Source organism: Haliotis asinina, chromosome 12, assembly GCF_037392515.1.
Source record: "Haliotis asinina isolate JCU_RB_2024 chromosome 12, JCU_Hal_asi_v2, whole genome shotgun sequence".
Classification (NCBI taxonomy): Eukaryota; Metazoa; Mollusca; class Gastropoda; order Lepetellida; family Haliotidae; genus Haliotis; species Haliotis asinina.
The window spans coordinates 35,035,678-35,312,077 of record NC_090291.1 but is presented as its reverse complement, the minus strand read 5'-3'; the positions used below and the strand labels follow the sequence as shown (position 1 = coordinate 35,312,077).

Genomic DNA, 276,400 nt, shown 5'->3' with positions numbered 1-276,400 from the left:
GACGTCAGAAATCGACAGCATTACGACGTCAATCTACTTTCTGTCCAAAGTCCTTACATTTCATTTTTTTTAACTTGCAGTCTTATGACACCAAGTAGCAGAAAACAGTCTCGAAATTCGTGAATGACTTAAGGGCCTTCTCAAAGTCTTGGGGCTAACGCCATCCCTCAACTCAGACTGTATATAATCAGTGGTTTCCGGGTTGTATCAGAAAACAGCACGACAGTTTTCAGTACCCGAGACCCACTTGAAAGTATCCATGTCGTCTGCTCGTCGTCACGGAGCCGGGATACACACAATATGGAGACCAGTCGTGCCCCCGCCGACCATACACCAGGAGTGATTGAATTTCTTCTCCTATATATCGATACGTATCGATACCCTGTCGAACAAGGGGACCGGATAATGTGGCTGTTAAAGCATGGTTGACACTGTTTGTGCTACTGCTAAGATCAATGGTGTTCTATTGCTACCGTCTTGTCATGGTGAATGGTAACACAGGTAAATACACAGACACGCTATTAAAAAATACATAATAAACGGTAACAAAACATTGTATGGTTTGAATTGAAATATTAAAAACAATCACCAAATGACCGAAAATATATCATTCCAGCTAGGTTATACTGGCTGCAGTAACGATTACAAGATTAGGCCCGTCAGTTTCTGTTGAGCGTTCGAGATTATTATGGATGAGTTGAATGAATCCTTTTGTCATCAAATACTTAGACACACTGCTCGTGCGAGGATTGATATCCCTGACGCTGTAGAGACAACACACTAAATCCATACGCTAGGGGGTGGGATAGCCTAATGGCTGAAGCGTTCCTCTCGTCATTTTTGGTGTCCCCCGCCGGGATATTTCTGGAATATTGTTTAATTGTGTCCTATAGTAACCTGGCCCTTGCCCACCGTATCAAGCACTGGATTGTCTGGTCTCGATTATTAACACGTCGAAACCATGACGACATACCCACGTTACTGCCTATATTCATATATTTCTTCTTTTTACTGGTGAAACTAGATTACATGTGGATGTTAAAATTTACTGAGAACAGTTTGAGAACTGATTATGACCATTTCTAATTTGACACATTTCGGTCGCGGGTTACACGGTGAACTGCAAGCGAGAAAAAGAGAAATATGTCGGGGTGACCCGACACTGTAATTGTAAATATAATAAGTTAACGTCAGAGAATAATTAGAAAGTAACGGTGGCAACTGTATATATCCATCAATGAAAATCAAAATCAACCGGCTCGCGACTCCAGGTGTCCATGAAAAGGATATACATGGAACTCGTGGACAAGTAGAGCTAAAGAGATCTTCCCAGTCTCAGCCCTGTATCCATATTTCATCCGCTGAATTAAGAAAATACATTTACATTCCATGTATAGCTCAATAAATTACAATTTTTCCCTAAACTACAATTGTATTTAAAGTAGGAAATCGTTTGCTTCCAGAACGGGATTAGCGGGTTGTAATCGCACCTACTTCATTAATAAGTAGGGAAAGGTGTATCAACCCTGTCTCAACCCTTTTTCCGTGTTACAGTCACGTAATGCGGAACATTGAAGGGGTTTGTATTTGCAGGTAAAGGCAGTGACTATCCAAACAATTTTTTATCACTGCATCGTTCCATTGTAATTTTCTTCATACCGCCTGTCTGTTTGCCCTTATATTACTGTGAAGCCATGCACTTCGGGACAAGAGAACACACCTCTGAAATAACGCTATTGCGTCCAGCATCACTGTCGTCAACAGTTGACGCCTGGAAAACCTCGGAGCGCCTTCCTTCTTTTCCTTCGTTGTCTGGTATGCTGAGCATGTTTTCTTCGCAAGCACCTGATATTTATTTATTTTTGTGCTCCTTTAAACTGATCCCGTTTTGTCTAATAGCCGTTTGAGTTTGCATGTATTTACGGGATCCGGACATGGTACTACAACTACAAGGAAGAAACCAGGCTAAAATGGAATAAGAACTACTTTTCACTTAATTATATGTTCTAGTAGCCTGTACTGAGGGGTAGGCACGTTTGTATAATGAAATGAGCAAATGAAAAAGAGAGCTCCTTGCTACATATGAAGTTTAAATACATGTTGTACACAGTTAATAGTAACTTTGATGAACGCAATATCGGGGAAGAGATAAATCGAAACTGTCAGTTCGTAAATGTGGTTAGTTGAAGTTAGAATGGATAGGATGTAATCAGTGTAAGTGACCTTAATTTTCGATCGCGTTTTATTGTGCCCCTTTGTGCGTTGTTCTTGTGTGGCCAGATCGATGCATTTAAATAACCTAACATAACTCAGAGAACTTTAGTTAGAATTGGTTTTCAACAGCCCAAGCTTATCGCGAGAGGCAACTAACGGGATCGGGTGGTCAGGCTCGCTGACTTGGTTTACTGATATTATCGTATCCAAATTGCTTAGATCAATGCCCACTGATCATGTTGATCACTGGATTGTCTGGACATGATTATTTAGAAAGCGCTACCATATAGCTGGAATAATGCTGAGTGCAAACCAACAGACCTCAAACTTGTTTTTCGGTTGTTTTGGTTTTGTTTGGTTTTTTTGTTTTTTGTTTTGTTTTTTTTGTTGTTGTTGTTGTTTTTGTGTTTTTTTGTTTGTTTCTTTGGGGTGTTTTTGGGGTGTGTGTGTGTTTTGTTTTCTTTTGTTTTTGGGGGTTTTGTTTGTTTGTTTGTTTGTTTGTTTTAGGTTTTTTATATCTCTTTTATAACTTTGACGTTATGACATCTTCCGGTAACTGTCAATCAGGTCTTAACATGACAAATCTCCTATATGGCGCGTACATTCCCACGGTTTGGTTGTCATGAAGTCATTGACTGTGACGGAATCAAAGCCTCTCTTCCCATCCCTGGTCTGCCCTTGACTCCCCGCCGCCCGCTACAATGGCTTCCTGGGGGTGATCGCCGACGATAACATGGTCACGTACTTTCTTAAACTACAAGCAGATTCGGTGTAGCTAAAACACTTAATGACTAGTATATTGGGGCGAAAACGACTTTACAGTAGAGGTCAAATTCAGGTTTCTTGGCCCTCCCAGTTCATAAATCACTCGACCTGGGATAATAATGTTTCACTTACTGAAGACCTACTTCATTTGTTATAGGATGGTTGTAAGTCTGTAGTCACTTGATGGTAGTCCATGTTCACAGACTTGTTCCTCTAACAATGACACAAACAATACTGAACGGAAAGCTGCCATTAACTTCGGATGAATTCCAGTCGTAAAACTGACGGTCAAAGCGGCGTAAAACCATGCTCACTCACTCACTCGCGATATTTAGTCCACCCGCGTGAATTAAAGGCAACAAAACCGTACATGACTCAGACAGACAAGTATTCACAAAGTTGCATGTCATGAGAGGTGTCTTTTGAAAATGGAAAGGTTTTTAACTTCCAATAGCTGTAACACTGGAACATTGCTGGAATATTGCTGGAATATTGCTGGGATATTGCTCAGTGTGGCGTCAAAATAACCTCACTCACTCGCTCTTAAAAAGAAGCGACTAAATGGATCGCTGGTCAGGTTTGATGGCTATGGTGACTGAGTGTCACTGTCCATGACGTGTGCTGTTACTCAAAATAATGATCACTGGTTTGTCTGGTCCAGACACGATAAATTATGGACGCTTTCATTTAGCTGGAATAATTCTGAGCGCAGGGTTAAACAACAAACGAGCAAACGGAGTCTTATCAGCTTAAAGTGAGTGAGTGAGTGAGTTTAGTTTTACGCCGCACTCTCCAATATTACAGCTATGAGGCGGCGGTCTGTAAATAATCGAGTCTGGACCAGACAATCCAGTGATCAACAACATGAGCATCGATCTTCGCAAATGGGAACCGATGCCATGTGTCAGCCAAGTCAGCGAGCCTGACCATCCGATCCCGTTAGTCGCCTCTTACGACAAGCATAGTCGCCATTTATAGCAAGCATGGGTTGCTGAAGGCCCATTCTACCCCGGGACCTTCACGGGTCTATCAGCTTAAAGATGTAAGTCGAATGTAACATAGCTACCACGACGTCACATAACAATCAATGACCCGCCTTCAACATATGCGAACTGCCAGAACAGCCCGAGCCAGTCCCTTCATTTCAGGCAGCAGTAACTGTTGTATGTTACGGTGTCAACAGCTATTCACAAACACAACCACTAACCATGAATAGGCCATTGTTGCTGGCTCCTAATTCTACATCTATTGTATTGACGTGGGTCTAACGATATACTGTTGGCATATAGTGTCTACACACATACACCATAGGCGGATCCAGAGGGGGTGTTTCAATGGTGCGTGACCATTTAAACTCGGGTGAAAATGAACTATGAAGTGTGCGAAATTTCTTTCTCTCTCACTCTCTCCCACCCACCTCCACCAACCCCTCGTACATGCCCAGATTAACATTCTGAATATAGGGAAAGGTATTGTCCTCCGCATTGACAAAGGTCGATAAAGAGGAATGTACCTTCACCGGGATTGACAAAGGCCTGGATATAATGGAATGTACCTTCATCCGCGTTAACACAGGTCTAGAGATAGAGGAATATACCTTCATCCGGATCAACAAAGGTCTTGATATAAAGAATGTACCTTCATCCGGAACAACAAAGGTCTGGATATCGAGGAATGTACCTTCATCGGGATTGACAAAGGTCTGGCTATAGAGGAATGTACCTTCATCGGGATTGACAAAGGCCTGGATATAGAGGAATGTACCTTCATCGGGATTGACAAAGGCCTGGATATAGAAGAATGTACCTTCATCGGGATTGACAAAGGCCTGGGTATAGAGGAATGTACCTTCATCGGGATTGACAAAAATCTGGATATCGAGGAATATACACATTCATCGGGATTGACAAAGGTCTGGATATAAAGGAATGTACCTTCATCGGGATTGACAAAGGCCTGGATATCGAGGAATGTACTTTCGTAGACCGTGAGGAGTCTATACATATCAAAGACCCTCCAGAATGTGGACATCTTACAGTCCTGCCATTAATGTGTATCTGTTATTTTAACTAGGAAGTCACATGTGAAACAGCGAGAGATATGTCGAGAGGCGACATCCAGCATGGACGACAACTGTCCGTCTAAATATTCTTATGTCTGATAACAAGCACACCCCATTCTTCCACTGTCAGTAGAATTCAATTTACGTGTTCGGCTCGCTCCCGTAAGTGAGGACAACAAACGAATTCCAGCCGAGACAATCAGTGCACACGTCCATATGAATAGTATCCTCGGCGATCAGGACCAGCGACGTGAGCACAATGTCCCGAGGCGTCAGGTTGTGAGTGACGGATTGACAACCGATTACGTCTGACTATTATACTTGAATGACGGAAACGCGCGATGACAGGTGGTTCAATTTGGGCGACTTGGCTATGTGTTATGATGAAAAGCTACAGTCGGTGTGATGTCATGTCGTGTAGCAGTGTATAAGACGTGCTGGAATGGGGACAATTGACAGACACGGCTTACTCTATATAGCTAGATTCCTGCCACTGACACTATGGAACTAAGTTTGTATGTATGATAAGTCAAATCGTATGTGTTGTATGATTTATTATGTCATTCCAGAATTCTACTCAATGTAGTGGTGGGGGGTGGGGGTGGCGGATGGGGTGGGGAGGTGAATTGGTCTTACATTTGTATGTGTATATATGTATGTGTGTGTATGCGTGTGTGTATGCCTGTATGTTCACGTGTGTGTGTATGTTAGTGAGCATATGTACTAATTACATACTATGGCCGACTATAAATTTAGCAGAATGAGATACCTACCCACGGTTTAATACGGGTATCCCACTCAGAATTGGCTGACTCCGAGTCGAGAGCTCTTTGGTTTACTCCCTAGATTGATGTCAAACACCAGGTAGGGAAACAACAAAGTGTCATAGTTACGTAGCTGGTAACCGCCGACTTTATCTAATAACTAGGAGTTATTATTGCAGCATACTACTGCGAAAGCGATAGTCCATTGCGACCAGCTATTGCAATATTTTGTAATAGTTTATTTTTCCGTGAACCTTTTCATTTGAGAGAGTGAGCTGAGTTTTACGCCGCATTCATGAATATTCCAACTATCTGGTTGCGTTCTGTAAATAATCGAGTCTGGACCAGACAAACCAGTGATCAACAACATGAGCATCGATCTTCGCAATTGGGAACCGATGACATGTGTCAACCAAGTCAACGAGTCTGACCACCCGATCGCCTTTTATAGCAAGCATGGGTTGCTGAAGGCATATTCTACCCGGACCTTCACGGATCTTTTTTTCTTCTGAAGTCATTTCCCAAATGAATGTATAGTTGATGTGTACAAACTGAAGTAGTTTCAGTCTCTTTTAATAACTGACAAGAAACTTGAAACCAATGCCATGTAAACAGTTTAAACATGAACGCAATGAAGGTGCAAGTCCTGTATTTTGCGCTGCACATTTATCAACGGAAGTCAAGTACTAAACTATCCACGCATAACCACGCATGCATATTGTGGATGTATCGGTCGTTTTCGTTTTTACTATCGATTAATTGTTATCGGAGACTCAACAATTGCAGTCCATCGATATGTAGATGGATGATGTATCGTTACAGGCCGACAAACAACACAAATAAGCTGGTTAACATGTCCGCTGAGGTCCTGGGTTCGATTCCCCACATGGGTACAATGTGTGAAACCCATTTCTGGTGTCCCTCGCCGTGCTATTGCTGGAATGCTGTCCGAAGCTAAAACTATCCCCCATTCACCAAATACCCTCCGTTGCATACGACTGTGCGATATTGAATAAACAGAGCAGAAATAAGGTATTTTACATGCGCTTCATAGACATCACGCTATATCATTCAGGATAACATAATATCAGTAATTCGCAGTATCTATGCTCAGTGCGTGGACTTTGTGTCTTAGCTTGGGAGCGTTTGTATTAATAACCAGACATACAGCCATCAACGTTGAAAGGAAAATATACTTCTCAGGTGGTCTCATCATGTCTGATTTTCAAATCTCCAGTGTTTACCTTTATTTTCATTAATTCATCAATATTCTGCATATTTCTGCATAGTTTTGTTTCAAGAAATATAACTTGATTTAAAAGTTGAAAAATAGTAATGATCGTAAGATACGCAACTACTTTTGGTGTTATGTTGTAAAACTTCTGTACGCAGACTTACCTAGCCACAAGTTACATTTTACAAATTGTCACAGGATCGAGAGTTGGTCAAATAGACATTATCAAATTTAATAATTGTTCTTTCAATTTTCAGTTATAAAGGTATGCTTCCTTTGCTTCGTCGAGGGAGTGTTTTCTTAGAGACACCTCACCACTTCCTTACTCATTCACACTCCGTCGAAGTTTCTGTCCTACAACAGAGTCATGTCATTGTATCCCAAATCCGTAGATAGATGCTCATGATGTTGATCACTGGGTTGTCGTTTTGTTTTGTCTTTATGATCTGTCACCTGTCCTAGCAGGCATCAAACGCTGTAGGCATCAAACTTTGCCTAGTTTGTCATACGAACCCATAAACAAATATATCGAGGAAATCCCACGCAAGTCTAACTGTGTAGCAAGTTTCAATTTTCAGCTTCTAATGAAGAAAGTCTCAGGGCGCCTTTACAGGATATTTTTGTCATTATCATGAACTGTTTTTTTTTTCGGTAAAATATGTTCATTTCAGAGACTACGTATAGTCTACAACTGTACTACCCCAACACATGAGCGATGGCACGTCCTGTTGTGCAAGCGGATGCAAACAGGAAGGGGTGTCCTGCAATCAGTCCGACTTGAGGTTAACAACAGACTGCACTGCTCTCAGCATTAGTCTAACCTCGTTACAGTGATATGGAGTGTTACCAGAGAATCCCCATTTGCTGATTCCCTAACCTACCGTCACTACAACCCGGTAGTGAAGTGTAGTGGGTAAAACGTGCTGTCACACACAACCAGGAACTAGATCACTTAAACGTATCAACAGCACCGGAGGTAACCAACATCCTTGTCTCCGCCACATTACTCAACTATCCAATCAGATGATCGCGTCGTTTCTAGTCGTGTGTCACTGGGTACATTCACAACCACAACTCCAAACGGCGTTCAGAGGAAGTATATTAACCTAAAGGCAGTACACATACAGGTGCATGGGAAGGAGAACGCTAGATCTGTGTCAAGATGGCGAGCGATCGCTACCCAATGTTTAAGCTGGTGTTACTCGGAGAACCGGGTGTTGGGAAATCTTCTCTGTTCTTCCGAGCCAAGGATAATACCTTCCATGAAGGGCATAGGTCTACAATAGGAATTGACAGCTGCACACGAATAGTTCAGACTAAAAGAGAGAAAGTCAAGGTGGGTACTACACAGTGATGTGGATGTGTCAATGGAGATAATATGATGTGATTCAGTTTGTTTATATCAATATTTCAGTCATGAATAGGCGGAGGAGATGCTTTTATATCTGTTCTGAAATGACAGTTGTTTTAATGACAGTAACGTGGTGGTGGGTAGCCCAGTGGGCATCGTGTTCGCTCGTCACGCAGAGGATCCGGGCTCGATTCCCCACGTTGGTACTATGTTTAAAGCCTGTTTTGGGTGTCCCCTGTGTGATATTCTTTTCAGTGTAAAAACTAAACTCACTCACTCGCTCTCTGATTACAGTAAGCAAATAAAAATTTATTTATTTATTTATTTATTTATTTATTTATTTATTTATTTATTTATTTATTTATTTATTTATTTATTTATTTATTTATTTATTTATTTATTATTTATTGTGAACATGTTTATGATGAACATTATGTTTATGGTGACCCTCTCTTGATTTCATCAGAACCACTCCCCCATAACAAATGACGGGTCGCTGGCTATCTATTACCCCAAGGTCCCAGACAAATTAAAACTAGAATGAATGTTCCAGATGTCCACGAACTGTGACAGTGACATGGAAATCTGAATTGTAACTGTCCTCCGTTCTGTGCTCAAAAAGCCTTACGCAAAGACGATCAGCTGACAACAAGCGTGGCATGATCGTACTTCTAGTGTCAGATAACACGGCTGAAGATAACGTGAGTTCGATGACACGTGATACACTTCACTTTGTGATCCGGCGGTTAAGCTGGGGTGTACGGCGTATGAATTCGAAACTCTGGAGTCACAGATAATGTGAGATACGTACAAGCTGGGATGTACGGCGTATAAATCTCAGCTGTCACAGATAATATGAGATGTACAACAGTACACCATAGAGAACGTACCTTCAGCTGATAAGAAATTTCATCTATTTACACATGAAATATCTGTCTAAGTAGGAGAGCTTTATGGATGCCACCTTCTTTATTATGAGGAAGATGACGTTAGAAGATGATGAAGGAGTAATCTCCGAAACGTCGTCCATCTTAGTAAAGAGGTTGACGTCCATAAAAGAAATCCCTCTTCCTCATGTGCATCACATCTAAATGAGATTCAAATGCCTAATAGTTGTCTGTTTTAACTGTTTGCGATCCAAGGTATGTTTGTGACCTATTTTTCCTTATTCTTAGTCTCTGCAGCCGAATCGTCACATTCTACACGAATGATGACACTCGGATTGAATCAAGATGATCACATCCGACAGTCAATATCGCCGACACGGGTCATTTTCCTTCAACAGATAGGACACCAGTGAAGATCCAGGTTAGAATAATGGTCTTGACCGAGCAATGCTTGTCGTAAAGGGTGCCCAGATCGACACACTCATGTGTCGCATTTCAAGCGTGTAGATCGATACTCATGATGCTAATTGCTGGCTTGCTGGGTTCAGATTCGGTACAGACCACCGCCATGTAGTTGGGATATTACTGAGGCAACAAACAACCGACCATCAAAATATAATGAATGTACAAAGTCATATAATGTTATGGTAAGTAGTGTAATCAGTTTATAGTGCTCCGTGTTTGTTTCCTTTTAGGTTTTCTTGTTTTATGTGTTATTTTTAGTTTGTTTGGGGTTTTTATTTAAGTATTTTTTTTGCTTGTTTGCTTTTATTTGTTTGTTTATGATTGTTTTTTTGTTCGGTTGGTTTTGGTTTGTTTGATTGTTTGTCTGTCTGTCTGCACATATTGTTCACGATACTTTAACGTTTTACCTTTGTGTTGCTTCACATTATTACCATGTTTCAAAAAAGAGTGTTTTCATGTATTTTCCTTTTTTCTGAGACTGTCAAACTTTAGCACCTACGCTTATAAAATAGTATTTAATCTGAAACAGTTTCGTTCATTCGTATGAAAGTTCCTTATCAAAGTTCGCGATCTCAGATTCATGTACATATACTTAACACTGGTTTGTAGCTCCTGTTGTATAGACCCGTGAAGGTCCCGGGGTAGAATAGGCCTTCAGCAACCCATGCTTGCCATAAAAGGCGAATATGCTTGTCGTAAAAGACAACAAAAGGGATCGGGAGCTCAGACTCGCTGACTTGACACATGACACATGTCATCGGTGCCCATTTGCGCAGATCGATGCTCATGTTGTTGATCAGTTGATCACTGGATTGTCTGGTTCAGACTCGATTATTTGCAGACCGTCGCCATATAGCTGGAATATTGCTGAGTGCGGCGTAAAACAAAACTCCCTCACTGAGAGGTGTAGAGTATTCTATCTGTGCACAGGTACTTAATGATGCTGTTGCGTGGCAACTGGAGGGACGAATATTGCTGAATGCGGCGTAAAACTAAGCTCACTCACTCACTCACTCCTGTTGTACAATATCCTTTACCGTTATTTAATAGAAGAAAGGGGCGGTGGTGTAGCTTAGCGGTTAAATCGTTCGTCGTCAGGCCAAGGGCCGGTTTCGATTCCCCACATATTATACAGTGTGTGAAGCCTATTAGTGGTGTCCCCCGCCGTGATGTTGATGGAATATTGCTAATAGCGGCGTAAAACTATACCCACTCATTGAAGACACCCTCACGATGGAAGACACGGCCTTCCTCGTATCTGCTGGTATCTTCAGACTTTGCGGATGCGGTTGGGTAGCATGTAGGTAAAGCGTTTGCTTGTCATGCGAACACCCGGATTCGATTCCCCACATGGGTACAATGTGCGATGCTCATTACTGGTGTCCCCTTCGTGATATTACTGGAATGTTGCTAAGGGCGTCGTAAAACTAAACTCACTCATTCACTTTGGATATAAATTGCTTTGGGATAAATTGCGTACAAGGTTTTACCTGAAATGTGTTGACTGACCTGTAAACTGAGTCAGAAAATTGAAGGTCAGTTCGTGAAGGCTATTACATATGCATATACACGGGTGTAGTCCATAAGGTCTTATGTCGGTAGACGTTCTAGTAAAGTCACGCTTAACGTGTGTCATGACTGTGTGAACGTGTGTCTTGAACTCGCTGGGTGAGCGAGAATTTACCATAACACTTTTCGTAATGACATTGTGTCAGCTCATCACAGAGATGCAGCTTCAGGTTAACATATACTGAAGAGAACAAATAAGGATCGCATATATTTTCTGACCTTTATAAATACAATGAAGACACTGAATAGAAGTATGCCCAGATATCACGAAAGCGCAGTGCCCTTCTCTCCATGTGACCTCATTCGTAACAACTCGTCTCTTTCCGTGACTTGCCGGGAATGACACGAGTAGCTACGAATGGAGAAGAGTACACCATCCAGCTTATCGGAATGACGAGTACAGTGTTACGAATGAAGGGACCTGAGTTACAATCACCTGGTGCTCAGCAAGCGGAGTTATGCCCCCTTATCGTTATACGTCTATGACGCCATGTAGCGGAAAATTCATTTTTGACATTTGTTGCAGGTCATTTTTGTATTGAGTATATAACATTATACACAAAGCAGTTACATATAGACTTATCTCGTTCAGATACCTGGCAATAGTGTGTACGCTCACTCTTTCCGTTAAGATGGCAAATAAAAAAAATCGTCACATCCATGGGTTTTAACGCACAACACAATTTCGGAAAACACCTACCGGTGTCTATTTTTGAAAGCGTCGAAGGCCTTACACTGAAATTTAACATTCTACATGTGTTATGTGTAATTTTATAGACAGATCCAGTGCCGAATGAACGAAATTCTCGCTCAACGTGTACTTTCAGATCTTATGAAAATGTGCGTCAGAAAGTCCGTGGTGTGTGTGTGTGTGTGTGTGTGTGTGTGTGTGTGTGTGTGTGTGTGTGTGTGTGTGTGTGTGTGTGTAGAGGGGGAGGGGGTGACATATATGTATATATGCAAAAGAACAGTTTTCTTCAGTTTAAGTATCAAAATACAACAGTTGTGTTAATAACTTCATTTGACAGTCCAGATATCTCACGTGCAAGTTGCATCATATACATGATATCTTCAGGTTTGTCCAATATTTTGGTGTCATGTAGATTGAATGCAATCACTTTTCTAATTACTACTCGGTACTACACAATCTGGCTTCGGTTATAGGGTTCCTTATGTCATTGCCCTGGATTCCCTTTTCTATGTTTTATGTATTACTGGTTGTTGTAATCTCATGTATCATTCTTGTACCGATACACTGACGCGCCTGATGTGATATTTGAACTAGTGACACATATCATTTCTTTCATGAATTTACCTGTGAAGATCTTGGGTAGAATAGGCCGTCAGCAACCCATGCTTGCCACAAAAGGGGACTATGCTTGCCGTAAGAAGTGACTTTCAGGAAATGGTTGAATGTATGTATAAATGCTAGTTGCCGTGTTTGAACGGACACGGACACTGGGGTAGCATCATCAATCACTGCCAACGCTTGATCTGCAAAACCGCTGCCAGACTGCTCGCTGTGTTACACTCTGCATAACTGCTTCTCACTATCGCACTAAGACTTTGGTGAGTTTGCGAAATATTTTGTGACCCACTGTCTTAGATTTTGTCTCATTTGCATTGTATTTGAAATCGGTATTGTGACATTGACCTGTGACTTTGTATAACTTGCTCTCTTTGCTTAATAATACAATATTTGAATGTTTTAGACTTGTTTGTTCTGTGTTGCTGGTTCACATGGGATTTCGTACACCTTTTGTCACGTCACATTTTAACCGTTACAATGGAAATCCTTATGAACTACTACTTGTCGATGGCATAGGCCAACATTACGTGTCATATTGTCAAGCTTTTTTCAACGTATTTTCCAGCTTTCGTTGTGGGACACGGCTGGAGTCGAGCGGTTTAGGACGTTGACCCGCAACTACTACCGCAACACGCACGCCGTCGTGCTCATGTACGATGTCAACAGTCCACACACACTCTCCTACCTCAGCAAATGGTCCCATGACAGCACAGACTTCGCCCCCACAGGTGAGTGATGTGCTAACGACGCATAGGTGAGTGACGTACATATGTACTTTTCTTCCTCCGGTTAGTGATATGCTCACGTCACCTTCCCTACAATGGTTAGGTGAGGTAGAAATGCCCGCTTTCTTCCAAATTGGTGAGATATGTGACTTGCCCCAACTTTGATCGGGATCTAATTCATTATGAAATATGATATTCCGTGAATAGGAAGGGAAAAGTTTGGTGTAAAGTTTACGTAAATATCAGAACAGATCAGAGCAGACACGAAGCAGGATAGTATGATATGTGCCATCATATAATATCTTCTGTATATTTTCGTACGACATGTTTGAATTAAATTTGAAGGTGGGGGTAGAAAATAAATTGACAGCAACGTAACGTATCCTGGGGACGTGGGTCGTTTCCCGCATTTTCATTGGTTTCCTTGGCCCAGACTCTAGACTGGATTATTCCACGTACGAGGGGATGTCAATAAGTTTTGAGCCTTGAGCATTTTTCATACCCAGGTGTCACAGCCTATGGTACGACATTGAACCTTGGGGTGTAGCTGATGTGATATATAAGCTTTGGTATCCTAGCTACTCTCAGAAGTTATTGAACAGCTCACATTGACAGAAAGAGACCCCCTCACGGCAGTGAAGATGAATATAATTGAGCACAGAGCAGTAATTAAGTTTTTAGTTCTTGAAGGAAAGTCGGCGAAGAACATTGAAGAAAGGCTTTCAGCAGTTTAAAGTTCAAAGCCTCCAGATCAGTGCAGAAGGTAATGGCGACAGTCTTCTGGGATAGCAAAGGCGTCATCCACATAGATTACTTACCAAAAGGAAGAACAATGAATGGGGAATATCACGCTAACTTGTTGAGGTAAGTGCGACAGTCAATCAAGGAGAAGCGCCGGGGCAAGAACAGACGTGGTATTCTTCTACATCAAGACAGTGCTCCAGTACATACCTCTCGCGTTGCAGCCGCAGCTGTCCAGGAATGTGGGTACGAAATCTTGCCGCATCCCTCCTACTCTCCAGACCTGGCACCAAGTGATTACCATCTGTTCCCAGATCTCAAGAAACACTTGCGTGGTCGTAAATTTCAGGATGATAATGAGCTTATTGCTGCTACTGAGGCTTGGTTTGAGGACCAAAATGGCGCCTTCTACAGAGATGGCACCAACGCCTGGCAGAAAAGACGGAACAAATGTCTTGACTTACAAAGGGACTATGTTGAAAAATAAATGTGGTTCATACCAATATTTTGTGTTTTTCTATGCAAGGCTCAAAACTTATTGACATCCCCTCGTATGTCATTATGACAGGGCTGTGAAGGTTTTTTATGAGATTGGTCTTCAGTAGTCCATTCGCTAGGAAGCGACTGACAGGGTTCGTTGGCCAAGGTCACTGACACATTGTTAAGTTATCGTATCCCACATGTCGATGCTCATACTCTTGATCATTGAGTTGTCAGGTCCAGAACAGCTTATTCACATACCCCCGCGATATAGCTAGAATATTGCTGAGTCCGTTAAAAAACAGGCAGACAAACATAATGTTCTTTATATCAGCCACCGATTTGCCATGTTAAGATTAGATATTTAGGCCCATCGTAAAATAACTAGAATGTATTCTTACTAGATCCTAACCCAAACCACCAACATACATGCTGCCAGTTCTGTCTTCTGCAGCTCTGAAGTTCTTAGTTGGCAACAAGACCGATCTGGAAAGTTACGTGGACAAGAAGAGTGTCCACAACTTTGGTATGGGGCACAGCTGCGACAGCGCTTATCTCATCTCAGCCAAGACAGGTAGGGCGTTAGAGAGACGGCGAGAAGGTTGGTAGGACTTTAGGTAGGAAATACAGAGATCAGTGCTGACCCTCTACCATCTACCTTTAATGTCCTAATACCCTCTCACACTGGAGTGAGTGAGTGAGTGAGTGAGTTTTTAGTTTTACGCCGCTTTTAGCAGTACTCCCGCAATATCAAGGCGGCGGATACCAGAAATGTGCTTTACACAGTGTACACATAAGGGGAGTCGAACCCGGGTTGTCGCCGTGACGTGAGGACGCTTTTACCATTAGGCTACCCCACACCCCAATAGGACATAAGAAGCAGGGGGAGCGGGATTGTGTAATTAGACATAATGATCGGGAAATAAATTATGATACTCAAGTTCAAGTTTTCAATCATCTTCAAAGAAAACTAAAGTATCAACAAAACTGAAACTATATGTTTCCTTCATTGACTAGGTGTCCAGGTTTGTCTAGCACCATATCTGTGTAGTGTCACCCAAGTGATGATGTGTAGGACGGGACTCTCTTCAGTCCTTGTTCTCATGTTAAGCTTATTGTGTGGGACGGGACTCTCTTCAGTCCTTGTTCTCGTGTTAAGCTTATTGTGTGGGACGGGACTCTCCTCAGTCCTTGTTCTCGCGTTAAGTTTATTGTATGGGGCCGGACTCTTTACAGTCCTTGTTCTCGCGTTAAGTTTATTGTGTAGGACCGGACTCTCTGCAGTCCTTGTTCTCGTGTTAAGCTTATTGTGTAGGGCCGGACTCTTTACAGTCCTTGTTCTCATGTTAAGCTTATTGTGTAGGACCGGACTCTGCAATCGTACATCTCACGTTAAGCTTATTGTGTGGGACGGGACTCTCCTCAGTCCTTGTTCTCGCGTTAAGTTTATTGTGTGGGGCCGGACTTTTTACAGTCCTTGTTCTCGAGTTAAGTTTATTGTGTAGGACCGGACTCTCTGCAGTCCTTGTTCTCGCGTTAAGCTTATTGTGTAGGGCCGGACTCTTTACAGTCCTTGTTCTCATGTTAAGCTTATTGTGTAGGACCGGACTCTGCAATCGTACATCTCACGTTAAGCTAATTGTGTAGGACGGGGCTCTCTGCAGTCCTTGCTATCACGTTAAACTTATATATTACTTGAATACCGTTCAAAGCTGTGTTGGACATAGAGCACACACACATGGACAAAAATCAAGATTAATTTTAACACATCGAGACTTATCTATCTACATACCCGTGCGTGCGTGCTTCCGTGTGCTCGTGTGTTTATATATAAATAGGTAGAGAGTAATTTTACAATGTGTGCCTGAAGACACATATACCTGTTTAAAACAAGTTTCATTCCACCACACACTGAACAAGCTGTCTGTTATAGGCGATGGCGTAGAAGAGGCAATCTCGTCGATAGGAGTCAAGTTGTTGAAGGGATACCGAGAGAGTGAAATGACGCAGTCTTGGCTTCAGGACGACAATCTCCCGAAACCTGATAGTAAAAGCAGTTGTTGTTCATAAGACCTGGTAGTGGTGTGGTGGAGAGGACTTGCGACCGACAAGAACATTGTACCATGTGGATCATGATCCTTGTTCCCAAACATTGGCAGCGTGTAACGCCATCAAAACAAAGGGAGACTCATTATGACTCCCGCGGGCGACAATCATGATGGCAAATTCGTAGGAACCATTTGATTTTCAAGTTCAGGGAGCAGATGTCTGAGTTGAAACCAACGTGTCTACTGTTTATTAGCTCAGTTATTTTATGCCAGTGAGTGACATTGGTTTAACGCCGCATTTAGCTATATTCCATCAACATCACGGCGGTGGACACAGGAAATAGGCTTCACACACTGTACCTATGTGGAGAAACGAACCCTCGTCTTCGGCATGATGAACAAGCGCTTTAACCACTAGGCTATCTCGCATCCCTAAGTTTATGTCAGCACAAGCAGGTGCTCCATGATTATTCAGTCCACAACCAACAATCATGGATTCGACTGAAGTCTATATTTTTATGAAGTCTATATTGTTATTTAGTGAGTAGGACTCTAAACCGCATTTTGCAATTTTACAATCAACATCACGGCAGCGGACACGAGGATTGGACTTCTTACATTTTACCCATGAATGAAATCGAACCTGGGTCTTCGGCGTGAAGTGCGAATGCCTTAACCTGTAGGCTATATCCAAAGACCTCATTTATATTTTTCTGAAGAACATTCTGAGGACCATGGTGTAGTAACATTCAGAAAGACTGCTGTTTAACCTAGCAGCTACAAAGACCGAGGTTGGGTGTACGCCAGTTTGGGCAATAATAATCCATCAATGACACTGCCTTGGATACCTTTCATGGACACCTCTCTGCATATCAAAGTGAAGGGAATATCGTACATTCGGCTGCACTGCCTCCTTCTTCCGTTCGAACTCAAATCCCTAAGAGTAGAGGAAGATGATGTATAATATTGTTTGTGTTTAAAGGTGGAGATGCTGCCTTTGGAACTGAAGGTTCTGGCCACGTTATCCTCACATGAAATAATCGACCAGTGAAAGTCCATGTTAGAACCCATGCTTGTCGGAAAAGGCGACTAACGGGATCGGGTGGTCAGACTCGCCAACTTCGTTGGCACATGTCATCGTATCCCAATTTTCGTAGATTGATGCTCGTATCAAGCATTTGATTGTGTTCCATTATGCAGACGTTGCCATATAGTTGTAAAATGGCTGATTGTGGCGTTAATCATCAAACAAACAAAGCATGAAACAACCATAGCACAAAGTCATAATTAGAAAGGTTACTTCTTATCATTGTCACTATAGAGACAGTTGAAGCTGTCGTGTTCCATCCGTCACATCTTATTTCCTGTGATATGTACATGTTCTGTGATATCCTGTTCCAATGAAAATAAACAATTGTTAACATGCAAGTATCTATAATATTTGTTTCATTTTTTTCTAATTCAGATCCAAGTAGACCACACCAAGGCACTGCACAGTGAGTGAGTGAGTGAGTATGGTTTTACGCCGCCTGTAGCAATTTCCAGCAACATCACGGCGGGGAACACCAGAAATGGGCTTCAAACATTGTACCCAAGTGGAGAATCGACAACCTCCAACAACCCCTCAACACTAACATCTCAACCGGCTCCATCATCAACCTCACCTAATCGACTTTGTGGAAGTCGCGGTGGCTGAGCGGGTTAGGTGGCTGATTTTGTGTGCTGGCGATTAGGTGCCTGACTCTGAGGGTGCGGGTTCGAATCCCGGATGGGACTCAAACAAAAAAGTACTAGAATTTGTACTTTACTGAGGAAGTGAAATCCCAAATATGACATATGTTGCATTTGACCATTTCCTAAATGGCATCGTGTAATCATTACATCAGCTTATGATGCACTCCTCCAAGCCCAGTCGACTCTCTTCCTTGTTAAACCATCTCTTACATTTGTACATCGTTGGCTTCTACTCCCTCTACAATTGTCTACCCACTGGCTTCATCACCTCAGTCCCCACCCTATTGTGTTAATCACCTTGTTATCTTGTTGTCTTTGTTACCCTCACTATATATACTTTGCCACCACTGTATGTTTCATTCCTGCTTGACAACGGTGCGGGAATCTGTACTGAAACGTCGCACTATCGTAATAAAGAAGTTGTAACGATGACCAGATTGATGTGGCCTTATTCAGTCATATTTTGCACAATGTATTTATCTAAGATAAAAATGTAAAGGTAGCAAGACTTGTCATGTGAGTGGTTTTGTATTCGTATAAACATGCTTTAATTAACTGAGCCATTGAGAATACATGAGAATTGGTGCAACATTAAAATAATACCATCAAAATAAGTCAAAAATCTGAATCAATAATAAAACAAATATATCATGTATGTATGATATGGTATGGTGCAATCTTACTAGTAATGTGACATTGTACATATTATCTGACGAGAGTAGTTTGCGGTTACAAGAAAAAGTGACTTCATCCGTAGACGTATTTCAGCAACACAAACATTATTTTACATGTACACATTTATTATCATCACCATGTGCATACTCATCCTCCATCAACATAGCAAGCTGGTATTTACAAGCTATATCCAGTTGTAGGGATTCTACAACTTACACAAGAACTGTGCTGTACAGTGTCTTTTCAAAAAATAAAACTCATGGCAGACATGATGTAGTATGTGTTCCTTGAACCAAAGGGCTTCATTGGCTAGTGCAAATGCTTCAATCTGATTGGCTTCCTCCAACAAAGCTTAAAGCTGATTGGCTGTTCCTCCAGCAAACTTAAAGCTGATTGGCTGTTCCTACTCCTGTCTCCATGGACAGGCTGGGTGAATCCCATGTTTTCTGTTCATCAAAAACCAGTCCACGCCATATCCCCAGGGCCATCACCTGTTTTTGGGTGGAGTTAAGCAGTTACCATCAGGATATTTCTCCTTGAAATTTTTGACAACATCCGGATCCTTCAATCTCACACCTTCCACCTGGTTGCCAAGGGTAATCCTACAAACAAGCGTTGTGACAAGTGGATTACAACATGGTCGAGGATTAATATTTCAGAATAGGGAGTTAAATCTTCATGTTCAGTCAGCTTTGAACATTATTTTGTCACATCAGTTTTAGTTTTTTTTGATTGCTTGTTGTTTAACTCTGAACTCGGAAATATTTCAGTTATATGTTTCAACCTGTAAACAATCAAGCCTGGATCAGGCAATCCAGTGATAAACAGCATAAACATTATTCTACACAATTGGGATATGATTACGTGTCAGACAACTCAGTGAACCTGACCACCCGATCCCCTTAATTGCCTCTTAACCAAAGCATTGATTATTCAAGATCAATTCTAACCTCTATCTTCATATATCTCATCAAATCTTGACCTCAGTATGCGTGTTAAACACTCTTACACTAAACATACAGATTTTTTCTTTGAAGAATTCAGCTTTGATAAACAATTCTGACTTGAGATTTGACAACGCAGGAGTACCACCTACCAGTTTGGTTGAACATTGTGGGGTCTGCCAAACAGCTCACACTTCCTGGTACCCGGTGACAGCCTCTCTATGATACCATAAATCTCATCAGGCTTGTGACTTGTGGCTCTAACCTGCACAAACAGACAACTCTCTCCTAGAAAACAGTTCCTAGAACAAAGGACAACCTCTCTGTGATATCATAAATCTCATCAGCCTTGTGACTTGTTGCTCGAACCTACAGACAGACAGCTTGCTTTCACACACCACTTCCTGGTATTGAGCACCAGCCTCTCTATGACACCATGAATCTCATCAGCCATGCAGCTCGCCCTAATCTCACAGACACGTCGCTCTATCATAATCCTTGTAACTGGAACCTGAAGCAACACTTGACAAACTGTTTCCTCAACAATCAACAATGATGTTAACCAGTATCACACAAAGCTTGTCATGGTCAGAAGAACCTATAAGTTAAGGCAGCTGGTGAGAGATCTCCGTGGATTTTGCCGAAATCTGTCATCATATTGTAAATTTTACAACCATTCAGAGAAAAATCTTGTCCTCATCTCATGTTTCTGTCATAACAAACTGCGAGCTTGCTGAACATCATTCATGACCAGTGCTACTTACCTCAGCCACTATGACATCACAGTCTAGGCCTTTGTTGACACCTTTAGGATTTCCTTTCACTCCAACCTGAACAAACATGGCACAAGTCAGTATTGTTTATTGCTATGGCCAATGGTATGTTCAGCTATGCATGTTGACTAACATGAGTCGATGAGTTTAATTTACACTAATTTGGACACCAGAAATGAGCTTCACACATTGTATACATGTGGGGAACGAACCCAGGTCTTCAGCGTGAGAAGCTAACATTTGAACAACTTACTGTCCCCATGTTTACCTGTTAAAGTTGATGCAAATATCCCAGTTAGATATAATGAGCTGAATCTTCACAGTATCCCTAAACTTATATGTTTCTTCCTAACAATATGCCATCTTTAATGTCTGAGGGCTTCAAACTATTCATTGCTGCGAAACCTGAGAAAAGGGGAGAATAAGAGGAAATGAAATAACATGACTGTACTGGATATGAAATTATCACACCCTTATTATTAAGATATGTACTATATCGAGTCACATCCCATGTAAGTATGGGTGTTAATACTGCTCCACTGAAAGGCTCTGTTAACATGAATCTGAGGCGGTGGAGCAACCTGACAGTAAAAGAGTTCTCACATCACGCCAAAGACCCAGGTTCTATTCCAGAGATGAGTACAATGTGTGAAGCCAATAATTGATGTCCCCATCATGATATTACTGGAATATTGCTAAAATCAGCATAAATCATAGTCCCTCACAACCATAAAAATGAAAATACTATGTTGTGAAATTGCCCAAACTACTCTATCAGTATTGTCTGTACCCACCAGACAGTGTTCCTTGCCGTGGTTGAGCCAGTGACCTGTACGGCCGGTACGGATGATACGCTGCAGTTGATTGGTCTTCACCCAGATCACCTCGTCACATCGCTTATACCTGCAACATCACAACACAAGTTATATATTGAGGGAAAAAATAAGGGATCACATGAAAACACAAGTGTGTTTTTTTAGTTTTCTCACAAGCTATGCGATGCAAAGGTTGTGAAGAAACATGGAAAAAAAAAAAAGGGTCTTTCATGTCATCCCTTATTTTTTTCCCTCAGTATATTTAGTCCATGAATTATCTAGCATTTCTTCTTTCTTTTTTTATCTAATTCTGATCATATATAGTTAATTAGACTATTTGCATCATTTAAACTAATTTATATTCAGCTCCGGTGATAAACCACTGCGTCAAACTTAGATGTGCTAAACTTACAATCCCTCTGCATATTCCAAACTTAATGATACTATTTTTGTTGAGCTGAATCTCAAATAACTCAGGGCATAATATGTAGGTCCCTTCAACACTGACAAAACAGTGTCCTGCTGTAATCTGCCTTCATGGCGCAGGGTTTCATCACCTGATGCCAGTTAATATTATACCAGGATACCAACTGCCCCCCCATCCATCACAACGTATTCCAACTCATTTAAACACATGCTTGCAAACTAACAGAAGGTTAACATCCCTCATCCTGTCCCAAAAATAACCAGGGCCCACTTGAATGAAGCGATCTAAGCACTACAATGATTGTAACCTCCATTCAACATAGGCTTCAGATAGTCGTAGCACTAACATTGCTTTGTGCAAGAGGCCCCATGGCCTCAGTCTATCCTGTATTGACTCACCCTCCTACCCTACCCTGACCCCAAATCCTACCCTGCCCTGTCACCCCACCCACCCTGCAATGACCCTCACAATCTTGCCCTAAACCTACCCTGCCCTGACCACCAGTCCACCATGCAATGACACTCACTACCCTACCCTGACCACTACTTACTCTGCCTTGACCACCAGCCCTCCCTGCAATGATTTCACTACCCTACCCTGACCACTACCTACCCTGTCCTGACCACCAGTCCACCATGCAATGACACTCATTACCCAACCCTGACCACTACCTACTCTGCTCTGACCAGCAGCCCTCCCTGCAATGACCCTTACTACCCAGCCAGCAACCCAAAGCCTACCCTTCCCTGACCACCAGTCCACCATGCCTGACCAATCCCATGTGTCTCCATTACACTGTGTCCTGTGTACAACTCACCCCCACAAGTCCAGACATTCTCGCCCAAGCTCCATGGCCCTGTAACAAAAGACACAGAGGAAATTAATGTGTTTCATCCAAAATGATATATCAACAATTACTAAACGCTATGTAAATTTAAAAAAACACCATAGTTACACCATTTAGCATGGTTCATTATCAGAAACGTGTATGTACACTGTTGTCAGTATTGTAAGTTCTGTCATGACTAAGACAGCATCGCTGACATCCGCTACAACACTGTTGACGGTAACATACCTTCCTGTCACCCACAGGAAGATGAAGCCCTCATCCTGCAGGCCAGGGATATCAAGTCGTCTCATCTCATCGTCACTCATTGTACCATAAGGCAGCTCCATGTGAATATCCCATGGAGGGTCGGCCATCACAACAGCACACTTGCCCAACGTTGTCATGTCAAAGATTCTCAGGTCACACTGAATCCACTGCAATGCAAGGGCAGAGAGTGGTTAGATTTGAAGAACATTACTCTTATACTACAGTCAACATGTAATAACTCTCTCTCTGTCTCTCTTATCTCTAATTCTTAAGGCAAGGAAACGACTCACACTAAAAAAACAAATACGTGTCCAATATTTGACTAGCTCTACTTTTGGCAAAGAACAAATCTTGAACAAGTCAGTATTGAGAAAAATTACTCAGGTCGGCAGTCAGCTTCAGAAATATATAAATTATTATTAATGAGAGTCTCCCTGCAGAAAACAGAATTTCATAAGTAGTTGATGATGGTCGTCCAGGCCAAGTTTCTTGCTCTACAGACCTGTGGTGGGTACATATACACGTCACTCCCGGGGCCGGATTTAGACATGGCTGCCTCCTTCTTCATCAGCGCCATCTCGTTCTGGTTGTCTGGGTAGTCAATTTCATAGTGGACATACTGCAAACAGAATCATGTGTATAGCATGGTGCACAGCTGCAGTAGAGGGAGGTCTTCTGTACAACATTCCAATATCCCCTATACCTTAGAGGTGTCCATGACAGCCCAACTTACAAGTATTCATAACAATAATATACCTTGCACACATTACATGATATTTTACAGGATATCCTAAACAACATGCCATGCACTTGTTCATGATGACAACACACCCTACAGGTTTGCATAACCATACCATACTTTGCAGATATTAATAGCAATAACACATCTTGCAGGTATCCATCATCTAAAACATATCCTGCAGGTGTAATGACAACATACCTTGCATGTGTAATGACAACATAGCCTGCACGTGTAATGACAACATACCGTGTAGGTTGTGATGACAACATACCTTACAAGTGTAAAAGCCAACATACCTTGCACGTATCCATATGGAAGCAGGTGTTGAGGAAGGAACAGTCTCCCAGAGATTCTACAACAAACATCAATCATTAGGATATCCTCCACACTAATTCTTTGGTGAACACTTTCAGATATCACTCACTGTAGACTGATATCATATGTGGCATCAGTTCACAAAAATGTCCTGTTATAGATCGACTGTATGTCACAGAAGGAAAGCACAGAGAGATTTTCCTATTCTATTTATTCAATGTAATGTACACAGTATGTACTCAGTTTAATTTTTATGAAGTAAAGTGAGTTAAGTGGGGATCAGTGTTACATTCCAGATTATTATGTTAGGTAGGACTGCACACATGGGTGCACGTCACTGCTTGGACTTGACAAGATTTCATACCAAGATTCATGTTAGGATACCATGATACCATGCCACAGTATTGATAACGATATCCCTCTAAGACACAGCGACTCTGAGTGAGTGGGAGAGAGTGAGTGAGTGAGTGGGTGAGTGGGTGGGTGAGTGGGTGAGTGAGGGAGGGAGTGGGGGAGGGAGTGAGTGAGGGAGTGAGTGAGTGAGGGAGCAAGCGAATCCGGTTTTACAAAGCTTTCATCAATATTCCCTGCAATTTCACATGACAAATGGGCATCATACAGTCTGCCCATGAGGGGAATCGAACATGGGTCAATGGTGTGACAAGGGAACATCCTAGCCACTAAGCTACCCCACCACTACAGACTCAGGTCTGACCAGTCATTCTTTATCCACCACAGACTCACTCCCAAAGTATGAATAGTCTCAATTTCTATGTATTCAAATCTACAGGATAAAACCCACCTTTCGGAATGTTTTTGCAACACACAAAAGTTGCATTTACTGTGCATGTGAAATACTTTGATATCAGAAGAAACCATAACAACTGGTTCTTAAAAACAGTAAAATCCAGTAAGTTCAAGGGGTCAAGCTGTATTGCAGTACACTACCAACCAACCATTTCCTTCATTGATTATAACATAAAGTAAATACATCCAGTGTTGCATCTAAGAATTAACAAATGTGGGTATCTAGGGAGTTGTAAGAAACTTAAAGAAAACAGACTTGGAGCATTTACTACCTTGCAATCTTTTACATATGCCAGCATTCATATTGGCATTTCAACTTACATAATCTTTTGTTAAAGAGTCGGTAATGCATCGTTTCTAAGGCTCACACATCACTGCTATTGAGAAAACATCCAAAGTCCCATTTATTGAAACTTTCTGTAATATTTTTAACTATGATGACCTGTGACCGCCATGTTTGAGAATGCCATTAGTTCTGCTCATTGTCATTGGTCAGGTCACGTAGCGTGATATCTGACAGCCAATCAGAACAACTTTTACTTCTCGATATGTATCAAGACTGTATTTATTTCAAGCAATGGTTTTTTCCTAAATTTGTTTGTCTTTCATTTCAAATATTCAATACTAAATTTAACCATATTTACTGATGACGATAAATATAAAGTTTACACTTCATTAGTACAAAACTGCATACAGTGAACCATCAAAAATTAAAATAGCGTTTTGTTTAACTGAAACTGGGTAAATTACACAACTACGCAGTCCAGCTGCAACACAGTACATCCCTATCACAGCCATTACTTTACTGGTTGAATCATATCGGGCATGATCGAAATGTGAAAGTCTTACAAATCTATCAGGAAACAAGGAAATGACCCATACAGACAAGTCATACAAGGACATATGATTGTATGGACAACAGGAGTGACAAGACATTATTGACAATATCAGGAAATAAGCTTATTTAAACAGTGAGTTAGGCTTGCAGTCTTAAATTCTCAGTCTAAGTAAACTTAGGCTCAGAATTAGTCATTATACTGCTATACTGCAGGTTGAGTTAGTGATTGAGTTTTCGTTTTACGCCGCTTTTAGCAATATTCCAGCAATATCACCTCGGGGACACCAGAAAATGGGCTTCACACATTGTACCCATGTGGGGAATGGAACCCGGGTCGTTCTATACTGCAGGGATAGGGAAAGGGACATTAGAGGTAATGGAAGCAACAAAAGCTCCCTCATTCAAGGGAAAATTACTGAATCATGCAGGTCCTATATGTTAACTCTAATTGTGAAGAAACAAGCATGGACAAGGTGCTCACAAAGAAGATCAGACTCTAGGATCTAAAGCCAGTTGATTTTGCCATGCCACGAGGGAGGTAATTCTATACATGAAGTGACTCAATCTGTGGAAATTGCCCCGTATCACTAAGCTACTCACCATCAGTGTGTTTGTGTATGATTTTGCGAAAGTGCAGCTTCTTGCAAGGTGTTGGGTTCTGGCCAACCTTGACACACTCCTCTCGCGTTCCGTACTGGCAGAACTCTTGTAACTGGACACCTGCAATGTTTCAGATCACTATTGACTGAATGAATTTAGTTATACACTGCTTTTAGCTACATAATAGTCCAGCAATATTATGATGGAGGACACAAGAAATGGGCTTTAAACATTGTACCCATGTAGGGAATAAAACCCAGATCTTTTTTATGATGAGAAAAGACTTTTACCACTAGGCTACCCTACCATCCCTTCATATGAGCAGACAACATGTTTGTGCTCAGCATCTCACATTTGCCAATCTCATCATGATCATTCAACCTCAATGTCAGCAAGCTACTGATAATTCCTGTACAGGTGAAGGACACTTGACTTATGGGTTTTAACTTCTTCACTCTCTCACAGTGGTGTTGGAGTTCAGGTGTTTGCAACCTTTGTGTATTGGCATTTTACTTGTTTGATGAAGGTACTTGCACCTGTACTGAAATGTCACATTGAACAAATACAGAACCTGTCTCCATTGATAGTTGATACTACAGATTCTGAACTGCCAATTTCCACTAAATTGCTCCATAACACTTAAAGATGGCTTAAAGATACTCTGGAATAGGATGTGGGTTTTCATTTCTTGTGAAATGCCACAAAACATACCGAAAGTCTCATTAACCTATTCAGACACTGACGTAAGTTTCAGCCAATCCGAAATTTCCTGTGTGAAAGTGAAAACAGACACAACACTGATCCAGTTCCTTGTTTCTTAAGAAAATGGTATTTACAAATGAATTTTAATTTTAAACTTTAATAACACCATATTTCTGTATTTTACGTCAAGGTTCAGGCAGTATATCTTAACCAAGAAATCATAGACTGCCCCTGCTCAAAGGGTTGTAAACTGATTTACAATATGGCTCACTGGTTAAATCTGTTATGTATTTTTTGCGCTTATTAAATGTAGTTCTGTAACGCACAATGAGACTGATGTAATATCCATTCTGCACCAGACCATCAAAGTTTTCTTGCAGCACAGCCTTGTTTTGAGATATTCACGATTTCCAGGTTTCCGTTCGTCAGAGCTCACTGTGCGACAGAGCACGCTGTATGGCGTGTTTGTAAGGAATAGAAGGAGGATAGTGTTGCAAGATACAAGTACTTTGACGTATCAAATAATACTGATTAATTTTTATGTATCCAGTTAAATGAATTAGTCTCAAAATTCTGTACTGGTTATCACACTAACATGCACAGTAGGACACAACCCAGTATACAGAAAATGAGACTGTTTTCTTATCAATGTTTTGACTTGGCTGGTTTAATTACCTTACAGTCTCATTTGTAAAACATAACACCAACAGTATTACCCTAATCCTACAATACTGAAACATAAATCATCAAATACCTTGAAAATGCTCGAACTGACAAATTGCTGTAACGTCCACATTAGAAATGTGACAAGTACAATTTCAAGAAATATTCCTATCGCCAGTACCACGATCCACTCTTCAACAGACATTCCCATTTATCAGTCATGACCCACTACACAACCCAGACCTAGCCATATCCATGACAACCGTTACCTCCACGAGACCGGAACTTGTCCACCATGTATTGTTCCTGTGATGATAAAGAAGATTGTCAATACATGGTTCATACATAACTTCTACACAAAGACTGAGTGAGCTTTGTAAAATGTCGTATTTCAGTAATATGATTGTGTGGGAGCATAATGTGAAAAGAACATTCTCACTTCAGCAATGAGAGATGGTGATAACAAAGAAACATAAACACAGCAGACGGACATCGTTCAGTCCAATTTCTAGAAGCTAACTCATTTCTGTTTCAAACTATCACTGTGATAATAAAGCTGTCCAAATAGTCCAGCATTATTATAGGCTTCAAACATTGTACCCATGTAGGGAATCAAACCCATCATGATTATGAAAATGTCCATTTCTTCATGTTTACGAACAAATTTGTACTCCTCAAGGAATTCATTTTAAGGTTGCTCTCTATCCAACAAACCACATGAATCCTGATGAAGGAGCTGTATTATCCACTATGAACATATGAGAGCATATGTGCTCAAACAAGTTTGAAACTAAGGAACATAAAATATAATCATCATAGTATTATAACGACCATGGCAAGAGTAACTATTCCTGTACCTTGGCTGTGGGTTTGCTCAACAGCTGTAGAATCTCCTCATTCACCTTCTTCTCCTCCCTCTCCTTGGCTGACTGCATGGACAACAGACTCTACAATATAAACAGCAACACTCAAAACTCAGACATTTTAACATGTTTTTCTCACTTGTTATCAATTTTGTTGCATTTTCACAAAAGGCCAGACCAATTTTATTTCTTGTTCTAACGGATCTGTCCTCAGAAAACCTAAAGGCAGGAGGCAAGAAAATAAAACATAAAACTCATCAGTCAGAGTAATATTCCTGTTAAATACTAAAGTATATTACTTTGGGCAAATTTATGAAGTGCATACAAGGGAAAAAACAATCTAAACATATTTTCTTGCACACATACATTTCAGGCCAATAAAATTTTATTGTTTGAGCGTGTAAATTGTTTTTTTCTTTTCTTATTCTTGAAAAATATAACTGGTGGATCAGTTAAACAAGAAATAGAACAGGCCGGGCCTAATTATGATGATAAATTCAACAAAGAAACACAGAAAGATGAATCAAACAAATGACAGTGTTACAAATTAAAAACGTTATGACATAATAACCAAAATACATAATATATAAACTATTGATTTTGCAGCTTAAAATGGCTGACTATTTAGTAAAAATACTAATTACACTGGGACATGTTTACACAGCAAGTCAGGAAGTGAATGTGTTATGGTAGTCTAATAATGTGAGTGACATGATAACAGAGGAGACAGACACATTGACATCCCGTTTCCATGGTTTTTTTACAATAGAGTGGAGGTGGGGTAGCCTAGTGGTTCAGGTGGTCATACGTCATATCTAAGACCCAGGTTTGATTCCACACATGGGTACAATGGTGTCCCCCACTGGACCATTACTAAAGTGATATAAGATTTAACTCACTCACTCGCTTACTCAATGAAGTATCTGGTACTTATTTCCCAAGGAACCAAGTTGTTTAATGCTGCACACTATTCAGGCAATATGACAGCAGTCAATAGCACAGTTGTGCAGTAGGAAGGCATCTGCCTATCATGCTAAGACCTAGGTTCGATCCCAGGTGGAGGCACCTAGGTTCAGGTTCAGAGGTGGGCAAGTTTGTGTAATATCCTTGGACAAGATGCTTAGATCAAAACTGTCTCAGTTCACCCAGCTGTAAATTGGCAGAGCTCCAGATAAGCCACAAATTTGCATAAAATACGCTATAGAAAAGATAAAATACGCAAGGAAAATAAATGCCAGAATATGAAAAAACACTACATATTTACATTTATGCTATGTCAAAATAACAATGTGTATTTACTCAATACAACAAAATCATGTTACATATCGTATCAATTCAAGCCTGCAGAACGCAAAGTTTTTCCACCTCTAAATATTTGTGATTAAAAAGCTTCTAAAAGCAAATAAAATGTCCCACAGATCTAGAATACCAGTTGTAGTTTGTTAACCCTTCACATATTAGTCCATCTATAAATAGCAACCAATCAAACAGTTTTTTTCCCTTTTGTAAACAAATCGATAAAAGTGTTGTTGAAAGTTTCCACACGCTCAATGTAAAATATCTATTTTTTATGCTTTAAAGACAGAAAACTGCTTCATTAAAGGAATACCAGATGGATTAATAGGCAAGTACTGTGTTTCACAATCAGAATCAATAGCTGGTGATCAGTGTATGAAACCCCTAAAACTACCAGGAAGCCCACCAGACTGATAACGGAAAAATGTCACTGGCCCTGTGAACATGCAACCAGCCCTGTATTGAAAATAGGGAATTGAGGTAAGGTGTTAAAATACTCTTATCAAGGAATTACTTATTGTGGGGTAAACTTAAACATATGCAAAAGCAAATTTTACAAAGCATAGCTTGATGGTCCCTCCTGATTCATTTATTGTCACTGCCAAGTGAATTAGACAAACAGGCAAAGTCAGGATGGTCAGTATCTTTGGCAAGAATGGTCTCTGCATGTTCTTCATGCAATGAGCACAGGGGATTTGTAACTCTACTTGTGAAAAATAAACATGCACAACAGCAAATTTAACAAAAACGACATGGTCGCTGACAGCATTCTTTAGACCAATCACGTTTAGTATTAAATAAAAGGCTAGGCTGATCTGTGGAAGTCATGGTTTGATTGATCATGAACTATATATACAGATGTTGTCTAGCTACCACTCTTGTAAACTATTTTCAAAACATCACCTGTTGTCTGAGACATGGTGAAATATATACCCATGCAAAATGGATTGGCCCACAGGACCGGCTATAAAATAAAGTTGTAAGCCCGTCACGTAACTAGCACGCACCGGGCCGCTAGGCAGACACTATTTCATACACTGCTGGCGATATTTCAAATGATATTTACACAGTAACTATTTGCAGCATGGAAGTGAAACAACACAATGGGAACAAAAAAAAAAGAAAAAACTCTTAGAATGAAGACATGGCTGTTATATCATCTAATATCCATCCTGGTATCTTGTTTTACACCGAAACAGATGTAGACTAAGGCACATATTTCTTAAGTTACAGCACAAATGGATAAAGGTACTATAAGGCATGTTTACACAGCTGTATAGTTCCCAAGGAGTTGAAAAAGCCCTAAGATGTGACACAAATATGTACCAAATATGCAAGTGAGCATTTTGCTGTGTCATTCAATACCCCAAACAAGCCTACAGTACAGGGGTTGGATTTTTTAAGTTCTCTTAGTGCTAAGATAGTCGTAAGTACTATACATTAACATTAACTTACGACTGTCTTAGTGCTAAGAGAGCTTTGAAAATATAGGTCCTGGTTGGAATGTGTAACTTTGCTAAAATGATTCAGGTTGCCATATCACTCTGTGTCACCCCAAATATATGGGTATTGTTTCCTTTGAAACAAGCCACAATTTTCTAACATAACATTGTTTTCATTACTTGTACAGGTTTCAATATAGAATTAATAACTGACACATACACATAAAAAGATAAAAATAATAATTGATACAGTTACATGAAAAGATTGACTTGGGCATTTTATTGAAATGAGCACAGTTTAAATCAAGCAATGGTTGTATGGAAGTGTTACCTCAATACTGTCTTCTGGAGCTTCCGATGGACATAGCTGCTTCGACTGAGGAACAACTGCATCATCTTCACTAAAATAATATAGACCAAATATATACAAGTCTCACGAATATATACATGGCAAGTTTGATGTTCTTCACGACATCTACAAGAGTGAGTATGGTGCTTTTAGAAATATTCTAGCAATATCAGGGCACAGAGCACCAGAAATGGGCTTCAAACATTGTATCGATGTGGAAATTCAACCCGGGTCTTCGGAGATCAGTGTAGTAAGCCAACGCTTTAACCATTTGACCACCCCATTGCCCCTCAACAAGAGTGACATGCACTATACAATTTATACTTGTCATAAATATATTGAAAAATTGTTCCATTTTATAACATATCAAAATGACTGGCATATGTATAAAAAAATTAAGATTTGCTTAACATTGAAGCAATGTGGGAGACATTACTAACTTCACTTATTCTGTCAAATCCTTTCGTGAAAATACCAACATTATTTTGTTAGCAATATTCCTGAATCTCACCTGTCCCTCTTCCTTTTCTTCGTCTTTCCATCCTGACCCTCTGAAAATGCAGACAACTGAAGAGGAAGTAGCAGAGCATCAGTGTCTTCTCACAATGTTCAACAGTTTTTTCCATTTCCTTTTATGTGAATGTAGTTATGCAACCATAATCTGAAATCTTGCTGAAGTCCAAGGCTAGCACAGCTAGAATGTGAAACCTACTACACCTTCATGTGCAATACTCATGATACCAGAAAGGTGGATAGACATAATCTGCCCTGACATGACATTTGACAAGAAATTCTGGGATGGATGTCTTTAATTATGGGGAAAAGTTAATCATCATTCAACACAACAGCAGCTACCCTTCCTGGATTACCTTCTATAAAGCAGTCAGAGAGATACAACAAGCTCATTACAGTCAGTGAAGGAATTCAGTTCTACACCACTTTTACCAATATTCCAACAATATCAGAGCATTTTGACAATGAGGCTATTTGGCTAAAGAACTTTGTGTGTCGTTGTTTTACATTGCATTGTAATACTCAAAGGAAAGACAGAGGATGAACACACAGAGATCATACTTAGACTCACCTTTGCCAGATCCAGAGAGTTTACAACTAGATTTTGATCTTTAGTGGAAATTCTAAAACAAAAACACAGTTGGTATGATAATTCCATGTAATTGTTTGTACATGATGTAACAAAGTTGCTTAAATGAACTGTTTCATATTTTTCAGTTAAACCTCATTATGTGAAAATTTTGATCATGATGATGTTACTTTGTTAGTTATAATGCTAATCAATGGCCATGCAGAATGTTTGGCCAACACATCCCTATTGGAACCAGCAATGATGGATGTAACCATGGTAAACATACAAAATGATCACACACTACAAATACCAGCACCACTGTGATTGTTAGAATTAAACAATCAGTAACGTAACATATAACACTGAGTGACAAAGAACAATGATCAAATCAGTTTATAACCTATGATCACCTGACAAAATTGATCACCGGAGAAATTGCGCTCCGCTGTACTAACCGAAGCGCTTCCCCCTAAACCACATACAGTCAAACCCCGTTGTGTCGAACTCGTCGGGTCCAAGGGGAAAGTTCGACTTATCCGAGTGTTCGACACATCCGTCAGCATTGAAAAGACCAAGAACCAACACGACCGGTGCTTAACACATCGTTTTTCTGCAGTAGGATACACATACGAACAATATATCTTTGCAATAAACGTTTACGACAGTATCGATCTTTAAATTACAACATGTACAAATGTAAATCAATTCAATCACTTTATTCGTCATGGCAAATAAATATGCATACAAAAAGATAAGAACAAGAATAATTTAACAAACTCACAAGCGATCCCATTTAGTTGACAGCACTAATTCATTTTCAGTCAGTTTAAAAAGTTGTATAGTTCATACAAACGGAATCGGAATGTACATACGTGTACATGTGGGTAATCTTTACAAAAATCCGAAATTACAGTCTGTTTGGCGTTCGGGCATGGCATCACAGCAGAATTGCTCAAAACGTTTCTTAATGTATTAAGCTGGTTGGCTGAACAAATGCCTCTTTCATTTTATCAGCATTTTTAATCCATGTAGAAAGTGTATTTCTGGGTATGCCAAATTCAGTTGCAATTTCTGCTTTGGATTTTCCACCCGACTCCACAGCTATGACAGCCTCGTATTTTGTCTCTATTGTCTTCACAGATAATTTTCGCTTTTTAGGTGTAACATGCGATCCAGTTATCCCCCCGGTCTGATCGGGTCCTTCGCTGAATTGCTCTGCCATGTTACTAACCGTACTGGTTAAAAAATTGATCCTACACCTTAAATACTAAACCAAAAACAAAACATCAATTTAGATAATCCAACTCCGTTTTCCTCACTTCTCATTTTGTATTTTCAAGGAAATCACATGACCGCCATTGTTTGTTTAGAGATATCCTGTCGGTCCGTGATCAACGTGTCACTGGTAACAACTTAATTATGGTTAATTGTTTGAGTAAAGTTCAGTTGGTAAGTGTGCTGACAATCAATGTGTGTATAGATGCGTAGTTAAACATGTCACTTGATTGTTGAGTCTGTTAATCGTTACTTTTGATCTTTAGGTAGCACGTTTATGAGGATGACTTCCGATTGCGCGACTGAAGTTTTCAGTTGCAACAACCAGCTTTGACAGTTCGAGACAAAAGGGTAAATTTTTACTTGTTAGAGCCTTTGGGGACCCTAAAATGAGTTCGACACAACCGGGAATTCGACACATCTAGTTCGACACATCAGGGTAAAAATAATGATAAATATAAGGAAATTGGCAGGGACCGAGATGTCAGTTCGACACATCCGAGAATTCGCCTCAACCGAGTTTGAGACAATGGGGTTCGACTGTATATTAATTCAGTCACTGTGGAACCAACTCGATTGATCACATTCTGAGTTACTGGCATAAGTTGCTGACAGAAGCTATTGTCTCCCACTCACTTGATCATCTGCTGAGCAGCAAATTTCTGTAACAGTTCTTCAATGGAGGATAGCTGTGTCTCCTTGCCTAGCATCTTGGTTGTGAGATCAGTTATCATTCGTGAATCTGAGGGGATCTCGAGATTGAAGTCACACAAGACCAACAGCAGGTTCCGTTCCACATCAGGGTCCACAGAGTCTGGCTTCTTGGTGGATGCTTCAGCTGCTGTCTGGGAGGGTGGAGATGGACTGACACTCCTGGTTGTTGTCGGAGTCTGAGAGGTACTGGCAGTTGCACTCGCTTGGGATGAGCTTGATAAAGACTCTGAAACCGTTCAATACGACAAGTTGTCAAGGATCCTGCTACATTTAGTTTGTAGTAGGGCTGGGTAAAAAGACTGATAATAAAAAATTATTAATGATTGTCGACATGAAAATTGACACATCCACAATGTCACACACAAACAATTTCATCAAATGTAGTGTTTCATTTACACAGAATACAGAAAGCCATTTCTTTATTAATAAAGCTTCTAGATTATATTAATGAAAATGGTTTGTTCATAATCCATGCATAAATTCAATAAATGTCACGACTTGCCAGTGATGATTTCTTTCAGAAATGTTTCTTTTTTTCCCCTCAATGCTGCATCTCCGAAATTTCTTGATAATTAATCAAAAGTGCCAAATGGCTATGGACCTCTGTTATCAACATCAATACATAAAACATTCCTAGTTTGTAGGGTAAAATTTGATTAGTTTGTCCCATGATCATTTGTAGCTTTCATGCAGTCATTCAATGATGAGCACTAAAAATGAAAAAATACTAGATGTTCCCTCTAAATAAACATATTTAAGTAAACTGTGGTAGTAGTAGAATGAGTATACTTTGCTACATGTAACTTGACAGTTGTGGAATCCACAAAACATGTGCATACATCTATAATCATACCAAGGTACTGAATTATTGATGATTTCCATCTAATCCATCAACTTACCATACTGATTTCAGTAATCATCACAATATTTTCTTGTTCCATCAGCATATTTCAGTCATACAAAAGACTGCCAAGATTAGTAAATTAATACTTTTACTACTCGATAAAGTTACTCAGGTCTTGGATCTGCTTCCTTGGATCATGAAGAACCACCGTGATGTTATTTACAAAGTGGGGCCTTACCTGTGGGTGATGTTACGGTGCTAGCTGATGAGGCACTTGTTGATGCAGGTGACTTCAGTTCTGCAACCAAACCTTCTCTTTCTCTCTTTCTCTGCTGAAGTTTCGCACGGAGAGTGTTGTGTCGGCTTTTCACAGCCTGAATATCATCCCAAGTATCTGACATGATGATATATTCTAATGTCTGCTGATATTAACAAAGAATTCCCACTGTAATATTGTGATGTATGGATGTTCGTGTATTGTCTCCACCAATATCCGCCATTTCCAAATGAGTAGTTATTTTGTTACCAAATATTTCAGTAAGAAGTACCCACAACATATATAAACTGCAATTATTCTGCTAAAATATAAACAAAATATACTAAATATAATTCTCAGATCTTTAGATAGATGAGATAGTGGATGAATGAACTATGCATTAGAAATAAGTATTTTGTGAAATGATTACTCCATAACAGACTAGGCTCTTGTCTACTGATGTCTTCAACGCACAATTTTATGAGCGCACAATTACTAGAACCAGTTAAGCCATGGTCAACGGGAGATAACTGTTGTTGACGAAAAGTAACCACCCGCTATTAATGGAGCGTCGTACAACTTTTTCGGTATTCGTTGCTGAATGACCAAGATATCAAACCTAATGAAATTTAACATCCGACTTTCGATAGTTCAAAGTTTGTGCAGACTCACTGCCCTGAGACAGGCTAAGGCGCGTTTAAAAAGTTATTCTAGTTTACAAGGCTAAATTTTCTTTGAAAACTTATCAAAGACAAATATAGCGCCCAAATAGCAACCATTATTGATTTTATCTAAATCTTTAGATGGAAAAGCAGTGCCAAATATGCTTAGAGTTTTATAGTGAGGGAAAGAAGTAAAATATGTCCTTTTTTCGCCCATCTGAAGTTGAAACAGTAACCCCCATTTCTTGAGAATGTAAACAAGTTCAATGTTTCTGGCAATCACTTACAGCCCTACTTTATGAAAGGTGCCTACATATCCATAATTTAAAATTTGACCTACAACTTATTCTGTTTGATTACACAATGGCATTTAGAAAATAGTCAAATGTTGGTTGTATTTGGTGATTACACTTTCTAAGCACAGATTCTAATACTTTTGGTGGGTTGGGTCCCATCCGGGATTCGAGCCAAGACCTTCAGACAGTCACTTAATCGTCAGGCACATAAAGAGCCGCCTAACCCGCGACGTCCATAAAATGGAAAACGTCCACTCTTTTAGCATAACCTCTAAACGAAATACGCAGATTGGTTTGTCAGTGTCTGACACCTGGATCGGTTGGTCCACTGACTGACTGACACGTGGACTGGTTCGTCAGTGATTGACACGTTGGTTGTTTCTTCAGTGAAAAACATGGGGATTGGTTGATCAGTTGCTGACACTTGGATTGGTTGGCCGGGAATACGCTGAACATTGACTAGTCAATGACATACATTGGGATAGGATGATCACTGACACGAGAACTGGTTATTTATGTGTCTGTTATACCTAGATTCCCTGGTGCATCAGTTCAAACAGCAACCAAAAGGCGGATTTTAGTTGTTCTGGTTTCTATTATATATTTCAAGAAAATGTCATGATGTTAGTCCTGATATTAGCTCGACTTTAGCTCCAAGTGGAAGGGAAACGAACGTCTGAAAATATCTGAGTATTGAGGAAAGGTTATATTTGGAAAATGCCCCAATGAAGTTTAGCAGATGAGCGTGACGGCCATTAGGAAGTTCCGTGGCTCACCGGCAACCTGATCAGCCATTGCGACTACAAGAACCAACATGATTAACGGACGAGAACGTATATGTTGAACGCCCTGCTTTGATTGGATTTTGTTTAACGCTGCACCAACCAGTTTGAGTGATTTACGTGGCGGACGACGCCCCACCTGTAGAAAACGCTGCGTTTGTGAACGGGATTCTTAATAACCCAATGTTCAACAAAACAAGATATAATTGCACAATGTCTGGTAGACATCTATTCTTGTCGTGCAGGAATGTAAACTATCTGTTCCCACAATCATGTTTCGTAACACGTCTGGGGTAATAACCTCGCGGCATATACAGGGGAATATTTGCTTTCCCAAATCACAGTTAGGTAAGTGGATTGTCTTTAAAAGTCATTGAGTTGAAACAGCGTTTTGGGAGAAATTCCCAAATGATGCATGTGTAAGCACACTGTTGAAACCCAAGAGTGGGGTGGTGGGGTAGTGTAGTGGTTAAAGCGTTCGTTCGTCACGCCGAAGACCTGGGTTCGTTTTCTCACATGGGTACTATTTGTGAAGTCCATTTCTAGTGTCCCCGTCTTGAAATTATTACTGGAATATTGCTAAACTAAATAATAATTTAAACTTAAACTGAACTCAATCCCTCACTCAAAAAAAATACAAATGGGTCTGACAAACATTGACACGTCACAGCGCTAGACAGGAGTCGAACCCACGATAGACTACCTGACCCGACTTAATCATATATGATCTGTCGGCACAATGCGAGAAGTGTATTTTCTGACCACATATCAGACATAAAATATCTGAACTGTATATGAAAGTATTGTTTGCGAATAAAATCTTTCTTATTTGACAAGGCGGTGGGGTAGCCTAGTGGTTAGCGCGCGTCACGTGGAAGATCTGGGTTCATTTCCCCACATGGGTGCAATGTTGGAGACTATGTCTAGTGTCCCTTTCCCTGTAAACCAAGGAGACAAATATAAGTGGAACGTTTCCCTCAACACAACGTGGTGTTGACTGTATCCAGTTCATGCATTTAACACGTATGGGTAATACCAATGATAACCTGGAAATGCAACAATCTGATAATCCAAAGGCCAAACCCATCGCCCACGATGACATTTGTCAACCATGCAAGTCAGCGAACCTGACCACCCGACCCGTAAGTCTCCTCTTATACGAAACACATCGGTTTCTGAAGACCAATTCTAACCTGGATCTTCAAGGGTCAGATAATGTGTTATATATTGGATGGGGGATGGTTAATATAGTTGACATCAAATGCAGAGCCAGTGGGGTAGCCCAGTGGTTAAAGCGTTCACTCGTCACGCCGAAGGCACGGGTTGTATTCCCAACATGGGTACTATGTGAGAAGCCCATTTCTGGTGTCCCCGTTGTGATATTAATGCTGTAATATTACTAAAGGCGATGTTAAACCATACTCAGACATTCACAACATATACTAACGTTTTCATAACTTTGTAAGTATTGCTTGGTGCAAATCAGTTTTCAAGTTCTGGATGGCGTTACATATTTTCACATTACAGTTCAGATTTTAATAATAATGGATAGCATTTATATAGCGCTATTCTCCGAAAGGACTCTTTGCGCATAAGCCCAGTCCTCTCTCACATCTGAATATGTTTTTTAAAGACAATGTCTTTGAAATGGTATGTTCTTTGGTATGTTCTTTTTTATATTATTCATACGATGCCAAGTGTTGAGATGTCATAAACCTACTCGAACTTGTTTTTTACTTTATTTTAATGGTAAAACGTATGGTTTTCACTCCCTAAACCTTTGCGGGGGAAATATACCTTCACAACGCCCTCAACTAGTTAGTAAACTTTGTTTTTCTTGACATGAGAGTTGAGGTTAAGACAAGAGAGAAGATCATTTTGAGAAGACAAAATGACATGTTTCCGTCAGCACATCCAATGATATTCCGAAATGTGAGAGATTGTGGACAAGGTTCTATAACCAAAACATGAACCATGGCAGCTTGAGAAAACACAGAAAGTCAAATAAATTCCACAACAGAGAAATATATACGTGTTTCTTTCTTTATATCCACTAGCACTAGCCTCCGTTGTTGTAATCGGATAGGCATCTATATTATACATGTACAAATATAGGCGACCTCGGTACAGGCAATGGCGAGAACTGACAGGAGTTTGACACGCGTTTGTGGATATTTTGGCAGGAGACTGGCGGTGGTTGCAATTAGTCCTAAAAACGGAACAGATTGGTGATTAACTAGATACACGAGTATCTGGGTTTAACAAGGCTCCTTCAACACCTCTCGTGTTGGATTTCAAGCACAGAATGGGTTTGCCCTTACTTACTCACTCACTCACTCACTCACATGGGTGAAAGTGCTGGCTTATGACTCGATCGAAAACCAATATGAAGGCATAACCAATAGTTATCAGGAATCATAACACATGTATCTAAACTGTGTGCCCTCGTGAAACATGATGACAAGCTGTTAACGTTTTGTGACACACAGCATGGATTGTTCAGTGAGTAAGTGAGTTTAGTTTTACGCCGCAATCAGCAATATCCCAGGTATATGGTGGTGGTCTATAAATAACCGGGTCTGGACTAGACAATCCAGTGATCAGCAGCATGAACATCGATCTACGCAACTTCATAACTTCTTTAAACCTTACCAGCTGTACGTGCTTTTTCACCAAAGAGTCATGATCTTTTTAAATGACTGGGCCATCCATACCCTTCACAATGACCTTAAAATCCGTAGTATATATACACGTATACATACAGATGAAGAGCCCTGACTTAAACGCATCAGGTTAAAATGACGTGTTGGAATGCATGCAAAGACGCGATGTGATATGAATAGAAGAAGTGTGATAAGAATTATTTCTCTATTACCACATTTAATATAAGAAATATTCATCCCCATTGTCGTAGCCCTCACAGCACCTTATGGGAAGGTACCCAAAACGATTGTCTTAGACTCCTAAACGATTTGTTGATCACTGAACATTTCGTGACAACGGTTTTACAATGTTAACGGAACCACTGTTCTCATTCCGCACCCCTGGATTCTCAGGTCCTAAGGTCACCGGTGAGATGTCATTTTACCGAACTTATCGTCATGTTACCCATACAAAGCTATGTAAAGTAAATGAAAAATTGAAAGAATTTAATAAATGAGTTTAAGTATTTCTACAGCTGATTGATCACTAAATTGATGACGTCATATAGTTCCATTGTTGAAAACAGCGTGGAACATTTTATCTATGATTGTTAACGACAGTTTCAAATCAATATGCGTTTTGTAGTCAAAACAATATTTGGCGCTCGTAAAACCGCCGTTTCATACAGTTTTTACATTATCGCTTTGATAATCTTAAAATAAGCAATGATTAGGGAAAAAATGTCATACAGGCGTTATGAGGCGTAATCTGCACCTCGGCAATGAATACAATAAATTACACTGTCGGAGTTTCCAGCGTAAGAACATTCGTTCTACAGAATGACATCTGTTTTGTGATTTGCCTGGTTGATATCAAGTAAACGGCTTCCCACAGATACTCTTGTAAGCAATGACATCATGATATTTCAGCGCAGACGGTTTTAGTATATGACGCTATATCGCGCCCCTATCGTTAAAAGCAACGACTTAAGGTCATGATCCAGTGATGAGAGAGTTTAGTTTTACGCCGCACTCAGAAATATTCCAGATATATGACGGTGGTCTGTAAATAATCGGATCTGGACTAGACAATCCAGGGATCACCAGCATGAGCATCAATTTACGCTTTTGCTATACAATGCCATGTGCTAAACTATTCACCAAGTCTGACCACCCGATCCCGCAGTGAAGTAAGGAAATACAACATGCTGTGAAGAGATCCGTTCCATGCTCCCGCATGTATGTACTGGAAGTGGGTTAGAATCCCCAATGTACTTTCCTAATGGCCATTGGTCTGACAACACCAATACAGTGTCTGTGGCATTTTCCAAACGAAAATCTACGAAATGTTACACGTTCTGAATATCCTTACATTCTAAGTATCCTTATCCTAATACCATTCGTGACATTAATTATCAAAAGTTTTAGGCAATCTGAAGCCATGATATTTTTCTCCTAATTATCCCCCGCAACTTCGTTGTTATGGAAACGAGTCCCGTCCATCCGTCCGTCATATTTTGTCGGAAGCATAGCTCCTAAACTATTCGTGATAGCTTAACCAAACCTGGTATACACATCAAACACGTGCCTTTTGGGGGTCAGACCCAGATATGAATTGAATTGAATTGAATTTTATATTTTATTTTAGTTTATTTCATTCATTTTTTGTGGTTTCCATGGAGACATGACTTAGGCAGCGGCTATGAGGATGTTATCTTGTCCGGAGCAAGTCTTGTGAACTATATATGCCAGCTTCATCAAACATAGTACACACATCAAGCATGATCTCATATATGCGCCTTTTGGGAAATTAGGCCCAGATATGAGTTTTTTTCGGTTTCTATGGAAACATGACATAGGCCGCTGCCTTGAGGATGTCATCTTTAGTTCTCCCAAACTTAATCAAACTTGGTACACATGTTCCCCATGTTCACCATAATCCCTCAACGTGCCATTAGGAGGTTACACCAGTGTGTGAATTTTATTTTTCAGTTTCCATGGCAACCAGTTCGACCTCGACTGTATTTGGTGGTAGTGTTCTTTTCAGGACCAGAACTGTAAAACTTTCCAATATTCTCCTTCCACTCTGCCACCACTCTCTTTGAACAGAGGTAGGAAGATATGACAAGAGTAACCTCTGTGGGAGGAGAATGCTCTGCGATATGCACACACAAACTTTGACATACTGTAATCATAATTAGCAGACATATCAATGAAGAGTATTTTGCCTTTGCGGGGGATGCTGATGACTTACATTCGCAAAGATGTCGCAATTAGTTACAAGCGTTTAAGGGTGTTGCAATATGCCAGCAATATCAGGAGACCAGAAATGGGCGTCATATATTGTTGCCCATGAGAGGAATCGAACCCGGGTCTTCGGCGTGACAAGCCAACGCTTTAACAGCTAGGTTACCCCACCGCCCCATTAAATGTTAGGACAGATTTGGTTTGGTTGTAACTGAACGTCACCTGCAGCAAAATTTCAGCTAAAAGACAACGGCGAGTAACTTAAAATACTGGAGTCAGGACAAGGCTTTGTACATTACATACGTCATTTAACGACTGTTTTTTTTTCACATTGGATCAAGACAGAAGTACCACTAACATACATGGAGCAGAGTGCCATAATCAGAGAGAATAGAGTCAATGGTCAGCGGATCCTAATGCGCCAATGGGAAGCAAACAAACAGAAACAATTTGGATAACTCTTTAAAACCGAGAACCTCCATAACCTACACGGGTAGTTTTCACATGGCTTCACACAACAACGTAAACAAGTCACTGGGCCTCACAGTGAAACAAATACTAGGAGAAGACTTTAAATGAAAGACTGTGACGTCTACTTCTTATCAGAGACCCGTGAAGTTCCGAGGTAGAACAGGCCTTCAGCAACCTATACTTGCCATTAAAGGCGACTATGCTTGTTGTAAAAGGCGACTAACGGGGTCGGGTGACCAGGCTCGCTGATTGTGTTGACACATGTCATCGGTTCCCAATTGCGCAGATCGATGCTCATGTTGTTGATGACTGGATTGTCTGGTCCAGACTCGATTATTTGCATATAGCTGGAATATTGCTGAGTGCGGCGTAAAACAAAACTCACTCACTTTTATCAGAAAGTCATTTCACACACACTTGCCACGCTACAATATGACAGTTAATATCCTGTATGTATATATATTTCCTTATTGTGCGTTATTTCCTTGTGTCATCTTGATTCAACATCTGCTGTAATCATTACAGAAGAACGGACCCATGAAGCAGGATGCGGAAGGCGATTAGTATCGCCACATACGTCAAATGTCAGTAAATAGTGATAGCTGATGGCTTTTATGTCATAGTTTATTGACTGAATTCACTATATTCTTAATCAATATGTTTAATAGACAGAGCAGTTCCCTATCGGCTTAGTGTCGGCAGGGGTTTTGTATTATCCAAAAGCAATTCAGAGTAGATGTTGTATTGAATATCACTGGGGTTCCCCTAATGGCAAGTTATCATTCTTTCTTACTAAAGTTGAACCTTGTCAACCGTGATTGGCAGAAATGTAGTGGCCTCATAACTCCGGTTCTCACTTTTAAGTCCACATCACCTGACTCAACAGAACTTCGTGGAGGAAGGAGTATACTACACAGAAATACTAAGCATGACACAGAAGTTTAGTTTTACGCCACACTCGGAAATATTGCAGCTATATTTCTAGATATGTTGAGATATCGATAGAGATCATAAGTAATGCTTAAACCTAAACACTGGGACTTGGGCCTGGGTTCAACAAATGGATTGCCTGGTCCTGACTGTATTGTCAACGTTACTTTTTAGTTGAAACAATGCCGGATGTAGCGTTATACTACAAACAAACCACGTCCGTTTGAAACCCAGCTTCATATTGATAATTAAATTAGATACAGGTACTAACAACATGACAGTATAAATCTGACAACGAAGATGAGAAAATTAAAAGCAACAAACCCACGTTGACAATGGATAATGTACATGTGTTCCACATTGTTCTCAACAATGGAAGTATATGACGTCACCAGTTTAGTGACCAGTCAGCAGTAGGAATAGTCAAATTCGTTTATTGAATTGAGTGAGTGAGTGAGTGAGTGAGTGAGTTTGGTTTTACGCCGCTTTTAGCAATATTCCAGCGATATCACGGCGGGGGACACCAGAAAATGGGCCTCACACCAGGCTACCCCACCGCCCCTCGTTTATTGAAAGTGAATGTACAATGATTATGGAAACTACACAACGTTTTATGGAAAAGTGGTCATGATATCAGGATTGCAGACACCTAACATGTGGCCTTCATAATGATTCCACCCGATCCCGTTAGTCACCTCTTACGACAAGCATAGTCGCCTTTTATGGCAAGCATGGGTTCCTGAAAGTCTGTTCTACTCCAGGTCTTCATGGGACCCCAATTTACTGAGTGTACATATACAAATTTACATAATAATTGCACATTAACTGACAATCATAATGATCAACAGCTGACGACCACTGGCGTTTGTGTAACATGTTGAAATGGCTTTTTTGGAGTGCATGCAGATAAATACGCATTGTGATATGAAGAGAGCAACAAAAATGTTAATATTACATTTAAATATAAGGAATATTTATATCCTTATTGTGCTAGAGGTATTCAGGGCCAGTATGTTTTCCCGTGAAAGTCGTATTGAGGTCGAAGCGGTTAATTTCATCATGTGACAGTTCTCCATCACAATAGTTATTGGTGGCATTTTAACTGGACAAATACCGTCATTGCACATAGGAGAGTAAAGTCTCATTTAATCATTTCAAACAGAACTGTGAGACAGATGCAGCATACGGCTTATTACTGAAACTAAGACCCGCAACTGAGGATTGTATTGAGTTATAGCCTCAAAAATATGGATGTTAAATTTGCTTACCATTACTATCCAACACATTTCGGCGTTGTTTTGATGGTGTTTGAGAAGATGAAGTGTCACGTGACTTTGATGAGCACACCCTCGACCAGTCACTTCACTATGCCCCGTCATGTGATAGTCTTGATAACCAGTTCCCCTTCAGAAGACCCCACAAGTTCGGTTACACGAATTTCCAGGTCTGTTTTTTCACTCACCGTGAAATGCTGACCGATAAACAACATAGTCTTGCCGAAAAAATCTAAAAAAATAAAAGAAAAATAGATAAACAGCACAGTATTGCAGAAAAAATCTAAAAAACATGTATTAAGTTTTAACGGAATGAATTCGCATTATTTTTGTACCTATCAACATTCAATCACAAGTAGTGAGTGAGTATGGTTTTATTCTACCATCTTTCCGTCGATTAGTTCCGTCGAATGACACCTGATTGTGCACCATAAGTATATTTTAATATATCCCTAATACACATATATGTTGTTTAAATAGTTCCAGTTTTCTTAATAATCATCAGAAAATTGAATGGAAATCATATGTGTATAGCTGTGATGATTTCCCTGCTGGTAGATAAGTATTAAATCTTAAAGCAATTCGATTTTGAACGGTTTTATCAATCAGGATTGTCATGATGTGCGTGGATGTCATGCAGCACGAATATCAGGCACAATGATTGTTGCAATGCATGAGTTGCAATGCATATCAGGCGCAATGCATGAGTACAGCATGTTACTATAAAGACCCAAATGAATCTCACAATTTTATCCATGATCTTTGCAAGCACTGTACACGGAAATGAGACGTCTCAACGCTGCCGATCGAAATCAGGCCATTGGACGATTGCAAGCGGGCGAATCAAAGAGTGAGGTGGCAAGGATCTTCAACGTTCATCCTAACACAATAACTCGATTGTGGGATCGATTTCGTCAAACAAATTCGACAAATGACCGTCCAAGATCAGGAAGACCTAGTCACCACACCTGCCCAAGATCGGTACATCCTTCGTGGCAGCTATCGTGCCGCCCGGGACACAGCACAAGCACAGTTCGGAGCCCGAAGAGTGTCCGATCAGACAATCAGGAACCGTCTCCGAGAAGTGCCAAAAGTCCAAAAGTTGCCTCCTCCTTGACACGACTACATCGACGTCGACGTCGACGAGTGAGATGGTGTAACACAGTGCTGCCATGAAACCTGGCAAACTGGAGGCGACCTGATGGCAGAGACCTACAGACGTCGTGATGAAAATTTTGCTCCTAACTAACTGCATCAGACATGTGGAAAGATTCGGTGGAAGGAAGTGTTATGTTGTGAATAGCGATCTCATACACCCGCAGATCGGAACTTGTGCTTGTCCAAGGCAATCTGATGGCCAATCGAAACAACGACCACATTCTCCATCCGCACGTCCTTCACCTTGTTGACCGTCAACGACAGCTCTCCCAACAGGACAACGCCAGGCCCCACACAGCACTTGCCACCGTGGACTACCTGGCCAATAACATCATCAATCCCCTCCACTGGCCCTCCAGATCCCTGGATGTAAACCCAGTCTAACACCTTTGGGATCAGAGAGATAGACGGGTACATAGACGTCGTAATGCACCACAGAATCTTCCAACCGTTGTTCCACATGCTGCAGGAGGAATGGACAAGGATTCCACAACAAAACATCCAACGACTGAATCGATCTGTACCCAGGAGGTGGGCAGTGGTAGCAGGTGGAGGTGGTCATGCTGACTTCAACACCACATGGTGGACATCAGTAATTACTATGGGTTTTGCGTTTCTGTTTTTTCCCCTTTTTTTGAAAAGTGTATTATTATTATTGTTATGTTTTACAGATCGAGACTGAAATGCCGCAGAGCGAGTTCGGGTAATCCTGGCACAGTCAGGCTGCTAAATCTCATCATCAGCTCTGGGCCCCCGCCCCCTCAACACGCAGCCCAGACAGCGAATGGGACTTTTCCCAGGAAACACTGCCTAGTCGAACCCACCAAGAATTTTCAGGAGAATATACAGGCTCTCCAACACTGCAGCCCTCTGCATTACCCAACTGTCAGAACGGTTGTGCTCCCGGTACTCGTCCACAAGATGATTAATAACTGCTCCCCCTTGTAAATGGACCGATCCATCATTACTTACCTTGCCACATTTCAGATGAAGAGTATTACATTTGTTATTATTACAAGGAGAACACATTCTTTCAAAATGGTGTCTCGATGTCATCAATGTACAGGAGATGAGTAAGAGGTGTTAGGGACCTGTGTTGTGAAGGTCCGGGATGGTAACCCGCCTTCCTAATCAGCAGAAAGCTCAAGGGATTTAGAGACAAACAAAAAAGCAAAGGGCTGAAGGAATCCCCCTAGAAAATTCCCCTTCTGATTGGAATAGAGTTCGAAGTCTGCACCTGCCCATGCGAGTGCATCTCTGTAAATGATGTTATTGGAAGAGAAGTACGATGACACGAGGTTTGTCAACCGCCCTGTAAATAATTTGTATTGTGTATTCAAACGTGTGATAGGGCGAAAGTTTTGGGGATCAGTCAAGTCCCCTTTTCTGGGAATAAGTAATGTGCGACCTTTCAGAACATCACCAGGAACCTTTGCAGGAACACCACATGTGTCCACAAGAGAATTAAAACAGTGGTTGTCCCGAAGTTAACCCCCTGGATGCCGAGTTTTTTTTCAGGCGCACATTTTCATAAAGTTTGAAAAGTGAACGTTGTGCGAGATTTGCGCTCGCGTGGTCCTGGATCTGCGTACGGCTATGAAATTGCACAGACATGTAGGATATTTGATTTCCTATCCGTTGGTATAAATATAATTGCGGCTACCTCAGGGGTTTGAGAAAGAGACACTGCTAAAAGTTGTCCAAAACTTTTGTGTGTGTTCAAAAACAGTAAATTTCTCAGTTTTTTATCATGCACCAATAAAAGCACTCTGCTACGATTTTTTTAATTTGGCATCTTTACGGGAAGTGTCAGCGAAGAAAATACAGCTTGATATCTGAACGACATAAGTGTATATGAAATGGATGTATGTGCTAATGCATAACGTCATACTCACAAAATCAAAAATGACCCGCAATAAATGTCAAAAATCGATTTTCTACTATGACGTCAAACGTCGACAGAGAGGTCATGTACGTATAAAGATAAGGGGGCATAACTCAGCTACGGTTTACATTAGGTCAATGTAACTCCGATCACATGGAGAGAATTTGCTGTGGATATGGACAGAATATTTTCGTGATGTTTTGTTCACAGTGAACCAAACTATTCCAACACAAATTTCCCCAATGTGAGAGGATACCTTTTGGTAGTTTCACAATCTGTAAGACAAGATGCAAGTGTACTACATCAAAAATCAGGCAATAGCGATTTGGATGTCCCTATCCGATACATATTTTAGTTCTTAGATTCCCATATTCTCCTGTTTGTGTATATGTATTTTTATTAATTTTCCATCATTATTAACGGAGTAACAGCCACATTTTCAAACGTAATGAAATAACTGAAAATAATGCGACATTTTAGTTGACGTCACAGCATGTTTTGTGCATTTTGTGACGTCGGAAAAAGACTACTCTGGTTGCTGATTAGTATATATCTAACCCTAATTTCCACTCAATGTGTAAAAGATTTCGGCTTCTGTGTCAGAATTCAACACTTTTTAGCCAAAATATAAAATGAATGGTATTATCACTGAAATAGTGTCCTGAATATATCAACAATTACACGGTTTTACTACATATCTTATTGTGAGCAACACGCGAACCTGCCTAGCATCAATTTAGCATAAATGAAAATTTCACAACACCTGAATGTTCATTGAGTATTCATTTAGGAAAAAGACTTTTCTTCTCATGATTATGAAATCAATTCCCTTCATAAGTATGCAATGAAAGGTACAAAGAGATCGATGTTTCAGTAAAGAAGTATTAGAAAATGGACGTAATGCTTGTCCAAATTAAGACTTGACCTGATGTATATATTTTTAACAATTTCCGTATAAAAATTGTTTGAGTTAGACATTCTGCCATCAGATATATTTTAATCGCATTTGAATTGACTTTATTATCGAAAAACAATGATAATGAATCATGAAACGTTTTGACAAACTCGCACCTGGTCAATTAATATTGATAATAGTTTTGTCTATAAAAACGACACGAACCAATACAATGAACAAGACAATTCCTCTAAATAGTAGTATGTGTGTCCCTACATTTGATAAAATGTACAAATCATTTTCATTAATATTATCCGTTTTACTTATAAGTTGGAATTAAATCGTTGTTTATTAACCTGTTCATATGAAACTGCAATATTTGTCCCAACGTATTGAATATTGCACGTCACGGGAACTAAAGCACATGTTGCAGTAATGGCTACGTGTGGTCTTCCAACACTTGTGTAGAGGCTTAAAATGTGGTATAATACACTTACTTAGACAGTTTCCCATGTAAATATTATTCAAACAATCAAAAGCTTTCAAAGAATAAAAACGGATACCTTATATCCACACATGATATGGTGTTGAACATGGATATACGTAGATTCTGAAATCAGTTTCATGAAAAAATATCTGAACGATGCGCAAAATATACATCACAATACTAAAAGTGCAATCGGAATGGTATGGGCATTGTGTTTACTCTTGTTCAACCGACCTTCACCTCAAAGAAATTGCCTAATATGTGCAACAATGTTGACGTATGACATCACTACCGATGACCGATTTCTTTCAAAATGGCGGCTTCGCTGAGAAGGGTACACAGGATTTTGCGACGACATTTTGCTTGATTCAGGGATCTTTTGTATATAAATGTGAGATGTAAGTAATCAGAATTATTCTGACTATCTGTGTATTGTGATATGTTCTTATCGTTTACATTGTAAATGACGGAAGAAGCCAGAAATGCCGATAAGTACCGTTGTCGTTCTGCGTGATTTTGCGTCAGTCATGGCGTCACGCTGCACTAAAATTTTGACAGTTTCTTATGAATTACCAAATTATTTCATTGTATCTATTTTCAATTTGCTATTTTTTGCCACGATACTCTTCCCCTGAATATACTAAGCGTATTGAGCTATTGTAAGCAATGATTAGAGGGCTGGATGTTAGGAAATTTCCGAAAATGCTACGCATTGTAAAATTGGATTTTTTCTTTGTTTACATTTCAGTCAAGCGCTGTCTTTCGAGCACAGCGTTCGTTTTCATACAAAGTATATTTCGTTTCGTTTTGTCTAGACAGTTGGTATTGGTGACAAAGACCATTTGTAATTTGATTCTAAGATATATGGGGAATTCAATGATGCATTTGTCGCAGCTAACTATGAAGTATAGATGATGTAATGGGCTTCTCAATACCGGCCTTCTCGAAACGTGATTTAGTAAACACTATCCAATATGGCGGAAAGCGCACTTCGGCGTTCGTGTAAGTGTATTTTCGAAAACATCCCAACCGATTCTGGGTACATCGGTGACGTTTCAGAATTATCATTCCGGGTTACATGAAAACTTGATATCAGTGATCATTAATATGCTATTTTTGAAATTCATTACTCCCAGTAATTATCCGATTTTCACATTTCAAAACATACTGCAAATAACGCTGTGAATCTCGATTTTGTACAGTTTGAAAAATGGCGACATTTACGAAGAAGCCTATTTTGAAAGGCGATTTTAAGCACTTTCGCTTGGTCTGAGATAATAGTGGATGGTATCAAGAAACTGGGAATTTTCCGCAGAATTCAAAACTGTGAAGTATTTATATATGCGTGGTATATTTAGAATTTTATTCGACTTCAAAGTGAGGTGTGAAGAGGAGGGACATATATGTCCCTGTGGCATCCAGGGGGTTAAAGCCTAGCCCCTCTGCACGCATATAAAGTAATAATTTAGCATTTGTGTCGGATGAATTGAAACACTTAGAACGTCCATTTGACGTCTAGAAACCGGTGTTTGATTGTATGAAACATACTGAGAAAATGAAAATATAACATACGAAATAACAACCCTACAGACACGTCGTTGAAGGCGGTCGGGTGACGTCATATAAGAGTTCGGATGACATCATATAATCATTCATGATGTCATAAATTAATGACGTCACAATATGTTGTTCTTAGCAATTAAACATTGGAATATTATGTAGCTTATTATAGCTCGTTTACTCATGTCAAACAGCAAATGAAAAACCTTTGGTTCAATGAGGTCAACGTACAAAACAGTTTCGGTGTTTGAAATCCAACACGAAACGTGTTGAAGGAGCCTTGTTAAAGCCAGATACTCGCATATCGAGTTAATCACCAATATGTTCCGTTTTTTTGGGGATCTAATTGCCACCACCGCCAGTCTCCTGTCAAAATATCCACAAACGCGTGTCAAACTCCCGTCAGTTCTCGTCATTGCCTGTACCGAGGTCGCCTATGTTTGTACATGTATAATATAGATGCCTATCCGATTACAACAACGTAGACTGGTGCTAGTGGATATAAAGAAAGAAACACGTATATATGTCAGTGTTGTAGAATTTCTTGGACGTTTATCTGTTTACCCATGCTGCCATGGTCCATGTTTTGGTTATAGGAATTTGTCCACAATCTCTCACATTTCGGAATATCATCGGATGTGTTGATGGAAACATGTCATTTTCCCTCCCCAAATAAGACCTTTTCTTGTCTTTACCTCAACTCTTATGTCAAGAAAAACAAAGTTTACTAACTCGTTGAGGGCATTCTGTTGTGAAGGTATATTTCCCCCGCAAAGGTTAAGGAAGTATAGTCCACACACTTTAACATGTAAATAAAGTCTTTAAAATCTTTAAGTAGGTTCATGGCATCTGAATACTTGGAATCGTATCAATAATGTAAAAAAGAATACACTAAACGACACTCCAAAAACCACATTCATATTCAGTAATGCTGTTTCCAGTGACATTTACTTGTAACTAGACATGAAAAAGAGTATAAAATATCCAACAGTTATATTAGAAATGGTACGTTTTTTGCTGTGGCGTCATATATTTAGGACGCTTAAAATTTTAAAAGAGAAGCTCCGTGGTTAATTGATTTATATTCGCTGAAATATTGACTCTTGCTTTAAACATCATTAATTTTTTGTTATGTAATTCATCACGTGAATACAGCTGTAGCAAACAGATACAAGTCCATCTCTGTTTACTGACTTTTCAAGAATGAAATTAACAAGAAATGTTAATGGAAGTGTTGCGGCCACAAAATGCTGGGATTCGAACGATAGACCTTCCGCCTTGTCCACATGACCAAAGAGGTTAACCCATGTCAGTAAGTTGACAAGTAAAGGATGTCAGCTCTGGGATGACTCCACGCCCTGCTATTGAAGGGTGCGGTCTTAGTAAACTTAGTCTCAGTGTTATTCGTTACACTCCACCACTGAGTCTAACAAAACCTAGTAGAAGGTCGTGTCAGGTAACCTTTGAGCGACCTATGACCGTACAATCAAACACATAGATTCAACCAATCAGACAACAGATACTATACTAATGGATCGGAGGGACTTACGAAATATTCAGGTCACTGACACAGATCTCTCCACAAACAGAAAATCCGCATATAAGACAGTTAATTGACCTGCAGTATGTACGCTTTGAGGTTTCTGTTGACATGGTTACGATTAGCTAATATTTCCGCAAAATGACATCCTTGAATATTGCCAAAAACATTATTTTCAGCGACAGTTTACTCACCGTTGTCATGGTTGTAACGTGTGCCGTGTGCATCACCCGGAAGCGAACGTACGCTAAACAGCATTCGGAATCGTTCGGGTACGAACCTTTCCGAGATAAAACAAAATTCAAAAAGTATGTGCGAATGTCCACTTTCGCGACATTCGTAACTACTCGACTCGACTCGACTCGACGAATGTATCACCCTTCTGTATGAAGTAAAACATAACTGGACACCGTTCTTCAAAGTGATCGTCGCGCTTCGAATATTGTAAGTCAATGTTTAAGTATCCGAATTACGACCGCTTTAAGGAACGGAACACTGCGACACAAAGCCTTCGAAGAATTACGACCTATCGTGACGCTGTTATGTTTCATTACACAATGTCATTCAGAAAGGGGCAAAATTTAATATATATTATATCTGGGATTACACCTTCTTAGTAAAGTACTAATTCTAGTACCTTTTTGAGTCCCATCCGGGATTCGAACCCGCACTCTCAGAGTCAGGCAGTTAATCGCATCTATATCTTATGGTTTTCTTTGTCACTTGATTACACTTCTCTGAACAATTTCTATATTGTTCCCAGTGACCTCGCCAAAAAAGGTATTGCCGTATCTCATTTCGTCTTGCATCTTCAAGTATCGGTACTATAATAAGATGATGTGTAGGTAGAGACTTATCTTTCAGAATAATCGAGCGTCTCCATTATATGTCAAACAGAGTCCAATTTCAATCTTCCTCCTCAAAGTACCTAACCAAGATTTTTTTAATAATAATTTTTTACAAGTTTTATTTTGGGGAGATTCTTTCTTTTACTGCTACTCACAAACTTCTAAACCGCCAATGTAACATTTGTTTCCCTCATTTACAATAATAGAAAAAGGTGTTTCACTGGAAATAATAATATCCGTATGTATCCATTTGGATGAGTGTTATTTGATTGCACTCACGTATAATCAGTGCAACCTGCAAATAATGAGGTGTTTGTTCATGCAAAGAACGAGTGTGTCGAAGAACGAGTGAGAACGCGTTAGAACTGGTATTCAGCTATCAGAATATAGCCAGTTGAGTGAATGTTATTTTACACCGTTCACGGAGTCTGGACCGTTCACTGATTCACCTACTCACTCACCCATCCATTCACAAAGTCATTCACTCACCCTCCCACTCACTCACTCACTCAACCACTCGTTCACCCACTCATTCACCTACTCACTCACTCACCCTCCCACTCACTCACTCACCTAATGGTGAGCAAGTATCCCATGCGCTACACTGTATATCCGGCGAGGTTATTATCCCCAGACTTCTTACAATACATGACGGTGGGAACAGACCAAGATGGTTTACATTCCTGCACGACACGGTTCTACCAGACATGGTGCAATTACATCTAGTTGAGTTGAACATTTCGTTGTCAAGAATCCCGTTCACAAACTACCGATATCCCGTCGCGAGGGGCGTCGTTCACGAGGCAAGATAACTGGCTGCTGCAGCGTTAAGCAAAATCCAATCAAAGCACGGCGTTCAACATATGCGTTCTCGTCCGTTAATCATGTTGGTTCTTGTACTCGCAATGGCTGATCAGGTTGCCGGTGAGCCACGGAACTTCCTAATGACCGTCACGCTCATCTGCTATACTCCATTCGGGCATTTTCCACACATAACCGTTCCTGGATACTCACGTCATATTTTCAGATCCTATTGTTTGTTCCCCTTCCATTTGGAGCTAAACTCGAGCTAATATCAGGACTTGAATTTTCTTTAACTAGATGTTACAATAAGATTGTGAAAACAGTCATTTCGTGAAATGACTAAACATTTCAGCCATTTCGCGTCACTTTGTGTAACAACAATCAGTATATTGCAGTTATTTCATGAAATTTCAATTCATCTATATCTGGTGTACAGGAGTTTGTGAGGGCTGGCTGTTCTGGATGCACCAAGTACATATGACCCGAGAGGTCAAATGGCACAAACGGCAAGTCGAGCTAACGTCATTAAATAGGGGTGCAGTGAATGTTATTAATGTTGCGTTCGCGCGAAGCATGCATACATCGGAAACATTAAACTGTCTGTAAAGAAAGTTAGGACAATGCTGACCCCTGTACTCCACACATCGATGAATTGAAATTTCAGAAATGACATAAGTATATTTTTTTTTTATTGTTGTTCCACAAAATGACGTCAAATGAGTGACCCTCTTAGTTATTTCACGAAATGACTGGTTTCACAATCTGGCTTACCAATCTGACTATATATGTGAATATCTTAGGACATCTAGACTTGCTTCTTTCAGCGCTTCAGCATTACTGAAATGGCTAGGCGGAAAGAGGCTAGGGAGTTCCGGATCCTCACGAGAATGGAAATTTAAATCTTGCAAACACATTTTAATGCCCCTTACATATTTTTCAAGACTGCCTGAGGTTTGTTTTGCGAGCCAAAACCTTCGCTGTGCCCGAAATATCATCTTCCACTTCATACGAAATCTGTTTCAAGGGGAGGGAAGTTGTAATTCTCACCTGGCTTTGCTGAATAAATATTTATGTTATAACTGAATGAAACCAGGTGGGAATGACAACTTGTATATACAAACAAGCAGTTCATGATTACCCCTACCAACCAGAGACAGTGTCCCAGTTTCACGTAGAGCTCCAATTACCCCGTCTAGACCTGCACGGAAATGAGGCTTCAGACAATTGGACACACCCAACGTTATCGCGTTAACGATTACTTCGTTGAGCGTTCCATAACAACAGATATATAACTGCAATTAGGAGCTATTCAAAGATCGTAGTAAATACCCATATCATCTTTAACCCGTCAACAATGCGAAGCCTTTGGTAGTTAATCTTCAGACGTAACGTTGCAATGGACCCAGTACGGCTCCAGCGGCCAAGTCGATCTACTTCGCCCAGACATTACACAAATATCAGCAAACATAGAGTACCTGAGTTCGGCAGCTCAAAGACAGACGGTTAGAGTTTTTCTTTCTTGGTGTAAAGACTCCATCTTGACTGTATAATGAACTCACAACAAATGGTATCCATTAAGAGAAAGGCGCGCGGCATTCTACAACCATGTTGTGTTTCAATACACGCCGATGTTTTTCCGTCGTAACCGGCTCGGGCTGACATACATTATACCCCTTCGCGATCCCCACTTTTACGCATTTATGAGAGGATTGCTGGGATAAATAAACAGGTTAAGAAAGGGATATGTTGCTTTGCTTTCCCCCCGTGTTGACCTTTCATAGGGGCAAGGGGTGTTGTTATCTATCATCTAATTTGCCGCCCCGGGACCCGGGATGACGTCTGCGCTTTAGAGTGTGCCGACGGTTGTACGTAAAGAATACAAATAAACCAAATTCGTATGCGTTTTGTCAAGTTACAATACGTACAAGCGTCTTTGTTCGTATGTAGGGAAAACATGAATATTATTGAGATGTGGGTGACAGGGTCGACTGGTTGTTTGGGTTTGAACCCCAAAGCTACCACACCAAAGTGCAGACGCGGGGTTGGCATTTAACGCGGGCAAATCTCTTCCTTTATTTGTAACCGTGGCATGTTCCCTCAGTGTGCGATACAGTTTCCAAAGTTTCCTAGCCAATAACTATGTCTGAAAGTTACTAGACCACAAAAAGAAAAAAAATCACTAGTCCGAAATTTGAATGTTGACACGGGTATCACCATTCAGTTTCTAACTTAATATGACCAGTGAAGGTCCCGTGGAAGAATAGGCCTTCACCAACCCATGCTTGGCACAAAGGGCGACTATGCTTTTCGTAAGAGGCAACTAACGGGATCGGGTGGTCGGGTGGCTCGCTGACTCGGTTGGCACATGTCATCGGTTCCCAATTGCGCAGATCGATTCTCATGTTGTTGATCACTGGATTGTTTGGTCCAGACTCGCTTATTTACAGACCGACGCCATATAGCTGGAATATTGCTAAGGCGGAGAGAGTGATATATTTGCAAAGTGACCCCATGACTATTCACTAGCCAATCGACATATATATACTAACCATGAGCTGGCTCGCCAGTGGCTGTTTCGTACACGGTGCTCTCTCCCGAGTGAGGCTCATTCCATGGCCTAGTGGAGTAAACGGTTGTTCGAGGGTCGGTGTTTGGATCCAAGAGTGGATTATTCTGGAAGGCGTCAACACTCTTGAAGATTCGTTTTAGAACTGGTCTTCAGAAACCCATGCTTAAAATTGTCCTACCAAACATACTTTATTTGTACTTTAACTTTCATGCGTGGTACGGCAATCTTCCTCTTACAATGAAAAAAACACGCCTGACAAAATTGAAAAAACATCCATCAAAACTGGCGGATTCTCTTTCAAACCTTTTCCTTTTCAGTATGATCCAAGGCTCAAATAGAAATCTCGGGCCATTCAATCGGATTCATCACACTTTTTTCATAATTGTAATAATTTCTGTCCGCCGTTTTCAAAAGACTTTTGTCCCATAGAACCTAAAACGTCTTAACCTTCCTCCGAATTTGTAATAGCGAATTCAGTGACGTGTCACGAGCTAATGATGATTATATCATGCAGTTTGAGGTCTGATTCATCAATACATGTATATTGTGATCAGCTTGACATAGCGTGTATACTTGCGTGAGTGTGTGTGTGCGTCAGCGCACACACACTATATTCGATCTTTGAATGCAAGACAGTTTTCCATTGAGGGACATTTAAGTTTATCTTATTTTAAGAGCAGATCGATGTCATAATGTCATTTAGAGGTTTGTCTGCACTAGGTCCAATTATTTACTCACCGTCGTCATATAGCTAGGATATTGCTCAGACCGTCGTAGTATAGCTGGGAAGTTGCTCAGTGCGACGTTTAAAAACAAACAAAAAATTTAAAGAAATTAGAAGATTGTACTTGTTGTTGCCCTGGCTTTTGACATTAATCGAAAAACAAGGACCTGCTTGTGTCGCCGTCAGCATACTTGTTGTGGTACTGTATCCATGATAACCCCGGTATGGTAATTCAGTGGGCGATATAGAACCGACGAAAGTCCGGTATAATACAGGAAGGAAACATGATCACGATGCTGAATCCTGTTTCGATCTGATTATGTTTCCCAGCTTGTCAACACCATGTCCGTGTATGCACATTTTAACAAAGACCTGTGTCACTTCCATTCAAGCTGACGCGCCTTGCTATATCTGAAAAACTGCTCAGAGAGTCGTAACGAGATACATTTGGGATTAAACCTTCTCGGTAAATATGTCACGTTTGACTACTTTCTGAATGGCAGAAGGAGATTTCACAATCCAAGAACACGAAATCTTCTCTCAAGGGATGTATGGGCAGTGGGTAGCCTAGTGGTTAAAGCGTTCGCTCGTCACGTGGAAGACCCTTGTTCTATTCCCCAGATAGGTACAGTGTTCGAAGCCAATCTGTTGTGTTCGCCGCCGTGATATATTGCTGGAATATTGTTAAAAGCGGCATGAAACTATAGTCACTCACTCAAGTGATGTAAATTCTATTCACAGGTACAGATTAGTACAGAGTAACTCCTTCCTCACTAAAAAGTGTCTAACCAATATGACAGTTGCTAACACCAAACGTGAGGATGGTTTTACGTCGCTTTCAGCAACATCACAACAATATCAGCAATTACAATAACGGGCGACATAGAAATAGACAATGTACCCCGTTGGGAAATCGAACCCGGGTCTTTCACTTGACGAGCGAACACTTAATCCACTAAGCTAACTTCACCACCAAGTTGCCGTTTCGACTGCACGGGGATGTAAACTCACTCGGCCTGATTCACCACCATCTATGAAACACCACAATATCTCTTCGGGTTTCCCTCCCCTATTAAACAGACAGTTCTGGATTTATGTAACAGTTACAGAAATATTAAGGGGCCTTAAAGAACCCTCCATAAAATATCGATCAGTATCTTCCCAGCCTCAATGTACAGGTAGATCTGTACCTTCGGCGACGTTGTCAGCGACGTGAACAGCACTACACCGGTCGTTAGGTTCTATACACTCACCCAGGGTGTGAATCGAACAATATAGGGTTGGAGAGCTCATGCTGGCACCCCTTCAGCCCACCCCCATCTGGATACACATATGTAAATGGACTATGTCAGTATAACTGTAAACCGGCCCGAGGATTTTTGTATCAGCGCAGGTGCATTTGACAGTCGCGGTACAACACTACTGTGTCACTCAAATGAATTGGGCTGTAGAATGGATTACGATGTAAGTAAATCTTCATCAAACACTTCATTCTTACTTCGTCTGTTGATTGGAAAATCTGACAACATTGGAAATAAACTCAATTCTTCACAACATACACCTTCAAAAAAGCCTCATCCAGGTAATTGGGATATAACACTGGCTGCCAAATAGACCTCTCTCGACCGTGTAGCAGGGTAGTGTTAAGAGCTTGCGCTCGCGCGGTGTTCAGAGCATGCCGTGAACTGTCCACACACAGCAGACGACAGGTGTGCCTGACTCACGTCTACCGTAGCAGACGATACAGGTGGACTGACTTCATTCGAGGTAAGCGGATGAGTACAATTCACCGAAATACTACAACTGTCTGCTTCCGTATACAATACAACAGCTCGAGTCGAGAGCACCCGTATCCAAACGCTAGAAGCAGACGGCATGTCAAGCGGTCAAGCGAGGATGAACTTTTTGGTGCATGATTGTGTGTGTTGTAGTAATAATGGAGATGAGAGTTGGGAATTCCCCCAGGGCAAGTAACACGGACGGGATTGTTTGAGTGGAGGTGTGAGTGGGATCAGAAATAGTGCTGGATTCGTCAGAGCCTCACTGGCGTTCGTGCACAGAGGTTAAGTTGAACACTTACTGGTGTTACAGCGCCTCTTTTGTGCTTATATCGACTCTGTCCACATGACATTTAAATTTCGTTTGTAATTTCGAACTTTCTTCTCTGAAGACCAGGACTTGTTGATTCGTGAGAAGAATATTTTATACAGTTTTGTGAGGAAAAACGGACTTCTCCGAACAGGGACAAGATTTAACGCGAGCTTCCTTGAAAGTGAATGTAGTTTCCGTACACCTAATGGGTATCGTGGGAACACGGAAAGAAGAACATGGGAAAAGGATAATTCATACGTCGAAATAGTGCTTTGATATTATCTGCTGTTATGGTGTCAGAATTTCCTAAATCAAATTTTGCCTGTGTGTAGGGGTGGATTCCAGCAACAGCGCCCCGCAATCAAAATGACGTTGTAACATTGTGAGCGTTTGTGAAAGTCTAATCAGAATATATCTCTGGAGAAATTATACTCAGGTGATGTAATGTGATTACATCTGTGGTTACAAAGGAAATGTGTATCCACGTAGTGATCACGAAGTGTTCTGTGAATATATATTAAGGAAGGCCCAGGATTTCCTGCTGCTCAGCCCGTGTTAATGCTGTATCACTGGAGACGAGAACGTCACTACCAGAAGAACAGAGCAAGCGACCAATCAGTACCCTTGGAATACCAGGACATGTGCGCTTTTAAAATTATGAGATATGTCTGAAACTTTTGAAACTTTGGGAACCGAGTTACAAATAACAGGCAGTTGTCTTGGCCAATCGGTGTTGATCTCTGGCAGTATCATATGACGCCATATGCGGGAGACAGTTTCAAAGGGAACCTAAAGGATCGCCAAAAACTGTTACCGTAGTAGAGGACACTTGTGACGATGTCGAACAGATTCGGATGGCACGACTACTTAGTTCTGACGTTGATGTTGGTAGTGTCGGCGGTCATAGGGATATATCATGGCTGCCGACGAGGAGGACAAAAGACAACGGACGAGTACCTGTTGGGGAGTCGGGACATGAAGTTCCTTCCGGTTGCCTTCTCTGTCCTGGCTAGCTTCCTGTCCGCCATTACGGTGCTGGCGGTACCCGTGGAGATCTATTTGTTTGGTGCTGCGTTCTGGGTGAATGCTTTGTCGTACTTCATATCTGTCCCAGTCACTGCGCATGTGTTCATCCCACTCTTCCACAGATTGAAGCTCAGGAGCGTCTACGAGGTAAATGTCCAAATTCATAGTCCATCTATTCTTAAGTGTATTTTTTTAATCAAATAGCTGCGATGAAAACTTTACACAATGCAATGTTATGAAATATATTATATTTATTAATTATTAGATCTAAGTTTATCATTAAGAGACTACAGTGTATCACACATTCTGTATTTGTAAGAGAGGCACAGTGGTCTTTCGTCTCATACATCACACATCACTTAGCAGGGTTGCATCCCTTGGTGCTACCATGATCCGCTGATCATGGTTCGAATCTGCGATTCACTTACTGTATGATCTAACGCCTGCCAGCATCTAGATCCATGGTCGTGTTTGTCACCTCTGTAGTATATATCATGGTCTTTCACAACTTACTTATTACAGCTTGTTCAGCGTGACCTGAGCTAGCCTACATACCCACGACCACAAATAACACAAACGACAGGTCGAGTTCATTAAATAGGGGAGCAATTGCATGTTATTAATGTTACGTTCGTGCGAACCATAGATACATGGATTCGTTACAGAATTTATCCCGGAAAACAACACTTCTAAAACAATGACCATTTCATTTTTAATTGAATTGCTTATTCAGCAGATACACAGACAGCAGTTACTTTAAAAATCCGAATCGCTGTCGCTATTACTCTCTACATCCAGTTCAGGTATCACTGGAAACACCAGCTGCTGCTGATCGCAGCCCGAATCCGAAACAATAAACCATCTGTAGCTTCTTGTTTAAAGAAAGTTTGGACATTGCTGACGGTTTTTCGATACTGAGATGTCAAACGGCGATCTTGCCTCGGCTGTTCGGACATGTTGACAAGCAACTGACAAAGATGCACAATAACATTCTCTTCCCACAGGGGTTACTTGTGTTGATGTGACATTTAATGTCTAGCTTGTCCGTTGTCAACGAGGGTGATAGGGACGCCAATGAACCGTCATTAGCGCATAGAAGGGTCTAGTTTTCCCGAAACCTACGGAAATTGCCGAGATCTTACGAATTATCACTTTTGAAACAACGTCGCTGATTGCACGACTAAATCTGATTGCAACCAATCACGGATCCAGAACACTCGCAAAATGAAAGGGCCGTATTAGAACCGAAGTTCGTGGGGATGATATGACAAGTAACCTCTGTGGGAAGAGAACGTCACAATAATAGACCCAATCCATTATGACACGGTTTTAAAATGCATCAGTATTCACCTGATCAGATCACAGAATGTAAATGTAGGTGAAGCTGTAGGTGAGCTTTACTGATGCACCACGTTTCATAATTCATCATTCATGACAACAGGATTTATATATCAATGGTATTACTTGACGGTAATATTGAACATAAGCAAAGATGTATTGACCATTTATGAAAAAGAAACGTTAATTAATGATATCAAAAGCTTGGCATCTCCCTCCACAGCATCGTCAAACGTTATGTCGCTGTAAGGACTCACAAAAAGCACGTGGGAAACGAGCGGAGGTCACAGAAAGGCCCCTCTTGTGAGTTAGTAAAAAGCGCTGTCACATTAAGCGCGGGACTTTGTCAATACCGGCTCTTCACAGACTATCTAGTCCTCTCAAGTCGTGGAGTTCTATACGCTTTTAATAATGTAAATATACATTAAACGACTTCAATAAAACCAATTGTATTTGAATGTATACCGTTGGCAAATACTGCGTTCCCTCCGCACTGACGGGAACATGCATAGATAATGGATTCAATGTAATTCCCGAGAGAGGGCAAGGTTCAAGGCCAACGTGCACCCACAATGTGAAACGACATTAAGGGTAGCATCGTATTCTATAGCTCACGGTAGTACGTAATGTTTTGAGAGCTACCTCACGATCACATTCAGAGTACGGCAGAACCACGTCAGGTCTATTTAAGGAAACTATTGACTTTTGAAATATATTTCATGCGGGGATTTGTTACAACGTTAAATTGTTGATCCGGCACTAACTGAATGCTACGTAATGAACGCCAAGGTGGGTGTACATGTACTGATATGACACGGTTTATGGTGGGATCTAGGTCGGTCACGTGGGTTTCCGTATAATATCCGACTGTAGGGCTCTTACCGACGATCGGTTAATGGTGAACGTTTTTTTTTAGCAGCACTGCTATCCTGTTTTGACTGTTTTCTAATCACGAGTGAGTGAGTAACTTTACTTTTGCACCGCCTGTAGCAATAGTCCACCAATATCGCGGTGGGCGACTCCAGAAGTGGCCTTCACTCATTGTACCCATGCGGTGAAACGAACCCGGGTCTTCCGCATGACGAACGAATGTTTTAACCACTGGGCTACCCCACCGTCCCGATCTGATCACGAGGATGAAAGTCAGATCACGAAAATGTCAAAAAAAACATCAGTGTCGCATTTTTACGGTAGTTAAAAATATTTTGTTTTTCTTGAGCAAATGTTCAATGTTTTATCTCAAAAAATGTTCTGGTAAACTTGTTGACCAGATGGTATTCGGGAAAAACTCGGCGACCCCATTTAGAAGCCTACGATTTATTCCAATCTCTGCTTACACCAAGGTCAGAGAAGGAGTAGTGATAGTGCACAATTTCACTGTCAACAACGTGCGCTCCTAACATGGCATCATGGGGCGGTGGGGTAGCCTAGTGGTTAAAGCGTTCGCTCGTCACGCCGAAGACACGGGATCTATTCCCCACATGGGTACAATGTGTGAAGCCCATTTTCTGGTGTCCGTGATATTGCTGGAATATTGCTAAAAGCGGCTTAAAGCTAAAACTCACTCACTCACTAGCCTCGCATCGCTCCGCATATATTCTGTACGCTTAAACGAAGAAGATATCTGTTATAAAATGCTGATGTCAATGAAGACAAGTCAATGATTACGGCTGCTATGAGATCGAGCTGTGAAATGTCATAGTAACAAGTAAAATCAGTTTAAATAAATTCTTTTTTTTTTCTCGCTGATAACATAATTTTGGTTTGAGGTGATGTCGTGTCCGGACGTAATTCTGAGGACCACTTCAAACACAACTCGGCGTGGACATTATATTTCGTTTGGCTGGGTTTCCTTTCGGATAAAACAGTCACACTGTTTTATCAAAGAAAATATAGAATTCTGGAGTCTCATTAAAATCTTCACTCCGGTTCATCGTGCCTTGCATGAGGCGGAAGCAGTACGCAAAATAGCTGCTGGCCCGCTAGCATGGCTAGTAAATATCCGGTCGGACCAGTAAATCTTAAGTCACTGATTCGACTGGCTGGAGAATTTTCATAGGGTCATTTTGTAAATACTAGTATATCACTCTCTCCGACTCATTAAGTTATATATAATTATACACTTTTAAATCATGTAAGATTATGGCTTGATAAAAATGCTCATCATATTAGCAGCTTAATGATGAAAGCCATTTCCACATTCAAAATTTCGGTAGTAACTTTCAGGCATTGCTGGTCCGACTGACTAGTAAAATTTGGAAACTGTTTCGCACACTGGTGAGGAGAGATCTAATCCCGCTGGGATCTTACCCGGACTAAAGTATTCACAGTTATGTAGTACCCTTGAAGACCCCGGTTACAGTTTGTCTTCAGCAACCCATGCTTGACGTAAAAACCAACTAACGGGATCAGTTGGCCAGACTCGCTGACATGGTTGACACAAGTCATCGTATCCCATTTGCATGGATTAATTCTTATGTTATAAATCTCTGGATTGCCAAGTACACTTGGACTCTTCTATTCGCAAACCGCCGCAGTTTAATTGGAATATTGCTTAGTGCGGCGGTTAAACAAGCAAATATCTCTTAGTTTTACCTGTAAAATAAAAAAAAAATCACAGAGCTCACAGGTTGGATATTGTAATACTGACTGTTCTCGTCATACGCTTCTGAAATAACTAAGCTGGAATTAGAGCGTTGTTAGAGCAATGATATTCCCCAGGGAAAATATTATCATCGATCTGTTCCTTTGGTATCATGATTTATCATTCTATGTGCATTCGATTATTAAAATTTGGGAGACCCAAGTCAACATCAGGTTACATTTCTGACAAACGGCGATGTCTGGATTCAGTCTTATTAACCCATGTTAATCACGAATTATTTAAGATAGTATGCAAAACAAAATCCATACGTGAGTTAACAGGCATAATACAACATGGCTGCCGGATGAAGAAGCACAGTGTGTACCACAGTATCACGTAACTATGTGACATTAACAGGTGTTCAGAAAGTTTGATTGGTAGGTTAACTCTGGACTCAGCAGCATTCCAGCTATATGACGGCGTTCTGTAAATAACTGAGTATGGACTAGCCAATCCAGTGATCAACAGCATGAGCATCGATCTACGCAGCTGGGATACGATGACATGACATGTGTCAGCCGGGTGAACGAACCTGACCCACTGATCCCTTTAGTCGCCTCTTACGACAAGCATGGGTTACTGAAGATCAATTCTTATCAATACTTTGGTCAACCGACGTTCGTCGGAAATGAGTTACTATGAATATTAGTTGTCCGGTGCGCAGTAGGGGTTCGCCTGGGGTGCTTTGAAATTGAATGCAAACACTGATTGAATAAACGTTACAACGAGAACATAACGTGGACTTGATCTGTACATGAGGAGAGAGTGAATCCGTCGTCCCCTTCCCCTTGCCCAACCGGCCCATTTTTAATTTCCGGTGTAATTTCAAGGTTATTGGTTTGTGTGAAACTGAGACATTGTCTCCGTGTAAATATGATAAGTATTTGTGAAGTGAGGACTTGAATGAAACTTTCTTGCAAGGACGTTTTGCCTTAGCACATACAGTCCATGTCTTCTAAACGTGTCGACATTCTGAACACGTCTACGTTTAGGGGCGCAGTGTAGGTGGTCCTTAGACTGTGTGAAACGTGTTCACATAGAATACATTAACTTGTGTTCCGTTTAGGATTTGTTCAGTCCTGAACTTGTTTAGTTTTGAATGTATCTTGTTGGCGTTTATGCTCTAAATCCATTTTGGAATGTACCTAATTGATTTAAATGAGCTTTTGACCGTTGTTTGAAGTGTTGTAAATTTGGGACAAATATATATAGCAAATGTATTAATTTTCAAAAGTAAGATGTCGGTGATACCACGAGAAGTTGTATATTAATCGGAAAAGATATCAGTTTAAATTAATTTGTTTTGTTTTTTATCTATTTATTCTCTATTTCCTTTTCTTTTGAGCATTTGAGTGCGAATAAACGAAGGTACGGTTCATATTTTGGATATAACGTCTTCTGATATTTTCAGTTGGCATATGAAAAAAAGGACAGTATAGTTTAATGAGCTCTTCGGTATACTTGAATACCACGTTTAGTATAATGTGTTCTTCATTATACGTCAATAGTTAGAGTTTAATTTACTCTTCCGTATACCTGAACTGGTGTTCAGGGTCAGGTTTTAGGGACATACCTGTTCCATTAATCAGGTACAGTTTATCGCATCGCTGATTTTACTCTTGGGGAGTGTCGCTTCAACAAAATCGCAGTTGCGGTAAGTTGCAAGTACGTCGTTACTATGAGGTCACCCTGCATTTAACGGTATTCAACTGTGGTGATGCTCTTTCATTTCGGTTTAAGGGAACACACCTATCACTTGTAAGGTGTGCATTGTTTGATCTTATATAAGAACGAACAACAATTGGCTGTTCAGCTGAGAGATCAGCTGAACAACTGAGACTGCACCCCGCGTTGTTTACCATATTGATTCAGACTGGACGTGCGATAAATATAGTCTTAGGGAAAAGAAAGAATAAACTAGACCCCAAAATTCCAAACATTATCCATACGTTACTAGGTTGAAAACGGACGCCAAAGCAATGCAACTTAAGATGCAGGGCCTAGATGTTCGAAGCTCTCTTACCATTAAGACAGTTGTAAATGACATTAACTTACGACTATCTTAGCGCTAAGAGAGCTTCGAAAATCTAGACCCAGTGCGCTCTTGCATAAGGCGATCGTAGCGTTACCGTCGTAAGTTTCCGCGTCCAGCAAAGCGCGCTTGGCCTTAAGGTGGCCGTAACACACTTAGGCGTGTAGCTACAGTAGAGTTATGATTTGCTCTGTGCAATTGTGGGTACGATACGTGAAGCCTTCCTCTGTGATATTGATAGAATACGTTGTATTGCGAAAATCGGCGTATAATGAAGCTCACTTAGTGTGGAACTGGGGCCCGAGCTAAACCATGACACCCATATGATCACCATACCGAACACCCCTTTATTCTTTTCTTCATTTTTGCCATTTCCAAACAGCTGTAAATATCTTTCCTACCTGAACTGTCTATCCTATTTATTGTATGCAAGTGATAGAGCGACTGAGCGAGATGAGGATTGCGCCGCTTTTAGATATGTTCCACCAATATCACCGATTGAGGACACCAGAAACGAACTGTATCCATGTGGGGACTCGAACCTCGGTCTTCGGCGTGACGAGCGAACTCTTTAACCACTAGGCTACCCCACCGCCCCTTCTATCCTGAGGATAGTGAAACAATGAAAAGGACGTAAATGGTCTTCAGTCAATAGCTCAGTTGATTCTTATCGGTACTGATTTATTGAACTTGGAATATCATCAGATCGTGGTGTCTGAGCATCTCACCATCAAAGCGATTTCAGTGAAATGTCCTTAATATACGATGCCAACTTTGGGACATTCCAAAGATTCCCCCGCAATACAACACTTAATCCACTAAGCTAACTTCAACACCAAGTTGCCGTTTCGACTGCACGGGGATGTAAACTCACTCGGCCTGATTCACCACCATCTATGAAACACCCAAATATCTCTCCCCTATTAAACAGACAGTTCTGGATTTATGTAACAGTTACAGAAATATTAAGTGGCGTAAAGCACCCTCCATAAAATATCGATCAGTATCTTCCCAGCCTCAGCGATTTCAGTGAAATGTCCTTAATATAGGATGCCAACTTTGGGACATTCCAAAGATTCCCCCCGCAATACAACTTGGTAAATATCCTGTACGTATATACTTCTGGATTGTGCGTTCAGGATGTCCTTGCCCCATATCTACTGTACACCTTCTTCATGCATAAATTCCACGGACAACTTGGGACTTGGAATGTTTTCAATAAATGGTTGTGGCAAAATGTCAAACCATGCATCACGTACTCTCTGCAAATTGCAATGTCATTTAACAAGGAACCCCCTGTTCGTTTATTACTGAAATAGCCATGAAAAAGTGCCACTTTTTATTATTCACCAAAAAGACCACATTTCACCCATCCTCGGGATATGAGGCATAAATACTACCCATCAAAAGTTGAACTCACTTAAAGCACTCACTCTGTGCTATGTTAGTTTCTCCAGTCATTCTTTTCAGCAATTTGATTCGACGTATGGTTATGTCGAAGGTGAACTAACTTTGGGGAACCAACATTAGGATCATGCATTAAATCGCTGAAAAGCATGACTGGAGAAATCTTGTACAGTCAGCTCTCGTTTATCCGACACTTGTGCGTGCAGAGAAATATGCGTAAAGTTTTCTCAAGAATTATCATCATTTTTTCGTGTTTCGTAATTTATTGAACCTATGACATTACCATTTCCAGCGTTAGGAATTGGTATAGGATATTTTACAAAATTTAATTCGTAACGGTTGACTGAAGTAAGTGACTACATAGACACTAGTGAGTCTAAACTTTTGATGGGTAGTATATTTACCGCTCAGACTGATCTATAATTTTGAGGAATACGGTGATGTGCCCTAATGGTGACAGTGTTCTCTCGTCACGCCCAAGACCTGGGTTCGATTCCCCACATGGGTACTGCTAAAAGGAGCGTAACTCTAAACTCGCTACAATTTGTAAGAGATGCTGCCAATGTTTCTAACTTATTTCCTGATCTTCAGTCTAGATATTATGCCCTTGGTAAAGACGACGTTACTATGAGGGAACCCTAGCAACAGGATATATAGATTCTCGGTATCCTTTCTTTGACGTAAGAACCGAACTGAGCGTGGCAATGAGTGGTCACAATTTGTACTCATGTAGACTGCTGATGCGGCAATTAGAAGTTGTTCACTGGTCACGAGGGGTTGATGTACCCTCTATGTTTGTTTATGTTCCCTGAGTCCGAAGCGTACATCAGTGCATGGGCCCCGAGGGACCAGTGAACAATGTATTTATTTTACGAACACCTCAGTGTTAATTTTGAACTGTTTCAAGCACGGAAATCGGATGGTACACTTCATCCAACCGGTGTGAATCAAACGATTCGAATCTTGCGTCTTGCTGTAAGTCACCGAGGTGTAATTCCCCTTCATAGCATTCAAATAAGATATTGCAGACGACACAAGAAAAGCAGATTTAGAGCTCCCTTTCATCGATTTGCATTCGCAAAACATCGGTAATTTCCGCACAACATGCGTGATTCAGTGTTATTCGAGATAGATAAGTACTACCACGAAGTTCCGAATGAGTTGCCATTGACAGCGGGGTACATTGAAATGTACCTCGTTTGTAAGTAGGGTACATTGAAAATAATAGAAGATCGCTGAGCGAGTCAGAAAACGACATTTATGTGTGAGGTAAGATATTAAGCAATATTCACTTACTCACTTTTGCCTTGCAACAGTGTTTCTGTATGTCGTCGTCTGTGACGTCATCAAACTATGGAACGCGATGTCAGTTAACAGGGCCGTCACGCTTGCTTGTAAAATACCGTGTTTTACGGCACAAATGTCATGAATATAATGGGTAATAAAGATACCATTACACTCCAGCAAGTGTGTCATACGGCTTATACGAAACACTACAAGGTTTCACGCTCGTTTGGTATTAGTCGTTTGACACACTTGCTAGAGTAATAATCTCTGTATATAGCTGGGTGAGCCGTTAAACAGCTTCTGCGTTCGGTGTTGACGTTCTCTCTCACATATCTCGCAGCAGCGAATAACCTGCTGACGTCAGACACCCGTGGTCGCCGACGTTAGTTTCAAACAGTTATTTCATAATCATTTTGTCAGCGGACAGGTAGCATAATCCCATCTTAGATCTTTATATATTTGAACCGTCAGTGTAAAACTTTAACAGATTTATGCCAAGATACATTATTTTTTCATTTTTTGGTGTTTCGGTCTTGCGCAATTCCTTCTTCTGTTGACATTAGAGACTTAAACATGACCTTTTATGCCAGTGCAGCTCTTTAAGTGAAGTTTTAGACATTGTTATTGTTTTCAGAATTACGTTCACTTATTTTCAGCATTCATTTTAGGTTAATAATACCGAATCATTCAGCTTTTATACTTAATTGAGTGAGTTTGATTTTTCGCCGCTTTAAGCAATATTCCAGCAAATATCAGGGCGGGGGACACCAGACATGGGCTTCACACATTATACCAATGTGGGGAATCGAACCCGTTTTATTCATATGTGCATGGATGTGACATGATAGTGAGTGAGTTCATTTTTACGCCGCACTCAGTAATATTGTAACAATTATTAATCGAATTTACACAATCCACTGATCACCAGCATGAGCATAGATCTATGCAACAGGGATTACATTTGTCAACGAACTGGTGAGTCGCCTCTTCTGACCAACATGGGCTGATTAAGATCAGTTCTAACCAGGATCCCCACGGGTTTTGACATCATACCTTTTCACAATCATTGTTGCACAGAACTGCTTCAAAATGACAACTTAGGTATATACAATAGGCAGACAACACACAGGCTGTTTTGACAGCTGACTAGTTAGCCCTTGAACTCGAAATAATGCAGATGGGGTTACATAGGCGCATTCAGAAGGGGAGGGGTGAGGTGCAGGGGTGTGCATCCCCTCTTTGGTTCTGGGAGTATATAAAATGTCCACAACTATGTGTTTAGACTGCCAGAGTCAAGGAATTTAACAACGACGTGGTGTTGTGGTAGCATACACAAAGGCAGAAAAATGTTATATATACGTTTGAACAAAAATATCGACATTACTCATGTTCGACCTACCGTCAATATTCAAGCGCATCCAATTTTCCAATCTGTTACAGCTTGATCTGTTAACCATTTTGGTATTTCCTCTGATAAAGACGAATTTATCAGGGGTAATAAATATAGTGCCTCGCTTGCCTTAGGTCAAATAACAGAATATCCGTTTATTTCCTAAAAGTCCACTTTGTACTTAAAAATGGTGTCATACAAGTCCCTCAAGCCAGTGCATGATATACAAATAATATCGGGGTCGCCATCACGATATACGGTATATCACAATTGCCATCAGGTTTAGCAAGTGTATACCTTTATCTCACCTTCATATAAAATGTTTTATTTTCATTGGTCAGTGACACTTTGCCAAGTTTCCGTGTCCCCCATCCCAAGAGAGTGACTTCTGGAGAAAATATTACCCGCTGCCACGGTAACCGCCAAACTCTCCTCCGTAGGTGCATCGCTGACAATCGTAAAAATATAATAAAAAGGTCTTTTGTACATTTAACATGGCGGTAAGGTAATTTCGTTGCAAACTCCTCCCGCGGGTAATAAGGTCTGATGTACCAATCTTTGTATTACAGTGTTATCACTCGCTTACCGGCTCGGTTGACACTGCTACAAACAGGTGTACATCACACCGTATTACCCTCGAGAGAAGCATATAACTTATAATATCATGACTGAGGATGTTAATCAACAGTTAAAGAATTGAATCGTCGACGAGACGAGCGACAGCGACAACTACGCGTACCAGCAAGGTCATGTGCCCCGAGTATACCAGAGTATATGTCAACATGTCTTTGTTCAGCTGTAATTGTTACATACCCCCTGACCTGCCCCAGCGTCTGGGGGGCGTACAGGTGTCGAGCACACAAACACATACAATCCCGGTTGAACTGGGTTTTCAAAAGGCAAACCTTTGTTAAAAAACATCACCAGCTTAAAACGAGGGAAAGAAAAACTATCGACTGTAGTGGAGAGTCCGATTGATGCCCACAGCACGTAGGTTAGAATAGAGGATGATCCTGATAAATACCCGACAACTGGCAGTACCTAACCGCACGGATGAGCTTTGTCAACTATGCGGGTATTCTGAGTGACGGAACTGAGCTATAATTGTACACTGACTATCAATCAGAGGTTTCAAATTACAATAACATGGTCTTGATAAAACAGCCGATTTGCCGCCGTCTAATTGCATGCAGGTAGCTATTAAATCTCTTCCGTCACATTTCATCCTTGATTGAGTGCATAGCATAGCAACTGAACCAGACAGCATCGCTAAGACATATGTATAATAGTGTATCAGTGTTGCGAAACATGCTGGCAGGTGTGACTACGTTGTAAATATATGTACGTGACAGTGTTACAAACAATCACCCTAAACCATGCGTGTGTAACAGCGTTGCTGGATCCAGACATTCGACGTTCGTAAGTCTATGATAAACTATAGAGTTACGACAGGTCGTAACGTTACGAACACTTTGTGGATCGGGATCCAGGGTGCTGATCCACAAAACTTCCGCAGCTCAACTACATCCGTAAACCTAAGATAAACTATAGAGTTACGACAGGTCGTAACGTTACGAACGCTTTGTGGCTCTGGGCACTGGGTGACCTTGATCTTCAAAATTCCTTGACCGCCTGTGCAACATACGGACATTCTCAGTAAAGTACATATTCGAACCCGATCTTTCAGCCTACTAACCAACAGAAACCCCACCTAGTAAAAGTACTAGAATCTGTATTTTTCTGAAAAAAATTAATTCAAGATTTTACATTTGACAGTGACTACTTTTTAATTGGTGACTACTTTGTATTGTATATTCATTCGGTAACAACGCCTGATATATACTCTAAATAGTGTCGGTTGACGTTTGCAAAACACCCATACGTGTTAGAGACATATATATCAACGAAACAAAAGTCATTAGAAATGCGTCCATACTATTCCGACTATATATCAGAATTAGTCTGTGAATCAGTACTAGCTACCCCTATCAGATGTTCACAAGAAGCCATCGAAACTCACTAACATGAAATTAAAACGATTTACGGTTAGTTGCGAATTCAGTTAACCACTGCTATATCGAAGTCATACACGTTTACATGTGGTCGGGTTAAAAAACCCGTACAGTTTCTACGAAAACAAAGCATTATCTTCCAAAACTTCTACATGCCAAAACTTCCACAAAAGTCAGCTATTACCTCTTGTACTTTTATTCAACCTGGTCTGACCCGTGAAGGCCCGGGGTAGAATAGGTCTTCAACAACCCATGCTTGCTGTGAAAGGCGACTCAGCTTGTCGTAAGAGGCGACTAACGGGATCAGGTGGTCAGGCTCGCTGACTTGGTTGGCACATGTCATCCGTTCCCAATTGCGCAGATCGATGTCCATGTTATTGATCACTGGATTGTCTGGTCCCGACTCGATTATTTACAGACCGCCGCCATATAGCTGGGATATTGCTGAGAGCGGCGTAAAACTAAACTCACTCACTCAACTTGGTATAGAGCGTAATTACGCCTGACTAGTCGGATGTTTTGTCATGTAGACGTTTTGGCAGCACACCCTACAGATAACATTTTGCTTAATGTACTCGCTTGTGTTCATCTCAATTGGGTGTCCGAGTTTTCCTTTGAATAACCAAAGACCTTTTAACCACATCACTCAAATTGAATTTGATATTTTAGCATTTTCCATTAATTGCAAACATAAAAAATAGATGATGGTTTACGTGATTATTATTCATATTTGATCTGTAGTATGAGAAACGATCGGAAAAAACTGCAAGTTGCAAAGTTCATGTGCTCAAATTGAACCTCTCAATATTTCATCTTTTTTATGCGTATGCATGTAAGAATCTATTGAGCATTTACGAAAAATCAGGCGTGCTTGTACGCAACAGTGTTAATAAGAATTGAGTCTGACATAAATATTTGCGTAATTTACGCAGATACGCAGCTTATGTGTAGATGTGGCCGATAAAGAAATACACTGAAAAGTTTGTATGTGAGTGAGTGAATTTAGTTATATGGCGAGGTTATGCTCATGAAGAGACCACATAATTTTTGTAGCTCCAGAATCCTCCACTGACGCGAGGTAATGAAAGAAAAAACTATTCTCCAACACAACACGACTGGAATGTTATAACAATACATTTACATAGATTAACATATTACTATTGGTGGAGCTGAAAGCAGACAATGCAGTCACTGTCGCGGGGGATAAGAAAAGCACTAACAACTAGACAACGCTAGTAATTCATGGGATGACAACATTTGATTAATTTCGGTTGGTGGGGGATAATTCGAAGGAATATGAGCTAAATATTCATAATTTATGTCTAGAGTGTCGTCGTGTTAACACTTTCTTGGGGGGGGCGGGGGGTGGGGGCAGGCATGATTTAAAGGTGTAAGATAATCCATTTGTGGCTACACGTCATTAAACGTAAACATATTATATATTTTTCTTTAAAAACTATTTTGGCTTTCTTTCTATATTGTGAATTAATGATATCCATGGGCGAGGAGAATGCATAACATCCGTCATAATTCAAACAGGAACTACTTCAGCACATGGGACTCTTATAAGGTATGGACATTTACAAGCGACGCACAACTGAGGGGCTTCTCGTTTTGTTTTCAGGCGAACGATTGACTCGGTTTTGCGTGTGTTTGTGATAACTGGATACGCTTACCGTTGGATACGCACACGCACGCACACACTCACACACACACATACATGTGTGTATATATATGTGTGTGTGTGTGTGTGTGTGTGTGTCTTAATGGGTTTGACCTTCTTGTTTCTAAATCAACTCAATGGAATTACATTATACATTGAATGAATATACATTGAAATTCATATTCCAAGGAAGTTAAGAACACTTTACTTAATATGCCCGCAGTCATCATTTTCACCAGTCAGAGCCCGTCCTTTTTGGGATTTATTTTAAACAGTATTTATGCAGAATTTACCTTTTATTGAATAATGTTGTCTCAAACTGCGTAAAAAATAAATTCTGTGCAATCAAAGAACCGATGCATGGGTGGCTGCAACAGCTAGAGGCCTATAACTTGATACATATTCTGATCTTAACTGGTGAAGCCCATTTCTGGCGTCGCCGCCGTGATATTGCCTGAATATTCCTAAAAGCGGCGTAAAACCCAACTCACTCACTCACTCACTCACTCAGTGGTATGGTATGGATTTACGACTTCTTTATTATTTACAACACGACGATTCTGAGCTGCTTCTTACACCTTCATCAGGGAAATGACAAAACTCAATTTACAAACGCAATATCTAGTGCGTACAGGAGGCCAGTATGACGGGATTAAAGACGGAGATGCACAGAGATCAAGGAAATAAAGCTGTATGTTAAATGAGATGAACAGGGTTCAAAGAGATCAAGTGATAGTCTATGTTAAAAACTTGTAAGTATAGAATGATTATATGGCGACAAGGATATATACATTGATTGGAAACCGTTTATGAAAACAGAAGGAAGTATTATCATTAGAAACAACATAGGAAAATGTATACAGTGAATTGAAAGCTTGTACTAATTCAATTTTTCTACGCGCCAAGCATTGGGCAGGAAAACACCCTGATCGCAGCACACGTTGTAAATCCTGCTGTAATGCAAGTGATGAAAGGGCAAGAAGCAGCCCAGAAACGTGTTCAGAATATGTGTTATTTCTAAGTGACCCGTGAAGGTTCCGGGGTAGAATAGGCCTTCAGCAACCCATGCTTGCCATACAAGGCGGACCCGTGAAGGTCCCGGGGTAGAATAGGCCTTCAGCAACCCATGGTTGCCATAAAGGGCGGACCCGTGAAGGTCCCGGGGTAGAATAGGCCTTCAGCAACCCATGCTTGCCATAAAGGGCGGACCCGTGAAGGTCCCGGGGTAGAATAGACCTTCAGCAACCCATGCTTGCCATAAAGGGCGGACCCGTGAAGGTCCCGGGGTAGAATAGGCCTTCAGCAACCCATGCTTGCCATACAAGGCGGACCCGTGAAGGTCCCGGGGTAGAATAGGCCTTCAGCAACCCATGCTTGCCATAAAGGGCGGACCTGTGAAGGTCCCGGGGTAGAATAGGCCTTCAGCAACCCATGCTTGTCATACAAGGCGGACCCGTGAAGGTCCCGGGGTAGAATAGGCCTTCAGCAACCCATGCTTGCCATAAAGGGCGGACCCGTGAAGGTCCCGGGGTAGAATAGGCCTTGAGCAACCCATGCTTGCCATACAAGGCGGACCCGTGAAGGTCCCGGGGTAGAATAGGCCTTCAGCAACCCATGCTTGTCATACAAGGCGGACCTGTGAAGGTCCCGGGGTAGAATAGGCCTTCAGCAACCCATGCTTGCCATAAAGGGCGGACCCGTGAAGGTCCCGGGGTAGAATAGGCCTTGAGCAACCCATGCTTGCCATACAAGGCGGACCCGTGAAGGTCCCGGGGTAGAATAGGCCTTCAGCAACCCATGCTTGCCATAAAGGGCGGACCCGTGAAGGTCCCGGGGTAGAATAGGCCTTGAGCAACCCATGCTTGCCATACAAGGCGGACCCGTGAAGGTCCCGGGGTAGAATAGGCCTTGAGCAACCCATGCTTGCCATACAAGGCGGACCCGTGAAGGTCCCGGGGTAGAATAGGCCTTCAGCAACCCATGCTTGCCATACAAGGCGGACCCGTGAAGGTCCCGGGGTAGAATAGGCCTTGAGCAACCCATGCTTGCCATACAAGGCGGACCTGTGAAGGTCCCGGGGTAGAATAGGCCTTCAGCAACCCATGCTTGCCATAAAGGGCGGACCTGTGAAGGTCCCGGGGTAGAATAGGCCTTGAGCAACCCATGCTTGCCATACAAGGCGGACCCGTGAAGGTCCCGGGGTAGAATAGGCCTTCAGCAACCCATGCTTGCCATAAAGGGCGGACCCGTGAAGGTCCCGGGGTAGAATAGGCCTTCAGCAACCCATGCTTGCCATACAAGGCGGACCCGTGAAGGTCCCGGGGTAGAATAGGCCTTGAGCAACCCATGCTTGCCATACAAGGCGGACCCGTGAAGGTCCCGGGGTAGAATAGGCCTTGAGCAACCCATGCTTGCCATACAAGGCGGACCCGTGAAGGTCCCGGGGTAGAATAGGCCTTGAGCAACCCATGCTTGCCATACAAGGCGGACCTGTGAAGGTCCCGGGGTAGAATAGGCCTTCAGCAACCCATGCTTGCCATAAAAGGCGACTATGCTTGTTGTAAGAGGTGACTAACGGGATCAGGTGGTCAGGCACGCTGAATTGGTTGACACATGTCATCGGTTCCCAGTTTTGCTTATGTTGTTGATCACTGAATCGTCTGGTCCCGACTCGCTTATTTACAGATTGCCGCCATATACATGTAGTTGGAATAATGCTGGGTGCGGCGTAAAACTAAACTCACTCACTCTTTTCGAAGTAACCGATCACGATTAGGGCGACACACATTTCAAAGTGTACTACTACAAAGGTACATTGTATATTCCTTTACAGTTGCAGAAGAAATTCGGTTTACCTGCCCAGTGACTTGCGGTACTTTTTCAAACATGGCTGTTTCTGATCGTACGGAGCAAATTTACGAAAAACGCTTGTTTTGTCATTTACCGCTGTGAAACCTAGCAGTGTTTTGTTGAACGCTAAAGGTGATAGTTTACCGCATTACCAACTGTAACAGGATAAACAGTGTTTGTTTTAATAATCAAATGTGTCGGTTTCACAGCCCAACAGCGGTTGTGTTTCGCTAATTTGCTAAAGTAGTGTTTCGTTAATGTTCAGCAGGAGTGTTTCGTTACGAGGAGCCTCATACTTGAGCTCTGTGTAAAGTGCAGTTGAGTTATATAAATGCTATGGGCAGTTAATGACCGTAGATAAGAGTATTATTCATTACCTCGATTATTCGATTTATCATTCGAAACAAATAGAGATTTGCAGGTGTGTCGACGAATTGTTTACCGATACTGTTTGCCTACGGCTGTTTTGACAGTAAATCATTCGACGCCATCTGCAACCGTTCTGCCACAGAATGGATTAAAATGGCGGTTACCGTGTTCTGACTTGTTACAAACTGTGCACGGATTATTTTATTGCACCGGTGGGAGAACAATGGTTTCATTACTGTTTGTTGCCGGTTGGATACACTGGCCCCAGATGTTACAATGTTGATTTACAAACCCGTAGTCCCCAGGGGCATTTCAGTGCTGTTCTCCGTACGACTGCTAATGCTTTTATCGATGACGTTTGAATCAGTCTGATGTGAATCAATATTATAGTTTAGATTATTTAGTATCTCTCTGTCAGATGATACTTGGGACAATTATAAATCAATCATGATTTGTAAATGGGGTATTTAAGGTCTTTTATTGAGTTGCAATGATGTAATAGGAATGTGATGATGATTTAGACGTTAAGTACATATGTCTGTACAGGTTTTAGAACCGCGCCGTATCATGTCGAATGGGCTTCACAAATGAACACAATGTCATGGAATCGAACATGTTTTTTCGGTGTGACTGGCCAACGCTTTAGCCACAAAGCTACTCTATTTTAAAACCAAACAAAGAATGATCGCCTACCTGAACGTTTAACGGTGTGAGGTTGGAACTGCTGGTGAGATTATGAGGGAACGAGTGATGGTGTCAGTACGGGGTGGAGGTAGAAGTGTGAATGCGCGGTGTAAGAGTCTGGGTGATGTTGCACGCGTGGGGTATAAGTGTGGGGTTGAGGGTGTTAAGGTTGAGGTTCAAGGTTGAAGTGTTGAGGGACTGAGCTGAGGACTGAAGTGATGAGGTTGTGGTATACGGGTAGGGGTAAGGTGCGTGTGGGGTGATGTTGACGGTAGGAGTGTTGGTTTTGAGGGTAGAAGTGTTAAGTTAAGGGTAGAATTGTTGAGGTTGAGGGTGCAGTTGTTGAGGTTGAGGATAGAAGTGTTGGGGCTGGCGGTATGGTTGTTGATTTTGAGGTTGAGGGTAGAATTGTTGAGGTTGAGGTAGAAGTGATGAGGTTGCGGTATACGAGTGGGGATAAGGTATGAGGGGGCTTGACGGTAGGAGTGTTGAGGTTAGGGGTAGAAGTGTTGAGGGTGAGGGTAGAATTGTTGAGGTTGAGGATAGAAGTGTTGAGGTTATGGATATACGTTTTGAGGTTAAGGGTAGAAGTGTTGAAGTTATGGATAGAAGTGTTGTTAAGTATAGAAGTGTTGGGGTTGGCTGTATGATGACTGCTGATTTTGAGGATAGAAATTTTGAGGTTGAGGGTAGAATTGTTGAAGTTGAGGGTAGAAGTGTTGAGGTTATGAATAGAACTGTTGAGGTTAAGTTTAGAAGTGTTGAAGTTCTGGATAGAAGTGTTGAGGTTAAGGGTAGAAGTGATGAGGTTGAGGTAGAAGTGATGAGGTTGTGGTATACGAGTGGGGGTAAGCTACATAGTGGTAGGGTGGGGGAAGGGGTTGACGGTATGAGTCTTGAGGTTGAGAGTTGAATTGCGGAGGTTGAGGTAGAAGTGATGAGGTTGTGGTATACGAGTGGGGATAAGGTATGTGGGGGCTTGACGGTAGGGGTGTTGAGGTTAGGGGTAGAAGTGTTGAGGTTGAGGGTAGAATTATTGAAGTTGAGGATAGAAGTGTTGAGGTTATGGATAGAAGTGTTGAGATTAAGGATAGAAGTGATGAAGTTATGGATAGAAGTGTTGAGGTTGAGGGTAGAATTGTTGAAGTTGAGGATAGAAGTGTTGAGGTTATGGATAGAAGTGTTGAGATTAAGGATAGAAGTGTTGAAGTTATGGATAGAAGTGTTGAGGTTGAGGGTAGAATTGTTGAAGTTGAGGATAGAAGTGTTGAGGTTATGGATAGAAGTGTTGAAGTTAAGGATAGAAGTGTTGAAGTTATGGATAGAAGTGTTGAGGTTAAGGATAGAAGTGTTGGGTTTGGCTGTATGATCGTTGATTTTGAGGATAGAAATTTTGAGGTTGAGGGTAGAATTGTTGGTTTGAGGGTAGACGTGCCGGGGTGAAGGTAAACGTCTAAGGATAGGATCGTTAAGAGGTAGAATGATTGTGTCGAAGCTAGACATATGGACGGTATTTCAGATTTCAGGCTGAAGGCGTAAGTGGGAAGATAAGGGTAAAATTTAGGGGAAGGGATGTAAGTTCGGAATAGAAGGACGGTGTTAGTGGTTGTTCCAGGGAAATTTGACTCTACCAAAGAAAAAAGATTGCTCGAGCAAATGATGAAGCGAAATAGAGCAGTAATTTCTGGAAGAGGAAGTAGAATGTAGACAAAGCAGCTTGTCTATTCTGGACGTGCGTAAATATACAACAGCGACCGAAATCACCGAGGCGTGAATGTGTTTCTATAACAGTCCCGGCAGTTTGGGAGAAGGCTGAAGCAATAGAAGTGTTTTATCTCTCGAGTTGACGGGAGCTAAAACTTCAGTCAGATTTAAAGGAATATCACCCAAACAACCGTCTCTTTGAGCCATCTTTCGCAACATTCCAGCCACATGAGAGCAAGGGTGTTCTTGAAACTGGCTCCACACACTGAACCTTTGAGGGGATCGAACCCGGTCAGGGGGGTGGCGAGATAACGTTTAAACCACTGGGCTACCTTTACGTCACCAGTAATAATTTTAGTTTGCAGATGATAAAGAACAGCATCCTTAAGACTTGTCTTACAAACTGTAACAGATAGCTATCTTGTATACCTGGTCTGTTTAATTGGTATTTTAGAAAATGGTGAAGACTCATCGCTGTCAACCAAGCATGAAGGACCGCAGGACATAATAGACTTATATGTACAGTTCTAAAAGAAGCGTGACATACATACTATAGTAAGGAAGTTTAACTGTACAACTGTAGGACGAAATGAATCAAATGAATGTGATGACTTTCTCAAGTACCTCATATTATTGTCTGGCCTCCAAGAAAATATCTGATGTAAATGTAGAAGTTCGACACACCTGGACGAAAACCCAACATGGTGAATAATAGTGGCGCCAAATTTTTAGAGAACGCTCTTGTTGAAGGTCAAGGACGACGTAAGAGTCACGACACTCAGACGCCTTCCTGCAACACGCGTACGCTTTCGTGCCTTCTTTCACAATTTCCGAAAATATAAATGTTAGATTGAGAACAGGTTGTCAATCAATGGATAAGCGCGAATAATGGATAAGTTCGTAAACCTTTGCGGTATGTTCTTTTAGAGCTCAATGATCTCAGTAATGGACAAGGGATTCGGGACTCATGACAATCCGGGGTAGAATTGGTCTTCAGTAACCCACGCGGTGACTAACGGGAGTGATCAGGCTTGCTGACTTATTTGACACAGGTCATCGGTTTCCAATTGCGTCGATCGATGCTCATGCTGTTGACCCCTGGATTGTGTGGTCCAGACTCGATTATTTACAAACCGCCGCCATTTAACTGGAATATTGCTGAATGGAGGATTCGGAGGCTGAATATATGCCAAGTGATACATGCACGTTTGGATTAGTCGTACCCGATGTCTGCTGCCAAATCCTAAAGTATGGATTGAGTGGTTACAATGTCAGACAGATGAGGCGCGGATTCTTGTGGCCCCTTAGTACTCTGTTAGAAATACGGTACAGCTGATTGACCTGTATATAATGCATGTCGTATAACAGTGGAAGTAGACCCACATTTAGGGCTCTACAAGATACAGGGCGAATTCGGGACTGGAATCAATGATCATTGATGGGTAAGGGGCGTAACTCTGCTGGTCGAATATGGCGATGACAATGTAACAAGACGGGCCGCTGCACGATATGTTTGTCTTGTATAATATACCGATGTGTATCGATGTATTACTGTCGACTGGTGATTGGTGACGCATTTCATTGTTCTGTTTCAGTACTTAGAACTCAGGTTCAACTATAGCGTGAGGGTGTTAGGATGCTTGGTGTTCACACTGCAAATGGTAAGTAACTTTCACACGCTGTCACACTCAATCAAACGCAGTCACACACTGTCACGCTCGATCACACGCAATCAAACACTATCACACTCAGTCAACACAGTCAATCACTGTCACACCCAATCAAACACAGCCACTCACAATCAAACACTGTTACACTCAATCAAACACAGTCAAACACTGTTACACTCAATCAAACGCAGTCACACACTGCCACACTCAGTGAAACGCAGTCAGTCAAGCGCAAACACTGTTACGCGCTCTCACACAATCAAACGCAGTGAAACACTGGTACGCTCAATCAAACTCTGTCACATTCAGTCACACCTGATCAAACGCATTCAAACACTGTCGCACTCAGTCAAACGCAATGACACTCAGTCGCACACTGTTTCATTCAAACGCAGACTGCTGGCAGGAATCTTTCTCAGGTTAGATATGGACCTATTCCAAAGCATCACTTTCCATGACGCCCTGGACATGTTCAGGGTCGTACCATGGGCAGACTTTAGGCCAAAGCCACAGTTATGCCAAGATGGTAAAAGAAACAACGAGCCATGACATGATGTCGTTTTGCATATGCCGTTTGTTCTGAGAAAGGACATCCACTGATAGGGTGTTAAATGAGTGAGTGAGTTTAGTGTTACACCGCATATAGAAATATTCAAGCAATATCGCCGCGGGGGACACCAGACATGGACTTCACACATTGTACCCATTTGTTGAATCGAACCCGGGTATTCAGCATGACGAGCGGGCGCGTAAACCATCTGGCTACCCCACCGTCCCGATAAAGTGTCTTATCCAATTCATTATTATTTCTTACCTATGAAGATACGGGTTAAAAAATGATTTTAGTAACCCTCGCTTGTCGCAAGCAGCGGCTAACGAGATCGGGTGGTCAGAATCGCTGACATGATTGCTTCATGACATCTTATCTCAGGTGCGTATATCACACATGCTGATGATCACTGGGTTGTCTGGTCCAGACAAGATTATTTACAGACCGCCGTCATAACGCCGGAATATTGCTGAGTGCGGCGTAAAACTAGACCCAATCACTCATTACTTCTACAAGAGCAAAGACGACGACAATGGCGCCTCTGGTCAGATCACTGTAAGTGTGATGAACAAAGTAAACTCCCATCATTGACACCTCCTCAGAGGCACCTGCACAAATTCATAACGCGTACACGGTGTTGCTGGAATGAACTAACAGCACAGGCAGGCTTTGCTGTTGTCAAACTTAGCAACCTGTATTACAGAAATGCCAGACATAGACTGGTTGTTTCTGGTCCCGCTGTGCGATAACCAACACGGTGTCCTAGTCGGCAACCTTCCAGTACAGATAAGATAGAAAGACATGTGTTGGTTTATGGATCACCCTACAAGGACATTATCAGAAATTATTAGAAGTTATTTGTCTGTTGACGATTTAATAATCATGTAATTATGTAATCTATAATGACATCGTATACCGTAGTTTCACTATTAAAGTTGTTTTAATACTCAGAATTCTCTCCATGATCTTTGCTGTACATGTGTTTATGTTTCAATAATTCTTTGATAATGTTATTGGTAAAGGCATTGTTAGTAGACCGTATTTTCTCCAATAAACTCCGGTCAGTTTTAATGCACTGAATAATTCATACTTCCCACCAAACAGACGCACGTTAAACATGTATACTGCATCAAGGTTTTAAGATAAGGTTTTATCTAAATTATATCTACTGGATTTAAGGGAAAGGATATAGGAGCTTTTCAAGTTATATTCGTTCCCAAGGAGTTAGAGGCAGACATTTCATATTTGAATGGCGGCATTAGATATCAGATATGGATGTATATATACTGAACAGCAAAAGAAACGCAAGTTCATAAAAAAACTCTGATAAAAGTAAGCTTTCATATTTATGTCTTCTATTTAAAAAAACACCTTTCCTGTTCAGTATGCATAAGAAATTGTCTTGAGAATGAATATATTTATTTCCGTTAGTACGAACTTTTAGCCTATTCTTAAATGATTTGTTTCTCGACTATTGCATCTGCCAACTTGTAATTTAGTATCTTATTTGTTGTAATGTTTTTATATGGGCCTGCGACCTTTATAGTGAATATGGTATTTATTGACTGTATCATTATCTCTTCATACAGATGGTGTACATGGCTGTTGTTTTCTATGCTCCTGCTCTCGTGTTTAGTCAAGGTAAGTGTCGGAATGCGTTGGTGACGTCACGAACACCATCCCTGCACTTGTAGGAATGTCATCATAAACACCATATGAGATAATTTCACAATAACAAGCTAACTGTTTTTGCGTCTCGGGGAAGCCGTTGAAGGGTTGACAAGCATTTCGGTGTTGTCCGATAACGGTGACGTCTGACGTTTAGTGCTCATGCTTACATGATCTTGGGGCGGTGGGGTAGCATAGTCGTTAAAGGGTTTGCTCGTCACACCGAAGACCCGGGTTCAATTTCCCACAAAACTGACTTACTCACTACACTGTGTTACGGCTTCCACGTAGAAAACATTTGAAAGACTTTCCAGTGTCATAAAAGGGCGATATTTGAACTTGTGTTTCGGAAACAATAGCGACAAATAAGGAATACGTTTCGTATTTTTTAAAATGTTTACTTTATACTTGCCTCCAAGGTCCGAAAATCTTCCAAAAGAAAAAAGATGCAAATAACAACTGTCGTCTATATCCCATTGATTCAGGCTAGAAATAATCATCCGCCACCCTTCCTTGTCGAACTTTGTTGACACATATCGTCGAGTTCAACCTTCACATATCTATGCTCGTGATGTCAGTCAGTGGAATGGCTTCTCAAGAGTCGATTGTTTACAGACCGGAACTTGCTGAATGCGGCGTTATAAACAAACAAACAAACCCAACTCAGCTAATCTAACGCGTTTTGCTCTGATGGAATAGCTAATTACAAAATATATTCTTTACGAAAACAGGTCATATTTCATTAACACAATGGTAACAAAACAGAAATAATAATCTTTAAAAACTAAACCATCCAATCAGGTTGGCATGTCCATTGTTCCGTATACCAGTTAAATATATGTGTTTTTTATCTTCAGTATGCATTACTGCAGGTTACGAAAAGAGGCTGTGTCATTAACCATCTCAGTGGCTCAATACTTACACTCAACAGATCCCAACGGAACTCAAATAATCATCAATGACGTCATTGAAAATCTAATTACCTTTATTTTGTCAGATGTTTATATAAGACAAAACCCATGTGTGCTAGGGCGTAAACCAGATGGCCATTCAAAAATTTCACTCTTGGCAGAATGGAACGAGCAAGCTGATTTCAACCTCCATATCTATCTGGAGCTGTTTCTGTCCCGCTTATCATGTACAAGCAACCCACCGCTACGCATCATTACTAACCCAGTTTGGGCCCCTGTTACGCACAGAAGCTGATAATAGAATATGATGTTCCAAACCAGGCGAAGGGAGGCCCAATTTAGGGGAATAAGATACACCAAATCAGCCTCACCCTTCGGTCATGTTTATAAGTCATGCACGGTGTTTGTTTGATGTCAAAAGTAAAATTTCCACTTGACGTGTTTTCAAAGTTTGTCCTGATAACCTTTTTCTTGATAAAAAGTTTGGGTAAGCTGTGTTTTACTTCCCCAGCGTGTCCTATCTGTAGGATTAGGGAGAATCCGTGGAGAGTTTGTCAAGTGATAAACCTATCTCTGTCTGTAAGCCGTGCCTTTGTGATAAACGGGGGGAAATAATGACATCTTTGCTCCTAAATGTCATTTTAATGCGAATAGGTCACAAGAAAGCTGAAATAGATTAAGCCGACACATTGTAATAAAAACATATCACATTATTCACGCACAAAATAATCACGCTCAATTAATGTGAAACTGTTTTACTTCGTGGTTCTAGGCTGGGAAGCTGGGAGCTGGATTTGTTCCAAATATAATAAAATCCATGTTTTACTGTTTTACTGCCTCACACAGCGAAAATAAATAAATAAATAAATAAATAAATAAATAAATATTTGGAGAGGGAGGGGCGGCGAGAGATGTTATTCTGAGGCTCAGATTTCCCATGGTTATGTCCCTTTGCTTGATTTCCATGGTAATATAAACATGCTCGTGTGTCCACAAAGGAGATAAACGTCTAAGAACTGCGTCACTTTTTACCTTAAAAGAATCTGTTACTTTGAGATTTAAATGATCGAAGCAGTGTTAATCCTCGCTCGATCATTCACTGACTCACTCACTAGCTGTATATGTGTTTAGAAGTGATACTCGTAAAGAAGATAGTTGTTATGGATGTTAACTTGTATATTATAAGACCCGTGAAGGTGCCGGGGAAGAATAGGCCTTCAGCAACCCATGCTTGATATAAAAGGCAACTATGCTTGTCGTAAGAGGCGACTAACGGGATCGGGTGGTCAGGCTCGCTGACTTGGTTGACACATGCCATCGGTTCCCAGTTGCGCAGATCGATGCTCATGTTGTTGATCACTGGATTGTCTGGTCCCGACTCGATTATTTACAGACCGCCGCTATATATCTGGAACATTGCTGAGTGTGGCGTAACACTAAACTCACTCACTCATTGTATATTATGAGGAACACATCTACCAGCGTATACTCCGAAACGTTGTGTTCCTCATAAAAATGAAGTTGATTTCCATTAAAAAAAACTCTCTTCCGTACACGTTATCAAAATGTTACATTACTGTGCAATAGTTTGTCGAAACACTGCAAAATTAAGTCCCTAACAGAACTACATAGTAATACCCGTGTGAAATACAGTACCCGTTTCTCCTTGGGTTTGTTTCAGTCACCACTGGACATGTGTGTACTCTCTTTTGTCCGAACGTATAATTTGGGATATTCAACACAACTTCTCAGTGAATTTCTCAGTGTGATTTAAATCCGCGAACACGATCAGTGGTTCATCAAATAAAAACGTTTTTTGTTTTCTTTTCTTTTCGCAACCTCAGTGAGTGGCATGTCCATGCTTGTGTCTATATTGGCCATCGGGGGCGTCTGCACTATCTATACCACACTGGTAAGTAGCGTAATGTCTTTAAGTTCACTAGTATTGTCTTCGTGATAACTCGTTTGTAACTGAAGACCTGTGAAGATCCGGGATGGATGGAACTAAGGCTTGGTAACCCATGCTTGTCGTAGGAGGCGACTAACAGGATCGGGTGGTCAGGTCCACTGGCTTGGTTGACACATGTCATCGCATCCCAGTTGCGTGGTCTATGCTCATGCTGTTGGTCATTGGATTATCTGGTCCAGACTCGATTATTTACAGACGGCCGCTGTATACCTTGAATATTGTTGAGTGCGACGTAAGACTTAACTCATAATTGACCCGCTTTGATTTTACAATTATAATCACTAAAATATTGTACTTTTTAGAACTTAAATGTAATTATAAAATTGGTTTAAACAGTATCTAACACATGTAGTTTGAAGATGATGTAATTTGTAACTATTTGTAATTTTCAGGGAGGTTTGAAAGCAGTCGTGTGGACAGATGTTTTCCAGATTATTATCGTCATATCCGGTATCCTCGCTCTGATCATCAAGGGAACAATAGAAGTAGGCGGAGCGAGAGCCGTCTGGCAGAAAGCTTCCGAAGGCGGGAGATTGGAAAATGTTTTTGAGTAAGAAATATGCACGCAGACATTCTGATCACCACCGTGTTCTAAAACATGAGAATGATTCGCCCAAATTCCTGAAAACCCCTTGCTGTGTGTGATATTTTGGAACAGCATAGATAATGGGTTTATGAGTGTGTGACATGCAAGTGATAAGAGCTGGCACGTGGATTAAATAAGAAGGCAGGGTAATAGGTATATTTAACTGCCAGAGTATTTGATAGAAAACAGGAGGTAATCACGCGTGCAGGTAGAATTCTGATGAGGTACAGTACTCATGCCAGTTATATCCAGACACATGACATAATTTCCACAGACTTACATGTTATTTCAGTGTAGCATAAATAACGTTCATGAAATGAGTTTAGGGTGGATCTTTGTACAAATTGACAGGCAAATGTGAAATCTTCTCTGCTCTGTGCACTTAATTTCAGTTTGTTTTCCGACCACAATTTAACTCGTGACATCACATTTATCAATTTACGTATGGTTCCACAGTACACAATCTCAAAGGTTCCCATGATAAAGGACTTTGTACTTGCATATATCTGTGCATCAACTTGTGCTCGCAGCATTCACTAAACTGGCTAACATCTAAGTGCGTGAGTGAGTGGTTTAATTTCATGCCGCTTTTTTAGCAATATTCCAACAATGTCACGATGGGGAACACCACAAATGAGCGTCATGTGGACATGTGGGAAATCGAACCCGTCATCGAACGCTTTAACTACTAAGCTACCCAACTTCTGGCTCTTGTCAACCAACACTGCACGCTGTGGTGTAAATTAAATGTTATTCAAATCGGCGTTAGTCTTGCCTTCCAAGTTTTGAACCAACTCGCTGTATGACGTCACGATCTCATTAAATCGGGTGCTGAAATGGATGTTGTTTTTTCATGCAAACTTTTTATGTAGAAATGATTCTCAGGAATATATCAGTCACACTATTTCGTGATGATTTTGTCGTAATAGTTTGTGTAATCTGTTAAGTAGTCGGTCCACTTTCCTGGCTACGTTATCCAAAAACTTCTGCATGAACCATAAATTTGTTTCCATGAGTCCTACAATAAAGCTGTATCTACTGAGAAATGGTGTGCTGTAACACAGTTACAGTTACATCTTGTATCAATGCTCTATGTATGTTTTAGTTTTGACCCCGACCCCCTGAAGCGTCACACGTTCTGGTCTCTGGTGTTTGGAGGTTCCGTAACGACACTCAGCGTCTACGCCATCAACCAGGCCCTCGTCCAGCGCTACCTCGCCGTGAAGAAACTCAGGCATGCCCAGGGGTAGGTCTAGAAGCTCAGTCACGACACACGATTAGGTGTAGAAGCTCAGTCACGACACAAGATTAGGTGTAGAAGCTCTGACGGCACAAGTGTAGGTGTAGAAGCTCAGGCGGCACAAGATTAGGTGTAGAAGCGCAGACGGCACAAGTGTAGGTGTACGAGCTCAGACGGCACAAGTGTAGGTGTAGAAGCTCAGACGGCACAAGTGTAGGTGTAGAAGCTCAGGCGGCACACGTGTAGGTGTAGAAGCTCAGACGGCACAAGTGTAGGTGTAGAAGCGCAGACGGCACAAGTGTAGGTGTAGAAGCTCAGACGGCACAAGTGTAGGTGTAGAAGCTCAGACGGCACAAGTGTAGGTGTAGAAGCTCAGACGGCACAAATGTTGGTGTAGAAGCGCAGACGGCACAAGTGTAGGTGTAGAAGCGCAGACGGCACAAGTGTAGGTGTAGAAGCTCAGACGGCACAAGTGTAGGTGTAGGAGCTCAGACGGCACAAATGTTGGTGTTCTGGTCTCTGGTGTTTGGAGGTTCCGTAACGACACTCAGCGTCTACGCCATCAACCAGGCCCTCGTCCAGCGCTACCTCGCCGTGAAGAAACTCAGGCATGCCCAGGGGTAGGTCTAGAAGCTCAGTCACGACACAAGATTAGGTGTAGAAGCTCAGTGTAGGTGTAGAAGCTCAGACGGCACAAATGTTGGTGTAGAAGCGCAGACGGCACAAGTGTAGGTGTAGGAGCTCAGACGGCACAAATGTTGGTGTAGAAGCGCAGACGGCACAAGTGTAGGTGTAGAAGCGCAGACGGCACAAGTGTAGGTGTAGAAGCTCAGACGGCACAAGTGTAGGTGTAGAAGCTCAGACGGCACAAGTGTAGGTGTAGAAGCTCAGACGGCACAAGTGTAGGTGTAGAAGCTCAGACGGCACAAATGTTGGTGTAGAAGCTCAGTTTTAGTTATATGCCGTTTTTAGCAATATTCCAGCAATATCACCGCAGGGAACACCAGAAATGTGCGTCACACATTGTAGACTCGTGGGAAATCAAAGCAGTGTAGGTGTAGAAGCTCAGTCGGGCACAAGTGTACGTCTACAAACTAAAATAGACACACGTTAGTTGTAGAAGCTCAGTCGAACACAAATGTGGGCTAGAAGGTCTACAATGCCCATCTGAAGATGTAAAAACCCATGCATTCCATCGATCAGGCTTGCATATAGTGTGGGTTCGTGAAACTCGGTCGTTCACAGGGTTGCGTGTAGAAAATGACGTGTGCGTGTAGATGCATTGACTCAAGCATATAATGAGCCTGTGGTTTGACCTGTCGCTAGACAGAAAGATGATCACAGACACGATAAAGCCGACAACATGATTGACGGTACCTCATATATATTATTACGTTCACTGGCAACAGGTAATGACTATAAATCTGTGTATATCGCACCAGAATTAGGTCTGGAAAAGGACGCCACGTGATGTCAAATAATAATAATACATAAATTATTCTTTTCCCGCTGACTACGACTCGAGTTGAATATGACAACTCTACTTCAGCACCATCTACTTCAACCTGCCCTCCAACATCATCGCCACGACTTTGATGACTGCGGTGGGGCTGGTGACGTATGCTAAGTACAAGGACTGCGACCCGTACATGTCCGGCAAGATGACCAAGTTTGACCAGGTTGGTTGTCCAAGGAATCTGATATACTTTGCGAAACAAAGGAAACGCAGCAATGGTACTTTATGTATTATATAAATAATCAACAGATCATAATAATCAACAGATCATAATATATTGTACGAATTGCAGAATTGCAGAGTTCCATAATTGCAGTTTCCCTGACCAAGGTTCACCCTAGCACATATGAAACAATCTAATGTCAAGGCTGAGATCGTCTACTCTCAATACCTGGTATGGTGAGGGTGAGGGTGAGTTTAGTTTTACGCGGCACTCAGCAATATTCCAGCCATATGGAGGTGGTCTGTAAATAATCGAGTCTGGACCAGACAATCCAGTGATCAACAGCATGAGCATTGATCTGCGCAATTGGGAACCGATGACATGTGTCAACCAAGTCAGCGAGCCTGACCACCCGATCCCGTTAGTCGCCTCTTACGACAAGCATAGTTGCCTTTTATGGCAAGCATGGGTTGCTGAAGGCCTATTCAACCCCGGGACCTTCACGGGTAATACCTGGTATGGCCTCCACGAGAGTCCAGAACTAGCTGGCATCGTCACCCAATGGAATCTTCTGGGGAATGTTTACCCACTTTTCCTGAAGTGCTTGTGACTGCTGTTGACTGTCGGAAGCGTTGATCAAGAATATCCCCTAAATGTTCAGGGGTTCCGATATGGAGGCCGTGAAGGCCACGGTAGTCTTGCTGTGAGAGGTCGGGCGTTGTCGTGTTCATAAATGACATTTGTTTATATTATAATGAGAGGACGTGTTGGTGAAGGATTTCAAATGTATAGCGTTGTGCCGTTATATTTCCCTATATATACCTGTATAGGGGATAGCGACCCAAAACATTACGCTCTGGTCACCAAACCTATCCACTTCCTGGAGGCAGTTTTGCGCACGACATTACCTCGTAGATTGTTCCTCATTGCTTGTGCTGAAATATTAATACATGCAGATATGAGAAATTCATATTTAGTATTCATTTTGTACAAATATAATCAAAGTTCCGTAAGATATTCTCCGTAAAGATACTTTTTGTCCTTGCAATGTACATAAGGTTCATATTTGTCAATCTGAAGGAAACTGAATGATACAGTGTCTGCATCAAGGATGGTCAAGTTCAGGGCGCTGTTTCACAAAGCTTACGTAAGCCTAACATCTGGTAACTTTCTCGTACCACCCGTACCTCTTGTGTTGCAATGTAGGAGCACGAATGCTGCGAGGAGCGTTTACGAAATCTTAGACTTACGAGAGCTTTCTGAAACGGGGACAGAGTTTGCAGAATCATTCAGCCACAGTGATATTGTGGTCAAAGGCGTTGCAGAGTTACTTCCCTTACCTGTTTGTTTCCACTGATTCGATCTAGGGTTCAGATCCTGGATTCGATCTATGGTCTGTCAGTGCTATGGCGAGTTTTTAGAAAATGATAAACGCCTTCGGCCAATGAAATACACAATGCCTTTTAGAAAATGATCAAATGTCACACATGAAGAATGATGATATTTTTACTGGATATACAACTTCTTTTATTCTTTATGAGGCGACGCTTCATCATTTGCTTGACAACGACATCTATGTCGAACATAGAATAAAAGAGGTATATATATCCATGAAAATTGTCATCATTCTTTAATCAACTCAACTTGTGAATTGCCCATAAAAAATGTAACACGTCTTATATATGTGACTACACCTTCCTAGTACAGACTCTAGAACTTTGTTGGGTTGAGCCCTATTCCAGCCGTCCAACCCACTCAGCTACCACGGTTTCAACAAAACGTCGGACGACTGGTACTCTACGAACTGTTTTTTCGAGTCAGAAACCAATATGGAACTTAAATGCTACCTAAAATTCCACTCAAGTCATTCACGTACTTGGCAGTGCAACCACGCCACACCAGGTATATCATGTAACTAGTGATACAGGGGACATTGTTAATCCAGATACGAGGCAACCAACTCCTAAACGATCATTTAGGGGTTCCTACTTACACAAATTTATACTGATTGGTGGAAGGAAGAGTAATCACATGTTTGTTGGTGGCTGAAATGAACCAAGATATAATTATTTAATGGCGGTGCATGTGATGGCTGTATAATGGGCTTGTTTTGACACCAAGTTTGTTGTTTCAGTGTATATTCGTCAGTCCTCTAACGATGAACCTGGCAACTGTTAATGTATGGTCGGGGCGGTGGGGCAGCGTAGTGGTTAAAGCGTTCGCTCGTCACGCCGAGGACCAGGGTTCGATTCCCCACATGGGTACAATGTGTGAAGCCCATTTTCTGGTGTCCCCCGCCGTGATATTGCTGGAATATTGCTAAAAGCGGCGTAAAACTAAACTCACTCACTCACTCACTAATGTATGGTCGGTATCGATCGGATTAACAATGAACAGACCAGTGAGACTCCGGGTTAGAACTAGTCTTCAGTAACCTGTCGTACGAGTCGACTAACGGGATCGGGTGGTCGGACTCGCTGGCTTGGTTGACACATTTCAACGGTACCCAAATGCGTAGGTCGATGCGATATTGTTGATCACTGGATGGTCTGGTCCAGACTCGATTATTTACAGACCGCCGCCATATGGCTGAAATATTATAACAATCAGCAATCACTCAATCAATATTAACATTGAACAACTTCACATTACTCACAACCACACTGTACGTGTGTTATGTCACTACTGTATAGTACATGGATTAAACAATGGGATCCCCAGCCCTCATTCCACCTTTCTCTCCCCAGCTGGTGCCGATCCTGGTGATGGAGACCTTAGGGATGGTGCCCGGTCTTGCTGGACTCTTCATCTCGTGTGTGTTCAGCGCTGCTCTCAGGTTAGTGTGTAATGACAATCATGATGATAATTTGAGATTGATTGAGTTGTTAGTGATGCACTGCTGGAGTCCTTCACTAAGTCTGCTCAGAGTCGGTCCTTTGTCGGGAAGCATAGCATTCTGAGAAGTGCAGTGTGTGGAACAGAACAGTAGTCCAATCGACTCCTTTTGCCTGGATGAAGTCGGCTGAACTTAAATGTGAAACTGGTGGTTTTCTTTTGCTGCCCAGGACCAGTCACTTCCTAAAACGAAAGATCAATATGAAATGCCGACTTTCCCTCAGCTTGTCAGTGGATGCTCTTCACTAACACAAACAGCATATCTTAGGTACTATGATGGCATGCATATGGCTCACTGCTTTCACTATCGTCTCTGCTATGTCTGTGGCTTTGACTTTAAGGTTCATCTATGGTACAATCCTGAACATGTCCAGGGCATTATGGAAAATGATGCTTTCAAAGTTCATCATATGCAGTCTCAGAAGAATTCCAGCCAACAAACCCGATCTTGTCCTTTTTGATAAATCCAACGGGATTAGTAAGATTCAGGAAAAGCATTATAAACATGCGAACCTCGCTTTTAAAATGTCTCGCTTGCATCCACAGCATACTGTCCTCAGACGCCCCATTGATCTCGGGGCTCTTGGTTTGGGGTACCTCCTGATATCTTGGTGGAGATCAGGAGAATACCTGGGTCCTCCAATGGGAGCACAGTCCTTCTGACACTCTTGCCAGTGCAGTAGGCTGCAGTGTTTGGGAGCATTCCTATTCTCCGGAAAGTTCTTGACGGGACTGAGCAGCGTTTCATGGGAGATGTCCCATTCGCTGTCTGGAGGGGGCAAGGGCCCTGAGCTGAAGATGAGCCTTAACAGCCTGACTGTGCCAGGACCACCCGAACCCTCTCTGCTGCAGTTTCATCGTAATCCGTAAAACATGATGATGGTAATACAGACGAGTGTATTTGTAGAGTGCTAGACACCGTGCACTTATGCATGGACAAAGCGCTGCAAAGTTGTTACAGTCTTATCATTACCTCGGATAACCCAAGCTGCGTGTTAGGCGCAAGTAGGTTATAATCACATGACACATCTCGCCGGATACCTATTTTTCTGGTGGGTGAACACAGGCAACTTTGAACAAACTAGCATGCCTGAGATGGGACCACGTTTCACATGTGTTTCGTTGTGGGGCAGAACTGAAGACCTAGAAACTCCCGGCTGCCAAACAAAGTAACCCATCCAATGACTCTCCGCGATCGACATTGCTTAACTTCAGTTGATTTGTGGCTTGAGCTCTATGCACATGACCACACGTATACCAGACACTGCTGTTTCCATGGGACAGTACGATATTGTATATTTCCCTTCCATTCCCTTACATTAGTGTCTACATATATAAAGTGTGAAGTAATCCTCATTTCTGTTCAAGATTGTTGTGATATACTAGTATACATAATCCGCATACATGGTTTCGTGTGTTTTGGCTATTAACCAATCAGAATTCGACAAATTTATCTTAAGGTTAATACTTACTTTTAAGCAGTATGTAATTTATAAGTAGCGTTTCAGTGGCAGAGTTATATCATTTCATTGTGATGTCATCGTTGCCGATGACGTTACAGTGGTCTGCAAAACATGTGATACAGTTCTAATGATATTTCCTGTAAATACAGTTTGCACTCCAAATTCCAGTTTTGTTTCCTTACCTATCAGCCATATCTGCGCACGTGGGTTTCAGTGATATTTTAAAACCATTAAGCACATGGACTATTGACCTAATTTAATGTTCAGCGGTCGATTTCATGCCTGCTTAATATCATTTACTGAAATGCATGAAATCTATCCGAAACCTGATCCCGACGTTCTGTTTGAAGAAAAGGTAGAAATATTTTACCCTTGTGTTAATTGACCTTGACCTTTACTAACATTCTAATGAAGTCTTGTGTACATAAACGACCCCGACCTTCACGTTGTGCAGTACGGTGTCGTCCGGCGTAAACGCTCTGGCCTTGGTCCATCTTGAGGATATCGTGAAGCCGACATACAAGATCATGACAGGAAGCGCCATGAGAGAGAAGCTCGGGACAGTTATCTCCAAGCTGTTGTGTAAGTGACCCGTGGATAACGTTCAAATTAGTTCATATCAGGTCTACAGGGACCAAGGGAGGCCCAGTTGTCTAAGGCGTCTCAGTTATCGGCGCAGAGTTGCGTCCGATTGTTTGACTTGATGGTGATTCTTTATTTGTTATCAAGATTCTCGCATGTTTGTAGTGTCATCAAAGTGAAAACGTCTAAGACCTGTGTGACATGGCTTACATCTGGAGGGGTGATGTAAACCCAGATAGGGTTCATGCAGGAGGCAAATATACTATCAGTCTCCATAGCCCCTAGTATGGTGATCATCTACCTTCCGTTGCTGGCAATCTCTGGCTTGTTTTTATATTGTAGTGTCATCTATAGTTAACGTATTTTAGATTTAATTGCTAGTTTTAAATTTATGTTTGTGATAATCTAGTTGTTTACTGTCCTGTGCTGACAGATTTTAAAAAGTTACTTTCAATAACTACAAATCCATAATTTAATTTAATCACGATATGGCTGAAATTTTGCCGATATGATTTAAACTTTCAACTCACTCATTCACTCTAACGTTTAATCTCCACAGCACTGCTTTTTGGTCTGTTGACGGTGGGCCTGGCGTTCCTCGCGGGCAAGATGGGAGGAACGATGTTGCAGATCACCCTCAGCTCCTTCGGTATGACAGGCGGTCCCCTCCTCGGCTTGTTTGTCCTCGCCATCTTCGTCCCCTTCGCGACAACACCGGTAAGTACACCAGCATCGCTCCTGATGATTCCACACCTCAGGTAGTATCTTTGTCGACAAATGTTGACATCCGATGGTTTAGGCAAATCATATTCTTACCCATTCAGCACCATATGGTGTCCTTTAAAATTTACACAATTTTCATTCTGTCTCCCTGGGGAGTATACAGCCCATCCTACCATCTATCGTGAAGATCATGGCTAGAATTGATCTTCAGTAACCCATGCTTGTCGTAAGAGGCGACTAACGGGATCGGGGTCAGTCCTCATGACTTGTTTGACACATGCTATCGTATCCCAATCGTGTAGACCGATGCTCTTGATGTTGTTCACTGGATTGTTTGTTCCAGACTCACCATCGGAATATTGTTGAGTTTAGTATTAAGCAACAAACCATCCAACTACTTGTCATTCATTTTGTACATGACATTGAGTGGGGTCACTCACTTTGTATGTAAATTTTAGGGGTATCATTCACCTCCTACATGTTTCTCCATAAAAATCATCTCCACTACCGCTTGCCATCATGAACGGGCCCTTACCCCAGTATTTCTTTACCTTGGTGCAGGGTGCTGTAGCCGCTCTGTTGTCGGGCCTTGTGTTCAGCTTCTGGGTCGTAATAGGCGCAACTGTCAACGGATCTCGACCCCCAACCCTTAACATCACCACCGTCGGCTGTGACGTCATGACGGCCGATAACGCTACGTTCACCGCAGCTACCACCATGAAGTCATTGCTCAGCAACATGACCGTCGTTATGGTAAACACAACCCTGGCTGCCGGGAGGTGAGTAGTGGTAAAAGAACCCCAAGGTTCACAGACACGGTCAAGCATCATTGTGTCGAACTCTGATAACTCGATATCTCTGTTGTCTCGATACAACATCTCGGTCCCGGCAAAATCCTTCAAAACTTATTATTATTCAACTCTTTGAACTCGATACGGATGACTCAACATTTTTTATACCTCGGTGTTCAATTCAGATGGAGGAATATGAACGTTACTGCTTGCTTTATCGACATTGAGGATGAAGAAATATTCTTTAACCAACATTTACTCTCCAATTTTACAACAAAAACAAGCTTCAAAAAACATGTTTTTGAAATATGTTAAAAAAAGAGCCAAAGAGTTTCACTATTTTCACGTAAACATGTGTTAATCTAGATTTGGCTCATATTCTAGACATGTCGGGCGGTGGGGTAGCCTAGTGGTTAAAGCTTCGGCCCTTCGACCCTGGTTCGATTCCTTACTCGGTTCCATTCCGCCGTGATATTGCTCGAATATTGCTAAAGGCGGCGTAAAACTAATCTCACTCACCCTAGACATGCATGGATTGTATATGTGTATAGTTTTTTTGGGACCAGTATGGCAGACTAATATAACTTGTATTGTCGCAAATGAATTCATTGCCATGTTAGTCAGTGTGTTTTGTGAGATGACGGGGTACCCAGTCGTTAAGAACGAATCAATTCGTTGTGCAGAGTTGTCTCCCTTGGTATACCAGAATCCTCTGATATTCTGTTTGTCAGCAGCGTACTGATGCTCTTTGATTTCACCTATAGATAAGGTTTGAGGTGAAGGTGAGGTTAAATGGGGTTTAACGTCTCACTTTAGAATATTTCTGTCATATTACGACGTGCATGTCCGCATGGGGAACGAATCTCAAAGTGATTGCAGGGCAACTGAAACACACCACCTATAGGGCATGCTGCTGAATATTTTCGCACCTAGATATCAACACAGAATAATCTTCAAGACATGCACCATATGCACCAAATGAACCAGAAAGTAGAAAGTCTTGACAGAAAGCGCAAAACGCGTCAAAACCTTGATCCAAACTTGAGAATCGTGAGGGAACATAATGTAACCCAAGTATAACGATGTTCATTAAGTGGTTAAATGTATGTACAGGCAGATTATTCTTGCGTCCAAGCGGTATGTATGTATGAGTAGCCTACTTTATGTTTCATGGATGTAATTAACTTGTACATTATGATGTATACATGTACCCCTAAAGCCACAGAAAGGTGTGTAAATAAAGTTCAGTTCTGAGAAACAATATATCACAATCAGGGCCGGATTCACGCACACCGAGGGGATGCAACTCTACCCGCGAAGTATTTCGTATCAGCGGTCAAGTTCAGCTTGACCCTCTATGGGAACGCCAAGTGTCATTCAGTTTCAGCGATCCATTCACAGCTATTATGTCTTTCATGTTATCTGTCTGCAGGTCACCACCTTCTGAACCCATGGCTATCTACCGTCTCTCGTACATGTGGTACAGCGGATCGTCCGTCCTGGTTGCCTTGGTTGTCGGTATCATCATCAGCATTCTCACAGGTCAGTGTAATACTGTAGGCACCGTCACCAGCCGTGTCACGGGTTATTTAATTACAGTAGGCACCACTACCAGTGTTCTCACCAGTTATGTATTGGCTGCAGGCATCATCACCAGCCTTGTCACCTGTTATGTATTCACTGTAGGCATCGTCACCAGTCTTGTCACTTCAATGTATTAACTGTAGGTATCATCGCTGGCCTTGTCACAGGTTAAGTATTCACTGTAGGCATCGTCACCAGCCTTGTCACCTGTTATGTATTCACTGTAGACACCGTCACCAACCTTGTCACGGATTATTTAGTCACTGTAGGAACTGTCAGCAGTCGCATCAGGGGTTTTGTGTGCAGTGTAGAAGCCATCGTCGGAGATGTGTAATCAGAGCTTGGCGTCGTCACTGGTTAAGCAATCAGTTTCAGTGTCATTGGCATCATTTGATCGTTGTCAGCGTCTTATTTATTATGTGCACACACAAGTCTTAATCACTTAGGCGTCCTTAACACATTTTTTTCTTTCTGAATATTGCTGAAAAATATCTGTAGTGCAGGTACGTTTCAATGAATGTTAACCAAACATAGAGCTGGATTGTAAATTAGTTTTATGATTCGACCCTTATAATATCAATGAGTCTTTGGGAATCTGCGTTTTGTATGGCGCGGGCGGGTATGATTTTACGACACTTCCAACAATATTCCAACAATATGACGCACCTTTGTTGAATGTTTCTCTTTGTTAACTGTTACTATGCCTTTATCATGTAACTGACTACGATGTGCTGGTGTGTTAGGTGGTTTGAGGAAGCCGGACGGGAACCCTGAGCTGGTGATCAACTTGTGGGAGAAACTGAAAACCCTGGCGTCTCGAAACAAGCAACAGTACGTCCTTACTGACGAGACCACCAAACTTGAGGTGAGAATCAACTATTGGTTTGGTTTGGGTGTTGTTTGATTGGTTGGTTGGTTTGTTGTTCAGTGCTGCACCCAGCAATATTTCAGCTATATGCCAGCAGTCTGTAAATAATCGCGTTTCAACCAGACAATCCAGTGATCAGCGGCATGAGCATCGATCTACCCGATTGAGAGACGATAACACGCGTCAGCCAGGTCAGCGAGTCTGACTACCCGATCCCGTTAGTCGCCTTTTACGACAGGCATTGGTTACTGAAGGACAGTTTTAACCCGGGTAGATTAAACTACTGACAAATCACACTATAATATGTTACCTTAACTTACAACATGATGCAAGTAAAGTCCTCAAGTAGCCGCCTAATCATTCAGCATACGACCGAAATGATTTAATTTTTATTTGTATTTTATTCATGTTCAAAAATTTATTTACTATCTCCATCGTTTAAACCCTGTAACTGGCTCCCAACACTCGCATCCACTCATTCTCTTTCCACAGAGGTTACTCGTCATATCTTCCTACGAACAGGGGCCCCTTTCACAAAACTCTCGTAAGCCTAAGGTTTCATAGCTTTTCTCGTAGCATTCGTACCTCCTATACTGTAACATAGGAAGTAGGAATGTTACGAGAAAAGTTACGAGACCTTAGGCTTACGAGAACTTTGTGAAACGGGGCCCTGGTTCGTAGGAAGATATGACAAGTAACCTCTGTAGGAAGAGTGAGTTTAGATTTAGATCACCTTTAGCAATATTCCGGCAATATCGCACGGGACACACCAGAAATGGGCTTCACTTATTGTACCCATGCGGAGAATTGAACCGGGATGTTCGACGTGCGAGCGTACGTTTTAACTACTGGGCTACCCTACCGTCCCGCATCCTCCATTGATCTGGGTCGATGGCGATGAAGTTGGAAATTTAACGAGCGCTTACACATGACCCGATTTCATACTCTTTACTGGCTCTCTTGTTTTCAGACGTATACACGGTATCCGACTCGAAACCACATATTCATTCTGATTTGTTCTGTAAATGCAAGACATATTCGATCTGTACTAAACTTACAGAATATAGATTTGGAAAAGATACGTCTTACGCTTTTCCCTGTCTCTATTCCAGACCCACTGCCTACCAGAATCAGTACACCTTGAGCGATGACAGCTTTAGAGGAACTGGCATCAGCTCTGGATTTTCCTCCGGGCAGGTCGAAAACTGCACCTCATTGTATAGAGAAGTGTCTGCCAAGGTGTGTCTCCATTACCCAACAATCCGTCCCATGAATACCACCAAGACTGTTCCAGATGCTAGGACACCTTGGTTAGAGCAGCTGATTGTCATGGAAACTGTTGACCTCGGGAGGAGTTTTGTTCAGAATGTTTCCTCGGAGGAGAGGATGTTTGGGAAATATTTCTGGAAATTTCATGATTGGACATGCATATCTTGGCCATGACAATGAACAATTGTTGATTCATTATAATCACATGTACTGTAGATAAATTGTTTTGTACAAAGGTTTGTACCAAGACGTTTTGTACTGAGGCAGCTGCGTCGAGTTTTGACGCTGCCCGACAATGTTGTTTTATTGTTGTATGATGTTTTATTTCAGCTGGGTAGGATATACAGGATCAAGGTCAGTAAGATTTTGAACTCGCTAAATCTGCAGAGAAATAAGCTCAAGAACAATACACACACTCTCTGTCTCTCTTGTAAGTTTCGTACATTTCTATAAAATAAATGCCTGGTTGCGTTTTAATACTTCCAAAATGCATTCACAAGATGTATCAAACCTGCCAGTCCCTCATCATATAGTTTGAGACTCACGCTTATATTACTCTCAATACAAAAATAATAAATTTAACCATCTTAAAAGCATAAATAAGTATGACAACATAGTTTTCGGTGAGGTTTCTGACAAAGGAACTTCCATAGTGGTTTGCAGGCGGTATGGGCCGGTCGCCCTTGGATCCTGGTATTTCAAACATTTTTCTGGGATTGGAAGCTCCGAAGAAAAACAATTCATGTCACAATAACCGTTCCCTCTGAGAAGGGAAACCGGGGTCAGTTATGGTAACTACGGGGCACATTTTACAAGGGCGATTACTCTGAATGTTTTCGCTCAAGCAACGTGTACGTGAATAGAGTTATTTCCCTTTGCTTTCCTGTATTACCCATACATGCGTTTTTAACATAATAGCAAATGTTTAAAAAAAACGAATATAACGTTCTTAAATCAGGTTATGTTGTTTCGTATGAACTTAACCTTTCAAGTGTAAAATTGAGCTGTTACAACATATTTTGAAGTAAAAATATTTGAGAAGCCCTAGATCTAAGTTGTTGACATGTGACGTGGATGAAACATGCCTACTTCCATGATCGGGGGCAATTGCAACACTGTTATGTTACTTACTATTCAATATGACTACCAACAGTGACCGAGAAGGCAGCTTTGGGATGATGCGGGTGTTGCAATCAGATATGGTTGAAGTGATTTGAAACCTGTGATTAAAGACAAGTAGAATCGAGTGGTTTCCCAAATAACCGTAGAAGTTGGTACGTTAAAACTCGCAGAGGGCATTGCTTGTACGTGCAGCGGTTTCCTGCCTGTGAAAACGTTTAATACCTCTTTGTTGTACCCACGTCTATTTTTATTACGTATATAAACATTTTTTTATGCAGGTTTATGTATTGCTAGTATGTGTCGTTCACGATTTTGTGGAGTCATTTGAATCACAGTGTCACATTTGATAGATATTCCACGTTGTCCCAGTGTTGTTCCTGTTATTTACAATTGTGTTGTAAACGTGATAATAAGAATATTATTGTAAAAACACTGAAAACGTATATGTACTCTTACATAAACAGTTTGAGACGTCAGCTTATTACAAGGGTAAATTTACAAAGGCAAGTACACATTAAAATGTTTTCTTTAACCGAAAGCTTGAAATACGTTTGTTATTTTGTTGTATCTGTGCTGGCAAGCGACCGGTTATCGCCGCAATAACTGGCTCTTGCGCTTGAGCAGGGAGCTTGATGTTACCTCTCGTTTTTTTGTTTTTTTTTGTTATGTATCAAATATATGAAATACTACGGAAGTAGAAAAAATCAAGCTGTCTGCTCAAGCGCTACAGCCTGGTGTTGGTGATAGCTGGTACGCGGCGATAACTGGTCGCTAGCCAGTAGATGTAAAAAGTGAGTGGGCACAAAGATAATAAGAAGGAACACACAAACTTTTGTTCCGTATTTTGAAGAAGATACCTTGTTTTGTCTCCGCCCTTTTAATCACTAATAGCTCTGTGGAGAGGGGAAATTGGGTACAACGTCATACTTGAGAATACTTCGCTTGTAAACGACGTGAATGCGTGTGTGCATATGGCTGCTTGTCAGCCAAGACTTAAACTGGTTTTATAGTGCCAGTTCAATGAGATCCAATGCCGCAGTCAGCATGAATATCCCACTCAGACACATTATGATGACCCCGAGGCGACCTGTCCCTCTTGTAACCATTAATGCCGACCGCCAGGCACGGAACAAGAAGTATCATATTTCAACATCTTTTGATATGACACGACCAGGGATCGAACTCGCGACTTTCTGCCCTCCAGGAGACTATAATCACTATATAGCGGCACCGATGATGAACAGGGTGACTGGGTAAACACCACACTACCAGACACAGACTGGTGTGAGGTCATTAACACCAGGCATAATCAATACAAGAGTCATCAGAAGATGACATATCCCCCCGGCCCCCACATATTTGAAAGGACAAATCATCAGACAGTTACTTGATGTTTTCTTACATTACGGTTTAATCGTTTCCAAGGAAGTCATAAAAAATATAAATGCCATATATCTGTAAACAGTAAAAGGCACCATTTAAAGATCTGTCTCATATATCTGCCAAGATCTGTTAAAAGATATGAAATAGTTTTCGAGTCGTGTTCTGGAAACGAAGCCCATCCCACCATCTTGAGACTAAGTCAGAATCGTTTCCATGGGAATCGAGAAACTAAGAAATCACAAAAACCTGTAAATAGCAAAAGGCAGCATTTTAGCTTCTGATTTAGTTTTCTGCTGCACTGAGCAGTATTCCAGCCATATGGCAATGGTTTGTAAATAACCGCGTCAAAACCTGACAATCCAGTGATCAGTAGCATGAGCATTGATCCATACAAATGGGTAGAATAGGCCTTTAGAAGCCCATGCTTGCCACAATAGGCGACTATGCTTGTTGTCAGAGGCAACTAACGGCATAAGATGGTTCGGCCCGCTGACTTAAGTGACACATGTCATCGGTTCCAAATCGCGCAGATCACTGGATTGTCTGGTCCAGAGTCGATTATTTACAAATTGCTGCCATATAGCTGGAATATTGCTGAGTGTGGCATAAAACTCAACCCACTCACTCATTAATGGAAGAAAGAAATAAGATTCACTGGGGTACTGAAATGTTTCAGCGAAGTTTTTTATTTGCTTCAATTTTTGGTCAAGGACATACACATCCACATTGATTTTAGCATGTGCAGTCTCAATTTGACTTTCAGTCATGACATTCGTTATTTTGGTCATTGTACACAAATAGCATAGAGAGAGTTCTAACAATGTAAAACTTTGCCGATCAATTCCAATCAGCTGTTTTGATTTTTGTTTAATAGTGACACATCAAGTAAGACTGATAAAGTGAATAAGTAATACGAGGGTTGGTCAAAAGGCTCTTAGCCTAGGTAACTTCTAGACTGGTGACACCAACTAATCTTAGGAGTGTTGTTGGACAGTATATTTCACTGAAATAGATCAACTAGTTCAAAAGCAACAGGTCCTTGAAGCATACTGGGGTATACATATGAGTACAGCAGATTTGAGCTCATCATTACCGGCATAGCGTTTTCTACAGAGATGCTCCTTCAGTTTTGGAAATACCTAAACGCCGCTTGGGGCCAGATCAGGTGAATATGGAGGATGAGGAAGTTCTTCAAAGCCACATTGATGTACTGCAGACTTTGACAATTGAGAGTTGTGATACAAAGCATTGTCATATAAAATCAGAACTCCAGCCCTCAACATCTCTCTACTTCTGTATACCAAAGTATGCTTCAAGGACTGGATGCTTACTTTTGAACTAGTTGATCTATTTGAGTAAAATAACTGGAAATGGTGATGAAGAACACTGTCCAACAACACTCCTAAGATTAGTTGGTGTCACCAGTTTATGTAGGCATAGAACTTTATGACCAGTCCTCGTATATTCAGCACCTTTTAGCCATAGGCCCTTGTGTCTTTGCGATGACCAAAATATTGTTTTTGAGATGGCCCCTGATACAAAATTCTTCAAAATAAATGCAAGCATTCAACAGTCAGAGGGCTGGCAAAGACATCTCATCAAGGGACACAAGAAATGGGCTTCATATAATGTACAGATGTGGGCAGTAAAACCTGGGTCTTCAGCGTGAAGAGCATACACAAGACTACTCTACGCCCCTAGATAGAAGGAACGGAGAATAATGTTTATGACCTGCTCAATGAAGAATCAAGCAGCAAATCTCCAATTCTCTTTAAAGGATATCTTTTAAATATGTTGAAACAAAACAGGTGAAAAAGCTCTATACCTCCACAAGTTCGTTCAGGACTTTTCTAGTTACAAAACTGTAGAATGTGTCATCCTGTCTGAAACGACTAGTATGGAGTTCTAACCAAAGTCAGATCATGACAGACCCATAAGATCTGGGTTCGAAATGATCTTCAGCAACCCATGATTGTCATAAGAGGTGATTACTGTGACCTGTTCCATGTATTAAAGGCCTAAACATGTTGTGGTTCCGATTTAGGAGAAAACATCATGTGCTGGCCAATTTCCGGGTGTTATTGAGTAATATTCCTGTGCTTCAAATACTCAATTACACCAGGAAACTGGCCAGCACATGATGTTTATCGACATTGTAAACAAAAAAGTAAACCAAAGGGTCTCACTGTCTGCACTCCTTTACATCGAGGAGTACAGCTAGGAAGTGTCATAAGCTGGCCGTTTCAGCTGGTTCCCATGGCAGCATCTGGTGTTGCTCATTTGTGACGTCATTCTAACTTTATGTCACAATATGGTTTGAATGATGTCACCACTGTCATTGTTTGCAATGTTTCTACGTGTCAATATGTAGTGAACAGTTTTGCAGTTTCCGGGAATCAAATATTTGATCATGTTTTTCAACCAAAATACAGATTACAGAACACAGTGACTTTTGGTTTACAATACCAGACTGACCCTTGAATTCTGGTGCCAACCCTATTTTTTTTAAGCAGTATGAATAAAACAAGCTTTCAGATACCATTGTTTTTCCCAGCACCTACGGACATTCTGATAGAGAAAGTTGACATGCTACCACAAGCTTGACTGAATAAAAAAATTACTTCTAAAAAAAGGTTAAAAATAAAATATAAATGCCGCCTATCTACCCTAAATTTCAGAGACCACAACATTTTTTTTATCTGATCAAAGTGATGGTGTGCCATGTTCAAGGGGAGACAACTCTCATGTGAAGAAGTCTGTACCCCTGAGCTCCTCTGGGAAGTACTCCTGGTCCACGGGCTCGCTGAAGTCTGGATTATACTTGTAGCCTTTCCCATAGTCTGAAACAGAGCGTGAGTTGTGTTTTGTACAGAAACAATCACAGCATCCTGCACAGAAAGTCACAGAATCCTGCTACAAAATCTGGAGTCTCGTCACAATATGTGAAACAATACAAGTCACGTCACAATGTAACCCTCCTTAAATACATACTCTTCCCCTACCAAATCTACCTATTCCACACCTCCCCACCTTGCCTATACACCCCTCCCTCACAAGACATCCCATGATGCTTAGCCATCTTCACCATCGCCTTGCACTACCAGGTGGTGGGGTAGCCTAGTGGTTAAAGCATTCACTCCTCATGCCAGAGACCCAGGTTCGATTCCCCACACGGGTATAATGTGTGAAGCCCATTTTCTGGTGTCCCCCGCCGTGATATTGCTGGAATATTGCTAAAAGCGGCGTAAAACTAAACTCACTCTCAGTCTCTCTCTCACCCTTGCACTACCACACCCAATACATCCAAACCCCTGAAGAACCATGATAGAACTGGTCTTCAGCAGCCAATGTTTGTAAGAAGCAACTAATGGGATTGGATGGTAAGACTCACTGACTTTGTTTACACATGTCACAGTATCCAAACTAAATACATCGATGCTCAAGCTGTTAATCACTGGATTGTCTGGTCCAGGCTGAATTATTTACAGACTGCAGCAATACATTTGGAATATTGCTGACTGTGGCGTTTAACAACAAACAACAACACAGCTTTCATTCATCAACAAACCCTCTTCAGTATATAAACAGTTAGTTTATAACTCTCAATCCCAGTATTCAACTTACTGAGGCTCTTCATGAGTTTGGTGGGAGCATTCCGCAGATGAAGTGGAACAGATGGAAGGGGCCCCTGATGTTCCTGTACGCTTGACTTGGCATTCCTGTATGCCTTGTAGATCTCCACAGACTTGGGGGCTCTAGCCATGTATACCACACACTGTGCCAGTATAACCTAGGGAATGTTGCAATACGTAACCAAGAGCTTTACTCTGTGAACATCTACACTAGTACAAAGGGACAAGGGGACCCTAACAGTAATGAGCTTTTATAAAATTCTTAATAACAAGCACTGTTACTAAGGTGACATAATCCCCCATCACAAATTATCAAATCAAACTTTGATATCTTGCTATGTAGTGATCCGTCCTTGAGATATCTTGGTGACAAGCTTAACACGCAATTTTCGGCCATCTCTGAACACATTCTCAAGAACCCTGGACATTCAATTCGATGGGAGGACACTAGGATACTATCTACCAACAACAATAAACTGGCGCCAAAGGAAACTGCAAGAGGTAACATTATCCTATCATGCGTAATGTATCACCATTGGCTTCCATCCTTATCCCCAATCATGTACATCGTCCTTACCCCGTATCTGTGTTATGTAAACATATCCAATCAACTGTAATGCATTACCATTGGCTTCCATCATTGTTATCATAACTATCGGCTTCCTATCAGTGCTTGTTTATACTGGCTTCCAGCTTTCGTTCACTCATTCCACTTGTTACTTTGTTATTGTTTTACCTGTACATATAAATACACCTCTGTACCCCCTTTCTCAATCACCTGATGAAGGAGTAAGCATTAACTCCGAAACGTTGTGTTCTCACATAAAGAAGTTGATATCCATAAAAATCTTCATTCTTATGTATTTTCACTTCTAAATGACATTCAAAGACTTTCACTGTAATGTTAAAAATAATGTGAAGGTCACTCAAATCAACTGGGCTCTGTGCCTTCCCTTGATAAAACTTGATGTGGAATATGAAGAAAATCCAGTGAAGACTACTTGAGATATCTTGCTGACAAAGGTAATACATTAAAGTCGCCTTGTGACCTTGAAATGAGGGTCAAGGTCCGTGAACCTGATTGGGACCTTTCTTACACTGTGATGAACCTAGGTACCAAATATAAAAAGAATCTAGTCAACGGTTCTTAAGATATTCCAATTTGTACATACACCCCAACAGACAGAGCCAAATACTACGAGTATATCCCCCGCTTCGCGCTAAACTTGCGCCAGAGGATAATAATAACAATAATAACCATTTGTTATGTGCTATAATCCACTCACTAGTACATACTCAAAGCACAAGGGAAAGGGAGTCTGTCTGTTATTCATAGTGGAGAAAAGTCTTCAGTTGTGATTGGAAGCTCTCAGAGAATCTGTGCCATTGATAAAGATGGGCAGTGAATAGCTTTACAGCATAGCATTGAAAACAGAATATATTTCAAACATACAATATCTGTATTTACTGAAAGGCCATAGGATCATATAAACTAATGCTTAGTCTCTGAATATATATATATTTTGATTATTATAAATAAACTGACTTAAATTGACTGGGACACTAAAACTGACAAAGGACAGCGTTTAAAATTTGGGAACGGTCTATTTTCATCTCTGAAGGTAAATTTTCAAAAGCAGCCTGTCCTGGTCTTGTTACTTTTACCCCCAACAGTAAATATTTCATAATATCAGACATGTTCTCTTGTCATCAGTTTGGGGTGTTTAAGGTATTAGGAAAATTATGTTAAAAAACTTGGGCAGTTCATGTCAAGACAGCCAATTGCAACATATGTACATTCAATTTTTTGTTGAAAACTGGACAAGCAAGTTTGTATCTGAGCTGGTAATTTTTCAAAGCTGTCTGGCTTGAAATTTGGAGAGTTTTAAACACTAAGGGTCATCACACCAGTATAGGTGTTGCATTTTCTATCTGACAATGCATGCTATATGATAAATCAATATTTTCTTGTAAGAGGGTACTGGTCTCACATCACACTCTGGCATCCCGATGAAGTGGCACGCTTGGTATGCCGCCACAGCCTGGTTGAGTGCAAGAGGATCCGCCAAACCTAGAAGTCAGAATTTACAGTCAAATACGATGTAATAACATCTTCCTATACCATATGCAATATTAAAACTTACTAGGAACCATGTTTCTAGTGTGCAAATGAAGTTGGTTGGTTTATTGTTTAACACTGCATTCATCCATATTCCACCTAAATGGTGGCAGTCTGTAAACAATCAAGTCTGGACCGCACAATCCAGTGATAAATGCATCATGAGCATCGATCTGTGCAACTGGGATACAATGATGTGTCAAACAAGTCAGCGAGTCTGACCACCAAATAACTTGAGTTGCCTCTTATGACAATCATTGCTTGCTGAAGATCAATTCTAACCCAGATCTTCATGGATGGAAGGAAGTTACTGAAGAGTTGAGTTACTGAAGATCAGTTCTAAACCAGATCTTCATGGGTGGAGATAAGCATGAGTCACTGTAGACCAATTCTAACCCAGATCTTCAAAAGTGGAGACAAGCATGGGTGACTAAAGATCAATTCTTACCTGATCTTCACGAGTGGAGACAAGCAAGGGTTACTGAAGATTAATTCTGACCCAGATCTTTACGGGTCATGCAAATAAAGACAGTCAAGTTGGACTCAAATGTCTTTCAGAACACATGCAGCTGTGTCATTATGTGTTACTACTTAGGCAATCACTTCCAGCATCACAAGCACTAATGCACCTACCTATGTCCTCACTGGCCAGCCTAACAAGTCTTCGGGCCACATACAGCGGGTTCTCTCCCCCTTCCAGCATCCGTGCCAGCCAGTATAGGGCAGCATTAGCATCCGAGCCTCGAATAGATTTATGCATCGCAGATATGATATTGTAGTGTTCTTCACCTGTGAAGGATGAGAAGTGAAACGTTGTTGAATGTTATGCTAAACAGATTTGTTTTTTGGGGGTGATAACTAAGCAATGGCAATATATCCGCAGTATTACAATGGGGAAGATTATGACTGATATTCACACTTAACCAGTGAGAGAAAATGGTGGTGTGATGATCCAAAGTTTTAACCAATGGGCAATCCCATTAAGTGAGCAGAGTGAGTGAGTGAGTGTTGTTTCAAAGCACTTTTAGCAATGTTCCAGCTCTAACATGGAAGGAGAAACCAGAAATGGGCTTCATACATTGTACCCATGTAGGGAATCGAACCCAGGTCCTCAGCATGATGAGTTAATGCTTAAACCATTAAGCTACACCAACACCGACCCCTTTAGGCCACCTTAAAGAAACTGTGGGCAACAAACTTCCTTCAGAGCACAAAGGAAAACATTATGCAGCAGAAAAGTGGGCAACCTTAAGTTATAATAACACAAATTTTTAGTTGTTTACAAAACACATTTTCACACTCAAATATGTTAATTCATGTTAGTATGGAACATCACAAAGCCCTGGGCACAAACTTGCTTTTTTCAAAATAGTTGTATACTGGAAATATTGAAATTAAATGCCTATCTGCACAGACCCATGCAGGTCTATGTTAGAACTGATCTTCTGTAAACCCTACTTGTCATTTGAGGCAACTATCAGGATGGGGTGGTTTAGACTCATGATTTGGTTGACACATTTCATTGGTTCCTAGTTGCACAGATCAATGCTCATGCTGTTGATCACTGGACTGTCTGCTCTAACTCTATAATTTACAGACCATATCCATATAGCTGGATTGCAGTGTAAACCTAAATGTAGTCACTCACTCACCCACCCTGTTTGAAAAGTTTTAACTGAATGATTCTGATGTGTCAGCAGAATGTTCCAAGCAATGCAACTGAGTTCAACTTGATCAAACACCCTTGAGATTAAAGTGAGTGAGTGAGTGAGTTTAGTTTTACGCCGCACTCAGCAATATTCCAGCTATATGGCGGCGGTCTGTAAATAATCGAGTCTGGACCAGACAATCCAGTGATCAACAACATGAGCATCGATCTGCGCAATTGGGAACCGATGACATGTGTCAACCAAGTCAGCGAGCCTGACCACCCGATCCCGTTAGTCGCCTCTTACGACAAGCTGAGTCACCTTTTATGTGAGATTAAATATAGCACTGGGAGACTATTGGGATTCAACCCTGTTGTTGAATCCTGTCACAGCCAAGGGATGTAACTCGGGACAGAAATCAATCTGTTTTATTTCATTTGAGGCCAAACAGTTTTTGACTAAAACAAAATCCAATAATTGCAACAAAACCAAATTTTATCGCATAAAAAATTTGATAATATTCAACAGCCAGATGTGCATGTTGCACACGTGAAATTGAAAATACACTACACACACTTGTTGATTACTTGACTGTTCTACCAGAAAGTGGTCCCCACGGTGTTAGTGAGCAAACTCATTGGTCTCAAATGAAATCAAATGGACTGAAGTAAAACCAATGTACCAACTCTGGGGTAGACAACCACCAACCTGTTCGATCATACAAAACATGTGACCTCTGCAGACCCTCCTTCACATGATCTGTGTTGACGATGACAACGTTCTGGTTCATGTTTCCATTACTCTGTGTCGCAGAAGAAAATTTGGATGAGATGACTCGTGACTGCACTGCCATCTGGAGGCCATTGAGGGAAGCTCGAGCATCTCCATCGCACAGGTTCGCCAGGGTCATGATTGCATTCTTCTCTACCCACACAGGAGGACTGATGGCCGAACAAACAGGCAGATCAAGTTTTGTTTGAAGCTTAAACAAACTTAGCAATAAGGCAGCAGTATGATGACAGTGTGCTAACAATCAGGTCTGGGCCAGATAAACTAGTGATTGATAATATGAGCAACACCCCATATCGGTAGTTGAGAAAAGTAGCAAACAAAAGATGGCCTAAGGTTTATCACTCAATCAAATTTAGACATGACTCAAAATAGGCATAATTGAAAACAGATGAACTGGATTAAATTAAGTAGTGTTTAAGCCAGATTTCAACAACATTCTAATTATATCATGGCATGCTAGTGTAATATTGGAGGAAGCTGAACGTCTTTGAAATTAATCACTAAAATGAAACCCTTGAACGTGGAACGTACGTTATATTTGGGATTACAGTATCTTGTAATCCCAATATATGTAAATGATGTTTCACGTTTTTATCCAAACCATAAATATATACATGATGTCATCAAACCTGTCTCCATGATCCTGTGCCTCGTGGGAATCGTCTTCTATATCTTGTTGAGATTCGAACACCCTCCCACCAAGCTCTTCTAGAGCTCTGTAGAGAATTACACACAGATCTTCAGACGTGAGCTTGTCCAAAACGATGACACGACACCGACTGAGTAAGGCCCCATTGACCTGGAAGGATGGATTCTCGGTGGTTGCACCAATCAGAGTGAGTGTACCATCTTCCACATGGGGCAGCAGGGTGTCCTGCCAAGAGTGAGTGAGTGAGTGAGTGAGTGAGTGAGTGAGTGAGTGAGTGAGTGAGTGAGTGAGTGAGTGAGTGAGTGAGTGAGTGAGTGAGTGAGTGAGTGAGTGAGTGAGTGAGTGAGTGAGTGAGTGAGTGAGTGAGTGAGTGAGTGTGCTGCATCACACTGAAGCATATTTCAAGCATATTATAATCATGACACAATACTGATTTCCTGCCTTCAATTCCCACTAGTCCGCTAGCCCATGGACAGGTACAAATCCCACAGCAGTGGTCTTCATTTACCTCCGTTACCTGAGAGCTATAATTCTGAACTTGTTTTCAATGCATTGAATTTCGCTGTCAGAAACTGACAGAAAATGGAAACATAGTCTCTTACTCGCTATACAGACAGAAAGTTAATGAAACTGTTTTGGCATATCTTGGAGATATGCATTTAGGGACCTTTCATCTATTTGGTACATGATCTGGGGGTTAACAATTTTGTACATAATAATTAATAATTGAATTTGAACATGATATGCAAAGGGAGAGGGGGTACTTACTTTGTACATAAATTTTAGGGTTGGTCATTCACATTGTACATGCTCCCCCTTGCCATAAATTATGAACCGTCCCTTATTTAAGACTATTGTTAATATACTTCCTATCTATACACAAAGGAATGGAGGAACCGCATGGTGAAAGAAAGACAAGCTGTACCTGCTGTGTTTTGTTGAATCTGTGTATTTCATCCAGAAACAAAATAGTCTTCTTCCTGAACATCTTCTGGTCGTTCTTGGCAACAGTGACCACCTGTTTGACATCACTGGTTCCAGCCGCTGCTGCAGACAGCTGAACAAACTTGATGTTGCTGTGAGATTTACAGTTATTGGCGATAATCCGGGCTAGGGTTGTCTGAAAATGTATGGTGTCATAGAATTCCTGACATTGGTATTACAACAGAAAACTCAGGTTATATATATGCTTATAAGAATTTGTGAATGCAAAAACCCATCTGAACTGAGAGAGTGCGTGAGTTTAGTTTTACACCTTCAGCAATATCCTTGCATTATCATTGCTTTGGTGCCAAAAATGGGCTTCACACATTGTGCCTATGTGCGGAATCTTTGCACATTTCTGTGTCAAATAAATATTAAATTGTTGAAATAATGAAAATGCAAAATTAAATTCGACTAATTAACTCAATATATCTTTACACATGACAAAAGATATTTGCCTTTCCACATCCTGGGGGTCCCCAGAGCACCATGGAGGGGATGTGATTGCCTTGCAGCAGTGAGTGTAGGAGGCTTTCTCTACCCACAGCTTTAGTTTGCCCCACATACTGGTCAAGGCTTGTGGGTCTCATCCGCTCTGCCAAGGGAGCAAACTTGTTCTTGCTGCTGCTTGTGCTTGACGGCCTTTCTTGTGTTGCATTTGAAAGCCTGGATGAACTGGGTAACTCTCGGTTTGGAATTGAACTATGAAAAATGTTTTTAATGTTGGAAGGCTTGGTCGTTGCCGATGTTTTGGTCGTTGTTGACGTTTTGAAGTTTTGGGATTTCCCTAAATGTTGATCATTGTCGTCGTCTAATATGGAGACATCATCATCACTGTCATTAACAGTTTTGTCAGTTTCCTTTTGTTCGGATTCATGTTTCGATCTAGTTTTCGTACTTTCGGACAGTTTCGCCTTTTTTGACACACTAGATTGTCTGAAAAATCCCCATCCCGTGTCTTCTGACCTGTCGCTCGACTTGCGTTTGTTCGACTTTGACATTGTGTCGGCCTCAGTGGATTCGGAATTTGACAGATTGAGGCATTCATTGACATGTGTGTTTATGAAAGAAGAGGGGAAGAACTTCCCGCAAACAGGACACTCAGCTTTCGAATTTGATTCCATATCCCGATGTCAGGATGCTGTGGAGCCAAGATTAAAGAATGTTAGAGTGACCTCCCTTCAATATCAAAACAGGTGAATAGTTATATTTTATGTACGCTCCGAATACTGTTTCAGCACTAAATTTGATTTACAAAAGTGATTTCATAGATTTTAATTACCTGATGTCATTTGAAAAAAAATATGTGATTATGATTTTAATTATTCAGAGCATGAATCACATTTCATTTGATTTCATTTCAAATTTTGCAAAGGTGTGAGGTTGAGGCCTAAATGTTTTACAGACATGTAATGAGAATAATGAGACTTTTTACAACTTTTTGTTCGATCCTAACTGTTTCCTTGCATGTTGCCAGTATATTATCAAGGTGACCTGTGAGTCTGAGACAGGTAAACCAACTGGGTTACAAGGACACTAAGTCAGGGGAGTCAGTTTACAGTATCGCTTACACATGGCATCCTCTGAATCCTGTGACATTCACTTCAGTGGCTCTGTCTTTGAAGCAAGGTAATAGTTGAAGTATACTGCGACGTGACTGTTCCTGATATTATTCACACACTGTATATACATTGGCAGATCAAAGGGGGATGGGAGTGGGGTGGTTTACATTTTGCTGGGGTGTTTTTATTTTTTTTACATTTAGAGTGATTCTTAATGAAGAGTTTTCTTAAATTTAACCATCAGCAAATCACAGTCAAAAGCTGACTATCACAGATACCAGTGAAAGTGATACAAACTTACGGTATAAAAAATGTCTGTTATTCAAATTTCCTTTCGAATGGGCCAAACAGGTTCAGTATCTCAGTGTTCCTTCCATTTTGGACAGTGCTGATAATTAGAGTTTCCCTGTACATGTCACCATGACCACAACACATCAGATGAACCTGGAAAACAGACCATGGAGATGCAAGGCACTAATTATACTATTTACAACTTTGGTGAAACCTTTGAACCAGTGTATGGTGTGGAGAAAACCACTGACCTGAGGATCGGAACTCATGAAGAGTCATCACATTCTGCTAAGGGAGGCAACTCTGCATAGTTAATTCCTGTACCTGGAGCCACTTGACTACCCATGGCACAGACACAAAGAAGCAAACCATGTCTTGGAGACGAAGGATGCAGCTTCAAACAGTCCACTGCAACAACTACAACCGCTGGGCCCCTTTGCTTCTCACACTCCACTACATATCCAGGCCCTTGTTCTCGAAACGTTCAGATCCCTAAGAATTCTTAACTTTGGTTGTAGCCAGTGTGTTAAGAATGGGCTTAAGAACTTCATAAGGCTACGAACGTTTTGAGAATAGCTAGTCAGGACAATTTGACACAGTGTGCATGAACCTTATTCTGTCTCAAAGTTTTTGAACCACATTTGTTCTCCTTCTGTCAAACTCCTACTAAGCTGAAGCTCAAGTTGCAGCAAGGCCTGGCTTCTCCAGCTTCAGATTTTAAACATCTGAGCTTACTGGACTCTTTTTCAGCTTAAATCAGAATCATAATATTATTTATTGAGAGACTATGGGATAGCTTACATGAATCTTGAACCACCTTCACAGTGAATGATCTCCCATCAACAGCACATCTCATCCACTACAGACAACGAACACACAGAACAAAGCAGTACCGTAAGAAATTTATTCTCATATTTGTCTCAGTTTTCAGTATGTACAAATTTCAAGCACACAGTATATTATTTTCAAGCACACACAATGCCACGGCTAGTACACACTGATGAGATTTCAGTAAGAGGCTGGACAATTAAGATAATTACATATATATTCCATGCATACTTTTGGGTGACTGATATCATTACATTTACTAGATATATCAGAGACTGACATGACCCATCCTTGATGACACAGGGTGTAGTTTAACCATTCCATTCTAAAACCCTGGACTGATTTGTTGCCATAGCTTAGGGCCCCAAGTCAAACAGTATGTTGCTAAAACTACACACTCAAATTATTCCAACAAGCAAGAACTATGCTGGAGAATTAAGGATGTGCAGCAATTTCAAATAGCACACTGTGTCATGGTTATATTTGAATGTAACAACAAGCTGTATTTCAGCTTGCACATCTTATTGGGTACATGCATCTTATTGGGTACATGCATCTTATTGGGTACATGCATCTGGCAACAGCCAAGCATGTGAACTGTTGCCATTAGCTTTCTGACCAGGGTTCTTTTGACTTTCACGTTTCAGTTCATTTACTGACCAAGAGTGAGACAAGTAAGCCAGTTCAGTTTGCATTTTTGCTCATCTCAGGACTACTTGTATTAGGTGTGAACTGAGTCACATATTCCTCAGCCTGCCTGATCGCCTCAACCTGTCAGTGATCACAACTGTTCCCGTTTGGATTTCCTGCTACTATTCTTCCTCCGTTTCTCTGGGGCTATGTCATTATTTTCGGGCATGATTCCCTCCCAGCCATGTGGCTCTATCGTGTTCTTCTTCCCATGTGGTGGGGGTCCGATCAGCTTCTCAATGTCAGCGTAGGTCAGAACCTCAGCCTTGAGCAGCGTGGAAGCCAGCTGTAACACATTTAGAGTGGGTGAGTGAGCGAGCATGGTGGATTTAGTGTCCTCATTTCACTAACCCAACATGTTAATCGGAGAAACCTTTATGAATGGATAGGTTGCAAATAACAGAAACAATATCAGTAACATTAACATTGGCCAGCTGAATACATACAGTGACACATACAATACATATTTTGAGCACTAGTCATAAAGTGAGTGAGTGAGGTTAGTTTTACGCTGAACTCAGCAATATTCCAGCTGTATGGCGGCGGTCTGTAAATAATCGAGTCTGGACCAGACAATCCAGTGATCAACAACATGAACATCGATCTGTGCAAGTGGGAACCAATGACGTGTCAACCAAGTCGACGAGTCTGACCACCCGATCCCGTTAGTCTCCTTTTACGACGAGCATAGTCACCTTTCATGGCAAGCATGGGTTGCTGAACACCTATTCTACCCCGGGACCTTCAGGGGTCACTAGTCATAGACTGCTTCTTTGTTGTTTAATGCTAAGCTTAGCAATATTCCTGATATGTGATGGTTGTCTGTAAATAACCCAAGCCAGGATCAATCTAGTAACTGACATCATGAAGTCTGGGATACAAAGAGGTGAGGTGTAATGGGGTTTAATGTCACTTCAAAATATTTCAGTCATATGTGCATGTGTGTGTATATGTAGCTGCACGTACTAGCCCATACATAAGCTGTTTTTTCAGCGCTAGCTCACTGAGATACCACAGTTAAGCATGTATACCACATTCAAACATATTTTACTGAGTTCAAACCAACCAGTCCTTGCTGTACCCATAAATGCTGAGAGACACACGGAGACAAAGTACCATATTTTAACATCTTTGGAAATGACGCAGTCAGGGATTGAACCCACAACCTTCCGCTCTCTGGGTGGAAACTCTAACCACTACATATCATGGAGGCAGTCATGGGATCCAATGACTTGCACCAACCCAGTCAGTGAACTTGACCACCGGATTCTGTTAGTCGACAGACAGGGGATCAGATCTGAACCCTGCATCATAAATTATTGGTGATGGATACAATAGGTATCTGAGGTTATATTTGTCATCACTTCAAGTAGCCATGCATCCTCACAGTGTGAAGCTTCTCCTTGTTGTTTTCCAAGATCTCCACTGTGTGATGGTAAGCTCGGTTCACCAAGTTCCTCGCCTCCTGGAATCATACAAAACCACCTTCTGCAGTTCATGTGACAGAAACAAATTGTCTTCAATTTTATAAGTCCTGCCTCAGAATAAGGTGACAATGCATCACCTCAAAGGACCTTGGCCCTTTTTGACAACGTGGTCTAAACCTTGCTTATTTTCTGAAATCAGATAATTAACCAAAGAAGATGGTATATAGGGCAGGTATATAATCACAGCGATAAGAATTATCCCTAGGATTGGAATTTAGACATTTAGCACTTCACTGGAAACTGACATGGTGATAAAGAATACTTTGAGATGTGTCATCAGGCTCTTATCTCCATCTATGCAGACTTATTAATGATGAAATGTATAATCCCTACGAAATGTGCGTGGACAGCTTTTATAACACAATGGTCTACAAAACATACAGGCCATTGCCTTAATTTTTTCATGCTGTTTTTATTCAAAATCTAAACAGTGAGTAAGCATGGTTTCACACCACTTTTAGCAACATTATAGCAATATCAGGGGACACCAGTAACGGGCTTCACACATTGTACTCATGTGGGGAATCGAACCTGGATCTTCGGTGTGACAAGCAAACACTTTAACTGCTAGGCTACACCACCATCCACTGAACTACAGATTAACTAGGGTAGTAAACAGATCTGTAAATGGATTCTGTGGAAATACAGGAGCATGGTTCATACCTCATCCATGGTGGCTGCCAGCCTCTTGCTGTAGGGCTTGGTGCCGAGGGTGTCGGTGGACTCGGGTGGAAAAGACAGATACCCAACCTTCTCATTCATGCCATATGATCGGACCTGGTCAAAAGCCATCTTGGTCACCTTCTGGAGGTCATCATGAGCTCCTGAAAAGCAAGCCAGTTTGGGGTGAGTTATTGAGCCCAAGATAACAGGCCAATGTTGGGTGAGTTATTTGCCCCTGAGACAACTGGTCTACATAGTTTGAGTTCTTCAGTCATTGAGATAACAAGTCATCACAGGGTGAGTTTTTCAACCTCTAAGATAACATGTCAATGTAGGCGAGATTTCCACCAGTGAGATAACATGTCAGCGTTTGGGTGAGTTAACACCATTAATAGGTCAAAGTTTGGTGAGCTTTTCCATTCCTGAGATAACAGGTCAATAACAGGTTGGCTGAGTTTTCAGCCCCAGACATAACAGGTCAATGTTGGGTGAGTTATTTAGCCCCTGGGATAACAGGCAATACAGTCACAATCAGTTTATGGCAAGTTGTCTCCCTTACCTGTTGTGACATGGTTGAAGATAATTGCCTCGGCTGCCCGACCTCCAAGCGCCATACACATCCTCTCAAACAGCTGAAAAACACACACTAAACCGCTATGGAAGACTGTCTGAAGTTTAACACTAAGGTAATAAATGAGTGTATATATAATGAGTATGAAATCCCTAAATGTATATCAGGATTTTGTTGTCTCCCTTTGGAGAAACCATAAAGACACAACTGTTAATGCCTGTCTATTTTACTGCAAATCAAAGTCATATCTGAGACAGATGATGTTTTATTTTGTTCATAAGTGCAGCTCATAGAGTGCTACTATGGCTGAGAATACCAACTGGAAAATTGTAATGTGAAAGAGATTTCTGAAACTGATTCTGGATATCTCATCTAGTGACCTCATCAGAAGAATACAGCTTCTGGTCAGACGGCATGTACTGAGCAAATCCCAAGGCACTGTTGGTTCTAGGCACGATAGATATCTGAAAGAAGAGTTGAGAACAGGATTTTCATTACATGACGACTTTCCAGCTTGCTGTGGGAGAAGAGCTGGAAGTGATGCACATTAGATGTTTATGGCTTTGATGAAACCAACAAGTATGATCTTTGTACAGACTAACTCAGAAACATAACCAACTGCAAACCTGGATTCAAACCACAATCATAGGTTCAGCATATAGTGGCACCTTTGACAACGGTACAACAGGAACAGTCACTGATAAATACAGGTAATGCTTTGTGAATTTGGGTTTTGTTTACACAGACTGCCAACAATTGTAGTGCTATGGTTACTGTATACACAGGCACCCTGGGCTGTAAGAGTAGATACTTGGCATACATATACTGAGGCATCGAGAGTAAACTACATACAGCTGCTTACATACTAAGAAAGGTTCGTTAATGATGGAGGACTGTGTTGTTGTTTAGCATTAAACACTGCACTCAGCAATATTTGAACAATATTCTGTAAATAATTACAATCCAGTGATCAACACCATGAGCATCAATCTATAAATTTAAGATACAATGACAAGTATCCATGTCACCAACAATCAGCGGACAATCTGTGAAACATGCCTACACTAGGCACAGCATGTGGGTGTCCCACCTACCCTTGGGGAAACATCTGTTTCCCATCAACCGCAGGGCAGAGCATCTCTGTATCCCACTTACCCTGAGCAGAGCATCTGTGTACTTGAGCAGCCAGCCAACCAGAGCATGACCAGATTCATGGTAAGCTACGATCTTCTTCTCCGTCGGGGAGAGAAGGCGAGTCTTCTTCTCAACACCTGAGATAGAACAGACACATTTATCAACCTGACCACTTGGTTGCTCAGAACAAAGAATAATGATTTAATGTGAGAGCATCTGGTTACTCTTCAACCATGTGCTATGTAAAGGTTTTCTTGTGCTCTATCAACAGGTGATCAGGGGCTCCATTCATGACACAACTTTTACTAAGGTCAGGGACACTCTAACAGGGAGAGTGGTCACTCCCCTTAGCATATGCCTCGGCTCATCACGTGACCAGAATAGCCAATACAATAGCAGCTCAGTTTTTAAGACTGAACCCAGTTTATTTTCAACAGCTGACTACATTGATTGTTATGAAAACTCAAAACCTTAATGTAGAAGATATGTTACCTATTCTGTCACTTCATTTTAAGTCATATAGTTGTTATTAGTCTCAGTATTGGTTCTGTAGATTTGTAGTAAAGTTTCAAGTCATCAAGTTATAGCTCACTGGCTTCAGTTCTTGGTACACAGTACACAGTACCAAGAAAGACTATTCTATCAGTAAAACGTCTTTCACATACCCGTCTAGTTTTCAGAAGAAATTCATACCTTTAGTTGAAACCTGTTTGCAAGTAATAGTGATAGTTCTATAACTTTTCAAAAATTGTTAGGGTGTATTTGAGGTGCATGAAAAGTATGACATATCACCAATCTGATCTGATCCACCATTGATGCTTGTGATGCTTGAGTGTCACAGTCCTAAAACTTCTTTCTTTCTTGATCTTAGCATTTGACAAAACTGGAAAGGCTTTTACAAAAATTTGTGACAGTTTAAAACTTTCTGTTTTTGAGGGGTGTCTGGCAGTGTCAGTTAACATTCAAGTCAAGTTAAACGCAGCCGAAGCTTTGCTAGGAATGAACCAAGTCACTGTGCGAGTTGGTTTTGGGCAGGATGAGTCAATGCTTTAACTACTAAGCAACCCAAGAGCCTTATTACATCTGATTGTGACAACACATTGGAATCAAACTTGACAGATGAAACAGGTCTGGAAGCACAACAGGAATTTTGGACGACAATTTTTTCCGTGAACAGTACTAATTATTCCAGGTTCGACCCACATCACCATCTCCATCTACATCTATCTGCTCACCAGCCACGACCCTCTCCACGGCATACTCGAAATCAGAAGCATCCACCAGTTTCTTGGTTTCCCTGGCAGCATGGATGGCAGCCTCGTTGCAGATGTTGGCAATGTCGGCACCTGCAGGAACAACATACTACAGTGAGTGATTAAGTTTAGTTTTGTGCCATACTCATCAATATTCAAGCTATATTGCGGTGGCCTGTTAATGATAATTATTGAGTCTGGACCAGAAAATAATGAGATCGACAGCATGAGCATCGAACTGTGCAAATGGGTTACCATGACATGTGTCAACCAAGACAGGGAGCCTGACCACCTGATTTCGTTAGTCACCTTTCACGACAAGCTGGGGTTACGGAAGATCATAATCTTCACCTAAACCCTTCCTGAATTGTCCTACCAAAGCCACCACCCACCCAGGCATCAGCCATACCAATCCAACACAACTGACACGCCCTAATTTTCAATCCTGGGAACTTCCATCACATTAAGAAATCATCATGATATTTTTCAAATGCTGCAGACTCTATGAAGTGAGGTATTGACAAACCCACCACTCATCCCTGGTGACATCTGGGACAGTCTGGGAGCATACACTGATGGAGGTTCTGCCAGTTTCAGCTTCTTCAGATACATCTCAAATATTTCCTGTCTCTCTTCCAGTGTTGGGAGATCAATCATGATGTGACGATCAAAACGACCAGGTCGAAGCAGGGCCTGCAATATTCACACAACAGGGTCACTGTCCTGGAGCATTAACTTCCACATGGTTCAAAACCTTCTTGTTTTATTTTCCCAAAGGTCTTGCTATCGTAAAAATGTTAGATCCTTCTGCATTCTTAAATTCTTTAGCTGCCTTTAGCACATTCCAGTCCATTCACAGCACCATACACCTATCAGACTGACAAGGAAATGATTGATATTATGAGAAAACCTCATGTCCTCATCAGAAAGTTGCCTTACAGAAGCATACCATTCAAACAAAGTAGGGGATATACCACTTTTTTGAGCATACCACTAGCCAATGTCAGTGCAAATGAGAATAAGTAATATATATATATATCCATACAGATGAAAACGTTCCAAAGGAATGGAATAAATTGTCACATTTTCCCTTAATTTCTCTTCATCATCTATATTCTCCCTGGCTTTATCATTTGCATTTTATCAATCTTGTAAATCCAATATCCCCTACTTTTTTTAAATGGTATATATGAAGACACATGTATCCCTGAGACCATTTACCTACCTGACTTCAAATCTGTCTAAGACTCTACATGGACGTATCAGATTCTTAATCGATCTACTTGACTCTTTGGGGCAGACTTCTTTGAGGGGCAAACTTGGCAATACAAGACTCACCTTGTCCAGTATGTCTGCCCTATTGGTTGAAGCGAGGACAATGACGCCCTCCATGGTGCCCATACCGTCCATGTCCACCAGCAGCTGGTTGAGGGTGTGCTCTTCCTCTGCACTGCCGCCCATGGTGCTGTAACAGTCAATCCACTGTGTGAACACTGATATCAACAGTAACTCCACTCCCAAATGCATGTTAGCATACTGTGTAAAGAAAAACAAAAGTGACATGGGTTTTACACTGCACCACCTTGAACAAACCCATGGATGTGACATTCAGGCCAAAAAGCTGTGGTTTGTGACATGTTTACATGACAAATCACCCATCCCCCACATATTTCAAAGAACAAATCATCTGACAGTTACTTAAAGCCCACCCCCAACTCATAAAATGAAAACTGAAAAAGGCACCACTTTAGGGTATGTCTCATGTATCGACTGAGATCTGTTGAAAGATATTGAATGGTTTTCGAGGTGTAACAAAACCCATCCCTCCTTAAGAGACTAAGTCTGATATGTACCACTTTTTGGTTAAAAAATATTGACAGTTAGACAGACAGACAGACAGGCAGATGTGCCAATGGGTCAACAATGTTATCAACACTGGTTTAAATTCATTCTTTGGTTGGTGTCTTACACCATGTGTTTGACAATTATGCAATTACCTCCCTTACATACTGAAGTTCATAAACACAGTAAATCAACTCAAGGGCCTTTCCAGCTGATATGGTCAGAGCTGTCTGATTTGTAAGCAAAAAAACGCAAATGCCCCTACTTTCAGTTCACTTCCCATTAGTCCCACAGCATTTTCAAAAAACTGTTACTAACCAAATTACGGAAGACTTAAGTGTCCAAAATCACTGACGGAGGATACAATAGCTGAAGCTTGATTACACTGACATACTTAATACAGCACATCTATGACTTGTCTGAATCATTACCACTGCAAAATAACGATGGCAGAAAGACACAGGATAAATATCATAACTTGTTTACTGAATGGAATTAATGAAACTAGAGACAATATACAGAAACAAATCTGCATCATTTCAAATTAATAATTATACGGTTTCATCAATAAATCTCACAGTACTTGAGACAAGATTGTTGTCGTGAAGATTTGGTTTAGAAATGGTCTCCAGTAACCCATGCTTGTTATAAGAGGTGACAAACAGGATTGTGTAGTCAGGTGTGATGGCTTGGCTGACACATGTCATCGGTTCCTGATTGCACAGACTGATGCTGCTGCTGTTGATCACTGGATTTCCAGATCCAGACTCGATTATTTACAGACCGACACCATATAGTTGGAATATTGCTGAGTGTGGCATAAAACTAAACTCACTCACTCACTCGAACATACATGACAATTTGAAAATCGTCTTCCATAGTTTCAATGACAATAATACCTGCCACTCCTCTTTCTCCCAATAGCATCAATCTCATCGATGTAGATGATGCATGGTGCTCGCTTCCTGGCTTCCTTGAACAAGTCTCGCACCCTTGCTGCCCCCAGGCCTGACAGATGAAAGGTGTATTATAAAAGAGTATTGTTGCTTTATGTTGACGATGGTAATATTGTCACTTTAAAACAGCAAGTAAAATAATATGTCTGGACCACTAAAATAACACACATATCAAAACTACAAACAGGGGTCTCACTGAACAAGAGCAAAGTATAAAATTTGCTATACATTCAGACACTGTTCTGACAAGGAACAACAATCAGTGACCCTGGTTTCTCAAATCAACATGTTTACATTTCGACATGACCTAGTGTCCCTGATTACTCAATGTGACTTTATGACCCTGACCTCCCAACATGGCCAAGATGTCCGAGAAGTCCAAATCTGACTGATGTAATGACTTCATTACACATGTTTCGACACTGACCTACCAATACAGCCAAGTGACCTGAGATGTCAAAATCTGACTGAAATAACAACATCCCTAAATGGTGTATCAACAGCGACCGCCCAACAAGGCCAAGTGACCAAAGCTGACCGACTTAATGACTCCCCAACAAGATGCATAGACCCTGACCTCCTAACATCTCCACAAACTCAGACCCCGCCATGGCGAGGAAAGGGACTCTTGCTTCAGTGGCTACAGCTTTAGCCAGCAGTGTCTTGCCACACCCTGGTGGACCCAGCAACAGTGCCCCATGAGGAATCTTGGCCCCAAGTTCCTACAATCAAAGACAAAAACATATCAGCACAAAGTTCAACATTGTGACCTTAGCATGTCTTCATGCAAGAAAATGTTCCATTTCTGAAAAGGTTCTCCTAAGTGTTATAGTTTGTTTCATTGTTCTTTACTGAGACACTAAGGTTGTTTACTGAGAGTTTATTGTTACAAAGGTTCCTGTCAGTTTACTGTGACACAACTACATGGCAGCGGTCTTCAATTATTCAAAATGTGTCTGGACGAATCTAACGACTTAACAACACAAGCAATTGTCTATGCAACTGGGATTCACTGAAACGTGTCAGCCATGTTGGTGCGTCTTACCATCCGATTAGTTGACACTTATGAGAAGCATTAGTTGTTGAGCAACAATTCTAACCCAAATCTTCACAGATCACTGTATACACAATACAATCTATATATTACTGCTAAGATTACTGAATATTCCCCCGACATACAAATTGTGGTTTCAAACAGCTCAAGTCCTTCTATGTAGAGGTCATTATGATATTCTACCTTAAATCTTTGCGGGGTCTTCATGTAATCCACAAACTCCATGACCTCGACCTTGGCCTCCTTCAACCCTGCCACATCCTTGAAGCTGATGCCCTTGCCTTGTTGGGACATGACATCCACACGTACAAACTTGGCCTTGCGTTCATTGGCCTGCAGAGGAAATTACAACTGCACATCATCTGATGCATGAGGTTTGATGTTCAGCATAACTCTCAATTAAAACACTTTCAGCTGGACTGTGCTGTGCAGATGACTCTTGGATTTAGCACAGTAACAGAGCTTCGAGGTCATCAGTGTGATTAGTGTCATCAATGTGACACAAGTGTCAGTAATGTGTCAGTGTCATCTGTGTCATCAATGTGTCATCAGTGTCAATACGTGTCAGTGTCAATAATGTGTTATCAGTGTCAATGTCATCTGTGTGTTATCAGTGTGTCACCAAGACATGGTAAAAGCTATCCTGCCAGTGCAGGCGTACTTACAAACATGTCCGAGGGGTTTGGTAGTGACACCTTTGTGACGCTGCGGAGAAACAGGAAGAGAGCTAAGCCAATCACTGCCATGAAGATGAAGGCAAACCAAGAGCTGAAACACAAACGGCAGATTTACAGGATTTACGAGAAAGTGAGTGACTGAAAGAGTTTAGTTCTACACCGCACTCAGCAATATTACAGCCATATTGCAGCAGTCTGTATTTAACTGGGATACGATTTACAAGAATGCAACACAATATCAACTATACAAAGAGTCAGGTCCATTTTATTCAAAAGATTTCTAAAATGTAAGAGTGAGTGTGCCTTAATGCTGCTACTAAACAGTATTTCTTGTTTGTTTGGTGATGCTTCTTGTGGGAGGAAAGACCAAAAATATACACTAGCATAGAAACATAACTAGGACAAACACCTACTGGAACACAAGATTTTGCCACATGAAAGGGACATAACTCCAAACAGCCAATCAAAGTGCTTTAATTGACCACAAGTGCCTCCATACTTAATTGAAATCATTGTATCCCAAAGTATTACATTACAAAAATAATCCTGATTTGCATGTAAAAAAAATATACCGCCACAAGAGAGTTAATTGTAATGTATTTCACCAAAACTCGATGTTACAGCTTTAAAAAAAACAAGAATAGTTACTAGAAGAGAAGGCTGGTGCCAAGAGTTAAATGTGAACTTGACCTACCTGTTCCTGTCATAGGAGATGGGCACACCTTGCTCTGGTTTGATGCCAAGCTCTGCTTCTGCCTTCCTCACCTTCTCCTCAAACTTGTAGGGATCTGGCACTTTCATAGTGTAGTACAAGAACTCACTCTGAAACAACAGATCTCATATGAACTCACACTAAAACAACAGGTCTCCCATACACTCACTCTAAAACAACAGGTCTGACTTTGAATAATTAGTTTGTTTTTTAACACCACACTCAGCAGTACTCCAGCCATATGGCAATGGTCTGCTAATAAGCAAGACTGGAACTAACAATCCAGTGATCAACATCATAAACATTGATCTACACAACTGTGATAGCGAGAAGTGTGTGTATGATTGTTATCAGCCTGTCAACAATGATATTTGGTACAGCAAACTGAAGACTGAAAACATGGGCACAGATTCTTATTATCAAAGCATATGGATGGGATGTTGGATATGTACAGCTACATGCTGGTGTCCTACATGCATGCGACTCTCAGTAAAACCATCCTGAACCCACAATGACGCTTCCTATTGCTTGGTTCGGTTTCTTCTTTAACGCCATATTCATCGACATTCTTGCTACATGGTGGTAGTCTGTAATTGCATCACCACCAGATCTGGTGATCAACACCATGGGCACTGATGTACACAATTGGCACATGGCATGCGTCCAATCAAATCAGTGAACCTGACCACCTGATCCCGTTGGTTGCCTCTTACAATGGTTGGAGAAGACAACGATCTGCAAGGATGCCTTCTTATGAATATGACACTATTTTATTGCATTATGATGGTAACAGTCTCCTTGCTTCCATCACAATACCTACCTTTTTCCCCTTGACAACAGCACCTTTATGTAGCTGAATGATGCAGGTCTCTGACTCCGGGCTGACCTTGATCTCATCAACCTATTTGCAACAGAAAATAGTATCCTTAACACTTGATGTTATCAACACATGGCAACAGAAAATGGTAACCTTAGTACTGGATGTCATCAGCTAAATTCAAAACAGACAAGAGTCATCAGAAGATGACATATCCCCCCGGCCCCCACATGTTTGAAAGGACAAATAATCTGAGAGTTACTCATTGTCTTTTTAGACTAAGTTTGAATTGTTTCCTTGGAAGTCATGGAAATTATAAATGCCATATACATGTATCTGTAACCAGCAAAGTCACGATTTCATATATCTGCCAAGATCTGTTGAAAGATATGAAATGGTTTTCCAGTTGTGCTCTGGGAACGAAGCCCACCCCTCCATTTTGAGACTAAGTCTGAAACGTTTCCATAGAAACCGAGAAAATAATACATCACAAAAACCTTTAAAAGCCAAAAGGCACCACTTTGGGGTCTGCCACACATATCTAGAAAGTCTTATTAACAGATAATAATAAGTTTTTGAGTTCTGTTCTGGAAACAAAACACACCCCTCACATATAACATTAGGTCTGAAACGTTTCCATGGAAACCAAGAAAATAATAAATCACAAGATCCTGTACATAGCAAAAGGCACCACTTCAAGTTCAAGTGATATAACTACCAAGTTTTGCAGAAAAATATTGAACGGTTTTTGAGTTCTGCTCTGGAAACGAAGTCCGAAACGTTTCCATGGAAACTGAGAACATAATAAATCACAAAAACCTGTACATAGCAAAAGCCTTCAGCAACCCATGCTTGCCATAAATGGCGACTATGCTTGTCGTAAGAGGCGATTAACGGGATCGGGTGGTCAGGCTCGCTGACTTGGTTCACACATGTCATCGGTTCCCAATTGCGCAGATCGATGCTCATGTTGTTGGTCATTGGATTGTCTGATCCAGACTCGATTATTTACAGCCTCCATATAGCTGGAATATTGCTGAGTGCAGCGTAAAACTAAACTCACTCACTCACTCACTTGATCTTATCAACCTAATTGCAAACCTGACTTGCCACAGAAAATGTTCTTAATACTTCAATTAACATTACCAGACTATAGAACAATTAAATCTATACTTTTAAGGAAAACTTCCATATTTTTAAACTACATAATAATCTACCTGCCAATGGCACTTAGTTCAGAGTCATTCATCAGTGGTTAAATCTTTTTTATTATTTTACTGAACAATTTTTTGTGATGAATAGTCATTTTTGTAAAACTAAACACTGTTTCAAACTCAATTTGATGTAGCATCTGTCTGAGAAAACGCAGAAAAAAATCACTCGAACAACACTTCTTTTTTAAAATTTAATTAACAAATTCAATGTTCTGTTGACTTAAGCAGACACTTTCTTAAAAGGTGAAAGAAAAAATATACATCCCTGCAGCCAGATTTACAACAGAAATCCATATTGTTGGGACACTGGCATGTTTTTAGGCTGAGCACCATATTCCCCAAGCCAGTCTTCATCACCTTAACTGTAAACACTATCGCAATTATTTTCACAACACTGCCCTCAATCTCAATGTTGTTGCAGCTAATAGTGAATCCCCATGGTAAACTAAACTAATTCTTCACAGCAGCACTTACAGAATGCCTTGGCTTAAAGCACTGTCCAAAACATGGAGATGGGGTTGACATGGTTACCCCTGTGTGTTGTAGATCATAACACTTGTGTGTGTGTGTGTGTTAACATGGTTACCCATGTGTTGTAGATCATAACACTTGTGTGTGTGTGTGTGTGTGTGTGTTTTAATATGGTTACCCCTGTGTTGTAGATCATAACACTTGTGTGTGTGTGTGTGTGTTAACATGGTTACCCCTGTGTGTTGTAGATCATAACACTTGTGTGTGTGTGTGTGTGTGTTAACATGGTTACCCCTGTGTTGTAGATCATAACACTTGTGTGTGTGTGTGTGTGTGTTAACATGGTTACCCCTGTGTGTTGTAGATCACTTGTGTGTGTGTTAACATGGTTACCTCTGTGTGTTGTAGATCATAACACTTTTTGTGTGTGTATGTGTGTGTGTGTATGTGTGTGTGTGTTAACATGGTTACCTCTGTGTGTTGTAGATCATAACACTTTTTGTGTGTGTATGTGTGTGTGTGTGTGTGTATGTGTGTGTGTTAACATGGTTACCCCTGTGTGTTGTAGATCACTTGTGTGTGTGTGTGTTAACATGGTTACCTCTGTGTGTTGTAGATCATAACACTTTTTGTGTGTGTATGTGTGTGTGTGTGTGTGTGTATGTGTTAACATGGTTACCTCTGTGTGTTGTAGATCATAACACTTTTTGTGTGTGTATGTGTGTGTGTGTGTGTGTGTTAACATGGTTACCTCTGTGTGTTGTAGATCATAACACTTGCATAGTGTGTGTGTGTTAACATGGTTACCTCTGTGTGTTGTAGATCATAACACTTGCATAGTGTGTGTGTGTGTTTGTATGTTAACATGGATACCCCTGTGTGTTGTAGATCATAACACTTGCATAGTGTGTGTGTGTGTTAACATGGTTACCTCTGTGTGTTGTAGATCATAACACTTGCATAGTGTGTGTGTGTTTGTGTGTTAACATGGATACCCCTGTGTGTTGTAGATCATAACACTTGCATAGAAATGTGTATGTGCGTGTGTGTGTTAACATGGTTACCCGTGTGTTGTAGATCATAACACTTGCATAGACATGCCTCTGCCTCTGCAAGTAATAAGTAAAGTTAGTATATGTTGTTGAAGATAGTGTTAACATAATGTGCAGTTGCACAAATACAATATAAATTCAGTATTTTTTAAAATTAACTGGTATCTGAGGAAAATTATAATTTTGCATTTAGCCTTTCTACGTGAATAAAAATTGCTTCAGTTTTTAACGACAAAGTCATGAACTGACTGAAGAATGCCCATGCTTGTAGAAGTGATCTGTTCAACTGGGAATCAATGACCACCCAATCTTTTCTTACGACAAGCATGTTTGCTGAAGATCATGGGTTTGCATGTGCACGTACACACTAGTTGGTTTTAATGGTGCTATGCACTGTACTCCCTTCCACACTGTAAACATGAATACCCTACTCTGAATATTGAATCCTAGCATACCAGTCCTTGCATCATCCAATTAATGCCAAGTGCCAAAGGAGCTTACAAAGTAATGCCTTTCTAACATTGTTTGGCCTGGTACAGGTGACTGGGGACAAAATCCACAACCTTCATCTCTGCCAGACCATTGAGACAGTCGTCACACTCTCTGGGATAAACCTGGAATGCGTTTCTGTGGCATTTCCACATCAATATATGAACTGCCACTGACACAAACTTGGGTTGTGTCCTGTGGACACACAATATCTGATAACGCAACATCCCAAAAATGCAAGTGCAGCCTAAGTAAACTAAATGATGCAATAAATGTTGTTATCGTCCATCACAAAGGCACAAGGGATAATTTCCCTGACTGGTTGTTGGAATATTTCAGTCAATGACAGGGTATATTTCTAAAATCTTTCATTTGGTAACTTTTGTTTCAGTTTTTAGTCATGTTTTAAATGATCATGTCTCAGAAAAAAATTACAAGCTTATTGAAACATACAAAGTTGGTAAACACAAGTAGCTGAAAACTTCAAGCACCAAAATCTAAATAGGCCCCACTGAAAATGAACCTGATGGGGCACTCGATCTACCCTCTTATGAAGCATTAGGCCCACCTAAATTTAACCAGGTGGGGCACTGGCCCACCCAAAAATTCCTAGGTTTACCCCTGCACTCTCACACCATGAGTCAGTGTACCTTCAGGGAAAGTGGCGTGTTGCCCTATCAAAGATGACGCAACATTACACACCACTCTGATTTATGATGTCAAAACATGGACAGCTTTTACACACAAGAATAGAAATGTGTTTGTTTTGAAGTGTGCCACCAGGCTTCTGGAATAGAAGTATGTCAACAAGTAGAGCACTTTATTATTACGTGTCAACAGGTTGAAAGCTTTGGTTCAGTGACTCAACAATTAGAAAGACTAGATTCCTCACTTAATATGGCACATCCATGTCTTGATAATAAACACTTGCAATTAAGTATCTCATGTTCCTCTTCACTGACATTGATAATACCTTTTTAACATTATAAATGATAAGAAGCATGTTGGATGTTCATTATCCTTGAGTTTGTGACATATATTTCTGGCAAATACCAGACTATCATGCTGTCAATGAAGTTCTTTGGGTGTGCTTACAACGGATGGATAAATATACATATTATTATAATAAGAAAGTTGAGTGAGTGAGTGTTTCAGCAGGAATCAGTTTCTTGCTTCATAAAACACTCGGCAATATTTCAGCAATAGCCCATCCATAACAGCCGCTTGTAAACAAAAAGTCTGGAACAGGCAATCAGAAGATTGATATCAGCATCAACGACCAATGCCTCAAGGGACAGTGAGTGAGAGAGAAAGAGAAAGAAAGAGAAAAAGAGTGAGAAAGTGTGTGAGTGAATGAGTGAGTGAGTAAAGGAGTGAGGTTTAAAGTTGGTCACTGTTTCAGGCCAAGGTAGACAACTCTGCATCTAAGAAAACTGGCTCACCCATTACTGCCATCTCCAGTGTGAAACTGGCCACCAGAAGCACAGTTAAACACTGTTATTACAATATCAACCTAGCTATCAGCACTAAACTACAAGAAAGCCACAACCTGACATCCCAAGATAAAAGCAAAGCCAGCCAGCAGGATTTTATCCAAACTTCTAGATATCCAGGAAATGCGAGATAGTTAAGTGGACCATATGGCCATATAACTACTTGTAATAACTGACCAGGGTCAAGCTCACCAGACACATTAAGTAACGTCCTCTAGAAGAAGTCTCTTCAAACTATTTAGTTCCCACAACTGATATAATATTTGAAACATATGAAGCCAAAATAATTTAAGTGTTCATCTTGTTGCATTACAATATATGATATTTAAAAGAAGTAAAAGAACACTCTTTTTTGTCATATGATAACAAATTGACATGGCCAGACTTGAAGATGAAAAACTGTCTCTCTGCATGTCCAAATAAATGTGTGTTTATCTTTCTACTGTGCTTGAGAACAAAGCGTTGGAGATTTTCCTTTACAGCATTTGCATGCTGGAGTTTAAAACTTCTGAAAGACGTCTTTGACATATTTTTAGTAATTTCCACTAAAGTATCTTTTACTAATTCTTCTTGGCAACATACTGAAACAATGTTGCAATACTCAGAACCAATGTTCATGCAAGTTGAATTCTGAAGAACAAAATTGTCCGTTTAGATAGAAACCTCTTCAGTAACATACAACAGTGAACCATTCCATCGTAGAAATTGTCAATGAAATGTTGGCAACTGTTAATGCAAAACAGTCACCATCTGCAATTTTTTGCTCTAGTGTCAAATGATTCTGACTTGTCCACGTATAAATACAACATACATGTACTTGTATTTGTACAGCTTAAGCATGGTTCAGATTCATATTTTTTCCCAGGATGTCTGAATGGGGCCATTATCTTACTAAATCCATTATCTTACCAAGCCTTCCATATTATTGAAAATTCATTCATTTATTACACATTTACAAATTTCCATGTTTTTTCTGAGCTATTCAGGACCAAACAAATACGTGGAATTGAAACAAGATGACAAAAGGAAATTACTCCTTTACTAGAAAAAACTGAAAGTATGATGAACAGCAGGTCCTTGTAGTGTAGCATACAATGGCAGTGTTCAAACATCTGACATTGCCCTTAAACCTAGCATTAACCCTAAACCTGACTCTCTAACAGAAGTCATGAAGCCGTCAAAATTAATAGAAAACTTGATTTTCTTAAAGCTATTACTAAATAGTTTTAGAGGATATCACTTTTGGGGGAAAAATATTCCCATAACTTGTTTGGCAAGGAATTTGTTTGACATACTAGCGACCTGGCAAGATGGATGACAAGAGTTAAGTGGCATTAGTCTAACAATACTCAGCTAGTGCTATCAGCAGTCAATAAATTGTACAAGTACATCTCACACACCACGAAAGCTATGACATTTAACGCAAACAGTCGAAACATGATCTGAGAGCAACTTCAGTAATTCCATACAGAAAAACCCTCATACATCAAAGCAGATCGAAAAAAAAATTAATGTCATATCACGCCTCAAATTCAAACTTTGATATTTATCCATATGATTTTTGAAATGTGTCAGTGATTCATCATTTGGATAGTGACTTAATACACTATCAGGGATGAGGACACGTCTCAAAAGCATCATTGTGAAGCTGCGTATGGCTTGCTAGAGATTCATGATAAATCTCCACACACAACACAGCAAACTTTGTCCATTATCCAGAACAAACATGAAAGCACTCATTCAGGGTACTCCTCTCAGTGGGCATGGAAAATACTTTGTGAACAGTATGTCAGTGATATCATGAAATGATGGCTCACTGTGGCAGACAGGCCCTTATTGATGCATATAGAGATGTTAGTAAGTGCATGCTATTTGTTCTTGTAAATCAAACTATTTATCAGACAATAGTGAGTGAATGAGTTCAGTTTTACACCACTTTTAGCAATATTCACAGCGGGGGACACCAGAAAATGGGCTTCACACATTGTGCCCATGTGGGGAACTGAACCCGGGTCTTCGGCGTGACAGGCGAAGGTTTTAACCACTAGGCTACCCCACCAACCCTTATCAGACAATATCTTTTCCAATATAGAAAAATTCAGACTTGCACTTTGTCATCGTAAGTCAAGGGCTAGTGGGTAGGCTAGTGGTGAAAGTGTTTACACATCATGCCAAAGACGTGAGTTTGATTCCCATGTGGGGGTGGGTAAAATTAGTCTGTCCCACAGTCAATGAAACCACCTTATTTTTCTTTATGCCCTTCCCTTTCTGTGATGCTAGAGCAAAGGAAGGAAGAAAGTCTAGATTTCCTCAGGTTCTGAATCTCCCATCTCACTTATTTCCTTTACCATTTGAAAAGAAAGGAAGCATTTGCTTCCATTAAACTTATATATATTCAGAGATTTAGCATCAGTCTAGGATACAACTCGTGAAGCCCATGAGGGAGAAGGCAGTGGGGCAGCCTTGTGGTTAAAGTGCTCGCTTGACTGGGCCGGGTTCAATTCCCCACATGAGTACAATGTGTGAAGCCCATTTCTGGTGTACCCTGTCATGATATTGCTGGACTACTGCTAAAAGCCTAAATCCTCTCTTGTGGTGAGGTTAAACCCTATTTAAACCTGAAACAGTAGCGTTGCCATAGTTCAGACATATAAATCGTGAGAATGACAACAGTGATGTCACTTCCTCTACATGGAAGTGTTTCAAGCAGCAATCAGTTTCTTGCTTCATGCAAAACTCAGCAATATTTCAGCAATAGCCCATCCATAACAGCTGCTTGTAAACAATAAGTCCTGAACAGGCAATCAACAGTCTAAGTAAACTTATCCTCAATACTTTTCGTTACATTCCACCACTGAGTCTAACAAAACCTTATGGGAGGTCGCGTCAGGTAACCTTTGAGATTGACCAGTCAGAACACAGCTTACCAAATCGTGAAAGTGGACATTCGCACATACCTTTTGAACTTTTTATCTCGAAAAGGTTCGTACCCGAACAATTCCGAATGCTATTTAGTGTACGATCCCTTCCGGGTGATGTACACGGCACACGTTACAACCATGATAACGGTGAGTAAACAGTCCCTGAAAATAGTGTTTTTGGCAATATTCAAGGATGTCATCTTGCGGAAATATTGGCTAGTGGTAACCATGTCAACAGAACCTCAAAAGCGTATATAAAGCTGGTCAAATAACTGTGTTATATACAGATTTTTGTCCGTGGAGAGATCTGTGTCGGTAACATGAATATTTTGAAAGTCCCTCCGATCCCTAAATAGTAGCCATTGTCTGATTGGTTAAATCTATTTAACCGTCCTGCGTTTGATTGGATTATTTTAAGTAGCTCAAAGGTTACCTGACATGACCTTCTACCAAGTTTTGTTAGACTCAGTGGTGGAGTGTAACAAAATACACTGAGACCAAGTTTACTTAAAGTGAGGCAATCAAAAGATTGATATCAGTATCAATGACCAATGCCTCAAGGGACAGTGAGTGAGTGAATGAGTGAGTGAGTGAGTCTTCCTTTTAGCAAATTCTAGCATCATCACGGCAGGGATACCAGAAATGAGCTTCACATACTATACCCATGTGGGAAATCAAACCAGAGTCTTTGGCAGGTCAAGCTAGTGCTTTAACTGCTGGGCTATCCAACCACCCCTTAAGGACAATGAAACACAATAAACCAAATCACCAAGTCTGACCACTGACCAGTAACAGCTGACAGGATCCTGGAGATCTCTTCCTACTCATAGAATCTGTTTTGAAAAATTGCACCATAACATATCAAAGACCTTGTCATCCATTAAGAATGACCCTTAGAAATGGGAGGTTTTAGATTTTCTTGATTTTTGCAATATTTGAAATATACTTAATTCAAATTATTTAAAATGATTTATTAACATACATGAAACTGCTATAGTATTAATATATTGCACTGATCATGCTAATGAATTGATAAAAAAATACTCAAAGTAAATTATAAATGAAAAAGAAATATCTGATAAACAAAGAGGACTTTATCTAACAGTATAAAAAATACAGAAATACTCAGGAAATTATTTTGTAATCTCTTTGAAACAGAAAGGAAGGACAATAATATCATATGGATTATTTCCACAGATATTGGGAATCACTTTTTCCCACACAAGAGGACCCATGAAGCATTACATCTTATTCTAAAACCTTGTTTCATCAACTCTGCGGCCTCACGAACAACCCGCCCACCCTCAGAATGCCAACCTTGACTAATGGACCACAGCTTCATCACAATCAAACATCAATGTTGAAACCTGGCAGCCTTAGCTACTCCATTCTCCATTAATTACAGACAGAGGCAGGGAGAATATTTCCAGGGAATATTGACCTGTTATACTCCATCATCACCTGTGACAGGCATCCATAAGCACAGATATTAATATTCACTGACCAGCCATATGCTGGCAAGAACTGCAACAACTTATAACCTGTAATCATGCCTAGCATCTGGGTGCTGATAAATTGCTGGACAAAGTGAGGTAGCATTAATCTTGGATCTGGTGTATCCTGCTAGTAATTTGTTTTGTTCCAGAGATGATGTAGCGTTTGTTTCAACTGAAGAGTTACGGCCTGTCACAGCAAATGACTGATCGGTTGGTGTCCATGGGTAGCTATTGCAAAGGGCAGCTCCGAGGTGTTCAGGAGATCAGCCTTTCTGCCGACTTAGGTCTCACATCACATGTGGACCTAGAGATTCAAAACCAACTGCCTTGTTACCTATAACGAAGATCTACTTAAATAACTGCCTTATCTCAGAATAATTGAATGGCATGAGAATAGGCTGAAGAAAACGAATAACGATGTAATCAGGTTTTGACTAAGGGTAATTTCATTAGAAGAAAATACTCTTGAAATAAAGAAGTTGATTTATTTTTAAATCATATTATCAATCAAGGATGAACTATTGGATATGGAAGACAAGAAAAAGGGAACACAATTCCATGTCCGTCATCAGATACTCGGTTTCAAGAACATGAAGGATTAATTATAGACTGACTTCATTGCATCTATGGCAACATCAACTGGTTTGTACAGTTTTAAATAAATGATCCAATATACTCAAAGTGCACACCATAAATCTCCATAAACACAAAATATATTAACGCTGATATCTTACAAACCAATATGTCAGGGTTCCTAGATGGAGAACGTGGGTATGTGGATGAGGTGCCTACTGATTAGGAACTGGGCGTCCATAAGATCACACTGCCCAGGACTTAATGTATTTAACCTCTTTGTAATACAAATCAGTAACTGTAACTTGAAACAATTTTCATCTTAAGTTGAATATAATTCTGAGATTTTAAAGTTCAAATAGCAAGGTAAAGTAATGAGGACTAGTAATTGTAAAAAAAAAAATTCCACTTTACTTGACTTACTATTTCGTTTAAAGTGAAATTCATCGATATGTTTTCACCACAAACAGATTATAGGACCCACATGCTATTGCTGACTAGGTCACTATTCTGTCTACACTTCAAATGACGTCATGACATACAAATACATGAAACCAGCCATTCATAAAGAGTCAGGAGTTAACATATGTTCTGTGTCAAAAATAACCTCATAGAAATTAGAAAATATTTTCCTAATCACAGCCCAACATAAAGTTTGTCACCTCTTTAACACACGTTTTAAATACTACACCACCTGTGGACAAAACATCAGGTGTTTTATCCTGATATTTCAGAGAAGGTTAAATCAGTAGGGCGGACAAAGTTTTGTAGTTTTTAACCATACTTAGCTATATCTTGAGTGAATGATTGAGGGAGCAAGAGGACGAGAAGGTGTGTGGGCAGGCAGTCTTTTAGCATTACTCAAGCAACATCATAGCAGGGGACACCAGAAATGGATTTACACATTGTACCTATGTCAAGAATCGAATATAGGTTTTAGCATGACAAGTGAATGCTTTTACCACTACACTGCCCCACTGCCTCTCCAGTAAAATCAATATCAAACATATGCAATGTGTCAACACTGTTCTATATAACACAATGTCTACTTCATCAATCCTAGTCACAATACAACATTCTGAAAAACATTGAACAAACACTCCTTCAACTGACAGGTTTTTTTCTTTTATACAAGCATCAGTAACAAATCATGGATAGAATTTAACCCTGCTAGGTCCAAACGTTTCTGCAAGAGTGAAAATGGCATCACACTGGGGAGATTTCCTGACTTACCCAAACTTACTGTCTGATCTGCTGCAGACTTCAATAACAATGATATACGATACATTACAGTAGATAAGCCAATCTCACAGATAAGCCAACCCTCTAACCTGACCCTTAAAATCAGTGTCAAAATGTTATGTTTCATACATTGGTCTATCCACCGCAATGAGGGGCCTAGCTGCCACCGACTATGGCACTGAATATCATATATTTGCCCACGGTAACCTTAATCCCTGCATGTAAGACTGCACCTAGTAAAACCAAATCAGAACTGAATTGCTAAATAATCTTTTCTAGTGACATTTAATTGCAAATTTGACATCTTTACTGACAAAGTCTTGCTCTCTTCTGTTCATGCATGTAAAGTGATTCAATGTGGTGTTTGTATCCCCTAAATAAAAATGAAAAAAGTGTTTCCCATAGATAACCCAACCCCTTCTACAGACCCCTGTTTTTGGTCTTCAAAATTCAGCTTAACTATGTTAATATACAACAAGAAAATAAGCCATAACTTGGAGTTACCTCCCCTTTGGCCAGCATGTCATGGTAGAACTCATTCCAAGAGATGTATCTGTAGTAGTTGGTGTCTTGTTCCTGCGTCATGCGCATCGCAGTGTACACCGTCACCGCCAACCAGAACCAGATGAGCAGTCGTGGCAGTGGCGGAAGCTTATCTTTCTCTGTAAGTGGTAAACAGTAATAATTTGACAAACCGTTTACTGGCAGTAAAGTGAGCTGGGTACAGAAAACTGACACTTATACTGTCTATGTTGGGTTTGCCTACTAACACTGTCTTTGCTGGGTATGCCTACTAACACTAACACTGTCTTTGCTGGGTGTGCCTACTGACACTAATACTGTCTTTGCTGAGTGTGACTTACACTAATACTGTCTTTGTTGTGTTTGCCTGCTGACACTAATACTGTCTTTGCTGGGTGTGCCTACTGACACTAATACTGTCTTTGCTGGGTGTGACTTACACTAATACTGTCTTTGCTGGGTTTGCCTACTAACACTAAACTATCTTTGCTGGGTGTGCCTACTGACACTAGTACTGTCTTCACTGGGTATGCCTACTAACACTAATACTATCTTTGCTGGGTATGAGTGACACTAATACTGTCTTTGCTGGATATGCCTGCTAACACTAACACTGTCTTTGCTGGGTGTGCCTACTGACACTAATACTGTCTTTGCTGAGTGTGTCTTACACTAATGCTGTCTATGTTGTGTTTGCCTACTAACACTAATACTGTCTTTGCTGGGTGTGCCTACTGACACTAATACTGTCTTTGCTGGGTGTGACTTACACTAATACTGTCTTTGCTGGGTTTGCCTACTAACACTAAACTATCTTTGCTGGGTGTGCCTACTGACACTAGTACTGTCTTCACTGGGTATGCCTACTAACACTAATACTATATTTGCTGGGTGTGAGTGACACTAATACTGTCTTTGCTGGATATGCCTGCTAACACTAACACTGTCTTTGCTGGGTGTGCCTACTGACACTAATACTGTCTTTGCTGGGTGTGACTTACACTAATACTGTCTTTGCTGGGTGTGCCTGCTAACACTAATACTGTCTTTGCTGTCTTTGGGTGTGCCTACTGACAACAAAGGTGCTGTACTCGTACGTGTGTTGTCCTTGGAAGATGTGCCTGCTGAGGTGTGCTTAGCAACAAAAAACAATAATAATATCTATTGTCCATTGTGCCAGATGACGCTAGTGTTGTCCTTGTTGGGTGTGCCTACTGACAACAAAGGTGTTTCTCTTAGTATTGTGCTTGTCAGATGTGCCGGTAGAAAAAAATGTCATCCTTCTGAGGTGTGCCAACCAACAGTTGAGAATAATATTAGACATATTTATTGTCAGTTGTGCCTACTGACACTAGTACTGTCTTTGTTAGGTGTGCCTACTGATGATAATAACGTTGTCGGTGTCATGCATGCCAGCAGACAACAGTAGTGTTTTCCTTGCAAAAGGGTCTACTCAAAATAATAGTATTGTCTTCATCAGATGTGCCTACTTGAAAAAGTAGTGTCGGTGCAAGGTGACCCAACTAAAAATGATAGTGCTGTTGGTCCTTGTCAGGTTGAGCCTACTTACACTAGTTAAGTCCTTGTCATATGTGCCAACTGAAAAACATGTTGTAATTGCAAGGTGTTACAAGTGACAGCTCTCAAAAATATAGTCCTTGAGAGGTGAGTCCACTGGCAATAATCATATATTCATATGAAAGCCTTTCATGACATCATCAGCATCAACATCATCTTGAGTGAGTATGGTCCTATGCTGTTAGCAATATTCCAGCAATATCACGGACACCTGAAATATGGGTACAATGTGGGTACAATATGGGGACTCGAACCCAGGCCTTTGGCACGATAAGCGAATGCTTTAACCACTAGACCGCCCACTGCCCCTATCATCATCATGACTGGTCTTGCCAGCCTGAGAACAAAACCAGTGCAATAATGTTCAGGAGACCTAGTAACATTGATATTGTAATCCTTTGACAAGTGGATTACTGCCAACATCAGCCACTCTCAGGTGTGGTCATTTAACAACCTGGTTCGTTAATTCCCAATCATTGACACAAACAAGCAAAACATCACAGCATGTATTGATCAGCCATGGTAATACTCATCAGCATACAACCAAGTACAAACAGTTCTCTTCGGATGAAATATTCACAATGTGAGTTCATGTGTGCTGCACCATTAAAGTAGCAATGTCCACCTTCATCGCCAAGGGTAAAATGGATATGGACATTGGGCAGGTACTCCAGCTTCCTTTTTCACACTGAAGATTTTTCACCCAATTGATATGACACAGGAAGACACATAACGCATGTTTAATGTGAGAGCTCACAATAAATGACTTAACAAGCCAATGCAATGAAGGCACAATTGAAAATATTACATTATCACAATTATGTTAAGTGAGATGGCGAGTACTGCATGAATGCCACTTCTTACTAATTAAAGGTAACTGGATGGTGCACAGCACAGCACAGCAGCATTCGAAATAATTGCCGGCCTGGAGGCCCAGGGCCAGTTGCTATTATATCGGTCCGGCAGTTTCAAATATTTGCAGGCCCTTGTGGTTTTCAGTAAGTTATCTGTCTTTTATCCAACTGGAATCATTCCCCTTTTTTTCTCTTTCTTATTAATGCTTAGGAATCATCCAAGATCCTCATGTCATGATAGTTTACAGTTTTTCCTCCTGGTATTTCAGCACTTTGCCATTAGGGATTCATTCAGGGTGTGTAGATGTTATAACCTGCAGGCCTCAGTAGGCTCGGATGACCAACTAGCAAAATAGAATATTGTAAACACTGGAACAGCAGCCATGTTTTGTGTGAGTAAGGATGCTCATCTGTGAATGTGCGTCTGCCAAGAGCTGGGGTCATGTTACGAGACAAATACCTGACAAGAGGACCAGAATGGATACAGCTGCTGCATCATGCTTGAATCCTGTCTAAATACAGGGTAATGATGAGACAGTGTCCAGTGTTACACTGAGAGAAATATGGCTTTGTGCAAAACTCACAGAAAGCAGGTATTCATGTAATACCAAGAGAAATTAATCATCATGACATTATGTAACAAACATGGTGTAATGTGGGGGAAAATGTGAACGCATGTAACACTGCAGGCAATTAAGAAGGTAATCATCACGTAATACTGGGAGAGAGAAGGCAACACGTAAAACTGGGAGAAAGTAGGCATCATGTAAAACTGGGAGAAAGTAAGCATTATGTAATACTGGCGTAGAATAGGTAGCATGTAATATTGGGAGCAAGTAGGCATCATGTAATACTGGGAGAAAGTAATCATCACCTAATACTGGGAGAAAGAAGGCATCACATAAAACTGGGAGAAAGTAGGCATCACGTAAAACTGGGAGAAAGTAAGCATTATGTAATAGAAGCAGAGAGTAGGTAGCATGTAATATTGGGAGCAAGTAGGCATCATGTAATAGTGGGAGAAAGTGTGCATCATGTAATAGTGGGAGCAAGTAGGCGCCATGTAATACAGGGAGCAAGTAGGCGTCATGTAATACTGGGAGGAAGTACTGGCTCCATGTAATACTGGGAGAAAGTATGTATCCCTGCCACACTAAAAGTAGGCATCATGTAATAGTAGGAGAAAGTATGTAACCTTGCAACAATGAAAGTAGGCACTGTGTAATACTGGGAACAAGTTGGCATTTTGTGACAAACATGGTGTAATATTGGATAAATTGTGGACTGTGTGCCATTGCAACAAAGGTGTCAGTCTCACCATTTTTCTTGTCCTTGTCGTCCTTGTCATCCTTGTCACCATCTTGCTGCTGCTGCTGACGGCCAGAGGAGGTACTGAAGTGACGGGCCCCTCCTGACAAGGGAAAGGAAAAATTTTAGATAATCACAAGGGCATAAGCGAATAAGCTGAGGTTGGTTAAATATCTATTTCTAAAAATCCTGAACCCTGCTGGACATGCTTGAAACAATACCTCAGGGGGAGGTGGTATAGCCAAGTGGTTAAAGTGTTTCCTCATCATGCTGAAGACCCATGTTAAATTCCCCACATGGGTACAATGTGTGAAGCATATTTCTAGTGTGAACCCAAAGTGATATTGCTGGAATATTGCTAAAAGTTGCATAAATCCAAACTCACTCACTCTCTACCTTTGGTTCGTACCTGTTGTGAATATCTACACCAACACAAGAGACATTTCTCACCTCGACTATCTAACCTTGAGTATTTTTCAGTCCATGTCTTGGGATCTTTATCTTCAGTACAAAATTATTTCAATTATCACTGTACATGCATTGCAGGAAGATAACAATGGACAAAACCAATGGACAATGTTCTAACGAGTTGGTCCACGACTTTTGGCACTATTTCAGCAATACCATGGTATGGGGTCTAAGGTTGCTACAATTTGGTTTGAGTCATTGAAAATCAAATCTAACACCTTAGTTTTCGATAACCATTATCACTATTACGAATCAATATTTGAATACCTGTTTAAATTACTTCCATGCAGCCTAAATGTAACTTCAACTCCAAATTGAGCAGTTTCAAGCACTGGAATAACTAGAAAAGTGATTGGATGATGCCAGGTTAGAATAGAAAATGAATCAAGGGTCAAATATAAAAAATCAAATCGAGTTCTGGGTGAATTGTTTCAGCCCTAATAGCGACATGAGAAATGCTTTCAACACAGTGTAGTCACTCTGATCCACCCAGAACTCGATTCAATTTTTTATATTTGACCCTTGATTCATTATTTTTTAGATGATACTAATTCTATATCATTACTGAAAATGAACAGTCTGTCCCCATCAAATTCACAACCATCTGACCCATCACCCAAAACTGTTTTGTCCATCCAGCATTCATTGTGTCTTGGCAAATTATTGCCCATCTAACCCTTCTAAATGATACTAATTCAATATCTTTACTGAAAATTAAAGGCCTGTCACCATCAAATTCACAACCATCTGACCCATCACCCAAAACTGTTTTGTCCATCCAGCATTCATTGTGTCTTGGCAAATTATTGCCCATCTAACCCTTCTAAATGATACTAATTCTATATATTTACTGAAAATTAAAGGCCTGTCACCATCAAATTCACAACCATCTATCCGTCATCCAACTGTTCTATCCATCCAGCATTCATATTACAACAGAAATTGAAGACGCCTTATAATAGACTAGGAATTCAAGTTAAAGGGCAAAAAGTGGAGTAAAAAAATGTGACTTCATTAAATTACTGCAAAAGAAGATAACGGCCTTCACCAGGGCTGACTTATGTAGTGAACTAATTATCCCAGAATTATTCCCCCATCACAATGTTTTAAGTGCAGTTCCAAGCATATAAGCAATAGAGATTTGGTGATGGTGACATTGCTTCTAAAAATAGGTAAAGAAAGAATCCTCAGTATTTATTGTAATTGAATGGAGATACATTATCTTGGATAATAATGTGAGACAGAAAGTCATCAATAACAGTTTCCCTGAGAGTTCCAATCATTTACCTGTTAAACTTGACAAATCAATTCAAAATAAAGAGAAGCAATTATCAGAAATGGTCATATTATGGCAACCACACTACCATATATCCTCTAACAGACACCCTGGTATCTGTTAAATTTTCTCAAAAAAGTTGAAATATCTATCTGAAGCCTACTTGTCTTGTTGTTTTTGAAACGCCCACTCAGTAGTAGTCCAGCTGCAGTCAAATCTGGACAAGACAATCCAGTGATCAACAGCATGAGCATCCATCTACACCTTGGGATATCCTAAGCATGTCATATAACTCAGCAAGCCAACCACCTGATCCCATCAGCTGCCTCTAGTGGGAAGCACAGGCTGCTGAAAACCAATTCTAATCCCGATCATCACAGACCTAACAGAGGAATAGCATCTTTTCTGTTGAATGCTGTCACTAGCGTCCCAAACCCTACAGTTGTACCATGGGTATATTTGCAGAAAACCATCAGTATTCAATGAAAAATGTAACAGTGTATATGATAAGAAAATGTTGTTTTGAGATTTCTGGGGGTGGGGGGTTGAACAGAGCTAAGGTTTAGTCCTAATTGTGACAATGAAATTTCACACTTGTCATTGACCTAGCCAGTCAGTTTTGACAGTGAACCTACTGGTCATCCCAATTTTCAAAGTGAACCTACTGGTTGTCCCAATTTTGACAGTGAGCTTACCGGTCGTCACAACTTTGCTAGTGAACCTACTCGTCATCCCAATTTTGACAGTGAGCCTACTCGTCATCCCAATTTTGACAGTGAGCCTACTCGTCATCCCAATTTTGACAGTCCTTGGCAAACTGAAAAAGACTACATAACAGTTTTTCCACTGTCAATCACTTCAAAGTCACCAGTCACTGTGCAAAATTGTCCCTTCTTCTGAGAACAATCTTATCTCCTGTTGTAATGATTCAGACTGGACATATTGTCTTGAAGTGCCAGTTTTGACACTTCACACCTTAACAGATGAGTTAAATGACCTGACATCAGAGGATGGAGTGTACAATGGAAGGCGGGGGGAAAATACAGGAAATACGGTACTGAACTAAAGAGCATCCAGCATGAAAGCTGTTATATTATGGGCTGCAGTTATTGTTTGTTTCATGTCAAGGTGAATAAGGTGGACATTGTGATCAATATGGCAGCCCCTGACAAGACTACAAGACCTGGACTGGCCACATCAATATGTTATTAACCCATAAGAAATCAATATAAAACATATCCATGCAAGGGTTCAAGCATGCCTGACACATATAGCGACTGTCAGGGCATAGTTGGGGATCTCAAGGTCTTGTACTGACCCAGTTGTACCATTGTTGTATTTGACTGTGTGCATGCCACTCACAACTCAGTCAGTAAATGGTGTGTTAGTGAGGGAGCGAATGGTGTTGGTGAGGGAGCGATTGGTGTTGGTGAGGGAGCGAATGGTGTTGGTGAGGGAGTGAATGGTATTGTTGCAAAAGTGAATGGTGTTAGTGAGGGAGTGAATGGTGTTGGTGAGGGAGTGAATTACGCTAGTGAGGGAGTGATTGGTGTTGGTGAGTGAGTGAATGGTGCTAGTGAGGAAGTGAATGGTGTTAGGGAGTGAGTGAATGGTGTTGGTGAGGGAGTGAATGATGTGTTGGTGAGGAAGTGAATGGTGTTAGTGAAGGAGTGAATGGTGTTAGTGGGAGTGAATGATGTGTTATTGAAGAAGTGAATGCTGCTGGTGAGGGAGTGAATGATGTGTTGGTGAGGAAGTGAATGGTGTTAGTGAGGGAGTGAATGATGTGTTCTTGATGAAGTGAATGGTGTTAGGGAAGGAGTGAATGATGTTGGTGAGGGAGTGAATGATGTGTTGGTGAGGAAGTGAATGGTGTTAGTGAGGGATTGAATGATGTGTTAGTGAGGGAGTGAATGGTGTTGGTGAGGGAGTGAATGATGTGCTGGTGAGGGAGTGAATGATGTGTTGGTGAGGAAGTGAATGGTGCTGGTGGGGGCCTGAATGGTTGTTAGTGAGGTAGTGATTGGTGTTAGTGAAAGAGTGAATGTTGTTGGTGAGGGAGTGAATGGTGTTAGTGAGGGAGTGAATGGAGCTACAGTGTGGGTTAAGAAGAAAATGGGTAAATGAATGAGGTGTTACTGACGACAAAAATGAATTTGAATGAATAGATGAGTGTTTATCATATTCCAGGTATATGGCCTAGTCTGTAAACAATCAAGTCTGGACTAGACAATGGATAGTACATGCAATAACAATTATCATTAACAATAATATTCATTATTACCTAGATTGGCTTACTAGGATAAGATTTTGTTCTACTCGGACAACAGGGCTTATACTTTCAAAGCTCTCTTAGCACTACGACAGTTATAGGTTAATGTCAATGTATGCCACTTATGACTACCTTAGCACTAAGAGAGCTTAAAAAACATATGCCCTTGGTCATTGCAACTTGGGGGTGAAGCCAGTTCTGAGACAGTTCCTAGTAAAATACTGTATTCCTTCTCTAGACTACTGGGTCCAGGTCCACAAAGTATTTGTAACTTTACCACTTGTTGTGAGTATAGTTTATCGTAGGCTTACGAAGAATAACACTACGAACCAAACATAAAGCTGATCAGGTCTCCGGTCTCCAACAAAACCATCTATTGACCTTAAATTGTAACTGAATATCATTTTTGACAGATTTCTGTAATATTATGTTTCCAACGACCTAAACCTACAGCACTGACCACAACTTGACAAGACAGACCCAGTTTCCCCTCCACCACCAAGAGTGTTTGAAGGTGAGGCTGAAGCTTCTTGACATGACAAGGTCTTGGATGTTGTGAAATCAGATATCAGGGTTATCAAGATACAACCATCGCCTGATAAGATACACATCAGCTATTTTGTTCAGGATACGATATGTGTAAATAAAACTCTTTCCCTCTTTGGCTGCTTTAGCTTTATCATGATGACATAGTAACCTCATGGAAGGGAATCTTTGATAATCACTACTCCTTGAAAATCCTCACATTCCCTGGCATAATGGTATCTAACATCTCAATTCTCAACAGAGATCTATGTGAACACATAAAATTCCCTACTTAAGCTTAACAAGCTCTTGTTATTACTGAATCCAACCACTGATGAGAAAATAATTAATTTCTCTTACTCTTCCATTTGTTTATGTTCTTATCATGGCACATTCTGACCTATCACTCTCTTTGGCTGAAAAATTCTGAATCTAGAGCTGAAGAACGAATGGTCAAGCACAACGGTAGCATAATTTTACTTTTACTTGGTACAATTTCAGATGTTTCTAGATAAATCCTACTGTGATGACACGTATTCTTTACAATATAAATCAAAACAATTATCTGACCTAAAGGAATGTCTAAGAGTTCAGTCCTTATTACCTTAGGCTAGGATTTATCTAGAAACATCTGTGAAATTGTGCAGTCATAACTTATATACCTTTTTGAATAGTATATCTGATGATTACTTTTGAATGGAGTCTTTCTCTAAACTATTACAGATCATGGCGAAACTAATATTCTAATTTCCCGATATTTGAATCCTGATATAATGATATAATTCATGTAGTGGCGATAATTAACAATGAATTTCTGCAGGAATTATTAACCCATGATGACCTAACAACAAAGGTTCAAGCAGGCTGGGTTCCAAGGCATTTGACCAGAAATATCATATGGTCCCCATGTCTTGCCGATTTTGTAGACCGATTTGTAACAACAAATGAGTCTTGTTTACACCACAAGCACCCAGAGATTAAACATGAGTAAAAGCTTCTGGAATATCTAAAACCACCCTCTAAAGGTGAGGTGGGTTACAGTTGGGTTTAATGTTGCACTTGAGAATATTTCGCTCATACGACCATGACAATGTACATGCATGTGTGTGTGTCTGCTTGTACTAGCCCGGGTATAAACTGATTTTATTATAGTGCTAGCTCACACAGATTATCATGATGCAGTTAAGCAAGAATACCCCACACAGATATTATACTGATTCTGAGCACCAGACAGGGATCAACTAGTGCCATATCTTAAAGTCATATGGCATGACATGGTGGGGGGTCAAACCCCCAACCTTCCACTACTCCAGCAGACATTATCTAAAGTTTCCCAAACAGCGTTATCTTATTTTGAAATCACAAGATGACACTGGCAATGTTACCTGGGTGTCTCATGTTAGACTATTACCCTTTTCTTCTGGATTTTCCTATGCATGTTTTATTCAGCAATTTAGACCCAGTGGCCTATAGCACAATTGAGGTTTCTCTATAACAAGTAATGGTCATGTGACATGAAATTAAAGTTTTTCACGAATATACAGATGGACATCAGATGTTTTATGAAGATGGGAACTGTTTTAATAGAGTCATCATGAGAATTAATTACCTTATATATCGTTTGTGGGGCATCATTAGAGCATTTTAGATACTTCTTTCAGCAGACAGAAAGCCCCACAATCTAACAATAAGTGACCTTCATCTTCAATTTTACCAGAACAATAAAAACATGATAAATCTTCCAATGTATTATTATCTTTTCTGAAACGTTGCATTTTTTAAGGCATGTAGAGAGATTCTAAATTTACAAAAAGTACCTTAAAGGGACTTAACATATAATATGTATTTTTCAGGTCTGAACATTGATTTACAATATGAAAAATGACAAAGAAAACGTGAAGACTTCACTGATGTGTACCAATTTTGAATGTTATATCTTTTATTCGTTGTTTAAATGCTGACAAAAACATTTTTCACCAACATCTTGCTTAGGCCAAACATAAGAAAACCCGGTTGAAAATAACATGTGTCTCACATCTGAAGCCCAAGAATACTTTCCAAGTTAGTCTAGCTGATAACAATAACTGACAGCTTTGACGGGGGGGGGGGGGGGGGTAGCGATAATGACGCTTTCTTGAAAGTTTAATCCAGTATCTAATAACTCTCAATTGGCTCCCAATAAGCATATCATTGCATCCTGTATGGCCAAGTACGGCTTTATTGGAAGCAAATTTACCGACTTTTCATTCAAATGTGGCCTATGTCCAACAGTACTTCTAGACATTTAGAATATTATGCTTCTCATAAGTCTTTGTTAGCACCAGAATTGTAAATTTTAAAGTTTTATGATAAATCTTTGATTAGAGCTTTATGTAAATTAAGAATTGGTTTCATGATTTCTATATAAATATGGGTACATAAACAAGGTGTTTCTACAGAATGAAAAACGATATGATCTGTTCTTAATGTACTACAGATACTAAAGAGGACGAGCTCCATGTCATGTTTGTATGCACCAGGTTTTTAAGTTTGCAAAACAAATAGTTAAGCAGTAATAACATAAACACAACGCCCCTATCGGAAGGAATGTTGGTAATGCTTGAAACACACTCGGAGATCTTGAGAGGTTTCTCGGCTCCTTTCGGTGACTTGTCGGTCGCGTCCTGAAACTCACACATCAAAATATGGTGTGCCTAGAAGGAGCACCCGTCTCGGTCAGTTTTGTTGTTAGTTTCTACTGTTTCCATTTTTATAATTATCCATCTTTGACGACCCGTGTTGAATGCATTAAGGTATGAGGTGTTGTCGGAGCTATAGATTATTTTCTTAAGAAAAGACTGTCACTGCAAAAGAGTGTCATAAGTCATGCCACCAGAGGTTTCCGATGTTCAGATGTAAACAACATTTCAGATTCAATTCCTTAAAATTTACCGTAATTCCTTCAATTACTTGGGAGGGCCTGATGTTTTTACTTAATAAATGTAACCATATGTTCAAGCGACTTGCAGAATATTTTGTAGCCACAACAATTGTAATATAGGCCGTAAGGCCAGAAGTTCCAAATAAACTGAATCTGAACTGCCTCACTTTATCAAGACTAAATTTTGCGTCAAACTCACAAAAACTGTTTTGTGTCAGTGGAACTAAACAAGTCCGATAACTGCAAAACCTGCAATGTTAAATATTCATTCAACATTTTATGTATGCATCAGATCTTTCACCTTCAGATTTCCACCTCTACCCCGACTTGGATGAACTACCTGCCCAGTATTATGCAAAATGAAGCTGACACCATTTCTGCCGTGGAAGGATTGTGGTGGACAGGCTTAGTAATTAAAAGCATTTGCTTGTGACACCAAAGGCCCAGGCTTGATTCCCAACATGGAGACAATATGCAAAAACTTAATTTTGGTTTTAGCAATATTCCTCCAGTAACACGGAAATTGGCTTCACACATTGTACCCATGTGGGGAATCGAACCTGGATCTTCAGCACAAGTAGTGAATGCCGTAACCACTAGGCTACCCTAGCACTCCTGTGGACCTGAGAGGAGTATCAAACGACAAGGGCACAGAACCTGGACATCCTTCTATTCACTTATCCCTAACAGCCAAAGTTGCTGGGGACCAGTTATACTGCTAGACGACCATGGGTTTCTGAATCACTTGTCATTCTCAACCAGACATTCAGCAGTGTCATTAAACACTTCATGTAAGCAAGATCAATGTCATGTATACTTCATTACTTAACATACCAGTCCAGATGCACATTGAACAATGCTTCAGTCAATTATTGAATATATCTTCATGTGCAATCATTCTTAATGGAAGATTTTACCTTTCAGTTGTCAATATATTTTCAGTCCAGTCTAGTCTATCGCAAACCAATGAGTAGACATGTTTAAAAACTAGACAGGCATTACAAATGTGTTTTCACTTCCAGCTTGTATCACTTCTTGCTCAGCCTCAAGGGTCTCACACATCACATCAGCTCACAACAGCAATGTATCTTTGCAAAAGGGCAAAGCAAAGCCTTTTTCTAAATTACTGATTCCACTTAAAAGACTATGTGTGCAGAGCTCGATTATGAGATATCCTATTTGCACAAGGTGCATCCTGAGATGAAAACCTAGTTTCACCAACCAAATTCCAGCTGCACTGATTTTATTGCGATATGTAATGAAAGAAAAAATGCTGTTGAATTATTTATATGTTTTACTCAGAGGTTTACCCACTCAACACTTCACTTGCACCTGGTGAAGTTTGACAAATAACTAGGTTGCACTTTGCAGAATTGGTCTCCACAATTGCAAGTAACAAAGAACTAAATTGAGTCCTAGTGTGTGATGACTGACGTTGATCACTTTGGATATAGACCTGCTGTCCATTTCACAAAGCACCTGTAGCGCTACAACTGTCATAAGTTGAAGTATGAGAGTTATGATCACCTCATCACTACAAACACTTTGTGAATTAAGGACCTGGAGCAAAGCATTGAGGTGATCGTTAGTCATGAAGGTAATGTTAAAGAATGGGAGTTAAGATTAACCTTAGTAAATATCGTAGTCTGTCGTACAGACCCTGAAGCATATATATCCAAGAAAGTCCACGCAAGTCTAGAAAATGTGGCAAGTCTAGATTTCCATAGCTTCTGAAAATGAAGAAAGTCTCTGGGCTCCATTTTATCATATTACTTTTTTTTCACTATGAATGTTTTTTCAGTAAAATATGTTCATTTCAGAGACTAGCTGTTAGTCTATAAATATTGCTTCCTGAAAGGACCCACCATGAGGTGTAACAAAGAAACTGAACAGACCCCATTGGTTAACTAAATACTGTGATACTATTGCTGTATAAATTTATGTGTAAAACATTAGAGAACACAATTCAAAATTCATTGGGTAGTGGGAATTTCTTTATGATATTTATGCAAATCACAGATGATCTATAAACCTGACATAATGAACATCTTATATCAATGCTAATAATAACAGTCCGTTTATATTTATATTGTGCATTTACAGGGTTAATTACGTGTGTATTTATCCATACACAGGGGTGGGGGGGTTGCTAGCAGCTCACAACGGTGCCTTCCCATTGAGATATTGCTGGGATACTTCTAAAAGCAGCCTAAGACTAAACTCCTTCACTCAGTGAATCATGCATAAATTTGCCAGTGCTATTACAAGTATACTAAAGGACAAAGACACATTCATGAGAATTCTGCTTCGAGCATGCTTGTGACGAGGCATGTTTGGTGTGTGTACAATATAGAACTTAAAAAGCAACCATGTGAATATATGTTCCAGGGTGACTGACACTTGGCAGAAGTACAGAACATGCCTGTCATTCAGTGAGAGGTGAGAATGCAGGTCAGGTCAGAGTCTCAAAGAATGTCTCTCTATAACTGGTGGAGTGAGTGAGTTAAGTTTTACGCCACTTTTAGCAATATCGCAGCAGGAAGGAAGGAAGGGGGTAGGGGGGAAAGAAACACAAGAAATGGGCTTCACACATTGTACCCATGTGAGGAATCGAACCGCATTGAATTTTGAATACATATAGTATTTGGGGGAAGATTTCTGCCTGCATTCCCCCTTAAATTTCTTTTTTAAGTCAAATGATGCACCAGAATATATATTCCTCATCTGGCAGGGATGAGGTTTAACATGTTTCTTAATGGTATCTGAACAATACTCAAACACATATTTAACTTCTAAAAATGACACTCGAATAATTTTCTTACATACTTTTGTTTGTTTAATGTTGCACCTAGCAATATTTCAGGTATACATTGGCAGAATGTAAATAATTTAGACCAGTCAACACTGTGATCCATTTAGTCATCTCTACGTTGCTAGGGACTTACTTGAACTCTGCATCACTATAGAAAGTGGGGTAGATCGATGTTCGTGAAGTTGATCACTGGATTGCCTGGTTCAGACTTGATTATTTGCAGATCACCACCATATAGCTGGAATACTGCTGAGTGTGGCATTAAACAACTAAACAACCAACCATCCATGGGAAGGGATATTTTATCTGTGCAAACTCTCCATTTTACAAACCTTAATACAGTCAGTGCATATCATGCCAATCACAATGGCATGGACACTGAAGGTAGGAGATGACATGAAGGTGTCTCCCCTAAAGACTCTTTTTCTCTGAATATATATAATTTTGATTTCAACATAAAAACCCACTTATATTGAAAATAAGTACCAGGGAGTCCAGAGAATAAGAACCTGAGCCTGAGGAAATCTAGAATTCATTTAGGGCTTTAAGCATTGCAGGGAGGGTTAGGCAGAAAATAATATGATTCAGGGACTGTGAGACAAGCTATCTCCCCTCCTACGTACTGTTACAGATATCTGCACTATAAGTACAAGTCAAGCACTCTACAGTGACTGTCAAGGTCTTTCAGAAGTCATACAAATACTAGGTCAACACTTTTCATTGAAGCCTTGTAAATATACATAAGCAGTTTTCATGTCTCCGGGCAGCCCAGCATATGTGTATCTTGGAGAAACGATATCATTTATTATCATACTTGTGCTTGCCATAGCCTCCTCTGTCTTGTGGGTCAAGATGCACTGTAACTTCCACTGATGGTAGTCCTGTGTTTGCTTCCTATGAGGGTCCTTATGAAACCTCTTTCTAACTGGTTGTGGAGAATTAGCTCAGCAAAGAGTCTAAAAGTCGCAAGAGGCTAAATCTGTTTTCAAGAAGCGGTGTCTTTCTAAGCTATTACTGATTATGATGAAACTAATATTCTGTATTTATATTTTCCTCATATGTGAATCCTAATATGTTGCTTGCAGTGGTAATAACTAATAATGAAGTTCTGTATGAAAGGTCTCACACATAATCTTGCAATGTGGACGAGTGGAAGCACCTAGCACACACTGACAAAGAGTGACATCATCTTATTCCAATTGTATTGATCAGTGCTCATGTTGTTGACCACTAGATAGTTCCAGACTTGGTTATTTACAGGCTGCCACCATATACTGGAACACTGCTGACCAACCAGCCAACCAAGCAACTGAAAATGCATGCATTTGAGTGAGTATGATGATGTTACATTGCTTTAAGAAATATTCTGGTAATATTTTGCTGAGGGGTGTGGGGTGGGAAGAGAAGAAACACCAGAAAGAGGCTTCACACATTGTACCCATGTGGAACTGAACAAGTGGACGCTTTAACCACCAGATCACCCCACCACTCCTATTTTTCAAAAGAAGCAAAGGAATTATATTAGTCAATTATATTAAAGAAACACAAAATATGATTTTTGTCAAGTCAAGTAAGCCCCAGTTATTAACCTGAGAAAAGACTACTGTTATTATTTATACTACCCTCTATATACACCTACACAAAATGTGAGATCTCAACATTGAGCCATGCAGTCTTCAGTTGTGAATCGATACGCCGGTCACACAGATAGCGCTTACCCTGACATCATCTTGTAAAAACGGAACCTTCAATTTGTCTAACATTGAAAAATGCTTTGTAACTAGGGTTTCAAGTTAACAACTGAAAAATTAGCATGATTCCACTGCAAGATCTGCTATTGTTGACGAATTTCATTATCTTTTTCAATGTTCAGAGTTTGCAAGCCCTCGATCAAAGTTCATTAGGACACAGAGCAGTGGGGTAGCCAAATAGTTAAAGCCCATTTCTGGACACTGTTCTTCACAATGGAATATTGGTAAAAACAGTGTAAAACCATGCTCACACTTACTAGTTCATGTCACTATAGTTTGCCAAACTTGTATAAATTTAAGAATCTTTGCCCTAACAATGAGTTTAAGTATTAAAGGCACAATGTCACACATTTTTGTCAATATTTTTATCCGTTATTTTATATATTGGGGGCACACACTTTAGCTTACTATCGATACAATGAAAGAATTATTATCCTTTACGACCGGCTTGAATTTGATAATGGAAACTTTCGAGGCAAACAGTTTCCAGATTACACTTGCCATACATTGAATGTACACAACTGCTCCGACATCAGAACTGTTACACACAGTGTTGTTGATGTTTGTTGAACTGGTTTCAAGCACATGATGTGCTTTGGGTATTCTTAATGAATGCTCCAAGTGACATAACTCTATGGGTTTCACTTGAAATGATGCTCAACTGGTAGAGGTCGGAACAGTAGATTTAAATCAATGGTGCAATAATTCAGTAGAACTACCAGTCACTACTACCTCACCCTACACTACTTCCTTCACCCCCATCACTTCTCCCTTTACCCCATCACTGTTCCCTCACCCCATCACTTCTCCCTTCACCCCATTTCTGCTCCATCCACCCCAACACTACAACCTCACCCCATACCTTCTCGCTTCACCCCATCTCTGCTCCCTCCACCCCAGCACTACACCCTCACCCCATACCTTCTCCCTTCACCCCATCTCTGCTCCCTCACCCCATCACTTCTCCCTTCACCCCATTTCTGCTCCATCCACCCCAACACTACAACCTCACCCCATACCTTCTCGCTTCACCCCATCTCTGCTCCCTCCACCCCAGCACTACACCCTCACCCCATACCTTCTCCCTTCACCCCATCTCTGCTCCCTTCACCCCATCTCTGCTCCCTCCACCCCAGCACTACACCCTCACCCCATATCTTCTCCCTTCAACCCATCTCTGCTCCCTCCACCCCAGCACTACACCCTCACCCCATATCTTCTCCCTTCAACCCATCTCTGCTCCCTCCACCCCAGCACTACACCCTCACCCCATCACTTCTCCCTTCACCCCAGCACTACAACCTCACCCCATACCTTCTCCCTTCACGCTAGCACTACACCCTCACCCCATCACTTCTCCCTTCACCCCATCTCCGCTCCCTCCACCCCAGTACTACACCCTCACCCCATCACTTCTCCCTTCATCCCATCTCTGCTCCCTCCACCCCAGCACTACACCCTCACCCTATACCTTCCCCCTCCACCTCATCACTGTTTCCTTCACTCTTTTGTAATAAGGGGTTCAAAAATCCCAGTCTGAAAGTCGGTTTTCATTTCAGGCAGTTAAATAATGGTATCCTACTTGTCCATGGGCTACAAGATAATTTCCACTTATGGTTTCAAACTACAAACTTGGATTTCAATTCCTACTCCTCAAAATGTAGCTATTACATTTGATAATAAAGCAGAGTTATCTCGTTTTGCTATCAGCTGTCAGAAAATAGTCCAGTAAACATTAACATCAAATACCATTTTAATTTATTCTTTCATAATTACATCATCATGATTACAGTCTAAGTAAACTTATCAGGTAACCTTTGACACTGACCAATCAGAACACAACTTACCAAATCGCGAAAGTGCACATTCGCATATACCTTTTGAACTTTTTATCTCGAAAAGGTTCGTACCTGAATGATTTCGAATGCTATTTAGCGTACGCTTGCTTCCGGGTGATGCACATGGCGTATGTACAACCATGACAACGGTGAGTAAACAGTTGCTGAAAACAGTGTTTTTGACAATATTCAAGGATATTAACTTGCGAAAATATTAGCTAATGGTAACCATGTCAACAGAAACCCCAACGCATATATACTGCACGTCAATTAACTGTGATATATATGGATTTTTGTTTGTGGAGAGATCTGTGTCAGTGACTTGAATATTTTGAAAGTCCCTCCGATACCTAAATAGTAGCCGTTGTCTGATTGGTTAAATCTATCTAACCGTCTCGCATTTGATTGGACGGCCATTTGTCGCTCAAAGGTTACCTGACGCGACCTTCTACTAGGTTTTGTTAGACTCAGTGGTGGAGTGTAACGAAATCCACTGAGACTAGGTTTACTTAGACTGTCATGATTATGTCATAAAATCAGGGCAAGTGGAAAGTTAGTCAGGACAAGTTACTTTCTTGAAGTCACTTGCCTTGTGGCAATATTCCAGCATACCAGGGGACAGTGAAAACAGGTTTTATACATAGCACCGATGTTGGGAATCAAACCAAGGTCTTAGGCATGATCAGCGATCACTTACCACATGGCTACCCCATGCTCTATAAGTACGGTTAACCTCCAGACCTAACTTTCTAATCACTTTCAGTAACTGCACCTAACACGGTTGAATGCACACTCATCACGTTGTATTTGTAACAGTCACAAAGTGCAATACTGATTTACATAACCTAAATCCAAAAATGAATTTATAACAAGAAGACTATAGACATAAAACTTTTCCATTTCTGACATTGTAAAGATGTCTGCACATCAGCTATAAACTTATAAACATTTCCTTGCAGCTCTCAGACTTCAACAAACAATGGTGGAGCTTGATCTGCAATGGCTGTTAACAGTTTAACTCACACAATGAGCCCTGCAGACATTATCCAGCTAAAGTAACAGCGTGTTAACAAATCATGAGGATATATGGACATATGAGTTTTTAGCATCACAGAAGGTGCAGATGTCCATGGTGGATCTGTGGGAAGGGAGGTGGGCACAGTTCCCACAGCTTAAGATGCATTACCTAGAATCTACAGACACAACCTTGAACTATTTTCCTCACTAGGTTGAGGCAGGATCAGCTGAAATCATTGTCAACAGACACCTGCTGATGACTGTTTGTAAAAAGGGATCATATCAAAACAGTGCAAGCTTTAATGATGTACGATCAAATGGGAATTGACAACAGCAGAATAGGATCAATCAAACACTTGTGTTCATTGCAAATAAAACTGCTAAATGGTATTGGTGATCACCACATACTGATGTAATTGTTCATATGGGACACAGTTTCAGATGATACATTCTGTCCAATGACTGAGAGTGAGAATTGATTCCTGACACTTAATGTTGTGAGGAATGAGGCAGTGGGTGATGGGAGGTGAGAGGCATCCACTCAGTAACGATGACATAGGGAGAGGGATGTCAGAGAAGATAAAGGGAGAAGGAGAGTGAGTGAGAAAGAGAAAGAGAGAGAAAGAGAGACAGAAAGTGAGTGAGTGAGTATGGTTTGGCGTTGCTTTTAGCAATATTCCACCAATATCATGGCAGTAACACCAGAAACTGACTTCACATGTCGTACCCATGTGGGAAAAGAAACCTAGGCGTTGGGTGTGATGAGTGAACGCTTTACCCACTAGACTACCCACCAGCCCATGATGCAGTTTAATGCAGAAATAGCAGCGGAGGCTGCTGGGCAAAGGGAGGACGTGATAAGTGCACAAGGGGGATGGATGAAAGAGAGGGGGAGTATCATGGAAGGGACAGCAGGCATAGATAGAAATGGTGAGTGGGAAAAAGAAGACGTGAGGAGGAGGAAGTGGACGGACAGAGAAAATTAGGATGTGGAGAAGGAAAAGAGGAGGTGATGTAAGATGTCCATCTAGTCTTCAAGTAACTATTACACTTTTTATAATTAGACAACAAAATATATGGATGAATCCTCTTAGAGTTTAGGGTAACATTCAGTAGAAACATGCATTTGTGCAAAACACCATCCATATTGTGTGTACAGTTATGACAATTTCGAAAATATAAGATTATTTATTGTTTAATGGCGTATTCAGCAATATTCCAGCTTTATGATAGTGGTCTGTAAATAATCAAGTCTGGACCAGACAACCCAATGAACATCGACCTGTGCAACTATGATACAATGGCATGCATTAACAAAGACAGTAAATCTGACCACGTGATAGTTGCCTCTTGCAACACAAATGTGCAGAGGAAAGAAAGCAAAACTGCTGGGATACAATAATATGATCACAAATAAAACATCAGCACGAAGATCTCACAAGCTTGCTATGAGAGGGAAGAGCTGAACAACAAGTTCCTTTTCAGTACATATTCTCACTGTACATGCCAAGGATCATGCGAGTACACCTGCACTGTAGGACACAGATTCCTCCCCGTCAAATCAGGAAACTCCAGCTGATACATTCACACACTGTAAGCACCCCTGAGGCCATGTCTCATCTTCTATCTATATCCACAGGTAATCTTCGCTATGATGTCTGAGGTCCGAAAACATATCACATGCTACTGGTGACTTCAGGATTTCAACCTGAGCATCTTGGCAGGTCAAAGACCCAGGAAGATGCGTTCTAGTCTTCGGCAACCCATGCACGTTGCAAGAAGCAAGTAATGAGATCAGGTGGTTAAGACCCGATGACTTGGTTGACACATGACATCATATCCCATTTGTGTGGGTTGATTCTTATGCTGTTTGTGGTTTGTTTGGTCCAGACACAATTTAGCAGTGCAGCATCACACAACAACTAACCAAACAAACAGAAAAGCAATGGAAGGACAAAACCATAACAAATTATCACAGATATTAGTGCTATGTGGAAAAATATGACAGTTGCAACCCAATAAATTAGCAATATTCCATCAGTATCATGACGAAAGGACACCAGAAATGGGCTGCACACATTGTACCCATGTGGGGAATTAAACCCAGGTTTCCGGAATGGCGAGTCAATGCTTTAACCACTTAGTGCCATGATCACACTGACTAATGTATGACCCATTACTGGCCTTGCCCAAGACTCTAAGGTAGAAATTAATAGTTTAAATGAAAATTTCTAAACACATGTAAATAACAGACTGGAGTCCTTAGCCTATCTGCTTATCTCGATTTGACTCTTTAAAGCATAGAATTTACTATATGTACATGTGCTTATCATTTAGTACAGACTTGCAGTAAGGCGCTACCTACAGGCTTCCTTAAGAAACAAGTAGATTAATTCACAGTTTAATTTTAACTTTAGATGTCGTACAGTGAGTCATACACTTAAGTCGATAAATTAATTTTCAGGAGCAGAATTAATTCTAACATTGAGCACACACAGAGAAATCTATGAATTAACAATGAATTTACCGACCAACTGCCACACTAAGGAATGTTAAGACTTAACACAGTACATAAACAAGCTTTCAGATGTCGAACAGGTCTGAAATCTGACCTGTATGTTTATCAGTATTATTATGTGCTGGCAAAACTGGCAAGCTTGACAACTTTTATTGATTAAACAAACAAACAGAGAAGTCACTGAATCAGACAAATCATTTAATCGAATGCCTCAACAAATCCAAGCCTGCTGAACTGAAATGCACACAAACAGTGTCATCTCCCAGCCTCTGGGGGAAGTTTCATTCTTTTCATAAACAATACTGCAAATCAAATCAGATTCTGTACTCAAAATGCAAAGTCACCTTTATAACAGACTGAAAATGTTGGTACGGTCCCTGTCATTGTTGCTGCCTGGTAAAAGACTGACTAGTTTACAGCTTAACAATTGAAATAGCTTGTTGTTGACCAGCCATATTGAGTAAGAGCTGAGACGTGAGGCACAAGCTCTACAAACAGAAGGACACAAATACACATTCCTTATTACAGTGGAGCTGTGCAATATACCTCCGTATACCACCTAAACAGTCTCAGTCGGTCGGCTTTGTGGCAGACTCGACACTTGAAATAAATACACAATATATTGAATCTGTTTTCTCTTTGTTTGATGTTCTTCTTATCATCATGACCATATGAAGAAAAGGAAGTATCTAAGGATCACATGTTTCAGGTAGCACTTTCGAAAGAAAAGGATGTATTGTTACAAGATACCAAGGAAAAAATGATATACTGATAAATTTTAGTGTGAGAGAGTAAATGTTGTTTTCCTCCAGTCAGCTAAATTCCAGCTATATGATATGGTTGTGGTTTCAAAATAAACCTGTGTTTATCATCATCAAAATAACATGTGAGTTTTATGCCGCACTCAGCAATATTCCAACTATGTGGCAGCAGTCTGTAAATAATCGGTCTGGACCAGACAATCCAGTGATCAATAGCATGAGCATCCATCTGCGCAACTGGGAACCAACATGTCAATCAAGTCTGCTAGTCTGGGTACCCGATCCCACTAGTCTCTTATGACAACCGTAGTCGTCTTTTGTGGCAAGCACGGATTGCTGAAGACCTTTCCTACCCCAAATCTTCACGTGTATCACCAAAATCCAGTGATGGACAGCATGAGCACATGTCTGCAATGTCAATTAAATATGAAATGCATTTTGTTTACCTGATCATTCGTCATATTAGCTGTAATGGCAAATATGATATTCTGTGACCTATCCTGATCTAGAACAGCAACTGAAGTGCTAATTAGGTACAGGGCTTATTAGTAGAAATCATTACGAAGCAAAGATAAAATGTATCCATGGAAAATATGATCATAGATAAATTTATAGCAGAAATCTAGTTCTCAGTAACATATCAACATCATACGACCATTGACCCTCCTGTTGATTGATTGATTGATTGATTGATTGATTGATTGATTGAAAGAAATTCACACACTGTGCCAATGTAGGAAATCAAACCAATATATTCGGCGTGACAAGCAAATGTTTTAACCACAAGGCTACCCCACCACCATGTATTTCCTAAAACTATAATCTGCCTCAGGCATGCGAGAAAAGCTGAAAACAGAAATTTGGCTTCTTTTCTTGCATGATGAATGCATGGGTTCTTGTCCTTCAGACAAGTACTTTCTAAAACAAGTGTTGAAAGTCTTTTTGAAGTATGTTGTAAAAATTCAACTTCTCATAAAATTCTAGGTTACAGCTCTGGGGAAGTTTCATGATTGATCTTTGACCTCAATCTTTTCGGGGATCAGATTTGATGGATGTCAAACCTTGGTTGTATTTGCAAGTGTGATGTCACCTAACTGATAAACGATATTTGTAGATCCTGTTTCTTAAATCTAACATCCACTCCTAGCCTTTCTGACCTGTGAAAGTCCGGGATAGAATACGCCTTCAGCAACCCATGCTTGCCATAAAAGGCGAAAGGGGTTGTCGTAAGAGGCGACTAATGGGATCGGGTGGTGAAGGTACATGTTCCTTCGTTGATCATAATGCGGAAGGACAGTTTATGCACATATCCCCGGTCATAAAATTAATTTCATTAGGCAAATTTGGTCTACTTCTTTGTGGTCGAATCGCACGTGATGAAAAAGAAGTGACAGTGGGATTCGTCCAAAAGTCAACAACACTGAATTTTTTTCAGCAGTTAGGTCGACATACAGGTTTTGATATCGATATCAAAATGCATTTCCACATGTCATTTTATTTTTATTACCTAGAGAATTGTTATTGTTTTTTACTGTTTTATGTTTTTGCCTCACCATAAACATTGCGAAAGACGTACTTATAAAAAGTATCCGCACACTTGCCGATCATGATAATCACGGGAGAAATTCAATGAACGGGATGATTTTGACCCCGTATTTCCAAGTTTTACTTTATGGAGTAAATATGAGTAAGAAAGGAAATTAGAAAACATCCTCGGTACAGAAGGTCAGTTTTACCTTGAACTGTCTATGCTACTAAGAAAACTTGTGGTAGACACAGAATTGTTTAGACTTCTGACGTGCAATGTTTGTTGTGTTTATTGTAAAACAAGAAGACTAGGCATCCAGACACAAAAACTAGTAATACCACGAGAGAAGGATTTACACAGTTTAATGGACAACTTTTACAAAGAGGTCATGGAAGAAATTAACCATGCATATCATATTGTCAGATGTGCACAAGGCTACTTTTGTTTAGCTTTTCCTGAGTGAGATGTGAGTTGTTCCTTATTTGTTTGTGTATCTCTGCAGCAATAATTAGTGTTTAATTTTAGTTGATTAATGCACACAAATATAAGAACTAGGATCAATACCATATGTATCATGTATATTTATAAAAGACAAATTAACTTCTGGAAGAAAATAATTCATCTGCCTCTTAAACGTTTGATACACACATGTCCTTAAGGTAATGCAATTGAATGCTCTGGTCATTTGTTTTTCATACTGTGGTAAGCCATGGTTGAACATGGTGCCGTTTGAGCTGGGCCAGACTCACTGACTTGGTTGACACGTCATCAGTTCCCAGTTTCACAGATCGATGGTCATGCCGTTGACCACTGGATTGTCTGGTCCAGACTCGATTATCTACAGACTGCCGCCATATAGCCGGAATATTGTTGAGTGCGGCGAAAAACTGAACTCACTCACTCATTGAGTATGGAATAGAACTCACTCACTCCTACTCACTCACTCCTCACATAACATGTCAATTCTGTTCCATGTGCTAGCTAAACTATGGATAACTTGTGTAATAATGTTTGACCTGGTTGATTGTGTCTCACTGTTCCATGTGCTAGCTAAACTATGGATAACTTGTGTAATAATGTTTGACCTGGTTGATTGTGTCACACTGTTCCATGTGCTAGCTAAACTATGGATAACTTGTGTAATAATGTTTGACCTGGTTGATTGTGTCACACTGTTCCATGTGCTAGCTAAACTATGGATAACGTATGTAATAATGTTTGACCTGATTGATTGTGTTACACTGTTCCATCATACATTGGAACGTTGCTGTAACATCTGAACAAAAGTGGATCATCGTACCATCACTGGGACTGTTTCTCATAACACATTGTCAGTGTTCTGTCTTCGTTCCCTCATAACTGAGATTGTTTCTCTACCATATTGTCATTACTGTCACAATTGCAAATGTCTCATTAAGAAGATGTCGATCTTGTGTCATTGTTAACTCAAAAATGCGATTTTTTCTTGTCTGCACCACATTGTCAATTTTGTCTCATATCCCTCAAGAATGGGATTTTTAAGCTTCTTGATGCATCAATACCTTTTCTAAGACGATACAATTATCAATACATTCAAAACTGTAAGAATATTTACCTTTGAAAGTATTGGTTTAAATATGTTTATGTGTCATTTACATTTTGCAACTGTGACATGGTTTTTGATGTTATGAGAATTATCAATGATCATTTTTCAGGAACAATTGTCTCATTAAGACGATGTCGATCTTGTGTCATTGTTAACTCAAAAATGCGATTTTTTCTTGTCTGCACCACATTGTCAATTTTGTCTCATATCCCTCAAGAATGGGATTTTTAAGCTTCTTGATGCATCAATACCTTTTCTAAGACGATACAATTATCAATACATTCAAAACTGTAAGAATATTTACCTTTGAAAGTATTGGTTTAAATATGTTTATGTGTCATTTACATTTTGCAACTGTGACATGGTTTTTGATGTTATGAGAATTATCAATGATCATTTTTCAGGAACAAAAATGGGAAATTAGATCTTTTTAATCTCTGAGAATAAAAAATGTTGATGTTTTCAAGGAAAATTATAAAATATGTAACATTAATGTTCAACATGTAACTAAATTTACGCAATAATACTGTGAAAATAAGAATCATGATACATATTGAATGGGTATCATGATATGTCAAGATTCATGAAAGTTATGTATCTAGACATGACCCTAAACCTTCACCCAACAAGTAAGATCATTGCTTGTGCAGTCAACCACAAACATTTATGGCCCATACATGTGTATCTAATCCACCTGAACATGTATGAATACGTTCCAACTAGAAGTTAACTATCAAGTTAGATGGTAGTCCTCAGGCAATGCTTGATGCAGTTTGCCCAGAAACTAGGAATGATTGGTTTGGGGTTTTTTTGCATCAATGCCGCACTCAGCAATATTACAGCCATGTGGCAGTAGTCAGTATATAATTAAGTCTGGACAAAACAATCCAGAGATCAACAGCATGAGCATCGATATACACAAATGGGATACAATAACATGTGTCAACCAAGTCAGCCAGCCTGACCACCCAATCCTGTCAGTCGCCTCAAAAGGACAAGCACGTGTTACCGAAGAGCAATATTTTAACCTGGATCTTCACAGGTCAAAAATGAACTAAAAACCAAAAATACAAATGTCAAGCTTAGTACAGTAGAACAGGTCATCTTCCAGCACTTATCCACCCTATCTAATTACACAGATTGGCTGTCTCACTGTCTGAAACACATGCAAAAACAGCTTTGTGATTTGAGAGCACTGAGAGCAGTTGTAATTGATAAAGCAATTACCTCCTGAGTTATTTTTTTTAGTATTCTTCTTATTTTTTGTTACACTTGAAAAAATTCAGTAGTAAAATGTTCATGTAACATATTAAAACACTTCAAAATGTCAGTAAATCTATCAGAGGAACTGACAGGGAGGCAGGACTTAACATGCAGAGAAAGAATTCATGTTCTCATTAGTAGAAACATTCGTACAAATAAGATCATGTTCCATGGACAACAGGCATTTTTGCTTTTCTGATCAATTTAATTTCAAAATCTAATACTATATTGTTTACATTACAAAAAATTGTGAACAAAAATTGTGAACAAAGATTCAACTAATCACCGACATCTACAATAACCAGATTGCTGATTCTGACATTCTAAAATGAACCTTGGTTTTTAAAAAAAAAAAAAATTATCACAAATGCCATGCATTTGATGAGTAAATGTCATAACTGTCGCATGATAAGTTTGTGTTTTAGCCTGAAACAGGAAGACTGTTGGAAGAGTCCCCATGTTGATCATTCTCTATTTCAAAATGTGATTCAGCAAACAGTTCTGGCCACAAAAAATAACCAGTAGTATATCACAGTCCTAGTTGTTACAGAAGCTGTTTTCAGGTCTTATGGTTCACCACATCTCATCTCTGTTTACAACTTTCCTTCATTTCTGCATATTTGGGCAAACCAGCCAAACAGGAAATATTTCATAATATTTGATATTTTTCATGTTATGACAGTGAGCATCCTGGTAGCCTGACAGGCAATCAGCCTGACAACAAGCCCCTGGAGCTATAGGTGAGGATATATTTCCAAAACTGACATATCATGCTGATTGACGATGAGCACTGAGATATGAAGGCGACAGAGAGGGGACAAAAACTGGAAAGGATGCACCCATCGTCTGACAAACAAGCTCACAGTGCTGTTCTCTCAAGCAGACGCTTACACAAAAACATTCACAGCAAGACTGTAATATTTAGAAATAATGATTTTTTAACAACATGAAATGAAGACATTAGTTGGCCTCAATTATATCATGTATCAAAAGACAATTTAACAAAACAAATTTCCAATGCTTTCATTTCATAGACTCAACATAGGTCTATGTGAGTCACACATCTGTTTTGAAATATAAACTCACCTTGACTTTTGGATGAGCCATTTGTATGTCATATTATCAGATTTATATTAAAATGTATACCTGTGAAAGGTCATCATGAGCAAGGGATCATTAATATTAAATCTAATTTCAATAAAAATTTGTACTTTGTGTTATAAACTTTTGGATAAAATGTACACCTGTGAAAAGTCAGTCGCAACCAACGCCCAATTTGTTCAGAATACTATTATATAATAAACATTTGCACTCTATGAAATGAACTTTAGAATAACATGTACACCTGTGTAAAGGCATCACAGTCAAGGCCTAATTTGTTTGAGATGCAATTTCAATAAACATTTGTATTTGTAAGATAAAATGTACTATACACCTGTGAAAAGTCATCACAATCAAGGCCTAATTATTCTCAAAAATAATATCAATAATATATAGTATATAAGAAGAAACTGAGGCTCACTGTTCTTCAAGCAAACACATTTGTTGAAATACATTATTAGAACAGAAGCTTTTCACAAATATGGCTGCTTGTTTGTTACTCCGCCACCATCATCCAACACCTTCGAATGACACAGATCAAAGAGACGTGATTAAACAATATATAAAAAAAGAACCAAAACAAGAACCCAAAATATCTTCCTTTCCTCAAATCTACATCAAGTAAAGATAACCTGAAGCCGCAGTGACCCAGCTGAAACAAAACATCAACACCTTACAAGTTTTTTTTTTATACAGCTTCACACACAAGGATGACTTTAACCAATCCATTTTTGTTGAAATCAAACAGATCCTGGCAGTGCATGTGAGCAGGTCCACATGTATACCGGCCACATCCCATGTTGACATACTGGGCTACTGACAGACAACTGTGTCTCAGACCTCACTGGCCAGGATGCCATCACCCACAGAAAGTAGGTCAAAAAAACATAGAGCAGCAGACTAGTTTAATTAAGGCGTGATTTGACAGTTGACCTGGTCATGAAGTCAGAAGTCAGACTGGTGCTCATGTGCATGAATCCATATGGGCTTTATTAACCCTACACTGTCTCACAGTTCCTGAACAATATCATTTTCCCTGCACCTGATCCGGTTAGTCACCTCTTATGTCAACTGTCACCCGGATCTCCATGAATCAGTGATGTAAGGATTGCAAAACTAATTAAAAGGAATCAGGTATGGTTAGGTATTGTGATGGTGGATGGTTGTTAATTCTGGGTAGTTTGGAATGGATAAAGATAAATGGTCATGCCTTGTCAATAAAGAAGCAGATGGTTGTGCATAAGGTAAGATGGTTGTTTGTGAATGGTGATTGACTTTGATGACGGAAGACAACTGTGTATTCAGGTAGATGATTGTAAGATGGCAGTGAATGAATGATGATCATTGTGGATTAGGATACAGGGATTCAAGAAAATTTTAAGAAAGTAACTTGTCCTGAGTAATTTAACACTTGCCCAGATTTTTATGACACAATCATGATGATGAAATTATGAAGGAATAAATCAACACGGTATTTGATAATGTTCACTAGACTATTTATCGAAAATTCATCAATAGCAAAGAAAGACAAGACTGCTTTATTATCATTGTGAAATTTAATAGCTACATTTTGAGCAAATATGAAACAAGTTTAATTGCAGCTGAAAAATGTAAGCGGAAACTATTTAATAGCCCACGGACAAGTAAGATACCATTATTTCATTGTCCTGACTTGTCCCCGACATTGGGCAATGGGATTTTCTAACCCCTGAGGATACAAAGTTCTGGATGAAGTAGATGGTTGCAGGATTGGGCAAGTTGTTGCTCACTGTGAATGATGTCAATGATGGTATGTGAATGTTGATGGGGATAAGGAAACATCAGTGGGTTGAGTGGACGTTCAAGATGACGTTGGTGAGGGTGAGTAAGGATTGTCGGAGGATGTGGATCAGGAGGTTTCAGAAGATTGAATACAGAGAGACTGTTATAGTGAGTCATTGTTCAAATGCAAATGCAAGCGCGCACACAGCAACATTTCAGGTACACAATGTGATGATATGGAGACTGCGTAAGGGAGGCCGGGTAATTGGACTGAGTTTTCAGGCTTGGTGATGACGAGTAAGGAAATGTGTGACTGAGTAAGGATAGTTTGTGAAGGTGAAACCAGTGTTTCCCCTGAACATGAAAATCTACGTGTCATCATGGCTTCCTGGTGCCATGAGCGGAAACCATAGACATGTTTTTGGGAGTCAACTTCAGAATGGAACTTTCATCAAGACATCAACTGTGATTGTTTGATAACGTTAAAAAACAAGGTAAAGGAGGTGAGGTATTTATTGAGCTATGAGCAACTAACTGGCAAACAATAAATTAAGTAGTTATATAAAACAAAAGGCAAATAACAAGCTTAAGATTATGTGAACTTAGGGCTCAGAGGCATTGTGTCAACAATGATGCAAGCCTTTAAATTCACAGCATATCTGAGATAATTTGTGCGTCAAATGCACAGGTTTTCTGTTTCAGGGCAAACACTGAAACTGGCGAGTGAAGTTGAATATTTGTTGTAAAATAGAGCAACAATAAATATCTTTCCTTAAGATCAGAATACATACATATGATCAAGGGCACAAGCTTAACATTTCTGACGGTAATAATACTAATGATCCACATCAAAGTGACACAAAACTGGCACAGCGGGTACGAGTTCCATCTCTCCATCTCCAACACCGCATATCATGGCATGCAGATTGCAGTCTGACATCATGCATCCATCATCAGTTTTAATCCTTTGCGAAATTCATTCAGTCCTGGAATACACATATATTTTTTCATTTCCATTCACTAGTTTTAGTGGGTCAATTATTTGTTAAACCCAGCACACAATATATACCAGTCATATGGCTTTAAAAGAAACATGAAAATATGCCCTTCAGTACAAGTTCAACTCTTTTTCCAGCAATTTTGGTGATATTAATGTTTTTCGGTGATCACTTTTAAAATCAAAGTTTTTCCAAAGGAAACCACGAAAAAAATAAAAACCTTCTTGCTTTCCCAAATACAAATGAACTTTATTCCATTACTCTGACGTAGTGAGATAGGTTAACTTTACAAAATTAAAGGAGTTTCCTCAATGTAATACCAACCAATCCTAATCCCAAATATCAACCTGCCAACAAGACTAGGTATGCATACTTCCAAAGCCTTACCGGATGAGAAGGTCATCAGGGTATGTACATACCTGTACACACCTGATAACATGGGTGAAGCAACACCTGCTGACGTAAAAGGGATTGTCAAGAGTATTTATCACCTAAGGCATCATTGCCCTCACAAAGTCAAGTTAAGTCTGATGTTGCTATGCCCGACTCCTAGCCATGACAAAGTCATTATGACATACAGATTTGTTTTTCATGCGTTCATGAGAGTAGATGGAGGTCATCTGTTGCAAGTTGTAAATCTTCCCTGTCAAGGGAGCTAACTGACTGTAAAAGTCCAATTCCCACCTGGTAGGCACAAATATGAGTCTTTTTGGGTCAAATATGAGTCTTTTTTCTTAAAACTAAACACACCATCATTTTCCACCCTTGAGAAACTAGGCTGAAATTTTGTAGCCTGATCACAGTGCCCTCAGTGTGATTTTCAAATTATTATAATATTATTACACCATATTCACATTTGTACAGTGCTGATATCAAGCTCATCTACTCATAGGCTTTGTTTTTCCCACAATCACCGAAGGTAAATCTCAATGGCATGTCGTATTATCAATCTCAACTCCCTGGGGATTATACAATCTATGTTCCTTTTATGTCCTACCTATGTCCTTGGCTAATCAGATTCCACCTTTACATTACTTGTGTTTTCTTCTGGCAAAATAGGTGTGTCCAGTCATGACTAATAATTAAAATCTATAGGGGAATAAAAAAATCTTTACCTCTACAAAACGCATCAAGTACTTGAGCACCTTGATTAAAAATATGAAAAGAAACCCATTGAAGGAAATGTAAATCAAGCAATCAACCAAAATCTAAAGTACAATGTCTGATTTGTCAGCCAATATTAACCATGCAGTCCTTGCTAGACTATGGTCTCATGTTTCCATGGTAAACTGTACTGCCACTTACCAGAAGTGGTAAGTCATGGTACACTGTGGTCAATCATGATCAGTGAACCCTGGATTACCATGGCGAGCCATGGTCGTTTACATGCTCATTTCACCTGGGATGAACTTTTTAGTCCAATCATACCACGACTCGGAATTTCCAAACCAGTTTTGCAAGGGGGAACTACACTTTCCACGTCAGAAAAATGCCTTTCGACAGGAAGTTACCATAGATGAGCCAAATATTGAAGACTGAAAAAAGCAACTTGTAGAAGAGGGTCGACTTATCTATGGGTAACGCTTTTGTCAACCTTTTTTTCTGGAGGTCAGTAAGAAATGACATTGCTTTGTGTTAATGATCAAGAGAAAACAACTTTGTTAGTGAAGACATCAAATTTGTAATTAAATATAACTAGACAAGATTATTGCCCTTCTCAGTTCTAATTTGTTTTTGCAGGGCATGGTGTTATATGCAGGAACAGGCACAGGAAATCTCATCTGACTCTGTCACCTATGTGATATATATCCTGTGACAAACCATTACATTAACAGTTACATTCATCGCCTGGAAACGAAAATAGGCCGCCATCAATTATTATGCCATACTGGGGTTAAAACAGGGATACTCAGGGTGACATGAGAACGAGTTTACCCTGACATCCACATGTTTGTACCTAATAACATTTCCTCCAATGTCATGATGATGACGACAGTGATGACAATGACGCATAAAAATCAATAAAACTCAAGAAGCCATCATGACGATATTGTCAAACACTGCACATATATACAGGTCCCATGATAATACTGAAAATAGTATTGTAGGCAATATAAACAGTGTCCTGAAATTTCTAACACAAGTCATGATGAATACTAGAGCTGTTCCAGTGATCAACAGTAATACATAAAATCGAATGTGAAGAGTGATTAAAAATAATTAGCAATTGTAAAATGTAAAAAATTTTGATTTTTAATTGGAATTTTGTTATTTTAGAGCCTTCAGACACACTTGAATGAAGTAAACTATCCTTTGTATCTGACAAATATTCACTCAACAGCATAAAGCTATGCGCATTGTATACATAATTTCATATTCTTCACCATGGTAAATATTACTGTAACCTGTCTGTGAAAACATCTACTTTGAATCTTCTGACACATACTGCAAATATTATAATTTTAAAAATTTTCATTCTTTAATTACAGTTCCAGTGTCTTCCTTTCATGCATGCATTTCATTGCTTGACAGTTCTGGTGATAAAAACATACATTTGCAAAAAAATGGGAAAAACCCTTAAAATTGGTAATTACATTCATATTGTATACATTTCAATGATAATAGATAATTGTTCACTACAAATAGTCTGATAATCGATAATTGATAGTGGCTTTGGTTTCCGAATCCCAACTCTAATGAATGGATGTCAACATAAAAAGAGACCATATAAAATTTGCTATGAACCGTAAACAACCACCTAACCATACAATATGTCCAGATGAGCCCTGATAATTGACCTGACTGTTATTTCATTAGTCAGTTTGTCAACAGTGGCCTAACTGCACCATACTCACCTAATCCAAACAGTTGCATTAAATCATGGTTGCTATGGAAACCAGATCTCTTCAACAAATGAGAAAAAGCTCGAATCTCTGTCCTGAGGCATTTCGAAATTCCAAATGGTGGCTGCTGAAATAGAAACACAAAGCTATAGTTCTTATCATGAAAGTTTTTAAGCTTTGAAACTAAAAGACGACACTGCTGAAACCTGTAAAATGTTGCAATGACATTGGTAGGGAAAAACATGGTGGAACTTTTTGCCCAGATGGAAAGGTCAAGCAAGTGCCAATCCTTTCCCTGCACCAAAGGAGAAGAGACTTAACAAATGTCATCTATGGAATGACTGATCTGTCCAGCCTGTCTAATGATTTTGTATTGAATGAAGGCACTACTTTTTGACTCCACAATCTGATACTGTCTACTTGAAGAGTATACTGTGACATTAAACATGGCAAGTGAAGGGGATTTTACACACAACTATGTTATTTGTCGTGTGGAATCTTCTTATTTATGTATTTATAGAGATTATCTTTCATGAACTGGCTGGTAGGGATTATTCAATAACAGACTACTTTATTTTAAGAGATTAATATTCATGAACATGTCATAATTACCAGTACACATTATCTTTCGGGAACTGGTTGTAATTGAACGGATTATTCATGAACAGATTGTTGGACTTAAAGAGACTCATATTCATGAACATGCTATAATTATCAGCACAGATATTATCTATCATGAACTGGTTGTAATTGATGGGACTTTTCACAAACAGATCATCTAGTGTGATTCACTTTAGAGATAATCATAAGAGATTCATATTCATGAACAGGTTGTATTTATAGAGATTATCTCCAAGAACATGAACTTGAAGGGATTATGCAGTGAACAGAAAATTGTACTTGAAGTGATAAATATTCATAAACAGGTCATTGTATTTACAAAATTATCTTTCATGAAGAGAGACCCTTGAAGGTCCCAGGGTAGAATAGGCCTTTAGCAACCCATGCTTGTCATTAAAGGCGACTATGCTTGACTATCAGGATCCTGTGGTCGCCTTTTTTACCCCGGGACCTACACGTCATGATTTAGATAATAATTCATGAGTGAGTGAGTGAGATCTGTTTTAGCACTCATTAATATTCCAGCTGTATGACAGTGGTCTGTAAATAATTGAGTCTGGACCAGACAATCCAGTGATCAACAGCAAGTGCATTGATCTGCACAATTGGGAACCAATGACATATGTCAACCAAGTCAGTGATCCTGACCACCCGATCCCGTTAGTCGCCTCTTATGAGAAGTAAAGTCACCTTTTATGGCAAGCATGAGTTGCTGAAGGACTTTTCTACCCAAGACCTTCACAGGTCAGTTTAGAAATCAACAGTTATACGATTATATTGCTGTGTTTCATCCCTAGTCATTTCTGAGTGCCATGACATCTACTGTGACCGAAAAGGGAATACTACCCAAAATATATACCTGTGTTCAGTATGGGGCTGTTTATGGACGAATCAAGAAGGATGTGGCTTTCCGATGATCGAAAATAACTGAACATTAGTTGAAAGGATTAAAAATAATTATCCACTGGTAAAAAAACATATTTCGATTAATAAAAATGTTCTTGTTTTAGTACAACAAACTTGACTGAACTAAACCGACAATTAAATGTGACAAATATTCATGAACAAACATGCACTCAAGAATGTAAAGCAATGCGCTTTGTATTCATAGTTTTGTATTCATCATTACACAAAATATTACTGTAACGTGACTATGAGTAATTTTACATATATTGTGAATGTAATGAGATATACTGATAAATATTTGTTGTATAATTAAACAGAATAATTCTAACAAAGAAAGTATAATTACTGATTGAAAAATTGGATATGAAAATATATTTCTAATTAGAAAACATCTGGAGGAAACCCTTAGAATTGGTGATCACTGTAAAAATGTACACATTTCAAACATAATTGTTCTCGACAAGTCCTCTGATAATCGATATTGGATTTGGTTCCGAGTCCCAAGACTACAGGAAGGTACAAAATGAAACCAAACTATTTAAGAAGCTGATACCTGATCAACTCATCAACCCACGCATCCATGAGAGTGAATTGTCAAAGCATTTTCAGGGATTACCTGGCACAAAAGAAGTGTCTCTTGATCTTAATGCAAAGAAATATTATAATAGAATTAAAGATCTAGACCTACATTTTCAAAACTGTGCCATACATTAACTTATGACTCCTCTAAACGCAAAGAGAACTTTGAAAATCTAGGCCTTGACTTTTGTGAGATTTTGTTTAAAGAACAATTGAGTATGTAAGGTTTTACACCGCTTTCAGCTATATTCCAGCAATGTCAGATCAGGAGACACCAGAAATTGGCTTCATGCCTTGTATCTATATCCATAACCAGGCTTTCGGCACTACCAGAGAACACTTTCACCACTAGACTACACCACCACCCATTACAAGAACAAGGCAATGGATGATAGCAAGAGCACCTATCAATATTTGAGCATGATGACACTGGTATTTGACACTGGTGTTCCACAATCCTGAGAGTAAAACAACTAACTCCAAGTGAAGGAAGAGAGTGACCTAATCAACTTGGCAACAAGTACATCATGTGTAATCTTGTTGACTGAATGTCCTCACAGTACAGACAGTTTCTCCTACTATCAACCACAGGGCGACCATGTGTCACATGATCATATTCTGGCTGACGTAAAAGGTGAAGATCTGGGCAATAATTCGTCATTAGCAACCTATGCTATAATAAGAGAGTAAGTGAAATTTACGCTGGTACTCTGGTGCATGGTTATTAAAAATTCATCAGGACCACTAAATAATAAGTTGGCAGTGATCCTTGTGGATAGTGAATTTTGTATTGATAGTTAAGTAAACCTAACAGAACCTGATGGTCAGGCTCACTGACTTGGTTGAAACTTGGTTGACACGTCTTTGTATCACCAATGTGTAGATCAATGGTCATGATGTCCATCAGTGGATTGTCTGGTTCAGATAATTTAGCTGGGAATATTTCCTCTGAGTGTGTTAAACAAACAAACCTGCTGTAATAGTCAGGTTTGATGGAACTCCTCCCTGTTTCACCTTACGAGAGAATTATTATTCAATACAGATTAGAGATTAAACTGATGTTTGCAATATATAATCTGAACAATGTTTCGACTGCATCTTACATTTATGGCCACAGTACTTGAGACAAGTTGTACAGAGAAATGATCTCGACTTCCTTGACAGTTTGAAATCTAAATTGTGGAAAGCCTCCGAAAAAAATGAACAACAAAAAAAACATCAAAGACTTTTTTAAATTATAAATTATTGTTCACCAGACATCCACATGTAGAAGCAGTTGTAAGAAAACAGTAGCACATTCAACATCCGGGTAATAATGGCTGCTGATGTCTGGAAACAAACGTGAGTTCTGTGCCATTGTGGTTATGACATTCATGTGCATGTAGATATGAACCTGATTGATTATATGACTTTTTATGTATGTCATACCATCTATGAATGATAATAAATGGTAACAATAATGTATTATAATTGTTATTATTTTAAATTTCTGTGAATACTTTTACATACGATAACTGGATGTAGTGTTTCGGATATGCATACAACAGAATGACGTTCATGACCTTTAGTAAACACTGATACATGTATTATCACACATTAATCCGACACTCTCCTTAATCCAACATATTTCTCTGCACCCACAAGTGTCGGAAAAACAAGAGCCGACTGTACTTGAGACAAATTCTAATGTTAAGTAACTTTGAATGTGGATGAATTTGACTACTTTCAAAGAAACAATCTGACTGATGTGTGCAGTAAAATAATGTTATAGCGAGTGATAGAGAGCGTTTGATATTACATGGGCTTAATAAATTGTGCTCATGTGGGGAACTGAACTCGGGTCTTTGGTGTGACAAGTGAATGCTTTAATCACTGGGCTACCCCACCACCCCATGCTGTAGTTTAATGCAGTAATGGTGAGGTGGCAGATGCCAAGAAAGTGAGAAAGTGGGAATGGCAGGAGGAGGATGGAAGAATGAAAGGGGGAAAATGATGGAAGGGATGACAGGTATCAAACCTGCATCTACTGTGTGACAAGCAAACACCTAAACCCCAAAGCTACCCCACCACCACCTAAAGACTGTTATATGAAACTCAAAAGGACCACTAATGTTCGTTCAGCATAACTTTAGTTCAGTGTACACATGTCCATTGAATATACAGCAAGTGGCTACAAACCAAAATCAAGATTTGTTAAATCCATCAGTTCTCTGTAAGCATGCTTACAAAGTCATCTGCATCTTACAATATGTTCTCACAACTGGAGACTTGGTTGGCACGTCATCGGTTCCCAATTGCGCAGATCGATGATCATGTTGTTGATCACTGGATAGTCTGGTCCAGACTCAATTATTTACAGACCGTCGCCATATAGCTGGAATATTGCTGAGTGCGGCATAAAACTAAACTCACTCACTAACAACTGGAGACCAATTAATATCTGTCACCTTAGGTGATAATCATTCCAGTATTCCGGCAATATCAATAGTCCAGACAATGATGTGGCTGGTGTAATCCTATACACAAACACTGTCTATATCATCCTGCAATAGGGACCCAGCTCTATGGTCCACTGACTACTAAGTGCCTCTACAACATAACAATTCAGAATGAACCATCCTTCCTCTCAAGTAATTATCTGAACACACTGCTGACATCATTGGCGTGTCAGTTTATCCTTGCTGATTAATCGTGCTATTGTCAGACAGCATGGGAACTCTCAGGTAATTAATGAGAGCAGGTAATGAGGGGACCTAAACAGTAACTACAACAAAGTGAGTCTACACTGAAAGTCCTTGTATTAAAGTGAAAATGGCATATTAAAGTCAGTTATATCTGCCTCAAGAGCACACTTTGTAAAAGAAATTTGTAAATGCCTCATGACATGTTTATGTAATCAGTGATAGAAGTACTTTCATAAGCACATGGCTGATTATAACACTTTTTGCAGGTGCTTCCAAAATCAGTAGCAACCTCCTTCATTGTATTTTCCAGAAAGACGAATGAAGAAATTACCCTTTGTGGACAACCATGTATTTCCAAAGCAAGGTCCATTACCTCTGGTTTACTACAAAGTATAATACCACACGGAAGTATGTGGCCATCACTGCAACTGATATTTACCTGATCTCAGTATATCTCTGAGCTACTAATAAAACTAGGATAAATGCTCACTGATTTAGCTGACACGCTATTGTTTCCAAATTGAGTAGAACGATGCTCATTCTGTTGATCACTGGACTGTCTGGTCCAGACTTGATTATTTTATAATAGACCGCCATTTCATAGCTGGAATATTTGTGCTGTGCTGTGTTAAACATCAACCTAACTAACATAAACAAATTAGAGTCTGGATCTCACTTGCAAATATGGTGGCAAAATACACTTTGCAATCCAATATCCATGTTTTATGGCCATACGGAGGTAAAACAAACCATATTCAGCTATGGACAAGATTACACCTCTATATATATTAGAATTCTGTTGCATTTCCGTTTTTGCTGTAAGTAATGTAGTAAGTAATATTCCGCAATGTGTCTGTGGTCTGTAAATAAACAAGTGTGAATCATAAAATCCACTAATTTGTAGCATGTGAAATGATCTACATTTTGTGTGTGATGACATGCAGTCAACCAAATCAGCAAGTCTCGCCTGTCATCACCTCACTATACAATCAGATACACAGAGGGAACATCAAGACTTAATACTTTTATAACAAGTGTACAACTCATTCATCAGACATTTATCACACATTTTTGTGGGTTGTGTCATTCCTTAGTCAGCAGTATTCCACCTATTTGATGGCAGCCTTTAAAAAACAAATCTGGACCAGACAATTCGGTGAGTGAAAACAAAAAGTCTCACTGTTGTAAGGGGTAAGACTCCGACCAACCCTGTCATCAGAGATCATACAATATTGAATGACCTCTCCTGTCACCAAGCCGGATGTTCTTAGTCCTTCCATCACTTTAACATATTGAATAGGTTGCTGGGAAACAATTTGAACCCAGAATGAGCATGGGATATGTTTTTTTCATTACATACATGTTTTTAGTTCAACAAATCTTTCCAGATCTGAACTGTCCCCATTCAATATATGAAATAATTTCCTAATATTACTACATAAAACAGAAAAAAGAAATGATTCAGTGCAGAAACATGTTCAATGCATTTTTGTACAGGCTGATATTGACTAGCATTCTAAATCAAAGAGTCAGATCAGTCATTCAGATCCCTTTTGGTCTGGGAAACTAAACTCAACTGAAAACTGTTACATTTTTCAAAAAAAGACACAAACCTTTCTCAGTGAATGGAAGATTCCATAAGATCCCGTGATGTTGAATGAAGGTAGGCTTGCAACAGTTCGTAATTTCCTACACTGATGACAACGAAACACATGTTCCCTTGGCTGACTAGTTATGTCCTTTGATGGTCCTTTAGAAAAGATATTTGTCGGTTGTCTTTTCATCATAAATAACCCGTTTTTCCAGGGATAAATTCGTCCAATTTTATTCATTTTTCCTGTAAGAGATTCTTATGTTGACTAATTCTTATGCTAAATGCGAAATATTAGGTTTCACGTACCCTATTTATTAATGAAATGATCCTACCTCTCGGCAAAATCATATAATTATATAACAATAATATTTCTAACGGTAATGTCACTGTGACAGTGTTGATAGGCAAGGGACATGTGTTCTTGCTTATTTCAATGTCACATCCCAGCGTGAAATGTGTACGATGTCATCAGCTGAAATTATGATGAGCATTCTTCGTTTGACATAACACATGCGTTGTGAGGCAGGTCAGTTATGTTATTGTTGGCAAAGCGATTCAGGTTTAGAAACACTTGCAGTATCGTAGTCCGTTGTAACGAAACGGTGTCACTGACTATCCCATGTTTTGCAATCATATGGCCATTTTCGTAGAAAAATCAATGACCGAAAATTGACCAATGACAGATGTTATTACAAGTGCAAAGGAAGTTGCGTCTTAGCCAATCAACAAGACTATTCACCCCGCGTAAAGTAAAAGCCTCGCGTCCTTCGAAGGTGAGTACTTCACTTTATGGTCTATTATTTTTGTTATCCTTTGTTATAATGCAAAAATAACAATAGTACACAAATCCGGAATGATTTCTCTGTTAGATGCTATATTTTTTCTTATAATTTGCATGAAATTAATTCAATAATAACGTCAAAAGTTTGTTTACTGTTGAGCTATATCGCCATGCTGTTTTTGAGGAAGCCATGAATATCCTCTTTGTTTTCGTACTTTTTTTTATTCAATAATTTAGGATCGTCCAAAATCACCAATACATAAGAATAATATAAGTGTTTAAACGTTTAAACATTTTAGTGTTTATATTATTCAGTCTGACCCGACAATTCTACTGCTATTCATGTAATTATTTTGGCGTGCCTGCAAAGACATGGCGCTTATGAGTGACATCACTCATTCCTTATTTTACACAATATTTCAATTATTTTCGTGATATTAGAGGAAAAACCCAAGCATACATGACCACTATATTCTGATGTATCGTGATTCGAAACATGTAGAGTGCATATGTAAGTTGATGTCGCCGAATGACAGTGGTGTATGTCAGTTGCATGACTAGACAAACTGCAGTGCAGTTCAGTGTACAGATCTTTTGTTTAATGAAATGAAGAACATTGTACGAATTGGGTTATATAATCTTTATTTCTGCAGATCTTATTATTTTCTAGCATGATGATGTAATGTTGAACTACATAACTTTTGATAATGCTTGCCCTTATTAAGGTAATCTTGAAATATGCGTGGTGTGTGCCATTTTCAAATAGATGAAGATAAACAATCTGCCTCCTTTATGTTGAGGCAGACTATGGATATTCTACAGGTCTTTTGATCATTTTGAGTGAACCCCTTTGTTTATGATGTTTTGTTGATCCAAGTGTTATGGTGTCTGTAAAGTAGAATTTCCATCTTTGAGAGTATTGTGACTGGTATACAATGACATTTCTTGATCATGGTGAATGTTGTGATATCATGAAATGTGTCATTCTATCAATCATGTATGTGTACCTATTCTCCTACTTCCACATCTCTGCCTACAAGCTTTGTTCAGGATACAGTTTAGTGTAATTTTGGATAAGTGGTAATTTCATGAATTTACTGCAGAACTCAGTCATTTGTGTTTATTGTGTATTGTTTACTGTATCATCTTTGTTGATTCTGATGGAAGTCAATCAACATGCACACTATGGGTTATTATTCACTTGAACTGACAATCGTCAAATATACAAGAAAGTTGTTTACATTTTGCTTTTTTCATATTTCATCAAGGATGTGGTTATTACTGTGATCAGTTATGTTCGATGTATTGTTAGATGTGGACATTTGTGTGCATAGTATATTACATGTTGTGTAGGTTTCATTTTTGTGGAATTAGCTAAAACACATGTTGTTATCATTTCACTGCCAGTCTTTATATAGGAAATAACATCACATGTGTTTCTTCTCAGTTCAGTCTTTCCAGATATAACAAAATTGGAAATTCAGATATGAATAGAAAATAATTCTGCTGTTCATATTTCATAATATGGCTTCTGCTTTTTCAACACAGATGCCAAGCATAAGAAAGACACAAGCAGTCTTCAGATGTTTTTATATTTTGGATACGTGATACAAGAACTATTAATGACAGCTTCTGCATGCCTGGTTTACGGTATAAAATACTGTGCATGCCAGACATGTCAGAGAAGAAATCACCTCCTAGAAAGGTATGTATTGCTGAGCAAGATTTGTAACAAACAATTATTGATTTTGTTTCCCACATTGCTCCACTCTCAGATAACTGTGCTCAGTAAACTGATACTTGTGTGATGTTCTGGTTAAAAATATGAACAGGATGAACCAAATTTTCATATTTCTTCATATCAACAGCTGAAAACAACATTGTTTCAGTGCATATTGGGAAAAAATCTGCCTTTGTCAAATTAATGCAAACTGTGATGAACGTTTTTTAACACCTAACCGTTGTTTGTATAAGACTGTCATGACATATTTTGCAAACAGCAGATTTCGACATGTTTTGATGGCACCTAGAATATTTCATCAAGTCAGGCAAACAGCCTTGATTTGTCAAAACAAATGGATATATTCATGCACCTACATCTATAAAACAAGTAATAAGTACAAGTGACTTATCATGTTGATAAATATGGGTTAGACATCTCTGATTTCACCAAGCCACATGTAGATTGTAACCACACTCACTGTCCTGATGACTCATGCAGAGACCTTGACCTCAACTTTCACTCCATAAATTTTGCCAGATTGGAAGTCTTTTATCATCATATTTTGTTGCACTTGGTAGGTGAGAAGTTATTTTTGGTGGGTTTCATATGACTCTTTCATTATAAATTTCTGGTCAGGATAATTATTAATATTCATCAAGTGTTAATTACAATTTCTAAACATATTCTAAGGCAAGGGTCTTGTTTAATACATTGATACTTAACTAGTGCTATTCGTAAGTGTATTGAACTAGTACAATATTCTGTGATCACGATAGGTTGTGTATGTGTGTGTGCAGAAATAAATTTATAAATATGTAGTCTGAATCTTTTGCGTGGGTGAGGGGGTTGATTTCCCACATGGGCGCAATATGAAGCCCATTTCTGGTGTCCTCCAATATCTGGTGATATTGCTGGAATGTGGCTTAAAGCAGCAAAAACATCAACTCATTCTCTCACTCTGATGACAATGTAACTTAAGTCATCATAGAAGCAGACTGTCCAAATGTGTACTTGCAACAAGAGTGAAAGGTTAGCTTTTCCATGTTTCTCTTGATGCTGTGTAAGCTGTGGGATGTAATGTCTCTCAGTTTTGTTGCAGTGTAGTCCGTATCACCATATGCCAGTATAGACACAGCCACTTGCCTGAGGCATGAAAAATTTGAGACTAGTTTTTTTCTTACCAAATCTAGGTATTTTGCATAAGGTATTTCTCTGGAATTACCTGTTTACTGGGTTATTAGAAGATCTTACCAATGTTGTCCAACCTGAGAATATCATGCTGTCTTTGAATGTGCACTGTCTCAGTATTGAGTATTGTATCTGCTACACCAGGAGAAGTCTCAATATGTTAAGACGCCTCAATCCGATGGGAAGGGCATGAAGAGGAAGCTGATGGTCACTGATGCTACTCCGGAAGACGATGGTTAGTTGTAATTTCAATTTGTTGTACATTTAGATTAAACAGAGCAAGTGGTCTGTTTACCTGGGACAAGTGAAAAATCTGACCTGACAACTAGTTTCCTGGTTACTTTGAAAGATAATATGAATCCTGAGTTGTTGACTAGTTGGATTTTGGCAAATTGTGTCTGCCCATGACATTCAGGGATGTATTAATTCATGGTCCATATCTGTAAATAATTGAAAGTGACTGTTGATAGGAAAGATTGAAGCTTTCACTGCAAATGCTGATGTCTGTCACTGGAACAGTGTATCTTTATGTTTCCAATCATTTTCATAATTTTCATTTCATTCTATTTTGAAACAGTTTTCAGTAGTGTTTTGTATGTGGATCATGATTATTAGCTGAGCTAGTTAGACTGAAATCTGTTTAGTTAGACAGGGCTCAAAGTATAGACTAACATGGCACACTTTTGTCCTACATGTTAAAAGATCGTGATTTTGGAACTATGAATGGTTAATTCTTGACAAAATATTTCCATTGCACTTCAAAGTCTGATTCTAGTGCTAGAAATTCAGAATTTGTCCATGATATCTTCATTCTCATTGCTTGTTTTGCACTGGTTGATCAAGCAGTATTCAATCAATATGTGAAAATGTTAGAAGAAAAAGTATGTATCATTGAGTATTGTTATTTCGGTATCAATACTTTATCCAAAATAGACATGGTGATCAAATCATGTCTGTTCTTTCGTGTTGCACTTCCTTTGGATCTTGTGGGTGTTAACTACAGACCTGTGTTGGTTGTTGGAAACATAATCAGATATATTTTCTACCCACCATTAGCTCATGATCAAAATATTCATCTTTTGTTAATGTTATTGTCCCGGGGTCTGGGAAGGAGAACTCGACAATGGGCCATTTTCAGGATTATTAGCCATTTTCAGAACTTCATATGTGCAAAATGGCCCATGGCCCCTGGCTTTCCCAATCCCTGTTGTCCTTAGTACATGTTGAAGTATATTCATCTGATGGTTTTGGTGATTTGAATTCATATATGCTCTGAACCTTTTGCTCTGTCACCTCTGACATGTTCAAAATTAGTCTGTCATTTCATTAGTTATAAGCTAACTGTTTTTATGAAAACCAGTATTTAGAATGGTTGTTTATTTGCTCAATTACTTCCCCATTAGAGAAGAGAATCACTTCAAAAAGGAAGCGAGCATTATTGATACCAGACAGTTCTCCTGAGCCTGGGAATATGCCCACCCCTCGAACTCCAGGAGGAAACATATCACGTATTACAGTTCCACTTTCTGAGAGACAACAAATGGCATTGCTCATGAGAATGACTGATGGCGCATCTCAAGGAGGTTTGTTTTTATTCTTCATATATTTCTTCTACATTTTAATCATGGTAATTATTTCTGCAGCTTGTATCATTGTGTTAGATGATAGTAGAATTTGCTTGCCTTGTTGACTCAGTTTGAAACAGTATCAGACAAAAAATCAATTTGAAACAATGAAAGTCATTGTTTATTTCATCAAATATTTTTCTGGAGTGTTGTTAAAATTTGTGCTTATGTAACAACAATCAGTTGGAAAGATACTTTGTTTATTGTGCAGTTAGATTATCAATACTGCAGGTGACACACATTATCAGCACTATTTCTGTGGTGATACTTTATTACTAAGGACTGTTAATTATTTATTCAGCTTTTTTTATGAGGTGCTGGCTTCACATATTTTATGCTTGTCAACAATATGGCTGTCGAGACAGCATGGGTTAACTCCCTTACATGAAATGCAAAGCTAGGCTATATTTGTAAGCCACTTCCTGTTGACAGTCTGGACAATGTATTCAGTAGCAGTACATCAGCACTTAAAACATGTTGCTGTATTGATTTAGTACACCTGTCATATTGATGTTTTTTATGTTACATGTATTTTATGAAGTGATTGAATATGGTGAGCCTGTTTCTCTTTTATTACATGTGTTTAATGTCAGCTTTGTTTCTTTTGTGTGAAGTGAAAATTTAATGGAGTTGAAGATTTCTATTACCTTTGTTTTTTCACAAATGTACCTTGGACTGTGTTCACACACCCTCACAGTATCTCACAGTTCCCAAATGCCTTTCATTTCAGAATCTTCACCCAAACCTTCATCTCCTACCACCCCTGTATCATCATCAAAGCGAACACCCATAGATAAGAAAGTTAATAAACGTAATGATCGTGGTGAAACAGCTCTACATACTGCTGCCAAACGAGGCGATGTCAAGCAGACAAAGAGGCTCATCAAAGCTGGGGCTAATGTTAATATAAAGGATTATGCAGGTTGGTTCTTTTGTTCAGCACCCCCCTGTTGTTCTATGCATGTATGCTGATAAATAGATCTCTGAAATTGGAACAGGAACAATTCCCACCTAGGACAATTCCCACCCAGTTATTTTCACTATAATCCCGCCCATACTTAAATAACGAAATTGAAATTGAAAAGAAATTTTACTTTAAATTTTTTGTGTGTAATATTGACTTTGATAAAGTTGTGACATTAAAACAAATTGACTTTGATTATTTTTTTATTTCTTTTTTGACCTTTTAGTCTTGTCATTTTTATTATTCCATATAAATTTATAGATTATTTCATTTTCCTCTGTGAATATTTTCGTGGGTTAGGGAGTACTGAGAAGATATGTACTAGAGTAGAGATTGCTAGAGTTTTAATAACAGTAATTTTCCGATTAGAGTCAGCTTTCTTCTTCACCAACCAGCTAGTAACCTATATTAATATGTTCTAGGTGTTTTCTTGTATTAATTACCCAAAGGTCTTGAAGTGAAGCAAAATCACACTGTGCCAATCAAGATAAAAGTCATTGACTAGAGTTATATTACTACCTGTCATTGAACCTATCCAAATAGTTTTTGTCTTGTTTATATTCATTTAAAGTCCTGACATTTGATAAAATGTATTCAGTGTATCAATTTCAGCCTTGAGGCTTGTTTCAGAACCATCTAGATATAGCTGTGTGTCATCAGCATATTGTCCAAGTTTCTGTTCTATTTCGTTAAGTGTAACACCCTTTATATTGGGATTTGACCTTATCATACGACCTAGAATTTCAATTGTAAGAATGAACAGATAAGGTAAAACTGGATCTCCTTGTCTACATCCCCGTTCCTGGTGGAAAAAGGGAGAGATGTTAAAATGGAAAAACTGAACTGAACTGAACTATGTTCCTCATTTTATTTTGGGGTGGGAATTATCCAGGTGGGAATTGTCCTAGACCCCTCTGAAATATATGGCATGTGAAGTATGTACATGGTGATTTTTGCACAGGAATTTGCAGCTGTTCAGTGAATAAATGATTATTTTGTTGAACATGGTGAAGGCTAGTTGTGCTGTGTAGTGACATTGCATCAAACTGTTATGGCCCTAATTTACACTAGGCATAGATTTATTATTTCATACTATTTCTGGGTTATATCTGCTTGATCTCAGAGCAGTTTGGGAGATAGCAGTTTCAATTATGTGGTGACCTTGAGAAATATGGGGTGTTTTTGCATCTGTTTTGCAAGTATCATGTCTCTATCCTAAAACTTATAAAAGGAATGAGAAATGTTCATCAGTATGTCATATAATGATGGTGGCCTTTGCAGGTTTTAGTTTATCAGGGCTCCAGATAATTTTTTAACATCAGGAGTACATACACCATATTTTTTCAATACTTAATCCCTTAAAGTACATTTGGAGTACTGAATGGAATTTAATGGAGTATCAGTAATCTTGTATATTTTGTCTTATATACACCTCAACATTGCTATGCTTGTGTAAACAGATCAATAAACAATAACAATACTTTTTTCAAATTAACACATTCGTAAATGATTCAACGACTGAACACCATTGTTGTGGTGGGTATCTGCTGCGTTGTCAAAATTATTTCATATCGTAAGATACATATTTTTTATGTGTACATGCACTGATACGGCCCTTATCTGGAGCCCTGGTTTATTGTTGTCATGACAATATTGTGGGTGTAAATAAAGTGTTGTGAACTCAAGGTATGTTAAAGGTGAAGGAGTACAAATTGAACTAAGTTCACACAACACCTCTGGGTTCTTAGCATCTTTTAAGATCAATATTTGTTTTGTTCCAGGGTGGACACCACTGCATGAAGCATGTAATCAAGGTATGCTTTCTGTTGCTAAGCAACTGTTGAAAGCAGGTGCGAACGTTAATGTGCAGGGTTTTGATGACGACACCCCCCTACATGATGCAGCTGTAAACGGACATCCAAAGGTGAAACAAATCATGTCTTCAATTTTTAAATGTCATCAGGTCTTTCGTGTGATTAAGGTTTTCTGAGTTTTTTTTTCTGACTTTTCTGCAATTCTGTTCCCTGAGTGAGTGAGTTTAGTTTTACGCCAGACTCAGCAATATTGCAGCTAGATGGCGGCAGTCTGTAAATAATCAGGTTTGGACCTGACAATCCAGTGATACAGAGCATGAGCACTGATATTCACAATTGGGAACAGATGACATGTGTCAACCAGGTCAGCAAGCTTGACCACCCGACCTCATAGTCGTCTCTTACAACAAGCATAGTCACCTTTGGTGACAAGCATGGGTTGCTGAAGACTTATTCTACCCCAGATCTTCACGAGTCCCATACTCATTGAGGGGCAGTAGGGTATCCTAGTGGTTAAAGTGTTTCATTGTCACACCGAAGACAATAATGCAATATGTGAAGACTATTTCTGGTGTCCCCACCATGATACTGCTGGACTTTTGCCAGAATCGGCATATAACTCGCGCACGCACCATACTCACTGAAACACTTGGAATATAACTGACTTCTGAACGACATTCGCACATTCCATAGGAATGTGAGTAAAGTAAAAAGGAACATATTGTTGTATGGTGCATTGCAAATATATCATGGAATGGTTCAGTGTGTTTGAATTGAACAACTTACATGTTTATTAAGACTTTCAATGATTTCTCACAACTACATCATAGACGTTACATACAGACCACAAACCCATGTTTGTCATGACAGGTGACTAATAGGAGCAAGTGGCAAGGATCACTGATAAGCTCATGGCATTTTATTGTGTCCCAACTGGCAATCATTAGATAGCTTGGTCCAGACTTTGTTCCTTACAGACAGACAGTCAGATTGTGTGATATAGCTTGATTACTAAAGGAAGGCATTAAACAGCAAACAACTGCATTTAACCTGTTTATCAGTCTTGCCCTGTGATGTGCTACAAACATGAAAGCCAATTTTTGCCTGAATTGAGGGTGTTGTGGTAGCCTAGTTAGGCAATCGCTCATCACACCAAAGGCTTGGAGTTGATTCCTCATATGGGTACAATGTGTGAAGCCTATTTCTGGTGTCCCCAAAGTGATATTGCTGGAATATGTGGCTGAATTTTTTTATGAAGATGTTTGACTGTGCAAACTCATTACAGCTTGTGGAGCTGTTACTGAAGCATGGTGCCAACCCCCTTCAAGCCAACAACAAGGGCAAGACAGCCCTAGATGTGGCAGCATCAGCCGAGATAGAACAAGTCCTCCGAAAGGAGATCATCTCCTCAAGTAGCGACAGCTCCAGTATCGATGATGCCCGCTCACCTACCTCGCCAGAAAGTACCTCATCTAACAAGGATGAAGATTCTCGCCCCGAGGATATTCAAGGTAGCATATGTTGGCTATATTTTCAGACAAATCTCTCTATTTGTTTTTTCAAATTTCTTAGAGTCTACACATATTTTTCTGCTTTTTTTAAAAAAAAATAGGAATGGATAAGGATGTTTCATTAAATATTTGAGCCCACTAGGTTCATGCGTCATGTGATTTGAGATGGTTATCTATTGTTTTAGGACCGATGGCCGGATTGACGGCGTAACTAATGGCAAAATCGTTGATTTGTCATGTCAAGGACCCAGGTTCAATTCCACACATAAGTACATGGTGTGAAGAACATTCTGAAGTCACTGATGGAATATTGCTAAAATCAGCATAAAACCATACTTACTCACTTCATGGCTCGTTGTAATTGTCATTATTACCGTTTCAGATTTGGAGTTGCATGGTGATATAGGTGCAATAGGCTCCAGCAGCAGTACACGTAGAACTCTCATCCCAGCTCTACCAAAGTCTCCTGAGAAAACTGGTTCTCCACGGCTGTGTCTTAAATTTCAGCCAACAAAGCCACAGTATAAAGGACTACCTAGGCACCAATCCTATAGTTTAACAGTGGTAACAAATGATCAAAACAGTTCGCCGCCAGGTAGTCCAGTGTCAAGTATAGATAGTGACTTATATGACCCACACTTAGAACCAACGTTAATAAGGAAAGAAGCCGTTTCAGACGAAACAGCTGCAGCGACAAGCTGGCTGAAAATGGACGAGATCACAGAGAAAGGAGCTGGTGTAGAGGAGGATAATCGGTATAAACTGAGGTCTCAGGAAACACAGGCCTTCTCCCCCCATCGCGATTTTGAAGATATAAGTGATGGGGAGGAGGAGGACGAGGATCAGATACAAAACACTGTAGGGAAAAATAACCCAGTTGAAAATAATCAACACATTCCACAAGATTCTGGTGATCCTGGTGATTCCCGGTTGAGCTCAGACTCCACATCCCAAAATATTCAGCCCCCTTCCTCGTCCTCATCAGGGGTTGGAGGGGCCAACAACTTGTTCCCTTCTAGTTCTGTGAGTTCTGTTTCTTCGTCAGTTGACCGGACTCCTTCACATGCCCATCATAACTCTCAACGGAGGGGTAGTTTGGGTTCCAACACTTTAAGTGATTCTGTTGGAATGCATAAACCTCTGACTCGGTGGCAACTACAATCTTCGCCAAATCGAGATGATGGTGATGTAAGTGTTTCTCAGTCAAACAAATTCAAAGTATTGGATGGTTCAGAAACTAATTCTGCAATGCGAGAAAAAGACAATGTGTCGCCAAAAGTGGATCAGGAGTCCTTACCTGGTTCACCCCGACCTCGATTGGACAGTAGAGAGAGTCGACCTTTGTCCCCTAGAACACGGTCTGAGCATGATTCCAGACCTATGTCTCCCAAATCTAGGCAGGACCGACCTAATTCTCCGAAAACAAGATCGGAGAGTAGGGATAGTCGACCAGTATCCCCAAAGTTACGGTCAGATCGAGAAAGTCGGGATAGTCGTCCATCTTCTCCAAAAACGAGATCTGAGTTAAGAGACAGTAAGGAGAGCAGGCCATCATCTCCGAAAACTAGGTCAGAATTAAGAGACAGTAAAGATGGCAGACCAAATTCACCTCGACCAAAGTCAGAGAAAGGAAGTCGGTCATCATCTCCAAAAGTACCACCTTTGAAAATTATTATCCCCCAAAAGACTGCCCCCTCTTCCTCCATGGATGAGAATTGTTTGAAACTGCTGCTAACTAAGCCAGCCTTGCCTTACGTGTTGAACCCTACACAGGAGAAAGAGGCTGAGGCTGTCCTAACAGAGATGTGTCAACCATCGCACAACACATCCCGTGCTTCTAGTCCCGCATCCTCTAGGCCGTCCTCGAGAGCAAGTGCTGCCCCATCAGAGGAGGGCAAACGAGAAAAATTATTTCGGGAGGCGGCCCCAAAGCCTCAAATAGACGATACTGTTAAAGAGAATTCGAGAGATGGCAAAGATTCAAAGGAGGAGAAATATGAAGTGAAAGAAGAGGTTGAGAAAGAAGAAGCAAAGGAGGAAAAGGAAGAACGCAGAGTAACGAGGACGTTGCGCTCACACACTGCCATGCTGCAGCAACAACAACAACAGCAACAGCAGCAACAACAACAGAAGCAGGATAAAACAGAAAAGGGCGACAAACAAGAGAAAAATGGTAATCATCTATGTTGTGATATTCTGATTGGATTACGGTGTGTGTTTCTGTTGGATAAGCAATGGAGATTATTTACTGCCATGAGTTGGAGCAGGTAGGTAGGGTAAGTATGTCAGATAAGAGTGATCGTTAAGTGGACCAATTGTTATATGTCCTGTTACATTTTATCTTGGTTGATATGGCTGAAGCAGTGTGTTTGTTGGTGTTAATGGTAAACTCATAACTTGAGACCTTTAACTGTTTGTTTATCCATACAGCATTTCAGGGATTAACCAAGATGCTACCAATTGCCTTTGTCTGTCAGTGAGGAAGAAATGATGTATATTGTTCAAAATTAGAGGGTGGTGGGGTAGCCCAGTGGTTAAAACCTTTGCTTGTCATGTCGAAGATCCAGTTTCCATTTTCCCACAGGGGTACAACAGTTCTTGTGTACCCTGCCATGATATTGAGAGAATATTGCTAAAAGCTGAGCTCACTTATTCAAAATTAGATTTATATTATATTTAGATGTTATTCATACATTCTGAGAAATTTGGACATTTATTTTTGAACTTTTGAGTGTTTCCTCATATATGCTGCCTACTTTGGGTCAAATGTGAGGTCTTGATACGTCTCTGCTTTTAAAAATGCAACTGATCATTGTCATGAATAGTGGCATGTGGTCCTGTGCATAGCGCTCAGGTTATAACTAATGTTAAGCAACATTAGGCATGGAGGGTCCTTGGATGTGTTAGGCTGCTTTACTCTGAAAGTTTTTAGGACTTCAGTTCTGCCCCACAAAGAAGCACAAGTGATACTGTGGGCTCTCACCTCACCACCCGTGTTTGTTAAAATTTGCCTCTGTTCACCCAAAAGAAAATGGGTACCCAGTGGGATAAGTCAAGAGACTATTAACCTTCTAGCTTGGGTTATCCTGTTTAATAATGATCAGATTGTGCACTTTGAGCAGGGTATCTAGCCTTGAACAGGCACATTATAAATATTTTTATTATTATTATTATAAATGTTGGCATAGTTTCCGATTTTGTGCTTAACAAGAGAAATGATGAAAAATAAGGAAATGTGTTCCTTCTCAGGGAACTTATTCTGTAACTATCCCCTGTGTGACATGAATGGAGTCAAAGAGATCTGTTGTTCTTTGTCAGTTATAATACTCAGCATGATAACCAATAAACCAATACTAATGTCAAGTCTGAAACTCTACAGTAATGTACTGTTAGTGCTGATGTCTGGATGGCCATTCTGCAAGCTGAGACCACCTATAAGATCTTATGGATAAAGCATCTTCTTGGACAGTAGGTCTGTCATCAGCCCTGTGTTTGTGTCATTGAAGTTGGAATTTCTTTCTCAACCTGGCCTTATGGCAAATACCATGTTACACTGCAGCATGGATTGGTAGCTTAGTGGGTGAGAGCATTTTCCCATCATGCCAAATATCTGAGTTTGATTCTCTACGTAGGTGCAATGTGTGGAGCCTGTTTCTGGTATCCCTGCTGCGATATTATTTGATTATATTGCTACCTCACCACCACTGCACATTTAAAGAAGGTTGGTTTTATTGTCTAAATATGCCAACTATGGCAGTGTTTAAATACTGCTGATTTTAGGCATGTCATAAGAATCATATTTCATACACTTAGCACTGCTATGTGGTTACTTGTTGTGCAGTCATAATGCTTTTAGCACTTCTATTGTATTGTACTTTTTCACCTTGAACATGTTGAAATGTTTAGAAGTGCATTTTATGTATACTATAAAACAGCTTTAACATGTTGATGCGTCTTTTAGGCATCTTATAGGATAAAATGAAGTGCAGCTAGCATATGCATTGAAGTTACACTACTTTATCAAAACACCACTTTATCATAACACTACTTTATCATTGAATACCCAAAGCTGGTGTGAGGAGGTTATTTGACTCTCGTGTCACTGAAATAATGAACAGACTTTCAGGGATTGGGAAAGAGAACAAAGAGACATTTTCAGGATTATTAGCCATTCCTGAATTTTGAATGGGCCACTGCCCTTCTATCAAACTTCCAAATTTTAATGGGCCATTTTTCATTCTAATGTGCAAATGAGAGTGTATGTTGATTAATATGTCACAAAAAATGTTTATTTATTGTTTATATTGTATTAAGTAAGATGGTACACCAGATGTAGATAGCGCAGAATACAGTGCAGTAATTCAGAAGCAAACATGATAAAGGATCATCCTATCGGGAACAATATGTGTCCTGTAGATCCAATCATTTCCTAGGAAATGGGTCACTTGGCCCATTATTTGAAAACAAATGCGGTATTCTAATTAATTGACTACTCTCTAGTGTAATAAAACTGAACTTCTCCACACATCATACAGGACAAATCTTCTTGAATAACAACTTCTTGAATTTATTTCTCACAATGTTTTGGGGCTTTTTAGCCGCGTCATGAGGTTGGACCGAACAGTAAGGTTTAACTGCTATCTCTCCATAAGATTTTATTCATAAGATTTATCTTGTATTACTACACCAACTTCAATTTGCCGTTGAAGAATTACTCCACACATTCTTTAGAAATCGCTTAGTGTGTGATCAGGCTGAGGGGAGGAGATAGTTCTTGGATGTAGGTTAACACCTGAGTCCCTCTGTACTGCCTCATGATAACAGCACTCATGGAAATTGGATGTGATTTCTCATTGCATATTTCTCTACTGACCAGTGTGTACCAATCAGTTGTTGGTTATAGTAGGTTAATTATAACCTGTGACTGTAGTTTCTAGTAAAAGCTTATTTGCCTGGGTTTCTTTTAACATTTTGAATTAATTTCAAATGTCTTCCAAATTCCTATGGTTCTGGGTTCAAGAGATGTCAGTTGATTTTGGGAACCTTGATCTTATTTTCAATGTGACACCACTTTGGTCTAATGTTAGCACAATATCTCATAAAACATTGCAAACAATGTTTTCAATTTTGTTGACAGCATAGATTGGGTGATAATGCAGATACCAGTCATTTCATGCATCTTGTGTGCGACCAGAGAGTAAAAAGTAGTGAACATGTTATAAATATTACAGTCTTCTTTATCTACAGGGAACATTTCCAGTAGTGCCACATTAGTGGCAGGCACTTGGGGTTTTTTTTGTAATTTTTAAATTTTTTTATTCAAAAGTTTGAATGGTTTGTCTGACCACTTGAATCATTGTAACTCTCTTGTTTATATTAAACAACTAAGATAAGGCATATTAATAATGAATGACAGCTTCAATTCGCATCCATGTATTTTCATGCTTAATTCTTGGCATAATGCTTTATACAAGTCGAAAATTGGATCAGTGCAGATATTTTATCATTTGTGTAAATGTTTAGCCACAGTCTAAGTAAACTTATCCTCAGTACTTTTCGTTACACTCCACCACTGAGTCTAACAAAACCTTATGGGAGGTCAAGTCAGGTTACCTTTGATATTGACCAATCAGAACACAGCTTACCAAATCGCGAAAGTGCACATTCGCACATCCCTTAGGAACTGTTTATCTCAAAAAGGTTCCTACCCGAACGATTCCGAATGCTATTTAGCATACGCTCGCTTCTGGATGATGCACACGGCATATGTACTGCCATGACAACGGTGAGTAAACAGTTGCTGAAAATAGTGTTTTTGACAATATTCAAGGATGTTAATTTGCGGAAATATTAGCTAATGGTAACCATGTCAACAGAATCCCCAAAGCGTATATACTGCATGTCAATTAACTGTGTTATATGCGGATTTTTGTTTGTGGAGAGATCTGTGTTGGTGACCTGAATATTTTGAAAGTACCTCCGATCCCTAAATAGTAGCCGTTGTCTGATTGGTTAAATCTATTTAACCGTCTCGCATTTGACTGGACCGTTATTGGTTGCTCAAAGGTTACCTGACGCGACCTTCTACTAGGTTTTGTTAGACTCAGTGGTGGAGTGTAACGAAATACACTGAGACAAAGTTTACTTAGACACAGTGTTTAGCCACAGACTGGTGTTGTCATTTCATTTTGTTTGAGAATGAGAACAGGGACAGATAAGCAGGTCAATTGAACTTGAAGTCACATTACGTAGGTAAAGTTTAATCACTTGTTCAGTTACTCTCATCTGTCAATGTTCGAACGAATATGACATGTTTTTGTAACATGCCAATAACTCCAAGGTGGCTTTCTACTGTCGTGACATGTCATTGTGAAAAACAAGTGTCTGGTGAACATCCTCAGTGACTAAAAAACATGACTGCTTCAGTTAATCATCAAAGTTATATTTTGTAGCTGTACTATAATTTCTGACATTTCCTAGTGGGACATTACATTGTGTCTTTTCCACAAGTTGCTGAACGTATTCCACTGAAAACTCACAAGTATCATCTGTAATGTTTTACATGATACTGTAGATAAGTTGTTATTCTTTTATGTGTTTTTGACAGTTCAACACTAAGGTCAAGGTTACTGTTGTGAATAGTACGTCCCTTTTCAGTAACTGTCTCATATTTTACTCATTCTAAAGATGAAGGTAAATATCATTGTAAATATCACGTCTTGTCACTTACAACAGACCTATGGACCAATAATAAATAAAATACTAGCATCTTCATGGTATCATGTAGACTTTGTAACATGTCTTGATATTGATAGAAATTTGCTAAATAGTGGTTGATGTTTTCCTTGATGTGGAGATTACCTTGCTTGTGTTCATGTATGTGAAGATAATAGTGAGGCCGTGGGGTAGCCCAGTGGTTAAGTTGTTCACTTGTTACGCCAAAGACCCAGGTTCAGTTCTCCACTTGGGTAAAATGTATGAAGCCCATTTCTCTTTCTCAACTTCACTATGGACCTTTTATGAAGACATTAACTGTGATTGTGTATTAACAATGAAAAAAAACCAGGTAAAGCAAGTTAGGTGTTTAATCAGCACTGAGCAGTGAAGTGGCAAACAGTCAACTAAGTAGATTTAAACAACAGCAACTTACAACCTTAGATTATTTTGAACTTCGGGCCCATTAGCATTGTGTCATCAATGGCTCAAACTTTGAAATTCACTGATAATTTGTGCCTCAGATACACAGGTTTTCTCAATCATGGTAAACAGTTTAACAGCACTATTAATTAATCTATGATTATATGATAATTCCTTATGCAGATGTTCTAGAACGGTCAGGTGAGCTACAGTGCTTCGTGGCTCTACTTTTGTTCCCCTTTTGAGAGATATCAGGGTGAGACAACAATAGCCAGGGCTTAAGGGTGGCCTAGTTGTCCAGGCTATGGCAGTTCACTGGCAGAATGCATGTAGTAGTCATTCCAGCTTCAGTTCCCAAGTTTACACTTGCAGGTTAAATTGCTGCTGTCTAACATTCCTTCAGTGTTTTCAAACACGATGAGAATATCATATTATCATGCACATGACCTGTGTTTAAAGTGGTCTGTGATGAGTGGAAATATCTGATTTCTGATAGCCTAGATGTTAGCTTGTGTAGGTGAGTCATTGTTCCCTTTTATTTATGAAATCTGTCAGGTATTTCAGTGTTCCAGAATTTCAAAGATGTAACCTCACTCTACATGAATATTTCATGTATACTAGCAAATTCGACAAAATCTCTGATGCAGTTAAGGTCATTGCCCTAGATATGGGTTTATCACAAACCTATTTAAGTAGTTCACATGATACTTGTAGGAAGATGTTTATCATGACATATGACTCACTGCTGTCAAGCAAATGGATTCCCATATGTAGACACTGAACATGCTGAAAGGCCTAACTTTTGTTTCTATCAGTGGTCTTAGTCTTGAGCAATACTACCAACAAAGTTTTGGTATTTTAATACACCACCATCAAGCAAGAAATGTCAGTGGAAGTGGTGTTACTTACATTATGCAATGCTGTAAGTAGATCATGTTGTTAGGTTATCTTGACCATAGGCACAGGAGCAATTGTAATGTCATGAAAATAGGGAAAGGGTTGTTTGTTATATGAGGCACAGACAGGCATTGATTATTCATTCCAGGATCTTCTTAATGTGGGTTTATTTTTATTTATACAAAACTCAAAAAGCTCCTTGTGTTTAAGGTTGGAGCACCTTTAGAATACAGCACCACCACTTCTCGGGAGGACATTAGGGTAATGCCAACACCTAACGCTAACCTCCTACTACTATATCAAAAGAGTATAATGATATGTTTTTAAAGTTAGTGGTACTGTATTCTAAAGGTATGTCATGATGTCGTTTGATTTGGTATTGTGTGGACTTCTTCAATCATTGACATTTTCAACATTTTAGTCGTAATAAGGACTTAACATGGTGACATGTGACTTTGTGACACTTACTGTGATCCCTGACTCTTGGTTTTACTTTTTGTGAAAATCAGGGCTAGATTTGGTCTTCTGTAACCCTTGCTTGTCAAAAGGGGCGATTAGTGGGATTGGGTGGTCAGACTTGCTAATTTGTTATCCCCCGTATAGCGTCAAGGAGGGATATAGTATTAGACTCCATATGTACATACATCCGATTTGGACTATCTTAAGAACCATTCCCTAGATTCATTTCATATTTGGTACTTAGGTTCATCATAGTAAAAGAGGGTCTCTGTCAGGTTTGGGGACCTTTACCTTCATTTCCAGTTTGTGAGGGGACTTTAAGCTTTTACCTTGTCAGCGAGATATCTCAAGAACCATTCCCAGAATTTTCTTCATATTCAGCACAAAGCTTATCCTCGGGAAGCTGTAGGGCTCAGTCGATTTTGGTGACCTTCATGTAATTTTCAAGGTCATAGCAACACTTTTAAGATTTCAGCATGTGAAGCTGCATGTTAAGCTTGTCAGAAAGATACCTCACGAAGCATTCTCTGAATTTTCTTCACATCAAACTTCATCTAGGGAAGGTACAGGGCCCAGTAGATTTTGGTGACCTTCACTTAATGTTCAAGGTCACGGAGACACTTTGTTGATTTCAGCATGTTAAGCTTGTCAACACGATATCTCAAGAAATGGTCACAGAATTTTCTCATTTATCACCAAGCTTCATCTTGGGAAGGCACTTTTAACTTCATCTTGAACTACTACCTTCATTTTCATTACTTTTTAAGTTTAATTTGATCATTTGCGGAGGAGGATTATGTCTTAGTGACAGTGCTTGTTCAACATATGTCATTGGTTCCCAGTTACGTTGATCGGTGCTCATGCTGTTGATCACTGGATTGTCTGGTCCTGTCTACATTATTTACAGCCTGCTGCCTTATAGCTGGAATATTGTTGAGTGTGACGTAAAACTACATTCACTTACTTTTTGTGAGGTCAAGGTCACCAGGGATTTTCTCACACATTTAACTGATTCGCCATGATTTTACTAAAATACTGATCTAAATGGCATTAAGTCCAGCTAATGTGTATCATATGCCCATTCTGAGACTGTTACCAATGTCATGATATTTAGATATGTGAAACTTAGATGCTGCTTCACTGACAATATTTGGTTGATAAAATATGAAATTGAATTACTGTCTGATTCCAGGCAGTGTTTGAAAATAGACATGAAATTCAAGAATCCCCTGTCATGAACCTTGAGTCAGTAGGGCAGTCCGGTGGTCGAAGTTCTTCATGCTTAGAGCCTGGATTAGATTCCCCTCAGGGGTACAGTGCCCATTTCGGATGGTTCTCATCCTGATCTTGCTGGAATAGTGCAATAAAAAGTGTAAGCCTGTCTCTGTCATTTGCTGTCATAAACCTATGCTATTACTGTTCCAAAAATATATACTCATGTAAACAAATAAGGAAACTCATGAAAGTAGAAATGTTTCTCTATTCCTTTCCTGGTTTCTCCACAAGGTATACACTACACTGTGGGTGGAATTCTGGAAGTAAACAAAGGAACACTTGTATTTTCATGTCTTCCCTTATTTGTTTCTATTTCAGTTTGTGTCCTGTAATTCATTTGCTAAAGCAACAACCTCAAAGACTGTCCTTAATTTTGAAGACAGCTAAGGTTTGTATCCAGTGGTCAGACAGAGACACAATTCACAGCAGACTTTAATTTCTTGGCCTTAGCAGAAACTTATGATTGTGAGTTTAAATCCAGGTTTATTAGCACTATGCCCATGTCCGGAGTTTCATGGTCAAGTCGGAGTACTGCATTTCTTTGGACTTAAATCACACGTCTGGCACAATGGGGCTGGGATAGATCTGGAATACTGGAATCAAAGCAACATTAGCCAGACTCATGGCCTTGACGTGTCATGTCAAAGACTCAGGTGTGATTCCCCACATGGGAATGACGTCTGGAGCCTTTACGTGTATTTAATCTGTATTTCTCATAGTGTTGCTTTTTATTTAACATCAATAGTAGAGAAGACTAAGGATACCGTAGCTAACTATTTGGCCCACCGTCAGTTTTATGTGCATCAGTAGCCAAGATGAAAACTATAATTTATCATTTGTAATCTCTGCCTGGTGAAAGATAAAGGACTCATTGGAAAGCATTGACATTCTTTAAATAAATCTCTCGATAGTCAAGTAAGAGTTACTGCATTTTGAGTGTTCCTCTTTTAAACGTAGTAGTGCATATGCAAAATATCGAAAAGATAATTCTCAAAAGAAACTACCTTTGCTGGTGCATACATGTAATTCAGAGAAAAGTTCACATATCAAACTTAAGCTTGTTAAAATCTTCTCCAGAAAAGGTCTGGGGTAAAATTGAATCACTCTGCATCCTGTGTTTGTCATGACTTAATTTTAGCCCTAATATTTGGGATTCTGTTTTAAGGAGTCCACAAATTCAAAAACCTACAACAGTAAACCTGAAACCCAAGATAGTATCCAACCTGATCTGTTTTTCTGTGCCAACTGTGCCCTGCTTTTCTAGACTGAATAACATTCTTAATTTGTAGGCCAGTGACAATGATGAGAACTGGTGCTAGATCGCAGCCATCAGTAAGCTCCCTCATCACTTGTAGCGGGATATCTCATGTCAGGCATCAATGCTAGTTATTGATTGTATTGCTTGTTCCAGGCTTAGGACACTGACTTGCTTTAAATTTTATGTTGCACACGGCCTTGACATTGCTGTAATATTGCTTACTGCTATGATGTAACTGTAGTATTGATTACTTCTGTGATATAACATTGATATTTCTTACTACTGATGTAGTGTAATATTGCTGACAACCATGGCAATTGTGACTAGTGTTCTTTGTAGGTTTTATCAAATATTGGTTGATAAACTCACATTTCATGAGAATCTTTTGATTCTTAACAACTTAAATAAAACCATGTAATGACTGATATAAAACTTTACATAATGTCCAGTAGTAGTCATTTCTACTTATTCACTTACATTCAGAATGATCTGAGAAATCCTTGCTCGCAATTACTAACTGTGCTTGCTAACATTGCTGCCATTTTCTGTTCATTCTGTTTCAACTCTGATTGTCAAACCAACATCATTTGGTAGAAGCCTGGTCTTTCAGCATCCTGTATGACTTCTTGACAGTTTCTAGGTCATGTTATAACTTCGTTGTGACAATGACAGATGAACTGAGCAGCACAAACTTGACATAAATATTACAGGTTGAAAAGTGGGATTGTCAAGGTCACAGTTATCAGTCCAAAGTTTCCAGCCTTGTACTATGCAGTTGATACTAGTAGTCTTTTGTTTGTGACTTTGGTGAATCAGCAATAATTAGTTACATTTGTTTTTGATTTGGTTCCAAAGTTGGGTTGATTGTGTGCCTTGAAATGCAACATAAAATATTCTGTTAAATGTTGATCCTGCATTCATATAATGTATTTAGGGACAGGCTTGGATGTAGGTTCTTGTTGGATTTTATACAGTGTTTGTGTTCACACAGAAACCTGCATTTTTCACTCTAAAACCAAGCAAACAGTATTTGGCATGCATGTTCTGCATGCATAGATTCTGATCTACTTAATTTTAAAAACTACCTTTAAACAGCAACATAGAAAAATGATAAATTTTGAAATGATTGCAATGAAGGTTTCACAAGCAAAACATTTGGTACTATATATTTATAATTTTATTTCTGAATGCACTCGTACAAAACCTACCATGAACGCTGATTTTATAGTTAGTGTATTCGTTGCAGCCCTAATATTAATCTTTAATCTTTGTTACAAATATGATGTGTATCATGAATACTGGGTTATGAACATGAATAATTATTCACAAATACAATATTGTAGTTACGTGATGCAAATAAGGAAACGCCTATGTTGACAGTGTTGATTTGTCATAGCAATTATCGTTTATCTCATAACACTGAAATTTGGTTGTATTAGTTATTGTCAACAGTACCATGTGCAGCTTTGGCAAACTAATATGACTAGTGCAAGGCTATCCATGTTTATTCTTGCATATCTCACTTTGGAAACTGATTTAAGGGTTCAAGTGTAACACGCTTCCTTGAAAAATGTCTAATATTCATTCATATTCAGCTCTTTTAACCATGAATAATTTGAATTCATGAAGGACAGTGGTTTGACTTACCAAATATCCTAGTGAATCTATGACATAACAGCATTATTTGATTCATACATGTTTCTCACAGTACACACATAATCTTGACTGATACGTACAGTATTTGGATGAACCTGTTACAGGGATGCACCTTAAATGAAAAACTACTTTTATCCTCCAAACCTGTAAAGATCCAGGTCATAATTGGTCTTTAACAACAATGATCTCATAGGTTAGAAGCGACTAACATGATTGTAAGGTCAGACTCTCTGACTTGGTTGATGCAGGTCATTCCAACTATGTAGCTCGATGCTCATGGTATAAATCACACTGCTGGAATATTGCTGATTGCATCTTTAAGCATGTAAACAACAAACAAACTTATTAAAGCTTAGATGCAACAAAAAATTGACAAAATTTAATAAAATATACATTGCCAATTATTTGAAAAAACAACAACAGGGAAACAAGTTTATTACAATCTCAAATCAAAAGTGCAATAGTTAGTTCTACCCTCAAAACAAAGCACAAGGGATACCAAACACAGGCATGCAAAGACTTTCATTGGCTTGTTCATCTGATGATACCTTGGGGCTCTTTGTGTGTGTACTGTATAGGCATTCTGGTTCAAGCCATGGGGGTGGGGTAGAGTGTCAGTGAATCGTTGTAACTCCAGTCTTGCATAATTTTTTCTCATCACATGATATTTCAACTTTATAAGTTTAATTTGCATTTTTGATAATTTGTTACTGTATGTAGACACCAAAAGATATAAGATTCTTCCAAGTTTTGTTTTGCGTTTATTCTAAGTTTTAAGTTTAAGCCAATACTGGTAGTCAATGTCAATGGAACTTCCGCAGAATCCAGAGCAGGCTTGTGCCATGTAGTATCTTTCCATATTATGTTAAAAAAAGTCTTTAAAAATCAGTTTCATTTTTATAGTATTGATGGGAATGGTAACTTTTTATCCTAGTACAGTTGTGCCCGGTTTATCTAAACACTTGTGTTTTTATTGAAATTGTCCAGATACACAAATTTTTGGATATCTGAACCAGGGGCCATGTGTGCAAAGAAACGAACATAGTAGGCATCAGACATAATCTTTGTTGATTACACGTAAACAAATATCAGTGCATACATACAATGTTTCATACCTGTTCATGCAGTTATATATGCTCGCTTGAAGAAATCAGTCAGCTTTTTGCACTGGCTGTGTAGAAAAGGACTTTCACCGGTCAGTTCGTCACTGTCGACATTCACAAGATCATCGGCAGTAACAGTCACAGTTGCAACTTGTGCACAGGATTGTAGTGCATTGCGAAGTTCCAACAAGGGCATCTCTTCTTGTTGATCCTTATTTGATTGGATAATATCCGCATGATGAAAGCAGTTAGCAATTGTCTTTTCGCTCACAGCTGTCCAGGCTTGCTTGATCATCAGAATTAATTAATTATAGTGACCCACATGCCTCAAAATTAACTCAGTGTCACCTTGCTACCCAGAGGTAGTTAATCTTCTCACACTTCAAAGACTGACGACTTCTTTCATTTACGACACGTGAGGCCTTCGGTAATTGCGTGTGTAAACATACAGGTGCTCAAACATCTAAATATACAAGACAAAAATGTACACAATTTAGTGTTTTGTATGTGAAAATGATCGTATGGTTATGGAAACCGGATTTCCAGGTAGGTGAGTAATTTTACAATGTTGTGAATTCATTTTAAGGGATTTTCGTTCGGAAGGCGAGTATTCTGGATATCTGAGGTGCGGATAAACGGGGCACGACTGTATTGCGAAACCCTCAAGAGAATGTTATAATTGCGCTGAAGGTTTTGGATATTAGATGAAATAAGTTGTCTTTGCATCCATTTCCAGGAGGTGGGGTAGCCTAGTGGTGAAAGGGCTCACTCGTCACGCCGAAGTCCCAGGATCTGTTACAGTGTGTGAAACCCATTTCTGGTGTACCCTGCTGTGGCGTTTCTGGAATATTGCTTAAACTTAAAAGCACCGCTAAACCAAACTCACTCACTCTCCATTTCTAAAATAAAGGACATTGTTTCTTGTCATAGCCATCCTGTAGACTATGATTAACCTGTTTTTGGTTAGTCATTTTGACATCAAAATGACTAGGTTCATTTCTGACCAAATTTCTGAATACAATTTAAAGTTAAAAGAAAACTGTTCAATAGATATTTCAAAATGCCAGCATACGTGGCCTGAGGACAAAACCTGTAACCTCTGATTTATGCTATATTCTGGATGAACGTCATCAGGGATTAATTATAAACTGGTGCTACCACTGCACTGCATTGAAATTTCAAAATGGATCCTTCATTAACAGTTGTAAAAAACAACTGATTATCCATAAATAATGGATTTGGAGTGACAGCTGACAAATCTCAAATCCTTTCCTCAGTATCTATGGCAACCTTGATATGAGAAACACTATGTTATGCAATAAGATGTAAGTACATATGTCATGTCCACCAGGAATATGAACAGTTCTTGAAGCCCTCTCTGTTTTTATGCTTTGAAAGTTGTCATATGCAGCTACATTCAAAAGACCTTAGTTATTGTGAATAAGTTAATGAGTCACAGATTTCATAATTGATTCATTTGTCAGAAACAGTACCCAACAGTATTGATGAAATCCATTTATGTAACAGGACTAGGGATTACATAAAATGTGTGACACCACAAAAACATGCATTAGGCTATAGGGATTATTTAACCATGTCACATCAACCAGATATCAGCATGACACTGACAATGTGAACAGTGTGCATGTAGAAATAACCACTACCAGTTCGTGCCCATATTTTAGGGAATGGAATTCCCTTTTGAACCAAACGATCACCATGTTCAGGTCAGAGCTTCTGTTATATTTCCAGTCACAGTGTATATACATGCAGCTGTATGTGTACTGGGAGTGATGATGATGATGATGATGATGATGATGATGATGATGATGATGATGATGATGATGATGATGATGATGATGGGGGAGGTGATTTTCTCTAATGATGAAGATGATGATGATGCAGTTGATCGTGCTACCTCATATATTACAACAGTGGGTTCACTAGTTCTTATATCTCCTAACATCTCAAGGAGCTTCGAGTAGGCTACTGTTATAACTGGGTTAGGTCACAGTGACCTTATACACAAAGAGATGAAGGAGAACAGGAGATATATGTGAAGTAAGTATTGGATGGCACTGGTTTATAAAATGTTTGATGTTCAAAGACAAACTGTAGTGAGAATGTTGTATAGTGACTGATTATGTAAGCAGGTCAAGGTGACCTATTTACATATTTCAACACAAAATATCTGATATTCATCAAAACTTCCTAGTTTCTGGTATTGTTAGTCATATTTGCTTTAAAGTCCATGTTACTGTTAAAGAACTGTTTGTGAGTCTGAGTGTTTTTAACAGTTTTGTGAATCCTGTGGTTTTTTCTAGTGATAGAGTGAGCGAGTTCAGTTTTATACCACTTTTAGCAATATTCCAACAGTAGCACAGCGCTTGACTCCTGAGATCGGTTGCACATACAATACTCATGTGGTTGATTGAACTTGGGTCTTGATGAGTGAGCACTTTAGCCGCTAAGCTACTCCACCATCCCTCCATTAATTAGCATATATAATCATGATCATGATAATGCATTGAGATCAGTATGAAAGCGAATTAATAATTATATGTATGTAAACTTTTAATGCATTTCTTTATGAAATTACCTTCTTGTTCTGACACAAGTTTCCTACCACCTTGATGACTACTCATATATTTAAAGGGTAAACCTTAATATATATAGATACCATATTTCCTCTCATAAGAGTTGGGTCTGTATGAGGGAAGAAAATCTGAAATATTTTAATCAGCCGACATGATTGAAGTTAGTAAACAACAGGCATTAAGCCACTGTATACACTTGAGGCCAAAACAAAAATGTTGTGGGGGAGTAATCGAAACCACATTTGTTAGTAGTTTGGTTTCTGAGTTTCTTGGGGTTGTTTTGGTTTTGGTTTTGTTTGTAGTTTTTTGTTAGACCTGGCTCTATAACTGCTTACTGAATAAAAAAATCATTTTTTGTATTGATGTGATAATTGATCTTTGAATTTCAACCAATTCACAACACTAGCCATGCTGAACTGGTACTTGCTGATGCAAAACACTGCTGTGACAAATTGTCGACTCTCCCTCTTACGAAGACTTCTCATTAGTGCATAAAGGATGGCATCATTACTCTGTTGCTAGCTATACCACAGCCACTCAAGACAGTCTGCCTCCTTCATATCATCACAGAGACAGGTTTTAGTAGATGTTGCTCCATTTCTTTAGCTTTTATTAAAATCATTGCCATGTTCATAAACATCTGATGGTGTTCTGTTGCCAAGGGTAGACACAGCAACTTCTCTGCTAGTTTCTTGAGTTGTGCAAATCTGATATAACTGATTTGTCTGCAAATCTGGTTATGTTTTATAAACTTTAGTCCAAATGAACTGTGGTCTAATAGGATTAGAAGCATGTCTGCTTCTGGCTGCAAGAGCAGACGTGCTATTCAACCATGAATGGTAAGGTTTATATTCAGTTTAGTTTTGTTGTTAGTTGTGCATCTTTTTTATGTGTGAACATTGATGAAGGGTTCTTGAATTGTATATTTTACAGTTGTGTGTTGATGCAAATGCCTGCTAGTTTCATTCTGCAATCCTACTTCATATTGTCATGCAGTGAATGAGTCACTATCGAATGGGTTTTTATTTTTAAGCTTTTAAGGTTATTCAGATATTTAGATTAACCTGTGATAGAATTCATCTGCAACATTCTCACAGCAACCTTACGAAGAAAGTTAGAACTACATGCTTGATGGTTGAATGACAATTTGTTACTGCGTCCATTACATTGATCCTATTTCTAGCAAAGTGTTCAATTCGAGGGAAATATTTTCCAGTTACACTATTTTGTAAGGTGAATACTTGTTATGTATAAATATATATAAAAGTGAAGACCAGGGTTCAAAGCCTGTAGCTGTTTGCAAGCATTTTGTTGCATTGTATTGTACTTTTAAGAGTTTCACATGTTGAATGAATTGTTATTTATTCGAGGAAGGATGTTCTTAATTGTTTACTGTAATATAGGATGGTGTATGGGCGTTGGGGGAGTCACGTTTCAATTTCTGTTAATATGTTAACCAAAGCTCAACACTAGGTTTTGACATGCACCTACTGCTTGAACAGCAAATTGCCAAACTGGCAGATGTGGGTCGTCCAGTTGTAATAGAGACAGTTACCTGATGTTTTAACATTTCACGACCAGTCAAAGCAGGCTGGTGTGAAGTTGGAAATCAGGATAAACAGGTGGAAATAAGCTGTGATTAGATCATAGATGATGATGTTGCTCTTGCAGGCGGCCCAGAACCTGTTCCCACTAACAATTCTCAACACGACAATGGCAGCTCTATCCGGTCACAAAGAGGCGAGGAAATAGACTATATGAATATACATCCTCGTAAACGGAAATTACGGCCAAAGCCAGACACCCAACAACCAGGTGAAGCTCAACTGTCTGCGCCCATCCCTATCCCACCGCCAGCAACATCCTATGAGAAACCACCAAACCCATTTGAGCTCTACTTGAACATCAGGAAACAGGTAAGGTCACCACTGCAGTGTTTGTAAAGTGATGTGATATGAATTGGTGTGGTGTGGTGTGGTGTGGTGTGGTGTGGTGTGGTGTGTGGTGTGTGGTGTGTGGTGTGGTGTGTTGCGTGTTGCTGCTTGTCATGCAGGAGACGTTTCCAGTACACTTGTACCCAGACACTTTAGTGGACAGGGGTTGAATTTTTTTCAAAACTCCGCTGGACACATGTCCAGTAAACTCTCCAAATCCACTTGCACAAATATTAATTTCACTTCATCACAATTAGCTTTTTGGTTTCTATTGCAAATAATCTTTATCAGTCATAAACAACAGAACAGCAAATGAATTCTGAATGTTTTGTAATCAATAAAACACCAATCAATGATCACCTGATGAATGTATGAAGTTTAAGAGTATCAATCAAATGTTAATATGTAACTGTAAAGAGATGGTGACCTCATTTTTTGACAGTAAGTTTAAAAATTGCAAATGGCGATTGAAGAAATACAATGCAAATCATTCTGAGAGTACACAAGGAAATAAAATGTTAGTTGTTAGCAGTTGCATATTTTTTTCATCATCAAATTACATATATCAAAACATTTCAGTAGTCTGGCACTACTGTACCACAGTAAAGTTTAGAGTGGATATTTACTTGAATGACAGGCAATGGTATTTTTCAACCCCCGGTGGATTTCAAGTATTTGTTTCTACTTCAAAAGTGGAGAGAATTTAGACTCTATTCTAAATGGATGTGCTAAATGTTTTTATGTAAGATACTTTCTAGAATTTAGTGCAGATCTTACCAATTTCAGGAATTATCATTTGGAATTTTCCTTTGGAAACAAATCAGTACTCCATTGTAACGAGGGTCCACATAGCCCCTGGTCATATCTCAGTGAACGGTTGAGGGAATATATGTGTTAACAACTAGTTCACAATATATTGTGAAGTACTCATGATTCTATACTTGATGTATCAGGTTTTCTATTAAAGTATTGTTATGTCACACCAGAAGGCCCAGGTTTGATTGCCCACATAGGTAATATATGTGATGATCATTTATGGTGTCCCCGGACGTGATGTTGCTGGAATATTTCTAAAACGATGTAAAGTTGAACTCATTCACTTCAATGTTTAACATCGTAGCATTTATGAGGACTTTGTGATTCTCAGGCCGAGTTTTTAACACAAAAGAAGATCAAGTGATCATAAACCTGATTTCAATTTGTTTAAATTGTGGGAGCCCTTGGATTTAAATGCAGTGGTAACAATCTTACACAGGATCTATAAGCTAGTTCTACACTACTGAATGTGTAGAATGTTTCTACCAGATGTATCACTATTATTCTGAACCATCCTCCATAATCTCCAAGGTATACAATCCAGTTAATCTCTATAGTACCATGGATGCATCTATGGCACTGCCCAATAATGCTATTACCTCCCGTTGCTAACTCGGCATTCTCACAGTAGCCAGTCAGCTAATTTGTTTCAACAAAAATTGCAACCACAACCATGACGGTTTGTTCTTTGTGCAGTTCAGATTTAGGACTACATTCATACAAACAAATTGACAGTTCTGACTATATGCAAGAACCCCTTCTACATTAGTGTACCTCTGCAACAAATGTGTTTCTAAGTTTAATCGGTTAGATTAAAAAAAGAAGAGAAAGTGAGTTATGACAGGAGCCATGTGATTGATACGCTCACGTTACCAGCGTAGATACCTGATCGGATACAAAGCCAGCAAAGGGAAGTAATACAATTTGCAGTAGATGCATTCAGGGTATAATGAAAATTTACCAGAAGGTATACCCTGGAGATTATCGAAGATGTGATTGAACTAATCATCCACCTTCCTTCAGATTGCCAGCAAGCAGCAGTCACTAAGTGCAGTGCATCCAAAGGCTCCAAGTGGCTTCAAGGACTACCTCATGGTTAACTGTACCTATGTCCTGCAAGGCAATGCTACCAGTACTCTCTCTGTGCCAATGGTAAGTCATAATGAGTTTTGGTCAAACCCAAGTCACTCACTCCTTCCTTTAATAAATTACATAATATGTATTTCAGATCAGTGTAGATTTGAGGTACCTCTTACTTATTAGTTTATTTGGGTTTGTCAATGTGTAATGACTTACCTATCATCTCAGCCACCATATGAGATGGACAAGGTAAACCAGTGTGAAATTGTATATTGAATAAGATGTCCATGTCGCAAACCACAGAACTTGACCATCTGTTCAAAATTTTAGTTATCTTTACTACAAGTAAAAGGCACTATGAACATTTTCTGAAATGCAACCTCACAGAGTTGCTTAAAGACCAAAAATGAATATATTTTAGATTTCCAGGAACCTCAATGCAACCAAATCATAATTGTTATTATGTGTCACACTTTATCACAGTAAAATACAATGAAACATGTTGTTAAGTGACAATACTCGTGAAGATCGGGGGTTAGAGTTAGTCTTCAGGAACCTATGCTTGTTATAAGTGGGAGCTAACAGGATCAGGTGTTCAGGCTTGGTTTGGTAAACACATGTCATCATATTACAAATATCTCAATGGATTTTCATTATGTTGATCATTGGATTGTGTAGTCCAGACTATCATTTATTGCCATATATCTTGAATATTGCTGAGTGCTTCTTTAGACAACAAACAAACTTTAAGCAATGTAGTAGTGACATTGTTTACAAAGCAGGTAAGTGGTATGTTTGAGTTATCTGTTCCACACGAGAACAGTTATGTTTACTTGAGGCTGACTTAGTCCTTCTTTGTTGTTGCCTCCCCTTGTTCGGCAATAATAGTTTTATGTGCCACCAGTTGATTGTGTTCTTGTGTTTGTGTTGCAGTTGTCTCCCCCCCAGTCGGTAGAGGGGCCCATGCGGGAACTGTTCCAGGAGCAGGAAAAGGCTCGGTACAACCTCCGACTGCAGCACCTCATAGAGAGGGTCAGTAACCTGCTAGAGGCAGCCTAAACATTGGCTGGCCAATCTTACTATCAATGTTGAGAGTGTGGTTTTGCATCAGTCATATACCTAAACTCTATTCACCCAATTATATTAACGTAATAAACATAGTGCCATACCAAAAATGATAAGTCCACTGCCTGGAGTCCACATGAATACCTGTAAACACAGGTACAGCAACGTGCAGTGAACTTGGAAATAGAACTGTGTCCCAGTCCACCCAACGTTTAATGGGTACCTCATTAGGATGAGAAAGCCACAATAGCTTGGTAAGCCTAGTGGCTGCAAGAGTTGTATACTCCCTAGGGAGTTGAAATTGATAATACGATGTGGTATTGAAATGGACATGAAGTGATCAAGGGAAAAAATACCAGTGCCTTGAGCATGCACTAGTGCATGGATATGTGCACTGTATAAATATCCTTTGTCCTATCTTATAAATGTTGAGTGGGTAATTCATTTTCCATTACCCACTGCTTTCAAATATGTGGGCGTAAGAGGCGACTAACGGGATTGGGTGGTCAGACTCGCTGACTTGGTTGACACATGTCATCCGTTGCGCAGATCGATGCTCATGTTGTTGATCACTGGATTGTCTGGTCCAGACTTGATTATTTACAGACTGCCGCCATATAGCTGGAATATTGCTGGGTGCGGCGTAAAACTAAACTCACTCACTCACACTCAAATATGTGGGAAATATCAGTGATTTTACTCAGCTATGTATATGTCATAGAGTAAGTTTACTAAGCAGGTATGTACTGCCGTATATGTCATACCTAATCAAAACCAACTTAAATAGAATGGAAATGATTTCATTAAAAAAAAGAAAATCACTCACCCTGTTTATACTGACAATACAACACTGGTCCTCTGCTAGTAGTACAACTTGATAGGAATTGATGGCTTTATCATTGTGCTACCTTTTACAAATTTATTCTGTACGCATATGTTTGAAATGTTTTGCATATCTAACATTTCAAATGCGAAATTGGTACAAAACAGTTATTTTCAGTGCATTATTGGAAATTTTCTTTTAGTATTTTACCCGGATCCACAGCTTATCTTGGCCTCAATGGTTATGCGTCCAAGTCGGGTTCTAATTTTCAAGTCTGATTTACCCGACTTGCACTATTAAACAGACATCATTCAGGAATGGTCTATACATAAGAAGACACATAGTGTTACAAGGGGAAAATATCTTGATTGTTTTTAACATATTGTATGAAATAATTAAGGTTAAGACTAGTTACATCAACAATACTGAGGCTTGCATAAAGTGAAAATATACTTCATAATTATCATAGTCCAGTTATTGAAATATCAAAATAAATTTGGGTTAGTGGTAGTGTCAATGCAATGTCAGTATTCACTGTACTCAGATTTTTGCTGATGTAGGACCTAACTGAAATTAGAATATTGTCATTGAATGATTGGTGTCTTGTTTATTCCAGGAAAAGCTGATGCTCTCTATAGAACAGGAAATTCTGAGGGAGCACGGGAGAGCAGCCAGGGCATTAGCCAATCAGAGTCTGCCTCTCTCTGTGTGTACCATTCTCAAGGATGAAGAAATCTACAACATGCAGGAGTTGGAACAGGTTGGTATGATGGTATAATCTACTTATAGCCAACACTGGGCATTCTGGGGTGGTGGGGTAGCCTTGTGGTTAAATTGTGGTTCGCTTATCATCCCAAAGACCAAGGTTTGATTCCCCATATGGGTACAATGTGAAGCGTATTTTCTGTTGTTCCCCACTGTTATGTTGCTGGAATACTGCAGTATTCAGGTTAGAATTCCATGTGGTCTTGAGAAGGGACAATCCTTGTTTTGCTTTTTTTTTTTTGCAAACTGAACACAGTTTGAAATAATACATCGTCTTTATAGATCCTTGTAAATGTCCTAAATTTAAGAATGATTCAAGTGCACTGTCACACCATCATGAAAGTAAAGATTGAGATGCACACACTGTGTTTGTACTCTGCTGAATGTGTAAAAATTAGGCCCCACAATTTTAGTTAGAGTAGCATCCACTACAATGGATGTCATATTTTTCAGGCTCTAATATGGAGCTGATTTCCTACTTTAATAGCCTGAAGTTTCAGGGGCAGCATCACGATTCGTGCTAATAAGTATTTCAGTTTAAGATGCTGCTTGTCACATCAAGCCCTAGACATTTGCTCCCAATGTGTTTGCCCTTGATATTTCAGGCTGAAGATAAGCATGTAAGGTCCAGGTACAATGGCAGGCAGTTTATATCCTGGATTCAAGACGTTGGGGACAAGTATGACAAGATAAAGGTAAGTCCTCATCTGTAAAATTTTGAAAATGAAATAAGCGTTAGCGTCTATGTCTTCTCTTTACACGCATTCACGCACGCACACGCGCACACACACACACACACACACACACACACACACACACACACACACACAGTGACGATTCTTTTGCTGTTCAGTATACTTCAGCATTTATAGATTGTATTATAGAGTCTCTATAACATATTATTCAGGTTATGCTTTGAATATATGAATAAACATTTCCGTTACATGTGGTCACCTATATATACGCTATTTGTTGAGCATACTTGGGGTGAAATTGTTAAGCCAAACTAACATCTAGTCTCTAAAATGAACATTTTGTACTGCATACATGAAACTTTTGACTAGCACCAGGAAAACCTTGACATTTTTACTCTAACAATGGGGAAAATATATTGTCAGGAGAATGCCAGATTTTAACATACGGAATAGTTGTTCTTTCTATTAATGCTGACTATTTAATGCATTTTCATTAATATTTGTAATATCCCATTAGCATTTTTGAAGTAATTCTGTTTTTATAATCTTGAAACTCTTGACCTTTGCAGGAGTTCCTGTTGATGAGACACCACCATGAAGCCGAGTCTCTATTTGCAGTTCAGAAGATGGACTGGGAATGGCGCCTGAAGGCATGTGGACTATGTGATTTCAATACAACACCTGTTATAGACGATTTGCATGTACCCATGGTGCATGTAAATGATGAATTTGAGTTACTACCAACGTAGAATCCATCAGGAGGGAGCAATCATAATTGCTTGCATGAAAGAAAAGCTAATCAGCAGTGAAGACTGCCCTCTTCAGCTCAAAGTGAAGGAACGCATTTCATCATGGAATGATGTTCTGCTACAGTCACAGTTGACATAGGAAATGGTTTAATGCTCTAAGCAGAAGATTCTACCTTGCTGAATTCTGATTGGTCAGTATTTGTGCTCTGCAAGTCGTGCTGAATTTTCACTGAGTGACAGATCTTTACAGCTTTGCTAGGATGGCCGCAAGGAGGGAATGTCAGTCATTTTCCCAATGATTTGACAAGCATCAAGCCTGATAGGATAACCATAGCATCGCTCTGAGATACGCCATCACAATATGCCGCTGTTGAAGCTTGCTGAAATCAGTAGATGTGCTGCGTCTGTGCCCAGTCGTACCTGGACATGGGGCTTGGAGAGGATTAGTGCTATTTGAGAAGGGGAAAGTGCCTTGGGTGGATGTAATGAAGGTGCTGATTGGATCAGTTTCCCTTAGGTCAGTGTAACAGAAATGCTGATTGGATCAGTTCCCCTAAACTGATCGGTGTTGATATTCTCTGCTTGTCAAGAATGCGGTCCTTCATCCCAGAGCAAGGGCATATTGTGTAGCTATACGTAAACAGGAATTTCACAATTTGTGTTTTGAAATGTTTCAAGTCATCACATGGTTCTTTTTGGATAAACTATTTTCAAATTGGTTCTATGACAGCAATCTTAAAATAGACTTCCATTAAACTATTCTGCACAATATCATGGTTATAAGAACTCCTTGAAGGATGGCGCTTAAAGATCTTGCAACATCAGAGATGGCACCTGTCTTGTTCAGTGTAACTTGTTGTCTAGTATTACCGAAATAATCTGATGACCTGATTGTGCTGTTACAACTGACATCACTGATTAACTCTCACTGTAACAACGTCACAGCGAAATGTGTAACTGGATGGTATCACCCATGAGAGGAGACATAGGACTTGAATTACCTCACACAACATATCTCTCATGTTATAGACACCCATTGATCGCCATTATGAAATAGCATTGCTGACTAGCATGCTAGGACTCAGATATACATATATACATAAGTATACATAGGTACGTAACATGGAGTATGTATCGTATTGCCAAGTGTCATTGGGACCTACTGATATGGATTCCAATGGGATTGCTTGTGTCCAATGACTAAGCAGTATGTACGTACCCACATGTATTTCAAGTTGTACATATGTTTTGCCTATAGTGTGAGCAACGTGGTGTAAAATTGTACATATGAAAAATATTAGGTATTTTATGATGTTTGACATTGATTCACTTGTCATGAGTGAACTACGGGATTCAGTCCCAACAATCACTTCGAAGCTTCGTCTTTCTGGATATTGTATTTCTGTGTCCGAGCACAGCTTACAGTCCTTATACAAAAGTCATACAGATATTTTTGACGGGTAGGATTTTGGGGGGACGTGTAGGCTTTATCTCAGCATTCTGAATCAAACATTTTTTTTTTAGAATATTGGTTGTTGTTTTCATAGTGAGTGTATGAATTCAAACTTACAATTTGAGATTTTCGAAATTTCAAACTAATTCCTATTTGTCATGAGGTGTTACGGTATAGATTCCTATACCTGTTCTAGGTTCTCAGCCAAGTACTGCATTGTTTCAGTATTGTTTGAAAGTGCTAGGATTGTCATTCTTTGGGCTACTTCATCTTTCAGTTCTGTTCGCCTTCATCTCTCTTTCAACTGTGTTTTCTGTATTAGCATCACAGATACAATATACTTTTTAATTTGATATGCACGAATATTTTCAAAAAGATCTGTCCAGATTTTGAGAACAGTAAACTGGATAGTGTTATAAGATGTTTATATGGCACATATGCATGAAAGTAGTAATGCTCAAGGTGCTGGTATTTTTTCTCTATTATTGGATGTCAGTCTTGGTGGCACATTGTCTTATCAATCTTAACTCCATGGGTAACATAACTCTTGCATCCACTAGGCACATTGAGTACTTGTCGTCTTCTCATTCTTACAAAAAACACATTCACAGCTGGGTGGACTGAGGCAAAGTCACAGTACTTTGTCCAAGTTAGTGCAGGTTGCTGTACCTGCATCTAGGAGTTTGAATGCATTCATTGGCCACCATAAGTGCACAGTGTAGAGTATTCAGAATAGGCCGAGTGTGTTGTTCACAGGAGCAGTGTGTAGCACGTGGCCCTGTCATTGGATGTGCAGCACAGTTGTATCCTTTGGATATGACATACACCTATACTGAGGGTTCAAATACCATGGTTTCCTCGGTGTGGTTAACATCCGAGACCTGTATTGGTTGGCAACACCATGATGTGACTGGGATACTGTGAACAGTGCTCTTAAACCAGTCTCAATCACTCACTCTCAAAAACAGCAATGTTAAACTAATGACATGCCATGAAAATAGGTTTCATGATACGTATTGTTTCAAAAAAGTAAGTATCGTGACATCCCTAGCATATGTCAGATTTACATAGTTCCACTTCCTCTAAGTAAATACTTGTATAATGCAGATTTTGTTATGGTGATGTGTCTTCAAGAAATGTGATCATTATTGGGATTAAACTTTGTGTCAGATATTCTGAACAAACGTAAACAAGAAATGTGAATGTGTCGCTCCAAGGTTCTCATTTCGTAAATTCACATTTCGGGCTGAGTTAGTGTTTCCTTTATCTCCAAATAAAGTATATACTGATCAGAATTTGTGTTGAAAGAATTGCCCTTATCCACAGCATCTGTAGAAATTATGACAGTTCTTCCAACTTAAAATATGCATTAAAATTTTCAAATTGAAGTGAATAGTTACATGGTATGCCTTGATGAAAAGTTTCTTCGGGAGTGTGATGCTCACATTTTGCATCTGTGGCTGGAGAACTTACACCCACAACCTCTCTGTATCTTGGTTATCATAACTTCTCGATAATTTTTGTCATTTATCGTAACTTCTTAATCATTCTTGTAACTGATTGAAGTAAGTTTTAATTAAAGATAACTTTCAAGCTATTTTTTACATGTGATGCCAATACAGAAAACATGCTTCCAGTCTTCATATTGTCTGTCTGTCAGTCTGTCTGCCTGTCCATCCGTCAGTCTTGCTCTCTTTCTCCTCTTGGTACCAGTATAGCTTTGATCAGCCCGGACTAGCTCATAGTATTTGTTCCATTAAAAGGCCATAATAAATTACTACCAGTCATCTGCATACACCTGTTGCACCCCGTTTGAATATTTGCTGTGATGTTTTGCCAGGGGTCTCGCTATAAGCTTCCAGAGCTTGCTCGAGGAATGATAGGTCTAACTTCATAACTAGACTCTAATTCTGTTCTGAAGCTATACAAAAGTTACAAATGGCCTTTAATAAATAGTGAAAGAAACATCTTTAGAAGATATTTTTATTAGTTTTGTTTGGAGCTATTGGTTTTTGATTTGTTGAAAGAATACAATCCCATTTTTGCTCTCCTCGTTCTTGCTATGTTGTTCAGATGAAACAGTATTTATTATGGCCGTATTATCACTCTCAGTTTTGAGTTGTAAAGCCATTGTCATTTGTAAGTGTAGATTATGAATGTGTTATTGGTTATCTGTTGAGTTCTGGATGTTTACTGTCCGTTGTTAGCATGGTTAGTACGATGTCCGTGGCTTGCTTGAATCCATCTTGGTACATACATGGAAATTGTCAAACATTGCCTATGCCCGTGTTCAAATAAATGTGTAAGTAAATGAATATCAGTGGTTTGTTTTTATTTCAACCAAGGGAAATGGTCCCATGGTCTAAGTGCCACACTTAAGTTTTAGTTGCCTCCCTTGGATGTGCTGAAAACCCTTTGGTGTGGGGTCATGTTGTGTTTCATCCAGATGGACTTCTAAGTTCATCAGCACAATACCCCTGCTTGTGGGTTTTGGGTGAATGTTTGGGTCCTGCATAGTTTGGGGCTCTCCTCCAATATTTAACAGATATGCTGTGACATACCATATTTCCTGAAATATGTGGTAGACCTTCAAGGTGCTTATGAGGCAGGAGGTGGTAAAACAGGAGTTCAAGAAATAAGCTCAGGGCCTCTATTAAGTGGTCATCCCTTCTTGTCCTCCACATGAAGTGCATCAAGCACCGAGTCTGGAAGTCCATTGAAGAAACATGCGCCAATGCACCTTTTAGAAGAATTACAATAACTAGAATCACTGGGAATGCTGTTCAAAGATTAATAAACCCAACCCAGTTGCAATCTTTCAAACATGATCTTTCCTGTAAGTGCATTTCAGCTATTTATTACATGATGTTTAACAGCAACAGATGGTATTTGATCTACAAGAGCCAATACATTGCTGACTCGTGTGAATGGTGTATATTTGGGCCAATGGTAGTTATGTGGATGGCACCACTTTTGTTTGTTTTAAAAATTCAACGGACCTATGAATAAAACAAATACTTCAGAGTGATCCTTATTTGCCAGAAAATTTTGTTACAAAAATAATGACTAAGTACAGAAAGTGTACATGTTAAATCTACTGGTATTAACTTTCAAAATATGTTCATAGATTATGTTTCTGTGAAAATTCTATAATTCCTGCACTTTTAAACCAGACCACTGGGGCTTGTAACAAACTTGCATCAAGGTCATATGTCATCATTATGCATTATACTAAAGTTCATTGAAAATATTAAAATGGTAGGGCTGTTCATAACTTGCTGCACCTCATTATCAATTATTACTGGTATTCTATCTGTATCAGGAAAAACATAATGCAGCTGTCACTTCACGGTATTTCTCTTTCTGAAACAACAGCAATGGCCTTGGGTATTTTTCATAATATGGAGATAAAATATCAGCTGACTGGATAATATAGATAAGCCTACCTGCACTTTAAGCATACATGTTGAAAGACTTATTTAGTGCAGGTGCATTGTAATGCGGTGGTTCTCACATCGCTACATATAAAAGGGTTTTAAAAATACATGTGGCACGTCCTTTAGGTGATTATTTTCCCTTGATTTAAACCTGCATAGTGGCCAAAATGCAATGAACGAAAACTTGCACTTTATTTGGCAAGAAAAAAATCAGTTCAGTTTTAACACTGTTGATATTTCATGGCCATCTGATTCGCCATGCATGCTTTTTAATAGGACAAAAATTAACCATTTTCATTTAACAAACACCAGTCCTTTTAATGTCTTAAAATAGACATCACCGCGATGTGTTATGTAGTCCACTTTAGCGCCAATCAAACCTGAGTAAATTGCTTGTGTGTTACACGGCATGTACAAAAACAGGACAAACAGAAAATGTCAATACAAACATGCCCTGTCTCATTATCTTGTCATCTGTCTTGGTGTGCAATATTAGTGTCAAAATATTCGGTTGAGAGCGATGACCTAATTGTAACTGAAAGGGAGAAACCCCCTCCACGTGTGCATGAACTGCCAGCTGGAATTTCCTGTTGTTTGGATGCCGCTCTTCCGTTTTGGGGAGGGACAAAGGAGTCAGAAGCCGAGTACGAAACTAACACTCAGGGGAACAGCTCCATTGGCCGACGTGGCAGACAAGAAAGAGGCGTTATGGAAAGCATATCCATCCTTGCAGTCGTCGCCATCAGCGTATTTGCCGTTTGCCACGTAAGTTTACATCGCATATCCAAATCTGCGTAAGTATGAATGTTGAAATATCCGTGAATTCCAATGAAAGCAGAACGCAGACAAACATCGCCCCAGGGTCTCGTGATCAGGGTCAAAGGTCGTGAACTTTGCATTATCGATCAGATGTCGTCTGATTTGATGCACAAGCAGACGATTTAATTGCCTTGATTTATTTGCTGTACTGTTACAGTAGTTGCCAGTTAAATTTGTCAAACATGCAAATTGAGTGTATTGAGTTGGTATTTGCTTGTGTTTGTGGTATTTAATGGGGTCCCTTTTCGAAAATATTTGTTACTGAAAGTTTAAGAGGAACCATTAAAACATTAGTTGGTTCTTTTGACAAATTCTGTCAAAGGCGTCAGATTTGTCTTTAATATCAAATATATTTCACTCAAACATATTTCAGTCAGTCAAACTTAGAATTGCTCTCATTTTTTCATTTAATATGTTGTATAGGAATTAGAAAAGAAATGTAAAATAACAATTTAGTGTCTACACACTACTGGCATTTATCACAGGGTTAAAGAAGCTTGCTGAAAAGTGAGCCAAGCTGGTTAGTCAGAACTCTGCTGTACTGTATTCCACTGCCAGGCATTGGCCAGTCCTTGACCTCCAGCCCATGGTTAATGGTTGCCAGGTGGTTCTTGCTGGGCCAGAAGTGCACACTGTTCAAAGGTCATAAAGTGAAAAAAACACAAAAACAAAAAAAGGGTTAAAACCTATTTATAACAAGTGGACTAACATCTAGTCTCTGAAATGAACATACTTTACAAATGAAACTCATAGTAAAATAAAATAAAATATATTAAAAAGGAGCCTTGAGACTTAAAAAAATTCAGAATTCAGCAGATTGGTATGAAACTATGTAAATCTAGACTTGGCACATGTTCCAAATTTGTGTGTACTTTCGTGGATATATTTTCTTCGGGTCCTGTATGAATGACAAAAGAATAAGGACAAAGCACTTTGATATTAACAAGTCTGTATAACAATTGGAAAATGTTTGATATTCATTTAGAAGTTGGAGGGTGACATAACAACGTGTGGATTTGCAACTTCTTAAGTATTTACAACACAGCGTTTCTGGGCTACTTCTTGCCCTTTTATCTTTCACTTGAAGAGGAGGTAAGAAGTACCCCAGAAACATTGTGTTGTAAATATTCAAGAAGTTGTAGAATCCATACAATACATTATCATGACTGGAAAATGATAAAAAAAAATAATGCAAGTAGTTGAAACTTAATTTTACATTTTTGTATTTTGTAATTATTAAAAAGAAGAAAGATTTGAACAATACAAATGTTAGAAGCAAATCTTTATCATCTCCATACCATTCCCTGTGTTAATTATGCAAAACATGAATGTCAAAAAGTTTATATTAACAGTTATATTTTCAGGGCAGCTGATGTAAATTTCAAGATGCATTTACAGGTGTTCATATAAACTTGTATCAGTTTTTGTTACTCATTTAATTTATCATACAATGATTATTTCAGTTATTATTATTATAGTGTTTACTACCAACTGCACAGAATAGACCTAATAGAGTATGGACTTGCGAAGTATTGTGAAACAATTACAGTGTTATATACAACTTACAAGCTGAAAAGAGTGTATATTTTGATAGTAGCCACAAAATAAGTAGGATTCAACTGAGATGAAATAAAACTGAATTATGTAGCTGTACATATATATATCAAAGTTTGCTAAACTCTTATAAACTGTAGAGCCAAAGCAAGGCTTCTTAAAGATCACATGTACTCTAGAGGGTGCAAATACATAAATCACTCATTGGCATCGCTAAATCCCTTCATTGAAACTACTCATTTTCATCTTTAATTGCCTTAAATCAACCCTTTTGACAGCAGTGCACAATTCTCAGCAGCAAATGAAATTTCAGCCAATCAGCGGTCATCTCTGAGCTGGTATAGTCAGTATAGTATAGTCAGTTTCACAGTACCTGAACCATATAATTTCATATTATTTTCCACCCAGCCACTTCTGTGGTGCTTAGGCAATAGATGGAGCAAGTCTATATTTCCAGATCATAAATCTGAATTCCTCAGTAAAGTTGGGCTCCTTTTCAGCTTTTTATTTGAGGTCTTTGTTTCCATTAAAATTATATATTTTCAGAGATTGAGTGTCAGTTTAGGCAGAGTCTATATGAACAGCCCTTTCCCCTTGTCCTAGACTAACGCTTACTGCTGAATACATGTAATTGTGATATTATATTTCTGTATGTTTGTAACTACTGTGTTCATATTTGTAGTTTATAGAATATTGCTACTGTTTCTTGATGTAATAATTTTCAATAAACACCTCACCTCACCTGAATTGAAAAATACTTATATATATATACAGGGTACAGGGTCTCTGGGGTGTAGTATTGCAGGGAGGGCTAGGTAGGCTCGAAAATAATGTGGTTCCTGGACTGTCAGACAGAGGAGTTTTGTGCATCAGTTAACACTAACCATGTGTTTGGGGGAGGCTTCGCATGAATGGCCAGAGAACTGCAGGGGGCAAGGCACAGTAAAGTTGATAGTACAGGCAGATGTGAAAGGTTACACCCTTACTCCACTGAGAATGTTTTCCTTAAAGTTTGAGCTAAGGGATATTTCTCATGATTCCAAAGCATGTGGAGTGATTCCCTTCCTGTATACACTGTGTGCAACCCCCATCACCATTCTGGTGACTGTGATATAGGTGGAATTTGTTAAAAGCAGCTTAACACCATATTGACTCACTCACTCTTGCTTGCTGACATTAACCAAATAATTTTAAGAAATGAAGTTTAGTTTGCAGACACAAATCTGATTTTATTTTAAAATCGCTGTCGAACAATAAATGTACCATTTGTTTTATGTTCAACGCTCAAATAAACTCTGCCCTTACACAAACAGTTGGTGTATTCTATTTCATCTTTATTGTATATAACACACTGGATAGCAATGGCATATTTCAGTATATGTCATATATATTGATACTTTGTTACCAGCTTGTAACAAAGCGATTCAACAACTCTTTGAGTGTTTGGACTTTATCATCATTGTTACAATGGTTTTATACCAGTACACTTTGTTGAAGACAGTTTAACTATTTACAACATTTGCAAGCGCTAGTTAAGCCCAAACCTAATCTTTTGAATATTTTGATAATATACTGGACAAAATAAGTAAGGGATATTGATGTTTTTATGTCTGCTATTTTATCAGTATGTCAGTGAGTAAATACATCATTATTCATAATTTCAAAATATACATATATCGCTAACTATTTTTTGTCCAGTATAGATTGAAACACAAGATCAAACTATCTTTATCAATGTTCTTGATGGTCAAACGTATTCTGGACCCTGCAGTATCGTTATCACAATAATAGTGTTTACAGAGGCACAAGTATGCACAAAATGTTCAATATTTTAGATAAGATATTAATTACAGTTGCATTGTGATCAAAATTGATGATCAGTTGATGGAGTTGTTGTGTATCTTGAGGTTGGTGACAAACAGAATTTTCAACATTTTAGATAGCATATGAATTACAATTACATCATGACCAAAGTCAATGATCAGATGACTGATGCGTTTCTCCAGGCTGGTGATACAACAGTTACCAGAAAGGTCTACTTCGATATCAGCATCGGGGATGAACCAGCTGGCCGTATTGTTATTGGTCTGTTTGGAGAAACAGTACCCTTAACAACTGACAACTTCTTTCAATTGGCAACTGGCTCAAGAGGATTTGGTTATTCTGGCAGTATCTTCCATAGAGTCATCAAAGACTTCATGATTCAAGGTTTGTTGGCATTGATGAGATGGTGAAAGGAAAATGTCTCATTTTGCAAAAAAGTGAAATGGTTATTAAAACCATAAGGTGAAACAAATACAGAATTTGCAAATTTCTTTGCAGTATTAATTGCAGTAAAACTACTGACCTACGATGAATTTCATGTGGTCGTGGTCGATATAAGAAATTTATCACAGACGGACAAACTGTTAATAGCGCAACAGGTTATTGTGCAGAGTTGTGTCCCTTGGGAGACCTGAAAGCAACCGTTGTAGGTTGTTGTGGTCGTGGGTTTCACAAGTGTAGTCAATGTGAAACTTCAGGTTTTCAACCTGCATTAACCTTACAGGCCATTGGAAGATGCAGAGGCTGGATGCGCACCCTCCGTTAGATTTTGTTAAATAACCATCAAAACTCTGGTGGAAATAAAGTGTGTGCCCACATGCACGCATGCATACACACACATGCACACACACACACACACACACAAGACAGTGGCCTTTAGATAATCAAGTCTGGACCAGACAACCCAGTGATCAAGAGCACGGTCATCAATCTATGCATTGGGGATACGATGACGTTTCAGTCAAGTCAGCATGTAGCATGGTAGAAGAAAGAAGAAGTTGTTGTTAAGTTGTTGAATCCTGCAGTGTGAACAATATACTTCTGGAAATGACAGATTAGTCTGATTTTTTCCCTTTACGTAGGTTGAAGATTAACATGTCATGTCATGTTTCAGGTGGAGACTTTGTGAACGGAGATGGAACTGGTAGCAGAAGTATTTATGGAGATAATTTTGATGATGAAAACTTCATATTACATCACTACGGTCCAGGCTGGGTCAGCATGGCCAACTCAGGTCTGTATTGACTTGAAGTATTATAAAGAGTAGTTGTATGGAGAATTACACTGTTAATGGGATCATTGTGACTGGGGTAAATTAGTACTTCTGTGTGGGTGGATCATTATGATTTGGGATGGATCATTGTGATTAGGGTGGATTAGTACTGTCTATTGGTGAATCATTGTGATTCTGTAAGAGCTTGATGATTTTTGTTGATTATTTTTATACTATTAGATCATGATGATCACAATGGTGGATCCATGTGTTTCTGTTGGCAAATTAAGAATTTGGGTGGATCATTACAATTTTGCTGGATCATTTCAATTTTGATGAGTTATTACGAATTCAGCAGATCATTTTGAGTTATTTTGGACATGGGTTCAAGCTCAGGAAACACTAACGTAGAGGGTACGTGAGCCCATGAAGAAAAATGGACCAATGAATAACGTATTGAAGTTTCCGAACAGCTCAGAGTTGATTTTGAACTGTTTGAAGCATGAGTATTGGATCATAACAAAAAGTATGATCCAAACACTGCTAACACTTAGTACCAAACTAATTCCCACAGTTTGGCATTGCCTGCAGGTAACATAGAAAATGTTACATGCTTGTGACCAGAGTACATTGAAAATATAAGAAGAGCACTCAGTCAGTCAGATAACAACATATATGTGTGGGATAAGATGATATTATTTGATGGGTGGGATCATTGTAATTTGTTATAATTTGCTTTTGCTTGAGGGGCAGTGGGCAGCTCACTCTCTTCCACCCTCCTTCTCTTATATCATTGATTTACCTTTTAGGCGTTAACACCAATGGCTGCCAGTTTTTCATCTCCACCGTGACGACCCCTTGGCTGGACGGCCACCATGTTGTGTTTGGCAAGGTCATCGAGGGTATGAATGTTGTGAGGGCCATTGAAAACACTGCAACTGATGCATATGACAAGCCCACTGAAGATGTCACAATTACTAAAAGTGGAGAACTACCTCTGACTGATGGACCATTTGATGTAGAGAAAGTATAGGACAGGTTTAGTCATGAAATCCCTCCATCTCTACCTATGCAAAATAATGTCTGATCATTGCCATATGTGTGAATGATATATATGACTGTATGTCTTTGTATGAGCGATGGTTTAGGGATGCTATACTTTCAAGAGTTGTCTCCCTTATATTAGCCCATTTATTCAAAATTTCTCACAAAACATGAATGATACATAACTTTAGCTGGGGTGTTTTTCATTTTTCTTTAGTCTGGACCAGTTTGATTTCATGTTTTTCAAAATTTTGTCTACAGAAAACCTAGCAGCATGCGGGTGGGGCAGGATTTTTTTTCTTTAATCACCAGTCGAAGTAATATTTCTTCTAAATACTTTTACAAAGTTATCAGTTGTATATGGGATAAAGAAAACAATTTAAATTTCTTCTTGTAAGTTTACATATTTGTCCTGTAGAGTCGAAAGAATTTTATTTTTGAGTGTGGAAAATTCCTTTTTAATTTTTTTCTTTTTCTTGAAGGATTGACATATGAATTTGAATGAATTAGAAACAAACATAAGAACTGTGAATTAACACAAACTGAATTACCATTGTTTATGGAAGATAAGAATCATAACAGGCAGTCAAGAAAACCTGGCGATGATGTTTTATAATTTTATGTTATGTTGGCCATGAACCGTTCTTAGCCAATCAAGTGATGAAGATTAATGAGGATTTATTTATTCTTAGTATTATGTTCTGTCATCCAGGGAGATCGAGCAAAGGCTTCCTTTGACAAACAAATGTGCCAAACATTGTCTCACAAGTTATTCTGAACTGTGATGATATGACCGTTATCACACGTATACTCAACAATTATATTGCATCTGTTATCACGCACATAATGGTTCAATTATATGAAGACTGTTATCACACATACATATCAGGCAGTGGTGGTATACATAAGTTTGCAGAATATGAATGTATGGTTTCTTGTTGGCATTTATTAAATTAGTATTACTTTACACGGTGTGAACATCTGAAATATATTGCAATGTGTGTCATGTGTGTTCCTGTATTTGTTTATCATTAGAACCACATCCTGACAAAATGCTACATTTATAAACAAGAATCTCATTTCACCTCATAAAAGTGGTGTTTTTTTTCAATATTCAAATTTTAGTGTATAGACATTCTTGTCAAATACTCACAAACCTGTAGGAACAATAAAAAATACTTTCAGTTGATATTCTTGTTCTGTTTCTGATTTAATTTGCTGTGAATGTCTGACAAAATTCCAAACAGACTGAGTAGTCTGTAATTCCAATAGACTGAGTAAATAGACCGATGATCATACTGATTCAAAACCGTGTTTAGTGTGTTTAGTTAGTCAGTTTTCTAGGTATACCTTACAAGCACACCTAGAAAGGGCTTGATATGCCACCTGCGGCCCGCCTGCACAGAGGGAACATATCTCTATGACTAGCTTCAATGTATGTTAGAGAATGCAAGTTACGATCATCACAGTACTAAGATATCTTTGTAGAAGAGAACCCAGGCCTTTACTGGACAATCCGGTTGAAATCATGAACATCGTTCTAATCAGTTGGGATATAAAGGCATGCACCATCCAAGTCATTGTGTCTGGCCACCTGATCCTATCAGTATCCTCCTGCAAAGGCTGATTCAGCGGGGTGTGCATGGATGCACGCATAGGTCAAAAAAAGGTCGAGTTTAGGTCGACGTCAGGTTGAGTTGAAGGTCAAGCTAACTCACATTCTGATCTGTGTTCGTCTTAGAGTTGATTCATACTCTGCCTCAACTTGACCTTGTGTCGACTAACACGAACTGGAGTCGACCTGGAGTCGACCGACGCAACCAGAAAACCAGAAGTCGATCTGTCTCAACCCCAACTCGACCTTATCGAGTCAGAGCTGAATGCATAAATGGTCGCTGTCTTCCCAATGGCTTCATAAGAGCCAAACGGCTGTCAATGGTAGCACACCTTCTCCACACCTACCTGCCCTCACCAAAGGTCCACTATCCTCTCCAACACTCCAGATAGCAGAGGAACAGTCTGGTATCTTCCCGTGCTTTGACCAAGGTGCTGTAGCAGATATATCTCTCAACCTTCCAAGCGGTCTCTTGGACCCTAGACACACCTCGGTTGATCAGTCACTCGTTCAGGTCTCTCAGCAAGAGCAGTAAAACTAAGAAGTAGAACTTGATACTCATACATTGTCATGAATACTTTATACTGATGTGAAATGTTACTTTCAGATCATTTGACTGGGTTTCAAATTAAAATAAATCAAAAGCTTTTTTCATCTTCAATTTGTTCCTGCTGCAAAACCGGACCGGGGGTCTATGTACTCAGCAGCATACGTCCGTATGTATCTCCCAAGTATGTTAACGCGTTATTTCATGAACTGTTGTACCAAATGTCTTCAGATTTGGTGCCAGTCTACATTTGGTGATTACGCAGACACCAGTCGATTTGGGTGATCTTATCGACTGGTTCTTCGTTCTCAGTATGTTCTGTAAAGCGACGCAGCCCAAGGTTATCCGTTGAGCTCCGTCTGCAGTGCTGTTTACGGAATCGAGGAGGATGTGGAACCTTATAGTCAGAATCCCACAAGTATTCTACACCACTCGTTGGGCATTTAAAATTGAAAAACTCTTGACATAATATTGCATACACCCAAGTTATAATTTGATTCGGTTATGGAGAAGAACAATTACCTTCAGTTGAAGATCTGCTGGTCGGGGTCCATCTGACGTCTGGGAAAAGGCGGCGTCATCCAGAGGCAGAGTGGAAAGTCATCATCGCCGATGATGAAGTATGGTCCGGGACTGGGGTATACAAGGTCATCGCCTTCTACCAGATCTGGTGAATGGTTGAAGATATGGATGTCTCGACCTCGACGTCGACCTACATGAACTTGCAGTCGGCATCCGTGAGTGCCAGCATGACGATGGAGATAAGGTTCTTGTTATTGTAGAAGAGCAACCCACTTTGGGGAGGCTTCTAGATGCGTAGGTGCTTGCCATCAAACACACCGAGGCAGCGTGGGAATTGTCACCTTTCCTCGACAGCACATGCTAGAGAGTCTCATCTGTGATGATACCACTCATCTAAAAAGTACTCAGCTTTGAAGACGTCAAGGGTGAGGGGGACGGTTGGCATTCTCCAGTTCATCCACCAGTTCAGGCAGGTGCCAGGCTAGCTGCACTCACATGATAAGCAGTCTTCGCCTCTTGGGGCTCACCAGTTTTACGTCAAGGTTCATGATGGTGATGTTACTACTTAGCAGTATTCTATTTGAATGGGTTCGTGGTGAAAATTCACCCTATAATATATACAGTCAGGAAACCAAGGGGTATACTCGGTAGAAAAATGGAATGTCCGTCGAGAACCAGTCGCCCCGGTTGACTAAGGACGGAATTAAGTCGATATACAGGTCGAGCTGATTGAGTACAGGCCTAGCTAGTCGAGCATATGTCGAGCATATGTCGAGCATAAGTCTTCTCGACTTGGTCGACGTAAGTCGAGAACGGTCGATTGAAGTCGGAGTGAAAACAAACTAAGGTCCTTACGAGGTCGAGTCTCTTCTATAAAACTCCAGACCCCATCTACCCCGCCCCAGTCCAGAAGTTTGAGAGGTCAAGTCGCTCAGGCTCGGATGTGGAAGCTTGGGGCGCAAGCCTAAGTCCAGCCGCCTCGAGTGCAGATTTTAGTGGTAGTAGCAAATATTCAAACAGTGTTTTCAAGACTAGTTTTAGAGTAAAGGAAAATAAAACAGTAAATGCTTCCTCCAAGGACAGGCATGGGTTGATGAAGTGCGTGCAGGGGGACGTTCCACCACACTGCAGTAAAATTGGTTGTTTCTGACTGTAGCAAGACAAGATCATTTCATGTCGTGCGGTGGCACACTAACAGTGCGCATTCGTCTCACGGAATGATAGGCCTGCCTTCCAGAGAGATGTGAGACAGTGTTGGTGAATCTGAAGGACTTCATCCAATGTCTAGTTCTGTGTATAATTATGAACATAGACAGTTTTCTGGGTTACTACTTTTTTGTATTCTAGAGTACAAGGTTTCAGGGTTTGCTCTAGCCCTGTCATCAGGTACAACTGTAACTGCTAACTCTGCCCGTTACTGTAACACCTTACAGCTAGAACAAGCCCTGAAATCTTGTACTGTAGAATAAAAAAGAAGATGCAACCTAGAAAACTATCAAATAGCATCTTGCCAATCAAGCACATGAGTAATTAAATGATCGCAAACATCCATGCTTCCAGTAGATTGTCGTAATTACAAAACTCAACCCGAGACACAGTGCTTTCAAGTCCTTAGTAACCACAGAACCATGTGGTCGATGTCCGAAATATGATACACACCTGGGCCTAGATTTTCGAAGTTCTCTTAGCGTTAAGATAGTCATAAGAGCCATATATTAACATTAACTTAAGACTACCTTCGCGCTAAGAGAGCTTCGAAAATGGAACGTGAAAACATGTCGTAAATCTCCAGCTTTCACGGAAACCGCCTCCTCACTTGGACACAATGCGTGAAGCCCATTTCAGGTGTCCCCTGCCTTGATATTTCTGAAATGTTGCTGTTTTGACGATTCAGTCATAGTCAAATAGTCTCATTTTTCTACGTCTGATCTGTGCCCACCTGCACAAATCGATACTAACGACCTTGCCTACACGCGAGTGAGCGAGTGAGTTTAGTAATATCATATCGGTAGACACCAGAAATGAGCTTCACACATTGTACCCATCTTGGGAATCGAACCCGGGTGGGGACCGCATTAACCACTAGCCTCCCACACCGCCCCCTTATATACACGATCGTCACATCGTGGCTATGAGTACTGCTATGTTTTTACCACCACCTGTGAAGATCTGGGTTAGACATGGAACTTATGCTTGTTGCAATAGGCCAGGGGCTGGTGTTGCTGAACTGTGAACCAGTGATCGACAGCATGCGTCCCATCTTATACTGCTAACATCTGGTAACCATTAATGGTTACTATTGATCTGCTGGCTCATCGATGCACTCCTGCTTTTACATAAGGAGTGGGTTTGGTTTTACGCCGCTTTTAGCAATATTCCTGCAACAGCGCGGCACGGGGGACAAAGAAATGGGTTTCACACATTGTACCCATGTTGGGAATCGAACCCGTTCATCGGTGAGACAATCAAACGCTTTAACCACTAGGTTACAAAATTAGTCAGGGAGTATGGTTCTAAGCCGTTTTCAGCAATATTCCAGCACTATCACGACGGGGGACATCAGACATGGGCTTCACACATTGTACCCATGTGGGGAATCGAACACGTGACGAATCGCTCCAAAAATGCTAAAAAGGAAACATGAAAACATTGGCAGTTGAATCATTTATTGTAAAATGAAATGTAAAACATATACAAAACAACATTATCGAACAAGTAATATCACCTAGAGTAATACCACAAGATAGGTAATGTTAAATTGCACAATATCAATACATATCACATCAAAAACAACAATAAAATATACTTTTTAAAAATGCTGAAAAAAAATGCAAAATAAGAAAATTCAAATATTTAAAAATTCAAATCAGAAATAGCTTTCAAATATGAATGTTAATATTTGCATTAAAATCATCTCATAATTTGGCACTTTTGAAAGAATTAACCTGCTGTATTATCGAGTTCTTGTTTGTGAACGACCATTCATTCATACTTCGACATAAGGGCTTTTCAATAAATTCACAATAACATGGTATTTGAAATTTAAAAATACCTATATGTATATTTTTTTGTTCTCTGCTACTGGGAACTTTTCCGGGATAAAGAATTATCAGTAACGTCGATTTTTCTCGTTCATTTCATGGTCTTTTTCTGCTGCCTTTGTTTTACGCTGGAAAACATAGATCCCATCAGATAACATGTATGCATTTTAACACTCACATTTATATAAGATACGTGAATCCACCTCTTTCATACATTGTGAATAGCATTTATTATCGTTATTGAATACTTGTTATTTATGAAATATTTTAAATCCTTACAAAGCAATAGAGAACTCTATGGGTCCGTCTGAGTAACGTCAGGCTCAACATCATTCGTTTCCCTTATACCCTTATACCCTTATACATGCCTCATTGAAGTAGTGTGGCGAATAATACTGAGCCTAAGTTTACTGATACCGTTTATGGGACGGATTTGTGCAAACATTTCGGCTCTTTCGGCAGTTACATGTCATCACTTGTGACAGTCCGGGCTTTACCGAGTACTCTCCGAATAGAGACGAGTGGAGACGAAGGGCCCTGTGACTGATTCGTAAAGATATCACCCCATCATGTCAGCCATTCCTTTTCATTAAAACAATCTGTGAGGTTGACAAGTTTGAAACTGAGTAGTAACAATAAAGGTAAGATTCTTCATGGATGACAAACTCTTTATCACATGTGATACGTTTCCGAGTAGATCCCTTCCTTTGTTTGATACGGTTTAGAAACTACGCCGAAACGGCGCATCATATGGAATGAAAAAGTTTGCATTCATACAATATCTTATCTTCATCAAAACTTTCTGTTATCTGCCTGCATTATTCATACAATATCTTATCTTCATCAAAACTTTCTGTTATCGGTCTTGCATTATTCATACAACATCTTATCTTCATCAAAACTTTCTGTTATCTGCCTGCATTATTATTTTGCAGAACCTGCACCAAGTGCCTGATGTTATCAAAACAATAGAACATACGAAGATGACTAAATCGGGAATGTTTCACTTCCAAACGCGCTAAGTTTATCGTTGACCCATGTGATTCTCATGGTTACACATCCTCCGAAATATCAGAAGATGCCTTGATGATGAATAAATGTAGCTACACAGCCTTAAAATACATCACCGGAAAATTTCGAAAAATGATCACTCTCCTGTCAAATAGTATCACCATGTACTTCCTGTCGCTGGATAATCGAGGGTGGTAAAACAGATGCTCTCTGGTGTCACCGATGAAGCAAATAGCACCAAACATTTTCGTAACAAATTTGGATGTTTCTAACAAAAAATATCATTAAGTTCAGTTCGTCATAAATTTGGATCTAGTATTGAAGCGTACTCAATTGAACGTGATGACGTGAGCTTAGTTTTGTAATGAATATCTATGACGGTCACCGTGGTGTAATTTATAGGCACTACGCTCAGACATCGTTATAAACAGTTCGAAACTTGCCAGTTTTCTAATTATTTCCCAACCATAATCTTTTACACCTTTACAATCGTTTACATGAACACAAATTCCATGCCCATTGAAATCTAAGCAGAGTGGTACGTTGTGGATACGTCAAATCGTTCACCAAGCGTTATCTCTCCGGACTCCACTATTACGACAGATTTCAACGGGTGGTCGTTGTTGTCGGTTTCCACGCTGGAAATCTCTTCCACGACGTCCATACCGTCCAGAACTTTCCCGAAGACTACGTGCTTTCCATCCAGCCAAGGAGTAGCTTTGCAGGTGACGAAGAACTGGCACCCATTGGTGTTGCGGCCTGTGAAATACAAGTTGTAATTGTAAGGACGTTGTCACGTGGCGTTGATCTAACAAATCAATTAGAGAGGAGTCAAATCTCTAATGAAATTAAAATCGAACAGTAGTGATCGCTATCGCCACCATAGAGCGCATTACACCTATGTGACATAGGAGCAGCCAAGAGGCGAAGCGTTCGCTTCAGAAATGGGCTTCACACATTGCACCAATATGGGGAATCGAACCTACTTAGGTTACTGTTTGCCAGTTAACTGCTCAGTGCTGATTAAATACCTAACTTGCTTTACCTTGATTTTTTTATTGTTAATACACAGTTCCGTAGTGAAGTTGACAAGAGGAGATCGAGAAAGAGAAAGAGAGAGAGAGAGGGAGAGAGGGGAGGGGGAGGGGAAGAGATGGGCTTCACACATTGTACCAATATGGGGAGTCGAACCCAGGTCTTCGCGTGACTAGCAAACCCTTGAACCACTACACTACCCCACCACCTCTAAATATAGATGAACCAATTAATACTATGCGAATCCTCTGGTGTGTATGCAACCGGATGTTGCAGGTGGAAAAATCTCGAGATCACACGGGTCAGTCTCGATCAGAGAAGCGATAACCTAGTAGGTAAAGCGTTCAATCGTCACACAGAAGGTCCGGGTTCGATTCCTCACACGTGGGCAATGTATCTTGATGATTTCAGGTAATGATGAATTAGTCTTAAAAACCAAAATGGGTTCGATCGTACGCTTAGATTTATCTTCTAATTCCCAGGCACGAAGCAATCACGATAGGCTGTAAAGCTTTATAGTTAGATAGTATTGCGGGCTTGCCCAACTTTTCATGCAACAGTCATGTGTAAGCCTGGTTTTTTCCCTAAGGAGCTACCCCTCTGATTTTACCAGTTCCAGTGTCTAATAGGGAATTACCTCCCCTTGGTCAGTGCTTACCGGCATTGGCCATGCTAAGCCATCCTGGGCCATAGTGCTTCAGGGTGAATTTCTCGTCGTTGAAGTAGCCCCCGTAGATACTCTTTATGCCGGAGCCGTCTTTCTTGTCGTAGTCACCCCCTATAACCGAAAGACGTGTACGTGTGACATTACAGGTATGCCTATATACCTGATTGTAAACACGATGGGAGCAGTCATAATTACAGGTATTTTCCTTGCAAATAAAATATAGAGGACCCCAGAAGGTCCGGGGTAGAACAGGACTTCAGCAATCGATGCTTGTTGCATGAAGACGACTAAAGGGACCGGTGGTCAGGCTCGCTGACGTTTTGACACATGTCATCGGTCCACAATTGTGCAGATCGATGCTCATGCTGTTGATCACTGAATTGCCTGGTCCAGACTCTATCATTTACAGACCGCCGCCATATAGCTGGAATAGTGCTGAGCGTAAAACTAAACTCACTCATAAAATATAGAAAGCAATTCGAAATCTTTGGCAATGCCTGTTTGATTGGTATTAATGAAGCTGTTGTGTACATGAGAAATGTTCAAATTTACGGCGTAAGAGACGACAAACGGGATCGGGTGGTCAGGATCGCTGACTTGGTTGACACATGTCATCGGTTCCCAAATGCGCAGATCGCTGCTCATTTTGTTGATCACTGGATTGTCTGGTCCAGACCCGATTATTTACAGACGGCCACCATATAGCTGGAATAATGCTGTGTGCGGCGTGAAACTAAACTCACTCACTCACTCAAATTTGGTTTGCTGCATTTACTAGCCATTTAGTGACGTTTCCATTAAAAACTAATCGGATCGAGTGGTTAGGCTCGCTGACTAGGTTGACACGTCATCGTATCACAATAATGGAGATGGATGTCCATGCTGTTGATCACTGGATTGTGTGGACCATAGTAGATTATTTACAACTTTTATCCTAAGCTGAATAAAATTCTCAGATTTGAATGGTCAAATGGCAGAGTAAAATTACATTATAAGGATTCGAAATCTTTATTTCATCTTATTTGATTTACTGTTTTGTAAAGTGTGAAATTCATCGGTACGTTTACACTGCAAACAGACTATACATATAGACAAATAAAAGATTGGAGCAATGCGCCTGACCTTGAATCATAAAGTCCTTGATGACCCTGTGGAAGCTGCTCCCTTGGTACCCAAACCCGAGACTGCCAGTGGAAAGAGTGAAGAAGTTGTCCACAGTCTTGGGAGCAGTCTCTCCGAACAGACCGAACACAATCCGTCCAGCAGACTGACCCCCAATAGCGATGTCGAAGTATACCTTTTGAGTCACAGTTGTCTCCCCTGCCTGTAGATGCACATTAAGACGACTGTGATAAAGACGACAGACCGAGTTCCGTGACACAATTTGTTCGATTTTTTAAACAGTGGTTTACGAATTGATGTATTGACAAAACATATTCAAAGCCGTTTCTTCCCTCTAAAGAAAAAGGAATTTTAGTCTCGGAGTATTGGCTCATGTACAGGTCCTTACACAAAAGACCAAGCAAGTCTGCGATTAATGAGCAGGACCATTTTCTTCAAGTACATGGTCTAGACCCCAATGTAGTTGAAAAAATACCAAGCAAGACCGCCATTCATCGGCTAGTCTGGGTTTCTTCACGTACATGGTCTCGCAAAATGACGCAAAGACTATATGAAAACACCAAGCAAGTCTGCTGTTACAGAGCAGGACCAGGTTTCTTCAAGTACATGGTCTCTCAAAATGACGTCAAGACCCTAATGAAGAATGCCAAGCAAGTCTGAAAATATTCCCTAGGCTTGCATTAAAGATAATATAACCAAAACATTCTTTAAATATTATTATTTCAGAATTGTCTGGATCTGTTTGTCAGTTCTAGTTCTATTTTCAGTTCTATCTGCGCCTTACCCTTCTGACCTAGCGAAAGCAGTAACATCCAACTACTGTTCACAACTTCGTCACACTAAACCCTTGTCGGACAGGACCATACGCCTTGTTTGAAGGGAACTAACTAGTATAGATTTTGAATCAAAGGCAATGAGGGTCTGGCAAAACGAGAGGCTTAATTTTGCACATTACATTCTCAACTTTCAGTGCTCAAAGTTCTTCTATGATTGTTTGAAAACAACTCATTTCGTACGATTATTTGTTCAAAAGTTTATAACATGATTCAGTTCATGTAACAAACCACTGAATTGAATATTCCTTCCTGTCAGTGTGAGAAATAACCACTGGCCCGCTTATCCATGGCTAGTAAAAATCCAGCCAGGCCAGTAAATCTCTTTAGTCACTGGTCCAACTGACTAGTGAATTTCACGTGGACATATATATGTAAATATATCACCCTCTTCGACATGTCATGGCACACATTTTAGTCATACAAGATTATGGCGAAATCGTGTCTACATTAAAATTTGAAATATTATGTGGGGTATTAACGTTCAGGCATAGCTAGCCCGGCGGGCTTGCAAAATTAGGAATTCATTTCGCGCTCTGTTTCCAGTGATAAACCAGAGATAATCTACAACATCTTCTATTCTCTCTCCCACCCCCCACCACACACACACACACACACACACACACACACACACACACACACACACACACACACACACACACACACACACACACACACACACACACACACACACACACACACACACACACACACACACACACACACACACACACACACACACACACACACACACACACACACACACACACACACACACACACACACACACACACACACACACACACACACACACACACACACACACACACACACACACACACACACACACACACACACACACACACACACACACACACACACACACACACACACACACACACACACACACACACACACACACACACACACACACACACACACACGTGGAGACCCTCGTTCATTTACAAGTATCACCGTGCCAGAGGCCCGACAACCAGCTGTGGAATGACGCAACCATTTAGTCTCTAATAAACCCGGAACAGGAAGCTGAGAGTAACCACCTTAGGCGGGGATAGCATCTGCTGGCCACGTGTTACTTAGCCTGCATACGTGTACACATGGATGGACGTGATTTCCTGCCCAGGTGTCCAAAACAAGCCTAGTATGATTTATCCTAAAACTTAATTGAAGAATTATACTTATTCCATTGGGATGCTTTCACTTTTGATACACGTCTTGTCTGTTGTGCTAATGGTGGTAGAGGAGCGAGTTTAGTTCAGCGCAGGTTTTAGCTACACTGCAGTAATATCATGGCTGGAGACACTGGAAATGGGATTCACACATTGTACCCATGTGGGGAATCGAAACAGGTCTTCGGCCTGATGAGCGAACGCTTTCACCACAAGGCTATCCCACCACCATAAGATACTTGTTGCATAGCATTCCATTAAGAGACAGTGGCAATATTCTATATACTACAAATATAAACAGAAAAGGTACAGAAAAACACATAGACATAGTTGATCTATATTATAACAATTTCACAGGAGAATAATACTTTAAATATTACATAAACAAGATATAAAATGGATGCCATGGGAACCGAAAGATTAAGTGTACCGAAATTACGAAGATAAGATCACCAATGGCAGTCAACAGTGATTCCTCAGTTGCTGGATTAACACAGTAGCGTTTTGAACGACTGTATTGGATCTTGACAGTCACGTCTTGTAACCCGTTCTGGTTCTAAATTCAAAATGGCCGCCAACTGCCACGCACAAAGGGTTAACGGGTTACACAGTTCCTCGTTATTACCCTAAAACAAACCAATGTCTGCCTTTGACACACACGTGTGTATAAATGCATGGATTCAGTCCTAAACGTGGGTCCTAAACGTGTTGACATTATTTAATTTATGAATGCCCTCTTAAAACTAAACTGATATGATCAGTCAAGGATCTGCAAGAATGTTTGTTACCTATGATAACATATTTGCACACATTCAGACAGAATCTTAACCTAATTTCAAAGTGTCGCCATGAGGTTTCACAGTGCAACACGCTAGTAGAACAGCGTGACATAAGCATACAGACATAGCGAGAAGCAATGTGCAGTGACTGCTTATATTTAGCCCACATCCATACCAAGCAATGTTAAACACTACTTACATAGCTGCAGGCCAACAGGGCGGACAAGATCACGGAGACAAGAGTTGCAGCACTCATGGCCAATGTTGGAGATGAAAGCGTTCAAGTTGAGAGAGTTCCACGTTCGTCTGCTTGCGGTGCCACGGTTTCTCTGCCACGTTGCTGGTACCGAGCTAGCACATCCTTTCGTATCTTGACCTGCTTTATGCCCCCCGAATCCCCCTCCGCCGCCCGCCTTTCTCTCGTATCGGGTTCCGCATGACGTTCTCTTTGTGAGCTGGAATCGCGGGAGATGACGTGACACCTCAGCTATGTCCATCGGAAGTGTAGCCACAAAGGGTGGGTGTTGGTTTAACGAGCTCAGCACCAATGTTAGTCACAGAGTACAGTCTACATTCTGTCTTGCATAACCGTAGCTATGGGCTAGTGAAGCACCCATGAAGGCCCTGAACCAAATATTTCCGAGAAAGCCCACGCAAGATGGGCTAGTCTAGATATCCACAGCCTCTGAAAATAAAAACGGACAAAGGACTCCTTGTCATTATATATATTTTTTTTCTACGAATTTTCATTTCAGACAGTAGATGTTACTCTGTGACTCGGAACTAGGTGTGTTTTCTGTTTGTTTGTTTTGATTTTGTTTTGTTTTGTTTTGTTGAATAAGTAGAAACAGTACAATTAAACGCTGCCTTATATCTGTAGGTGTATCGAAGAAAATATCAGTTGATGTAGTGCAGTAAGTTCATAGCCATGGCCATTCAGATTATGAGCGGGAAAATGAGTGTCAAGGCCAAATTAAGCCATTCCCAACCCCATGCTGCCTCTAAACCCCTGTCTGCCCCGTGAACCATATATTTATCCTTCCACTCAAAGCTCTAAATAAATTTAATTTAAAGTCCCCATCAAGGTCAGGATATTGTTTATCTCAAGTGAACCAGTTTTCATCTTAAACCTGTTTTTATTTTATTAAAATGAAAGATTTTCAACGGATGTGCGTGCGTCTGTTAAGTTACCGAACGACAAAGAAACGGTCATATCATGAAGACAGGCCAGCGCTTGTCCAACCAATCACGGCCTTGCTTTGGTTAACGTGAAACACAAACGACGTGGAAACGGCAATGCACCAAAAATCAAAGCGGAAACGTTTACACAGCAAACAACAAAAACAACACACAGATATGATACCTACATTAAATACACGAATGTAGAATAACAGCTGTTTTGTTGTGTTGCGATTATTAGGTACAAGTAATAACAAAACATTTGGGGACATACCTAGCCATGAACGTTCAACGAAGACGCAAGTGGTACCTGTCACTAATCCCCTAAAGACGGCGTGGCGTTGTTCACTAAGCATTTGGAACCTTGGCCTAGATTTTCGGAGCTCTCTAGCGCTAAGATAGTCGTAAGTGCCATACATTAACATTAACGTACGACTATCTTAGCGCTAAGAGAGTTTCGAAAATCTTGACCCTTGCTTGTTTTCTGGCAATGAGTGTTGTTAATTTTGTGATTATAGGCTGATTGAAACACAATACATGCATTGTCTATTTGTCACTATTTTCATCTTTCTGTTAAAAGGTGAACGAACCCGTGAAGATACGGGTTATAACTGGTCTTCAGTAACCTATGCCTGTCGTGAGAGCCGACCAACGGGATCGGGTGGTAATGCTCGCTGACTTGATTCACTAGTCATCCTATCCCAGTTTCGTAGATTGATGCTTGTGCTATTGATCACTGGATTGTTTGATCCAGGCTTGATTAAATATATATCACATTATATAAATATTATATAATCGGACAAATACTGTGTCGCACAGTCTGACTGACGGACACATACTGTGTCACACAACCTGATTGATGGACGAACATTGTGTCACTCACAGCCTGATTGACGGCCACACACTGTTACACACAGACTAATTGACGGACACATACTGTGTCACACAACCTGATTGATGGACGAACATTGTGTCACTCACAGCCTGATTGACGGCCACACACTGTTACACACAGACTAATTGACGGACACATACTTTGTCACACAGCCTGATTGATGGACGAACATTGTGTCACTCACAGCCTGATTGACGGCCACACACTGTTACACACAGACTAATTGACGGACACATACTTTGTCACACAACCTGATTGATGGACGAACATTGTGTCACTCACAGCCTGATTGACGGCCACACACTGTTACACACAGACTAATTGACGGACACATACTTTGTCACACAGCCTGATTGATGGACGAACATTGTGTCACTCACAGCCTGATTGACGGCCACACACTGTTACACACAGACTAATTGACGGACACATACTTTGTCACACAGCCCGATTGATGGACGAACATTGTGTCACTCACAGCCTGATTGACGGCCACACACTGTTACACACAGACTAATTGACGGACACATACTGTGTCACACAACCTGATTGATAGACGAACATTGTGTCACTCACAGCCTGATTGACGGCCACACACTGTTACACACAGACTAATTGACGGCCACACACTGTTACACACAGACTAATTGACGGCCACACACTGTTACACACAGACTAATTGACGGCCACACACTGTTACACACAGACTAATTGACGGCCACACACTGTTACACACAGACTAATTGACGGACACACACTGTTACACACAGACTAATTGACGGCCACACACTGTTACACACAGACTAATTGACGGCCACACACTGTTACACACAGACTAATTGACGGACACACACTGTTACACACAGACTAATTGACGGACACACACTGTTACACACAGACTAATTGACGGACACACACTGTTACACACAGGCTAATTGACGGACACATACTTTGTCACACAGCCTGATCGGCGGACACATGATGTGTCACACAGCCTGATTGACGGACAAACACTGTGTCACACAAACTCATTGACGGACACATACTGCCTCACACAGTTTGCTTGGACACATAATGTGCCACACACATACTGATTGGCGGACACATGTACTGTCACACAAAGACCGATCGACGGACACAAACTGTGTCACAAACATACTGATTGACGGACACATACAGTGTCACACAGTCTGACTGACGGACACACTGTGTCATCATACCGAACGATGAGTCTCATTAACGTTTTCAGACAATAGAGTACTTTACAACCGATGCTAATTTTCTCGTGTGAGAGTGAATATAGACATCACAAACAACTCTGGTAACACTGACTTCCAATTCCTGGTTTCATAAGGAATTGGCATCTACAAAAGAATTTTACTTTTATAACTTTAATAACATCACATTTCTATTTTTTATTGCAAGGTGTAAGCAGCAGGACCTTAACTGTGACGTCACAAACAATTCTTTGACGAGATCTAAAAATGATTCACAATGCATCTGGCTCACTGGTTACACCTGTTATGTGTTTTGCGTTAATTCAGTGTTGGTCTGTAATTCACAGTGAGATTGATATAATATCAGTTCCGTACCAGACAGCCAAATGTTTCTAGCAAGAGAGCCGCGCTTTAAATTTCCGCGATTTCCGTGATTTCCACGTTTCCATTTACCAGAGCTTGCTGTACGACAGAGCACGCTGTACGACGTGTTTGCAAGGATTAGAAGGAGCGTAGTGTGGCAATATACAACTGCTTAGTAGTACATACTGATTAATATCTATGCACCCAGTTACATGAATTACTCTAAAATATCAGGACTGGCTATTGCATTATGTTGCGCAATAGGACGGAACCAAGTCAACAGGAAGACACTGTATTTTGACGTGATTATCTGATTGGCGAACACACACTGTGTCACACACAGCCTGACTGACGGACACTTATTGTCACACACAGCCTGACTGACGGACACATACTCTCACACACATCCTGATTGACGGACACATATTGTGTTACAAACAGACTAACGGACGGACACATACTGTGTAACACACAGCCTGATTGACGGACACACTGTGTCACACACGAATTATGAAACAGATATCCTTGCTGATGGTCACACACTATAACCCACTCAATCTTACTGATGGATAGATATTGTGACACACACTACCTCGCTGTTGGACACACACTGTGACACACGCAAAGCCTCACAGTTCAACACACTCTGTGGCACTCACGGCGTCACTGATGGCCACACACTGTAACACAAACAGTCACTGATGCACACACGCTGAAACACACACAAAACCTTACGAATGGATACAATGTGACACACACGAATCATCACTGGTGTAAACAACTGTGACATAAACACAAAATCTCAGTGATGGACACACACTGTGACACACACAGAACCTCACTGATGGACATACACTGTCACTTACATAACCTCACTGATAGACACACTCTGTCGCACACAGTAAAACCTGACTGATGGACACTCACTGTCACAAAAACAAACCTCAGTGATGGACACACACTGTCACACACACACTGTCACACACACACTGTCACACACACACACACACTGTCACACACACAGTCACACACACACACACTGTCACACACACTGTCTCTCTCTCTCTCTCTCTCACACACACACACACAGACACACAAACACAAACACACTCACAGAGTGATACAAAACCCGGCTGATAGACGGCTGTTCAAACACACACCTGTGTGGTCTGACTCACTGGGATCCACTTCATACTTTAACAGATTCACAGGGTGCAAGCGTTGTCCACACGAAATGTGGAGGTGCCCCCAAACTCCATTTCCTCAATGGACAGTGAAAAAAGAACATGTGACACAAGAGTAAAGGTAAGTTTTCCCTCACATTTTCATTATTTTGCAAGTACATCAGGCTTTGCCATTTGGCACAAGAGTCTAGGATTCTACAGATTTTTCTGTAATAGCTTGACACCCTCTACATGTGTTGCAATTGCTCGTTAAGCGAGGACACCCTCCTGAGTGTCGAAACAAGGTCGCGGAAAATTATCATTTCAACCCGAAATATGACATCCTCATCAGTAGACGTGCCCGTTTAGCTGTCAGTACTTAGACATCGTTATTTTAGATTCGCAGTGCTGACTTATAGCGGCATTAATTAGTCATTTATAGTCGAAAAATCAAACTGTACGTTTCATATGGAGTTGGTCACATGTAGCAAAAACATTGTCCATTGCCTTGTGATTTCACTGTCCAGGGAGTTGACAGTTTGTAGTTTTAACCGCCATGTCATCAGCGTTATTTGAGGTTTTTGTTGTGAAGAAGAATGTTTTGCTCATGATTGTTGTAGTTTCTGAATAATATACTAATGGTAGAAAGTCAAGCAACCCGATAATTTTCAGCCGTTATGGAACATGAAGCACCATTTTCACTGCTAACGCTTTATGATGACACACATATTGGTGGATGTCTATCAGCCAGTACCAAACATCTTTTCAGCAGTTCAGTTTTACGCCGCATTCAGCAGTATTCCAGCTATATGGTGGTGGTCTGTAAATAAACGAGTCTGAACCAGACAAGCCAGTGATCAAGAACATGAGCATCGATCTGCGCAATTGGTAACCGATGACAAAGTGTCAACCAGGTCAGTGAGCCTAACCTCCCGATTAGATAGCTGCCTCTTTCGACAGGGCACTTCATGTTTGCAGTGTTATGACGTGCCATCAAACTTGCATTGTGCAAATTGCGAGTACCTTCGTGGATATCACTATCCAGGTGCAGCATGATATCTGATCTCATTCTGTTGCGAGTATTTAAGTGTAGTTTTCGTGTATCTTTACATGTGCAATCACATGTACAAATCTAACTACCTGCGAAGAAATCATCATGCACGTACTTGGTTCCTTAACTTTTTACCGTCAGTATATACATGTATGCTTTAGTTTGATATGTTTATGATTTCAGGAAATGAACTTTAAAATTGAACAACTCGCATATATCCTTCAATACCAGTCGTTTGTTGCCAAGCACACCAAAAACATAGAAGAAAAAGACTGGGTTCTGTCCTATTGCGCAACTTGGTACAGAAACCAGTCCAAATCGTTTTAGACCAAGTCATTTAACTGGATATATAAACATTTGTCAGCATTGTTTGATACATAAATCACTTGTATAATGCAACACTACGCTCCTTATATTCTTTCGCCCAGCAGGTGCTCTGTCGTGCAACGTGCTCTGACAAACAGAAAACTGGATATTTTGGAAATCTCAAAACGATACTAAACGAGAAAGGTTTGGCGGTCTTGTACGGCCTTGATATTATATCAATCACGTTTTACGTTGCAAACAGACACTGAATTAGCGCAAAGAACACATGACAGGTGTAACTAGTGAGCCACATGACCTCATCATACGGACAGTCTGGGAGGGGTCAGTTAACGTTACCTAAACCTAGAAAATATTGAGATACTATCTTTTTTGAAAGTTTAAAATAAAAATTCATTCGTAAATACCCTTCTCTTATGAAAAAAAGGAATGAGACTTATGTTTCGGTTTGACCTCTGCGGTTCTACAAGTCTTCATTGGTCTCAGACTGCATGTTATGGGAGTCTACCACCGTTTCCATTGCCAGGTCAGGGTATCAACAACAGTCGGATTTCGACAGTTAATACTGTAGGATCCAAGCAACTACATGGACAGTTACTTCAATGTAAATATTCAAAGCAATGGACGGTTTCAATGCAACTCCACAGAAATTGTACAATTTGATTTTTCGACGATGATTAAAGAATTACTGGCGCATTAAAGTCTACACTATGAATGGAGATCTAAAATAACGATGTCTAAGTACTGACAGCTAAAAAGCGCTTCTGTTGATGAAGATGTCATATTTCGGGTTGAAATGATAATTTTCCGCGACCTTGTTTCGACACTCAGGAGGGTGCCCTCGCTTAACGAGCAATTGCAATTAATATAGAGGGTGTCAAGCTATTACAGAAAGATCTGTAGATTCCTAGACTCGTGTGCCAAATGGCTAAGCCTGATGTACTTGCAAAATAATGAAAATGTGAGGGAAAACTTACCTTTACTCTTGTGTCACAAGTTCTTCTTTCACTGTCCATTGAGGAAATGGAGCTTTGGGGGCAACTCCACATTTTGTGTGAATCTGTTCAAGTATGAAGTGAATCCCAGTGAGTCAGATCGCTGAGGCGTGTGTTTGAACAGATGTCTATCAGCCGGGTTTTGTATCTCTCTCTCTCTCTCTCTCTCTCTCTCTCTCTCTCTCTCTCTCTCTCTCTCTCCATGTGTGTGTGAGAGAGAGATACAGTGTGTGTCCATCAGTGATGTTCTGTAAATGTGACAGTGTGTGCATCAGTGAGGTTCTACTTGTGTCACAGTGTGTGTCCATCACTGAGGTTTTGTGTTTGTGTCACAGTGTGTGTATACCAGTGACGGTTCGTGTTCAACAGCCGTCTATCAGTGGGGATGTGTATCAGTGTATGTGTATATATGTGTGTGAGTGGAAAGCAACGAGCATGAAGAATTCAGGAAACCGTGTCTACACATGTATTTTATGTGCGCTTCTACCAGTATGACGGGGTCTTGATAGCATTTCACCCCGCAGGAAACTGCATCCTGCCACTGCATTCTACTTCCTCTTCAACCACTGCTGGATACCACCACATCTGTCCTCCGACCACTGCAGGCTGCCTCACCTCCCCTTCAACCACTACAGGCTAACCCATCTCACCTTCAACCACTACAGATTACCCCATCTCTCCTACCACTGCAGGCTATCCCATCTCACCTTCAACCACTACAGACTACCCCATCTCTCCTTCAACCACTATATGCTATCCCATCTCACCTTCAACCACTGCAGGCTATACCATCTCGCCTTCAACCACTACAGACTACCCCATCTCTCCTTCAACCACTACAGATTATCCCATCTCTCCTTCAACCACTACATGCTATCCCATCTCACCTTCAACCACTACATGCTATCCCATCTCTCCTTCAACCACTACAGGCTATCTCATCTCACCTTCAACCACTACAGATTATCCCATCTCATCTTCAACCACTGCAGGCTATACCATCTCGCCTTCAACCACTACAGACTACCCCATCTCTCCTTCAACCACTACAGATTATCCCATCTCTCCTTCAACCACTACATGCTATCCCATCTCACCTTCAACCACTACATGCTATCCCATCTCTCCTTCAACCACTACAGGCTATCCCATCTCACCTTCAACCACTACAGATTATCCCATCTCTCCTTCAACCACTACAGGCTATCCCATCTCACCTTCAACCACTACAGATTATCCCATCTCATCTTCAACAACTACAGGCTACCCCATCTCTTCTTCAACCACTACAGGCTATCCCATCTCACATTCAACCACTACAGGCTATCCCATCTCACCTTCAACCGTCACAGGCTACCCCATCTCTCCTTCAACCACTACAGGATGCCCCATCTCTCCTTCTAACACACCTCCCATTTATATAGTTACTACGGACTCACACACCTCCCATCTAACCACTGCAGACTGTACCACCTTCATCTAACCACTACAGACTATACCACCTTCATCTAACCTCTAAAGACTATACCACCTTCATCTAACCACTACAGACTATGCCACCTTCATCTAACCACTACAGACTATACCACCTTCATCTAACCATAGTCTGTCGTACAGACCCTGAAATATATATATCAAAAAAAGCCCACGCAAGTCTAGAAAATGTGGCAAGTCTAGATTTCCTTAGCTTCAGGTCTGAAAGTGAAGAAAGCCCCAGGGCCCCATTTCATTATATTATTTTTTTCACTATGAACGTTGTTTCAGTAAAATATGTTCATTTCAGAGACTAGCTGTTAGTCTAATCTAACCACTACAGACTATACCACCTTCATCTAACCACTACAGACTATGCCACCTTCATCTAACCACTACAGACTATACCAACTTCATCTAACCACTACAGACTATACCACCTACATCTAACCACTACAGACTATACCACCTTCATCTAACCACTACAGACTATACCACCTGCATCTAACCACTACAGACTACACCACCTTCATCTAACCACTACAGACTATACCACCTTCATCTAACCACTACAGACTATACCACCTGCATCTAACCACTACAGGCTATACCACCTTCATCTAACCACTACAGACTATACCACCTTCATCTAACCACTACAGACTATACCACCTTCATCTAACCACTACAGACTATACCACCTTCATCTAACCACTACATGCTCACAGAAAAGAAAAAGGGCAACAAGTAGTACTAGTTCTTGATCTGCCTTGTTCTCGGTGTTAGGGAAATTGGCGGAGATAAACCATGTCTGCTAGCTATGTTAACTTGCGACGTCTCAGCCGGCTTGGACTTTAAAACGGACTTATATTAGTCCAAAGAATTACGAGCACACCTTCACACGCAAACACGTGCTATAAATGCACTCTATAGGAGAGCAATATTTCATCTCGCCTCAACTCAGTAGGATTTCATCTCACTCCACCAGCGACCCAGCACTATGCTCTGTACAGAGTTTATAACGACTCGCTCACTTATATTGTCATTCTAGTTAGCAAACGCTTTTAAATTAATTACCGCTTGCTCCCTCCCCCTTATACGATATGATGGCCTCTTGTGCTTTACACTGGGCGATAAAACACACAGGACCTCAAAACTGGCATAGTAGCGACTCGAACACGTATTGCTCACGATATAAACACACTTAAGATAAACATTATTGATATGCAGAGTTATCTCCCTTTGAACGAGTGTGCGCGCTGTGACGCGTGAACTCGAGACTATTATCGGCCTTACACTAAACGCCTCCTGTTCACCGTCCATAAAAAACGTGATATCAGTCATCGTGCAGATTTCCTTTTTTATTGCCATTGTTAAAAAAGCAATTAATTCTATATTGCGCACTTACAGACAAAGCTAACCAGGGCCCGGATTTTCGAAGCACTCTTAACGATAAGATAGTCCTACGTTAATGTTAATGAATGGCACTTACACTGTCTTAGCGCTAAGAGAGCGACGAAAATCTAGGCCCAGTGCGATGAAGATAAGAGAAAATCCCTCTAATCTTGACTGAAATTATATAAATAAGAGCAATTCATGCTAAACAAAAGACTTTAGCTCAAACAAAGACCCATTCTACGTATCCACTTTAATTGATTCATTCATCGTGACTATGATAAAATGCCCATCTGGTTAAAGGCGTTGAGAGTAAGTCCAGCGGTTAAGGTGTTGAAGTTGTGGTCAAATACCGGTTCTCTCGAATGGTAAACGTGAGATTTCATTTATTAGGAATACTATAAAATTAATTTCACAGAGATTTCAACTCTCCCTCTTGATGAAGAGGTTCATGTTTAACCCAATTGTCAATGTAGTGGTTAAAAACTGGGTTCGATCTCAAATGGCACACGTGTAGTTTCATTCACTATAATGACCATTGTAAAATGAATTGCCTGGAGTATTAAAATTCCCTTTTGATAATAAAAAGGACCCCGAAACTTTCTTCATTTGGAGAGACCCTGAAGCTGCAGAAATCTAGATTTACCAATTTTTCTAGACTTGTATGCTTTTGGGGGATTATTTACGTATATAGTTGCTTTAGGATCTGTACGACATACTGTCAGTCATAATAACATCGAAAGAGATCTCATTGGAATTCTGTGTAAATGCATCGTATATATCCTGTATTACATTTCATGTCGTGTACTTGGCTAATGAGAGATAGCTAAGAACACTGATGTAAGCATCTCCCATTCTATGAATAGTTGAAAGACTGCCAGCTGTACTGAACATGATAATAGCTCAGCCAGTTATGCTTTTACTTTTTCTGGCTCTGACCAAACAACCGTTATCTGTTATTTAAAAACAGCGTTTTGACCCAGAAACAAGGGACAACATTAAATACATGTACGAGATGGATAAATGTTAATATTTCGATGTAATAGTACTTGCATCACTATACGAAATCTAGAGTGCATATACTTGTATGTGTGTGTGCGTGCGTGCGTGCGTGCGTGTGTGTGTGAGAGAGAGAAAGAGAGTGCGAGGGAGTGCGAGAGAGGTGAGAGAAAGGGAAAGAGATAGAGAAAAAGAGAGTGGGAGTGAGAGAAAAGGAGAACCAGAGAGTGAGGGAGAATGGGAGAGAGAAAAACAAAGAGAATGAGAGTGGGAGAGTGAGAAAGGGAGAGAAAAAGAAAGAGAGAAAGAAAGACCTTCACCTCGTCCATTTAAGTAATACTTGTGCTATGTCAAGAAACTATGTGATTGTGTGCGCGCGTGTGTGTTTAAAGTGACATTTGCAGGGACACGTGTCAATTCTCTGTATCTCTATATTCTTTTGAATGTACAAAAGAATGCTGAAAGTTCGGTGAACTGATAACCTGGAAAGAACTTAAGACGCATTTTTTGTCTTATTTACACCGCATTCCATAAAAGAAACTATTCCTTTCATCTGTGTATGATTTATATTAAAATGTACTCGTCTTGATGTGGTACTGTAGGTAAAACACACGCACAACTTCCCTTGGCATCTCACCGCATGATAATTGTCATAAATCTTAGATATTCACACTGCACATACTTGCCGAGGGCTTATCGCAATCTCGTGAGGTCTTTGCACAAAGTCATATGAGGTCCAGGATTAGTACACGAGGCTGAGAGACCTGTAAGTCTTTGATCGCTCCCTCGCGCCGCCCTCGTGACGCCATGTTAGGTGTAATCGCCAAAGGCTTTACTCAAGGTGAGGTCGTGGCACGGACGGAGAAGTTTGTTAACGTCTTCAACACACCTGTCAGACGCCATATTACACCAGGTACAGAACAGGTCACAGTTTCGAACGATTTCTGACAACATGGACAGATTTCGCGCCAAAAACAGATTAAGCTAATCCGCGGCAGACGACACTTTCCCAGAGGCTTTGAAATGGCCGACAGACATCAAAGCTTGTCACTTCTCCAAAGTCGAATTAGCTATGAGTAACAAAGCAAAATTAACATTGCTCACAAGAGAGGGCACCAATTAAACGAATGTATGTGTAAGTAGCAAGGCTTTGATCTACATCGAGAAGTGTGATCTCTTCCCGACCGGGCTGAACAATATATACCAGTCCTTTTGATGTTGTGGAATAAATATTGCGTAGCACTACACGAACCTTTATGTTTCCCACCACTAATGGGGATGATTTCCTTGATGATATAGCATATATGCACGATAATGTTGGCAGTAACACGTGCTCAGACGCACTGCTGTTGCATTACCGTGTATGGAGAATGTGACAGCTGGATTACGAGATCAATACTCAGATATAAAGACAGACAATTTGTATGTAAGGTTTTTATCTGAAAGGATCGTGACAGGCAGCGGTATTGCTGCTTCAACGACTGACCGCGGTTCTTGGGACCCCATGGGATGATGTTGGAACTAATCTCTTACAACTTATTCCTGTCGTAAGAGTGAGTCAGTGTGATTTTACGCCGCATTTAGCAACATTCCAGCAAAATCACACATTGGATCCATTTGTGGAATCGAACCCGGGTCTTCGGCATGAGGAGCGGACGCTTTAACCACTAGGCTACCCCACCGCCCCCTCTTGTCGTAAGAGGTGACTTACGGAAAGAATTTAGTTTGTCACTGGTTGGTTGGGTTTCATCCTACTCCGACTCGCAAAGCCTCATAATATTAGTTATTGGTTTGTCTGGTCAGGACGTGGATATTTATGCCACCAGAATATTGCTGATAGTGAGACTGCACAACTGAAACAAACAGTTCTTATTGTTGAGTCCATGAATCCCTCAGTAGTCGGGGTGGGGTAGCCTAGTGGTTAAAGCGTTCACTTGTCACACCGAAGATCCGGATTCGATTCCCCACATGGGTACAATGTGTGAAGCCCATTTCTGGTGTTACCCGACGTGATATTCTGGAATATTGCTAGAAGCGGTGTAAAACCCAAACACCTCACTCACCCAGTAATTGATGGCCATGTGGGTCAGGGGTAAACTCCTTACACTATAGGGTTCGAATACTACCACAGACACACAGACGTTTATTAAATATAACTTACGAAATTCGTCAAGGCAAGAAGGGTGGGAGAACTGCTTAGATTATCTTCACGCACTGGTTCCGTTCCGAGGGCATGAACACATGCATTCAACCAAGTAGTGGCATTACATTTGCTTTTTGGCACTGAACACAAAGTACTTTTGTGTGGTGTTTGGCAGGTATGGGTGAGTCTGTCATCAAAATGTACTCAGACTAATTTTTAGTCACCGAATATATATCCCTGGAGATGCGGGGTAAAATGGGCCTTCAGCAACCCATGCTTGCCATAAAAGGCGACTATGCTTGTCGTACGAGGCGACTAACGGGATCGGGATTTGACCACTGGATTGTCTGGTCCAGATTAGATTATTTACGGATCACCACCTTATGGCTGGGATGTTGCTGAGTGCGGCGTTACACAACAAACCAAAGCTCTGAATACATGCAGTCTTTAAACTGAAAATGAGCCTCAGTGAGACGGGAGATTCAGCCTGAGGAATCTAGACCTGCTTCACTTAATTACAGAATGGGCTGGGCGGAAGTGAGTATAGAGCGTTTCAGGGGCTGTGAGACAGACTAGGGCTGGGACGGGTAACCCGGATACCCGGGAAGGGTAGGTAATGAGTTGAACCCGGGTAGCCGAATCAATACCCCGACCCCTTATGATCAATAGACTCACTGATCAAACAATGTAATATGTGATTCTTTCATGATTAAAAAGTTGCATTGTATTAGACAAATTTATAGTCACCTCTTTTGAATATAATATATACATGGTTAAGATATGGAAATACTCGAGATTTGAGGCTCCAAGATGAAGAATAGTTTGCCATTTCTTACAAATTTGATGTCAGGAAGGGAAGCAAGGGGTCAGGCACATGTGGAATCGTCCCAGCCCCAAAGCAGACTTTTATAAATCATCATCTGCGGCAGTGTGGTCTGACAGAAGGCGAGGGTTCGAAATCAAGATTTGTCCTGTTTAGGATTGTCGTATTTGGCAACAACAAGTGCTGGACTTTTGAAACAGATCATCACTTCCGCCGACAGACGGAACCTCGGATCGCAATGCGCATGCGCATGCGCATACGCAATAGGGGTCAAAGTTCGGGTCAAAGTTTCATGGTCTTTAGTTGCCCTTTTCACCGTTTCTGTAGCTAGGTAATATGTTTATGTTGCTATTTCCGTGATTAATGTGGACTTTTCTGGGTTTTTCTGCACAGTGGGAAAGCTTTCTTTGGTAGGCCTGACGCTGATCATTATGCGCTGTTACATAAGCGCTAACCCAGCACCCCAGCTTCAACGTTTGCGGTGGTATATGTGTCAATTATGTAACCACGTTTTTAGAAGGAACTCGCTAGCGTAGATCGGAGATATAGACTGCTGTGTTAGTGAGTATGATTTTACGCCACCTTTAGCAATATCCCAGCAATATTTCACCAGAAATGGGCTTCACGCATTGTGGCCATGTGGGGAATCGAACCCCGATCTTCGACGTGACGAGCGGACGCTTTAACCATCAGACTAGCCCAGCGCCCCTGTCGAATTATGAGAAACTTATGTCACTTCTGTAAACCACGTCCAAACAATACTTAAAAGAGACACTGCACATCGTGGAATCATACTTGTAGCCGTCAAAGACCATATCGCTTGCAGTCACCCATGTATGCACGCATGCACGCACGCATGCGCACACGCACGCAACTCGGTTGTTTCCGGGGCCTGATAAACACCGTTGGTGCTATCTTTTCGAAACATGACACGTGTCGTCCAAGCGATGGAAAGGCTTTTCGTCACGTACTGATGGAAATAGAACATTATGGGCGTTTTCGAGCATTTTCTTATCTCACTTGAATCCAAATGGCCTTGTTCCCGTTTATGCGCCAGTTGTTATCGGTTAAAACAGTTCTCTCTTCTTTCATCTCCATGGATTGACTGAGTGTGTGTTTGGACACCTTCACACATTGTTCCCATGTGGGAATCGAACCCCGGTCTTAGGTCTTTTTAACAACATGCACCGTGGCAGGACCATTCGGGTGTTGACTGTTGTAGTTGCTTCTACGTTAGCATCTGCTAAAAATCTGAAACGCCGATGCATGTCATCGTATCTCATTCGCGCAGGTTGATGCTTGTATCCATCACTGGATTATCTTGAATATTTACAGACCGCCGTCACGAAAATGGATTGGAGCTTTTAACAACAACAACAACAACAACAACAACAACAACAACAACAACAACAGTTACGTTACATTTAATGATATGCCAGGGCCACGGGTCATCCAGGGCAGTCCAGAGATTTTGACTGGCCCCTCAAAGGTGATAAAATGAGAAATGTTCAAAAATGGCATATACTTCTGGTATTGCTGGAAGACAGCTTCTGTAGTAGGCTTGATATCTTAATTATGGAACCACCAGAAGGAATTCATGCTGAACGTTTATTAATGGAGGGCGGAAAAATAACGTAACTAAGGACAGAGTGGGTGAAATTAGTTTACCACTGCTTGGCCAATATTCTTCATGCATGACACTAATTTTGGAGACAAAAGACATGTTATTGAATTTAAAGATAATGAGGTTTTTCCCAGACTGGAGAATCGGGTTCAAGTATATTATAGTCACAGTGCAGTGAAAACGTTTTGGTGGATTTCACTTAAAAATAAATAAATAATCAAACACAGTGAAATTAAGATTACGAATCCGTATATTTAACCTTCCCAAATGAACATCTAAATCTCAGAATTTTATTCAACTTAGGATAAAGGTTGTTTAACGATCACATATTCAAATAGGTGCTTGTGTGCGCACGCGTGCGTGCGTGTGTGTGTGTGCGTGTGTGCGTGTGTGCGTGTGTGCGTGTGTGTCCAAATAAATGGGTGTCATTCAAAACATCCATTAAAGAACCCGCGTCTTTGGCTAGACAAGTGAAACAAAATTCTCTGAACTTCTCACCACATTACGTTTTAAAGTCATCACTTCACGTCTTCCAACACTTGTGTCTTCTTGCCCAGCGTGACTGCCAGTTACTTACATTACAATATAAACTGCGCTTTGATATTTTAAACATGCTTTCCTGTTTCACTAGGTGGTTGTAATTATTCTCGCAAAGTGAACGTCGTTAATAGCTGAATCATTCCTCTCTTCTGTGGAGTCGATAGGGCACAGGACATTCTAGCATAAGCATAACCGTCAGATATTCCGGAACCTGAGAACACATTAGCAGTGAATTCAACGCCAGCACACGCCATGTCAGTGAGTGAGTTTAGTTTTATGCCGCACTCTGCAATATTACATCTTTATAGCGGCGATCTGTAGATAATTGAGTCTAGACCAGACAATCCAGTGATCAACAGCATGAGCATCGATCTACGCAGCTAGTAACCGATGGCGTGTCAACAAAGTCAGCGAGTCTGATTACCTGATCGCGTTCTAGTCGCCTCCTACCATAAGCATGGGTTACTGAAGATTAATTCGAATCTGAAATATCGCGGGGTTTAACATTAGTGGTCCCATTGACTTTGTTATAACCGCAGTTATTGTGGATGGTTTTGAGAAGTTGAATAAAAACATTGTGACGTCACAAAAACAGCACCAGTGTATGATGGGTGGTTGGGGATGTTAATTATATACCTTGTTACACATGGTGTGGACTGGCAATGCCAATAGCATTTATTTACACTAAATGACGGACACCCTTTATTTGCATACACGAGGTCTATAAACTACTGGCAAAAAAGAGAGAGAGTGAGTGAGTACGGTTTGACGCATCTTACAGTACTATTCCAGCAATATCGAGGCGGGGGACTACGCAAATTGGCGTCACACATTGTCCCCATATTAGAAATCAAACAAGGGTCTTAGGCGTGACGAGCGAACGCCTTAACCTCTACGCTACCATTTGGGTAATCAAACCAGGGTCTTAGGCGTGACGAGCGAACGCCTTAACCACTGGGCTACCAAACAAAGTAGACTATACGCTTGATAACTATTTGACAAGAGGTTACAAACAGCACTAAACAGTAACTGGACTGAACACTGCCATCAACTATGATACCCATATCAAACGAATCATCATGGATACAAACACATCTTGTTTTGGTTCATGTTAACCACCCTAACACATGGGCGCATTCTTTCTTCATGCCCGGCTTTCTACCTGCCCCGAAGACAGATGGTTCAAGGATATGATATGACGTTGTGCTATATTACAATGTACAATACCGTCAGATACTGAGTAGCTTTGATATAGGATACTTCTGAAGTCACAGCTTCAAGGCATAAGTTCATGTTTACTCCCAACACCCACCATATTTATATGTGTTCGGAATAATCTGGAATTAATAATATCTTTTTTGGATTTTGGACAGTGCTATTTTTGTATTGTTTTCCTCGACCATACAAATCCCTTCACAGGTTTGGCTGTTGCTTAACCCCGCACTCAGCAGTACCCAAGGTATATGGTGGCGGTCTGCAAATCATCGTGTCTTGACCAGACAATCCAGTGATCAAATAGCACGAACATCGATCTCCGTAACTGGGATACGAGGACATGTGTCAAGTCAGCGAGCCTGACCACCTTTTCCCTTTAGTCATCCCTAACGACAAGCATAAGTTGTTGAAGACCAGTTAAAACCCGTATTTTCACGGGTCGAAAACCTCCACTGCAATTCTAACGAGAAAAGCAACCCCCGAACATTAAACCCCCTTGGACATTAAATTTGACAAAAAATTTATAAACGGAACCCAAACAGTACTGGGCTAAAAAATATCGCCGCAACACTGCAAACTTAATTCCACCAAATGGGTGGTTGGTAAACCTAGCTAGCGCTTAAAGCAATCGCTCGTCACGTCAAAGTCCTGGGTTCGCTTCCCAACATGCGTAGCCCATTTCCGGTGTCCCACACCCTGATATTTGCTGGAGTAAAACTAAACTCACTCACTAAAATCCATCAACACAGGTAAGGTCATCAAGGGTCAAGTAGTTTCTGCTATTAGCTTTTTTTTACCCAGCAGAACTCGTATGGAAAACTGGACTTCCTTTGAAACGGGCAACAGCCTCATGTGTCTGTAAGCACACTTGAAGCAGGTTTAATAATTTATGGATCAAATGTCATTTTTATCAATTTAAAAAATAAAATACACCCTATTTTGTCAGGACAGAATGATCTTAATGCTAGCAGTCGTATTTCAATCAGTTAAACACTTTCTCAAATATTAAAGACACGTGTCACCACTCAACACAATCTAATTGTGCTTGAGACACGACCGGTTACGCGGAGACGCATCTCCGTGGGGATATGACAGACAACGAGAGGCACCTATAGTATCTCAATAGCAGTCCGTTTCCACAATTGACAATGCTTTCATTTGACCCCTGCATCCTGTGCAGCACGGTCGAACGCACTCAGCTCGCGTGGCCGACCCCAGGTCAACGCTGCCCATTCGACCTCCTCGGTGCCGCCGAGTCGGGCATAAAGGGCTAGATTCACCGATTGTCATTGCGAGAGAAATTGCGCATGATTAATGGCTGTTTTTACCAATGGAGCAGGAACGTGGCCAACTTCGGCTGCCATCTTGACGGAGACAAATGACCGCGTGCCTACTGTTGCTGCTCCGAGTGTCGTCTGCTGACCCGGATATTGAAAAGGCGGCGGTGAATTTGGACGTGCTAGACTACATACTACGATATTCATGCGGCCGATCCTTACACTCTGCTATATGTTGAACCTCACCTTTCTACCGTAGCATTTCAATGAGTGAGCCCGACAGGAATCCGTCTGAATGAGCTCTGAATGTTCCTTCAACAATGTTTGAATCCCGTGGATGATAAATGGACGTTTTCCCCATCCATCACAGGTCGCTATTGGTTACCAAGCTCACCCCGCGAATCTCGGTCCTAGGTCTTCCCAGAAGTGAATTGCTAGTACAGCACTTCAAAGTATAACTTATACTTTCAAGTGACTTTTGAAAAGGATTATTTCGTATGCGCTTTGCTAGGCAATCCCAGATGATTTAGAGAGAAAGAAGTGAGGAACTGAGACCTTTTGTAAAAACACATCCTGTAAAAGTGACAATGAGTCTCCATGCCACATGGCGAGTCTCAACTAACAGGTTAAATCATGGCATTTAATCTGATTCATAAAAGACCACAAAAAGTACCTCGCAACAAAGTCAGGATAGGTTTTTGAAGACCATGTGCATCTTTCACATATGTTGCAGAGGCTAGGGCTCAGCTAGAATTCTGCTTCTGACGGTGGAGTATGAACATTTAGCAATAATCCAAATAATAACCAGCAACATTCCAGCCACATCACGACGATCGGTAAATAGTCAGTAACATTCCATCCACATTACGACGATCGGTAAATAACCAGCAACATTCCGGCCACATTACGACGATTGGTAGATAATCAGCAACATTCCAGCCACATTACGACGATTGGTAAATAACCAGCAACATTCCAGCCACATTACGACGATTGGTAAATAATCAGCAACATTCCAGCCACATTACGACGATTGGTAGATAATCAGCAACATTCCAGCCACATCACGACGATTGGTAAATAATCAGCAACATTCCGGCCACATTACGACGATCGGTAAATAACCAGCGACATTCCGGCCACATTACGACGATCGGTAAATAATCAGCAACATTAAGGCCACATTACGACGATCGTCTACGTTACGGTATAGAATTCAGATGCTTCTTAGTCTCCCCATATGACAGGTGTAGGTTGCTTATCTAAATTTATATTGTTATCGCCACACGAACGCACGCACGCACGCGTACGATCACGCTGTCAGCGACTGGGTTGTATTGTTTCCTTATTTCCGCTGACTGCGCCGAAAGATATAGTTTTTGAAATGAAAATATTTTATAGATTGTGTGGTTCCTAAATTATGCTCATAAAATATAATCATAACGATGTACTCATGCTGACTTGAACTTGTCAGAACTGTAATGCAGGCTTGCCAGATATTCTAGATATGCTATACTGGGCATATTCAACTGTATTGGGTATATTTGTTACTGGGTTATTGGCAGACTACCATAGTTTCCATTTCTGTAAGTATGTGTGTCCGGACAAGAACGTCCAGTGACCAATATCATAAGCACTGACCTGAGTAGTTTGGACTCAGGAGTTAAACATGATGTATTGGCCAATTTCCAATTTACTGAGTATCTGAAGCACGGTAATATTTCATTTGAAACCTCCGGCTGAGGGTCGGTTTTATATACATGTACCCGATATATGCAACACTTATAATTAAACACATCAGTATATAGCCAAAGCAACATCTCAGTTGGCTATCTCAGAGACATCGTTAAAATAGACTGTTTCTCATGACATCGATCACAGGACTGCGCAGTCCGTCATATACCCGGAATCATGTCCTTCAAACAGTCGTCGGCGTTACAGAAACATAAGAAAAGTTATATTTATAGATCACGTCAAGGTGAACATTTTAAAGAAATATCTTCGTTTAGTTACGCCAACGACAGACATATTTAATACTCCATCATTAATGTTTTACTTCTTCACGCTGATCTGTTCGACATACACATTAAAGAAGCGCGAAAAGGTTGTTGTTAAAACTATCTCCATAATCTCCTGTTACAAAGTTTCGAGATATTAACTCGGCCTCTATTAGATGCTATCTTAGTACTTGATGAGTAAAGATGATAAAATGTCCGGAATCTATGCAGCGCATTCAGCCACGTAATGACACCTCGAACGTGAGAATGTATATATTCATGTACATGGGTGATCAGCGAACAACAGGCATCGACTGTATGAGTGGAAGCTTGGCGATTAGAGGTGTCATTTAGGGACGAATGGGGTAGTCTAGTGATAAAGCGTCCGCTCTTCACGCCAAACACCCGGGTTCGATTCCCAACATGGGTACAATATGTGAAGCCAATTTCTGATGTCCCTTTGCTGGAATATTGCTAAAAGTGGCACAATTCCTAACTCTTCTCGTGGTACAGTATGTCCAAAGGTATTATTATAACACTGTCGACTAATTAATAAAAGCAGTCTTTGTACTTGATCATGAGCGCCCGATGGCTTATCGCTGAAATGGTTACTTAGATCATGAGCTCGACTTTGGACAGTCTGATACGTGAGCTATCAACTATGGGAATGTGACTATACTCGAAGAAGCAGCAAGAGAACAAGTTCTGGGATTTGGGTCTCCTCGGCTCCTCGAGTCCAAACTTACTAGATACTATGCTGTACCTTATTGGATTAAATTTGGCTTTGGGCTCTGGAAACGAACACAGAATGCTACGTATGGACCAACTGAAAGTGGGGTCTAATGATCATGGCAAATATCTCTGTTAGGCTATGAAAATAATGGAATGTTTCTCGGGCATCGGATCGTCACTGTCATCTGTGTGCGTAACAATTTTTGATTGTCATTTTAAAAAACTCATTAACACATGCTTTCGGAGAGAAAAAAAAATAAAAATGTGTTCCCCCTTGTCACTTTTTTCATATAAAAAACTAAAAACCAAAGTCATACCGTCCTCGTCCCTGTTGAAAAAAATGTGCCCTAGAAACATTTAATTATTTTTATGTCGCCTTATATTGAGTGTATCATCACGTGTAACCAAAGAGGACTTAATGATATCTGCAAGACTGTGATGGCCTGTAGTTGCGGCAATGTCAACAGAAGCATTGTTTCATTCTACCGGAAGTACGACAGCCTCAGACCGCCTAATGCTCCAAACGCACTCTACCTGAGATCTTTGTCGAAACTTCGTCAAGACCAGTGGTATGCATCCAGCCCAATTAGTCAGATCACCCTCGCGAAAACAGTAAGCCGACTTCGTGCTGCAGTAGGATTAATGGTTAGTACAAAGTTTTTGCATAAAATGAAATAACATGGAAAATGCAACAGTAACAAATATTTCGTTATGTATTGCATCAAATACATTTCACGACCCGATTAAGAAGAAATAAATCACTTAAAAGGCACGTTAAAATTAAAAGAAAATCAAAATAAACCTTCAGTTGTCTATTTCAACTAGTTGAGGGGGCCATCTCAAACTTTCAGATTTCATACCATTCAACAGTATTTTATGCAATATAGGGCGGGATACCTCAATGGTTAGAGCGTTCGGCTAAGAACCCGAAGGTCGTGAGTTCGAACCCAGCAGAGGCAGCTTGGCAGCTTGGAGAAGAGTTCCACAAGCAGTAAGGTCTGGGGACAAAGCTGTAGTGCCCTGCATTGTAGTAGTTCGTCAGTACCAACTAATACTCGAATTGAGTTGAGTTGGTTTTTACGTCACATCGGCGTCACATATTACGTCACATCGGCGTCACAAATGGCTATACTTCTAGCCATGTAGTGATGAGATCAATGTTGCATCCATTACCATTTAAGTGCAGAGTACAAAAGAGTTTGGCTTTCGTTTCACCACCATTAAAAACAGAAGATGTCATAGCATAGAATACAAAAGCAAGCAATTTGTTATCCCTATGCATCACATAGTGACATTGATAATGTAGACTCTCCTCCTGACTCTGCTCCTGCTGTAAACTGACATCTGCGCAGTATAGATAAAGAATGAAAGAGGTGTTTACCCCCGATTCGCCACTGTTCACTCTCGCTCACACATCATGCAGGAAAATGACAAGATATTTGCGCTTTCGCGTCTTTTATGGCATCAAATAGAGAAATTCGTTCACTGATGTATTTAAGATGTACTTTACTGCACATTAACATGCAGATGTTTGTAGTGTTATAACATGCGTCCAAATATGTTGTTATAACACTGCCCACTGCAAAATATAACTAGACTTTCTTAAAGTGTTATAACATACGCCCAATAATGTTGTTATAACACTGTCCATTGCAAATTATAACTAGACTTTCTTAAAGTGTTATAACATACGCCCAATAATGTTGTTATAACACTGTCCAATGCAAATTATAACTAGACTTTCTTAAAGTCGTGCCATGCTATGACGGCATGTAAGCAAACCAGACAATCAAATGATCGACGAAACGGAAAGTACTGTTGTATATTCAAGCAAACAAAAACGTTGGAAAATAGATGTAAGTTTACTTCTGATGATTGTCACGGTGGCAGAAGTTCATAAAATGCGCGTCACTTGACCTCTCTTGGTTGTTCGCAAATGCCTCGCCAGCGCTTGAAATTCCCGGTGCCATCTGTGGCGATCTGTGACTGCTATTCCCCTGACGGTTTGCTTGAAAAAGTGAAAGTGTCTTTACTGAAAGAGCTAAGGGTACTTGTAAAAATCCACAAAGATCTGAGTTAAGATTGATCTTCAGGAACCCTTACTCTTCGTAAAAGGCGACTAACAGGATCGGATGGTCAGGCTCGATGACGTGGTAGAACATGTCATCGTATTATCAGTTGCGTAGATCGATGCTCGTGATGTCAGTCATTGGATTGTCTGGTCAGGACTCGATTCATTAGACCGTCCACATGTAGCTGAAGAAATGAGTGTTGCGTTCACCAACAGACAAACTTTGTCCAATTCGTCATTTCTCAAAGATCGGAAGACACCTGAGTTATCCAGACAATTTCATTAAGTCTTGGTTTATTAATACCCCGAAATGAAATCGGAATTTGAAATCTCCACAAAAAACCCCAGAAGAAATGAAAGTCTAGTCTCCGCCGATCAGATTTAAGTAAAGGTTAATAACAAAATCTCATTTACTGTCACTATCAATCTGACTGAACTATTTAAAATAATATTTTGGAATCATATGAAATGTTATCTTGAAAGATTCTGAATACATATCAAATGATGGCGAAAGTATTCGATATAAAATAGTGTATCTATTTTTTCGACATACCATCTGGACACAACGGTCCTTTTGCAATTTTGAAAATATCAAAATTTGAAGTTTAGGAAGTTTCACAACAAGTGGCATAACAATCTAAGTGGGTGATATAGTAAATAGTTTTCACACCCCATAGTACTGCCTCATATGTTTACGAGGTCTGGCATCAATAGGCTCAAAGGTATGGCAAAAATGAATGAAATCAGCGATTTTCTGAAGATGCATCGTGGATATACATTTCATTATTCCTGTCTTCATTTCACAAAACAATCAAGCGTGAAGGTCCGTGTTAGAATTGATCTCCAGTAGCTTATGCATTTTGTAAGAGGAGACTAACGGGATCGGGTTTTTTGTCAGGCTCGCTGACTTGGTTGACACGTGTCATCGGTTTCCACTTGCACAGATCGATTCTCATGCTGTTGATCACTTGATTGTCTGGTCCAGACTCGATTATTTACAGACCCCCGCCATATAGCTGGAATATTGTTGAGTGCGGCGTAAAACTAGACTCACTAACTCATACAAATCATTCATGGACACACACATGCTCATATTCAAATGCTGGAAATTCACCTCCTGAAAACTAAAGCCTTTGCGACACATTTTCGCCTTACCTGTGTCTACAGACATGTTACAGAGTCCCAGACATGTAACATCTCATTCATAAACACATCACAACGTTTACATAAGGATTTGAAAACATTGTATAGGTTCGTAAATTATAGATATTGCTTTTGCACTGAGTCTGATGTCTCCTAGCAACTAATTTCCCATTATGATGCTTTCCACTGTTTGCACTGGCCATACTTTCCCTGTCGTTTTCACTATCTTGATCTTGGTCCCTTTAACTAAAGACGCCACCATGGATGAGGAGAGCCGGATAAACGAGGTTAGTATTACCGAGGTCCATCTTTGTGTGGTTCACAGAATAAAATCACACTGAGGATCCTGTCGCGTGTTTAACATCTCTGCGTGTGACCAGCCTTGCCCATGGATCTCGCTGAATGAAGGCGAGGAGTGTCATTACCGGCAAAACCTTCAAGAAAATTTCCATTTCCATCGAGCTCGCTACAAAGGATACGCATGAGAAGCACTGTGTGAGAGAACGTTAACCAGAATGCAACGCGAACGTTTGTTCCGGTTCCGCTTTAAATGGACAGCCTTATATTCACTTTACACTAAATGTGTGGAGCTAATTGTTCGATTCTGTAATTTGATATAATTTGTTGATGCAGGTATCGAATGATTTAAAAGAGCCCACAAACTACAGTGCGAATTTAATCCGATCCCCCCTGAGATAAAAGTTGGATAGTGGTGAACTGTTTGATGGTTAAACAGTCAGATCGACCCTGGCTAAATCTAAATTTCTGATGAAGATTGTCTGCCAATAAAACCGAGACAGGGGAGGAATTGAGTGATTGATTGGATGTTGGTGACCCCGAACAAATGTGCCCATAGATTCTGTGTGACGTATGTTTGCGGGGTGTGATCGGTGTGTAAGAGAAAAAACTGTGTACTGGGTAATTGTTCATGAGGGAGAAAGATAGCATATCGCCGGTATTGTTGAGGAAATTGAGGTGATAAAAGCAGATCCAGAGACCAAACGATATTATCCCTACATCAAAGTAAGCCCGCCAATATGGACACAAGCGAGAGTTGAGCTTTCATATCCATCGTATTATTCTGAACAAAATTAATCCCGAATATTTCACATCAAAGTAAAATGACCACACGAGCGGGAGCCATTACAAAGCCATGACGTGCCAACGTCGCAACTGTACGAGAACTCCGCGGGTCTGACGGTTCTAACCGCTACAGATGGCTCCTTAATGAATACCGATGGAGCTTGGCAGATTAGGAACAGTGATAAAAACACAAATAAATCATAATTTTCGGAGGTCAGTATGAATCATAGAAGTTACCAGTGTCCAGAATTTGAGGAGTGAGCATTGGCGCCGCAATGGCGGACATCTGATTCGTGCGCCTTCCGCCTTATCGCAGCTGTTTGGAGATCAATACACTGGTCTGGTCCTGAATATGGAGCCCAGATTTACCTCCTTGTTTCATCTAGAAACAATCGAGCACCTTCCAGATTAGCTTTGGGATTCTCTCTTGAATACAGATGATCACATATGACTGGAAATTGCCTTTGATTATCATCAACAATCATTTCTATCCGGCCACTGATCTCTATTCGACGCAAAAACTACAAATTGCCAATTTGGAACGCCTTTTGAATGCTTCTTTTATTTTTCTCATAATAGGATTTCGCACTTTCTATTCTTTTTTGCCCATCAAAGGTGGTCTGCTATGGGATAGTGTTATCTTTTGATATTTTTATTGCATTATTAGAAGTTGTTTTTTTTAACTCTCACTTAAAGTAACGCTTTCAAGATATGTTCAGTAGGCTTTTAAACGAATTTTGGACAAGTCAATGAATTTCCGCTGTGTTAAGGAGATTACATGCCAGACATTCTACGTATGTCTTTAAAAAACACGTAAAATAATTTCCTTTAACTAAAAGATGTAAGAAAAACTCAAAACGTTTGAGATAGAAAAACCGACAGTGATCTTTTCTCTCATATGCGCAGACACACACTTTCCTGTCAGATCGGTTTTGGACTATTCCACTTGTTAAACAATTCTCATCACAAGAGGTTAGTCAAATTGTGTCCTATGCTTGTGGTTTATGAGAATTCTCGTTCAGCTTTTCTTGGTAATTCCTAGTGTCTGACACGTGGAGGTCTGGGTTAGAATTGATCTTCAGTAACCCATGCTTGTCGTAAGAGGCGACTAACGGGATCGGGTTGCCAGACTCGCTGACTTGGTTGACACAGTCATGTCACCGTATCCCAGTCGCGTAAATCGATGCTGATACTGTTGTTCACTTGATTGTCTGGTCCAGACTCGTTTATTTAGAGACCACTGCCATACACCTGTAATGTTGCTGAATGTAACGTTAAAAAGCCAAACAAACCCAAACAAAGAGACAAACAAACATCCTCCGTGTACAGAAGACCCGGATAATGGGGACTGAGTGGTCACTTGACCTGGCTTATAACCACATTTAATGTGAGCTGAAGTAGTCCTAGTATAGTCTGTCGTACAGACCCGAAGAAAATTTATCCAAGAAAACCCATGCAAGTCTAGAAAATGTGGCAAGTCTAGATTCCCCTGGCTTCTGAAAATGAAGAAAGTCTCAGAGCTCCATTTCGTTATATTAATTTCTTTTTACTATGAACGTTTTTCAGTAAAATATATTGTATGTTCATTTCAGAGACTAGTTGTTAGTCTAGTCCCAGTGTTACGACCAGTGTGTGAAATAGCTTCCGACCCTGGCAAGGCAGTCAGGCTAGCTGTTCCTGAACGATACCAGTCCACAGAATAATTCACTAGTCCGGTATTTGAATGTAGACACGGTAATATGATGAAAATTTTTATCAGGACATAATCTTGCACGATTTAAAAGTGCATTATAACGTAACAAGTCGGAGAAAGTGATACATTTACAAAATGACAATTCACTAGCCAGTTGGGCCAGTGACTGGAGATTTGGTGGCCCGACTGGAGTTTTATTAGCCACCCACTACCGGGCCAGTGGTTATTTCGCACACTGGTTACGACTGTCGCAAGTCTATGTACGGTTCGGAGGACACGATCATTTTGGCGCTAAGACCGCTTTCTAAAACTGTACCAAGGGCAAGATGTGAATATATCTTGACGATAAAGATTGATTAGTGTTGAGCACGGCGTAAAACAACATTTCCCAACTCTTCGCTGGCATGTTCCACTTGGCTGAAATAACTTGTAGGGGATTGTAGGCAGAGATTGTAGGCCTGCTTATCCATCAACCGAGTGAGTGAGTATTGTTTTGCGCCACTTTTAGCAATCTTCACGGCATGAGAACACCAGAGATGGGCTTCCCACAGTGTACTCATGAGGGGAATCAAACCCGGGCTTTCGGCGTGACGAGCTAACGTTTTGACCTTTAGCCTACCCCGCGACCCTTCTCTTACCTGAAGAAAATCAAAACGATGAAACACTTTTCAAAAATTATTTCTTTGAAAATCTGTTGTACAAGTTGGCCTATATTATCGGCATGTGTTTAAAAATCGCTATGGCATATGGCACTAATAAGGTGTTCTCGTAAGTAATGAGCGTATCCTGCCCAATCGGTAGCGAAACGTCACAAACACATGACAAGGCAACTCAATTTTTCATGTGGATAAACATGGGAATATATTAAGTATACATGGATATAAGTGCATCAGACACTTTTCATTCACTTACGCGTTAAACTTAGAAATGTCCTCCAAATGTCCACTATAAAATTGCTTGAAAGATTTAAAGGGACAATGAATGTAGTAAATATGGTCACTCAGCTTTTGGTCAAGAGTCAGACACATGACTAATCTCGGCTGGATGGTCACGGTATGTGATGGTAGTGTGTCATCCTCCCTGATGGTGTCAGATATCGATTTGCTATAAATTGTGATCACACTCATACTCATAGCTAAAGTATTGCGGTCTCCGATGTGAAGGATTAGTAATTCTAACATACTGACTCACGGGCGGAACACTACACTGTCCTTGATATCAGTGAGTGCGTATGGTTTTACGCACAAAAAATATTCCAGCAATATCACGGCGGGGAACATGGGAAATGGGATTCACACATTGTACCCATGTGTGGAATCGAACCCAAGGTTTCAGGGTGACGAGCGGATGCTTTAACCACTAGGCCACCTCACCGCCCCCTCTTGACATCAGGTATTTGTACTTCTGACGTCAAAGAGCGTTTGAAACATAGACAGCAGATTTTGTTTCCCGTCATTCATGTACACTTGATTTTAAAATGAAATAACTTATGACGACGCCACGTGATACCATCGTGTTAGTTCTGTATTGTTTAAGTTGTGGTGTATGCCGATAGGCAGTTTGTCCGGCAGAGACAATGAGTGAGTGGATCAACGGAGTGAAGAAACAAGAACAAGCAGTAATTGAAAAAGAAATACCATTTTGCCTGATTTCACCACTAAACTGTTGGAGGTTACTTGCTTTTTCTGCCGTCTTTTTTGTTAGAATTTTCAAAAAATGTATTCTGCAAAAAATACAGTGAGGGAATGAAGCAGGGTCGGAAGTCTTCCATGTGGCACTCGTGTAATTGACTCCCCTGTTCCTTCACTCCGTTGAACCGGAAGCTGGTAGGGGCAGTGATAAGGATTTGACATGCCACGAGTGGAGCTTAAAATGTTTAATTGAATATAATTTACGTGAGTAATTATCAAATATGAACTTGAAAATCAGAGAGTACGACCCTGTAGGTCAATGAGTGTCTGCCTTTGATGACTGCGACATTTCATTGTTGTCTAAAACATTTTAGTCGAACCGAAGCGAGGGAAGCACGTTTCCAATCTATGCTCGCTCCGAAGACTGGTTATTTTCTCTTTGTGGCGCAGACATGCTTGTTCTACAGTTTGCCAGTGTTCAGGGTATCACAAATGTATTCGAATGTCGAAAACGTAAATGTCTCCTCATACGATGTTCAACATCCTTAGCACGTGCACTTTGCTACGCCAGCATTGAACTTTCCCGGTTTGCACGTGAGCGTTGCTATGCCAGTTATGTACATTCACTATGTGCATCTGCAAGTGTGTATGCCACTTATGAATATTGATGGAGTGCAGGTGCGTTGAGGAATCACGACACATACACAAGTGGAATATTTTGTAGCCCATGAATACTGTTAATATCATTTCCGCTTTGAAATACTGCTGGTGATTATGTAGCATTATTCGGCTAAAATTGTCCAAATCATAGGAAAGTAGAATTAATTGACCTGAGTATCCTTTGACAACGCACTATGGTGATCGTAAGTCATTAAAGTAACCTTAGCGCTATGTTAAAGTAGAGAAGATAGGTTAACCTTAGTAAAGGATGCTTTGTGAAATAAGCCCCTGAAAAATACTAAAGGAGAAAAAAATGGACAAGGAATTGACATGTAATTCCGATTGACAAGTACTCCAAAGAAAAGGTCATTTTCTTGACGTTGTTAGAGTTGTCTATTTCAAGCCAAGCCTAGGGGCAGGTCCTGGGGATATGATGAATTATAATCAATCCAGTTATTTCACCCCCCGGAACCCACTGTCCGCCAGGGGTAACCTTTGCTCCACCTCCTTGAGGTGGATGCTATAAAATACCCCAAGGGTGCAACAATTGAACGCTAGGGTCAGCTCCAGCGATATGGAGAATTCATTATGATGGTATTTGAAAGATTGAGTTGTTGATATGTTTTTTTTCCAAAGACCATTTCGCGTGAAGTTGTATCCAATCGACGTTTAGGTAATACGTTACTCAATTTTTTTGTTTCATTGGCAATGGCCACAATCAGCAATAATCAATCTCTATGAGGGCGGTAAATGACTGTGCGTCAGTGAATTTAGCTAGGCAATGTTACAACTATATGTGGCGGCGGTCCATAAATAATCAAGTCTGGACCAGACAATCTAGAGATTAACAGCATGAGCATCGATCTAGGCATTTGGGACACAATGACGTATTAACTCAGTCAGTGAACCTGGCCACCCAGCCCCGTTAATCGCCTCTTACGACAAGCATGGTTTACTCAAGACCAATTCTAAAACGGACCTTCACGGGCGGGCTGTAAATAATCATACTAGCCAGAATAGAAATTGGGATGCAGTTGTCAGAAACAAGTGTGGTTTGCTGAAAATACATTCTAATTCGTGTCGTCTCAGATCATTTATCGGGGTAGGCAGTGGGGTACCCTACTGGTTTATACATTCTCGACGACAGCAGATATCATTACATTAGAACTTCCCGGGGCGACGTGTTTTACCAAATAATATTCAACGTGGCGTACAACGTCACCTGAAAACCTTTTACCATCAAACTTTTCCCGTCGTATTTCGGGTAAGACTTTCACCCCATGCTGTCATATTCGTTTGTTTCCGATGCAGTGGTAACACTATTTGTACTATAACATGTCTGTATGATATGGGGAAAGACAAAATAAGACTGTACAGACTGATCCAAGTGTACAGCGCGTCACCGCGCAGGGGTGGCGTTGCTCACGTCACCAGTTTGCTGGTAGTAAGGACTCATTACGACAATGACTAGGTTCCGGGCAGACGGCCGTTTTATAGCTGAAATATCGCAGACTGAGGTTTAAACAACGACTGTAGAAGATGGTCTGCTGCTTAGTGAAGACAGTAATCGGATTGGTGCCTTCCTTAGTTTTTCATACTAGTATTTCATACCAAATCAATACTCATCAGTACTATGCATTTGCTGTTATCTGGAGGCGCAGTTGAGTCAGTGGAGACGCTAAAATCTTTTGTCCATAGTAATTACGCAAGTAAGTGAGTATGGTTTTACGCCGCTTTTAGCAATATTCCAGCAATATTGCGACTAGGGATTGTGCAAATGGGCATCACAATCTTGTAGACATGTGGGGATCGAATTCGCGTGACGAATGAACGCTTTAACCACCAGGCTACCCACCCACCTCGCAATGGCACGAACCCAATCTCTCACACCCTGATGTCTGCCCATTTCCCGAATACTCTCAATGATGTGCGAATATATGGCCAATAAATAAACTCTAACTATTCTTTCACTCCACATTGTAATCTGCTCGCATGACAAGCCATGACGTGGTGAGAGTTGTCTACCCTTGGGGGAGCCGCTGAAACTATTAGCGTCAATTTCCCGTCGCTTTATGGTCACATTAGCTCGGTGAATTATGTGCCGGAGTGCATGTGCGTTTTGCCATGATTGTATGAATTTAATTATCGCCTTCCTCAACGCACACCCGCTACGTTGAATTACACGCGTCAGCCTCTACCAGCTTCAACCTCGTCGACGGTTTTCGCGAGCAGGACGCAGTGGTATTACGTTTAATTAGTGTTCGAATGTACAACAACGGTTTGTTGATTTAATCGACATTTTAAAGAAACATGTCTGCTTATCCCGAGTACTTAGCGTTAGAGATTTTTGTGTTTCAATGTTTGTTTGTTCAGAGGGAACGTTCGTGTTCAAGAGCCTTTGTAACAAGCGAGATCCCCGTCTTTCCCGCGAGAGTTTCTCGATGCTTGTTTGACTAACAGTGTTCAAGCTATTATATGAAGTTTACCTTACGGCTCATCATTTCATCGCATACATATGGAACTAGTTGTGTTACCAAACTATTCCTAATTCAAAAGTAAATGAAATTTGGAACTGTGTTTCATTCAATACCGACACATTTAGCGTTTGAGGACTTTCAATAAATATTGTGTTTGGACGCGAGCAGCCATGCGCGTGATTGGATGGTCTAATCGCGAAGATGATTAAGATATAAAAGGCGGCCTTTTGTTTAATGTCACTGCGCTCTCTTTATTTACAATAGAATTGCGATTTGTCAATTACAAAAGTCTCTTTTAATCTGAGTCTGTTTGGGAAAAAACCCTCAACGTAAACGAGAATGAATTTTAACTGAATTAAGATAACTCTAAAGCGATTAGCTAATGTATTGTCCATTGCTATCATGTGTCATTAAACAACACACACATCAAAGGGAACGCTGTGTATAGAGAAACCCTACTCATCCTCCCTGTCCCTCCTCATCCCCATCCGCGTTCATATCATGGCAGTAAATCATATTCCCCTATCAGTTATTCAATTCGGTTTTATTGAGGTCCTGTGGCGGCTCGAGAGAGCGCCGCTAGAAAAGGCGTTTTATTCGATTCTGAGATTAAACCCATGGTACAACACTAATGTGGACCAATGACAAAAACTAGGACGTAAGTGGCAATATGTTGGCAATCTGGTGGATAGTGAGACGCAAAAAGGTTTTCATTTCACATGGAGCAGTACCTGGAGGCTGAGACACTATTGTGAAGTGTTCCATATCGCAGTCGGTGGTTGTACTTGAGTCAGGACCCTCTATCTGATTCTGGGTTGTATTAAGTCTTGAGACGGGTCCACAGGGGCATGTTCATACCTTGGCTCACAAAATCAAAATTATTTTAGTAACCCCACGCCGAATTCCCGCTGTGGTATTGCTGATATCGCTAAAAGCGGTGTTAGACTATACACAGATAATCTAGGACCCGTTTCACAAAGCTCTCGTAAGCCTAAGATCTCGTAACTTTTCTTGCAACATAGGCACCTCCTGTGTTACGGTATAGGAGGTAGTGATGCTACGAGGACACTTACGAGATCTGAAGCTTACGAGAGCTTTGTGAAACTGGCCCCTGGGCCGTTGTTTAGCAATCCGTCGCCGTGTTCACAAAGCTGTTTACTCATATGATTTTCACCGTCCAACGGCTCAGAAACGAACAGGTCAGGTCTGAACGGCATTCGTAACTACTCATGTCATTCCGGCAAACCGGATGGCGTCTCGTACCCCTCTCATGGCCATGTTTACGACCGGGTCCTGTCTAAGCGCAAACGGGCATGACGATGAAAATAGTCTAGTACTATTATCAACGAAAGCTAACTTTGAATTTCCAAACATGGGCTAAATAGCAATACGGTCACTCCCTTTGCAAATATGTTTCAGTGTTGAAAGTTGTTCATCTTTTAGAATCAAAGTTTATGTTTAAATTGTGCTTTGTGTAGTGTAGCGAAGTGTCAGTGTTCAACGGTTCCGCCAATTTCATGTTTTGAAATGCGTTTTACTACGCGCGATTTGATTGGTTTGCCACGATTCTTGGCAATAATGGCGTACGAGAGGGGTACGAGTCTTCTTGTAGGAAAGAGACGAGTAGTTACGAATGGTCTGAACGGGGGACTTCAGTCTGTTTGCTGCAATATCATATAATATGGAAAAAATATACATTCGAAAAAAACAGTCTGGCTCACATGCCATGAAAGTTGTTCATTGGTCCATCCGAACTTGTCATCGTAACGTCGATCATTAGCATGAGAATTAGGAAAAGTTGTTCAGCAAGCGATTATGTAATTGTTGGTTTTTCGTGAACGTTGTAACAAGGGGGTATGCACACTAAGCTGAACGGCTGAAAGGTTTTGCGGAATACGGGGATAGTCTCAAAACTCCTATTCTAAAATATTTTTGTCACAGACAACTGTAACAAGAAAAGCCTTTAAATAGGCACCTGAGCAACGACGGACCTGATACGATTTGGGAGTTAAAATGGATTACAAGATGATTGTACCTACGTATGTTAAAGACTTGCTTATAACCTAGCGCCCAAAACAAACGTCACCAAATATGTTTCTGGTCTAAAACAAAACTTAAGCTAAATATGGTAACACTAAATGTTTTATTTTTCAAAACTCCTTCATTCAACAACAGTATTTAATGGATAACAAAAAGAAAAACACGACGCAGCTCGTGATCTAAGATCACATGAATGACACTTTGGTGCATTAATATTATCCATTAATATTATTATTAATATTATATTTGATCACAATGCCGGATCGACTGGGATCTTTTATAACTTTCTGGGCAGCACATATTGTTCAATGCCAAGTGTGACAACCTTTAGCACTGATGCCCAAACCCGGCGTCTAACTGAGTAGCTGAGTCTTCTTGCGTTTCGATTTGGGACCCAACGCCATTGCTGTAACAGAGCAGTCGCCAACTCGTTTCTAGTCAATGGCTGACTTTGGCGTTTCCGAATACGACGTCCCAGTTGGTCCCAAAGGTGCTCCACTAGGGACTCATCTGGAAGAGCTGGAACATTCGTCACCGTAGTTTACTCTTCACCAATTTCGCTGCTGCCAGTATAGCACAGTCTTGGTTCATCACAATCTGGCACGTCGGTGTTGGCACGTCAACGTCATGCCCTTGAAAGGTCGATCGGCACAGAGACCATGAAAGCGGAGTCGTCTGGTCACACTCTGTCTGCTGACTGAATGTCACAGTAACGTATCGGTTCCTCAAGCGCAACACCAGCAATCGGTTCCTCAAGCGCAATACAGGTCTTCATGTTGGGTAGGGACCTTCAGTCTGTCATTCTTTGGCCTGTCTGCAGTACTGCCTGTCTGTCTTAGACGTGTGACAAGTCTTGCGACGATGGATTTGCAGCATCCCATGGTCCTAGCCACATGCTCTTGTGTCTGATCCATCTGTAACATACATCCCCCTCTGCTCTGGTGTTAAACGAGGCATGTTCCTGGTTGTCAATCGATTAAAATGATGCAAGAGAATAAATCTGGTTGTTTTTCCAAACTAAATTGATACGGGTAACTTCGTGCACAGTGTCCGTCTTATTCGTGTAAATTCGGGTTTTGTTTTCACAAAGTATGAAATGCGAGTGCATGTGCTCTGTGGGAATGGACATGTGATCGAGATATGTACTTTAGATATTTGCAACCAGACTGACAATTATTTTGACAATTTGCAGTCGTTTTTTTTAATTTGGTGACGTTTCTTTTGGTCGCAAGTTTATCAGAGATCGGTAGCCGTAGATACGGTACTCTCATCTCCAGTACATGACATTTCATGTCCTAGGTTTTTGTCATGTCTCACCATGTCTGAAAATGAAGTTCCGACACTGAGGGAAGAAACATGGTCATGTATAGTGCCACTGCAAGACCAGACGACATAGCACGTATGCTCAACACTGAATATGAATCTCGAACCGAATGCAGGAAACCAGCCGGACACTTTGCCAAATTCCCTGAAAAGCAAATGGGTGCTGCTAAAATGGAATGATGTTTCCGATACTACAATTCGATATTATGCACTGAAGTAGTACAGGTACGTTCTAAATATGAGTAAAATTGTTTTGAATTGAAAGTGTATCAGTTTATTAATAAAACCCTGTGCGTTTAAATTCGAGATTCATAGAAAACTCGATTTCCACAATACAAATGAGTGAGTGGGTTTACTTTTACGCCGCATTCAGCAATATTCCAGCTATATGGCTCGGTCTGTAAATAATCGAGTCTGGGCCAGACAATCCAGTGACCAACAACATGAGCATCGATCTGCGCAATTGGGAACCAAGTCAGCGAGCCTGACCACCCGATCCCGTTAGTCGCCTCTTACGACAAGCATAGTCGCCTTTTATGGCAAGCATGGGTTGCTGAAGGCCTATTCTACTCCGGGACCTTCACGGTTCTGTGATTAAAGGGCAATGTACATGTTCTACCTTGTTTTGTTGGCCTTCAACAATGCCTTACAACACAAGTGGGTCTCTCTCCGTAAGAAATGGAATATCACGTGACTCCAGCTAGGATGTTATGCCGTCCTCTCTGGATTCAGATGTTGGTACCATCCTTTGTTGGTCTCGAGTAGTGTGTTCTGGTACATTGTCCAAACCGATCAGCGATTTCGGAGGTAGACCCGGAAGTAGCTGTTTCTTAGGCTTGGCACGAAATACCAAAGCGCATCCAGGGAAAAGATGTTTTTACATCCCGTATCCAAGGGCATAAGTCTCCCTCGTTTATCTAACGGTAGTTCACGAAAGGTTTAATCATCTGTTGAACCCCAGTGATGTTGCACCGTATTACATGCATTGGCCACATTTTCATCCAGGTAAATCACGTTACATATCCTTGTTCCCGCTCATGGTTCGCATGTAATTGTTTTTCAGAGACACTACATCCTTCCGTTCACTTAACTAAAGCCTGCTGTCGCCTGTAACTTTCTTATATGGTACCCAAAACGTTTCAGTATTTCCCGAGTACAAAATTAAGGAATACCCAGTTACCAGTTTTCTGCAACAGACGCAAAGGTGTAAACTTCTTTTCACAGTTCTTGAAGTCTTTTCGAGTTCAATAGGTTTTGAGATGGTCCCTTGCGGACTGTTGTTATATGCTGGACTCCATCTTCTTTCAAGTATTTCATTTTCCGTTCCGAAAAGTCAAGAAGCGCTGCTGCTCGTTTATGGCTTTTTAAAAGTGCAAAAAATGCCCTTCCCCGTCTGACTAACAATAATCATAAAAGTGAAATATAAGGGTTTCCAAATCTGTGGATTTCATCATGTATCATAAAGTAATGATATATTGAGCTCGGTTGTATATTTTTTTATCTCTGTTTCAAATTATCTGAATAGCAAAACCAAGAACATTCCTAACATTGCTTTTGAGCATATTTAAGAGATTCCTGTTAGTTTTGTTAGACAGGACAATCCAGTGATTGTCATCATGAACATTCTTACACCGAGGTGACCAGACAAAATCCACCCGGACAAAATCTATCCGGACAAAATCCATCCCAAAATTGCCCTCCCCGACAAAATCCATCCCAAAATTGCCACCCCGGACAAAATCCATCCCCAAATTGCCACCCCCGACAAAATCCATCCCAAAATTGCCACCCCGGACACAATCCATCCCACAATTGCCACCCTGGACAAAATCCACTCTTCACAAATTGCTGTAGCTAAATGTTTTAGTGTGTCCTGATCGTTGATCAAGATGTTTTCAAGCATTGTTTTGATGGCATTTACGTTTTCCTACTTACACTTTGATCATTACTTAATCCCCTTTCATGTATAATTAAAGACTCAAGATGTTTTTGCAAGCCTGATTTGACATGATTTTAACTCATAGAACATACTTTTTATTGATCCTGTTTATTTTAAATGAGTTTGAGATCATCTAAGATACAAGACTTCTGTAGTAGATGTACATACACTGGACAAAATAAGTTTGGGATATTGATATTTTTATGACTGATATTTTATCAGTGTGTCAATGAATAAATATATCACTATCAAAAAATTTCAAAATTTGCATACGTGTCTAACTATTTCTGTCCAGCATACATACTATAGAAGGCTTGTGTCTTAACCGCAAGCCCTGGTTTGTGGGCGGCACCTTCGGTGCTGCTCTCATTCTCTTCACTGAACTGTATGTGGTCCGTGCTCCCCTTGGGGATAGTGCTGTTAGTTGTCTGCATGCCTCCTGTGCGATAAGTGAGTGAGTTCAGTTTTACGCTGCACTCAGCTATATTACAGCTATATGGCGGCGGTCTGTAAATAATCGAGTCTGGACCAGACAATCCAGTGATCAAAAGCATGAGCATCGATCTGCGCAATTGGGAACCGATGACATGTGTCAACCAAGTCAGCGAGCATGACCACCCGATCCCGTGTGTCGCCTCTTTCGACAAGCATAGTCGCCTTTCATGGCAAGCATGAGTTTGTTGAAGGCCAACCCCGGACCTTCAAGAGTCCTGTGCGATAAGACTCAAACTAGCCACCAAGAAGTACTTCAAGCAGTCGTAGACAAATGTAGCGAACTCGGTTTCGAACCAGATCCTTCTGTTATTGTAACAGACTTTGAGGTAGCTGCCATCAATGCTGTATTTGTTGTGTTCGGTTTTCTTGTAAATGTTCATGGGGGTTTCGAACACCTCACCCCAAGTATGTGGCGTAAGATAAATCCCTAGGTCTACTTTCCCATTATCGCAACAATGAGGACGCGAGAGTGTTCTGTGCCATGATCGATGGGCTTGCTACCTTGCTTGTCACCAACGTCCGGGATGGAGTGGCCTACCTAAAAGACATCGTCTACGAAGACCTTGAGCCACTGGTTGACTACTTCGCCTTCCAAGGCAGTCGTCACTGCGTTTCCGCCGCATCAAGCCTGTGTATCCTCCACCAGTTTGGAACGTCCATAAGATCACTCTAGAGGGTAGTTCTCGAACAAACAATGTGTGCGAAGCTTGGAACCACGCGTTTAAGAAACTGATAGGACATTCCCACCCTACTGTGTGGAGACTCATCGACTGTGAGAAAAGACAACGGTCTTGCGTGTACAGTCCGAAAGAGGTGAGTCCCTCTAAGGATAGAACCAGAACAATCACCAAACGTCTCCAAGAACGCCTTGAAGGTCTGTGCATGACCCATGCAGCGAAGAAAAAGACACTCGAGGACTTTCTCCACTGCGTCGGCCGTTGTTTGCAGTGTCAATACAATGTATAGTGCTTCCATGAAATGTGGCAAGAAATGTCTGAATGATGATAAGAAATACGAAGAAATAATGTGTTTCATTACGTGTGAAACATTATTTTGGTTGTTTTTATTATCGATTATGAATGACTGAAATGAATAAAATTTATTTCTGTGAATAAACATTAGGCTTTTTTAAGTCTTAGGGTGGAATTTACTATGGGTAGACTTTGTCCGGGTGAATTTTGTCCTAGGTTGCATTTTGGGGGTGGATTTTGTCCTTGGTTGCATTTATGGGGTGGATTTTGTCCGGGTGGATTTTGTCCTAGGTTGCAATTTTGGGGTGGATTTTGTCCGGGTGGATTTTGTCCTGGATACTTACATCAATCTATAATATTGTAAATGACACGTGTCAACGTGCATGCCCAAAGATCCCGTCAGTCGCCTCTCACGACAGGCGTGGGCTGCTGAATACAAACTGTAATCCGATTATTCACGGGACTTTGGGAGTCTTGAGAATGTTTAGTTTGACCCCACACTCAGCAATATTCCAGTTATACTGCGTCTTTCTGTGAATAATCGAGTCTGATCAATCATGCTGACAATCCCGTGATCAACAACATGAGCATCGATTTACGCAACTGGAAACAATGGCATATGTCAACCTAGTCAGTGAGTCTGACAACCCGACCCATTTAGTGTCACCTTTTACGATAAGCGTGGGTAGCTGAAGATCAACTCCAACCACGGGTCTTGTGAGCTGTAGGTGCACTTCATAGTGAGTGACCTAGACTAATATATGCTTAGTCTATGAATATATATAATTTTGATGATAACAAACTAACTCATATACATTGAGGAGGAGCCCCAGGGCTTTATTTAAGGCATTGCAGAGAGGGTTTGGCACTAGGGAAAATAATGTTATTCAGGGACTGTGATACAGACTGTGTGGCCTTATAACCGGTGAGAATGACAGGTTATTAATATATTTGGAGCAGATTTCCGATTCTGTATTTTCACTACTTCTATGAAAACAGCATTTGCCGAATGAACGACGGTTATTCATATCTAAACGGAGTAATGCAAAACAACACACTTCTTTGTAGCAACATGCCACAACTTTGGCATGCGCTGAACCAAATGCTCTTAACTATTTTGAAATAAATATATATAACATGTCATGCTAATGTTTTGAATGTGATAGAAATTATCTGCCGCTCGCCACCTGTGTTCTTTGAAAAGGGCTCGTTCACACCTTTACAAATGTTTGAAAGCATCTCACCTGTTCCATGCGTAAGCCGTACAGGTAAGCAGGTAACACGTCAAGCGAGCAGTGATGTCTTTATTTGTCAGCGTTACATAATTAACGCTCATCCGCCGTCTCCCATCTGTCAGAGGTGTCAAGACGTGTCACCTGGTTGTCAAACAACCATCACTTAACTATCAGTCACCCGAATCCCGTCTCCCCGTCAACCCTTGTCATACCGTTACTCTACATAATCGCCTTTCATGGCGAAGGCCGTGCGCTTGTTCACTTGAGTGTTCCCGCATTCGCCGAACTCATTACTGCAGGTTCACGGAGCGTTTCTGACCCCCTT

The 276,400-nt window shown here is 40.2% G+C and overlaps 8 protein-coding genes across 10 annotated transcripts; 4 read left to right on the top strand and 4 right to left on the bottom strand.

The window, feature by feature from the left end:
• The first annotated feature begins 7,752 nt into the window (after positions 1–7,752).
• Positions 7,753–18,783, top strand: LOC137257931 (ras-related protein Rab-35-like). Of its 2 annotated transcripts, none has more exons than XM_067795441.1 (4): positions 7,753–8,375; positions 13,186–13,348; positions 15,021–15,140; positions 16,500–18,783. In XM_067795441.1, the coding sequence occupies exons 1-4, from the start codon at positions 8,202–8,204 to the stop codon at positions 16,634–16,636; spliced, it is 594 nt and encodes a 197-aa protein (XP_067651542.1). In that variant the 5' UTR covers positions 7,753–8,201; the 3' UTR covers positions 16,637–18,783. The 2 variants fall into 2 exon arrangements, with proteins under 2 accessions (XP_067651542.1, XP_067651543.1); XM_067795442.1 differs by having other exon boundaries at positions 8,091–8,375; positions 18,080–18,780.
• Positions 18,784–19,130: 347 nt separating this feature from the next.
• Positions 19,131–36,128, bottom strand: LOC137257804 (N6-adenosine-methyltransferase subunit METTL3-like). The gene is made up of 16 exons (XM_067795250.1): positions 35,851–36,128; positions 34,691–34,994; positions 32,780–32,831; positions 32,207–32,262; positions 31,678–31,747; positions 28,603–28,692; positions 28,015–28,051; positions 26,381–26,500; positions 24,117–24,172; positions 23,581–23,697; positions 23,058–23,245; positions 22,800–22,838; positions 21,535–21,643; positions 20,732–20,797; positions 20,120–20,232; positions 19,131–19,625 (listed from the first exon to the last, which is right to left on the bottom strand). The coding sequence occupies exons 1-16, from the start codon at positions 36,011–36,013 to the stop codon at positions 19,511–19,513; spliced, it is 1,695 nt and encodes a 564-aa protein (XP_067651351.1). The 5' UTR covers positions 36,014–36,128; the 3' UTR covers positions 19,131–19,510.
• Positions 36,129–60,073: 23,945 nt separating this feature from the next.
• On the top strand, positions 60,074–102,208 carry LOC137258227 (sodium-coupled monocarboxylate transporter 1-like). The gene is made up of 14 exons (XM_067795817.1): positions 60,074–60,906; positions 81,735–81,800; positions 83,949–84,000; positions 86,783–86,850; positions 87,300–87,457; positions 88,599–88,739; positions 90,283–90,412; positions 93,160–93,248; positions 95,225–95,352; positions 95,912–96,069; positions 96,637–96,854; positions 98,299–98,408; positions 99,194–99,315; positions 100,431–102,208. The coding sequence occupies exons 1-14, from the start codon at positions 60,571–60,573 to the stop codon at positions 100,467–100,469; spliced, it is 1,815 nt and encodes a 604-aa protein (XP_067651918.1). The 5' UTR covers positions 60,074–60,570; the 3' UTR covers positions 100,470–102,208.
• Positions 102,209–103,742: 1,534 nt separating this feature from the next.
• On the bottom strand, positions 103,743–114,074 carry LOC137258643 (ATPase WRNIP1-like). The gene is made up of 8 exons (XM_067796341.1): positions 113,376–114,074; positions 112,859–113,053; positions 111,914–112,158; positions 111,201–111,433; positions 109,477–109,632; positions 108,716–108,795; positions 106,717–106,882; positions 103,743–105,932 (listed from the first exon to the last, which is right to left on the bottom strand). Exons 1-8 carry the CDS (start codon positions 114,039–114,041, stop codon positions 105,835–105,837), a joined length of 1,839 nt encoding a protein of 612 aa, XP_067652442.1. The 5' UTR covers positions 114,042–114,074; the 3' UTR covers positions 103,743–105,834.
• A 1,586-nt stretch (positions 114,075–115,660) lies between these two features.
• On the bottom strand, positions 115,661–179,274 carry LOC137259059 (mitochondrial inner membrane m-AAA protease component paraplegin-like). 2 transcript variants are annotated; one of them, XM_067796769.1, is made up of 19 exons: positions 178,308–179,274; positions 171,917–172,031; positions 142,678–142,770; positions 138,910–139,067; positions 127,458–127,538; positions 126,620–126,747; positions 125,914–126,016; positions 125,432–125,581; positions 124,772–124,916; positions 124,138–124,246; positions 122,735–122,861; positions 121,927–122,089; positions 121,379–121,489; positions 120,165–120,280; positions 119,390–119,473; positions 118,998–119,070; positions 118,439–118,599; positions 117,676–117,753; positions 115,661–116,574 (listed from the first exon to the last, which is right to left on the bottom strand). In XM_067796769.1, exons 1-19 carry the CDS (start codon positions 178,524–178,526, stop codon positions 116,380–116,382), a joined length of 2,409 nt encoding a protein of 802 aa, XP_067652870.1. In that variant the 5' UTR covers positions 178,527–179,274; the 3' UTR covers positions 115,661–116,379. The 2 variants fall into 2 exon arrangements, with proteins under 2 accessions (XP_067652870.1, XP_067652871.1); XM_067796770.1 differs by having other exon boundaries at positions 171,917–172,028; positions 178,308–178,966.
• On the top strand, positions 179,022–215,971 carry LOC137259058 (protein phosphatase 1 regulatory subunit 12A-like). The gene is made up of 14 exons (XM_067796768.1): positions 179,022–179,061; positions 180,618–180,774; positions 182,125–182,215; positions 183,384–183,563; positions 184,336–184,527; positions 186,351–186,493; positions 187,669–187,894; positions 188,277–190,067; positions 205,948–206,192; positions 208,050–208,178; positions 209,040–209,138; positions 210,611–210,754; positions 211,365–211,454; positions 212,024–215,971. The coding sequence occupies exons 2-14, from the start codon at positions 180,706–180,708 to the stop codon at positions 212,201–212,203; spliced, it is 3,579 nt and encodes a 1,192-aa protein (XP_067652869.1). The 5' UTR covers positions 179,022–179,061; positions 180,618–180,705; the 3' UTR covers positions 212,204–215,971.
• Positions 215,972–217,505: 1,534 nt separating this feature from the next.
• Positions 217,506–224,736, top strand: LOC137259066 (peptidyl-prolyl cis-trans isomerase B-like). Its single transcript, XM_067796779.1, has 4 exons — positions 217,506–217,858; positions 221,473–221,674; positions 222,405–222,524; positions 223,313–224,736. The coding sequence occupies exons 1-4, from the start codon at positions 217,529–217,531 to the stop codon at positions 223,534–223,536; spliced, it is 876 nt and encodes a 291-aa protein (XP_067652880.1). The 5' UTR covers positions 217,506–217,528; the 3' UTR covers positions 223,537–224,736.
• A 4,144-nt stretch (positions 224,737–228,880) lies between these two features.
• On the bottom strand, positions 228,881–236,361 carry LOC137259069 (peptidyl-prolyl cis-trans isomerase B-like). The gene is made up of 4 exons (XM_067796781.1): positions 236,109–236,361; positions 233,108–233,309; positions 231,977–232,096; positions 228,881–231,042 (listed from the first exon to the last, which is right to left on the bottom strand). The coding sequence occupies exons 1-4, from the start codon at positions 236,163–236,165 to the stop codon at positions 230,810–230,812; spliced, it is 612 nt and encodes a 203-aa protein (XP_067652882.1). The 5' UTR covers positions 236,166–236,361; the 3' UTR covers positions 228,881–230,809.
• Between the last annotated feature and the right edge of the window lie 40,039 nt (positions 236,362–276,400).

What these genes read in the sequence shown, in the direction of transcription:
- LOC137257931 (XM_067795441.1), top strand. Translation starts at nt 8,202, where the DNA reads ATGGCGAGCGATCGCTACCCAATGTTTAAGCTGGTGTTACTCGGAGAA. An exon ending in CTAAAAGAGAGAAAGTCAAG is followed by an intron (nt 8,376 to 13,185) that starts GTGGGTACTACA and finishes CGTATTTTCCAG; the next exon opens with CTTTCGTTGTGGGACACGGC. An exon ending in CACAGACTTCGCCCCCACAG is followed by an intron (nt 13,349 to 15,020) that starts GTGAGTGATGTG and finishes TGTCTTCTGCAG; the next exon opens with CTCTGAAGTTCTTAGTTGGC.
- LOC137257804 (XM_067795250.1), bottom strand. Translation starts at nt 36,013, where the DNA reads ATGTCAGATACTTGGGATGATATTCAGGCTGTGAAAAGCCGACACAAC. An exon ending in CATACACAAACACACTGATG is followed by an intron (nt 24,173 to 26,380) that starts GTGAGTAGCTTA and finishes TGTTTGTTGTAG; the next exon opens with AATCTCTGGGAGACTGTTCC. An exon ending in TGTATATGTACCCACCACAG is followed by an intron (nt 23,246 to 23,580) that starts GTCTGTAGAGCA and finishes CTTGCATTGCAG; the next exon opens with TGGATTCAGTGTGACCTGAG.
- LOC137258227 (XM_067795817.1), top strand. Translation starts at nt 60,571, where the DNA reads ATGTCGAACAGATTCGGATGGCACGACTACTTAGTTCTGACGTTGATG. An exon ending in AGATTGGAAAATGTTTTTGA is followed by an intron (nt 87,458 to 88,598) that starts GTAAGAAATATG and finishes TGTATGTTTTAG; the next exon opens with TTTTGACCCCGACCCCCTGA. An exon ending in GTGTTCAGCGCTGCTCTCAG is followed by an intron (nt 93,249 to 95,224) that starts GTTAGTGTGTAA and finishes CACGTTGTGCAG; the next exon opens with TACGGTGTCGTCCGGCGTAA.
- LOC137258643 (XM_067796341.1), bottom strand. Translation starts at nt 114,041, where the DNA reads ATGGAATCAAATTCGAAAGCTGAGTGTCCTGTTTGCGGGAAGTTCTTC. An exon ending in GCACAGGATCATGGAGACAG is followed by an intron (nt 111,434 to 111,913) that starts GTTTGATGACAT and finishes TTCGGCCATCAG; the next exon opens with TCCTCCTGTGTGGGTAGAGA. An exon ending in GCTGGCCAGTGAGGACATAG is followed by an intron (nt 108,796 to 109,476) that starts GTAGGTGCATTA and finishes TCTGACTTCTAG; the next exon opens with GTTTGGCGGATCCTCTTGCA.
- LOC137259059 (XM_067796769.1), bottom strand. Translation starts at nt 178,526, where the DNA reads ATGAATAAAATTGGACGAATTTATCCCTGGAAAAACGGGTTATTTATG. An exon ending in AGACCCCGCAAAGATTTAAG is followed by an intron (nt 124,917 to 125,431) that starts GTAGAATATCAT and finishes CTTTGATTGTAG; the next exon opens with GAACTTGGGGCCAAGATTCC. An exon ending in AGCTGTATTCTTCTGATGAG is followed by an intron (nt 119,071 to 119,389) that starts GTCACTAGATGA and finishes TGTGTTTTTCAG; the next exon opens with CTGTTTGAGAGGATGTGTAT.
- LOC137259058 (XM_067796768.1), top strand. Translation starts at nt 180,706, where the DNA reads ATGCCTGGTTTACGGTATAAAATACTGTGCATGCCAGACATGTCAGAG. An exon ending in TGCTACTCCGGAAGACGATG is followed by an intron (nt 182,216 to 183,383) that starts GTTAGTTGTAAT and finishes CTTCCCCATTAG; the next exon opens with AGAAGAGAATCACTTCAAAA. An exon ending in TGATGGCGCATCTCAAGGAG is followed by an intron (nt 183,564 to 184,335) that starts GTTTGTTTTTAT and finishes CTTTCATTTCAG; the next exon opens with AATCTTCACCCAAACCTTCA.
- LOC137259066 (XM_067796779.1), top strand. Translation starts at nt 217,529, where the DNA reads ATGTCAATACAAACATGCCCTGTCTCATTATCTTGTCATCTGTCTTGG. An exon ending in GCGTATTTGCCGTTTGCCAC is followed by an intron (nt 217,859 to 221,472) that starts GTAAGTTTACAT and finishes GCGTTTCTCCAG; the next exon opens with GCTGGTGATACAACAGTTAC. An exon ending in CAAAGACTTCATGATTCAAG is followed by an intron (nt 221,675 to 222,404) that starts GTTTGTTGGCAT and finishes GTCATGTTTCAG; the next exon opens with GTGGAGACTTTGTGAACGGA.
- LOC137259069 (XM_067796781.1), bottom strand. Translation starts at nt 236,165, where the DNA reads ATGAGTGCTGCAACTCTTGTCTCCGTGATCTTGTCCGCCCTGTTGGCC. An exon ending in CCCTGTTGGCCTGCAGCTAT is followed by an intron (nt 233,310 to 236,108) that starts GTAAGTAGTGTT and finishes GTGCATCTACAG; the next exon opens with GCAGGGGAGACAACTGTGAC. An exon ending in GCTTAGCATGGCCAATGCCG is followed by an intron (nt 231,043 to 231,976) that starts GTAAGCACTGAC and finishes TGTATTTCACAG; the next exon opens with GCCGCAACACCAATGGGTGC.